The sequence below is a fragment of the Phyllobates terribilis genome, unplaced genomic scaffold (assembly GCF_046119375.1).
Source record: "Phyllobates terribilis strain yellow unplaced genomic scaffold, ASM4611937v1 Scaffold_5__5_contigs__length_657084704, whole genome shotgun sequence".
Classification (NCBI taxonomy): domain Eukaryota; kingdom Metazoa; phylum Chordata; class Amphibia; order Anura; family Dendrobatidae; genus Phyllobates; species Phyllobates terribilis.
In genome coordinates this window covers 630,314,442-630,564,376 of record NW_027362765.1, presented here as the reverse complement: position 1 = coordinate 630,564,376, position 249,935 = coordinate 630,314,442, and the positions used below count along the sequence as shown (strand labels likewise).

Here is a 249,935-nt window from a genome sequence, read left to right as displayed (position 1 = left end):
ACTATATAAATCCATGCCGGTTGCATGGATTTATATAGTGTGACCAAGTTGTCAAACACTTTTCTAAGTGATGCTAAAATCGCTTGGAAAGCATTTGTCAATCTGCATGCGGAAATGCATGTGAAGAACGCTTCATATCCGCATGTCCCTGGCAGGAAAAACGCATGTACAATCCGCATGCATTTTTTCTGCCAGGGAGATGCAGAAACGCTCAGGAAAAATCCAGACCATTTCTGCATTGTGGGCACATAGCCTTACACTAATTGTATGGCTTAATATTGAGCACACGTAGCCATCTATACATAGCAGGAGGCCGCACGGCGCCATCTATACACAGCGGGAGGCCGCACGGCGCCATCTATACACAGCGGGAGGCCGCACGGCGCCATCTATACACTGCGGGAGGCCGCACGGTGCCATCTATACACAGCAGGAGGCCTCACGGCGCCATCTATACACAGCAGGAGGCCACATGTAGCCATCTATACACAGCAGGAGGCCACATGTAGCCATCTATATACAGGGGGAGGCCGCACGTAGCCATCTATACACAGCAGGAGGCCGCACGGCGCCATCTATACACAGCAGGAGGCCGCACGGCGCCATCTATACACAGCAGGAGGCTGCACAGCGCCATCTATACACAGCAGGAGGCTGCACCATCTATACTCAGCAGGAGGCTGCACACAGTCACGCACACACACAAACATATACATACACGCATAAACACATTTGAAACACAAAAATATATATAAACAGACATCACACAATGATATCTGCCTGCACACACACACACACACACACACACACACACACACACAAACACACACACCACCCCCCGGCTCGGCTCCAGTCCTCCAGCTCCTCTCCGATGCAGCAGTGCAGTGCGCACTGCGTGACGTCACACTAGCAGACACGGCCGCGCACAGGGCAGTGTCTCCTAGCAGTGACGTGGCCGGGCCAGCACTCAGGGAAGTTAACAGGTGCAGTGCTGGCCTGGCCAAAGAAGTAGCGGCCGTGCGCCGCTGCTGGGGGAGCGGTCCAGGGGCTCCCCGCCTCTGACTGCCGGTATGTGCCGTGGCGCCGCACATATTATAATGAGGCCAATCTGGCCATGGACCCCCCCCCCCCCCCCCGCTGGAGCCCCAGGCGGTAGCCCAGATTTCACTCATTATAATCTGCCTATGCCCAGGTACCATGGTACCTGTATATAAAAAAAAAAAAAAAATTATACTCACCTTTTGATGGCCCGCGGTCTATCCGATATGCCTTAGCTCCCCGGTGGCTCGCGGTGGTGTAAAAGGACCTTCCATGACGTCATTCGGTCATGTGACAGGTCACGCGACTGCGGACGTCGGAAGTCGCGTGACCTGTCACATGACTAAATTACATCATGGAAGGTCCTTTTACACCACCGCGAGACACTGGGGAGACCGGACCCATCGGAGAAAGAGACCGGGGGCCATCGGAAGGCGAGTATAATTTTTTTTATTTTTTACCATTTTTAATCTTTTTTTTAACTAACTTGGTCACACTATATAATTCCATGCCAGTTGCATGGATTTATAAAGTGTGACCAAGTTGTCAAGCGCTTTTCCAAGTGATGCTAAAATCGCTTGGAAAGCAATTGACCACCTGCATGCAAAAACGCGTGATAAACTCTTGTCCCTGGCTGAAAAAACGCATGTAAAATCCGCATGTACAATCCGCATGTACAATCCGCATGCGATTTTTCTGCCAGGGAGATGCAGAAACGCTCAGGAAAAATCCGGAGCATTTCTGCATCGTGGGCACATAGTCTTACAGCTCATAACTCACTTTCCTTGGTGCTAGGCATTATGGGAGAGGGACGTCAGCAGTGCAGGGCAGAGTGGCGATTTCCCTGGAGGCGACTTCAGCTGAAGTCGTCTCATCTGACTGAGAGGCTCGTGCCAGGAAAAGGAATTTTTCTCAGATTTGGTTTATGCTTTGCTTATCAGTTTTTTGTCAAATCATTAATAACACTACATTAGCTTTTAAAATAAATAACAATTTTAGTGATAGGTTCGCTTTAAAGCATTATACCCTTATCAAAAATCATGTCACATTTCTGCATATAACGCATTTCTAGCTGTAAACACTTGAATGCTATTCAGAGGCCAGGCATGATTTCAATGCTGCATCAAAATTAGTGTAAAACCTTATTGTGAGCATGTCCTATACAATCCTACTGACCGTAAAAAATGCCTTAAAACATTCTCTCTCTCATTATTCTGGTAATCCTAATTGACCTAAAACAGGAAAGGTTTATTCTGATTTCATGTCAGATATTGAGAAAAACATGCAGATGTGTCTTTTTATATAGTGGATGTAAACTTCTGGTTTCAACTGTATTACTACTACACTTCTATAATACTACACCATAACTGGGTTGCCAACTGTCCGTGAATTAACAGTGCTTTTCTCTGCCGTCCATAGCATGCAGCAGAAAAAAAAAGCAGTCACTGATTTTTTTTTATTTTGTTGCAGTTTGTTCTGCGAATGTGTGAAAAAATGCCAACGTGCAGTATAAACAGAAGTGACTTCAGAGCGCAATGCACAGCGCGGGATTGTTGGACACGCCAGGTTCTTCTCCGCTTTCCCACACAGGCAAGATGATCGGATTGCATGGTAAGTATGACTCATGTCAGGGGATCCTGTCTCCTTCCTCTTCACTACCTCTGATAGCTACTTGGAACAGCCTCCAAGCAATCAGTGCATCTGACACCTCTCCTTCCTTCTGACCAATGTTGTGTAGAAGAGACCTAGGATCAGATTTCGGTCGAAACATGCTTGAATCTGATCGAAAGCATGACCAGAAGGATTCATGCGGTACTGAAAGTCAAAGGTGGATTTACAAAATAATAAAAATTAAAATTTAGATGTTGTTTAGAGCAAAACAGTAACAATGTAGTTACATGACAAGAATTTGCATAACTAATCATATGCTAAATACAGTGCATTGTGAAAGTATTTGGCCCCTTGAACTTTTCTATCTTTTGCCACATTTCTGGCTTCAAAGATATAAAATTCTAATTTTTTGGGGGGAAGAATCAACAAGTGGGACACAATCGTGAAGTGGAATGAAATTTATTGGATATTTTAAACTTTTTTAACAAATTAAAACCTGAAAAACGAGTGGCCATCATTACTTTAAGAAATGAAGGTGCGTCAGTCCGAAAAATTGGGCAAACTTTGAAAGTGTCCCCAAGTGCAGTTGCAAAAAGCATCAAGCGCTACAAAGAAACTGGCTCACATGAGGACCGCCCCAGGAAAGGAAGACCAAGAGTCACCTCTGCTTCTGAGGATAAGTTTATCTGAGTCACCAGCCTCAGAAATCGCAGGTTAACAGCAGCTCAGATTAGAGACCAGGTCAATGCCACACACAGTTCTAGCAGCTGACATCTCTACAACAACTGTTAAGAGGAGACTTTGTGCAGCAGGCCTTCATGGTAAAATAGCTGCCAGGAAACCACTGCTAAGGACAGACAACAAGCAGAAGAGACTTGTTTTGGCTAAAGAACACAAGGAATGGACATTAGACCAGTGGAAATCTGTGCTTTGGTCTGATGAGTCCAAATTTGAGATCTTTGGTTCCAACCACCGTGTCTTTGTGCGACGCAGAAAAGGTGAACGGATGGACTCTACATGCCTGGTTCCCACCGTGAAGCATGGAGGAGGAGGTGTGATGGTGTGGGGGTGCTTTGCTGGTGACACTGTTGGGGATTTATTCAAAATTGAAGGCATACTGAACCAGCATTTCTACCACAGCATCTTGCAGCGGCATGCTATTCCATCCAGTTTGCGTTTAGTTGGACTATCATTTATTTTTCAACAGGACAAATGACCACAAACACACCTCCAGGCTGTGTAAGGGCTATTTGACCAAGAAGGAGAGTGATGGGGTGCTACGCCAGATGACCTGGCCTCCACAGTCACCAGATCTGAACCCAATCGAGATGGTTTGGGGTGAGCTGGACCGCAGAGTGAAGGCAAAAGGGCCAACAAGTGCTAAGCATCTCTGGGAACTCCTTCAAGATTGTTGGAAGACCATTTCCGATGACTACCTCTTGAAGCTCACCAAGAGAATGCCAAGAGTGTGCAAAGCAGTCATCAAAGCAAAAGGTGGCTACTTTGAAGAACCTAGAATATAAGACATATTTTCAGTTGTTTCACACTTTTTTGTTAAGTATATAATTCCACATGTGGTAATTCATAGTTTTGATGCCTTCAGTGTGAATGTACAATTTTCATAGTCATGAAAATACAGAAAAATCTTTAAATGAGGTGTGTCCAAACTTTTGGTCTGTAGTGTGTGTGTGTGTGTGTGTGTGTGTGTGTGTGTGTGTGTGTGTGTGTGTGTGTGTGTGTGTACATATATATGGGAGTGGAAGATACATGGTCTTTAACACGCTAACCGCAGAGAGGCAGCAGGAGCCATGCTGCAGGTACAGCGTGCTATTAAGGAGAGTGAATGGTCACTGCTCCCCACACGCACACAGTCCCGTCGTGTGCAGCAGTGACTATTCCGGCAGACCATCACACAGTGTGAGGGCGTATGGCAGTTACGCCATGCATGGCTTACACAGTGAGATACCTGTCGACAGCAGAGCAGGACACAGCGCTGGAGGAGAGAGGTGAGCACAATTTTATTTTACAAGTTTATTTTTTTTGTGTGCAGCGTGATGGGGATAAGGGGGTGCCAAGCAGGGCTGTGGAGTCTGAGTCGTGGAGTCGTAGTCGGTATAAAATGGACCGACTCCTAAAATATATAATAAATTGGGTACAGTAGTTCAATGCAGAATGTGCTGAATATTTTTTCATAGGAATTTGGGAAAGTTATGTAATGTCCTATAAATGGCTGTTCTATTCCTGATCTAAGGCTACATTCACACACAGCGTTTTTGCTGCGTTTTTTGAGGATACGTTTTTCAGCTACAAAAGCAGATCAGGTTTTTAAAAACCCGCATCACCTGAAAGATTTTTGAGCTCCTAGATAATGTTTTCAATAGCAAAAGCAGATTAGAAAAACGCCGCACAAACTGGCATGCTCATTCTTTGTGAGGATCCGTTTTTGAGCCCAAAAACGGATCCTCACAAAACAATGTCTGAATGACATATCTTGAAACCCATTGACTTTGCTGGGATGCCCAGAGTCACTGCATTTTACTGCAAAAAACGGGTCCGCAAAAACACTGTGTGTGAATCATGGCCGTAGCCAGCGAGGGGCACGCACCTATCAAAACTCACTTGTATGCTGCAGTGCTCCCGTCTTGCACTGGCTCCAGACTGCAGGGGGCAATCTCCACTCCTCTGTCCTGTCTTCTGCTGTCTTCACCAGAGAGAGGAGGGGGAGGGGTGCCTACCCTGCACAGGATCCAATTCCTGGGCCCCGAGCTGGAGAAAGTGAAAGTACTACTGCTCATCTCTGTCACAGGAAGGTAACTAATGCTAATATTGTAGGTGATTATTATGTGCTCTCTTGTGCAATGTGTGAACTATATGTGCAATGTACTATTTGCTGTCTGCAGCTGTCATGTCTATCACACTCTATCCCTCCATGTATTCATCTATCCATCCCTCCATCTATCCTTTCATTTATCCCTCTATCTATCTATCTATCCATATGGCTATCTATCCATATATTTATCCATCCATCCCTTTATCTATCTATCTCATCTATCCCTCCATACGGCTATCATCTATCTATCCATATATTTATATAAAAATGATTAAATGTCTGATGTTCACATTGTACTACAATAAATTTTTCACTTAAATATAAGCAATATATGTGGGAGTCGGTGTAAGGGAAATTGCATACCAGGATGGAGGGGGGCCATACATACCAGGATGAGGGATGAAGGGTGCCATACATACCAGGATGAGGGGTGCCATAAATACCAGGATGAGAGGGGCCATACATATCAGGATGAGGGGTGCCATACATATCAGGAAGAGGGGATGAAGGGTGCCATACAGACCCTGCCACCAGGGACCCCACTCCACCAACGTCTCAGCCCCCCAGGTAAGCTGGTTAGAACACGCACCAGTTTATAAAAAAAAATTTTTTCCTATTCTCCTCCCCATAATTTTGGGTGCGTCTTATAATCCGAAATACGGTATATATTTTATATAATATTTGTAATATTATATAATAAAATTATATCTATATATATATCACACACACACTGCACAGCACACGTGTCCTGTATACTGGGCATAATTCTCAGTATCTGTGTGTGTATATATACACATATATATATATATATATACACACACACATATATATATACACATATATATATATACTGCACAGCACCACTTCTCCCATCCGGTATACTTGGTGTAATTCTCAGTATTGTATTATTTTATATACAGTACAGACCAAAAGTTTGGACACACCTTCTCATTTACAGATTTTTCTGTATTTTCATGACTATGAAAATTGTACATTCACACTGAAGGCATCAAAACTATGAATTAACACATGTGGAATTATATACTTAACAAAAAAGTGTGAAACAATTGAAAATATGTCTTATATTCTAGGTTCTTCAAAGTAGCCACCTTTTACTTTGATGACTGCTTTGCACACTCTTGGCATTCTCTTGATGAGCTTCAAGAGGTAGTCACCGGAAATGGTTTTCACTTCACAGGTGTGCCCTGTCAGGTTTAATAAGTGGGATTTCTTGCCTTATAAATGGTGTGGGGACCATCAGATGTGTTGTGCAGAAGTCTGGTGGAAACACAGCTGATAGTCCTACTGAATAGACTGTTAGAATTTGTATTATGGCAAGAAAAAAGCAGCTAAGTAAAGAAAATCGAGGGGCCATCATTACTTTAAGAAATGAAGGTCAGTCAGTTAAAAAAATTGGGCAAACTTTGAAAGTGTCCCCAAGTGCAGTTGCAAAAAACATCAATCGCTACAAAGAAACTGGCTCACATAAGGACCGCCACAGGAAAGGAAGACCAAGAGTTATCTCTGCTTCTGAGGATAAGTTTATCCGAGTCATCAGCCTCAGAAATCGCAGGTTAACAGCAGCTCAGATTAGAGACCAGGTCAATGCCACACAGAGTTCTAGCAGCAGACACATCTCTTCAACAACTGTTAAGAGGAGACTTTGTGCAGCAGGCTTTCATGGTAAAATAGCTGCTAGGAAACCACTGCTAAGGACAAGCAACAAGCAGAAGAGACTTGTTTGGGCTAAAGAACACAAGGAATGGACATTAGACCAGTGGAAATCTGTGCTTTGGTCTGATGAGTCCAAATTTGAGATCTTTGGTTCCAACCACAGTGTCTTTGTGTGACACAGAAAAGGTGAACGGATGGACTCTACATGCCTGGTTCCCACCGTGAAGCATGGAGGAGGAGGTGTGATGGTGTGGGGGTGCTTTGCTAGTGACACTGTTGGGGATTTATTCAAAATTGAAGGCATACTGCACCAGCATGGCTACCACAGCATCTTGCAGCGGCATGCTATTCCATCCGGTTTGCGTTTAGTTGGACCATCATTTATTTTTCAACAGGACAATGACCCCAAACACACCTCCAGGCTGTGTAAGGGCTATTTGACCAAGAAGGAGAGGGATGGGGTGCTACGCCAGATGACCTGGCTTCCCCAGTCACCAGACCTGAACCCAATCAAGATGGTTTGGGGTGAGCTGGACTGCAGAGTGAAGGCAAAAGGGCCAACAAGTGCTAAGCATCTCTGGGAACTCCTTCAAGATTGTTGGAAGACCATTTCCGGTGACTACCTCTGAAAGCTCATCAAGAGAATGCCAAGAGTGCGCAAAGCAGTCATCAAAGCAAAAGGTGGCTACTTTGAAGAACCTAGAATATAAGACATATTTTCAGTTGTTTCACACTTTTTTGTTAAGTATATAATTTCACATGTGTTAATTCATAGTTTTGATGCCTTCAGTGTGAATGTACAATTTTCATAGTCATGAAAATACAGAAAAATCTGTAAATGAGAAGGTGTGTCCAAACTTTTGGTCTGTACTGTATACACATACTGCACAATACCACTTCTCATAATAAGAATATAACAGGAGAAACAGAGTTTATATAGGCATAAAACCAGTATACCTTTATTAGATACAAAATAGTAAAAAAGCCACAACAGTGGCGACACAAAGTAAATAACAGATTACAAAATACAGTACATGGTAACATATGTAGAGTGTATATGTGGCAACCCCCCCCCCCCCCCCAAAAAAAATGCCTCTTGAGAAAGCCCATAGCATCGGGGTGAAACGCGCGTCGAGGCTCCCTTTTGGTCACTTGGTGCCTTGAGCTTATCCTGTTCCTGGTCTACCTGTCACCTTTCTTTTGCTGGCCCTCCCTTATTAGTGACTGGTAAGCGGTATTTGAATTCTCCTTGACATTTGATGCATACCTGCACACTTGTGTGGATACTCTTTACTTATGGTATATTCTATATGTTCTCTGCTTACCACTCCCCTTTTTTTGGGGGGGGGGGGGGGTTGCCACATATAGTCTCTACATATGTTACCATGTACTGTATTTTGTAATCTGTTATTTACTTTGTGTCGCCACTGCTGTGGCTTTTTTACTATTTTGTATCTAATAAAGCTATATTGATTTTATGCCTATATAAACTCTGTTTCTCCTGTTATATTCATATTTAATATTGAGTAGGCTTGTGGCCATTAGAAGCTATGTATTTTCTAGCTGTCTTCCCGCCACGACTCTAAAAGATGAAGGCCGTTCTGTGTATATTTCTCATAATAAGAGCAGTACAATTCTAACACTGGCCCTATGAAACAGAGCAAGTAAGTTACCTCCCCGATTAATATCACTTTTTAATTGGTTAAATTCCATAATATGAACTATCATGATAAGAACTAAATACAAACCACACAGACCACATTCTTGATTCTTTTTTCTTTTTTATTGCAAAAGAAACAAAAAAGGGAAAGCGAGACCGCTCCCGCAGAGAAAAATATTATCCAGGCTCTTTTTATACAATCTAGTCCCGGGCTGGGAAAGGGAGCAGCCGGCGCACACATTGCTCCATGTGTGTGCACACACCAGCTTCTGTATATATTTATATATATATTTCTGTATATACGCACAAACGGCTGCCCAGTGTGTGTGGAAGTAATGCATTGCTGAGTGCACTTCTGCATACATGTTCTCTAGAGAGAGGGAGTGGGTACAAAATAAAAGCAACAAACCAAAATCTTAAGTTAAAAAATAAAAAAAATATAATATTAACTCAATTACAATTTAGCAAAAAAGCAGCCGTCCCTCTCTCGTACTCACACACTGCACCCCAAGCGCCCAGAGAAATAAACCTTGCTCACAATTTTAATGCTAACAGGGGCAGGCATTAAATAGTAAAAAAAATTATCGTCAAAACAAGAAGGGCAAAAAAAATCTGAGCTGCCCGCTCACTCCTCAGGTGGCTTTTCCATTAAACTGTCTGGTGAAGAGCTATTCTGCACTAAGGAGAAAAAAACAAAAAAAAACAAACAGAAAAAACAATCAAATAAAAAAATACAAAGTCTTCCTTTATTCTATGACAATGGAGATCCAGTCCTAAAGGTCTTGATTTCAGCCCTAGAAGTGACTGACCCCATCAAGGCTGCCACAGCTGTTTAGATACCCGTTTCAGATATAGCCCACGTCTTTGCACCATGTGATTGCCTCACCACAGGCATATGAGGGCGGGATGTTAAATCGCCAATTATTGCTCCTTGTTTCAGTCGGAATGAGAGGGAGGCCAGGGAGCTGGAGAGACCGATGAGGAGGTGGTGATTGACGGTGTGCATCCTCCAACACAATAGCATCCCCCTGCACCAAACCTCCAGCACGCACCCCATCCTAGCTGATCCTTTGGATAAGCTTGTCATCTGACATACAGTACAAGGTGCTCACAGACAGGTCTGAGATGAAACCCTCACATGCTCCCCGTGTCACTTGTTTGCAGCCTCGAAGATCAATAAGTGCCAGATTGGGGGCTCGCCTCAAGTACAACAAGGACTCATCAGTTACTCCTTTACAACCTGGGAAGAAAAAAAATGTATACAGAGGATTAGGTAACTGTTACATGCTAAAAAGCACACAGCTTGTGCTATGGTAGTCTAGCTTTTAAGAACACTCTATACGTTATTTGCACTAGCTTTTGCAAGTCTAGTTCTCATATAGTCCGGAACAAAATGGGATAAAGAGATTCATAAATGTGTGACTTCTCTTTCTACATTCCCACTCCGTACACACATACAATAGGAGTAAGGAAAACTTTTCATACTGCTCCCTGACTTAGAAACCAGGTCTGCGCTCCTAATAAGCAGCTAGTTTCATATCATTTAAGCTAATCAGATTGGATTGGTTTAAAAAAAGGAAAACCATCTTTGGATGCACAGGCATGTCTCCGCTGTGGCACGGACATCACGTGAGCTCAGCGCCTCTTAGAAAAGGGCACTCCATCTACACTGGCAGAGCTCACTGACTGCACTGCAGTGTCAACGGCTAATGCCAGTAGCAGCAGAGACTTGCCGGTGGACATGGAGACAGACTACAGAACGATTTTTTTTTCCTTTAAACCAAAACTGTACCTGGGTAGGAAGATTAATTGAAAGGGGACAAACCCTTTTAAGTTTTCTATGACACCAAGGTCTAAGGTTTTGGAACTTAAACAATTGCCACAATTAGAATATAATGGGGTATTCCCACTCTTTTCTTTAAAGTAACAGCGTACAGCTAGCATTTAATGACTGGTGGTGGTCTGACCTCTACTGGTTCTGAGGAGAAGACCACCACGCTCCTGGACACTTAGTTGTACAGAAAAATACCTGCAGCTGACAATCCACTAGACCCCAAGAATGAGGCATAACTAGTTTAAATATCGCATATAAGAAAAACAGTTAACCTATCCAGACATGTTTTTGAAGAGTTTGCAATAATCCAGAGCCAAAAATTCAAATCTGACTATAAGCCGTACTAGCTATTGAGCCTGTTCAACGCCCGGGTGGCCAGCATTTTTATTGGTATTATGGTCTCCCATGCTGGTATTTGTGCTGCCCTCATCCCTATCCTGGTATGCATGGTACCCTTCATCCCTATCCTGGTATGCATGGTACCCCTCATCCTGATCCTGATGTGAATGGCACCCCTCATCCCCCAATCCTGGTATGTATTGTACCCCTCATCCTGGTGTGCATGGCACCCCTCGTCCCCCTCATCCTGGTGTGCATGGCACCCCTCGTCCCCCTCATCCTGGTGTGCATGGCACCCCTCGTCCCCCTCATCCTGGTGTGCATGGCACCCCTCGTCCCCCTCATCCTGGTGTGCATGGCACCCCTCGTCCCCCTCATCCTGGTGTGCATGGCACCCCTCATCCCCCTCATCCTGGTGTGCATGACACCCCCTCGTCCCCCTCATCCTGGTGTGCATGACACCCCCTCGTCCCCCAATCCTGGAGTGCATGACACCCCCTCGTCCCCCAATCCTGGTGTGCATGGCACCCCCTCGTACCCCAATCCTGGTGTGCATGGCACCCCCTCGTACCCCAATCCTGGTGTGCATGGCACCCCTCGTCCCCCAATCCTGGTGTGCATGGCACCCCTCGTCCCCCAATCCTGATATGTGTGGCCCCCTCATCCCCCAATCCTGGTATGTATGGCACCGTTCATCCCTTTCCCGCTGAACACATACAAAAAAACCCAACAAACTCTTATACTCACCTTTTTGTGCTCAAGCGCTGCGGCGTCCTGTTCTGCCAGAGGCCGGGGGAGGAGTGTGGCGCTGGAGTATGCGCGTGCCCATACCACGCTGTCCTGCGCCATTTTGCTGAAGACACACTGCAAATGTGTCTTCAGTAAAATGGCACCGGATAGAGCTATGCGCATGCGCCGACTCCTTCACTCCTGCCCTGGTCTCTGGTGAAAAGAGAAGAGCCGCGGCAGCGCTCCTCCCGGTCAGGTAAGTATGGTGCGGGAGCTCGCAGTATGCGTTCAGTGTCTACGCATACCGCGATCTCCGGCGCCATTCACTCCTCTTACCTGTAACGGCTCCATGCGTTCTTCTGTCTGGAGCCAGACTGCGTGTCGAGCATGCGCAGTCTATAAAGGCTTCAGACAGAGGGACGCTTGCAGCGTTATATTGTAGACGCTGGCAGGACTATCACACAATAGGGCAGATGCTTTATGCTATGAATGTTTCAGCTAGCACAGCACTACTAGAATTAAAGCTTCATTCCGCTCAATATTACAGTTCCTGCCATAACTCGTTGTCCACATACAGCCATAAGTGTACAGCAGGTGGAGGAAAGGCTGGATTGCACACGTTGGTCCTTGTGTTTGTGACCAACAACTCAGCAGCAAAGGCTAGCATTGGACAAAACGCTGATTTTGGCCCATTTAACCACTGAGACACTAATAAATGGCAATTTGTCACCCCACTGTAAACCATCTCTGGCATTGTGACTGCCAGAGCAGAAGGTTTTAGATAGTGTCTGTGAAGAGCATAGCTAGTTATTACAATGCACAACAAATGAAAGAAAAAGATCAAGTCAAAATTCGCTGGATTCTTTAGTAGTGTTTGAGAACGTCTTCAATGCTTTACAAGAAGCCAGAACTCAGGACTGTGAACACCATAAAGATGCAGTGATACTAATAATGGAGAGGCAGTGGTAGCTGTCACCAAACCCTAACAGTAATATTAAGTCAAGACTGGCATTTGTGGCATAGGCATAAATTACGATGCCTTAGTCCAGGGATCACCAACCTGTAACTTGCGAGCCACATGTGGCTTGCGGCTTTCTGCTTCATCTGGGTGTTAGTGCAGTGTAAAGCTATGTTCACAAGTTGTATTTTTGCATGGTTTTGCTGAGATTTTGCTGCATTTTTGTCAGGGTACACTTGTATCTTGTCCATACTGAAAGTTTAGTGCATGAAAAAAAAAAAAAGAACATAATTCAACTTCCTCAGGTTTTTGCACCAAAAACGCAGCAAACCTGATACCTGCGTTTTTTTGCTGCGTTTTTTGCAAATACTCATTGCTTTCTATGGGTGAAAAGCGCTGAAAAAAGTGACATGCTGCATTTTGCAAAAACACAGTTGTTTGCCAAATCAGTCAGGAAAAAAAAATGTGTGTGCATGAGATTTCTGATAAAAGTACATTTTGGATACTTACCGTAAAATCTCTTTCTCGGAGTCTTCATTGGGGGACACAGGAAACCATGGGTGTATGCTGCTGCCACTAGGAGGTTGACACTATGCAAAAATACTTAGCTCCTCCCAGCAGTATATACCCACCAACTGGCACAAAGAAAAGCAACATGGATATCACACAGTATAACAAACTGTAACAAAACTCAATACAATAGTAAACAAGGGCGGGTGCTGTGTCCCCCAATGAAAACTCAGAGAATGAGATTTTACGGTAGGTACCCAAGATCTACTTTTCTCTCATCGCTTCATTGGGGGACACAGGAAACCATGGGACGTCCAAAAGCAGTCCCAAGGGTGGAAAAGAAGAGATACCCTCAAGTCAGAGCTCTGGCCTCTGCAGCCTGCAGAACCTTTCTACCAAGGTTTGTATCCAAAGAGGCATAGGTTTGAACCCTGTAGAACTTGGGGAAGGAATGAATGGATGACCATGTAGCAGCTTTACAAAGCTGCAAGGCTGACGCCTGGTGTTGGACCGCCCAGGGGGCCCCCACTGCTATGTGGTAACCCTGTGGACGCGTTCTGTCCTTGAGTAGGTAAGCTTCCAGAATGGCCGAAAGGACCCAGCGGGAGATAGTTGACCTGGAGGCAGGAAGACCCTTTCGTGGACCCTCGGGAATTATGAACAGAGACGGCGACCTGGAAAGGTAAAGACTAAGGGCTTTTACCAGATCCATTTTGTTTAGTGATCGCTCCGCGGGAATGAGAGGGAGCTGGACAAAAAGGAAGAAAGCACAATATCCTCATTAAGATGAAAGTTGGAAACTACCTTAGGAGAAAAAGGATGGAATCGGCCGTAGAACTACAAGTGCTTCTCACTAAATTAGAATATCATCAAAAAGTTAATTTATTTCAGTTCTCCAATACAAAAAGTGAAACTCCTATATTATACAGAGTCATTACACACAGAGTGATCTATTTCAAGTGTTTATTTCTGTTAATGTTGATGATTATGGATTACAGCCAATGAAAACACAAAAGTCATTATCTCAGTAAATTAGAATAATTAACAAAAACAAACACCTGCAAATGCTTCCTAAGTAGTGATGAACGCGCACTAAAATGCTCGGGTGCTCGAAGCTCGGGTCGAGCACATTGGAATACTCGGGTGCTCGACCCGATCAACGAGCCCAATATAAGTCTATGGGAAACTCGAGCATTTTTCTGGCGGTCCCCCCCCCCCCCCCCGGCGGTCTGCAGAAGGTCAAAAATTGCCCAAATTGATGGGAACAGTGCTCAATTAAACATCAGGCAGGCAGAATATATAGACAGGGTATATAGGAGGGTGCATGAAAAACATAGCAGGGCACTTGGAACACACTAGTGCCCTCCAATTTTCATGCACCCGTCTCTTTAAAAAAGCCAGCAATTCAGCATCGGTATACACCGCTACCGACAATTTAGAACAGAAAGAATAGAGCATCACACTGAGATTAGATAGATATTATATATGTGACGGACATGTCTCTAAGTACAGTGACCGTGTTGGTTACTGTACTTGTCAATTAGTGTTAAAATAAAGGATTTATTAAAAAAAAATTGGCGTGGTGGTCCACGTAATTTTAGTCTCTAGCGGAGGTTAAGCAGACGGCTGGGGCAGATGTTTGAAGCCTGGGAAGGGGGTAATAACCACGGAGCTTCCCAGGCTACTAATATCAGCCCCCAGCTGAATACCTAGCCTTTACTAGCTATTAAAATGGGGGACCCCAAAAAAAAATGCCGTGGTGTCCCCCTTATTTTAATAGCTAGCAAAGGCTAGGCAGACAGCTGGGGGCTGATATTAATAGCCCATGAAGTTTGCCATGAATATTGGCCCCCTCCCAGGCTAGAAACACCAGCCGTCAGCCGCCCCAGAAATGGCGCATCCATAGGATGTCTCTGAAGCGCTGGATCGCAGCAGAGCGCCGCCATCCAGCTTGTCATCCTTCAGAGACACTGCAGAGCGCAGGCATGCTTGCGCTCTGCAGGGTCTCTGAAGCGCTACCTGCAGTGTCTCTGAAGCGCTGGATCGCAGCAGAGCGCCGCCATCCAGCTTGTCATCCTTCAGAGACACTGCAGAGTGCAGGCATGCTTGCGCTCTGCAGGGTCTCTGAAGCGCTACCTGCAGTGTCTCTGAAGCGCTGGATCGCAGCAGAGCGCCGCCATCCAGCTTGTCATCCTTCAGAGACACTGCAGAGCACAAGCATGCCTGCGCTCTGCAGTGTCTCTGAAGGATGACAAGCTGGATGGCAGACCTCTGCTGCGATCCAGCCTATTATCTCAATGCCATCCCAGCGTGGGAGAATTCTCCTGCTCAAGCGGTGACGTCATTTGCCGGCACAGCCAGACACTGAGGTGCTTCACTGAGGAGCTTCTCAGTGTCTGCGGCATGGCAAGCTGGATGGCAGCGTTCTGCTGCGCTCCTGCCTGTCATGTCAATGTAGCAGAGCTGAAGCTGTCCTGGGAACCATGGAAAGGTAAGGATGAGGTTGGTTTATTATTTTATTTTTATTGCATGAGATCGTTGGCTTCAGCTGGTATGGGCGATACGGTAAGTAGGGTTACTAACATGGGCTTGATGTCAGCTGGAATTATAAGCTGACATCAACCCCAGCCCTATTACCCCACTGCCACCGCTACAGGGCAGTGGGAAGAGCGATGCTAAGTGCCAGAATTGGCACATCCTATGGATGCGCCATTTCTGGGGCGGCTGACGGCTGGTGTTTCTAGCCTGGGAGGGGGCCAATATTCATGGCACCCTTCCTGGGCTATTAATATCAGCCCCCAGCTGTCTGCCTAGCCTTTGCTAGCTATTAAAATAAGGGGGACCCCACGTCATTTTTTTGGGGTCCCCCATTTTAATAGCTAGTAAGGGCTAGGTATTCAGCTGGGGGCTGATATTAGTAGCCTGGGAAGCTCCGTGGGTATTACCCCTTCCCAGGCTTCAAACATCTGCCCCACCCGTCTGCTTAACCTCCGCTAGAGACTAAAATTACGGGGAACCCCACGCCAATTTTTTTTTTTATAAATCCTTTATTTTAACACTAAATGACAAGTACAGTAATCAACACTGTCACTGTACTTCATATATATGTGACTGACATGTTTCTATCTATCTAATCTATGTATGATTCTCTATTCCTTCTATTCTAAGTTGTCGGGTACAGATGCTGAATTGCCGGCCGGCTTTTTTAAAGAGACGGTGCATGAAAACACTATTATATTTTTAAATAAATCCTTTATTTTAACACTAAATGACAAGTACAGTAACCAACACTGTCACTGTACTTATTATATATGTGACTGACATGTTTCTATCTATCTAATCTATGTGTGATGCTCTATTCTTTCTGTTCTAAATTGTCGGGTACCGGTGTATGCCGCTGATGAATTGCCGGCTTTTCATGTTTCACTGTGAGCACTGTTCCCATCGATTTGGGCAATCATTGTAATGCCACAACCACCATGGCTGTGGCATTACAGTGAGTGGCAGAAAATCCCTACATGATTCGTGCTCTAAATAGTGCCAGACATGCAGGACAGGGACCCGAGCATCTCAAAAGTACTCGGCGAGCTCCGAGCATCTCGAGTACTGAGATGCTCGGGCGAGTACCGAGCAGTGGCGAGCATGCTCGCTCATCACTATTCCTAAGCATTTAAAAAGGTCCTTTGGTCTTTTTCAGTAGGCTTCACAATCATGGGGAAGACTGTTGACTTAACAGATGTCCAGAAGGCAGTCATCGACACACTCCGCAAGGAGGGTAAGCCACAAAAGGTCATTGCTAAAGAGGATAGCTGTTCACAGAGTGCTGTATGCAAGCATATTAATGGAAAGTTGAGTGGAAGGAAAAAGTGTGGTAGGAAAAGGTGCACAAGTAACCGGGATAACCGCAGCCTTGAAAGGATTGTTAAGAAAAGGCCATTCAAAAATTTGGAGGAGATTCACAAGCAGTGGACTGCTGCTGGAGTCATTGCTTCAAGAGCCACCACACACAGACGTATCCAGGACATGGGCTACAAGTGTCGCAATCCTTGTGTCAAGCCACTCATGACCAATAGACAACAGCAGAAGCGTCTCACCTGGGCGAAGGAGAAAAAGACCTGGACTGATGCTCAGTGGTCCAAGGTGTTGTTTTCAGATGAAAGTAAATTTTGCATTTCATTTGGAAATCAAGGTCCCAGGGTCTGGAGGAAGAGTGGAGAGGCACACAATCCAAGCTGCTTGAGGTCTAGTGTGAAGTTTCCACAATTAGTGATGGTTTGGGGAGCCATGTCATCTGCTGGTGGAGGTCCACTGTGTTTTATCAAGACCAAAGTCAGCGCAGCCATCTACCAAGAAATTTTAGAGCACTTCATGCTTCCCTCTGCCGATAAGCTTTTGGAGATGGAAATTTCATTCTCGAGCAGGACTTGGCACCTATCCACACTGCCAAAAGTACCAGTACCTGGTTTAAAAACAACAGTATCACTGTGCTTGATTCGCCAGCAAAATCGTCTGACCTTACCCCCATAGAGAATCTATGGCGTGTTGTCAAGAGGAAGATGAGAGACACCAGACCCAACAATGCAAACGAGCTGAAGGCTGCTATCAAAGCAACCTGGGCTTCCATAACACCTCAGCAGAGCCACAGGCTGATTGCCTCCATGCAGCGCCACATTGATGCAGTAATTGACGGAAAAGGAGCCCTGACCAAGTACTGAATGAATTTACTGAACATACATTTCGGATTTTAAAAACATTTTTCAAGCTGTTATAAAGTATTCTAATTTACTGAGATAATGACTTTTGTGTTTTCATTGGCTGTAAGCCATAATCATCAACATTAACAGAAACACTTGAAATAGATCACTCTGCTTGTAATGACTCTACATAATATATGCGTTTCACTTTTTATATTGAAGAACTGAAATAAATTAACTTTTTGATGATATTCTAATTTAGTGAGAAGTACTTGTACCTTGTCCTGGTGGAAGACCAGGTAAGGAGAACGAAGAGAGAGCTGCCAGCTCGGAGACTCGCCTAATAGAGGTAATGGCAACTAGAAGGGCAACTTTCCAAGAAAGAAATGTAGAAGAGACTTCGCGCAGTGGTTCAAATGGGGGTTCCTGGAGGACGTTGAGATCCCAGGGCTCTACTCGATAGGGAGAAATGGAATGAAGGTCTGGACTTGTCTCCTTTTAAAGAGAATCGAAAGAGCAGACACTTGTCACTCAATAGAACTAAGAGACCGTCCGGATTCCAGACCCAACTGTAAAAAGGACAAAATTGATGGTAGATGAAAAACTATTGTAGGGGTCCGGTTAGCGTCGCACCAGCGGGAAAAGGCTTTAGAGACAGTGGTAGATGCGAGAAGAAGACGGTCTCCTTGCCTTGATCATGTCTGAACAACCTGATCAGAGAAACCAGCAGCCTTCGGAACCGCGGCCTCAAAAGCCATGCCGTTGAATTGAGAGACTGATAATTCTGGTGGAAGAGGGGCCCTTGCGACAAAAGGTTTTGTCTCTGCATACCAGGGTCTTCTGGGCCAGTCCAGAGCGATGAGTATGACAAGAACTCCCTCCGCTTTGATCTTTTTGACTACCCTGGGAATCAGCGGTAGAGGTGAAAACACGTATGGTAGGGAGAACTGTGCCCAGGGAATTACTAGCACATCCGACTCGATTGCTAGCGGGTCACGGGATCTGTGGTTCAGTCTGGACGCCATGAGGTCGACGTCTGGGGTCCCCCATCTGAGACTGGTTCAGTGACCACTCTCCGGAGGCAAGGCCTTCTCGGCTGAGAAAGTCTGCGGCCCAATTGTCCAGTCCTGGGATATGTACGGCTGAGATTGATGGAAAGTGCTGTGAACTGGAAGTAAGATTTCTGGATTGCGAAGCAATCTCTGATGTGGATGAAAAATGGGTATGCGCAGATAGGCATTCTGAATGTCCATGGAGGAAAGGAATTCCCCGGGTTCCATGGAGGCAATCACTGACCGAAGGGATTCCATTCTGAAGTGACGCAGACATACATGTTTGTTCAATAATTTGTGGTTCCAAAGAAGGATCGGTTCGTCCCATTCTGGATCTCAAACAGGTTTGAATAGCGTTCTGACAAAGGAACGGGAACGATTACGCCTGCCTTGGAAAGCGGGTCGATGGCCCTGAAAAACCCGAGAACGAGGGAAGCATTCTTTGGTGGGCAGGACTGGAAAAAATGAAAATGAGGACGAGTGGAAAATTCTATTTTGTAGCCGTAGGATACGACGTCCTTGACCCAGGCATCGTCGATTACTGAGAGCCACTCGTTCCGGAAATGAAGAAGACATCCGTCCACCCTGGGAGGCTTCCCAGGTGGGAGTGACCCGTCATGTTGAGGAGAATCTGTTGGAACCGGTTCTTGTAGACCGGCGCTTGTGGGATTTAGGGCGCCAGCTGGTTTGAAAGAAGGTCTTTTCTTCTGATTTTGACTGCAGACTTGTCCTGTCTGTTGCTGTTGTGTGCTTGAAACCTTCGAAAGGGACGGAACTGAGAGGATTGAGGTCTAGGGTGTGGACACAGAGACAGCTGTTGGGGAAGAGAAGTACTCTTACCCCCTGTGGCATTCGAGATTATTTTATCGAATTCTTCGCTGAAGAGACGAGAGCCCAGGAAAGGAAGGCCAGTAAGTGATTTTTTGGATGCAGAACAGGCGTTCCAAGCTTTGAGCCATAAAACCCTTCAGATGGCAATTCTGTTGCCGGCTGCTTGTGCTGAGAAGGCGGCATCAAGAGAAGCTGAGTGAAAGTACTTCCCTGCATGACTGATTTGATCTGCCAGTTCGGAGGGGGGAGCGTCCGAAAGGATGCCCTGGTGGAGGCATTTTGCTCAGGCCATAATTGATTTGGCTACCCACGTAGCGGAGAATGACGGGCAAAGAGCAGAGCCTGTGGCTTCAAAGGCTGATTTGGCTAGAGTTTCAATCTGTCTGTCGGAAGGCTCCTTTAAGGAAGATTCGTCAGAGAGAGGGAGAATAGTGTTAGTGGAAAGATGGGAGACTGGAGGGTCCACCGAAGGAGACTCTGCCCATTTCTGAAGCAGATCCACCACAAAAGGACACAGGATGTTCATGCGTTTTTCCCTCTGGAAAATTTGACTGGATGCTTCCATTCGTTAGTGAAGATTCTGTTGAATTTGTCATGGTTGGAGAAGCTTCGAGGAGGACGCTTCGTCTTCCTGAAGGAGATGGTCTGCTCCGAGGGAGAGGTCTCTGTATCCTTAATGCTAAGTGTCTGGTTGATGGTCATAATCAGACTGTCCACCATGTCCCTTAGCTTGGAAAACTGTTCTAGGTCAGAATCTGACTCGGAATGGGAATCTGATTCCAGAGTCACTGGAATGAGGAGAGAGGGAAAGAGCTGGAATCCTGGAGGACGGAGATGGAGATGGGGAGCTAGAGGATGAGATGGTACGGGCATGCTTTTTATAACTACTGGCGCTTCTGTGAGGCTTACCCTTATGGATTTAGGAGACCGAGGGATCCGAAACGCCTGGGGAAGTTAAAGGGGCCCGGTGACTGGGTTGGGTTGCCGTTCTAATACCAAGACCAAAAGCGTGAGATACTTTGGTTAGGTCAGCTACTGACTGGGAGAGAGATGTAGCCCACTCATGGGGTGATGCACTCTCGCTGCGGGCATTGGGGAGGGGGGCTCCTGATGGGGGAAGGCATATTGGATGGATTGCAGGTAGGGCAGAGGGACGAGGTCTGACCAGAGGAGAACTTTTTATTACAAGAAGAACATGCAAAGTGAAATAAACGGGGTTGGGAGTGAGGATTCCTCGGGTTAGGTATAAATGCAAAGAGAAAGACAGAAGTGCCACGGTGTGCTAGTGCTGTGAGACATGAGTTGCCCTCCCAGTGGCAGAGCTTACTGTGACCCTGGAGAGCTGGTGCGGTGATCGGGTCCAGAGTGGAAGATGACGCCGTGCAGGGAGGAGGCCTGAAAAACACGTGCAGAGTTCCCGCTCGCTGAAGCCAGTAGGGAGGCGGAGTGAGGAGAAGGCACGCAGTTTTCTCCTGGCTGGGAGAGAAAGGAGCTCTCTGATTGGCCGGAGGCACTGGGCATGGCCTAAGTGAAGTGCCGGCGTACGCGTTTGGCTGGGGGCATATCCCGGCTCTAGAAAAGGCCCTTGCCGGAGCAGAGGACTAGATTTATATTCTGAGGTCGCAGGGGGATGAAGGGGAGTGGCGTGGAATTCGCCTCAGGGCACATAACAGAGAGGGATTTTAACCCGGTGGATGGAATGAACTTTCTTCTAACTACCCCGAGTGAAGATGAAGCATTATTATTATTATAGGTTTTGCTTTTTGTTTTTTTGTTTTTAAAAAAAGGAGCCCCCCCCTCACTGCCATGGTTACCTGTCCTGAAGATACCGGATGTCTGTTCACAGACTGATGATGGAAAACGGACATCACAAGGACCTGGACACTGACCTTCGGATGGCTGACATCGAGGACCTAAGCACCGAACTTCAGGCAGCTGACAGGTGACGGGTCCATCTTCTCACCCTGGAGGACTGGCTCTAGAAGGCGAGAGTGCCGGGGTGCAGTGGCGAGGACCAGTCCGCATATTCCTCACTGCGGATGCCCCAAACACTCTTGATGTGTTAGGGGCATATGGTCCTGCCTGACAGACACGAGAGGATACAGTGGTGAACAGTCCCACTCCGTGGTCCCGGTCTCTAGGGGGGAGATCGGAGTGACAACCACTCCATCGCCCAGAATCACAATCAGTATCTTTAAAAGAAAAATCATTAATAAAAAAACAAAACCTAAGGTACAAATGTGGCTGAGAGTTGACACTAGGCTAAAACTGATTAGCTTTGTGCCAGTTGGTGGGTAAATACTGCTGGGAGGAGCCAAGTTTTTTTGCATAGTGTCAACCTCCTAGTGGCAGCAGTATAAACCCATGGTTTCCTGTGTTCCCCAATGAAGCAATAAGAGAAAAAAAGTTGCAAAAACGCAACGTGTGAACATAGCCTAAAGCAAACAGCCAGGAGCAGGACGAAGCCCAGGAAGAGACTGATGAGCCATGAAGAGGTTAAGGCTGCCCGCCCCCTGATTGGTCTGGTGCACTCAGCATTGCAGGACAGAGATAGGAGTGGCTCATCAGTTAGTAGAGAGCAGACACTTTACACAGGCTGTCTCCAAGGCTATCTAGTGAGTAATAGTAGCAGCCTGTACAAACACAGACTCTCAGCAGTAATAGGCTGCTCTTTGTCCATGTCTAATGCTGCTGATGAGAAGTCTCACTGCCTGTGCAGGGCTGTTACTAGCAGTCACTTTATAAGCAATGGACACAGCACAGAATTCCCCCCACTCCTCTATCACTTCTGATACAGGAGGTATATACACAGTCCTCTATCTGAACATCTATATCTGTGCATGCAGAGCTGCTAATCAGAGGGACAGCGGAGGGATTTATGGCTCCCTTCTGCTCACTCAGATAAACAGCACAGGTAGCCATGCTGAATAGCCCTAAGCTCCATGATATGAAAGGGAATGTCCACTTTCAGTAAAGCTGTCCACAAAGAGAAAAAGTACATAAAATAAAGTCATCCCCACACCAGCAGGATCCAGCACTAGCTTCCCGATGCTGCTGCAGTCCCGGTGTGGTGACTAGACCAGTAACATCACGACAACATGCCACCGCTCTAGTCAGCTAGTCGCTGAGCTCAGTGGTGGTGTAGAGGGTGATGGAACATGACGCTGAGCTCAGTGGTGGTGTAGAGGGTGATGGAACATGACGCTGAGCTCAGTGGAGGTGTAGAGGGTGACGGAACATGACGCTGAGCTCAGTGGTGGTGTAGAGGGTAATGGCAATGACGCTGAGCTCAGTGGTGGTGTAGAGGGTAATGGCACATGACGCTGAGCTCAGTGGTGGTGTAGAGGGTAATGGCACATGACGCTGAGCTCAGTGGTGGTGTAGAGGGTGATGGCACATAACGCTGAGCTCAGTGGTGGTGTAGAGGGTAATGGCACATGACGCTGAGCTCAGTGGTGGAGTAGAGGGTGATGGCACATAACGCTGAGCTCAGTGGTGGTGTAGAGGGTGATGGCACATGACGCTGAGCTCAGTGGAGGTGTAGAGGGTGACGGAACATGACGCTGAGCTCAGTGGTGGTGTAGAGGGTAATGGCACATGACGCTGAGCTCAGTGGTGGAGTAGAGGGTGATGGCACATGACGCTGAGCTCAGTGGTGGTGTAGAGGGTGATGGCACATGACGCTGAGCTCAGTGGTGGTGTAGAGGGTGATGGCAAATGACGCCGAGCTCAGTGGTGGAGTAGAGGGTGATGGCACATGACGCCGAGCTCAGTGGTGGAGTAGAGGGTGATGGCACATGACGCTGAGCTCAGCGGTGGTGTAGAGGGTAAGGGCACATGACGCTGAGCTCAGTGGTGGTGTAGAGGGTAATGGCACATGACGCTGAGCTCAGTGGTGGTGTAGAGGGTAATGGCACATGACGCCGAGCTCAGTGGTGGAGTAGAGGGTGATGGCACATGACGCCGAGCTCAGTGGTGGAGTAGAGGGTGATGGCACATGACGCTGAGCTCAGCGGTGGTGTAGAGGGTAAGGGCACATGACGCTGAGCTCAGTGGTGGTGTAGAGGGTAATGGCACATGACGCTGAGCTCAGTGGTGGTGTAGAGGGTAATGGCACATGACGCTGAGCTCAGTGGTGGTGTAGAGGGTGATGGCACATGACGTTGAGCTCAGTGGTGGAGTAGAGGGTGATGGCACATGACGCTGAGCTCAGTGGTGGAGTAGAGGGTGATGGCACATGACGCTGAGCTCAGTGGTGGTGTAGAGGGTGATGGCACATGACGCTGAGCTCAGTGGTGGAGTAGAGGGTAAGGGCACATGACGCTGAGCTAAGTGGTGGAGTAGAGGGTGATGGCACATGACGCTGAGCTCAGTGGTGGTGTAGAGGGTAATGGCACATGATGCTGAGCTCAGTGGTGGTGTAGAGGGTAATGGCACATGACGCTGAGCTCAGTGGTGGTGTAGAGGGTGATGGCACATGACGTTGAGCTCAGTGGTGGAGTAGAGGGTAATGGCACATGACGCTGAGCTCAGTGGTGGTGTAGAGGGTAATGGCACATGATGCTGAGCTCAGTGGTGGTGTAGAGGGTAATGGCACATGACGCTGAGCTCAGTGGTGGTGTAGAGGGTGATGGCACATGACGTTGAGCTCAGTGGTGGAGTAGAGGGTGATGGCACATGACGCTGAGCTCAGTGGTGGTGTAGAGGGTGATGGCACATGACGCTGAGCTCAGTGGTGGAGTAGAGGGTGATGGCACATGACGCTGAGCTCAGTGGTGGTGTAGAGGGTAATGGCACATGATGCTGAGCTCAGTGGTGGTGTAGAGGGTAATGGCACATGATGCTGAGCTCAGTGGTGGTGTAGAGCAGGGTTCCCCAACTCCGGTCCTCAAGGCCCACCAACAGGTCATGTTTTCAGGATTTCCTTAGTATTGTACAGGTGGTGTAATTATTACCTGTGCAGGTGATGCAGTTATCACCTGAGCAATAGTAAGGAAATCCTGAAAACATGACCTGTTGGTGGGCCTTGAGGACTGGAGTTGGGGAACCCTGGTGTAGAGGGTAATGGCACATGACGCTGAGCTCAGTGGTGGTGTAGAGGGTGATGGCACATGACGTTGAGCTCAGTGGTGGAGTAGAGGGTAATGGCACATGACGCTGAGCTCAGTGGTGGTGTAGAGGGTGATGGCACATGATGCTGAGCTCAGTGGCGGTGTAGAGGGTAGTGGCATATGACGCTGAGCTCAGTGGCGGTGTAGAGGGTGATGGCACATGACGCGGAGCTCAGTGACTGGCTGACTAGAGTGGTGTCTTGAACTGTTGACGTTACATCCAGGGCTGTGGAGTTCATGTCCATTTTGGTGGAGTCAGTATAAAATAGACCGAATCAGACTCCTAAAATATATATTAAATTGGGTTCTTAAGTGCAATGCAGTATATGCTGTAAATGTTTTCCTAAGAATTTGGGAAAGTTATGAAATGTCCTATGAATGTCTGTTCTGTTTCTGATCTAAGGATCTCGGCTTTTAGGTGAGATGAATCTGTGCTGCACTTTATGTACACGCTCAGTAGTGAGGCCGTGCTGTGGAGTCGGAAGTCAAGGAAATTGAGGAGTCTGGGGTGGGGGTGGGGGGTTTTATTGTGGAGATCATGAAAATGGTACCATACTGTGTGAGAACACTAACTGGCTCAACTAGGAGCAATATTTCAGTGTTGGTGCATGTAGAGGAGGGTGAGGTTAGGGTCATGACTTAGTGTAAAATAAAAATGGCCACGCCGCAGTCGCAGTAAGTGTCTCTCTTTCTTATCTTTCATAGTTGAGAGCAAAGTATATCCCTTGGAAATTGTGGAGTTCGGGAGCCCCAGAGTTACTCTGTGCATCACGGCCCATGCTCGGTCTGTAAACCATGGATGGCTGAAATAGGCCTAAGGCCTTATTCACACATTCATATATCACGGTCTGAAACTACGATTTAGTGACAGACTGTGGGTCTCTTCTCCCGAACTTAACAGTTTCATATTAGCCTATGAGGCTGTAGAGTTCAGGCCACATATCCAGAGGTCAGTCTGAAAAATCATGGTCAGTGTTGGAACCGTGATATAAGGGTGTTTTAATTCAGCCTTAAAGAGAACATGTCATGTGGAAAAACGCTAATATGCAGGTTAATAGCATTCTAACGCTGTGTGGCCACCACACTAAAGGAGCCGCTGCCCCAAACAAATTAACTTTTTATTAGAGGCGTGACTTCAGTGAGCGCTCAGTACATAGTGAGGGGCGGCTGTAACCACACCCCTACACTGACTGACAGCTGGCTCTGCACTGATGCACTGTGGAGCCGGCTGTCAGTCAGTGTTGGGACCTGTTTACAGCTGCTACACTCTATGTACTGAGCAGTGACTGAAGCTGCACCCCTATGACTGAAAGCCCAAGGCTGCTGGGAGGAATAAAATTTCCTCATGGTAACTGGGTTCTCAGTACGACGGATGCACGATGTTAGAGGGCGCTGTCAATTTCTAAATTATATACATGACTGGCACAAGTTTTACAATGGCTACATTAATATAGCATAACAAAGAATCGTAGTTACTCGACCTCTGACCCACAATAACTAGAATAATCCACTAACAACCAGTTATATCCCTTTAACAACTAGTTATCCGTTATTAGTCGCTATATGGTTTCTATATTAATTTGCGCAGATTATGGCTCGCAACCATCTCTCAGAGTGCAATGTGGCTCTCAAGGTAAAAAAAAAAAGGTTCGGGACCACTGTCCGACAGGAGACAAAAGTTTTACTACACTTACTTTCTCCTACACAAATTAAATACATAACTATGGTAATCATTGTTAATAGCTGCAATTGAGGAAAGACCTTAATTTTTTTTTTCTTTTATGCATCACTTCAGAGTTTAATTTCAGCGCTGGAGAGGTGCTACTAATCTACATTCCCTAACCCTAGTATTATACTTATCAGCCGCCGTCTTGAGCTATTTCCCCTGCCGCCATCTTGTGACTGCAACTTCTGACTGACCAGAAGACAGAGGTCACAAGCTCTCAATGTAAGTCTATGAGAGCCTCTCCCTGTCCTCCTTCTGGTTCTCAATGACTTAAATTGAGTTGTGACCTCTGGTCCGCCCAGCAAACACTGGCGCTATCCGGCAGGTCACATCCTGTAGAAGACAACTGGAGCAGCACTGATAAAAGATGACGACAGCGGCTGGTAAGTATCAGACTAAGGGCAGGGAATTTGTATTAGTAGCATCACTCCAGCGCTGCAATAAAAAAAAGGGCTACAGTGGTGCTTTAAGGAGCAAAAGAGAAACGTAAAGGGATAAAAATCTGTAAAATTATACTTTTTTTTTTTACAAATGTTAAATAGTACAACAATGACTGACGAAAGCAGGAAAAATAAATCAGGATCACAACTTACCAGCCAAGTGGATGTGCGTGAGAGAACCCCGTGTAGATGAGCCTACGGCTGTGAGAAGGTTGACAGACTGATCAATCAACAAAGGGCAGTGGCTGAGATCAAGCTTAGATAGGTGAGGGCAATATCGTATGATAAGCCGAAGTGTGACATCGGAGATGTCCAGACCAGAAAGACGCAGATCCGTTAAGAAACGCAGCTTGCTTCGAGAGTCATGTCCTACAGACACCAAGAAATCAGAATTTTTGTTAACCATATGAACAGGTAATAGGGCTAATGATTGAAGGGCTGTAAGGCCCACAGTTACCTGGTTTCTCAGTTGGTGGAGTGAGCAGGTCTCTTATCTGTGAGTCTTTAATTCCCACACCCCAGCGTAAATCCAGAGTTCTCAGGAGTGGACAGCTGGAGCTACTGAGAGCAGAGACTGCAGACCATGAGCACCCAGCTAGGATAAGTTCTTTCACCGCTGGGAGAAAACAGTTAATGAATACAGATCAGAGTCAGACATTCAAAAGAAAAGTTTTTAAGTTAAGACTTTCTTCAAAGGGAGATCTCTCTTTCTCCTCTGAGACAACCTTGCCACAATCAGTTTTTTTTTTTTTATGAGTTTTTGATGTTGCGGAATCTCTGCAGCATTTCTGCACAAATTAACTAAATAAGCTTATGATTTTTTTTATAGCATTTTTTCAGCTGCTATTTTTGTCATGTTTAAAAAAAAAACTGCTTTGTTTTTGATACTATGTGGTATTTGGCTTTGATAAAAAATTATTGCTAGAGTCACTTGCGGATTACGCGTGTTTTAGTACATTTTGGTGGTGGAGACCCACTAAAAACACAAATGCATTTTTTACCTGAAGATTTTCCTCATCTCATTCAAGTCTATGAAGAAAATCCACATATAAAACATTTACTGCAAGAGAAATTGACATGTCGTAGTTTACAAAAAAGCACCGCAGGCGAGTTTCCGCAACATAAAGCAGCACAGTGGGCAGGAGGTTTCTATAAATCCCATCCACTTGTCTAGAATTGTAACTGTTGTGCAATCAAAACATGCGCCAAATACTCATTGTAGCAACTTGGCCTTAACTCCTTTTAAACTTAGTGGAGCAAGTGCAAATTATAAAAATCCCAACTCAATCCACACCATGAATATAAGTACAGGGCAGAAACTGTATTAAAAATGTATGCAGGTTCATTGGCTTAGTCACGTCATTTATGGAACACCCACAGGATGGAGAGAACAGAGGTCTGCTGCTCACCTGTTCATCTCCTATAGACGTGAATGCAATGCCCACAGCCTCTAAACGTATGCCCAGCCTGTAAATCCAGGAGGTGGGACTCCCATCTTTCAGACATTTAGGACACATACTATATAAGAGTACCAGTTTAAAGCAAAATTAACAATATCACTATTTGATGGCTATTTACTGGAGTAAAATAGCACTTACCTGGTAGCCTGTTCACTAACCACGTCAGCTGCTTCTTTGATACATTTGTCCAGCTAAGGTCAAGCAGTACGGGCTGCCTTTTTATGATACCACTAAGTGCCTGCGGCATGAGAGACTTGCAGCGGCTCATATCAATCCTGGACCAAAGGCGTTTATCACAACCCCTACAAAAAAAAGCAAAAAGTCTTCATCAGTAAATGGCGTTGTGCAGCAGAAATACTAAATTGGCACCCGCCTGTGCGCCAAACCCTTGCTGAAGCAAGGGGTCTGCGAAACATGATTCAGGACGGTCACTAAAGAGATGTAGAATAGAGCAATATGACAGTGCCATTATCAGAATGCAAAAGCAATACACTAGGTGTCTTATTAATTTGCAATATCTTTACAGTTTCAGGCTACAAACCTGTCACATTATTCCACTTTTATACCCTTACCAAAGGCAAGATTTGAAATGATGAAGCAAATTCTATTTATCAAACCATTATCTGTGTCATAGCAATAATTAGAGGGTCACAGCTTTGAGTTAGGGGGTGAAAGATGTGAGATCATCAGGAAAAGTGTTGCACACAACTGAACTCCCCCTAGTTTTCTCATTGCGTTGTTCTTAAAGCTATCTTTTCCGGAGGCATAGATTAATTTTTCTATGTCACCATTCTGATACATATAATGTCATACATATAAATTTATTTTCAAGTTTTATTGGCAATACTAGAAGTTACTTTTTAAGCTTACACAGTTTAATATTTATTATAGTGTGTACGATCCACTAGTCAATACTAGAATGACAATATAAAAAAATATCTTTAAATGTTTCACTACTTTAGAAAAAAAAATCCCTTAAGACACTTTTTTGGTGGTCATTTTCTGATACCTTTTCTCTTTTTCCATAGAGCGGGCTGTAGGAGGGCAAGCTATAGTTTTCACAAGTGATCACTTTATATTCCATTTTTTTTGTAAAACTGATAAAGAAAAAATAGTAACTTTTTTTTTTTTTTAAATATTATTTAGTATAATTCACATTACGCTTATTCTGTAGCTTTGTGTAAAAATTTTGTAATTACCATTTTGTAATACCCAGCAAGTCTGACTTTTCATTTTAGATTTTTATTTTACAGCAATGTACAAAATAAATAGCGTAGCGTTATAGAACGTGGTGTTAAACAGTGACAAATAGTCCACGATCATACTTTTCTAATTCACATCTAGATTGGTGAACCAAAAACACGAGTTGAACAAAGAAAATGTATAGTGAAAATACATGCACTACTTTTACATTTTTGACCCTCTTTTGGCTTTGACTTACAAATACAGATGTAAATTACTGATAAGTGAACATAGCCTTAAAGCAGGGGTCTCAAACTTGTCTGGGTATATGGGCTGCAAGTAGACAAAATTTCAATTTGACGGGCCACATTCTTTGCACCTTTTGAGCTTTTTTTTTTTTTTTAAATATTTTTGGCTTATTTATTTGTTTTAAATGGCATTACTTGTATGGGGTATAGTACAGCTTTATAGCTTGCGTCAATACGGATGCGGCAATAACAAACAGTGCACTATTTTATGCTTACTTTAGTTTGTACATAAAACAGCATTTTTAGTAGCAAAAAATGTTTTCACTGTTTCAATTTTTTTTTTTTTTCCATTTTTACAACTTTTTTTTCCTTTATTTGTTTCCCAATTGGCCTCATACAATAATATTGTTTTACAATTCGCACCATATAGTAATTCTGGCGAACATCTTATAGTAATGTCTCCCATCCTGGTCCCCCCATCTTGTAGCTATGTATCTATCCTGTAGTAATGTCCTCCATCCTGGTCCCCATATTGCAGCAATGTCCCCATCCTGGTCCCTATCCTGTAGTAATGTCCTCCATCCTGGTCCCCATATTGCAGCAATGTCCCCATCCTGGTCCCTATCCTGTAGTAATGTCCTCCATCCTGGTCCCCATATTGTAGTAATGGCCCCCATCCTGGTCCCTATCCTGTAGTAATGTCTTCCATCCTGATCCCTATATTGCAGTAGTGTCCCTATCCTGTAGTAATGTCCTCCATCCTGATCCCTATACTGCAGTAATGTCCCTATCCTGTAGTAATGTATTCCATCCTGGTCCCCATATTGCAGTAATGTCCCTCATCCTGGTCCCTATCCTGTAGTAATGTATTCCATCCTGGTCCCCATATTGTAGTAATGGCCCCATCCTGGTCCCCATATTGCAGTAATGTCCCTCATCCTGGTCCCTATCCTGTAGTAATGTCCTCCATCCTGGTCCCCATATTGTAGTAATGGCCCCCATCCTGGTCCCTATCCTGTAGTAATGCCTTCCATCCTGATCCCTATATTGCAGTAATGTCCCTATCCTGTAGTAATGTCCTCCATCCTGATCCCTATATTGTAGTAATGTCCCTATCCTGTAGTAATGTATTCCATCCTGGTCCCCATATTGCAGTAATGTCCCTCATCCTGGTCCCTATCCTGTAGTAATGTATTCCATCCTGGTCCCCATACTGTAGTAATGTCCTCCATCCTGGTCCCCATATTGCAGTAATGTCCCTCATCCTGGTCCCCATATTGTAGTAATGTCCCTCATCCTGGTCCCCATATTGTAGTAATGGCCCCATCCTGGTCCCTATCCTGTAGTAATGTCTTCCATCCTGATCCCTATATTGCAGTAATGTCCCTATCCTGTAGTAATGTCCTCCATCCTGGTCCCCATATTGCAGTAATGTCCCTCATCCTGGTCCCTATCCTGTAGTAATGTATTCCATCCTGGTCCCCATATTGTAGTAATGGCCCCATCCTGGTCCCTATCCTGTAGTAATGTCTTCCATCCTGATCCCTATATTGCAGTAATGTCCCTATCCTGTAGTAATGTCCTCCATCCTGATCCCTATATTGCAGTAATGTCCCTATCCTGTAGTAATGTATTCCATCCTGGTCCCCATATTGCAGCAATGTCCTTATCCTGTAGTAATGTATTCCATCCTGGTCCCCATATTGCAGCAATGTCCTCATCCTGGTCCCTATCCTGTAGTAATGTCTTCCATCCTGATCCCTATATTGCAGTAATGTCCCTATCCTGTAGTAATGTCCTCCATCCTGATCCCTATATTGCAGTAATGTCCTCCATCCTGGTCCCCATATTGCAGCAATGTCCTCATCCTGGTCCCTATCCTGTAGTAATGTCCTCCATCCTGGTCCCCATATTGCAGCAATGTCCTCATCCTGGTCCCTATCCTGTAGTAATGTCTTCCATCCTGATCCCTATATTGCAGTAATGTCCCTATCCTGTAGTAATGTCCTCCATCCTGATCCCTATATTGCAGTAATGTCCCTATCCTGTAGTAATGTCATCCATCCTGGTGCCCATATTGCAGCAATGTCCTCATCCTGGTCCCTATCCTGTAGCAATGTCCTCCATCCTGGTGCCTATCCTGTAGTAATGTCCTCCATCCTGGTCCCCATATTGCAGCAATGTCCCCATCCTGGTCCCTATCCTGTAGTAATGTCTTCCATCCTGGTCCCTATATTGCAGTAATGTCCCTATCCTGGTCCCTATCCTGTAGTAACGTCTTCCATCCTGGTCCCTATATTGCAGTAATGTCCCTATCCTGTAGTAATGTCTACCATCCTGGTCCCCATATTGCAGCAATGTCCCCATCCTGGTGCCTATCCTGTAGCAATGTCCTCCATCCTGGTGCCTATCTTGTAGTAATGTCCTCCATCCTGGTCCCCATATTGCAGCAATGTCCCCATCCTGGTCCCTATCCTGTAGTAACGTCTTCCATCCTGGTCCCTATATTGCAGTAATGTCCCTATCCTGTAGTAATGTCTACCATCCTGGTCCCCATATTGCAGCAATGTCCCCATCCTGGTGCCTATCCTGTAGTAATGTCCTCTATCCTGGGTCTCTTTGTGCCACTCTTCACATTACACATTAAAAAAATTCCTTAAAGTGTCCTCCGCTCCCTCAGAGAACAGAGTCTTCTTTTACAGCCAAGACAGCGCATGGCAGTGACATCAGCTGCTGGCCTCTGGTATTGGTATTGCAGCACAGAGAAGCGAGGACGCTCATTCAGTTGAAGAGAAGCGATGGTGTCGGTGCCCCAAAGATGGCCAAATTATTATGCGAGTTCACGTGCCTGCGGGCCGCATGAAGCAGCCTGAGGGCCGTAGGCCACGTGTTTGAGACCCCTGCCTTAGACTATGTTCACACATGGCATTTTTTTTGAGTGGAAAAGAATCTGCGCTTTACGGTACCAACAAAGGCAATGCGATTTCAGAAATCTCATGCACAGTGATTTTTTTTTTCCTGCCTGAATTTAAGTACAGAAATATTCTTTTAAAATCTGTAGCATGTCATCTGCAGTGTTTTTACCCATTGAAAGCAATTAAAATCCTGTAAAAAAAAAAAAAAAACAAGGTGAAAAAAGCAGCATAAGGTTATGTTCACATGCACTGTTTTTTTTCTGCAGCCAAAACCTTGCATTTTTGAGTATGCCTTTACTGTGTTTTTTGGTGCACATTATATGATTTGTCTACAGTACATGTTTAATAAAGTTAGCTTTATTCACCAGAAAACACCTGTTTGCAGTATTTTTTCGCACTGTTTATGGGTGAAAAAAAAAAAAAAAAAACACACCCTACAAAAGCGCTGAAAAAATTGACATGCTGCAGATTCCAAAACACTGAAGTGCTTAAAATTCAGTCAGTGATAGCGCTCAGCCAAACCAGAACTCACACTTTGCACTGATGAGGGGTAAGTACCCTGAAACACAGAGTCTGCAAACTGAGTTTCTGGTTCTTCCTTTTATCCTAAGTTTTGTGATAAGGCTCGTTAAAGGGTCAATATTGACTTTTAGGATTGCTACTTCCTATAGGTGGTACTAAAGTTCAAGTTCTCTTCCTCTCTGAAGAGACAATTTGCATGAGATTTCTGAAATTTCAGCTTTTACTGCTACTGTAAAACACAGCTCATTTTATGCAGAAAAAGAAGTCACCCAAAAATGGTGCAAAAATGCTGCACGTTAACAATGCTTTACCCCTTTACAGCCTGGGGCGTATTAGTAAGCAGCAGGCTGTAACCCCCAGTTCAGTGAGGGCTCTGGCGCTGAGCCCGCACTGAACCGGGCACATGTCAGCTGATTCTTACAGCTGACATGTGCCGCAACAGCCACAGGTAGAATTGCGATCCACCAGCGGCTGTTAACATGTTAAATGCCGCTGTCAATCTCTGACAGCGGCATTTAATATCGCCGCGCAGGAAGCGTGTCATTTACTCCGCCCATCGGTGACCCCGTCACGTAATCGCGGGTCACCGATGCGTGGGCATGACAACCCTGGGTCTGCAGCAGACTCCAGTGGTTGTCATGAGCTGATCGCTTTGAGCGCCACCTAGTGGTCGGCGCTCATAGCACAGGACCATTTCTGCTACATAGAGGTGATCTGTCTGATCACCTCTATATAGCTGAGGCGATCAGACAAGTGCTGCTTCTAGTCTCCTATGGAGACTATATAGAAGCAAGCAAAAAGTGAAAAAAAATGTTTAAAAATACTTAACTTAAAAAAATATAAAACTTTAAATCACCCCCCTTTCGCCCCATTCAAAATAAAATAAAAAAACACATACACATATTTGGTATCGCCGCGTTCAGAATCACCCGATCAATATAAAAAAGAATTAATCCGATCGGTAAACGGTGTAACGAGAAAAAAAATCTAAACGACAGAATTACGTTTTTTGGTCGCTGCAACATTGCAATAAAACGCAATAACGGGCGATCAAAACATTGGATCTACCCCAAAATGGCATCAATAAAATCTTCAGCAAAAAATAAGTCCTCACCTGGCCCCAGATCCTGAAAAATGGCGTCTTTTTTTTTTTTTTTAAGCAAACTTAGTAATTTTTTTTCACCACTTAAATAAAAAAGAACCTTTACATTTTTGGTGTCTACGAACTCATAATTACCTGGAGAATAATAATGGCAGGTCACTTTTAGCATTCAGTGAACTTGGTTAAAAAAAAAAACAAAAAAAAAAAACCGCATCTGTGGTATTGCACTTTTTTTTTGCAATTTCACCCTCACATGGCCATATTGACCAAGAAATAAAAACGCTATGGCTCTGGGAACAAGGGGAGCAAAAACCTAAAATGCAAAAACGGAAAATCCCAGGGCTGTGAAGGGGTTAACATTTGTGCTTAGTTTTGAACACACATGCAGAAAAAACACTGCTATTTTGCTGCATATTACATGCAACGTTTTTAATGTCAGTAGTGAAGGTTTTGACTGCAGAAAAAAAAAAAACGCTACAAAATTGACACGTGTGAACAAACCCTTATACTAAAAGGAAAGCTATGAGATCCAGTCTCCCTGAGGAGCACAGGACACGAAAATCATCAAGATCCACTGCTGGCAGCTCCATTTGTAAATGCCGACCAATGACATGCCCCATTGAGCACATCCGGGTCAAGTGCATTCAGCATGGCAGAGCATTCCTCAGACAACAATTACTAACCACACTGATGGCAGCCAAGGCGTGCAAGAGCTGGGATTTCTGCACGTGCCACTCATACTCAATACAGAATAAACAGATTTGTATTTCCATCATTCTCATGACTATCCATACTGTGATTTCCAAAATTCCATGACTTTTCCTTCTTGGTGTTGCAATTTCAATGTTCAGGAGTGTAGTTTCATTTAGAACACGGGTAGTCAAAGAAAAAAAAACCTGCCTAACCTGGTGCAATTTTTTTTCTGCACCAAAAACCATTGTAGTGACAGGAAAACAACATGCATGTTTTTACTCGCATTTTTATCCATTCATTTATAAGTTTCTTTTTTCATTTGCCAATTCCAGGAGTCATCATTTTTTTAGCTAAGTAGCTGTATGAGGGCTTGTTTTTTCTTTTTTTTTGGAGGGACGAGTTATATCTGCCAGTGGCACCATTTTGGGATACGCATAATTTACTACCTAACTTATATTAACTCTTTATGAGGAGATAATGCTGTAGCTTTTCTTTACATATTAAAGCGATTCATGTACTGCATAGTGCTACCTTCTGCGGGTCAGCCAGATTATGGCGACAGTAAATGTATGTAATTATCTGTTGTTACATTTGTATACTAAAGGGAATCTGACAGCTGATATAAGCTGCCCAAACCGTGGCTTCTATTGTTCAGAAATCACTTGTTCATTTTTTTTATTTTGTGAAGTTGGCATTATGGTTATTATTATTATTTTTTTTTTTACACAAATTACTATTTTGCATAAAAAAATAATTTTAGGGTCATTCCATGTCAAGTGATCCAAATCTGAATATTTTTTTTTTACTCAATGTCTTTTGATTTTTTCTTTTAATTGCAACTTTAGTGAATTACGAAAAAAAGTTTTACTTTTTTATCTTCATTAGTTAATTTTTTATAGATTTCTAAAGTTTTGAAAAACTCTGAATTTTGGGCTTGTATGATGTTCCATTTTTTACCATATCTCGGGTTATAAATAACTAAGACATGAGAGAAGCACCATTTTTTTTTTTAGAACGGTACAGGCTTTAATATGATATGTCACAATATTAGGTTTATTGACATTTTAATTTTAAGAAGTCAAATTAAACATTATGATGCGCAATTTTGAAAAAACAATATGTTATAACATTTTCAAAAAAGGCAAATGTGTTACTTGAGTTCTTGGTTACATTTGTACAAGGATTCAAGCTGGGCTCTCCTTGGGATCATATTTTTAAGTGTGATTTTCTAAATACAGTCTCATCCTAATCATATATTTAACCCCTTTACACTCGAAGGCTGTATGCACGTTAATGACCAGGTTAATTTTTACAATTCTGGTGTCACTTTAGGAGTTAATAACTCTGGAACGCTTCAACGGATCCCCCTGATTCTGAGATTGTTTTTTTAGTGACATATTGTACTTCATGATAGTGGTAAAATCTCATCGATATCGCTTGCATTTATTTGTGAAAAAAATTGGAAATTAAAATTTTCATGCCCTTAAATCAGAGAGATATGTCACACAAAACAATTAATAAATAACATTTCCCACATGTCTACTTTACATCAGCACAATTTTGGAACCAAAATTTTTTTTTGTTCGGAAGTTATAAGGGTTAAAAGTTGACCAGCGATTTCTAATTTTTCCAATAACATTTACAAAAACATTCTTTTTAGGGACCACATCACATTTGAAGTCACTTTGAGGGGTCTTTATGACAGAAAATACCCAAAAGTGACACCATTCTAAAAACTGCACCCCTCAAGGTGCTCAAAACCACATTCAAGAACTTTATTAACCCTTCAGGTGCTTCACAGGAATTTTTGGAACATGGAAGAAAACAATGAACATTTAACTTATTTTCACAAAAATGTTACTTTAGACCCAACTTTTTTTTTTATTTTCGCAGGGGTAACAGGAAAAAATGGACCACAAAATTTGTTGTGGTATTTCTCCGGAGCACACCAACACCACATGTGGGAGAAAACCACTGTTTGGGCACACGGCAGGGTTCGGAAAGTAAGGAGCGCCATTTGACTTTTGAATGTAAAATTTGCTTTAATAAACTTGACCCTTCAGGGAACTTATCTAGATGTGTGGTGAACACCTTGAATCCCCAAGGTGCTTCACAGTAGATAACGTAGAGCCGTGAAAATAATAAAAAAACAAATCATAATTTTTCCACAAAAATGATCTTTGAGCCCCAATTTTTTTTATTTTCACAAGGGTAAGAGGAGAAAATGAACCCCAAAAGACAACCCTAATCCTAACAACCCTAATCCTATCCCGAGGGATCCATTCTCTATAATGAGGCAGCAGAGTTACTCTGGACTCCATTTGGCCTTTGTTTAGCGGTATCCTTGTTTTTTTTTCAGAGGTTCACAAAACTGTGGCCAACGGCACTTTTATGCACGCCTAATAAAAAGATAGACACTGTAGGATCACAGGCGACACAGCATCCACGGCGCCTCCATCTGCCTCATTACAGGGAATCTTCCGCTGGGGGTTCCATCTGAATCACGAATTTCAGAGATTTGCATGGAAACCCCGGTGTAAGCGTTCAGCGCAGAATAAATGTGAGCTGAGCCTTACTGTGATCTTTGGGAGGCAGAATGAACAAATCAGCAACAGGTGAAGAATTGGGTTTATTTATTTTTTTATAGTGTTCCTTGTGCGGTGTAAGTGATTATATGACTTTATTATTTGGGTCTATAAGGATACCAGATTTATAATGAGGTTTTTATGATTGGCTGTCATATTTTGAGAGCTATCATTTTTCCATATTTCGGATGAGTCATGTAAGGGCTTGCTTTTTTGCGGGACATGTTGACGTTTTTATTGGTACCATTTTCGGGCACATGACATTTTTTGCAAGCTTTCTATTCCGATTTTTGGGAGACAGAATAAACAAAAAAAAAAAAAAACAATTCAGGATTTTTTTTTTTTTATGCCGTTCCGCGTGTGGTAAAATTGATAAGGCAGCTTTATTCTTCGGGTCAGTACGATTACAGCGATACTACGTTTATATAGGTTTTTTTTAGGTTTTGGCGCTTTTACACAAAAACTATTTTATAGAATTTTTTTTGCATCGCTTTATTCTGAGAGCTATAACTTATTTTTCGGCTGATGGAGCTGTATGGAGGCTTGTTTTTTGCACGACAAGATGACGTTTTCAGCTGTACCATTTTTATTTACACTCGTCTTGTTGATCACATTTTAATCCACTTTTTTGTTCAGCAGTATGATAAAGCACCGTTTTTTGCTAAGTTTTTTATTTATTTTTTTATGGTGTTCACTAAAGGGATTAACTAGTGGGACAGTTTTATAGGTCAGGTCGTTCTGAATGCGGCGATACCAAATATGTGTACTTTTATTGTTTATTTTATTCAGAATAATATTTATTTATGGGTCCAATATATATACATATATTATTATTTTTCTAGTCAGCTGTCAGAATCAGCTGACACCCGGCAGCGATCGCCATGTCGTAATAACACGCACCTGGTCCAAAAGGCCCAAAGCACAGGGACGTACTATTATGTATCATGTCAGAAAGGGGTTAATACTAAAGTAAAAGAAGAAATATTATATAATTTAAATATAGTGCAATGAAGAAAAAGGTAAGCGTCACTCACCATTCCTTGTAAAAACTTGTATCCTTTATTGTATCATTTCAATAAAAAGTGGCAAGCGGGGAGAGCGGGGAGGGAGGATGGACAACAGTCGTTTCGCGCTTCGACTAGCGCTTTTGCGGGTCCAGGTTCTGGACCCGCATAAAATTATTTTTTCATAATATCTATAGAAAAAATATTATGAAAAAAAAAACACAAAAAAGTACACCTATTTGGTATCGCTGTGTCCGAAACGACCTAATCTATAAAACTGTCCCACTATTTAACCCCTTTAGTGAACACCGTAAAAAAACAAAACAAAATAAAAAAGGTGCTTTATCATACCGCCGAACAAAACTCGATCAAAAAGACTAAATAAAAATGGTACACCTGAAAACGTCATCTTGTCCCGCAAAACAAGCCGCAATACAGCTAAATCAGCCGAAATAGTATCGCTGTAAACGTACTGACCCGAAGAATAAAGCTGTCTTATCAATTTTACCACACACAGAACGGCATAAGAAAAAAAAAATTCCTGAATTGTTGTTTTGTGCTTATTCTGCCTCCCAAAAATTGGAATAGAAAGCGATCAAAAAATGTCACATGCCCGAAAATGGTACCAATAAAAACGTCAACTTGTCCCGCAAAAAAACAATACCTTACGTTACTCTGTCGGCCAAAATATGGAAAAATTATAGGTCTCAAAATATGGCGATGCAAAAACTAGTCCTAGCAAAAAAATAAAAATCTGTTAGTGTGTGACAGCTACCAAATATAAAAACCCAGGTATTGCTGTAATCGCACCAACCCAAAGGATAAAGTCATCTGATCACTTACACCGCACGAGGAACGGCGTAAAAAACAATTATTCACCTGCTGCTGATTTGTTCATTCTGCCTCCCAAAGACCGCAGTATGGCTCAGCTCATATCTAGGCCCCGGCGCTGCGCTCAGTGAGCGGTGTCCTGTCACTCCCTGAGCTCAGTGCAGCTCCAGGGATCGCTCGCTGGAGCGAGTCATTCTCCCCGACTCCTCTGCGTGAGCAGTCAGGTGGATTACAGTGAGGGAGATCTTCAGACAGGTGAGTATAAGGATTTTTTAATTTTATTCTTGTTTTTACACCAGGACACAGCGGGAGCAGACTACTACTCTCATTATTGTCCCTTGCTCGCACTGATCGCAGCGCAATCAGGGGACAATGAGGGTAGCGTTCAACATCTAACGCTTGGGAACAGCGCTACCTGTCCACCGATTGCCAGGTGTCGGTACGTGTCACACGGATGTCATCCATGTGTCATCAGTGTGGGACGTTTTTTGGTCCATACAGCGTGAAAAAAATGGACGTCAATGTGTTTTGTCCACGGACACACGGACCGTGGAAACACACTGACATGTGCGCAGACCCATTCACTTGAATAGGTATATGTGTGCATGTGTCTCCGGTACGTGTGGAAACGGTCACCACACGTACCGGACACACTGACGTGCGAAAGAGGCCTAACTCTGCTGCCTCATTTTAGTGAATGGATCCAATGGGGGGTTCATCTGAATTATGTAGGAGCTGTGTATATGAAGTCCACATACTATTCTAGGAAAATCAGCGCTCCAGGAGGCAGATCGCGCTCCGTCCGTCCAGAGTCTCACGGTGTGGGTAAGCAGTACTGTACAGCCACATATGGAGTATTTCTACTTTCAGCAAAAATGGTGTGACAAATTTTGGTGCCATTTTTACCCCCAATGGTGTAAAATTCTGTGAGGCACATGTGATGTCAATATGCTCACTGCACCCCTAAATAAATTAATTGAGAGGTGCAGTTGGTAAAACGGGGTCTCTTGTGAAGGTTCTGCTGTTCTGGCACCTTATGGGCTCTGCCAATGTGACATGGCACCATCAAACCAGCCCAGCAAAATATCAACTCCAATACGGCGTTTCTTCTTCCCTTCTGACCTTTGCACTGTGCCTCAAAAGTAGTTTTCAACCACATATGGGGTATCTGCGTGCTCAGGGGAAATTGCACAACAAATTTTGGGGTCCAATTTCTCCTGTTACCCTTGTGAAAATAAAAAAACTGGGGCTAAAAAGATTTTTTTTCCACAAAAATTAGTGATTTTTTTATTTTCACGGCTTTACGTTATAAACTTTTGTGAAACACTTGGGGGTTCAAAGTGCACATCTAGATAAGTTCCTTAAGTGGTCTAGTTTCCAAAATGGGGTCACTTGTGGGGGGTTTCCAATGTTTAGGCACATCAGGGGCTCTCTAAACGTGACATGGCGTCTGCTAATTATTCAAGAAAATATTACATGCAAAAAGTCAAATGGCGCTCCTTCCCTTCCGAACCCTGCCGTGCGCCCACACAGTGGTTTTCCCTCACAAATGGAGTATCTGCGTGCTCAGGAGAAATTGCACAACAAAGTTTGGGGTCCATTTTTTTCTGTTACCCTAACAAATATAGAAAAATTTGGGTCTAAAGTAACATTTTTGTGAAAAAAAAGTTAAAATGTTCATTTTTGTCTTCCACAAAACAATAATTCCTGTGAGGCACCTGAAGGGTTAATACACTTCTTGAATGTGGTCTTAAGCTCCTTGAGGGGTGTAGTTTTTAGAATGGTGTCACTTTGGGGTATTTTCTGTCATAAAGGCCCCTCAAAGTCACTTTTTATTGGTACCATATTCGGATATATACAACTTTTTGATCACTTTTTATTTCATTTTTTGTGAGGCGGGATGGACAAAAACAGCTGCTTTTTGTCTTATTTTTTTACGGCATTTACCTTGTGGGATAAATAATGATAACGTGCAAAAGTATGAGTTGTTACGGATGCAGCGATACCACGTGTGTAGTTTTTAAATGAAGCAGCGTATTTGGTGAGTAAAATTCACAGCATTTTACAGTACCAGCACAATCAATGAGAATTCTGGAATCTCAAGCACATGCTGTTTATCAGGGAATGATGAATTCTTGACAGCTAAGCATATTAGTCCAGCTCCTGCAGCTGATTGCACCAGTACAAAAGCTATACTGTGTAACCAACTTGACATATATATTCCTCATGGAGCTAAAAGTGACATGCCCATGGCCGACATATGAATTGTATCATGGATTCGGGGTTAATGACTGGTTATACATGTAACAAACTCACCATTTGTACCAGGCCTTGCAAACTCTCATACAGATACAGAGCTCTTTCCGTGTTAGGTACTGGAAGACTGACAGCCATACATCCTTCTGCATGGACAGGTCATCTTTATGCTGCCCTGGTATCAGTCCATTCTCAACATCATCATCATCGTCATCCTCATCCTCGTCTTCTTCGTCCTCTTCGGGTGGCTGAGGAAGAGGTGGTCGAAAGTGATGCCTGGGATTTGGTGTAATGGCTTGCAGTTTTGGGACAATAGAAGAGGAACTGAGTTCTTTTGGGGGTCGCTGGAGGGTAACAGTGAGGTAGGAGCTCCGGTGCCAGGCACGATCAGCCTCAGAATGTTCTCGCCCACTGGGGTGGTTTTCTTTTTCACGGGTTAGCTGTCGTCTCTTGACTCTATCTTCCCTGTTGACGTGGGATGCCTGTGGTGTGGTTGCTGGCGGCGTTGGAGGACCAGAAGATGGGGAAGGAGGCAGGAGGAGAAGGGGTGGTGATGGGGGACTCTGACCCAAAGGAGGCCTTAAAACTTTAGCTGATAAGTGGGGGTCCTGATCACAGTTGTCCACAGCCTTTCGTTTCTGAGTAAAAGCAGGGAGAATAAAAGGATAATTACAAAGTACACCAGCAGTATAGTACTTATATGGTATATCAGTGGCAGAGAGTCATTACTCAGTAGAATTTGGCTAATACAGTACAAAGAAATTGAATTACAATTAAAGAGGTTGTCCATTACTTTATCATTGATGACCTATCCTTAGGATCAACTGGTATTGGTGTCAGCCGAAAGTACTCACTTGCTGCCGCAGAGTACTGCACATCCGCCTCCTATTGATTTGAATACAGTAATTGGCCTCGGCAACTATCAGAAGACAGCCAGCTCCGCAAGTGAGCACCTCTGGCCGGCAGCCGCCGCTGATGCCCGATAACAGCGGATTGGCAGGGATGCCAGGTGTCGGACCCGGACCGATCAGACATGGATGACCTATTCTAAAGATAGGTCATCAATGCTAAAGTAGTGGGCAACCTATTTAAATTTTTAGCAACTTGTAGTTTTACAAGGAATGTTCTTAAGAATATGGATAACTAAAAAACATGTGAAATTCCTGTAAATAGTGGGAGAGGTCATCTTGGCCAGAAGGTACAATTGTGACTGCCTTCAGTGCCTCAATAGCTATGCCAAGAACTGACTGAGAAATGTATAGGTGATAAACTTGTCCATGATGTGTCAGTTTGAAGGCTCTTCTACAAGGAGAAAGACTTGTAGGAACACTGCAGGGAATCCAAAATCCAATATTGTAAGGAGCAAATAAAAGCAGGGAACAAACAAGAAAAACCTAAAAGTTTGTATTGCAAGATAAGAGAAAGAATAGGATAGATCTTTAACCCCTTACTGCTGAAGCAAATGCATATGTGACATCAGGTGACAGGGAGGATATATGATTAGGTTTGAAGGCTCAGATGTTTACCTTGGCTATTTTGTGCCACATATTATGAAGAGGTTAAAGGGACCTATCATTTTGCCAAACTTCCAACATGTCAGAAGCTTTCATTAGTTGGAGTCCAGGTATGGAGACCCTCACAGCCTGCTAAAATAAAGGGGCAGACGCGCTCGTTTGAGTGGTGTGACATTAGTTTCTGTGCCACTCTGCTCAGAAAGAGAGGCTTGTGATATACACACTTATCGCAAAGACCATTGAGATACAACTGCGTGGTGCCCACTTGTGCAACAGTGCACAATACACGTGTAGCAAACAACCAAAAAAAAAAAAAAAGCAAAAGTAGTCAAATATATGAACATTTTTTAAAAAAATATATTAATTTTCATTTACTGGGTGATTTAAAGCAGGATAGTACAAAAGTGGCAAATTACTGAAAAATCCACGCAAAACTGGCTATATCAAATGAGGAAAAAGCTTTTCCAGTGTTGGAATTTACAAGAATGGGGTCTGGTGTGACAGTGCAGCGAAATTTTTTTAAAAAATGTAGGAAAATGTGCTATGCATAGAAACTGCATTTTGCAGTGGGTGAAGCAAATCGAAACCAATGGGTGTTTATGTCATGCGAAAAGTCTGGGATGCCCAAAGACTTTGGAAAAAACTGAACAGCATTCGACCTGGCTGACCATTATGGAATTATGGGACTAGAGGTGCCACAGACCATGGTATGGTGAATGAAATTCTACCAGAGCGCTGAATCGGTCGAGTCGGAAACAACAGTTCACCAATGTTGCGCTGGTGTCCAAAATCACCAGATCTATGCAACAACTTCAATATGTGGGGCTGCATCAAGGACTTAGTGTATCTGCCCCCCATGCTACAATATCTAAACGACCCGAGACGCATGACTTAAACAGTGGAGTCCACATCCAATGATACCCTAGCAAGAGTCTGGCAGAGCTAGACTAGCACCTAGACATCTGCTATGTCATCTATGGAAATAACATTGAACATATGAACACATAGAACTTGTATAGACCGTGTGTCTATTCAGGTTAATAAATTTGTGTGAAGTTCTATCGTTCTGATTACCGAGGTGATCATTTTGCCCCCATCCTTTTGGAATCACCCTATGTGTATCTTGACTACTGAATTTGGCATTTCTATTGCTTTAAAGTGCACATACGTTGATCTCTCACCAAGGATCTCCGAGCTGAGCGGTTCTGCCCCTTCGTTTTAGCAAAAATGTCAGTATAAAACTTGTGAAAAATTGAACACACATGGATATGACAATATATGTGTCATTTAGATCAAATGAACCAGAGACAAAAATAAAAGTTCTAACTCTACCCTTCATGGAGATCCCAACTTAGAACTTACATTGTGCAGCAAGACTTTTTCCTGATCTGTGCTCACCTAAAAAAAATAAAAATAGAAAACGTATGCATAAACAAGGAATTCCTGGCTAAAAAACAAATCAGTGAAAAGGTTCAGGTTCATTAAAGCATAAAAACCCACCACAAAAGTTAAAACCAGAAAATATAAGGCCTTCGTGGAAGCAATGAGATCAAGTTTTCTAGTACCGATGAGAACATTGCAGCAATAACGTGATCTGATTTGCCAGCTGGAGGTAGCAATATTGCCCACAAATGTACATGTCCAAGAAATCAGTCACACAGCAAACAAAGTTAAACCACAGTACTGCTCTCTCTGTTATCAGCCGTTATACATCAGAAAATTTTCAATAGCAGCGCTCTTAAATGGGATTATAGAACAGGAAGCCTAATGTGAATGGGGGGGATACTTTCCCATCCACATCTTCACAGCTTGTGAGAATATAAGTCATTGCATACACCATTACTAGGTCATCTAGTTCATTAGGGCTAGTGTTTTTTAAGCTCAAGCAAACACTCAGGATTGGATCACTTTTAAAAGGAGCAGCAACCAGGTAACAGATAAAGGCTTGATCAATCAAGACTGGTGTTTTGTGTGCCAGTCTTAATGAACGCTGGAGAATGAAGCGTGTAGCTGCTGAACTCCACCACAAGAAAAATTACTCAGTCGGCCACTTCTGTAAAATTATAATGAATTTCTCAGGAGTGCTCTGTGCTGCACCTTGCAATTTTCCGGCAAAGCAACACCTACTTTTCCAAAAGTAAGAGGAGCTGTCCAGGACTGGGTTTAAAACATTAATTGTCGCAAAATTTTTGTGTAATTACGAGTTGTGCAGAAGATTTCTGACATCTCAAACAATTTTATGACAGAATTCTGGCAAAAACTGTTTGATGAATCAGCCCCAAAGTGTTTTAGGAAGTAGAGGTCAGTCCGCTCACCGTGTGCTTCCTCTGTTCGTTACATTTGGGGCATTCCCAGTAGTTGGGAAGCTCGTCACTCAGCAAGCCTTCACCGTCCATCTACGATACAGGACACAAAAGGTTAAAGCACAGGGTTCTTGGCCTGTTACTTCTAAATTATTAAAAATATGTTTATATGTTTAATTCCTTACCAATTTTACGTTTTTGGATTTTAAACACTACCTTGAATTTAAGAGTTATTTCATTTAAACCGATATACCCAACCTTTAAATTTTATAGTTTGGACTTGCAAAGAATTCTCTATTATGCTTCTATTTCACTGGGTGAATGGGGGAAAAAAAACCTACAGGAGGATGCAGCCTATACTGTGTCATGGACAGGGCTGTCAACAGATCAGGTCATCGGCTCTCTCCATTGAAAGAACAGATGCCAACTCTGCAGCCCATGATGCATCACCTGCTCTTCTCATTACCAGATGGGAGTTGAGGACAAAATGTAGAATTGGGACCTATCAGATGAAAGGGCACAAGAAAAGGTGCTGTTTAGCTAACTGAACATGTATTCACCAGGAGGCGCTCCCCCTGCCCCCCACTACAGCGGCTGACAATCATACACATACAGTCATGGCCAAAAGTTTTGAGAATGACACCAAAATTATATTTTCACATGATCTGCTGGCCTCTGGTTTTTATTAGTGTTTGTCTGATGTTTATATCACATACAGAAATATAATTGCAATCATATTATGAGTACCAATAGGTTATATTGACAGTTAGAATGAGTTAATGCAGCAAGTCAATATTTGCAGTGTTGCCCCTTCTTCTTCAAGACCTCTGTAATTCTCCCTGGCATGCTCTCAATCAACTTTTGGACCAAATCCTGACTGATAGCAGTCCATTCTTGCATAATCAATGCTTGCATTTTGCCAGAATTTGTTGGTTTTTGTTTGTCCACCCGTCTCTTGATGATTGACCACAAGTTCTCAATGGGATTAAGATCTGGGGAGTTTCCAGGCCATGGACCCAAAATCTCTATGTTTTGTTCCATGAGCCATTTAGTTATCACCTTTGCTTTATGGCAAGGTGCTCCATCATGCTGGAAAAGGCATTGTTGGGCGCCAAACTGCTCTTGGACGGTTGGGAGAAGTTGCTCTTGGAGGACATTCTGGTACCATTCTTTATTCATGGCTGTGTTTTTAGGCAAGACTGTGAGTGAGCCGATTCCCTTGGCTGAGAAGCAACCCCACACATGAATGGTTTCAGGATGCTTTACAGTTGGCATGAGACAAGACTGGTGGTAGCGCTCACCTCTTCTTCTCCGAATAAGCTGTTTTCCAGATGTCCCAAACAATCGAAAAGGGGATTCATCAGAGAAAATGACTTTGCCCCAGTCCTCAGCAGTCCACTCCCTGTACCTTTTGCAGAATATCAGTCGGTCCCTGATGTTTTTTCTGGAGAGAAGTGGCTTCTTTGCTGCCCTCCTTGAAACCAGCCCTTGCTCAAAGAGTCTCCGCCTCACAGTGCGTGCAGAAGCACTCACACCAGCCTGCTGCCATTCCTGAGCAAGCTCGGCACTGCTGGTAGTCCGATTCCGCAGCTGAAACAGTTTTAAGATACGGTCCTGGCGCTTGCTCGTCTTTCTTGGGCGCCCTGGAGCCTTTTTGACAACAATGGAAGCTTTCTCCTTGAAGTTCTTGATGATGCGATAGATTGTTGACTGAGGTGCAATCTTTGTAGCTGCGATACTCTTCCCTGTTAGGCCATTTTTGTGCAGTGCAATGATGGCTGCACGTGTTTCTTTAGAGATAACCATGGTTAACTGAAGGGAAACAATGATACCAAGAACCAGCCTCCTTTTAAAGTGTCCAGTGATGTCATTCTTACTTAATCATGACTGATTGATCGCCAGCCCTGTCCTCATCAACACCCACACCTGTGTTAATGGATCAATCACTAAAACGATGTTCGCTGCTCCTTTTAAGGCAGGACTGCAATGATGTTGAAATGTGTTTTGGGGGTTAAAGTTCATTTTCTGGGCAAATATTGACTTTGCAAGTACAGTAATTGCTGTTAAGCTGATCACTCTTTGACATTCAGGAGTATATGCAAATTGCCATTACAAAAAATGAAGCAGTAAACTTTGGAAAAATTACTATTTTTCTCATTCTCAATACTTTTGGCCATGACTGTATATACAGCAGTCTGTCAGCCATCTATTAACCAATTACATTTTCTAACATAAAAAAAAATAAAAATGTTTAGAGATCTGCTGTGCTTCTTCCTAATATACTTCCAGAACAAATAGTGATGCAAAAGATGGAGGTTCATTTTCAGCCTGAAAATGAGAATTTGATGAGCATGTGCCGGCCGCTGCACCGAGCAGCAAATATTTACATGGTTGTCTTTTCCAATGTACAACACAGCAATGAAGGAAAAAAAAACAGATCTTCTGCCAAGTCAAAGGGAAGGCTAAAAGTGGCACCCGGCCAATCACAAGACCAAACTGTTTCCATCTACCTCCACCCACATAACATATCAGTGATGACCCTTTCCCACCTTTCTAGAACTACAGATTGATTTGTTTTGCCTTTTTTAAATGGATTGTCCCACCTTGGCTCAGAAGTCCACAATCACTGTCTGTAGACTGCTGAATCGTGACAGCATGCAATGTGTATACTGTCAGGATTCCCCAGTATTGCCGGTAAGAGCGGGCGGTCATGTGACCAAATGTTGCGATTTGCATACTTGTGGTCAAATGCCAACTCATCCAGCTTTTCTTGATTCATTTCTATGGTTAGAAGCCAAACGCAACTAGTCGTCAGTCACAGAATTACAGCAGACTTTTGTATCAAGTCTGGACAATGGTTTTTCTAGATTGCCCCTAAGTGAAGAAGTATGACTACTCACCTCTAGACAACCAGGATGGACGATCTCATTGCACACTGAGCATTCCATGAGCTTCTTCTCAAAGTCACGGGAATCACTGGTCTGATCCACCTCTTCACATATGGCACAGGTAACAGAATGGGGCAGTCTGGGCTGGAGGACAGAGGAGGCCTTATCAGTGACCTCATCATTACAAACCCCTGGGGCTCAAATAAGCTCACCCTACCATAATTCTATCAAGTGGCTGAAGTGGGAGGAACAGAATACACAAGGAAAGAGGGGGCCAAAATGCAGAAAGCAACGTTTATAAATGCCAGACCCTATACTTACCGCAAGGCACTGCCTTTGCATGCATGACTGCTTCATTCTGCCTGGACCTCCAAACTTCTTCATGTCCTTACAATAGTGGCAGGTCCCACACTCTCTCTGGAGACATGCTTGGCATTTCCGGCACCTTACTCGTCGCCTCCTTGCACCAGAGGACGCAGTATGACCAGAGATGGCGGCCATTGGGCGAGGGGCAGAAACGGCATGTCGAGCTGCGGGCCGCATGATGTGAGGTTTGGTGAACTGGATCTTGGGCCGGAGGTGAACTTTATACTAAATGTAGGGGTTTAAAAGAAAAAAAATGAATAAATAAAAATAATGAGGGAACTTGCAAAGAATTAAGTCATTTTTTTTTTTTAGAAATAAAGATGTAGTGGAGCGGATTTCTCTTTTGACCATTTTTTCTATGATTAAAAGAAGATAATCTATTGCATTAGCTGCAGTCCTACAAACGCTGCAGCTAATACGTCCTGATGTCACTGTGGCTTCTGTCACGAGATGAAATCAGCTCAGCTACAATTGTATACAAGGGGAATAGGTCTCCAGCAAGCCCTTGACATTAACATGACAACACCGTTCAGGACTCCATTGGTAGAAGAAACTTTGAATACAGGATGTGCAAATGTGGTGGTGGAGGGGGACTATGGTACTATACCATGCACGTACCATAGTTGTCAGAACCTAAAAGATACCAGTCTTAAGGGTAGGGGGTGCAAAATTATTCACCTGCGCAATGTATTAAAGAGCAACTCATTTTAATTTTTATTTCATAAATCAATAGTAGATGAGAAAATAAGAAACTTTGTATTATATCTTATCAGAGAAATCTGCTTCTTTCTTAATCAGAACTGATCAGTCATTATCAAATATCTAAATTCACAGGTAAAATCTGTGTTCAGTGAAGACCAAATGTTACTGAGATAGGATCTTATAAGCACCAACTGCCATCTCCTATGCAGAGGTGAAGGGTCGGGAGGAGCTCCCCCTCCGATCTACATAGAATCTCATCAGTAGCAACTGCCATCTCCTATCTACTCCATGGTAGTCGGATGCATTATGGGAGGGGGGGGGGGGGCGGAGTGAGGAGGAATATAGGAGGGTGGTGTCGGATTTTGTGGACCGGTGCCAGGCTAGCTATTTACAACTAAACATAATGAAAACTAAGGAGCTGGTGGTGAACTATAACTGGAGAAAGATGGACTGTTCACCTGTCACCATTGCTGGTCAGGAAGTGGAGCAGTTTGAGAGTTACAAATATTTGGGGGTCCACTTAGACAGCGAACTGGACTGGGGGTGCCATATGGAGAAGATGTATAAGAAGGGGATGAGCAAACTGTACTTCCTACAGAAACTAAGGTCGTTCAATGTGTGCAGCAAAATGTTAGAAATGTTCTACCTGTCCTTAGTGGCAAGTGCCATCTTTTTCGCAATCATATGCTGGGGAAGTAGTGTGCCGGTGTCTGATGCTAATAAGCTAAATAAGCTTAACAAGAAGGCAAGCTCGGCTGTTGGCCGACATCTTGCCACTTTTGAGGAGGCAAGAATTCAGAAGAAGTGTTTGGCAGTAATGAGCAATAATGCACACCCATTATATGAGCTGTTCATGAGGCACAGGAGCACCTTCAGTAACCGTCTAATCCTACCATGGTGGAAGAAGGAAACAGGAAATCATTTTGCCAACTGCTATGGGAATGTACAACAACTACCTAAGTGTGAAATTCTCCAAGTGGCTGGTGTAATATTGGTGTTCTAATGGTATATTGTACTGACCGGTCATGAAAAGGAATGTATGAAAATTAAAGAACAGTCCTGGTAGAGAAATTATACATTTATATTTATTACAAAGTTGCTTATTTTTAGGTGTGTTACTGATTTATGAAATAAAAATTAAAATGACGATTGCTCTTTAAGCATATTTTACAGCTGATTGTTACATTTAAGCATCTATTAGCTATTATCCTTGAAACAAACTGAAGGATGCAACCTCTGAAACAGTGCTACGGCTATGTTCACACACAGCGTTTTTGCTGTGTATGTCCTGCAGCCAAAACCTGCTCTCTCGGCAGTAAAAAACGCAGTGTTCAAAACTCCCGTTTTTAAGAGTTTTCAACAGTCTTTTTTTTTTTTAAGCATTTTTGGTTGAGGATTACATGTATGCTTTGTCTACAGTACACATTTAATAAAGTCAGTTTTATTCACCAAAAATGCCAATAAAATGTAGCGAGAAATGCTACTGCCTGATTGGTTTTTTTTGTGCCTGGAAATCCCCTTTAAGCTGCCTACTCTTTTCTCTTTTCTGACATTGACCCATGGCAGCAGGGTAAAATGTCTTTGCAGAGGTTCCACAAAGTACTCATGGGGAGGGGGAGGGGGGAGATTTTCTACAGTCATCTGTTATGTGGCAGAAAACCATAATGTCCAAGGGGCAGACTGCAGCGTTGATTCATTATTGCTGATGAAATCTAATTAGACAGAGAATATTAAATGTGACGTTTCTGTAAGGGATGAACGCTGATAGGTCTCCTACACCAATAGTAAATACAGAAATGACATACGTACTATATGATGCCAAACCCATGGCGAAAAAACAAAAACACTACATCCTACTGGTGAGATCGCTCATATTGCCCCATCTATACATAACTGCACACTTGTGCTTTACTTCCTAAGGGCAGAATTATGCACTAATATGTTTAAGCAGAAAACAGGACTGGACAGTATTGGTGCCCTAGTTAATACAGAGCTGTAGTCAGGTGCGTATTTATAATACAGGTGCAGTGGTTGCAATCACATCCGGGCCCTAGAACGTAGGGGCCCCAAAAGATCTCTTTGGCCCATATGTCAAGACTATTACTATTAAAGACCTGCAATAGTTGGGGGCCCTGTTTGAATTGCAGCTTGAATTGGGGCCCACAACCTTCAAGTTACCACAGGCACTAATGCAGTCATAGAGGAGTAAGCTTCCTGTATAAACAGGAAGTCTCTTTTCCCTGCAGGAGTCATCATTAGAACTACAATTCTACCTCACTACAAAGTCCCTGGCAGGGGGAGTAGCGGAGCAGCTGAGTCAGGAGTTAAAGAGGATGAGGAGCTGGGCTGCCAAGGACTTTGCAGTGCAGTAGAATTGTAGTACTAATGATAAGTCACGTAAGTAAAAGAGACTTCCTGTTTATACATAGAGTTTGGGAGGATTCAGCTAGTCAGTTTTTAATCCCTTGACATCATATATCTAATAGGAAAGAGAAAAATGAAAGAAGTTGCCCACTACTTTTTGACTGATGCCCTATGCGTAGGATAGGGCATCAATGTTTGAATGGCCGGGGTTCTGCATCCGGCACCCCCGCCAATCAGCTGTTATCGGTGCCGGTGGCCGGAAGTACTTACCTGCGGCGCTTGGCCGTCCAACTGTAGTAGCCGCCATGGGGTACTGCACATTCGCCTCCCATTGAATTGAATAGGAGGCGGATGTGCAGTAACAAGCGCCGGCCACTACAGCTAGATGGCCTAGCACCGCAGGTAAACACTACCGGCAGGCGGCCGCCGGCACCGATCACCGCTGATCGGCGAGGGTGCTGAGTGCGAAACCCCAGCTGGTCAAACAATGATGCCCTAGGGCATCAATCAGAAAGTAGTGGACAAATCCTTTAACTGGGTAAAGGAGCAAAATTAGCAATTTTAAGTACACGGTGCTATATAATATGATGATTGCATTATATTAAGAGGATAAAAACTTTGACGCTTCTTCAGTATGCCTCCACTAGGTTTTGCTCCATTAAACATTAGACAAGCATTGCTTCAAAGGGAAACTATCCCCTGTACATATGGGAGTCAGATGAATCTGAACTAGGACGCTCTATGTGCTTCGAGATGTGTGACATGTTCGCCTACAGTTGCAGTATATACTTCTGGATACTTTTTTCTTTTATTGAAAACAAAGGGTATAATATCTCATAGGTAGTGTGGCAACTGTGTCATAGATACGTATGTCAAGTTTTCGTTCAGAAATTTTTTATAGTACTAATAAACACTGAAAAAAATATTCTATGTTCACACCATGTTTTTGCTACAATATTGAGAAGTACATTTTTTTTCATTTATTTCTAACTGCTAAAAAGGTTTAATGTTACAATAGGAAAGTTATAGGGCTGGATCCTGTTTTTAGTTTTTAAAGGGGCTCCATATGCCCATTGGCTCTTATACCTTAAAAATTGGAATAAATTATATCTATACATACACACACGGTTTAGAGTAATTCAAAGTAAAGTATCAAAATTCATCATCACAGCAAAACTAAAATAATGGAATTAATTTATACCCTTAAAATCATTCAAATATGTAATTATAAAATATAAAGAGATAAGTAGTGTATGAAATAAATGAATCTTGATTAAATCCTAACACATTGCATTATAATATATATTTTAATGCAAGCATATATCATTCATTGCCATGTGTTAGGGTTTAATCAAGATTCATATTAAATATATATATTTATTATATTATATACACCCACATACCTATAAACTTTCTATATTACACACACCTATGAAATTATATAATATGTATGTGTAGCTGATAAGTATGAACATGGTGTGAACTTAGCCTTCATGCCATTTCCTATGGACTGGCCTCCGACACCCTATAGTTCGAGCCCTCACCTGGCCGGAGGTAATGATTACGGCACATGGACCTTTCCAATCAGAGCAGATGTAATTGGGGCACTGGACAGAAGAGCGCTGACCCTCCTCCCTTTGCGCTCAGGGAGCGGCAGTTCCCTTGACTGAGGCTCAAGGCTGGATTCACACAAGTGCACAGAAAAAACAGGACCAGGACCAGTGAATTTTACATTTTATGGTAGGTTTACAAGGAACGGTCAGTCAAAAAATGCACCAAATCGTGCAGTTGCATTGCAGAGGATGACATCTATGGTGAAATCCACTGCAGGAGTTGACAAATATCAGTCTGAAAATCCACAACCTGTGTAAATTTAGGCTGCAGATTTTTTATGCAGTCGGGTGGAGGAGATTCTGTAAAATCTCTAATACAATGCTCCTACTGCAACACACTGCAGATTTTGTGCCTAAAAAATCCAGGCAGAAAATCTGCGGCATAGACACCCCTTAAAGGGGATGTCTGATCACAGAATATTGATGACGTATCTGCAAGATAGGTCATCAGTCTGAGATCGGTGGAGGTCGGACATCCGGCACCTCATGCCAAACAACTGTACAAAACAGTATGACATCATACTTCCAGCATTTTATACACCGTGATTTCTAAGAGAAAACAGAAGTTATTAGCCTACGTGCAATAAGGCATTAAGATCATACCCAGCCCAGACAAGTCTGATGCCGTATTATATATAAGCACATAAGTTCAGCTTATATTAAGAGCAACGAATCACATTCACAAACATGTATGTCAAAGTTTAAGGGGCTCCTCAGAGCCAAAACCATGCCAGACACAACTGGGGAAGAGACTTCCCAGCACACAACAGACTTCCTGTACAATAATCCCATTTACAAACCCTAGAACCAGTATCTCTCCAGTCAGAAGTGGCTGATACCAGAGAACAGCAGCTTGCAACCCATTTAGAGCAAGTGTGACCATCAAATACAATCTCCCAACTGTAAAATTCTGGTCTCATTCAGGTATACATATCTGTGAAGGCTCATCAATAGCTTCTTTATATAACCAGCCCCTATGTGGCAGACATAATACAGACATAGCAGAACCAAACTTGTCATTCACCTTAGTCTGTATTTACATAGGACTGCAAGTCACTTCCTTGAATCTCAGCAAATTATAAAGACGACCTTCAATGACAAATTAAGCTCTGCTACATCTGTGTGCATTACATTTGTTTCTATACATGTGAATCAAAAACAAGACAAGTTTGATGATTTTCGCAAAATACAGAATCAGGCAGAACTTACCACAAATAGATAGAATAAAATGCTGCAATTGCCAATGGCTACTCAGGCTCATGGGTCCCTACAAGCCAGTCACATACTTTGCCTACAGGGTCATCACAGCCATCGTCTTAGAAATTAAGGATCGCATGCAGACTGGACTTACCTGCTGCCTCTTGGGCCACTGGACAATGGGGACTCCGGTGAGTGCAAGCTCAGGTGGGTCTTGTGCGTGTTCCTCCAGAAGCTTCTATTACCCTCCAGGAAACAGGGAGAAAAAAAGGAGGGGCAGGTTACACAGTGTGTATGGACACAAGCCGCAGCAATACATGGAAAGGCGTGAGATGCCCATGACAATGCCACTCTGCCATCTGGGCTAGTGGGAGGGCATTGGCTCTGCATCACACACAGCAAGGAAGCTGATCAGGTGATAACCATAAGCAGCAGGGGTGGGGGGACATGACAGGTAAGCACACACAAGCAGCCAAGACTAGCCCCCAGTGAGCAGCAAGGAGGGGGGAGTATACATGAAAACAGACAGGGAGTGACACTCACAGGCGCATCCTTCACAGCAAAGACTAAGAGGCAGCTGCCATGCTACAGGACTGCGGGCACTAATGCCACAGACCACTCCCCACTCACCCCTTGTCAGCACTGACCAGCAGCACATGTCCTGCTACTTGCCAGCTCAGTCAGTGGGAGGGAGCTGGCTGCTCTGCAGTCCTCATGCAGTAGCCCTGGTGACTGTGCTGCCAGCCCCAGCTACACAGCCCAGCACATTGGCTCCTGGCTGCCTCATGCTAAGCCAACTCGGACCCTCTCTGCAAATCCCTCCTGGCTGTCTTCACTTGCTGCTTACACACTCTTCCCAGCAGTGCTTTGCAGTAGGCGGGGAGCGAAGTCACACAAAAGAGGGGGAAGGGGTGGCCGAACCCAAGGAGGGAAGCAGACAGGAGGAGGTGGGGTGGGGGAGAGGGCCTTCTGATTGGCCGACAGCTAGACTCTCCTCCCTCTGCACAACTGGCCTGGCTTCCCGTCTCTCACCCCAGGGGGAGGAAATGCAGAGCCATCCTGCAGCACACATGCCCAGCGATGTGCGGGGGGAACAGACCGCAGAGCACACGAGGCAGGGCTGCCCCTCACAGGGGGGACATCAGCCATCTGTGCCCCCAACAGACAGCTCAGGACACAGGCGTCTTCAGTCTCCTCACAAGAACGCCATACAGTGCCATAGTGACCCACACTCTCACAAGGACACTACAGAGAGAGGCATACAGAGCGTGCAGCTGGCCTCCAGCTGTCAGGGAGCTCTGGTGCTCAGCATGCCGGCCTCAGGGCAGGTGACACCAGTAACAGCTCACATGGGAAACGAACATCTTCCACAATCCAAACCCCTCACACAGACTTCTCTTGTGCTGCGTCAGTTCTCTGAAATGCTCTACCCCAGACAATGCAGTTAATTCCCAGTATCTGCAGTTTTCAGTATGCTCTAAAAACATCTGTGTAGCCAGGCCCATCACATCACCAATCTGTTGTGTGTTCTCCCTTCCTCACAATCTGGTGCCTTCTATCACCTGTTCCCACACCCTCAGTGCACTCAGTAGCACTTGCATCTGGACATTAGACACTGGCTGGTGACCGGTTCATGCAGCTTTACATGAATACGTCTAATAATCAGAATGATGGCTGGATCGTACACAACAAGCAGTCTTTACCTTTTGTAAGCAGGCCCTTATGCGTTCAGCATAATGGGTATGGGGCCAAGTTTTTGAACCCACCGATATCGACAGGTTCAGCTGAAAGTCTAATGTGTACAGGCACGCCGACCGATTGACGGTCAGGACAGATGTCGACTGCGCATGTCCAATTCTAGATGCTGATCGCATTGTTCTCCCTGAGATACACTGCCGGCCGACGTGTCACTTGGGGGCTCTCTCAGGAAAGCACAGGAGGGCTCCTGTGTATTGGGAGTGTTGTCTCAGATGGCTGAAGGTGGAACGATCGGCAGAACCTTTGGTTAGTTCAGAGCCATCCAATCTGTATGTCTCCCAGCATTCAGGGAATCTACCATAACATCCTGCGACAGAACAATGACTACGGCACAAAGCCTCTCATCCTTCTATCGGGCATATATACTTAGGAGTTCTAGGCCAGCAGTGGCCGCGGTCTGGATCCGTCACACATACAAGATCCTCATACATACTGTCCAGACACATGCCAGAAGAAACACTTTCAGCCTTCATCTAGTGAATGGGAGCCTATAGCAACCTATACATGGGGTCATCACACACTTAGCATTATGTCAGGTTCAGATGAGCATATGAAAAAAATCGCCCCAGTTTTATCTGGGAAACTATGTATGGAATCCGATTTTATTCATTACAACCATAGACTTGAATAGGATACTTGGTCAGTGTGAAAAAACGGTCACCTGCACAGCAAAGTGTGGGACTGAGGTGCCAAGGGCCCACCGGTAGCAAACTCCAGGGCCCCATCTTTTCAGCTACACGGAAATGTGACATTATCATCAATCACAAATGTATATAACAATGAACTGGGTAGATTGTTAAATGAATAAGATGCCGCCTTTGTCTGCACATAGTGATTCAAGTATATTGTGCCAAGTACAGCTCATATAAGAGGGTGGAGGCCACTCCTGCACAGGGGTCCACCAGAGGATTCTCCTATTCTCCTGTGGGCCAGTCCAAGCTTGCACAGCCCTATTGAGTTCCATTGGTCAGTGTGCGTTCTGCGTCCATATAATACACCTGTCTGTATGAACACTTAGGATTTACAGCCTATGTACAGGATATGTATGGTATGAGTCTGGAATCCAGTGTCTCAACACAGGTCCTGGCTAGGGTTGAGCGAGTATGTTCTGTCCGAGTATGCTCGGGCCGAGTATTTACAGCTGCTCGGTGATATGGTTGAATCGCTCCCGTGTGCATGATTTGCGACTGACAGCTTTATTACATGTGAGGAATGTCTATTTCTTACACATTCCTACGAGAATACTGTGTGCAGCATTTTTTCCTGACACCACTCTGGTTTCTGGTGCAGAAAAAAAAAGCTGCAAAAACACAAAGTGTGAACCTACCATTGCTCCTAGGGAGAATGATATTTACATTAACTGCACCATCCCTACAAAATGTATGGCACCAGTGGCAAGGCCAGGACCCATAATACACAGGGTGTGAGGATTCTATGCTAATGAGCAGATCCCCAGTATACAATCCTCAGTGTGCACACCATTGAAGACACACAACCTGACCTTCTGGGATTCAGCATTTCCTACCAAGAAAAAGCCTCCGATGGAAGGCCATGCAGGGCAATGTATCACACACAAAGTTATGGCCTACCGCACCAAATAGCAGGAGATATCCTGTTTATGAGCAGGGGGAATTACCGTAAGTGTGTATATGAACAAAGCACAAAGACCTAGAGCCGCAGCAAAGCCAGTTCAGATCACTCTATGGCAGCACATTAAGCCCCTTCCGGTATGTATTCTTTCTCAAAGGCACCAACTACTACATACTACATGCTTCACCTACGCTTGTATTCTGATATAAAATGCCTTTCCAATTATATAGTAAACTAAAGCGCTGATACACACCAGCCACAAACTAATATCCTGAGTAGACTTAATCATGAAGAGTGGGTATAAAATGCTGGTCTTCGTAAATCACCCTCATTGTCTGCAGCTATATGCCTCAGTAAATCACCATGCATCAAATATGTATTGTAAACCTAAAGGGACTGTCAGCACAGAATGTTCAAACTAAGTACAGGCGCTCGGTGCTTCATGGTGAGGCCAATCATTTATATACACCTTCACAACTGCTCGTTTCTCTCTATCTCCACCCCTCTTCTTTGATTGACAGCTCTGGCTTCATAGGGTCAGAGAAGGCTGGCGATAGATGGAAAACAAGCAGGTGGGAAGCTGTATATGAATGATTGGCCTAACTGTGACGCACCGAGCGCCTGTACTTGTTTCCAACAGTCCCTTTGAAAGGGTTGTCTAGTCTTGTGCTAAAAGTCTGCAGTCACTCCTTGTGCCTGCAAACTTCTGAATACAGGGTGCACATCACACGCTGTCAGGATTCTCCGATGCCAGTGAGAGCAGGTGGTCATGTGACCACAAAAGTGCAAATGACATTCATGAGGTCAAGTGCCAACTAGACATTCTCGGCATTGCCCAATACAAGTCAATTGAGAAAGGTAGAGCAGAATGTGGCCAGAATGTTTGCAAATCACATACTGATGATCATATGACCACCCACTCCCAGCATCCTGACAGCATGCAATGCACCAACTGTGAGGATTCAGAAGTTTGCAGCCACAAAAAGTAACTTCAGACTTTTACCACAAGATCAAACAACCCTTTCAAAGAAATTGGACACTTTTGGGGGCAACGTTTTCTTTATGCTTTGTTTTTTTAATAACTGATTATATCTTTTTGATAATTGGGTTTCACTAAATAAAACTGCACCAATTCCTTTCTATAGCTTTTGTGTTCCACTGTCTAATGCGGTTTGTTGAAGAAGATAAGAAAATTCGCTAGTGAGCTGTTAAATCTTCCTTCTCTCCAATTCAACTCTGTAAGCATTTTGATTTATAAATGCTTAGAAAACTCATCCTATAAAGCCTCATTAGGACATCCATGATTCTTCATATATGCAAAAAAAAAAAAATAGGTCAGACATCAATGTTTTCCCATGCAAGTTTCATCAGTGTGTCAGAAAAAAACCACAAAAAAACATGTGAAAAACACAGGTAAACCATGTATGTGAAAAAAATGACACCTAAATGAGGAGTTCAGCAAAAATCTTTGTAGGTCTCTGATGCAGCGGTCATGCTGATATTCCGTGGCAGCCAGACCAGAGCACTGTGAACTTCCTACTACCATCATATGGGCTTGTTTAGATTTGTAGGCTCCATGGACACAAGTCATGACATCGCAAGGGCCTACTAATCAGGAGAGGAGCATAGGGGACTGACAAGAGGAAGGAAGATCATAAAGCTCTGGTTCGGCTGTCACAAAGTGCAACAAGACTGCTGGGCTATGATAGTTTTGCTCAACTATAAGGTTAAGTTCCCAATATGAACTTTTGCTGCATTTTTGATGCTGTGTATTGTCAGGGTGCAAAAAAACGCAACGTCTTAATTTCAATCTCATGCCCACTGTGTGTGTGTGTGTTTTTTTTTTTATTTTTTAACGCAGTGTAAACTGACCTGCGGTGCCTGTTTGACATCCCCGACATGTCAGTTTCTCTTGCGGATATGCCGAGTTTATGTGCAGATTTTCCCCATAGAATTACATTAGATGGACAAAATCCACAGGTAAAATTGGAGAAGCAGTACTAATCACTGAGCCACCATGCTGTCTCACATGACTGCATCAATAAAGTTTTATCACAGCCAAATACTAGGAAGTGTCAAGAACCAAGATGTGCTAAAAACACATGTAAAAAAAGAAACAAAAAACGCAGTGACAAACAATGGAAAAAAAAAGTAAACTAATTTAGCCAATAGGTACAGAAATGCTACAGTAAAAACCCAATACTTATCGTGGGAACGCAGCCTAAGGCCTCATTCAGACGTTCAGACGTCCATGCTGCATGTACATAGGGTTTTTTTTGTAGTTTTTCACAAATACCACATGTACCCATAATAATGTATGATGCTATCATATCCGTATTTTTCACGGACTGTGTGTCAATGCAAAATACAGAGACATGTCAGATTTTCTCCAGCAGCACAAATGTCAAGGAACAATATAAGTCTATGGATCCGTGAAAAAAACATACAGCACATGAATGGCATCCATGTGCCACCCGTGCTTAATATCTCAAAGTATAGGAGAAGCTTAGTAATTTCTCTCTTTATCCTTCATATGAAAAACACTGATAACACAATGATGACAAACAGATGCACAACACTGAACACACCAGTACAATTTTTTACCGTACGTGTTTAAACACAGACAACTGAATGAGGCTTTAGGGTGAGTGCACACGTCTTTATCAGGCAGACTCTGCCAGGAATTAGCTGAAAAAACGCTTCAAAACAGCTGCAAAAAAATGAACATAATGCACAGCAATGTCATAATGATTCTGTTGTGCTCATGTCCAGTCCTTCTTGACTTCTTTTAACTGTTTTTGGGTTTGGAAGCAGTTAAGTGGTTAAAAGAAGCGATGTGTTCAAATTACGGGCTGCTTCCGCCACTGTAGTACAAAATACAAAGAAGAGCCACTATGGTGAGCCGCAGGTAAAAAAAAAAGACACTGCTGTCTTTGTTCTTTAAAGGGACTCAGGAGAGAGTGACTGTTCAATCCAAGTACAGGCGCTGGGTGCATCAAGGCGGCGCCAATCATTTATATACACCTTCACACCTGCTTGCAATATATGGAGAACAAGCAGGTGGGAAGGTGAATATAAATAATTGACCCCGTCATGATGCACTGAGCGCCAGTACTTGGATTGAACATTCATTCATTCAACACATTCATTCTGTGCTGACAGATTGCTTTTAAGTGGCTCTGCCAGTGGAATGAGAATGTTGTGTGCGCATAGCCTAAAGCCCCCGTCTCACATAGTGAGATCGCTGCTGTGTCACGGTTTTGGTGACACAACAGCGACCTCACCAGCGATGTCACTATGTGTGACACTTTGCAGCGATCAGGCCCCTGCAGTGAGGTCACTGATCGCTGCAAAGTGTCCTTGACCATTTTTTGGTCGTTACCCTCCCGCTGGTCAGCACACATCGCTGTGTGTGACCAGCGGGACCAGCGATCAGGCTGGTAACCATGATAAACATCGGGTTACTAGGGGCACACGCGCACCTAGTAACCCGCTGTTTATCATGGTTACGAGCCTGCTAAAGTGAGTGGTAACCATGATAAACAACGGGTTACTAGGTGCGCGTGTGCCCCTAGTAACAAGATGTTTACCATGGTTACCAGCCTGCTCCTGCTTCAGCAGGCTGGTAACCAGGAGCAGGACATCGTGGAAAGATTCTTTCCACGATGTCGCTGCTCCCCTGATCGTTGGTGAGCCTGCCTGTTTGACAGCTCATCAGCGACCACATAGCGACGCAGCAACGATCCGTGACAGGTCGTATCGTTGTCGGGATCGTTGCAGCGTCACTAAGTGTGACGGGGCCTTAAGGCTACGTTCCCATAATGAACTTTTGGTGTGTTTTTGATACTGCAGAATTTCTACACCTATTATTAACCCCTTTACAACCCAAGGCGGTTTGCACGTTAATGACCAGGCCAATTTTTACAATTCTGACCACTGTCACTTTATGAGGTAATAAATCTGGAACGCTTCAACGGATCCCCCTGATTCTGAGAATGTTTTTTCATGACATATTGTACTTCATGATTGTGGTAAAATTTCTTCAATATCACTTGCGTTTATTTGTGAAAAAAAAAGGAAATTTGGCGAAAATTTAGAAAATTTTGCAATTTTAAAAATTTGAATTTTTAGGCCCTTAAATCAGAGAGATATGTCACAAAATAGTTAAAAAATAACATTTCCCACATGTCTACTTTACATCAGCACAATTTTGGAACCAATTTTTTTTTTCATTAGGGAGCTATATGGGTTAAAAGTTGACCAGCGATTTCTCATTTTTCCAATAACATTTACAAAACCATTTTTTAGGGACCACATCACATTTGAAGTGACTTTGAGGAGCCTTTATGACAGAAAATACCCAAAAGTGACACCATTCTAAAAACTGCACCCCTCAAGGTGCTCAAAACCACATTCATGAACTTTATTAACCCTTCAGGTGTTTCACAGGAAATTTTGGAATGTGGAAGAAAAAAATGAACATTTAACTTTTTCACAAAAATGTTACTTTAGACCCAATTTGTTTTATTTTTGCAGGGGTAACAGGAAAAAATGGACCCCAAAATTTGTTGTGCAATTTCCCCTGGACACGCAGATACCCCATATGTGGGGAAAAAACACTGTTTGGGCGCACGGCAGGGTTCGGAAGGGAAGGAGCGCCATTAGACTTTTTGAATGTAAAATTCGCTTGAAAAATTAGCGGATGCCAGGCTGCGTTTGGAGAGCCCCTGATGTGCCTAAACAGTGGAAACCCCCCACAAGTGACACCATTTTGGAAACTAGATCCCTCAGGGAACTTATCTAGATGTGTGGTGAGCACCTTGCACACCCAGGTGCTTCACAGAAGTTTATATCATTGAGCCGTAAAAATAAAATTTTCACATTTTTCCCACAAAAATGTTTTTCAGCCCCCAATTTTGCATTTTCATAAGGGTAACAGGAGAAATTGCACCATGCAGTTTGTTGTGCAATTTCTTCTGAGTAAGCCGATACCCCACATGTGGGGGAAAACCACTGCTTGGGCATACGGCAGGGTTCGGAAGGGAAGGAGCGCCATTTGACTTTTTGAATGTATAATTTGCTTGAATGATTAGCGGATGTGCCCCTGACGTGCCTAAACAGTGGAAACCCCCCACAAGTGACACCATTTTGGAAACTAGACCCCTCAGGAAACTTATCTAGATGTGTGGAGAGCACCCTGAACCCCCACGTGCTTTACAGAAGTTTATAACATGGAGCCGTGAAAATAAAAAAAACAAACTTTTTCCACAAAAATGATGTTTTAGTCCCAATTTTTTTATTTTCACAAGGGTAAGAGGAGAAACTGGAACTCAAAAACTGTTGTGCAATTTCTCCTGAGTACGCTGATACCCCATACGTGGGGAAAATACAGTGTTTGGGCGCACAGCAGAGTTCAGAAGGGAAGGAGCACTGTGTGACTTTTTGAACGCAAAATTGGCTGGAATAGAGAGTGGACGCCATGTCGTGTTTGGAGAGCCCCTGATGTGCCTAAATAGTGGAAACCCCCCACAAGTGACCCCATTTTGGAAACTACACCCCTCAAGGATTTTATCAAGGGGTATAGTGAACATTTTGAACCCAGAGGTACGACACAGAATTTGATAACATTAGGTCTTCATATTGAATAAGTTGTCATTAATCTTGAGCGCAAGTGCTCGCTACTTGAGTTTGCATCGGGTACTCAGGCATGCACCATGTATCGTGGGTGCTCGAGTGATATGCTCGAGTCCCCGCCCACGTTTCACAGTTATTAGACACCCAAAAAAATACATGTGGGGATCGCTCGTGCAATCCCCTTGAGTTTTTTTTTGGCCGCAAAGCATATGGGGCGGAGACTCGAGCACCCACGATACGGAGTGCATACCCGAGCATCCGATGCAAACTCAAGTAGCGAGCACTTGCGCTCAACACTAGTCGCCATATCGTCATCTTTTTTTTTCTACTTTTGAAAAAAATCCCAACCCTAACCAAACCCTAGAGTTTATTTTTTACGTCGTTCCTCGTGCGGTATAAGTGATTAAGCTACTTTATTCTTCGGGTCGGTGCGCTTACAACGATACCAGAATCAGATCGGGTTTTTATGATTAACAGCTGTTCCACACTAAAAGACGCATTTTTTTGTAAAATCTAGTTTTTGCATCGCCATATTTTGAGAGCTATAATTTTTCCATATTTTGGCCGACAGAGTCATGTGACGGCTTGTTTTTTTGCGGGATGAGTTGACGTTTTTATTGGTGATATTTTCAGGCACATGACATTTTTTGCAAGCTTTCTATTCCGATTTTTGGGAGGCAGAATAAACAAAAAACAGCAATTCAGGAATTGTTTTTTTTATGCTGTTCCGCGTGTGGTAAAATTGAAGAGGTAGCTTTATTCTTCGGGTCAGTACATTTACAGCGGTACCACATTTATCTCGTTTTTCTATGTTTTGGCGCTTTTACACAATAAAAACTTTTATAGAAAAAATTATTTTTTTTGCATCGCTTTATTCTGAGAGCTATAACTTTTTTATTTTTCGGCTGATGGAGCTGTATGGTGGCTTATTTTTTGCGGAACAAGATGACGTTTTCAGCGGTACCATTTTTATTTATATTCGTCTTTTTGATCACGTGTTATTCCATTTTTTGTTTGGCGGTATGATGATAAAGCACTGTTTTTTTCTTCGGTTTTTTTTTTTTTTTTTTTAGGCTATGTGCCCACGATGCAGAAATGCTCCGGATTTTTTCCTGAGCGTTTCTGCATCTCCCTGGCAGAAAAAAAGCATGCGGATTGTACATGCGTTTTCCTGCCAGGGACATGCGGAAGTGAAGCGTTCTTCACATGCATTTCCGCGTGCGGGTTGACAAACGCTTTCCAAGCGATTTTAGCATCACTTGGAAAGTGCTTGTCAATTTGGTCACACTATATAAATCCATGTAACCAGCATGGATTTATATACTGTGACCTTAAAGAATGGTAAAAAATAAATCTATACTTGCCTTCTGATGTCCCCCGCAGCCTTTATTCGCTCCGTCCTGGCTTGCAGGCAGATCGCGGTACACTGAAGGACCTGCTGTCACATGACAATGACGTCAGAGCAGGTTCTTCAGTCCACCGCGATCTGCCGGCAAGCGAAGACAAGCGCACCGCGGGCCATCAGAAGGTAAACATAATATTTATTTTTTATTTTATTCTTTTTTTTTTACAGGTTCTATGGTACCCGGGTCAGGAGGAGAGTCTCCTGTCCTCCAGACCCGGGTACCATACGCACATTGAAACGTTTGGATTCTGCATGTACAGATGCAGTGATGCGGATTCCATGTGTTCCAATGCAAGTCAATGGCGGCGAAAACGCCGCGCTTCCGCAAAATAATTGGTAGTGCTGTGGATTTTTCCGCAATGATAATTCGCAGCGGAAATTTCCGCAGCATGTGCACAGCACATATGGATTATCATTGGGCAACATGGCAGACCTTCTACCATGCGTTTTTTAAGCGTTTCTGCCGATGCGGAAACGCTTAAAAAACGCATCGTGGGCACACAGCCTTACTGTGTTCACTAAAGGGGTTAAGTAGTGGGACAGTTTTATAGGTCAGGTTGTTCCGGACGTGGCGATACCAAATGTGTACTTTTATTGTTTTTTTTTTGTTCATAATATTTATTGATGGGTACATTACCGTATATTTTATTTTTGGTGGATTATATTCTTTTTTTAAAATATTTTTACGATTTTTTTTTTCACTTTTAAACACTTTTTTTACTTTTATTCTTTGTCCCACTATGGGACTTTCACTTTTGTTATTCTGATCGCCTGTATAACATAGGGATGGAGCACCATCCCTGTGCTATACAGGCTGTCAGCGCTGCAGATGCAGAAGATATATTGGTCATGCACTGCGCATGACCAAAATATCTTCCTGCTGTCTTGTGACCCGGATGTTGTCATGACGACATCGGGTCGTCATGGCAACATCTGGAAAGCCGCGGCAGACATCGCTGGATGCCGGCAGGAGAGGTGAGTATTTCGATCACCTCCCCTAGCGGTTAGTGTGCCGGGAGCACACAGCACCAGGTGTCAGCTGTGACAATTAGCTGACATCCTTGAGCGATCGCGCCCGCACAGCCTGTGTGCGGGCGTGATCGCCAAGACGTACTAATACGTATCAGGCTCTTAAAGCCCAGGGCGCAGATACATATTAGTAAGCCTTGGGCTTTAAAGGGGTTAAAATTGGCATTTCGATTTTGTGGGAGTTTTTTCACATCCGATTTTATCGCAGCGTCTTTTGTCCATTTTTGTTGTGACAGGCTTTAAATAAAGTTGCTTTGTTTTTGATACTTCCTGGTTTTGACAAACCTTAATTGATATACTTAGGTGCAGACAACATGCACTTTTGATGCATTTACACTGAGCAAATGTATGTTTTTTTTTTCCTGGGATTATCCACATCTAACGCAAGGTTAAGGCCTCGCTGCCACTGGCATATAAATCTGATGAGTGCAATGCAAGAAAACATTGCATTGCACTCTGACCAATGTTAGTTAATTAATTCAGTGCTCATATGCGAGTTTTTTCTCAGATCTAATCAATTGGAGGAAGAAGAAAAAAAATCGCAGTATGCTGCATATATCGGTAGAGACTTGCCAGTGCAGGTCAACAGGTGCGGAAAAAAATTCAGACGGCACACAGGCCATATGTATCCCACCCAATTTTTACACCCCCATCTCAAAGGAAACCCGAAATTTCATCAGCCAAGTACAGTAAATTCACAGCCCGAAACCTCAAAATAGCTAGATGTCCTGTAGATACATTGGCTATTCACCCCCCTTGGTTTTTTACATATTTTGTTCTATTTAAACTCTGGTTATAATGTTTCTGTAATCAGATATGTATGTGATGCATCAGCACTATATAGTCTACGTTGAGGAAGTGAGAAAAATCTAGGCATACATAAAAATTGGAATGTACATATGTAATCACCCCCTTTGCTATGAAGCCCCTAAAAATTTGTGGTGCAAGCAATTACCTTCGTAAGTCACATGCTTAGTGAAAGGACGTCCACCTGTGTGTAATCTATGTATCACATGGTCTGTCACTATATACACACCTGTTCTGAAAGGCCACAGCGGCAACAACACCATGAACCCCTTCATCTCCAAGCCTGTTTTCACCTTCATGAGCAGGCCAAATTTTTTTAGGGACCACATCGCATGTGAAGCGACTTTTGGGAGCCTATATGGCAGAAAATACCCAAAAGTGACACCATACTAAACACTGTACCCCTTAAAACCACATTTAAGAAGTTTATTAACCCTTCAGGTGCTTCACAAGAATTAATGCAATGTGGAAAAAAAAGCGAACATTTTGCTTTTTTCACAAAAAATGTACTTTAGCCCTAAATTGTTTATTTTCAAAAGAGTAAAGGGAGAAAATGGACCTCAAAATGTATTATGCATTTTCTACTGAATAAGCAGATACCCCATATGTGGGGTAAAACTACTGTTTGGGGCGCACGGCAGGGCTCGGAAGGGAAAGAGCACAGATTGACTTCTTGAACACAAAATTGGCTGGAATCGAGAGCGGACGCCATGTCGCATTTGGAGAGCCCCTGATGTGCCCAAACAGTGGAAACCCCCCACAAGTGACTCCATTTTAGAAACTAAACGCCTCAATGAATTTATCTAGATGGGTGGTGAGCACTTTGAACCCCCAGGTGTCTCACAGAAGTTTATAACATTGTACTGTGAAAATGAAAAAAACACCACAAAAATATTTCTTTTGACCCAAATTTTTCATTTTCACAAGGGTAACATAAGCAAAATGAACCAATTTGTTGCGTAATTTCTCCTGAGTACACAGATACCCTATATGTGGTCGTAAACTACTTTTGAGACACGGTGCAGCTCAGATTAGAAGAAGCGCCATATTGAAGTTCATATTTTGCTGGAATGGTTGGAGAGTTCCATGCCACAATGACAGAGGCCCTGAGGTGCAAAAACAGCAGTCACCCGTCATAAATGATGTCATTAGACAAACTACATCTCTCAATGAAATCAGGGGTGAAGTGACCATACTGACACCACACGTGCCTCACAGAAAGTTATAACATTGGGCAGTAAAGAAAGAAGAATTACATTTTTACCACTAAAATATTGTTTTAGCCCCAAATTTTTATAAGGACTAATAGGAAATAATGGACCTCACAGTTTGTTGTGCAATATTATAATGCAGATGGTTTGCAGGTGCTATGACCCACTGAGAGATCACCTAAGGTGCCAAAACAGCAGAACCCCCCACAAATTACCAAATTTTACAAACTACACTTCTCAATGAATTCATCTAAGGATGCTGTGATCATATTGACACCACGTGTGTGTCACAGAATTTTATACCATTGGGCAGTGAAGAAAAAATAATTAAATTTTTTACCACAAAAATGTTGTTTTACCCTCAGATTTTACATTTTCACAAGGGAAATGGGTTAAAATGGCACCAAAATGTGTCACAATTTCTGCTGAAAGTGGAAATGCCCCATATGTGGCTGTACAGTACTGCTTAGCCACACAGCGAAACTCGGGAGGGACGGAGCGCTATTTGCATTCTGGAATGCAGATTTTCCTAGAATAGTTTGCAGACTTCATATACAGAGACCCTGAGTGTTAGAAGAACAGAAACCCCCCTCAAGTGACCCCTTTCTGGAAATTAAACCCCTTTGGTAATTCATCTACATGTAGAGTTATGATTTGACTCCATGGTTGTTTTCCAGAAACAAGCAACAGTGGATGTTGAGTGGAAACTTTAAATCTGCTATTGTAGTGCCCATATATTGTAGTGCCCATATATTGTAGTGCCCAGTTTGTGCTTCTGAAGACCTGCACTGGTAAATTAGACGGGCTCTCATCACTACAGAAATGCAAAACATGTGGATGCTAAATGTGGATTAGGCACACTGTGGGGCTCATAAGGGAGGCGTGGCATTTGGGAGTGCAAAACTCACTAGATTTTTTTGGGGGGGTGAGGAGCCATAGCGCTTTTCCATTGTACTACCTGTAACGCGGAAACCCCCTATATTTCCGTTAAAATATGACGGAACGGAGTGGGGACTTGCTTCTTTTTGTGGATTGAGTTGAAGTTTTTATTGGGAACATTGTACATAACATTTAAGATCACATTTATCCAGCATTCTACGCTGAGAACTTACATAGGGATTTCTATCTAAAACTCCTATATGAAAATTGTCTCTTCAGAGAGGAAAACGACTAGAACGCTAGTGCCACCTATAGGAAGTAGCAATCCTAAAAGTCAATAACGACCCTTGTCAAATGACTTTGTAATGCTACTTCCAATAGGTGGAACTAGGGTTCAAGTCCTCTTCCTCTCTGAAGAAACAATTTGCATATTTAATTTTCCAGAGGAGCTTTGCAAGGCTTAAAGGTCTCCTCACCTTGGTATATCAGTATTGACATGTCACTCACCGCAAGGAGAAACGTTATCCCTTGGATCCGCATCTAAATCTCCAAATAACGTAATTCAGATAACATGTCCGACTGGTCCATTCACTATAAATGAGGCAGCAGAGTTACTCTGGACTGTGTGTATCTGTATACCAGCCTGTCATCATACACAGCACACACCATCAGTAGGCAGTGTGTAGTAGTATACCAGCCTATCATCATACACAGCATACACCATCAGTAGGCAGTGTGTAGTAGTATACCAGCCTGTCATCATACACAGCATACACCATCAGTAAGCAGTGTGTAGTAGTATACCAGCCTATCATCATACACAGCATACACCATCAGTAGGCAGTGTGTAGTAGTATACCAGCCTGTCATCATACACAGCATACACCATCAGTAGGCAGTGTGTAGTAGTATACCAGCCTATCATCATACACAGCATACACCATCAGTAGGCAGTGTGTAGTAGTATACCAGCCTGTCATCATACACAGCACACACCATCAGTAGGCAGTGTGTAGTAGTATACCAGCCTGTCATCATACACAGCATACACCATCAGTAGGCAGTGTGTAGTAGTATACCAGCCTGTCATCATACACAGCACACACCATCAGTAGGCAGTGTGTAGTAGTATACCAGCCTGTCATCATACACAGCACACACCATCAGTAGGCAGTGTGTAGTAGTATACCAGCCTGTCATCATACACAGCACACACCATCAGTAGGCAGTGTGTATCTGTACACCAGCCTGTCATCATACACAGCATACACCATCAGTAGGCAGTGTGTAGTAGTATACCAGCCTGTCATCATACACAGCACACACCATCAGTAGGCAGTGTAGTAGTATACCAGCCTGTCATCATACAGAGCATACACCATCAGTAGGTAGTGTGTAGTAGTATACCAGCCTGTCATCATACACAGCACACACCATCAGTAGGCAGTGTGTATCTGTACACCAGCCTGTCATCATACACAGCACACACCATCAGTAGGCAGTGTGTATCTGTACACCAGCCTGTCATCATACACAGCATACACCATCAGTAGGCAGTGTGTAGTAGTATACCAGCCTGTCATCATACACAGCACACACCATCAGTAGGCAGTGTAGTAGTATACCAGCCTGTCATCATACAGAGCATACACCATCAGTAGGCAGTGTGTAGCAGTATACCAGCCTGTCATCATACACAGCACACACCATCAGTAGGCAGTGTGTATCTGTACACCAGCCTGTCATCATACACAGCACACACCATCAGTAGGCAGTGTGTATCTGTACACCAGCCTGTCATCATACACAGCATACACCATCAGTAGGCAGTGTGTAGTAGTATACCAGCCTGTCATCATACACAGCGTACACCATCAGAAGGCAGTGTGTAGCAGTATACCAGCCTGTCATCATACACAGCATACACCATCAGTAGGCAGTGTGTAGCAGTATACCAGCCTGTCATCATACACAGCACACACCATCAGTAGGCAGTGTGTAGCAGTATACCAGCCTGTCATCATACACAGCACACACCATCAGTAGGCAGTGTGTAGCAGTATACCAGCCTGTCATCATACACAGCATACACCATCAGTAGGCAGTGTGTAGTAGTATACCAGCCTGTCATCATACACAGCACACACCATCAGCAGGCAGTGTGTAGCAGTATACCAGCCTGTCATAATACACAGCATACACCATCAGTAGGCAGTGTGTAGTAGTATACCAGCCTGTCATCATACACAGCACACACCATCAATAGGCAGTGTGTAGCAGTATACCAGCCTGTCATAATACACAGCATACACCATCAGTAGGCAGTGTGTAGTAGTAAACCAGCCTGTCATCATACACAGCACACCCCATCAATAGGCAGTGTGTAGCAGTATACCAGCCTGTCATCATACACAGCACGCACCATCAGTAGGCAGTGTGTAGTAGTATACCAGCCTATCATACACAGCATACACCATCAGTAGGCAGTGTGTATCTGTATACCAGCCTGTCATCATACACAGCACACACCATCAGTAGGCAGTGTGTAGTAGTATACCAGCCTGTCATCATACACAGCACACACCATCAGTAGGCTGTGTGTAGTAGTATACCAGCCTGTCATCATACACAGCATACACCATCAGTAGGCAGTGTGTAGTAGTATACCAGCCTGTCATCATACACAGCACACACCATCAGTAGGCAGTGTGTAGTAGTATACCAGCCTGCCATCATACACAGCATACAGCATCAGTAGGCAGTGTATAGTAGTATACCAGCCTGTCATCATACACGGCATATACCATCAGTAGGCAGTGTGTAGTAGTATGCCAGCCTGTCATCATACACAGCACACACCATCAGTAGGCAGTGTGTAGTAGTATACCAGCCTGTCATCATACACAGCGTACACCATCAGAAGGCAGTGTGTAGTAGTATACCAGCCTGTCATCATACACAGCATACACCATCAGTAGGCAGTGTGTAGCAGTATACCAGCCTGTCATCATACACAGCACACACCATCAGTAGGCAGTGTGTAGCAGTATACCAGCCTGTCATCATACACAGCACACACCATCAGTAGGCAGTGTGTAGCAGTATACCAGCCTGTCATCATACACAGCATACACCATCAGTAGGCAGTGTGTAGTAGTATACCAGCCTGTCATCATACACAGCACACACCATCAGTAGGCTGTGTGTAGCAGTATACCAGCCTGTCATAATACACAGCATACACCATCAGTAGGCAGTGTGTAGTAGTAAACCAGCCTATCATCATACACAGCACGCACCATCAGTAGGCAGTGTGTAGTAGTATACCAGCCTATCATACACAGCATACACCATCAGTAGGCAGTGTGTATCTGTATACCAGCCTGTCATCATACACAGCACACACCATCAGTAGGCAGTGTGTAGTAGTATACCAGCCTGTCATCATACACAGCACACACCATCAGTAGGCTGTGTGTAGTAGTATACCAGCCTGTCATCATACACAGCATACACCATCAGTAGGCAGTGTGTAGTAGTATACCAGCCTGTCATCATACACAGCACACACCATCAGTAGGCAGTGTGTAGTAGTATACCAGCCTGCCATCATACACAGCATACAGCATCAGTAGGCAGTGTATAGTAGTATACCAGCCTGTCATCATACACGGCATACAGCATCAGTAGGCAGTGTATAGTAGTATACCAGCCTGTCATCATACACGGCATACACCATCAGTAGGCAGTGTGTAGTAGTATGCCAGCCTGTCATCATACACAGCACACACCATCAGTAGGCAGTGTGTAGCAGTATACCAGCCTGTCATCATACACACCACTCACCATCAGTAGGCAGTGCGTAGTAGTATACCAGCCTGTCATCATACACAGCGTACACCATCAGTAGGCAGTGTGTATCTGTACACCAGCCTGTCATCATACACAGCATACACCATCAGTAGGCAGTGTGTAGTAGTATACCAGCCTGTCATCATACACAGCACACACCATCAGTAGGCAGTGTGTAGCAGTATACCAGCCTGTCATCATACACAGCACACACAATCAGTAGGCAGTGTGTAGTAGTATACCAGCCTATCATCATACACAGCATGCACCATCAGTAGGCAGTGTGTAGTAGTATACCAGCCTGTCATCATACACAGCACACACCATCAGTAGGCAGTGTGTATCTGTACACCAGCCTGTCATCATACACAGCACACACCATCAGTAGGCAGTGTGTAGTAGTATACCAGCCTGTCATCATACACAGCATACACCATCAGTAGGCAGTGTGTATCTGTACACCAGCCTGTCATCATACACAGCACACACCATCAGTAGGCAGTGTGTAGTAGTATACCAGCCTGTCATCATACACAGCATAGACCATCAGTAGGCAGTGTGTAGTAGTATACCAGCCTGTCATCATACACAGCATACACCATCAGTAGGCAGTGTGTAGCAGTATACCAGCCTGTCATCATACACAGCACACACCATCAGTAGGCAGTGTGTAGTAGTATACCAGCCTGTCATCATACACAGCACACACCATCAGTAGGCAGTGTAGTAGTATACCAGCCTGTCATCATACACAGCATACACCATCAGTAGGTAGTGTGTAGTAGTATACCAGCCTGTCATCATACACAGCACACACCATCAGTAGGCAGTGTGTATCTGTACACCAGCCTGTCATCATACACAGCATACACCATCAGTAGGCAGTGTGTATCTGTATACCAGCCTGTCATCATACACAGCACACACCATTAGTAGGCAGTGTGTATCTGTACACCAGCCTGTCATCATACACAGCATACACCATCAGTAGGCAGTGTGTAGTAGTATACCAGCCTGTCATCATACACAGCGTACACCATCAGTAGGCAGTGTGTAGTAGTATACCAGCCTGTCATCATACACAGCATACACCATCAGTAGGCAGTGTGTAGCAGTATACCAGCCTGTCATCATACACAGCACACACCATCAGTAGGCAGTGTGTAGCAGTATACCAGCCTGTCATCATACACAGCACACACCATCAGTAGGCAGTGTGTAGTAGTATACCAGCCTGTCATCATACACAGCACACACCATCAGTAGGCAGTGTGTATCTGTATACCAGCCTGTCATCATACACAGCACACACCATCAGTAGGCTGTGTGTAGCAGTATACCAGCCTGTCATAATACACAGCATACACCATCAGTAGGCAGTGTGTAGTAGTAAACCAGCCTGTCATCATACACAGCACACACCATCAGTAGGCAGTGTGTAGTAGTATACCAGCCTATCATCATACACAGCATGCACCATCAGTAGGCAGTGTGTAGTAGTATACCAGCCTGTCATCATACACAGCACACACCATCAGTAGGCAGTGTGTATCTGTACACCAGCCTGTCATCATACACAGCACACACCATCAGTAGGCAGTGTGTAGTAGTATACCAGCCTGTCATCATACACAGCATACACCATCAGTAGGCAGTGTGTAGTAGTATACCAGCCTGTCATCATACACAGCATACACCATCAGTAGGCAGTGTGTATCTGTACACCAGCCTGTCATCATACACAGCACACACCATCAGTAGGCAGTGTGTAGTAGTATACCAGCCTGTCATCATACACAGCATACACCATCAGTAGGCAGTGTGTAGCAGTATACCAGCCTGTCATCATACACAGCACACACCATCAGTAGGCAGTGTGTAGTAGTATACCAGCCTGTCATCATACACAGCACACACCATCAGTAGGCAGTGTAGTAGTATACCAGCCTGTCATCATACACAGCATACACCATCAGTAGGTAGTGTGTAGTAGTATACCAGCCTGTCATCATACACAGCACACACCATCAGTAGGCAGTGTGTATCTGTACACCAGCCTGTCATCATACACAGCACACACCATCAGTAGGCAGTGTGTATCTGTACACCAGCCTGTCATCATACACAGCATACACCATCAGTAGGCAGTGTGTATCTGTATACCAGCCTGTCATCATACACAGCACACACCATTAGTAGGCAGTGTGTATCTGTACACCAGCCTGTCATCATACACAGCATACACCATCAGTAGGCAGTGTGTAGTAGTATACCAGCCTGTCATCATACACAGCGTACACCATCAGTAGGCAGTGTGTAGTAGTATACCAGCCTGTCATCATACACAGCATACACCATCAGTAGGCAGTGTGTAGCAGTATACCAGCCTGTCATCATACACAGCACACACCATCAGTAGGCAGTGTGTAGCAGTATACCAGCCTGTCATCATACACAGCACACACCATCAGTAGGCAGTGTGTAGTAGTATACCAGCCTGTCATCATACACAGCACACACCATCAGTAGGCAGTGTGTATCTGTATACCAGCCTGTCATCATACACAGCACACACCATCAGTAGGCTGTGTGTAGCAGTATACCAGCCTGTCATAATACACAGCATACACCATCAGTAGGCAGTGTGTAGTAGTAAACCAGCCTGTCATCATACACAGCACACACCATCAGTAAGCAGTGTGTAGTAGCATACCAGCCTGTCATCATACACCGCACACACCATCAATAGGCAGTGTGTAGCAGTATACCAGCCTGTCATCATACACAGCATACACCATCAGTAGGCAGTGTGTAGTAGTATACCAGCCTGTCATCATACACAGCACACACCATCAGTAGGCAGTGTGTAGTAGTATACCAGCCTGCCATCATACACAGCATACAGCATCAGTAGGCAGTGTATAGTAGTATACCAGCCTGTCATCATACACGGCATACACCATCAGTAGGCAGTGTGTAGTAGTATACCAGCCTGTCATCATACACAGCACACACCATCAGTAGGCAGTGGGTATCTGTATACCAGCCTGTCATCATACACAGCACACACCATCAGTAGGCAGTGTGTAGTAGTATACCAGCCTGTCATCATACACAGCACACACCATCAGTAGGCTGTGTGTAGTAGTATACCAGCCTGTCATCATACACAGCATACACCATCAGTAGGCAGTGTGTAGTAGTATACCAGCCTGTCATCATACACAGCACACACCATCAGTAGGCAGTGTGTAGTAGTATACCAGCCTGCCATCATACACAGCATACAGCATCAGTAGGCAGTGTATAGTAGTATACCAGCCTGTCATCATACACGGCATACACCATCAGTAGGCAGTGTGTAGTAGTATACCAGCCTGTCATCATACACAGCACACACCATCAGTAGGCAGTGTGTAGCAGTATACCAGCCTGTCATCATACACACCACTCACCATCAGTAGGCAGTGTGTAGTAGTATACCAGCCTGTCATCATACACAGCGTACACCATCAGTAGGCAGTGTGTATCTGTACACCAGCCTGTCATCATACACAGCATACACCATCAGTAGGCAGTGTGTACTAGTATACCAGCCTGTCATCATACACAGCACACACCATCAGTAGGCAGTGTGTAGTAGTATACCAGCCTATCATCATACACAGCATGCACCATCAGTAGGCAGTGTGTACTAGTATACCAGCCTGTCATCATACACAGCACACACCATCAGTAGGCAGTATGTATCTGTACACCAGCCTGTCATCATACACAGCACTCACCATCAGTAGGCAGTGTGTAGCAGTATACCAGCCTATCATCATACACAGCATACACCATCAGTAGGCAGTGTGTAGTAGTATACCAGCCTGTCATCATACACAGCACACACCATCAGTAGGCAGTGTAGTAGTATACCAGCCTGTCATCATACACAGCATACACCATCAGTAGGTAGTGTGTAGTAGTATACCAGCCTGTCATCATACACAGCACACACCATCAGTAGGCAGTGTGTATCTGTACACCAGCCTGTCATCATACACAGCACACACCATCAGTAGGCAGTGTGTATCTGTACACCAGCCTGTCATCATACACAGCACTCACCATCAGTAGGCAGTGTGTAGCAGTATACCAGCCTGTCATCATACTCAGCATACACCATCAGTAGGCAGTGTGTAGTAGTATACCAGCCTGTCATCATACACAGCGTACACCATCAGTAGGCAGTGTGTAGTAGTATACCAGCCTGTCATCATACACAGCATACACCATCAGTAGGCAGTGTGTAGTAGTATACCAGCCTGTCATCATACACAGCATACACCATCAGTAGGCAGTGTGTAGTAGTATACCAGCCTGTCATCATACACAGCACACACCATCAGTAGGCAGTGTGTATCTGTATACCAGCCTGTTATCATACACAGCACACACCATCAGTAGGCAGTGTGTAGTAGTATACCAGCCTGTCATCATACACAGCATACACCATCAGTAGGCAGTGTGTAGTAGTAAACCAGCCTGTCATCATACACAGCACACACCATCAGTAGGCAGTGTGTAGTAGTATACCAGCCTGTCATCATACACAGCACACACCATCAGTAGGCAGTGTGTAGTAGTATACCAGCCTGTCATCATACACAGCATACACCATCAGTAGGCAGTGTGTAGTAGTATACCAGCCTATCATACACAGCACACACCATCAGTAGGCAGTGTGTAGTAGTATACCAGCCTGTCATCATACACAGCATACACCATCAGTAGGCAGTGTGTAGTAGTATACCAGCCTGTCATCATACACAGCACACACCATCAGTAGGCAGTGGGTAGTAGTATATCAGCCTGTCATCATACACAGCACACACCATCAGTAGGCAGTGTGTATCTGTATACCAGCCTGTCATCATACACAGCATACACCATCAGTAGGCAGTGTGTAGTAGTATACCAGCCTGTCATCATACACAGCACACACCATCAGTAGGCAGTGTGTAGTAGTAAACCAGCCTGTCATCATACACAGCACACACCATCAGTAGGCAGTGTATAGTAGTATACCAGCCTGTCATCATACACAGCACACACCATCAGTAGGCAGTGTGTAGTAGTATACCAGCCTGTCATCATACACAGCACACACCATCAGTAGGCTGTGTGTAGTAGTATACCAGCCTGTCATCATACACAGCATACACCATCAGTAGGCAGTGTGTAGTAGTATACCAGCCTGTCATCATACACAGCACACACCATCAGTAGGCAGTGTGTAGTAGTATACCAGCCTGCCATCATACACAGCATACAGCATCAGTAGGCAGTGTATAGTAGTATACCAGCCTGTCATCATACACGGCATACACCATCAGTAGGCAGTGTGTAGTAGTATACCAGCCTGTCATCATACACAGCACACACCATCAGTAGGCAGTGTGTAGCAGTATACCAGCCTGTCATCATACACACCACTCACCATCAGTAGGCAGTGTGTAGTAGTATACCAGCCTGTCATCATACACAGCGTACACCATCAGTAGGCAGTGTGTATCTGTACACCAGCCTGTCATCATACACAGCATACACCATCAGTAGGCAGTGTGTAGTAGTATACCAGCCTGTCATCATACACAGCACACACCATCAGTAGGCAGTGTGTAGTAGTATACCAGCCTATCATCATACACAGCATGCACCATCAGTAGGCAGTGTGTACTAGTATACCAGCCTGTCATCATACACAGCACACACCATCAGTAGGCAGTATGTATCTGTACACCAGCCTGTCATCATACACAGCACTCACCATCAGTAGGCAGTGTGTAGCAGTATACCAGCCTATCATCATACACAGCATACACCATCAGTAGGCAGTGTGTAGTAGTATACCAGCCTGTCATCATACACAGCACACACCATCAGTAGGCAGTGTGTAGTAGTATACCAGCCTGTCATCATACACAGCACACACCATCAGTAGGCAGTGTAGTAGTATACCAGCCTGTCATCATACACAGCATACACCATCAGTAGGTAGTGTGTAGTAGTATACCAGCCTGTCATCATACACAGCACACACCATCAGTAGGCAGTGTGTATCTGTACACCAGCCTGTCATCATATACAGCACACACCATCAGTAGGCAGTGTGTATCTGTACACCAGCCTGTCATCATACACAGCACTCACCATCAGTAGGCAGTGTGTAGCAGTATACCAGCCTGTCATCATACTCAGCATACACCATCAGTAGGCAGTGTGTAGTAGTATACCAGCCTGTCATCATACACAGCGTACACCATCAGTAGGCAGTGTGTAGTAGTATACCAGCCTGTCATCATACACAGCATACACCATCAGTAGGCAGTGTGTAGTAGTATACCAGCCTGTCATCATACACAGCATACACCATCAGTAGGCAGTGTGTAGTAGTATACCAGCCTGTCATCATACACAGCACACACCATCAGTAGGCAGTGTGTATCTGTATACCAGCCTGTTATCATACACAGCACACACCATCAGTAGGCAGTGTGTAGTAGTATACCAGCCTGTCATCATACACAGCATACACCATCAGTAGGCAGTGTGTAGTAGTAAACCAGCCTGTCATCATACACAGCACACACCATCAGTAGGCAGTGTGTAGTAGTATACCAGCCTGTCATCATACACAGCATACACCATCAGTAGGCAGTGTGTAGTAGTATACCAGCCTATCATCAAACACAGCACACACCATCAGTAGGCAGTGTGTAGCAGTATACCAGCCTGTCATCATACACAGCACACACCATCAGTAGGCAGTGTGTAGTAGTATACCAGCCTGTCATCATACACAGCATACACCATCAGTAGGCAGTGTGTACTAGTATACCAGCCTGTCATCATACACAGCACACACCATCAGTAGGCAGTGTGTATCTGTATACCAGCCTGTCATCATACACAGCACACACCATCAGTAGGCAGTGTGTAGTAGTATACCAGCCTGTCATCATACACAGCACACACCATCAGTAGGCAGTGTGTAGTAGTATACCAGCCTGTCATCATACACAGCACACACCATCAGTAGCTAGTGTGTAGTAGTATACCAGCCTGTCATCATACACAGCATACACCATCAGTAGGCAGTGTGTAGTAGTATACCAGCCTGTCATCATACACAGCACACACCATCAGGAGGCAGTGTGTATCTGTATACCAGCCTGTCATCATACACAGCATACACCATCAGTAGGCAGTGTGTATCTGTACACCAGCCTGTCATCATACACAGCACACACCATCAGTAGGCAGTGAGTAGCAGTATACCAGCCTGTCATCATACACAGCACACACCATCAGTAGGCAGTGTGTAGCAGTATACCAGCCTGTCATCATACACAGCATTCACCATCAGTAGGCAGTGTGTAGCAGTATACCAGCCTGTCATCATACACAGCATTCACCATCAGTAGGCAGTGTGTAGTAGTATACCAGCCTGTCATCATACACAGCACACACCATCAGTAGGCAGTGTGTAGTAGTATACCAGCCTATCATCATACACAGCACACACCATCAGTAGGCAGTGTGTAGCAGTATACCAGCCTGTCATCATACACAGCACACACCATCAGTAGGCAGTGTGTAGTAGTATACCAGCCTGTCATCATACACAGCACACACCATCAGTAGGCAGTGTGTATCTGTACACCAGCCTGTCATCATACACAGCACACACCATCAGTAGGCAGTGTGTATCTGTATACCAGCCTGTCATCATACACAGCATTCACCATCAGTAGGCAGTGTGTAGCAGTATACCAGCCTGTCATCATACACAGCACACACCATCAGTAGGCAGTGTGTAGCAGTATACCAGCCTGTCATCATACACAGCATTCACCATCAGTAGGCAGTGTGTAGCAGTATACCAGCCTGTCATCATACACAGCACTCACCATCAGTAGGCAGTGTGTAGTAGTATACCAGCCTGTCATCATACACAGCACACACCATCAGTAGGCAGTGTGTAGTAGTATACCAGCCTATCATCATACACAGCACACACCATCAGTAGGCAGTGTGTAGCAGTATACCAGCCTGTCATCATACACAGCACACACCATCAGTAGGCAGTGTGTAGTAGTATACCAGCCTGTCATCATACACAGCACACACCATCAGTAGGCAGTGTGTATCTGTACACCAGCCTGTCATCATACACAGCACACACCATCAGTAGGCAGTGTGTATCTGTATACCAGCCTGTCATCATACACAGCACACACCATCAGTAGGCAGTGTGTAGTAGTATACCAGCCTGTCATCATACACCGCATACAACATCAGTAGGCAGTGTGTATCTGTACACCAGCCTGTCATCATACACCGCACACACCATCAGTAGGCAGTGTGTAGCAGTATACCAGCCTGTCATCATACACAGCATTCACCATCAGTAGGCAGTGTGTAGTAGTATACCAGCCTGTCATCATACACAGCACACACCATCAGTAGGCAGTGTGTAGCAGTATACCAGCCTGTCATCATACACAGCATTCACCATCAGTAGGCAGTGTGTAGTAGTATACCAGCCTGTCATCATACACAGCACACACCATCAGTAGGCAGTGTGTAGTAGTATATCAGCCTATCATCATACACAGCACACACCATCAGTAGGCAGTGTGTAGCAGTATACCAGCCTGTCATCATACACAGCACACACCATCAGTAGGCAGTGTGTATCTGTACACCAGCCTGTCATCATACACAGCATTCACCATCAGTAGGCAGTGTGTAGTAGTATACCAGCCTGTCATCATACACAGCACACACCATCAGTAGGCAGTGTGTAGTAGTATATCAGCCTGTCATCATACACAGCACTCACCATCAGTAGGCAGTGTGTAGTAGTATACCAGCCTGTCATCATACACAGCATACACCATCAGTAGGCAGTGTGTATCTGTACACCAGCCTGTCATCATACACAGCACACACCATCAGTAGGCAGTGTGTATCTGTATACCAGCCTGTCATCATACACAGCACACACCATCAGTAGGCAGTGTGTATCTGTATACCAGCCTGTCATCATACACCGCATACACCATCAGTAGGCAGTGTGTATCTGTACACCAGCCTGTCATCATACACAGCACACACCATCAGTAGGCAGTGTATAGCAGTATACCAGCCTGTCATCATACACAGCACACACCATCAGTAGGCAGTGTGTAGTAGTATACCAGCCTGTCATCATACACAGCACACACCATCAGTAGGCAGTGTGTAGTAGTATACCAGCCTGTCATCATACACAGCACACACCATCAGTAGGCAGTGTGTAGTAGTATACCAGCCTATCATCATACACAGCACACACCATCAGTAGGCAGTCTGTAGCAGTATACCAGCCTGTCATCATACACAGCACACACCATCAGTAGGCAGTGTATCTGTACACCAGCCTGTCATCATACACAGCACACACCATCAGTAGGCAGTGTGTAGTAGTATACCAGCCTATCATCATACACAGCATACACCATCAGTAGGCAGTGTGTAGCAGTATACAGCCTGTCATCATACACAGCACACACCATCAGTAGGCAGTGTGTAGTAGTATACCAGCCTGTCATCATACACAGCACACACCATCAGTAGGCAGTGTGTAGTAGTATACCAGCGTGTCATCATACACAGCACACACCATCAGTAGGCAGTGTGTAGTAGTATACCAGCGTGTCATCATACACAGCACACACCATCAGTAGGCAGTGTGTAGTAGTATACCAGCCTGTCATCATACACAGCATACACCATCAGTAGGCAGTGTGTAGCAGTATACCAGCCTGTCATCATACACAGCATACACCATCAGTAGGCAGTGTGTAGCAGTATACCAGCCTGTCATCATACACAGCACACACCATCAGAAGGCAGTGTGTAGCAGTATACCAGCCTATAATCATACACAGCACACACCATCAGTAGGCAGTGTGTAGCAGTATACCAGCCTGTCATCATACACAGCATACACCATCAGTAGGCAATGTGTAGCAGTATACCAGCCTATCATACACAGCACTCACCATCAGTAGGCAGTGTGTAGTAGTATACCAGCCTGTCATCATACACAGCATACACCATCAGTAGGCAGTGTGTAGTAGTATACCAGCCTGTCATCATACACAGCACACACCATCAGTAGGCAGTGTGTAGTAGTATACCAGCCTGTCATCATATACAGCATACACCATCAGTAGGCAGTGTGTAGTAGTATTCCAGCCTGTCATCATACACAGCACACACCATCAGTAGGCAGTGTGTAGTAGTATACCAGCCTGTCATCATACACAGCACACACCATCAGTAGGCAGTGTGTAGTAGTATACCAGCCTATCATCATACACAGCATACACCATCAGTAGGCAGTGTGTAGCAGTATACAGCCTGTCATCATACACCGCACACACCATCAGTAGGCAGTGTGTAGTAGTATACCAGCCTGTCATCATACACAGCACACACCATCAGTAGGCAGTGTGTAGCAGTATACCAGCCTGTCATCATACACAGCACACACCATCAGTAGGAAGTGTGTAGTAGTATACCAGCCTGTCATCATACAGAGCACACACCATCAGTAGGCAGTGTGTAGTAGTATACCAGCCTGTCATCATACACAGCATACACCATCAGTAGGCAGTGTGTATCTGTATACCAGCCTGTCATCATACACAGCATACACCATCAGTAGGCAGTGTGTAGTAGTATACCAGCCTGTCATCATACACAGCATACACCATCAGTAGGCAGTGTGTAGTAGTAGTATACCAGCCTATCATCATACACAGCATACACCATCAGTAGACAGTGTGTAGCAGTATACCAGCCTGTCATCATACACAGCATACACCATCAGTAGGCAGTGTGTAGCAGTATACCAGCCTGTCATCATACACCATCAGAAGGCAGTGTGTAGCAGTATACCAGCCTGTCATCATACACAGCATACACCATCAGTAGGCAGTGTGTAGCAGTATACCAGCCTGTCATCATACACAGCATACACCATCAGTAGGCAGTGTGTAGTAGTATACCAGCCTGTCATCATACACAGCATACACCATCAGTAGGCAGTGTGTAGCAGTACACCAGCCTGTCATCATACACAGCACACACCATCAGTAGGCAGTGTGTATCAGTATACCAGCCTGTCATCATACACAGCACACACCATCAGTAGGCAGTGTGTATCTGTACACCAGCCTGTCATCATACACAGCACACACCATCAGTAGGCAGTGTGTATCTGTACACCAGCCTGTCATCATACACAGCATACACCATCAGTAGGCAGTGTGTAGTAGTATACCAGCCTGTCATCATACACAGCACACACCATCAGTAGGCAGTGTAGTAGTATACCAGCCTGTCATCATACAGAGCATACACCATCAGTAGGCAGTGTGTAGCAGTATACCAGCCTGTCATCATACACAGCACACACCATCAGTAGGCAGTGTGTATCTGTACACCAGCCTGTCATCATACACAGCACACACCATCAGTAGGCAGTGTGTATCTGTACACCAGCCTGTCATCATACACAGCACACACCATCAGTAGGCAGTGTGTATCTGTACACCAGCCTGTCATCATACACAGCATACACCATCAGTAGGCAGTGTGTAGTAGTATACCAGCCTGTCATCATACACAGCGTACACCATCAGAAGGCAGTGTGTAGCAGTATACCAGCCTGTCATCATACACAGCACACACCATCAGTAAGCAGTGTGTAGTAGTATACCAGCCTGTCATCATACACAGCACACACCATCAGTAGGCAGTGTGTAGTAGTATACCAGCCTGTCATCATACACAGCACACACCATCAGTAGGCAGTGTGTAGTAGTAGTATACCAGCCTATCATCATACACAGCACACACCATCAGTAGGCAGTGTGTAGTAGTATACCAGCCTGTCATCATACACAGCACACACCATCAGTAGGCAGTGTGTAGTAGTAGTATACCAGCCTATCATCATACACAGCACACACCATCAGTAGGCAGTGTGTAGTAGTAGTATACCAGCCTGTCATCATACACAGCATACACCATCAGTAGGCAGTGTGTAGCAGTATACCAGCCTGTCATCATACACACCACTCACCATCAGTAGGCAGTGTGTAGCAGTATATCAGCCTGTCATCATACACAGCACACACCATCAGTAGGCAGTGTGTAGCAGTATACCAGGCTGTCATCATACACAGCACACACCATCAGTAGGCAATGTGTAGTAATATACCAGCCTGTCATCATACACAGCATACACCATCAGTAGGCAGTGTGTAGTAGTATATCAGCCTGTCATCATACACAGCACACACCATCAGTAGGCAGTGTGTAGTAATATACCAGCCTGTCATCATACACAGCATACACCATCAGTAGGCAGTGTGTAGCAGTATACCAGCCTGTCATCATACACAGCACACACCATCAGTAGGCAGTGTGTAGCAGTATACCAGCCTGTCATCATACACAGCATACACCATCAGTAGGCAGTGTGTAGTAGTATACCAGCCTGTCATCATACACAGCATACACCATCAGTAGGCAGTGTGTAGTAGTATACCAGCCTGTCATCATACACAGCATACACCATCAGTAGGCAGTGTGTAGCAGTATACCAGCCTGTCATCATACACAGCACACACCATCAGTAGGCAGTGTAGTAGTATACCAGCCTGTCATCATACACAGCATACACCATCAGTAGGCAGTGTGTAGTAGTATACCAGCCTATCATCATACACAGCATACACCATCAGTAGGCAGTGTGTAGTAGTATACCAGCCTGTCATCATACACAGCACACACCATCAGTAGGCAGTGTGTAGTAGTATACCAGCCTGTCGTCATACACAGCACACACCATCAGTAGGCAGTGTGTAGTAGTATACCAGCCTGTCATCATACACAGCATACACCATCAGTAGGCAGTGTGTATCTGTATACCAGCCTATCATCATACACAGCACACACCATCAGTAGGCAGTGTGTAGTAGTATACCAGCCTGTCATCATACACAGCACACACCATCAGTAGGCAGTGTGTAGCAGTATACCAGCCTGTCATCATACACAGCACACACCATCAGTAGGCAGTGTGTAGCAGTATATCAGCCTGTCATCATACACAGCACACACCATCAGTAGGCAGTGTGTAGCAGTATACCAGGCTGTCATCATACACAGCACACACCATCAGTAGGCAGTGTGTAGTAGTATACCAGCCTGTCATCATACACAGCACACACCATCAGTAGGCAGTGTGTAGTAATATACCAGCCTGTCATCATACACAGCATACACCATCAGTAGGCAGTGTGTAGCAGTATACCAGCCTGTCATCATACACAGCACACACCATCAGTAGGCAGTGTGTAGTAGTATACCAGCCTGTCATCATACACAGCATACACCATCAGTAGGCAGTGTGTAGTAGTATACCAGCCTGTCATCATACACAGCATACACCATCAGTAGGCAGTGTGTAGTAGTATACCAGCCTATCATCATACACAGCATACACCATCAGTAGGCAGTGTGTAGTAGTATACCAGCCTGTCATCATACACAGCACACACCATCAGTAGGCAGTGTGTAGTAGTATACCAGCCTGTCGTCATACACAGCACACACCACCAGTAGGCAGTGTGTAGTAGTATACCAGCCTGTCATCATACACAGCACACACCATCAGTAGGCAGTGTGTAGTAGTATACCAGCCTGTCATCATACACAGCACACACCATCAGTAGGCAGTGTGTAGCAGTATACCAGCCTGTCATCATACACAGCACACACCATCAGTAGGCAGTGTGTAGCAGTATACCAGCTTGTCATCATACACAGCATACACGATCAGTAGGCAGTGTGTAGCAGTATACCAGGCTGTCATCATACACAGCACACACCATCAGTAGGCAGTGTGTAGCAGTATACCAGCCTGTCATCATACACAGCACACACCATCAGTAGGCAGTGTGCAGCAGTATACCAGCCTGTCATCATACACAGCACACACCATCAGTAGGCAGTGTGTAGCAGTATACCAGCCTGTCATCATACACAGCATACACCATCAGTAGGCAGTGTGTAGTTGTATACCAGCATGTCATCATACACAGCACACACCATCAGTAGGCAGTGTGTAGCAGTATACCAGCCTGTCATCATACACAGCACACACCATCAGTAGGCAGTGTGTAGTAGTATACCAGCCTGTCATCATACACAGCATACACCATCAGTAGGCAGTGTGTAGTAGTATACCAGCCTGTCATCATACACAGCACACACCATCAGTAGGCAGTGTGTATCTGTATACCAGCCTGTCATCATACACAGCATACACCATCAGTAGGCAGTGTGTAGTAGTATACCAGCCTGTCATCATACACAGCACACACCATCAGTAGGCAGTGTGTATCTGTATACCAGCCTATCATCATACACAGCACACACCATCAGTAGGCAGTGTGTAGTAGTATACCAGCCTGTCATCATACACAGCACTCACCATCAGTAGGCAGTGTGTAGCAGTATACCAGCCTATCATACACAGCATACACCATGAGTAGGCAGTGTGTAGTAGTATACCAGCCTATCATCATACACAGCACACACCATCAGTAGGCAGTGTGTATCTGTATACCAGCCTGTCATCATACACAGCACACACCATCAGTAGGCAGTGTGTAGTAGTATACCAGCCTGTCATCACACACAGCATACACCATCAGTAGGCAGTGTGTAGTAGTATACCAGCCTGTCATCATACACAGCATACACCATCAGTAGGCAGTGTGTAGTAGTATACCAGCCTGTCATCATACACAGCACACACCATCAGTAGACAGTGTGTAGCAGTATACCAGCCTGTCATCATACACAGCATACACGATCAGTAGGCAGTGTGTAGCAGTATACCAGGCTGTCATCATACACAGCACACACCATCAGTAGGCAGTGTGTAGCAGTATACCAGGCTGTCATCATACACAGCACACACCATCAGTAGGCAGTGTGTAGCAGTATACAAGGCTGTCATCATACACAGCACACACCATCAGTAGGCAGTGTGTAGTAGTATACCAGCCTGTCATCATACACAGCACACACCATCAGTAGGCAGTGTGAAGTAGTATACCAGCCTGTCATGATACACAGCACACACCATCAGTAGGCAGTGTGTAGCAGTATAACAGGCTGTCATCATACACAACACACACCATCAGTAGGCAGTGTGTAGTAGTATACCAGCCTGTCATCATACACAGCACACACCATCAGTAGGCAGTGTGTAGCAGTATACCAGCATGTCATCATACACAGCACACACCATCAGTAGGCAGTGTGTAGTAGTATACCAGCCTGTCATCATACACAGCATACACCATCACTAGGCAGTGTGTAGTAGTATACCAGCCTGTCATCATACACAGCACACACCATCAGTAGGCAGTGTGTAGTAGTATACCAGCCTGTCATCATACACAGCACACACCATCAGTAGGCAGTGTGTAGCAGTATACAGCCTGTCATCATACACAGCACACACCATCAGTAGGCAGTGTGTATCTGTATACGAGCCTGTCATCATACACAGCACACACCATCAGTAGGCAGTGTGTATCTGTATACCAGCCTGTCATCACACACAGCACACACCATCAGTAGGCAGTGTGTAGCAGTATACCAGCCTGTCATCATACACAGCACACACCATCAGTAGGCAGTGTGTAGCAGTATACAAGGCTGTCATCATACACAGCACACACCATCAGTAGGCAGTGTGTAGTAGTATACCAGCCTGTCATCATACACAGCACACACCATCAGTAGGCAGTGTGTAGTAGTATACCAGCCTGTCATCATACACAGCATACACCATCAGTAGGCAGTGTGTAGTAGTATACCAGCCTGTCATCATACACAGCACACACCATCAGTAGGCAGTGTGTAGTAGTATACCAGCCTGTCATCATACACAGCATACACCATCAGTAGGCAGTGTGTAGTAGTATACCAGCCTGTCATCATACACAGCACACACCATCAGTAGGCAGTGTGTAGCAGTATACCAGCCTGTCATCATACACAGCACACACCATCAGTAGGCAGTGTGTATCAGTATACCAGCATGTCATCATACACAGCACTCACCATCAGTAGGCAGTGTGTAGTAGTATACCAGCCTGTCATCATACACAGCACACACCATCAGTAGGCAGTGTGTAGTAGTATACCAGCCTGTCATCATACACAGCACACACCATCAGTAGGCAGTGTGTAGTAGTATACCAGCCTGTCATCATACACAGCACACACCATCAGTAGGCAGTGTGTAGTAGTATACCAGCCTGTCATCATACACAGCACACACCATCAGTAGGCAGTGTGTATCAGTATACCAGCATGTCATCATACACAGCACACACCATCAGTAGGCAGTGTGTAGTAGTATACCAGCCTGTCATCGTACACAGCATACACCATCACTAGGCAGTGTGTAGTAGTATACCAGCCTGTCATCATACACAGCACACACCATCAGTAGGCAGTGTGTAGTAGTATACCAGCCTGTCATCATACACAGCACACACCATCAGTAGGCAGTGTGTAGTAGTATACCAGCCTATCATCATACACAGCACACACCATCAGTAGGCAGTGTGTAGTAGTATACCAGCCTATCATCATACACAGCACACACCATCAGTAGGCAGTGTGTAGCAGTATACCAGCCTGTCATCATACACAGCACACACCATCAGTAGGCAGTGTGTATCTGTACACCAGCCTGTCATCATACACAGCATTCACCATCAGTAGGCAGTGTGTAGTAGTATACCAGCCTGTCATCATACACAGCACACACCATCAGTAGGCAGTGTGTAGTAGTATATCAGCCTGTCATCATACACAGCACTCACCATCAGTAGGCAGTGTGTAGTAGTATACCAGCCTGTCATCATACACAGCATACACCATCAGTAGGCAGTGTGTATCTGTACACCAGCCTGTCATCATACACAGCACACACCATCAGTAGGCAGTGTGTATCTGTATACCAGCCTGTCATCATACACAGCACACACCATCAGTAGGCAGTGTGTATCTGTATACCAGCCTGTCATCATACACCGCATACACCATCAGTAGGCAGTGTGTATCTGTACACCAGCCTGTCATCATACACAGCACACACCATCAGTAGGCAGTGTATAGCAGTATACCAGCCTGTCATCATACACAGCACACACCATCAGTAGGCAGTGTGTAGTAGTATACCAGCCTGTCATCATACACAGCACACACCATCAGTAGGCAGTGTGTAGTAGTATACCAGCCTGTCATCATACACAGCACACACCATCAGTAGGCAGTGTGTAGTAGTATACCAGCCTATCATCATACACAGCACACACCATCAGTAGGCAGTCTGTAGCAGTATACCAGCCTGTCATCATACACAGCACACACCATCAGTAGGCAGTGTATCTGTACACCAGCCTGTCATCATACACAGCACACACCATCAGTAGGCAGTGTGTAGTAGTATACCAGCCTATCATCATACACAGCATACACCATCAGTAGGCAGTGTGTAGCAGTATACAGCCTGTCATCATACACAGCACACACCATCAGTAGGCAGTGTGTAGTAGTATACCAGCCTGTCATCATACACAGCACACACCATCAGTAGGCAGTGTGTAGTAGTATACCAGCGTGTCATCATACACAGCACACACCATCAGTAGGCAGTGTGTAGTAGTATACCAGCGTGTCATCATACACAGCACACACCATCAGTAGGCAGTGTGTAGTAGTATACCAGCCTGTCATCATACACAGCATACACCATCAGTAGGCAGTGTGTAGCAGTATACCAGCCTGTCATCATACACAGCATACACCATCAGTAGGCAGTGTGTAGCAGTATACCAGCCTGTCATCATACACAGCACACACCATCAGAAGGCAGTGTGTAGCAGTATACCAGCCTATAATCATACACAGCACACACCATCAGTAGGCAGTGTGTAGCAGTATACCAGCCTGTCATCATACACAGCATACACCATCAGTAGGCAATGTGTAGCAGTATACCAGCCTATCATACACAGCACTCACCATCAGTAGGCAGTGTGTAGTAGTATACCAGCCTGTCATCATACACAGCATACACCATCAGTAGGCAGTGTGTAGTAGTATACCAGCCTGTCATCATACACAGCACACACCATCAGTAGGCAGTGTGTAGTAGTATACCAGCCTGTCATCATATACAGCATACACCATCAGTAGGCAGTGTGTAGTAGTATTCCAGCCTGTCATCATACACAGCACACACCATCAGTAGGCAGTGTGTAGTAGTATACCAGCCTGTCATCATACACAGCACACACCATCAGTAGGCAGTGTGTAGTAGTATACCAGCCTATCATCATACACAGCATACACCATCAGTAGGCAGTGTGTAGCAGTATACAGCCTGTCATCATACACCGCACACACCATCAGTAGGCAGTGTGTAGTAGTATACCAGCCTGTCATCATACACAGCACACACCATCAGTAGGCAGTGTGTAGCAGTATACCAGCCTGTCATCATACACAGCACACACCATCAGTAGGAAGTGTGTAGTAGTATACCAGCCTGTCATCATACAGAGCACACACCATCAGTAGGCAGTGTGTAGTAGTATACCAGCCTGTCATCATACACAGCATACACCATCAGTAGGCAGTGTGTATCTGTATACCAGCCTGTCATCATACACAGCATACACCATCAGTAGGCAGTGTGTAGTAGTATACCAGCCTGTCATCATACACAGCATACACCATCAGTAGGCAGTGTGTAGTAGTAGTATACCAGCCTATCATCATACACAGCATACACCATCAGTAGACAGTGTGTAGCAGTATACCAGCCTGTCATCATACACAGCATACACCATCAGTAGGCAGTGTGTAGCAGTATACCAGCCTGTCATCATACACCATCAGAAGGCAGTGTGTAGCAGTATACCAGCCTGTCATCATACACAGCATACACCATCAGTAGGCAGTGTGTAGCAGTATACCAGCCTGTCATCATACACAGCATACACCATCAGTAGGCAGTGTGTAGTAGTATACCAGCCTGTCATCATACACAGCATACACCATCAGTAGGCAGTGTGTAGCAGTACACCAGCCTGTCATCATACACAGCATACACAATCAGTAGGCAGTGCGTATCTGTATACCAGCCTATCATCATACACAGCACACACCATCAGTAGGCAGTGTGTATCTGTATACCAGCCTATCATACACAGCACTCACCATCAGTAGGCAGTGTGTAGCAGTATACCAGCCTATCATACCCAGCACTCACCATCAGTAGGCAGTGTGTAGTAGTATACCAGCCTGTCATCATACACAGCATACACCATCAGTAGGCAGTGTGTAGTAGTATACCAGCCTGTCATCATACACAGCACACACCATCAGTAGGCAGTGTGTAGTAGTATACCAGCCTGTCATCATACACAGCACACACCATCAGTAGGCAGTGTGTAGTAGTATACCAGCCTGTCATCATACACAGAATACACCATCAGTAGGCAGTGTGTAGCAGTATACCAGCCTGTCATCATACACCATCAGTAGGCAGTGTGTAGCAGTATACCAGCCTATCATCATACACAGCATACACCATCAGTAGGCAGTGTGTAGCAGTATACCAGCCTGTCATACACAACACACACCATCAGTAGGCAGTGGGTAGTAGTATACCAGCCTGTCATCATACACAGCACACACCATCATTAGGCAGTGTGTAGTAGTATACCAACCTGTCATCATACACAGCACACACCATCAGTAGGCAGTGTGTAGTAGTATACCAGCCTGTCATCATACACAGCACACCCCATCAGTAGGCAGTGTGTAGCAGTATACCAGCCTGTCATCATACACAGCACACACCATCAGTAGGCAGTGTGTAGTAGTATACCAGCCTGTCATCATACACAGCACACACCATCAGTAGGCAGTGGGTAGTAGTATACCAGCCTGTCATCATACACAGCACACACCATCAGTAGGTAGTGTGTAGCAGTATACCAGCCTGTCATCATACACAGCACACACCATCAGTAGGCAGTGGGTAGAGGTATACCAGCCTGTCATCATACACAGCACACACCATCAGTAGGTAGTGTGTAGCAGTATACCAGCCTGTCATCATACACAGCACTCACCATCAGTAGGCAGTGTGTAGCAGTATACCAGCCTGTCATCATACACAGCACACACCATCAGTAGGCAGTGTGTAGCAGTATACCAGCCTATCACACACAGCACACACCATCAGTAGGCAGTGTGTAGCAGTATACCACCCTGTCATCATACACACCACACACCATCAGTATGCAGTGTGTAGCAGTATACAGCCTGTCATCATACACCGCATACACCATCAGTAGGCAGTGTGTAGTAGTATACCAGCCTGTCATCCTACATAGCACACACCATCAGTAGGCAGTGTGTAGCAGTATACCAGCCTGTCATCATACACAGCACACACCATCAGTAGGCAGTGTGTAGTAGTATACCAGCCTGTCATCATACACAGCATACACCATCAGTAGGCAGTGTGTAGCAGTATACCAGCCTATCATACACAGCACTCACCATCAGTAGGCAGTGTGTAGTAGTATACCAGCCTGTCATCATACACAGCATACACCATCAGTAGGCAGTGTGTAGTAGTATACCAGCCTGTCATCATACACAGCATACACCATCAGTAGGCAGTGTGTAGCAGTATACCAGCCTGTCATCATACACCGCACACACCATCAGTAGGCAGTGTGTAGCAGTATACCAGCCTGTCATCATACACAGCACACACCATCAGTAGGCAGTGTGTAGCAGTATACAGCCTGTCATCATACACAGCATACACCATCAGTAGGCAGTGTGTAGTAGTATACCAGCCTGTCATCCTACATAGCACACACCATCAGTAGGCAGTGTGTAGTAGTATACCAGCCTGTCATCATACACAGCATACACCATCAGTAGGCAGTGTGTAGTAGTATACCAGCCTGTCATCACACACCGCATACACCATCAGTAGGCAGTGTGTAGCAGTATACCAGCCTGTCATCATACACAGCATACACCATCAGTAGGCAGTGTGTAGTAGTATACCAGCCTGTCATCATACACAGCATACACCATCAGTAGGCAGTGTGTAGCAGTATACAGCCTGTCATCATACAAAGCATACACCATCAGTAGGCAGTGTGTAGCAGTATACAGCCTGTCATCATACACAGCATACACCATCAGTAGGCAGTGTGTAGTAGTAGTATACCAGCCTATCATCATACACAGCATACACCATCAGTAGGCAGTGTGTAGCAGCATACCAGCCTGTCATCATACACCATCAGTAGGCAGTGTGTATCTGTATACCAGCCTATCATACACAGCACTCACCATCAGTAGGCAGTGTGTAGCAGTATATCAGCCTGTCATCATACACAGCACACACCATCAGTAGGCAGTGTGTAGCAGTATACCAGCCTATCATACCCAGCACTCACCATCAGTAGGCAGTGTGTAGTAGTATACCAGCCTGTCATCATACACAGCATACACCATCAGTAGGCAGTGTGTAGTAGTATAACAGCCTGTCATCATACACCATCAGTAGGCAGTGTGTAGCAGTATACCAGCCTGTCATCATACACAGCATACACCATCAGTAGGCAGTGTGTAGCAGTATACCAGCCTGTCATACACAACACACACCATCAGTAGGCAGTGGGTAGTAGTATACCAGCCTGTCATCATACACAGCACACACCATCAGTAGGCAGTGTGTAGTAGTATACCAGCCTATCATACACAGCACACACCATCAGTAGGCAGTGTGTAGTAGTATACCAGCCTGTCATCATACACAGCACACACCATCAGTAGGTAGTGTGTAGCAGTATACCAGCCTGTCATCATACACAGCACACACCATCAGTAGGCAGTGTGTAGTAGTATACCAGCCTGTCATCATACACAGCACACACCATCAGTAGGCAGTGGGTAGTAGCATACCAGCCTATCATCATACACAGCATACACCATCAGTAGGCAGTGTGTAGTAGTATACCAGCCTGTCATCATACACAGCACACACCATCAGTAGGTAGTGTGTAGCAGTATACCAGCCTGTCATCATACACAGCACACACCATCAGTAGGCAGTGTGTAGTAGTATACCAGCCTGTCATCATACACAGCACACACCATCAGTAGGTAGTGTGTAGCAGTATACCAGCCTGTCATCATACACAGCACACACCATCAGTAGGTAGTGTGTAGCAGTATACCAGCCTGTCATCATACACAGCACTCACCATCAGTAGGCAGTGTGTAGTAGTATACCAGCCTGTCATCATACACAGCATACACCATCAGTAGGCAGTGTGTAGTAGTAAACCAGCCTGTCATCATACACAGCACACACCATCAGTAGGCAGTGTGTAGTAGTATACCAGCCTGTCATCATACACAGCATACACCATCAGTAGGCAGTGTGTAGTAGTAAACCAGCCTGTCATCATACACAGCACACACCATCAGTAGGCAGTGTGTAGTAGTATACCAGCCTGTCATCATACACAGCATACACCATCAGTAGGCAGTGTGTAGTAGTATACCAGCCTGTCATCATACACAGCACACACCATCAGTAGGCAGTGTGTAGTAGTATACCAGCCTGTCATCATACACAGCATACACCATCAGTAGGCAGTGTATAGTAGTAAACCAGCCTGTCATCATACACAGCACACACCATCAGTAGGCAGTGTGTAGTAGTATACCAGCCTGTCATCATACACAGCACACACCATCAGTAGGCAGTGGGTAGTAGCATACCAGCCTGTCATCATACACAGCACACACCATCAGTAGGTAGTGTGTAGCAGTATACCAGCCTGTCATCATACACAGCACACACCATCAGTAGGTAGTGTGTAGCAGTATACCAGCCTGTCATCATACACAGCACTCACCATCAGTAGGCAGTGTGTAGTAGTAGTATACCAGCCTGTCATCATACACAGCATACACCATCAGTAGGCAGTGTGTAGTAGTAAACCAGCCTGTCATCATACACAGCACACACCATCAGTAGGCAGTGTGTAGTAGTATACCAGCCTGTCATCATACACAGCACACACCATCAGTAGGTAGTGTGTAGCAGTATACCAGCCTGTCATCATACACAGCACACACCATCAGTAGGCAGTGTGTAGTAGTATACCAGCCTGTCATCATACACAGCACACACCATCAGTAGGCAGTGGGTAGTAGCATACCAGCCTATCATCATACACAGCATACACCATCAGTAGGCAGTGTGTAGTAGTATACCAGCCTGTCATCATACACAGCACACACCATCAGTAGGTAGTGTGTAGCAGTATACCAGCCTGTCATCATACACAGCACACACCATCAGTAGGTAGTGTGTAGCAGTATACCAGCCTGTCATCATACACAGCACTCACCATCAGTAGGCAGTGTGTAGTAGTATACCAGCCTGTCATCATACACAGCATACACCATCAGTAGGCAGTGTGTAGTAGTAAACCAGCCTGTCATCATACACAGCACACACCATCAGTAGGCAGTGTGTAGTAGTATACCAGCCTGTCATCATACACAGCATACACCATCAGTAGGCAGTGTGTAGTAGTAAACCAGCCTGTCATCATACACAGCACACACCATCAGTAGGCAGTGTGTAGTAGTATACCAGCCTGTCATCATACACAGCATACACCATCAGTAGGCAGTGTGTAGTAGTATACCAGCCTGTCATCATACACAGCACACACCATCAGTAGGCAGTGTGTAGTAGTATACCAGCCTGTCATCATACACAGCACACACCATCAGTAGGCAGTGTGTAGTAGTAAACCAGCCTGTCATCATACACAGCACACACCATCAGTAGGCAGTGTGTAGTAGTATACCAGCCTGTCATCATACACAGCACACACCATCAGTAGGCAGTGGGTAGTAGCATACCAGCCTGTCATCATACACAGCACACACCATCAGTAGGTAGTGTGTAGCAGTATACCAGCCTGTCATCATACACAGCACTCACCATCAGTAGGCAGTGTGTAGTAGTAGTATACCAGCCTGTCATCATACACAGCATACACCATCAGTAGGCAGTGTGTAGTAGTAAACCAGCCTGTCATCATACACAGCACACACCATCAGTAGGCAGTGTGTAGTAGTATACCAGCCTGTCATCATACACAGCACTCACCATCAGTAGGCAGTGTGTAGTAGTAGTATACCAGCCTGTCATCATACACAGCATACACCATCAGTAGGCAGTGTGTAGTAGTAAACCAGCCTGTCATCATACACAGCACACACCATCAGTAGGCAGTGTGTAGTAGTATACCAGCCTGTCATCATACACAGCATACACCATCAGTAGGCAGTGTGTAGTAGTAAACCAGCCTGTCATCATACACAGCACACACCATCAGTAGGCAGTGTGTAGTAGTATACCAGCCTGTCATCATACACAGCATACACCATCAGTAGGCAGTGTGTAGTAGTATACCAGCCTGTCATCATACACAGCACACACCATCAGTAGGCAGTGTGTAGTAGTATACCAGCCTGTCATCATACACAGCATACACCATCAGTAGGCAGTGTGTAGTAGTAAACCAGCCTGTCATCATACACAGCACACACCATCAGTAGGCAGTGTGTAGTAGTATACCAGCCTGTCATCATACACAGCACACACCATCAGTAGGCAGTGTGTAGCAGTATACCAGCCTGTCATCATACACAGCACACACCATCAGTAGGCAGTGTGTAGCAGTATACCAGCCTATCACACACAGCACACACCATCAGTAGGCAGTGTCTATCTGTATACCAGCCTGTCATCACACATAGCACACACCATCAGTAGGCAGTGTGTAGCAGTATACCACCCTGTCATCATACACAGCACACACCATCAGTAGGCAGTGTGTAGTAGTATACCAGCCTGTCATCCTACATAGCACACACCATCAGTAGGCAGTGTGTAGCAGTATACCAGCCTGTCATCATACACAGCACACACCATCAGTAGGCAGTGTGTAGTAGTATACCAGCCTGTCATCATACACAGCATACACCATCAGTAGGCAGTGTGTAGCAGTATACCAGCCTGTCATCATACACAGCATACACCATCAGTAGGCAGTGTGTAGTAGTATACCAGCCTGTCATCATACACAGCATACACCATCAGTAGGCAGTGTGTAGCAGTATACAGCCTGTCATCATACACAGCATACACCATCAGTAGGCAGTGTGTAGCAGTATACAGCCTGTCATCATACACAGCATACACCATCAGTAGGCAGTGTGTAGCAGTATACAGCCTGTCATCATACACAGCATACACCATCAGTAGGCAGTGTGTAGTAGTAGTATACCAGCCTATCATCATACACAGCATACACCATCAGTAGGCAGTGTGTAGCAGCATACCAGCCTGTCATCATACACCATCAGTAGGCAGTGTGTAGCAGTATACCAGCCTGTCATCATACACAGCACACACCATCAGTAGGCAGTGTGTAGTAGTATACCAGCCTGTCACCATACACAGCATACACCATCAGTAGGCAGTGTGTAGTAGTATACCAGCCTGTCATCATACACAGCATACACCATCATTAGGCAGTGTGTAGCAGTATACCAGCCTGTCATCATACACCGCACACACCATCAGTAGGCAGTGTGTAGCAGTATACCAGCCTGTCATCATACACAGCACACACCATCAGTAGGCAGTGTGTAGCAGTATACAGCCTGTCATCATACACAGCATACACCATCAGTAGGCAGTGTGTAGTAGTATACCAGCCTGTCATCATACACAGCATACACCATCAGTAGGCAGTGTGTAGCAGTATACCAGCCTATCATACACAGCACTCACCATCAGTAGGCAGTGTGTAGTAGTATACCAGCCTGTCATCATACACAGCACACACCATCAGTAGGCAGTGTGTAGCAGTATACCAGCCTGTCATCATACACAGCACACACCATCAGTAGGCAGTGTGTAGCAGTATACCAGCCTGTCATCATACACAGCACACACCATCAGTAGGCAGTGGGTAGTAGTATACCAGCCTGTCATCATACACAGCACACACCATCAGTAGGCAGTGTGTAGCAGTATACCAGCCTATCATACACAGCACACACCATCAGTAGGCAGTGTGTAGCAGTATACCAGCCTGTCATCATACACAGCACACACCATCAGTAGGCAGTGGGTAGTAGTATACCAGCTTGTCATCATACACAGCACACACCATCAGTAGGCAGTGTGTAGCAGTATACCATCCTATCATACACAGCACACCCCATCAGTAGGCAGTGTGTAGCAGTATACCAGCCTGTCATCATACACAGCACACACCATCAGTAGGCAGTGTGTAGCAGTATACCAGCCTGTCATCATACACAGCACACACCATCAATAGGCAGTGTGTAGTAGTATATCAGCCTGTCATCATACACAGCACACCCCATCAGTAGGCAGTGTTTATCAGTATACCAGCCTGTCATCATACACAGCATACACCATCAGTAGGCAGTGTGTAGCAGTATACCAGCCTGTCATCATACACAGCATACACCATCAGTAGGCAGTGTGCAGTGGTATACCAGCCGGTCATCATACACAGCACACACCATCAGTAGGCAGTGTGTAGCAGTATACCAGCCTGTCATCATACACAGCATACACCATCAGTAGGCAGTGTGTAGTGATATACCAGCCGGTCATCATACACAGCACACACCATCAGTAGGCAGTGTGTAGTAGTATACCAGTCTGTCATCATACACAGCACACACCATCAGTAGGCAGTGTGTAGCAGTATACCAGCCTGTCATCATACACAGCATACACCATCAGTAGGCAGTGGGTAGTAGTATACCAGCCTGTCATCATACACAGCACACACCATCAGTAGGCAGTGTGTAGTAGTATACCAGCCTGTCATCATACACAGCACACACCATCAGTAGGCAGTGTGTAGTAGTATACCAGCCTGTCATCATACACAGCACTCACCATCAGTAGGCAGTGTGTAGTAGTATACCAGTCTGTCATCATACACAGCATACACCATCACTAGGCAGTGTGTAGTAGTATACCAGCCTGTCATCATACACAGCACACACCATCAGTAGGCAGTGTGTAGCAGTATACCAGCCTGTCATCATACACAGCACACACCATCAGTAGGCAGTGTGTATCTGTATACCAGCCTGTCATCATACACAGCACACACCATGAGTAGGCAGTGTGTAACAGTATACCAGCCTGTCATCATACACAGCACACACCATCAGTAGGCAGTGTGTAGCAGTATACCAGCCTATCATACACAGCACACACCATCAGTAGGCAGTGTGTAGCAGTATACCAGCCTATCATCATACACAGCACACACCATGAGTAGGCAGTGTGTAGTAGTATACCAGCCTGTCATCATACACAGCACACACCATCAGTAGGCAGTGTGTAGCAGTATACCAGCCTGTCATCACACACAGCATACACCATCAGTAGGCAGTGTGTAGTAGTATACCAGTCTGTCATCATACACAGCATACACCATCAGTAGGCAGTGTGTAGTAGTATACCAGTCTGTCATCATACACAGCATACACCATCAGCAGGCAGTGTGTAGTAGTATACCAGTCTGTCATCATACACAGCATACACCATCAGTAGGCAGTGTGTAGCAGTATACCAGCCTGTCATCACACACAGCATACACCATCAGTAGGCAGTGTGTAGTAGTATACCAGCCTGTCATCATACACAGCACACACCATCAGTAGGCAGTGTGTAGCAGTATACCAGCCTGTCATCACACACAGCATACACCATCAGTAGGCAGTGTGTAGTAGTATACCAGTCTGTCATCATACACAGCAAACACCATCAGTAGGCAGTGTGTAGTAGTATACCAGTCTGTCATCATACACAGCATACACCATCAGTAGGCAGTGTGTAGTAGTATACCAGTCTGTCATCATACACAGCATACACCATCAGTAGGCAGTGTGTAGCAGTATACCAGCCTGTCATCATACACAGCACACACCATCAGTAGGCAGTGTGTAGCAGTATACCAGCCTGTCATCATACACAGCATACACCATCAGTAGGCAGTGTGTAGTAGTATACCAGCCTGTCATCATACACAGCATACACCATCAGTAGGCAGTGTGTAGCAGTATACAGCCTGTCATCATACACAGCATACACCATCACTGGGCAGTGTGTAGTAGTATACCAGCCTGTCATCATACACAGCACACACCATCACTAGGCAGTGTGTAGTAGTATACCAGCCTGTCATCATACACAGCATACACCATCAGTAGGCAGTGTGTAGTAGTATACCAGCCTGTCATCATAAACAGCATACACCATCAGTAGGCAGTGTGTAGCAGTATACCAGCCTGTCATCATACACAGCATACACCATCAGTAGGCAGTGTGTAGCAGTATACCAGCCTGTCATCATACACAGCACACACCATCAGTAGGCAGTGTGTAGCAGTATACCAGCCTGTCATCATACACAGCACACACCATCAGTAGGCAGTGTGTAGTAGTATACCAGCCTGTCATCATACACAGCACACACCATCAGTAGGCAGTGTGTAGTAGTATACCAGCCTGTCATCATACACAGCACACACCATCAGTAGGCAGTGTGTAGTAGTATACCAGCCTGTCATCATACACAGCACACACCATCAGTAGGCAGTGTGTAGTAGTATACCAGCCTGTCATCATACACAGCATACACCATCAGTAGGCAGTGTGTAGTAGTATACCAGCCTGTCATCATACACAGCATACACCATCAGTAGGTAGTGTGTAGTAGTATACCAGCCTGTCATCATACACAGCATACACCATCAGTAGGCAGTGTGTAGTAGTATACCAGCCTGTCATTATACACAGCATACACCATCAGTAGGCAGTGTGTAGTAGTATACCAGCCTGTCATCATACACAGCATACCCCATCAGTAGGCAGTGTGTAGTAGTATACCAGCTTGTCATCATACACAGCATACACCATCAGTAAGCAGTGCGTATCTGTATACCAGCCTGTCATCATACACAGCACACACCATCAGTAGGCAGTGTGTAGCACTATACAGCCTATCATCATACACAGCATACACCATCAGTAGGCAGTGTGTAGTAGTATACCAGCCTGTCATCATACACAGCATACACCATCAGTAGGCAGTGTGTAGCACTATACAGCCTGTCATCGTACACAGCACACACCATCAGTAGGCAATGTGTAGTAGTATACCAGCCTGTAATCATACACAGCACACACCATCAGTAGGCAGTGTGTAGCACTATACAGTCTATCATCATACAGAGCATACACCATCAGTAGGCAGTGTGTAGCACTATACAGCCTATCATACACAGCATACAACATCAGTAGGCAGTGTGTAGTAGTATACCAGCCTGTCATCATACACAGCACACACCATCAGTAGGCAGTGTGTAGTAGTATACCAGCCTGTCATCATACACAGCACACACCATCAGTAGGCAGTGTGTAGCAGTATACCAGCCTGTCATCATACACAGCACACACCATCAGTAGGCAGTGTGTAGTAGAATACCAGCCTATCATACACAGCACACACCATCAGTAGGCAGTGTGTAGTAGTATACCAGCCTGTCATCATACACAGCATACACCATCAGTAGGCAGTGTGTAGCAGTATACCAGCCTGTCATCATACACAGCACACACCATCAGTAGGCAGTGTGTAGTAGTATACCAGCCTGTCATCATACACAGCATACACCATCAGTAGGCAGTGTGTAGCACTATACAGCCTGTCATCGTACACAGCACACACCATCAGTAGGCAATGTGTAGTAGTATATCAGCCTGTCATCATACACAGCACACACCATCAGTAGGCAGTGTGTAGTACTATACAGCCTATCATCATACACAGCACACACCATCAGTGGGCAGTGAGTAGTAGTATGCCAGCCTGTCATCATACACGGCACACACCATCAGTAGGCAGTGAGTAGTAGTATACCAGCCTGTCATCATACACAGCACACACCATCAGTAGGCAGTGTGTAGCAGTATACCAGCCTATCATCATACACAGCACACACCATCAGTAGGCAGTGTGTAGTAGTATACCAGCCTGTCATCATACACAGCACTCACCATCAGTAGGCAGTGTGTAGTAGTATACCAGCCTGTCATCATACACAGCATACACCATCAGTAGGCAGTGTGTAATAGTATACCAGCCTATCATCATACACAGCACACACCATCAGTGGGCAGTGTGTAGCAGTATACCAGCCTGTCATCATACACAGCACACACCATCAGTAGGCAGTGTGTAGTAGTATACCAGCCTGTCATCATACACAGCACACACCATCAGTAGGCAGTATGTAGCAGTATACCAGCCTATCATCATACACAGCACACACCATCAGTAGGCAGTGTGTAGTAGTATACCAGCCTGTCATCATACACAGCATACACCATCAGTAGGCAGTGTGTAGCAGTATACCAGCCTGTCATCATACACAGCACACACCATCAGTAGGCAGTGTGTAGTAGTATACCAGCCTGTCATCATACACAGCACACACAATCAGTAGGCAGTGTGTAGCAGTATACCAGCCTGTCATCATACACAGCACTCACCATCAGTAGGCAGTGTGTAGTAGTATACCAGCCTGTCATCATACACAGCACACACCATCAGTAGGCAGTGTGTAGCAGAATACAAGCCTGTCATCATACACAGCATACACCATCAGTAGGCAGTGTGTAGTAGTATACCAGCCTGTCATCATACACAGCATACACCATCAGTAGGCAGTGTGTAGTAGTATACCAGCCTGTCATCATACACAGCACACAACATCAGTAGGCAGTGTGTAGTAGTATACCAGCCTGTCATCATACACAGCACACACCATCAGTAGGCAGTGCGTAGTAGTAAACCAGCCTGTCATCATACACAGCACACACCATCAGTAGGCAGTATGTAGTAGTATACCAGCCTGTCATCATACACAGCACACACCATCAGTAGGTAGTGTAGTAGTATACCAGCCTGTCATCATACACAGCACGCACCATCAGTAGGCAGTGTGTAGTAGTATACCAGCCTGTCATCATACACACAACTCACCATCAGTAGGCAGTGTGTAGTAGTAAACCAGCCTGTCATCATACACAGCACACACCATCAGTAGGCAGTGTGTAGTAGTATACCAGCCTATCATACACCATCCGTAGGCAGTGTGTAGTAGTATACCAGCCTGTCATCATACACCGCATACACCATCAGTAGGCAGTGTGTATCTGTATACCAGCCTGTCATCATACACAGCATACACCATCAGTAGGCAGTGTGTAGCAGTATACCAGCCTGTCATCATACACAGCATACACCATCAGTAGTCAGTGTGTAGCAGTATACCAGCATGTCATCATACACAGCATACACCATCAGTAGTCAGTGTGTAGCAGTATACCAGTCTGTCATCATACACAGCACACACCATCAGTAGGCAGTGTGTAGTAGTATGCCAGCCTGTCATCATACACAGCACACACCATCAGTAGGCAGTGTGTAGTAGTATACCAGCCGGCCATCATACACAGCACGCACCATCAGTAGGCAGTGTGTAGCAGTATACCAGCCTGTCATCATACACAGCATACACCATCAGTAGTCAGTGTGTAGCAGTATACCAGCATGTCATCATACACAGCACACACCATCAGTAGGCAGTGTGTATCTGTACACCAGCCTGTCATCATACACAGCACACACCATCAGTAGGCAGTGTGTAGTAGTATGCCAGCCTGTCATCATACACAGCACACACCATCAGTAGGCAGTGTGTAGTAGTATACCAGCCGGCCATCATACACAGCACGCACCATCAGTAGGCAGTGTGTAGTAGTATACCAGCCTGTCATCATACACAGCACACACCATCAGTAGGCAGTGTGTAGTAGTATACCAGCCTGTCATCATACACAGCGTACACCATCAGTAGGCAGTGTGTAGTAGTATACCAGCCTGTCATCATACACAGCACGCACCATCAGTAGGCAGTGTGTAGTAGTATACCAGCCTGTCATCATACACAGCACACACCATCAGTAGGCAGTGTGTAGTAATATACCAGCCTGTCATCATACACAGCACACACCATCAGTAGGCAGTGTGTAGCAGTATACCAGCCTGTCATCATACACAGTATACACCATCAGTAGGCAGTGTGTAGTAGTATACCAGCCTATCATCATACACAGCATACACCATCAAGAGGCAGTGTGTAGTAGTATACCAGCCTGTCATCATACACAGCATACACCATCAGTAGGTAGTGTGTAGTAGTATACCAGCCTGTCATCATACACAGCATACACCATCAGTAGGTAGTGTGTAGTAGTATACCAGCCTATCATCATACACAGCACACACCATCAGTAGGCAGTGTGTAGTAGTATACCAGCCTGTCATTATACACAGCATACACCATCAGTAGGCAGTGTGTAGTAGTATACCAGCCTGTCATCATACACAGCATACCCCATCAGTAGGCAGTGTGTAGTAGTATACCAGCTTGTCATCATACACAGCATACACCATCAGTAAGCAGTGCGTATCTGTATACCAGCCTGTCATCATACACAGCACACACCATCAGTAGGCAGTGTGTAGTAGTATACCAGCCTGTCATCATACACAGCACACACCATCAGTAGGCAGTGTGTAGTAGTATACCAGCCTGTCATCATACACAGCATACACCATCAGTAGGCAGGTTGTAGTAGTATACCAGCCTGTCATCATACACAGCACACACCATCAGTAGGCAGTGTAGTAGTATACCAGCCTGTCATCATACACAGCACACACCATCAGTAGGCAGTGTAGTAGTATACCAGCCTGTCATCATACACAGCATACACCATCAGTAGGCAGTGTGTAGCAGTATACCAGCCTGTCATCATACACAGCACACACCATCAGTAGGCAGTGTGTAGCAGTATACCAGCCTGTCATCATACACAGCACACACCATCAGTAGGCAGTGTAGTAGTATACCAGCCTGTCATCATACACAGCATACACCATCAGTAGGCAGGTTGTAGCAGTATACCAGCCTGTCATAATACACAGCATACACCATCAGTAGGCAGTGTGTAGTAGTATACCAGCCTATCATCATACACAGCATACACCATCAGTAGGCAGTGTGTAGTAGTAAACCAGCCTGTCATCATACAGAGCACACACCATCAGTAGGCAGTGTGTAGTAGTATACCAGCCTGTCATCATACACCGCACACACCATCAGTAGGCAGTGTGTAGTAGTATACCAGCCTGTCATCATACACAGCATACACCATCAGTAGGCAGTGTGTAGTAGTATACCAGCCTGTCATCATACACAGCACACACCATCAGTAGGCAGTGTAGTAGTATACCAGCCTGTCATCATACACCGCACACACCATCAGTAGGCAGTGTGTAGCAGTATACCAGCCTGTCATCATACACAGCACTCACCATCAGTAGGCAGTGTGTATATGTATACCAGCCTATCATCATACACAGCACACACCATCAGTAGGCAGTGTGTAGCAGTATACCAGCCTGTCATCACACACAGCACACACCATCAGTAGGCAGTGTGTAGTAGTATACCAGCCTATCATCATACACAGCATACACCATCAGTAGGCAGTGTGTAGTAGTATACCAGCCTGTCATCATACACAGCATACACCATCAGTAGGCAGTGTGTAGCAGTATACCAGCCTATCAGCATATACCATCAGTAGGCAGTGTGTAGTAGTATACCAGCCTGTCATCATACACAGCATACACCATCAAGAGGCAGTGTGTAGTAGTATACCAGCCTGTCATCATACACAGCATACACCATCAGTAGGCAGTGTGTAGCAGTATACCAGCCTGTCATCATACACAGCACACACCATCAGTAGGCAGTGTGTAGCAGTATACCAGCCTGTCATCATACACAGCATACACCATTAGTAGGCAGTGTGTATCTGTACACCAGACCCAATTTTTTTTTATTTTCGCAGGGGTAACAGGAAAAAATGGACCCAAAAATTTGTTGTGCAATTTCCCCTGGGCACGCATATACCCCATATGTGGGGAAAAACCACTGTTTGGGCGCACAGCAGGGCTCGGAAGGGAAGGAGCGCCATTTGAATTTTCAATTGTAAAATTTGCTAGAATAATTAGCGGACGCCATGTTGCGTTTGGAGAGTCCCTGATGTGCCTTAACAGTGGAAACCCCCCACAAGTGACCCCATTTTGGAAACTAGACCCCCCTGGGAACTTATCTAGATGGGTGGTGAGCATTTTGAACCCCCAGGTGCTTCACAAATTAATCTGTAAAAATGAAAAAGTATTTTTTTTTCCACTTTTTCATTTTTACGAATCAATTTGTGAAGCACCTGGGGGTTCCAAGTGCTTACTATGCATCTAGATAGGTGCCTTGGGGGGTCTAGTTTCCAAAATGGGGTCACTTGTGGGGGAGCTCCAATGTTTAGGCACACAGGGGCTCTCCAAACGCAACATGGTGTCCGCTAACAATTTGAGACGATTTTCCATTCAATTTGTTAGCGGACACCATGTCGCGTTTGGAGAGCCCCTGTGTGCCTAAACAGTGGAAACCCCCCACAAGTGACCCCATTTTGGAAACTAGACCCCTCAAGGATTTTATCAAGGGGTATAGTGAACATTTTGAACCCAGAGGTACGACACAGAATTTGATAACATTAGGTCATCATATTGAATAAGTTGTCATTAGTCTTGAGCGCAAGTGCTTGCTTGCCACTTGCGTTTGCATCGGGTACTCAGGTATGCACCATGTACAGCGTGTGCTCGAGTGACATGCTCGAGTCCCTGCCCCGCATGTTTCACGGTTATTAGACACCCCAAAAAAAAAACATGCGGGGATCGCTCGTGCATGGCAGGCAATCCCCGCAAAGTTTTTTTGGCCGCGAAGCATACGGGGCGGAGACTCGAGCATGTCACTTAAATACCCACGATACTCAATGCATACCAGAGCACCCGATGCAAACTCAAGTAGCGAGCACTTGCGCTCAACACTAGTCGCCATATTGTCATTTTTTATTCTTACTTTTGAAAAAAATCCCAACCCCATCACAACCCTAACCCCAGCCCTAACCCTGGCACAACCCTAACCCTGGCACAACCCTAACCCTGGCACAACCCTAACCCTGGCACAACCCTAACCCTGGCACAACCCTAACCCTAGCACAACCCTAACCCTAGCACAACCCTAACCCTAGCACAACCCTAACCCTAGCACAACCCTAACCCTAGCACAACCCTAACCCTAGCACAACCCTAACCCTAGCACAACCCTAACCTGAGAGTTTATTTTTTACGCCGTTCCTCGTGCGGTATAAGTGAATAGACGACTTTATTCTTCGGGCTGGTGCGATTACAGCGATACCAGAATCATATGGGGTTTTTATGATTGACAGCTGTCACACTAAAAGACGCATTTTTTGTAAAATCTAGTTTTTGCATCGCCATATTTTGAGAGCTATAATTTTTCCATATTTTGGCCTACAGAGTCATGTGACGGCTTGTTTTTTGCGGTACAAGTTGACGTTTTTATTGGTGCCATTTTCAGGCACGTGACATTTTTTGATTGCTTTCTATTCCGATTTTTGGGAGGCAGAATAAACAAAAAACACCAATTCAGGAATTGTTTTTTTTTTTATTCTGTTCCGCGTGTGGTAAAATTGATAAGGCAGCTTTATTCTTTGGGTCAGTACGTTTACAGCGGTATCACATTTATATCGTTTTTCTATGTTTTGGTGCTTTTACACAAATTATATTTTATAGAAAAAATTACTTTTTTGCATCGCTTTATTCTGAGAGCTATAACTTTTTGATTTTTCGGATGATGGAGCTGTATGGCGGCTTGTTTTTTTCGGGACAAGATGACGTTTTCAACGGTACCATTTTTATTTATATTCGTCTTTTTGATTGCGTGTCATTCCATTTTTTGTTTGGCAGTATGATGATAAAACATTGTTTTTTGCTTCGTTTTTTTTTTTTTTTTTTACCATGTTCACTGAAGGGGTTAACTAGTGGGACAGTTTTATAGGTCAAGTCGTTCCTGACGCGGCGATACCAAATATGTGTACTTTTATTGTTTGCTTGCTTTTTTTTTCATAATATTTATTGATGGGTACATTATATTTTTATTTTTGGTGGATTATTTTTCTTATTTTTTTTTTTTAAATATTTTTACAATTTTTTTTATTTATTTTTTTTCACTTTCTGAGAGTTTTTACACTTTTTTACTTACTCCCACTGTGGGACTTTCACTTTTTTTATTCTGATCGCCTACATAGCATAGGGATGGAGCACCATCCCTGTGCCATGCAGGCAGTCAGCGCTGCACAGTGAGAAGATTGGTCATGCGCAGTGCACGACCAAACAAACAATGTTCCTGCTGCCTGGTGACCCGGATGTTGTCATGACGACATCGGGTCGTCATGGCAACACCCAGGAAGCCGCGGCAGACAGCGCTGGAGGCCGGAAGAGGAGGTGAGTATTGCGATCACCTCCCCTTGCCTCGGCAATGCTGCGATAGACTTCGGGGGTTAATGTGCCGAGAGCGGTGCGGGACCGCTCCCTGCACATAGTACCGGGTGTCCGCTGTGACAATCAGCTGATACCCGGCAGCGATCGCGCTCGCACAGCCTGTGTGCGCGCGCGATCGCCATGACGTACTAATACGGGTCAGGCTCTTAAGTCCCAGGGCACAGACGCGTATTAATACGTCATGGGCTGTAAAGGGGTTAAATATTCAGGTTTCAAGTTTATTAACCTTTTTGGACTGACTGACAGCACTGTTGCTGTTCAATAATAAAATTACCATATTTTTCTGACTATAAGACAAACTTTTCACCTTCAAAATTTTGGATTTAAGTGGGTGGTGCATTTTATAGTGCGAATGTACTATATTATACTGTTGTTGTTTGGGTGGTGGGGGTGGCAGCAACGGCGGAGGAGCAGGCACAGGAGGCAGCAGCCGCCTGCTGCAGCCTACACTGTTCCCACTGCTAGAGAAAATGAATATTTACTAAGGAATATTCATGCTCTTTAATAGTGGGCACATGCGATCTACATGCCCATAGCCCAAGCCTGGGGAGCAGTGACTATTCCGGCAGCTCATCTCACGTGTGATCAGCAGTTGGCAGCAGAACAGGATGCAGCACTGGAGCAGAGGGAAGGTGAGTAGAATCCTTTATTTTTTTGTGTGTAGTGTGATGGGGATGGGGGTGCCATGCATACCAGGATGAGGGGTTATATGCATACTAGGATGAGAGGGGTGGGGAGGGTACTGAAGGGTGCCATGCATACCAGGATGGCGAGGGATGAAGGGTGCAATGCATACCAGCATGGAGGGGGGGGGGGGGGTTGAAGGATGCCATGCATACCAGGATACCAGGATAGGGGGAAATGAAGGGTTCCATGCATACCAGGATGGGGGGGTGGGGGATGAAGGGTGCCACGCATGCCAGGATGGGGGGAATGAAGGGTGCCACGCATGCCAGGATGAGGGGTGCCATGCATGCTAGGATGAGGTATGCCACACATACCAGGATGAGGTATTTGGGTGCCATGCATACTACCAGGATGGGGGATTGGGGTGCCAAGCATACCAGGATGGGGGCCAAGTATAAAAGGAAGGAGGGCTATATATACCAGGATGAGGATATTTGTACAGAATTGGGGACATTACCCCTATAAACAGTGTCAACAGCAGACACCCTCCCCCATAACAGTGCATCATGACCACTATTTTCTTCCTCTAAAACCTAGGTGCGTCTTATAGTCCGAAAATTACGGTAATCAAAAAATAGAAGTTGCCTAATAATTCTGTACACAGTTTATTCACAGCCTATGGGGATTTTTTTGCATTTTTTTCATGGTCACATTCCAGGAACCATAACATTGTAATTTTTTTTGTAGACGCAAACCTTTATTAACTTTTCATGGGAATTCTGCTATTTTTTTTATATTTTATAGCAATTTAATTATTTAATTTTAGCATTATGTTTTTGTATTCTCTGTGCAAAATAAATACCATGTTATACCATGGGTTGATACGATTATATGGTTTTTCAATTTATACCATTTTTTCTCATGTTTTACTACTTTAGCACAAGAAAATCATTAAAAAAAAATTTGACTCTGAAAAAAATGTATTTTTTTCGAGTACAGTGTTCAATAGCAGCTTGTTTTGCATAGCAAACTGTAGCTTTTATTGGTACAATTTTGGCATACATACAGTTAGGCACAGAAATATTTGGACAGTGACCTTCATGATTTGGGCTCTGCATGCCACTATTTCTGATTTAAAATGAGACAAGTGAGATGCAATTGAATTGTAGACTTCCATGTTTAATTAAAAATGATTAACAGAAATATTCTGTGAAACATTTAGGAATTGCCACCATTTTTCTACAAAGCCTCCTCATTTCAGGGGCTCAAAAGTAATTGGACAAATTAACATTTACGGTAAATGAGCATTATTCATATTTTGTAGAGAATCGTTTGCAGGCAATGACTGTCTGAAGTCTGGAAGCCACGGATGTCACCAAACGCTGGTTTTCCTCCTTTGTGGTGCTTTACCAGGCTTTTACTGCAGCTGACTTCAGTTGTTGCCTGTTTGTGGGTCTTTCTGCCTTAAGTTTTGATTTAAGCATGTGAAATGCTGCTCGATGGGGTGAGATCTGGTGATTGACTCGGCCATTGCAGAATATTCCACTTCTTTGCCTTGTTGTGGGTTGCTTTCGCAGTATGTTTTGGGTCATTGTCCATCTGTACTGTGAAGCGCCGTCCAATCAACCTTGCTGCATTTGGTTGAATCTGAGCAGAACGTATAGCCCTGTACACTTCAGAATTCACCTGTCTGCACCTCTCTTCAGTCACATCATCTATAAACACTAGTGACCCACTGACATTGGAAGCCATGCATGCCCGTGCCATTTACTGGCTTTACCATGTTTTACAGAGGATGTGGTGTACTTTGGATCATGAGCTGTTCCAAGCCCTCCATACTTTCTTCTTCCCATCATTCTGGTACAAGTTTATCTTCGTTTTATCTGTCCAAAGAATTCTTTTCCAGAACTGGGGTTGCTTCTTTAAATCTTTTTGGGCAAAGTCTAATCTGGCCTTTCTATTTTTAAGGCTGATTATTGGTTTGCACGTAGTGTGGTCAGGCCTCTATATTTGCGCTCATGAAGTCTTCTCTTTATGGTAGACATCAACACTGAGACACCCACTTCCTGGAGTGTGTTCTTGACTTGGGTGCATAATGTGAAGGAGTTTTTCGGAGATCACCAATCACTGTTTTCTTCCATGGACATCCAGGCCTTCTTGGAGCTACCAGGCTCACCAGTGATCTCTCTTTTTTTTTTCAGAATGTACCAAACTTTTGATTTGGCCACTCCTAATATTTCTGCCATCTGTCTGATGGATATCTTCTTTTTTCAGCCTAATGATGGTCTGTTTCTCTTCCATTGAGAGCTCCTTTGAAATCATGTTGTGGGTTCATAGCAACAGCTTCCAAATGCAAATGCCCCACCTGTAATCAACTCCAGACCTTTTCCCTGCTTAATTGATGATGGATTAATGAGAAAATAGCCCATGCAGCCCATCAAAGAGGTTTTGAGATAATTGTCCAATTACATTGGGTCCCTTTTAAAAAGAGGCAGCTACATATTAAAGAGCTGTAATTTATAAACCCTTACTCCAATTAGGATGGGAATTCTCTCAAATTAAAGCGGAGAGTCTGCACTTTAAGCCCATATTGATTACAAAAGTATATCTTGAATATGTTTTGCTAAACAGCTAAAGTGCGAAAATTGTGTCACCGTCCAAATATTTCAGGACCTAACTGTCTTTACAATCATTTTTATTTAATTCTATGTGAGGCGGAATTTACAAAAATGGAAATTCGGCTGTTTTTTATCTTTTTTTTTTTTTGTTCACAGTGAAGGATAAACATCTTTATCTTGTACTGGTTGTTACAGAAGCAATGATACCAAATATCTATCGTTTTTAGTTTTTGTAATTACAATAAAATAAAACTTTTCAGAGCAAAAAGTTATTTTTTTATTTGTGTTTTTTTCCAACACTTAAAAATATATTTTTTAGAATATTTTTTAGTCTCACAAGATCTTTTGATTGCATTAGTAATACTGTGTACTACACATGAAGTACAGAACATTATCCAGCCTGTCAGTGTTAGGCCTCATTCACAGGTCAGTATTTTAATGTCAAAACCAGGAGTGGAAATTACAGAGAAAAACGATAATTGAAATATTGTCATCCTTTCTATGTTTTGGAGACACTTCTGGTTTTGGCATCCAAACACTGATGAAATACTGATGTGTGAATAAAGCCGTACACAGACAGGTTGCATAATAGACCAAGACTCAGGCACAATCTAATAGGCTATAAACTATGGCAGCTCCAGCCATCACATTGGGGTGAGTTAATTAAATGTTTGACCAAACTATAGCAGGATAAATTTCAAGCTGACAATTTTGTACGGCCCCAGAGTGATGGTCCAAAGATCCAAAAGGCTCATGTCAGAAAAAAGGTTCCCCACCCCTGCCCTAATGGAAAGGCACACTCTCCATTAGGATGTGAAAAGCCAGCGAAGTGATGGGAAGCGGTTAACGTGAGATGTTGTGCAATTATGGGAAGAGAACCCTGTTATTTTTTTTTTAAAGATATCCAAGACACCATAGAGCTCCTAGTAAAAATCAAATCTTTATTCCAAAATATTTAAAACATCAGAGCAGTGTTTCGGCCAAGTCTCAAGCTGAAATACAGTCAGGCCATTTGGCAAGAAATGTTCTCTAATTTTGTCTCCTCACTGCTTTGATATATTAAATATTCTGGAATAAAGACTGGATTTTTACAAGGATCTCTATGGTCCCTCGGAGATCTTTGGATTTGCTGTCGCTTTAGGACCTGGTGGGAGGCCCTGCCGAGTAGCACATACTCATCAATGGTGCGTGGAAATTCTATACGGACTGAATACAGATGAAACGTGGACTGATTTACTCGTACGAGAAAAATGACTGCCATGTTAATCAGCCCAGGGATGTGCTGTCTTCTCAGCAGACTGCAGCCATCACTCTGCATCCGAGCTAAAGACAGATTGTTTCTTCCGGCTCGGACATGATGTGAAGGCTGCAGCCAGTCAGCGGCTGCTAGATGTGTACAGCAGCCAAGTGACGTCCCCTGTCAGGAATGGAAGCCAGGAGGGGATAAAGGCAACTGTGTAGCGGAATGGCAATGTGAGTACATGGCTTTTATGGCAGTACCCAAAAGTGGAAGGCAATGTATGATTAAAAACAAAATGTAATATATGTAGTGGTAACAGAACAAAGACTGTACACCAGGAGATCCAGACACCGTGGTGAAAGTGACCATCATAGATTTGTGTTTCAATGTGCCCATTACCACTAATTCCTAGCGGTGAAACAAATAGGGGCTTGTGAGCTCTGACCAGTGCCTTTAGCTGTTGGGGGTCTCACACGCTCTGCCAAATACAATAACACAGTTATGTATGAAAAAACTGTGATATGAAAAAGAGGTATGTAGCATCCCACCGTTCACCACATGTACCAGTACACAGCACCCATAAAGATCACATCGTTTAATAAAGTCCCAATGAAATACAGCTTGTAAAGTACGTTTTTATGTAGTATTGCATAGTGTCGCCATAACGTACACTGTACAGCACAATCTCCTGACAGTTGTTCAGTCCATGGAAGTATGGATTTGTCACCAATACTTCTCTTAGCTATCCAAACAAATGAGGCCTATACAGAAAAATGTACTGCCCGTTTTATATCTGCTGGTGAATACTCAACTGTACTATCTGTATCACCCCATGCAGAGTCACAGAGTTTTCACCCATTACAGATTAGAAAATTGGCCTGACTTTGCCATCTGCACCAAGATAAATTCTCATCTTCCTCAAGTGCTGTAATCGCTTCATATAAAACCTTCCTATTCCTCATTCTTCAGACATCCATGAACCACGTAAGTCTTCTATTCCTGATATTCACAGATAAAACAAATACCCATTATAGTCTATGTGACCATTCACATGTGGGTTTTTTTTGTGGACCATATATATCCGTGCAAAAATCATGTCTGTTTTTGATCGGAATCATGCAAAAAAAATGCATATAAGTCTATGGGTCCGTGAAAATCACAGACAGTACAGTATGGTCCCCATGCGCAGTCTGTAAAATGCTCAGGAGAAGATTTGCAATTTAATTTTTTCTTTTTCCATACAAGAAAATCAGTGATGAAACACGGACGGTAAAACTTATACACTTAACCAAACATGGATGACACGATGATCCAAAACACTGATAAGACTCGGACCAGTTTTTACTTATGCGAAAACTCAAGGAAGTGAGACATCATAATGGAATGGTCTTTCTGATATCCGTTGACATGCTACAATCATTGTACTTGGTGGACGATTTAATGGTTTCGGACTGCCGATCGCATTGTTCTTCCGGTGGCAAGCCATTAACAGACGTCAGTCTGTGGCTTTCTCATACAGAATACAAGAGCGCTCACTATTGTGCCCACAAGATCACAATAATTTAGATGCATGGTACTGGCGGCCAAGAACATACTCTCAGAACTAGTCCCATCTTTTTTATGCAATAACAGTGTAACATAGGACTCCTGGTTACCCATTGTGCAGGGACACTGCAACACAACTCCATTGAAGCTTAGCTAGCAATTAGGATTAATGAAGTTAAGCATAGGAAGTTACTTTGAATGTTGGACAACCCTTTCTCAATTGCTATATTCCCCTTTCTAAAATAATAACAGCTTGTGCTCCTCTCTGGTGCCGTTCCAGCGACATCAGCATCTGGCTTCTCATGATGTTGTTATGTCACAGGGGCCCTGCAGCCAATCAGTGCCCCTTATTGGGCAGCTCCACGCTCACTTCCTTAGGTCAAAACAGACACCCGGTAAAAGTTAGAGCGGCCGCATTGTGATCTCCAAATATTAGTTACGTCCGATGGAAGTGAGAGTAACGCAGCCCAACAACAGGCGCTGATTAGCTGCAGGGCTCACATGACATAACGTCAAATGATCCACGGTGCCAAAGTCGTTGGAATGGTGCCAGCACTGGAGCAGAGTACAGACTTTTGTTATTTTAGACAAAATATGGGAATATAGCAATTGAGAAGTGGTTGTTCAAGTAATGGAAAACACCTTCTGCTTCTTTTTTTTTTTTTATTAAAAAGCTTTCGAATAACATTAGGCAAAAACACGCAGAAGTGACACTCACCTTGATGTCTGCGATTAGAGCATCTGGGTCATGAATGCCATCAGGAAGGCACTTCTTGTGTGGAGGAAGAGATTCAAGCTTCTTAACAAGGCAATGTAGACCTTCAATCTCAAACCATGTCAAGGAATGGGGCATACTTGGAGGTGAGGGTGGTGTAGGCAGAGATGGGGGTGGTGTAAGAGGCCTGTGTGCTGCAGGAATTCTGGACATAAGAAGCCTCTCCTCATGCCGCTGCCGTGATCTTTCCCTCTGTCGTCGTTCCCGTTCTCTCCGCCTTTGTATATCTCTCTCCACCCTTCTTCTTTCTCTCTCTTTTTTACTCAAACCTTCTTCCTCCTCCCAGTCTTGATCTGAAGAGTCATCATACTCGGATGATGAGGATGAGGAGGGCGAAGAAGAAGAGTTTGAAGAAGAAGATGAAGACGAAGATGATGACGGTGTTTCTGGCCTTCTCCGACCATTTAGCTCCAAATCTGAGGATAGAAAGAAAAATAACAAAATTAATTAGAATGATGTTAATAAGATTTGGTGCCAAAGTAGGCAAAATGCTGGAGTCTTCTAGAAACAGACAATAAAATCTCTCTTATGCATCAATAAAACACAACTCAAAAAGTTGTGACACCAGTTTTCTACATGAATTACCTGACCCCTGGCATTTAACCAGTCCTGTATAAGGTCAGGACTAATAGCCCCACACATTCAGGCAAGCTTAGCATACCATTCTAGTGATCACTGGGTCCTAGTGCTGGGCCCCCCACACCCCTTGCGACAATTAGATATTTATCACTGACCATGTGTATAGGTAATAAATGTCAATTGTGGAGCAAACTCTTTTATGGCTTCACACAATGGTTGTTGGACAAAGGTCACTGTAGATTTCAATGCACTTTAAGCCTAAAATAGAAGTGTATGCAGCAAGAAGCAAAAGTTTAAATCGTTCATTTATTTTTACGAAAAATAAACAGAGCGGGACAAAGCGCGAGCGGGCGGGACAAAGCGCGAGCGGGCGGGACAAAGAGCGAGCGGGCGGGACAAAGAGCGAGCGAGCGGGACAAAGAGCGAGCGAGCGGGACACAAAAGGGACCATCTGTGCAGTCTTTCAGTAATAAGGCACTCACCTATACTCAGTGACTCTCTCTGGAAGTCCTTGGTGAGATGAGATCTCCTTGTCATGCAATAAATATATCGCTCCAAAACGTACCAGCACATCTCATAATAAAAAGGGTATCGAAACTTTGTGGGGACCTGAAGAGGTGTGTAAAAATAATGAATAAAAAATAAGAGGTCATGTTAATTTTTAACAAACCGGTCGCATTGGTGGAATTAGTTGCACATTTTTATAGGACTCACCCGTGTTCGGTCTTCAATGCTATAGATGCGTAGTTGCATTGGGATATTGAAACTATGCAGGAAATTGCCGCCAAAAACGAGAGTATCCTGAGGAGTATACACTGCATGGATCCACCCTATAAAGACACAACATATGCTAACAGTGGGCTTATAAGGAAGGAGGAAGTATGGCGACATCTGCCCTACATTATTAGTAAGATAAGCAGCAGCACAGACAGGTGAGCCCACTATGATAACACTGGTTTCATGGTATAATCCCATTTTTTTTTTGTGTATGTAGGCGTCATCTAAAATTATTTCATTGAGGCTATGTGCCCACGATGCAGATTTTAAGTAGAAATTTCCTGAGCGTTTGTCTCTCCTTGCCAGAAAAAACGCATGCGGTTTTTACATGCGTTTTTGACACGTTTTTACATGTTTTTTTTTTTTAAGCGTTTTTGAGCATCAATGAATGATTTTTGGAGCCAAGTTAAGTTGGTGGGACATTGCTTAAGCCCTTGAATTACCATAAGAACTGGGGTGAGTATATTGGTTGATTTAGATGATTAAATAATGGGTCTGTTGTATTTCGAATAAAGTGTTTAAACTGCGTCTGTGTGTTTCTTTACTTTGTTTGGTCATGAAAAGGTCTGATTGACACCTTCACATCACCAAACAAAAGAGCTGGGTGTCAGCTGGTCCCATTCACCCAATCTTCATTAGCATTTCTATTCACGTAATTTATGCGACTGTGGTGAGCTGTTTTTTTTTAGCCTGGGAATGTGCCACTAGACAAACATTTTCCCTGGCCATAATTAACATCTCACAGCTGGTTCGTTAGCCCCTACGCCCCCCCCTCCCCGATCAGCACTCAGCAGCACTTTGCGCACAACGTATTTATGTTGCGTCCAAAACGCGGAGTTATAATGCTGCACTTTTGGTACATGTGAATCCACCGCATATAATGACACTACAATCAGTCAAAATCTGCAGCGGAGACTAGCGTGTCCGCTACAGAAATTGGCATGCTGCGGGTGAGTTTGGGTACGTGGCCATGGTCAGGAGCGACAGCAGGTTTGACGCTGCGTGTATATACAGTGTCAAACTCGCAGCGTCCAGATGTTACAGTATAGTGGATGGGATCTCTAGAAATCCCACGTCCACTATGCATGCATCAGAGGCTGCGGATCACCCGTGGACACTGACATTTGGTGCGTCTTTCAGGACCGCAGCATGTCAAATTCTCTTGTGAAGTCGCTAGTCTCCAAACATTAATTTGACCACTAGAAAGTATTGAATGCGGTAAATCCGCATGGTTCAGTGAACACATGCGGATTTACCTGCGTTCAATAGAATGCAACGTTATGGACGCAGTAAGAATTTGCGTCCAAAGCGGTGCTACGTCAGAATTATGGGCACAAAGCCTAAATAAAATTTAAAAAAAAAAAAAAAAAAAAATGGCGTGGCTCCCTCTTATTTTTATAACCAGCAGAGGGAGAGCCGATCGCTGGGGTCTGATATTAGTAGCCGTGGAAGGGGCCATTAGCCAACAATGTTCTATAGCTATTAAAGGGGTTGTCCGGTACTTTTATAAAAAATGCCAGTGTGTTTTAATGATAAATACAAGCTTCTTTCTAATTACCTTGTACTGCTGATACTGCCTGTGAGCGGCGCTATCGATAGCCGCTCACAGGCAGCACGTGACCCCCGGCTGACGTCACGACAAGTGAGGCGTGACTCAGCGATGGGGTCCCCGCGGTGGCAGCATCAGCTGATCGGTCATGAGACCGATTAACTGATAACCGGCTTCAGCAAACAGCTGATGGTCACGTGACCATCAGCTGATTGCAGCGGCACTTATCACCTGATGGTCACGCGACCATCAGCTGATCGGTGACGTCACTGATCACCAGAGCCACACAGTGTGCAGCGAGCCGCTGATGGGACAGCATCGCCCAGGAGGACACCGGGGGCCGCCGGAGAGGTTATTATGAAGGTTTATTTTTACTTTTTGATTCTTCTTTTTACTGGCGCTGGCACGCAGGCTGGGAGAAGCAGGCTGCCGTTTCTCCCATCCACGCTGCTCTCGCTGTTATCAGTCAGAGCAGCGATCGGATGAGAGGAGTAGCAGCCTCCTCTCCTGACCCGGGTACCCGCCAAGGCGCGATTCCGGTGCGATTTTGCGCCTATTGATTTACATTGAAAAGCAGCAAATCTGCATGTATAGATATTATACATGCGGGTTTGCTGCGATTCAAAGGCTATCAATACTGTCAGCAACAACTCAGCTAGTCCTCAAACCTCTGCTTCATTGCAGGTCTAGATCATGAATCTATCCAAAATGACTATTAAACACAAAGCAGAGATAAAGCACAGCCTCTGCTTCATTCTCACTGCCATTAACTATTTCAGGAGGGGGCCTTTTATTATCATTTTTATACCTTTTTGTCCATCCGTCCCCACCTTCATCCAAGAGCTATAACTTAATTTTTACGTCATCATGGCTGTATAGCCAGACATGCTGTAGTTTTGAATGACACCATTCACTTTAACAACTAACATACTGAAAAAAAGAAAAAAAAATTCCAAGTGCAGCAAAATTGCAAACAAACTACAATTCCAAATTATTCCTGTAACGTTTTATCATTAATTCATAGCCTTTCTCCTCCGTACATCTCTGAACTAATCTCCCGATATATTCCCTTACGTAATCTCTGGTCCTCCTAAAACCTCCTTCTCTCCTCCACACTTATTAGTTCCTCACCCAATCACCTCCAAGACTTCTCACGACTATACCACATCCCCTGAAATTCTGCGCCTCAACACGTCCGATTAGCCTCCACATTTGGATCCTTCAGATGGAACCTGAAAAACCATCTCTTCAAACAAGCTTACAGCCTGCCATGACCACCCTGCCTCCTTACCACCACCAGAGCTGCTGCAACCCCCCACCTACTGTCTCCTTCCCCGTTCCTGTAGAATGTAAGCCCGCAAGGGCGGGGTCCTCCTCCCTCTGTACCAGTCTATCATTGTTAGTTTGTTTACTGTAAGTGACATCTGTATTTTGTAAGTAACGCCTTCTTATGTACAGCGCAAGGAAATCAATGGCGCTATATAAATAAATAATAATTCATCAGACATGGAGTCCCATGAGATCTAGTTTTGTAGGTGAGCTGGTTTTATGTATAATATTTTGAGGTACACATGGCATTTGCTTGTTTGTTTTTATTGCAGTTTTTGGAAGGAGTTGCACTGACCGAAAATGGAATTTTATTTATTTTTCTGAATTAACTAGATAATCAAAACGAGGCTAAAAAAAATTCACAATTAGTCCCGCATAAAACAGCCTACACACATCTATGAAGAGAAAAAAAAAATTCTGCTGAAAATAGGGAAGAAAAAGGCAAAAAAGCAAAAAATGTACTGGTCATTAAAGGGGTAATCAAGGATTGGGAGTAAAGTCTTAAATCAATCTATGTGACCTACAGACAGCCATGTAGTGACGTATGCGGTGCACACACAATCACTTCCCCGGAATTCACAGTGAGAGCGGGTAGTCACACAACGACTAGATACATTAACTGAAAGAATGCCAAATGAGACTAGTCAGCTTGTGGTTGCAAGTATGCAAGTCGCACACACGAGGTCAAGCGACAGCCCTCGCACTGGCAATGCCAGGGAATTGAGACAGCAGTCTGCAGTCACTGTTTCCCTGAAGACCTTTGTCCCAAGCCTGGAAAACATCATTCAGGCCTGATCATTAGAGGGTTCATTTTAGATTTTCAAAGATGAAACCATTGTGGTTGCACTATACAAAATTTTGTTTCTTTTTTATTATTTTTTATTTTTGAATTGGGAAAAAGGGGCAACTTTTATACAAAAAAAACCCCAAAAAAACTTGTATTCACTTTTTTGCTAGTCCCTCTACGGGAATTAAAGGGGTTTTCTGGGGAAAAAAAAGTTCATTTTAATCAATAGATCTGGGAAAAATAATAACTTCCAGAATTGAATGCGTATTTAAAAAAAATGTTCCCATGCTGAGATAATCTTATAAATGTGCCCCTGCTGTGTACTGTGTAATGGCTGTGTCTGACTGAAGGTACACGGTCTGATCATACCACAGCTCCTGGGCAGGAGAGGAAGCAAAAGGGTATACAGACAGGACAGCACAGGATTACAGCTGATTCTTTCTGTGAGCTAAAACATTTGACTGCCTGTGTTTAAACAATATTTTATCTCAAAGAAAGAACCATTTGTTTTCCCATGCTGTATACTCTTTTGCTTCCTCCCCTGCCCAGGAGCTGTGGTATGATCAGACCATGTTCCTGTACGGTCAGACACGGCCATTACACAGTACACAGCAGGGGAGCATTTATAAGATTATCTCAGCACAGGGACTTTTTATTTAAACACATCCAATTGTGGAAGTTATTATTATTCAAAGATCTATTGATTAAAATGAACTTTGTTCTTGGGACAATCCCTTTAAACCTTTGGTCACATTAATTATAAATCGCAGTACTGCAATAAATAAGGAAATTACTAGTTACCTATGAAACCCAGTCACATGCAAGGCTTCATAGGTGTACCAAGATGATAGTGACCTAGCCTTGAGTAAGCCCAATGGTTGTCATCAGCATCCAGGAGCCATCTGAACCATTTAACAGTCAGTGATTGACATAGGCCTCTAAATGGTTAAAGCGAACCTATCAATAACATTATTATTATTTATTTTAAAAGCTGATGTAATATTATTAATGATTTCACAAAAAAAAACTCCTGAGTAAAGCACATACAAAACCTGAGAAAACCCGCTCTTGATAGCACAAGCCTCTCATTCAGATGAGCAGTCTCCAGGGAAATCCCCACACTGCCCTGCACTGCTGACCTCACTCTCCCATAATGCCTAGCACCAAGGAAAGTGAGCCATGTACTGTTAGAGCTGCTCTCTCTCCCCAGCACAGGCTGAGACTGAATCTCATCACCCTGTCCTGCTCTGTCAACAGAGGAGCAAGATAGACAGGGCCGGACTGGCCATCTAGCAATTGCCAGAAGAGCCTCTCTGGTCGTGGGCTGCATTGTCTGCTATGCTGTTAACAGTATTGCCATCCACAAGATGCCGATACCAAAAGTTATGATGGTGCACAAAGCCGCGGCCTCCATCCTTTATCCAGGCAGGTCGCGGGTTGTCTGTGGCCTGCCGGAGGCCAGTGGCAAGTGGGGGATGTCTGCTGTGCAATGATGCCACATTGCACCACCAGCGTCCACTGCGAGAATAGACAGAAGAAAAGACAGACGCTGAGGAGGACGAGGAGTCTGGGTTAGGCGAGTATGAGGTTTTTATTTTTGTGGTGCTGTGGGGGACCATCATACTATAGAAGGGGCTGTTGGGTGGACAATCTTGATTTCCTCCGGGCAGGGTAATATATCCCCATCTTGGGCTCAGGGACAAGGACTGCTTGGGCATTTGTGTTTTCAAATGCCAGGGCATTTCAGACCCAGTCCGTTCCTGAAGATAGATGTGCTGACAGTAGAGGTGACGGCTTCTGCACAGCTATGCTCCACGCAATGTGTTTGGGTATGTGCAGACCATCCCGAACCGGCTGCGGAGAAGCCGCCTTCGGCTTCCACTCATTATGCAAATGAGAGCCGACCTCTTTTTTTTTTTTTTCTCACAGGAGGGCTTTCCCCATAGAGATTAGGTCTATGGAGAACGCCCCCATGCGGACCCGCAGGAGAAATAGATATGCTGCGATCTGGAAAAATGCGACGTATGTCTGTTTCGACGGGTGAGCCGCAGACGCATAGTGGGCATGGGATTTGTATAAATCCCATCCACTATGCTGTAACATCTGGCCACTGCAGATTGCACGCATCCAATCCGCAGTGAACACTGATCGTGTGAACATACACTTTGTGTGCTGATGCTCCACTGAAAAGATACATTGTACAGGGAGCAGGTAGTAAATGCAGGAGGATGTGCTGTATGGGTGCAGTATGTGATATCTAGGAGCAGGACTTCTATGGAGGGGGAGGCTGCAGCTCCTGCAAGTTAGATGTCAATGAGTAGAGCAGAACAATACAGAAGCTATCACCTCTGCTGTGAATGCCCTGCTGTGCTGCACTAAATAGATGTGCACTTTTAGAATTGTATACACTGTACACAAAGACATGTATATATTTATTGATTACATCTGCATTTATTAATATATATATATATATATATATATATATATATATATATATATATATATATATATATATATATATATATATATATATATATATATATATATATATATATATATATATCTACAGTTGAAACCAGAAGTTTACATACACTATATGTTACGTCCCATGATTGGGAATATCACAGACTATATCGGACTTCTTACAGTTGCTATATATTGCTGTTTCATTGCATTGCAGTAATGTTTGCTTTTCTGAGTAGATTGTCCTTTCTCTCTCCCTGTCCCCCTCTGATGTGGCTGTGATGTAACTAACCCCTACCACCTTCTTCATATTTCTGCTCATTCTCCATCTTAACCACCATAGAAGCCCGTGTGCTCTCAGCCTGACTGAGAAAAAGTCTTTTTACCTGCTGCATAATGCACTACAACAAGATTTCTGCAAGAAAAACACGTATATTACTTACCGGTAATGTGTTTTTTCGTAACCCATGACGGCACAACGAGAGAGGGGATCCGCCCTTCAAGGACAGGAAACCTTCAAGATAAAAAGGGCGGCGCCTCTCTCCCGCATCAGTGGATTACAGAGCATGAGAGGACTCTCCGGTTAGAGCACATAATTTTATTAACCATAAACGAATTTCACCCATGTGAATACTCAACACCCACCAACCGGAAGGTGAACACCATAGTGATAGGGAGGGAATGTTAAGGTGCCGTCATGGGTTCCGAAAAAACACATTACCGGTAAGTAATATACGTGTTTTTCTGTCACCCATGACGGCACAACGAGAGAATTACAAAGAACTAAGTATGTAAGGGAGGGACCACAGCCTGCAGAACCCTTCTCCCAAATGTGAGATCAGAGGAGGCAGAAAGGTCAAGTCTATAGTGATTATAGAAAGTGGACGGAGATGACCATGTGGCTGCCTTACATATTTGCTCAATGGGCACGTCCGCTCTTTCTGCCCAGGAAGCAGCCATGCCCCGTGTAGAGTGGGCCTTCAGATTGCTAGGAGGATCTCCGCCCGATCCCGTATAGGCCATCGTGATGGCTTCCCGGATCCACCTTGACAGAGTGCCTTTTGAGACCTTTGATCCCTTCCGGGAGCCCTGGAAGGAGACAAATAGAGCCCTATCCTTCCTCCATGAGCTTGTGGATGCTAAATAATGTATAAGGCATCTCCTGACATCCAAGGTATGAAATCTTTCCTCCTTGCTATTTTTTGGCTCAGGACAGAAGGATGGTAGGGCTATCTCCTGAGACATATGAAACTTAGAAACAATCTTAGGTAGAAAAGCAGGATCTGGTCTCAAAACTACTCTATCATCTAGCACTAAGGTAAAAGGTGGATCTGCAGATAAAGCCTGTAACTCACTAACCCTTCGTGGTGATGTTAAGGCCATCAGAAGTATTGGTTTTAGGGTGAGTATTTTAATGGACCCTGAGCTAAGGGGCTCAAAGGGAGAACCTGTTAACGTGTTTAGCACCAAGTTTAAATCCCAAGAAGGGACCCTTATTGTAGGGGTTGGATTGGCTCTACTGCATGCCCTCATGAACCTGGAAATCCATTTGTTACAGGCCAGATTATAATTATACAAGGCCCCTAAGGCCGAGATTTGGACCTTTAAAGGTGCTAACCGCTAGACCTTTTTCCAGCCCTCTTTGGAGAAATTCCAAAATGGCCGTTATGGGAACCTCCCCCCCCCCCCCAGGGAGAATCCCTGAGATGACAAGAACTTCTTCCAGACTCTACTGTAAATTTTAGTAGTGATTGGTTTTCTACTCCCTAGAAGAGTAGTAACTAGATTCGATGAGAAACCCCGACCCTCTAGCAATGACCTCTCAAGTTCCAGGCCGCTAAGTGCAATCCTTTCACCTGATGATGGAATATAGGGCCTTGAGCAAGAAGGTCGGGAATCTCTGGAAGAATCCAGGGATTCGTGACTGACATGCTCCTTAGCCAAAAGAACCATGGTCTCTTGGGCCAGAAGGGAAGGGGGCTATGAGGACCACTCGAGCCTGATCCTCCCGGATCTTCCTCAACACTGCTGGAATCAGGCATGTTGGGGGAAAGGCATAGGCCAGACTGAAATCCCATCTGCACTGCAAGGCGTCTACTAGTAAATGGTTTTCCATGGGATTCAGTGAGCATAACTTTTTTAGCTTGCTGTTCTGACGGGCTGCAAACAGGTCGACCTCTGGAGACCCCCACATGGCCACTAGGTGGCGGAAGACTGAGTGATTTAGAGTCCATTCTCCCTGCAATAATGGCCTGCGACTTAGAAAGTCCGCCTTCGTGTTGTCCTCTCCTCAGATATGAAGGGCCTTTAAAGAGAGAACTTTTCCTTCCACTAGAGAAAATATCCTCCCTGCAACCTGCATTAGTGATTTTGAGCGAGTTTCCCCCTGGTGGTTCACATATGCCACCGTGACCTGGATGTCGGACAGAATTTTTACGTGATGACCTCGTAGAAGGGGTAAGAAGCGGATTAGTGCCTTTTCTACCGCCCGTAGTTCCCACATGTTGGAAGACTCCAGACTCTCCTCCTCTGACCAAGTCCCTTGTATCGGGTGGTTGTCCAAGTGCATCCCCCACCCCCTGGGGCTGGCGTCCGTAGTAATCACTCTCGTAAATTGGGGAACCCAGGGGACGCCTGTCCGGAACGTGTTTGTCTCTAACCACCAATACAGAGACTGAATTACATTTTGAGGGAGTGTTAATGTGCCCTCCAGATGCCCCCCGAGGATGATTTCGTTCTTTAGGACGTCCCATTGGAACGCTCTTGAATGAAACTGGGCCCAGCATACTGCTGGGATGCAGGAGGTGAGGGATCCCAACAGAGACATGGCCCCCCTGAGAGTCATTACTGGGTCTGTTATGGCTGTCGAAACTAGATTTTTTATTTTCTCTCTTTTCTCCTCGGGCAGACGACATTCCTGTCTAACCGAATCCAAAGTAAGGCCTAAAAAAAATCTGAGTCGTATGAGGGATCAACTTTTATTTTTCTAGGTTTAAACACCATCCTAAGTTCATTAAGATGGTGCACACCTGATCCACCTGGGCGAGGCAGTGCTCGTAAGTTGTGCCCACTATTAGGAAATCGTCCAGGTACGGAATGATCAATCTGTTTTCCTCCCTGAAATGAGCCGTAACCTCCGCTATAAGTTTTGTGAATATGTGGGGCGCCACTGCTAGGCAGAAGGGAAGAGCTCTGTACTGGAAGTGCTTGACGACTCCCTGCATAGTTACGGCTACTCTGAGGTATTTTTGAAAGTTGTGATGGATTGGGACATGGTAATACGCAACCTTTAGGTCCAACACTGCCATGTAGCACCCGGGGAATAGAAGGCTTATCGTTGATTTTATTGTTTCCATCTTGAATGATGGAATGTTCAGGAATGCGTTTAGGCCCTTCAAGTTGAGGATGACTCTGTATGAATTGTCCGGCTTCTTTATAAGGAATAAGGGGGAATAAAATACTCTTTTTTCCTTTTGTGGTGACACCTCCAGCAAGACGTTCTTTTGCAGAAGACCTGAAATCTCTTCCTCCAATGCCCGCTGTTCTGGTAGAGAGGATCTTAAGGCATTCGGAATAAATTTCTCTGGTGGGTTCCTCAAAAACTCCAGTTTAAAACCTGATTTCACTAAATTGAGGATCCACCTGCTGGAAGAGATCCTTTCCCAGGCTGCAAGGAAGAGAGAGAGCCTCCCTCCCACCTGGGATAGAGTGTCATTTTGGCGGCTTGCGACTATCCTGGGAGGGCCCGCCGAACAAAAACCCTTTCCTGGAACGATCCTCTCATCTAGATTGTTCCGTGGACGTCCTAATGCGGCCAAATTTCTTCCTCCAAAAGGACTGCTTAAAAGTTGAGAAGGAAGGTTTAGGGAATCCTTTTCTGTCACCTGCTTTCTCCAGAATTGTGTCAAGAGAGGCACCAAATAGAAAATCTCCTTCACACGGAAGAGAACATTGCTTCCCCTTCGTTTGTATATCCCCCGGGCAACATTTTAGCCAGACTGCTCTACGGCCGGCATTAGACAGGGCCGCAGATCTTGCCGCTAATCTGGTGGAATCTGCAGAGGCGTCCGATAGGAAAGCCACAGCTCCTTTCAATACAGGTAGAGAGGCCAGAATAGAGTCCTGTGACTCGTTTTTAACCTGGTCTTCTAACCATTCTAACCAAACCATAAGGGATCTTGCCGTATAGGTTGCTGCTATGGCTGGTTTCAATGCCTCCGCTGATGACTCCCAAGTACCCTTAAGGAAGGTATCTACGTTCCGGTCCAGCGGGTCCTTCAGCATCCCTGTGTCTTCAAAGGGGAGAGAAGATCTTTTAGAAGCTTTGGACACTGCAACATCCAGCTTCGGGGCTTTATTCCAGGAAGCGGTATCTTCCTCATTAAAGGGATATTTCCTTTTGAAGGAGGATGGAAGGGGACCCTTTTTTTCCGGCCTATCCCACTCCTTCTTGATAAGTCCCTGCACTTTATCATTAATAGGGAAAACTATGTTTTTTCCGATCCAAGGTGCCAAACATAATATCCTGGACTGATTTCTTTGCTTTCTGGTCAATTAACCCCATTGTGGACCTGACTGCTTTCACTAAGCTATCCACACTTTCCAGGGGAAAACAATGACCTGTGCCTGCCTCGCTATCCGAAGAGGAAGTGTCAGTGGAGTCATCCAATATTCCTTCGTCGGATTCAGAGCCTGAAAGGGTGGGTGGGGTTTTTGCTCTATGGGCCTGGGATGCTTGGGAGAACGATTTTAACGATCTCTCTACCTCAGACCTAATAAGAGTTCTTAGATTTGAAGAAAAATCCGGGATTCCCTCCGAAATGGTTTCCTCAATACATGGCTGGCATAATTTTTTGGGCCAGTCTTTAGTCACACCCCGTTCACACAGGGCACAAACTCTGTACTTGGACTTCTCCGTACATTTTTGGGACATTCGGAACGGGAGGCAGAACGGTATCCGATACTTCTCCTCGGGAGACCGCGGAATCATCGATCCTGCAGGAGCTATGCCGGCTGGACCTTGAATCCTTGGTGCTGCGTGTCCCAGAATGCCCGCTGCTCCTGCTCTGCATTGGACGCTGCTCCTGGGTGCGCCTCCGGCGCCGAGGCTGCTCAATCTCCTCGGGCTGCTGCAGCTGCAGCATGGACTGCTGCTCTTGCTGCTGATGCGGTGGGGAGGGGTGCTGTGAGGCCATAACGCTGCACTGCGCCACGGCCTGGCCGGTGATCCCCGCAGCTACCGGTACCTCCCCCGAAAATTACATCCGGGGGTCAGAGGTCCCGGCGCGCCTCCCGGATTCGTCACTTCCGGTCGCGCCATGTGACGTCACATCCGGGACGCGGTTTTGCCGGCTACCATACCGTGTAGGTACCGCACCCCCCCGCCCGCACGCGGGGAGACCACATGTCGGCGCCCCCCGCGGCGCTTCCAGGACCCACGGGACCGGCCACAGTCGAGACTGTGCCCGACCATGCCGACGAGAAGGAAGGTCCCCCATCAAGGACAGGAAACCACTGATGCGGAGAGAGGCGCTGCCCTTTTTATCTTGAAGGTTTCCTGTCCTTGAAGGGCGGATCCCCTCTCTTGTTGTGCCGTCATGGGTGACAGAAAAATAAAGCTTCTTCTGAATCTTCACAATGTGCCTTCCTGCAGCAGAGTTAAAATATCTGTGGACATCGCCCTTGTAAGGTGAAGAGGCAGTCTGGAAACAGTGCCTCACAACGCCCTATACTTGCAGCACAGCCATGGAGACAGAATACTATATAAAAAGACATATACATGTTTTTATCAATATCTGACATGAAATCAGAATAAACCTTTACCGTTTTAGGTCAATTAGGATTACCATAAATTTTAATATTTGCCAAATGCCAGAATAATGAGAGAGAGAGAGAGAATGCTTTCAGGCATTTTTATTACTTACTGCGAAGACAAAAGTTTACATACACTAAGATTACTATGCCTTTAAACAATTCTGGACTGCCCATATGATGATGTCATGTGTTTGGAAGCTTCTGTTTTTTGGCAACATCTGAGTTAATTAGAGACACACCTGTGGATGTATTTAAATGAACACCTGAAACACACTGCTTATTTGTGTACCATCATGGGAAAGTCTAAAGAAACCAGCCAAGATAACAGGAAGAGAATTGTGGACTTGCACAAGTCTGGTTCATCCTTGGGTACAATTTCAAGATACCGTAAGGTGCCTGGTTCATCTGTACAAACAATTATACACAAGTACAAACAAGATGGGAATGTCCAGCTATCATACCACTCAGTAAGGAGACGGGTTCTGTGTCCCAGAGATGAACGTGCTTTGGCCCGACATGTGCATATCAACACAAGGACAAAAGCAAAAGACCTTGTAAAGATGATGGCGGAAGCTGGTAATGATTGTGTCAATATCCACAGTGAAATGAGTACAGAATCAACATGGGCTGAAAGGCCACTCTGCCAGGAAGAAGCCATTACTCCAAAAGCAACATTAAAAAGCCAGATTGATATTTGCAAATGCACACAGGAACAAAGAGACATGTCCTGTGATCTGATGAAACTAAAACTGAACTTTTTGGGCATAGTAACCAACATTATGTTTGGAGGAAAAAGGGAGAAGCTTAGAAGCCTAAGACCACCATCTCAACTGTGAAACACGAGGGTGGCAGCAACAAGTTGTGGGGTTGTTTTGCTGCAGGAGGGACTGGTGCACTTCACAAAATAGATGGCATCATGAGAAAAGATGTGGCAATACTGAAGCAACATCTCAAGACATCAGGCAGAAAGTTAAAGCTTGGATCTTCCAAAAGAACAACGACCCGAAGTATACTGCCAAAATGGTAACAAAGTGGCTTAAGGATAACAAAGTCAATGTTTTGGAGTGGCCATCACAAAGCCCTGATCTCAATCCTATTGAAAATTTATGGGCAAAGCTGAAAAGGCAGGCGCGGGCAAGGAGACCTACAAACCTGGATCAGTTACACCAGTTTTGGCAGGAGGAATGGGCCCAAATTCCGGCCAACTATTGCGAGAAGCTTGTGGAAGGATATCCCGAACGTCTGACCCAAGTCATTCAGTTTAAGGGCAATGGCACCAAATACTAATGAAATGTAGGTAAACTTTTGACTTTGCAGTAAGTAATAAAAATGCCTTAAAACATTCTCTCTCTCTCTCTCATTACTCTGGCATTTGGCAAATATTAAATATTATGGTAATCCTAATTGACCTAAAACGGGAAAGGTTTATTCTGATTTTCTGTCAGATATTGAGAAAAACATGCAGATGTGTCTCTTTATATAGTGTATGTAAACTCCTGGTTTCAACTGTATATAAGACACAAATATATATACACAGACATATCTATACAGTGGGTACAGAAAGTATTCAGACCCCTTTACATTTTTCACTCATTGTTTCATTGCAGCCATTTGGTAAATTCTAAAAAGTTCATTTTTTTTCTCATTAAAGTACACTCTGCACGCCATCTTGACTGAAAAAAACAAATGTAGAAATTTTAGCAAATTTATTAAAAAAGAAAAACTAAAATATCACATGGTCATAAGTATTCAGACCCTTTGCTCAGTATTGCGTAGAAGCACCCTTTTGAGCTAGTACAGCCATGAGTCTTCTTGGGAATGATGCAACAAGTTTTTCACACCTGGATTTGGGGATCCTCTGCCATTCTTCCTTGCAGATCCTCTCAAGTTCCATCAGGTTGGATGGTGAATGTTGGTGGACAGCCATTTTCAGGTCTCTCCAGAGATGCTCAATTGGGTTTAGGTCAGGGCTCTGGCTGGGCAGCTGGACTCCAATGAAGGAGTAGAACCATCTCAAGGAGGATCACAAGGAAATGAACAGCATGTGACTTAAATATGAGTGTCTGAGCAAAGGGTCTGAATACTTATGACAATGTGATATTTCAGTTTTTCTTTTTTAATAAATTTGCAAAAATTTCTACATTTCTGTTTTTTTTCAGTGAAGATGGGGTGCAGAGTGTACTTTAATGAGAAAAAAATGAACTTTTTAGAATTTGCAATGAAACAAAGAGTGAAAAATTTAAAGGGGTCTGAATACTTTGTACCCACTGTATGTATGTATGTATGTATGTATGTATGTATGTATGTATGTATGTATGTATGTATGTATGTATGTATGTATGTATGTATGTATGTGGTATTTATTAACCCCTTCGCAAGCTTGGGATTTTCCATTTTTGCATTTTCGTTTTTTGCTCCTCTTGTTCCCAGAGCCATAGCATAAGCAGAGAAATGCTCAGCCCTTGGTATACTAATCAGCGCTGGGCGGGTAGACTGATTCCCTCTATCAGTCTAGTACTAAGTGCTCATCGGTATTGCAGAAGTCAATGCATAAGGCTGGAATCTCATGCGAAAGCATCGGATGCGATATGTTAATAACACTCGGCTCCAGCTCTGCTGCAAGTGGGCGTCGAGTGTAAGTGCACTGTGCTCTCATCCTCCCACAAGAAAGAATCGCAGCACAAGTAGTAATTTCTCCATCTCCTCTATGGCCTGTCTCAGCGTATATCGGTCTGCACTGGGATGACATCGGAGTGCAGTCCTATGCCAACCACAGCATGCTATGATTGCGATTATTTTCTCATGCTGATTTGGCATGAGAGAACAGTTGAGCACTGCCCCACAGAATAACACTGGGCCGAGTGCGATGTGATGTTTTATTGCTTAGCACTCGGCAGTCATACACTCGTGTGACCCCGGCCTTAGTCAGTCTCTAGCCCCATGGATTGGTTCAGCTTAATCCATGCAGTAGACACAATTTGTTCTTGTCAGTAGCGCTCAGCATAAATAGTATTAGCATATAAAGTATTAACAGTGCAAGACAAGGCGCAGACCAACCAAATCCCTCTTCAAGCCCAGCGCTGAGCAGTCAGTGTGTCCTGATCGGCACTGTGATTGTACCTATACTTTATATGCTGAGCAATGCAGACAATACTAAACACCACAATAAATTATAGGGATATTAATATATATCTATCCCTACAAACAACTGCTCAGTGTTCAGTATATGTAAAAGAATAAAAACAGAAAAATAGCAAAACAGCAGTAATCCAAAATAATCTATAAAATGCAGGTATGTACTTGATATATGCAGTATGTATATACACACATGATATATACACGCATACAGTACAGACCAAAAGTTTGGACACACCTTCTCATTTAAAGATTTTTCTGTATTTTCATGACTATGAAAATTGTACATTCACACTGAAGGCATCAAAACTATGAATTAACACATGTGGAATTATGTACTTAACAAAAAAGTGTGAAACAACTGAAAATATGTCTTATATTCTAGGTTCTTCAAAGTAGCCACCTTTTGCTTTGATGACTGCTTTGCACACTCTTGACATTCTCTTGATGAGCTTCAAGAGGTAGCCACCGGAAATGGTTTTCACTTCACAGGTGTGCCCTGTCAGGTTTAATAAGTGGGATTACTTGCCTTATAAATGGGGTTGGGACCATCAGTTGTGTTGTGCAGAAGTCTGGTGGATACACAGCTGATAGTCCTACTGAATAGACTGTTAGAATTTGTATTATGCAAAAGAAAAAAGCAGCTAAGTAAAGAAAAACGAGTGGCCATCATTACTTTAAGAAATGAAGGTCAGTCAGTCTGAAAAATTGGGAAAACTTTGAAAGTGTCCCCAAGTGCAGTTGCAAAAGCCATCAAGCGCTACAAAGAAACTGGCTCACATGAGGACCGCCCCAGGAAAGGAAGACCAAGAGTCACCTCTGCTTCTGAGGATAAGTTTATCCGAGTCACCAGCCTCAGAAATCGCAGGTTAACAGTAGCTCAGATTAGAGACCAGGTCAATGCCACACAGAGTTCTAGCAGCAGACACATCTCTACAACAACTGTTAAGAGGAGACTTTGTGCAGCAGGCCTTTATGGTAAAATAGCTGCTAGGAAACCACTGCTAAGGACAGGCAACAAGCAGAAGAGACTTGTTTGGGCTAAAGAACACAAGGAATGGACATTAGACCAGTGGAAATCTGTGCTTTGGTCTGATGAGTCCAAATTTGAGATCTTTGGTTCCAACCACCGTGTCTTTGTGCGACGCAGAAAAGGTGAACTCTACATGCCTGGTTCCCACCGTGAAGCATGGAGGAGGAGGTGTGATGGTGTGGTGGGGCTTTGCTGGTGACACTGTTGGGGATTTATTCAAAATTGAAGGTATACTGAACCAGCATGGCTACCACAGCATCTTGCAGCGGCATGCTATTCCATCCGGCTTGCGTTAAGTTGCACCATTATTTATTTTTCAACAGGACAATGACCCCAAACACACCTCCAGGATATGTAAGGGCTATTTGACCAAGAAGGAGAGTGATGGGGTGCTACGCCAGATGACTTGGCCTCCATAGTCACCAGACCTTAACCCAATCGAGATGGTTTGGGGTGAGCTGGACCGCAGAGTGAAGGCAAATGGGCCAACAAGTGCTAAACATCTCTGGGAACTCCTTCAAGATTGTTGGAAGACCATTTCCAGTGACTACCTCTTGAAGCTCATCAAGAGAATGCCAAGAGTGTGCAAAGCAGTCATCAAAGCAAAAGGTGGCTACTTTGAAGAACCTAGAATATAAGACATATTTTCTGTTGTTTCACACTTTTTTGTTAAGTATATAATTCCACATGTGTTAATTCATAGTTTTGATGCCTTCAGTGTGAATGTACAATTTTCACAGTCATGAAAATACAGAAAAATCTTTAAATGAGAAGGTGTGTCCAAACTTTTGGTCTGTACTGTACATATACACAAACAACGGGAGATGTGTTCGTCTGTCCGAAGCCTCTATAGACTGTGCGAGCGAGATGCACCTGTGCAGTCTGGCCCCAAACAGAAGAACACATCAGCCGTTACAGGTGACAGGTAAGAGGCGTATATGGAGCCGGAGATCGCGGTATGCATAGGCACTGAATGCATACCGCGATCTCTGGTGCCATAGGTACATAACTGAACGGGAGGAGTGTTGACGCAGCGCCTCTGTTCGGGCCGGGGGAGGAGTGTGGCGTCTGAATCGGCGCATGCGCATTGTGCGCTATCCAGCGCCGTTTTAGTGAAGACACATTTGCAGGGTGTCTTCACTAAAATGGCGCCGGATAGCGCGCTATACAGGCACTGATTCCGGCGCCATTTTAGTAAAATAACCTAGGCGACGTGCTGCAGGGGAGCGATGGAAAGGTGATTAGGAGTGTTTTGTTTATTTTTTTATTTAATTGATGGAGGATGGGGGACCAAACAAAACAGGATGGGGGACCAAACAATACAGGATGGGAGAGCTGACAATACAGGATGGGGGACCAAACAAAACAGGATGGGAGAGCTGACAATACAGGATGGGGGACCAAACAAAACAGGATGGGAGAGCTGACAATACAGGATGGGGGACCAAACAATACAGGATGGGAGAGCTGACAATACAGGATGGGGGACCAAACAATACAGGATGGGAGAGCTGACAATACAGGATGGGGGACCAAACAATACAGGATGGGAGAGCTGACAATACAGGATGGGGGACCAAACAAAACAGGATGGGGGACCAAACAAAACAGGATGGGGGGACCAAACAAAACAGGATGGGGGGACCAAACAAAACAGGATGGGGGGACCAAACAATACAGGATGGGAGAGCTGACAATACAGGATGGGGGACCAAACAAAACAGGATGGGGGGACCAAACAAAACAGGATGGGGGGACCAAACAAAACAGGATGGGGGGACCAAACAAAACAGGATGGGGGGACCAAACAAAACAGGATGGGGGGACCAAACAAAACAGGATGGGGGGACCAAACAAAACAGGATGGGGGGACCAAACAAAACAGGATGGGAGAGCTGACAATACAGGATGAGGGTGAAACATACCAGGATGGGGGCGCAGGATGGCGGAGCACCTAATAGGATTAGGGACCAGGATGAGGGAGTATGGACTAGGATAGGGAACCATATACCAATAAAAATGCTCGCCACACACCTGTGTGTGTATATATACACACACACACCTCAAAAAAATCTAGGATGTGTTACTTGAGCATTCCCTTTTCTTTTTTTTTTGAGCAGTGTGTGTATATTATATATATATATATATATATATATCTTGGTCAGTGTTAGCGAGAGGGTTATATAAATGTGAGTTTTTGTAAATGACCACTCATGTAAACTGGTTACAGGTTATTAGAGTGAGCTGATCTGGGTAATACATGCAGCGCTTTACTCTGTGGCCTCAGACGCTGCCTACCAACCAGCCTGTAATCTGCAGGCGTGTCTCATTAGAACACAGCACGCTGAGCTGCCAATCCCAACATGGCCGCTCCCATAAACTGTGATTCTCTCAAAATAATCTTCTATTCACAGATATTATTTATACATGCAGTCTCCTTACTTTTATATATGCGAATATGTGTGAAGGTGATCGGTCCTCTTTAAGCAGCAGCTGTCAGAACTAGCTCCAATCATAGCTGTTAGAGGCACAGCTGGCACCTGCCTAGTATAAGGATGTGTACCCACGATGCGTTTTTTTAAGTGTTTCTGCAGAGGCAAATCTGCCACGGAAACGCTTAAAAAACACTTGGCAGAAGGCCTGCAATGTTGCCCAATGATAATCCGCATGTGCTGTGCACATGCTGCGGAAATTTCCGCTGCGCATTATCATTGTGGGAAAATCTGCAGCATGTCCATTAATTTTGCGGAATCACAGCGTTTGAGCCGCCATTGACTTGCATTGGAACGCTTAATATCCGCATGAGTACATGTGCACATGCGGATATTAAGTGATTCAATGTGCGGATGGTACCGGGGTCTGGAGAAGAGGAGACTCTACTCCAGACCTGGGTACCATAGAACCTGTACTTAAAAAAGAATTAAAATAAAAAATAAACATATACTCACCTTCTGATGGCCCCCGGTCTCCTTCTCTGGAGTCTACGTCATTTAGTCATGGAAGGTCCTTTTACACCACCACGAGCCACCGAAGACACCGGACACACCGTACAGGAGACTGGGGGCCATCAGCAGGTGAGTATAATGTTTCTTTTTTTATTTTCACCATTTTTATTTTTTTTATTTATTTATTTTTTTTAAACTATTGATGCTGCATTTGCAGTATCGTAACTTGGTCACACAATAGAAATCCATGCCAGTTGCATGGATTTATATAGTGTGACCAAGTTGTCAAGCACTTTCCAAGTGATGCTACAAGCGCTTGACAACTCGCATGCGAAATCGCATGTTAAAAAGCTTCACAAACGCTTCTACCTGGCAGAAAAACGCATGTAAAATCCGCATGTACAATCCGCATGTACAATCCGCATGTACAATCCGCATGTACAATCCGCATGTACAATCCGCATGTACAATCCGCATGTACAATCCGCATGTACAATCCGCATGTACAATCCGCATGTACAATCCGCATGTACAATCCGCATGTGTTTTTTCTGCCAGGGAGATGCAGAAACGCTCAGGAAAAATCCGGAGTATTTCTGCATAGTGGGCACATAGCCTAAAGAGAGATCTACTCCTGAGCCGCTCCATAGACCTGAAATGGTTAACTTCTAATCAATTTCTTACTTATTATACATGTATACAGTATCTAATACAAGGCATTTATCCAAGTATGAGAAAGCACATGGAGCACCTTCTATCTACTGACAGTACCTGAAGGGATAACAAATGTGTAGCCTTGCTTTAGTTCAACTCGCTGGCAGTCTGTCACTCTGTCCCCTAGGAAGATGTCTCCTTGTTTCCCAGAAAGCAGCCAATTCTCATACATTTCCAAATTCTGATCTGTAGGTGGTATCAGCCAGAAGACCTACAAAAGACAACCCATAGAAAGTGTTCACACACTGGTAATCATCAATTTACATATAGATAGTTCCCATATAACTGAGGTGTATCTACCTATAGCTTAGTCAGAGGCTCAACAAGACATATGGACAGTTCTCATACACCTCAGTTCTATTTGCTGCCTATCGCTTAGTCAGAGGTATAGAAGACATATGGACAGTTCTCATACACCTCAGTTCTATCTGCTGCCTATAGCTTAGTCAGAGGCTATAGAAGACATATGGACAGTTCTCATACACCTCAGTTCTATCTGCTGCCTATAGCTTAGTCAGAGGCTACAGAAGACATATGGACAGTTCTCATACACCTCAGTTCTATCTGCTGCCTATCGCTTAGTCAGAGGCTACAGAAGACATATGGACAGTTCTCATACACCTCAGTTCTATCTGCTGCCTATCGCTTAGTCAGAGGCTACAGAAGACATATGGACAGTTCTCATATACCTCAGTTCTATCTGCTGCCTATCGCTTAGTCAGAGGTATAGAAGACATATGGACAGTTCTCATACACCTCAGTTCTATCTGCTGCCTATCGCTTAGTCAGAGGCTACAGAAGACATATGGACAGTTCTCATATACCTCAGTTCTATCTGCTGCCTATAGCTTAGTCAGAGGTATAGAAGACATATGGACAGTTCTCATACACCTCAGTTCTATCTGCTGCCTATAGCTTAGTCAGAGGTATAGAAGACATATGGACAGTTCTCATACACCTCAGTTCTATCTGCTGCCTATCGCTTAGTCAGAGGTATAGAAGACATATGGACAGTTCTCATACACCTCAGTTCTATCTGCTGCCTATCGCTTAGTCAGAGGCTACAGAAGACATATGGACAGTTCTCATACACCTCAGTTCTATCTGCTGCCTATCGCTTAGTCAGAGGCTACAGAAGACATATGGACAGTTCTCATATACCTCAGTTCTATCTGCTGCCTATCGCTTAGTCAGAGGCTACAGAAGACATATGGACAGTTCTCATACACCTCAGTTCTATCTGCTGCCTATCGCTTAGTCAGAGGCTCAACAAGACATATGGACAGTTCTCATACACCTCAGTATGGTCATCATTATCAGTTTGGTGGGTGTCCAACACCTGACACTCCCACAGTTTTGCTAGCTGTTCTCAGTGCCAGCGGCAGCCAAATGTTAGCAGTTGCGTGGTACAGCGTCATGAACTAAGTAGAAGCCACTGCTAAGTACCGAAGAGCAGACCTGAACTGATACTGATGACCTATGCGCAGGCAAGATCTTCAATATCAATAGCAATCCTTTTTTCCCTAACCACTTCAGAACTCCAGATATGCCTTGTAGTGAAATAACTTTGAATGCCTCTCTAAACAAAGTTAAACATAAAATTTTAGGTAAAAAAAATCAATGGGTATAACAAGCCAAAACAAAAAGATAATGCATCTACACATATTTAGGATCAAATTCCTACAAGAATCATGGAGCCCAAGTCCAAAAATAACGTATAGCACCAAAAAACAATTTTATTGGATATACAAAAACATACATGTCAGCAATCAAGAATGCAGGTGTTTAAGGCTGTAAGTCCACAATCAAATAACATATGTTAATATTCATACCTCCCATTATGATAGTCCCATATGATATCTATAGATCAGAGAATACATAAAGTGCTAGTGCATAATTACCACAATGAATTCCAATATGGGAATAAAATTTGATCTGATGGCTATATAATATGGTTTTACTATATCATGTACTGGAAAACGGGGGAAAAATCCAAGTGCGGTGAAATTGCAAAAAAAAAAAAAAGTACAATCACAGTGGTTTTTGTGTTTTTTTTCTTTTTTTTTTTTTTTTTTTTATCATGTTCACTAAATGCTAAATCGGACCAGCCATTATGATTCCCCAGGTGATTAAGAGTTTGTATATACTAAACATGTATAGGTTCATTTTTATTTAAGTGATGAAACAAAATCCAAAGTTTGTTAAAAAAAAAAAGTTATTTTCCGAGACCCATAGAATCTCCATTTTTCGTGATCTGGGGCCAGGTGAGGGCTTATTTCTTGCAAGCCGAGCTGACGTTTTTATTGATACCATTTTGGGGTAGATACGATGTTTTGATCGCCCATTATTGCAATGTTGCGGCGACAAAAAAAAATGTAATTCTGGCGCTTTGAACTTTTTTTTTTTTCTTTACGCAGTTTACCAATCGGATTAATTCTTTTGTTATAGTGATAAATCTGGCGATTCTACACGCGGTGATACCAAATATGTGTATATGTGATTTTTTTTATTATTATTATTATTATGGTTTTATTTTGAATGGTGTGAAAGGGGGGTGATTTAAACTTTTATATTTTGCTTTAAATATATATATTTTTTTTACTTTACACTTGCTTCAATAGTCTCCCCTGGGTTGTTATGCCAACCCATCCGCGGCCTGCTGTTATGTGACACAGGCACCAAAGGGTGGGACTTATGACGTCCTTCCATCGCGGCCATGTCAGATTGACAGCAGCACTTAACATGTTAACAGCCGCGGGTGGATTGCGATTCCACCGATGGCTGTTAGGGGTACATGACAGTTGATCAGATCAGCTGTCAGGTCCCCGGAAAGGTGATGAGCCCGCATCAAAGGGAGAGACCCGACATGTGCTGTAAATGTACAGCACATGTCGGAAAGGGGTTATTTACAATTTTGTAGTCTAAACTTTAGATTTGCTCACAAGGCTTTCATTGGGGTATACCATTTTTCCGACATGGTTTTGAATTAATTTATTAGGAAAATTCCTTATTTGGGTGCGTACAATAACAAATCTTGTATGCAATAAATGGCATTTCATGGGAGTATTTTATAGTATGTCATCCCAGATGTTCATTAAGAAAGAAAATTAAAAGGTTAACTGACAAATATGTTGGGGGTGTACTCATTTATGCTGAGCAATGAGAATATTATATATATATATATAACCTGGTGTTGTGTTAAAAAATGGCTCATTCCAATGTTGAGAAGTGAATTTTGCATACATATATCTATCTTTATGTAGAAGTATCTATACACACACACACACACACACACACACACACACACACACACACTTGTATATAGACAGACAGAGACACATATACACACAGGCAAGGAAGATGGAAAACCCTTTAATACATAAAAAGACTGACCTTGCCTCCTCGCAGGATGTGATACCATACCGATGTCCCCCCAAAGTCCACATGGAAATCAGTGTAACAGCCTCTTACACTCATGAGACAATACCTAGAATAAACAAATACTGCTGATTTAGAGCCAGCTACCCAGCCACCACCCCGACGACGCGGTAAAAACTATGTCTGATTACTGATAAACTTGATTTAACTTCTTCCCCTTATGCAGCACTAGGAGTAGCTGATACAGTGCGTTAGGACTAATTAATGCTACAATAAACATAGGCACTTGCATTTTTCATTGAGCCACTTTCTGACATATACAGGCACATTGCACTTTTTCATTATTTATTTCTTGTTTTCTTGCTGCTATTAAATATAGGGAGTATTAATACTTTATGATACAAAAGCACTGGCACTTTCAAAATTATTTTAGCAGCTTCTTCTAAAACATTTATCAGCAAATTAAAACACTAGAACTGAATCTAATTAAGGGAAGAACAACAAACAAAAAAACTTTTTTTTACCTGCTACGCTACCTGATTGCTACATTCCTTGATACCTTTGCTTATTTTATATGTTTTTATATTTATTCATAACAAAAATAAAAAATGTTAACAATTAATTTATGCCTCATTTAATGGAGACATTATGGGTGCTCTGTTAATGTGTTGTTGATTAATGCTATAGAGGCTAATCATTTTTGGTGACACTGTGTATTAATATACATATATATGTATATATGCATGTATGCATGTATGTGTGTGTATACTTTGTATGTACCGTAATTTGTTCCTGAATTTCTTTGGATTACAGTATGATGTCTAGCTTTTGAGGCTCTTTTGATCTACTTCACTTTGTCAGGCAGGTCCTATTTAAGTGATTTCTTATTTGAGAACAGGTGTGGCAGTAATCAGGCCTGTGTGTGGCTATGGGAAATTGAACTCTGAGGCTCAGTATTGTGTGTGGCCTCCCTACAACGCCTGGGCATGCTCCTGATGAGGTTGCGGATGGTCTCCTTTGGGATCTCCTCCCAGACCTGGACTAGAGCATCCGCCAACTCCTGGACAGTCTGTGGTGCAACGTGACGTTGGTGGATGGAGCGAGACATGATGTCCCAGATGTGCTCAATCGGATTCAGGTCTGGGGAACGGGCGGGCCAGTCCATAGCTTCAATGCCTTCATCTTGCAGGAACTGCTGACACACTCCAGCCACATGAGGTCTGGCATTGTCCTGCATTAGGAGGAACCCAGGGCCAACCGCACTAGCATATGGTCTCACAAGGGGTCTGAGGATCTCATCTCGGTACCTAATAGCAGTCAGGCTACCTCTGGCGAGCACATGGAGGGCTGTGCGGCCCTCCAAAGAAATGCCACCCCACACCATTACTGACCCACTGCCAAACCGGTCATGCTGAAGGATGTTGCAGGCAGCAGATCGCTCTCCACAGCGTCTCCAGACTCTGTCACGTCTGTCACATGTGCTCAGTATGAACCTGCTTTCATCTGTGAAGAGCACAGGGCGCCAGTGGCGACTTTGCCAATCCTGGTGTTTTGTGGCAAATGCCAAGAGTCCTGCACGGTGTTTGGCTGTGAGCACAACCCCCATTTGTGGACGTCGGGCCCTCATACCACCCTCATGGAGTCGGTTTCTAACCGTTTGTGCAGACACATGCACATTTGTGGCCTGCTGGAGGTCATTTTGCAGGGTTCTGGCAGTGCTCCTCCTGTTCCTCCTTGCACAAAGGCGGAGGTAGCAGTCCTGCTGCTGGGTTGTTGCCCTCCTATGGCCCCCTCCACATCTCCTGGTGTACTGGCCTGTCTCCTGGTAGCGCCTCCAGCCTCTGGACACTACGCTGAGACACAGCAAACCTTCTTGCCACAGCTCGCATTGATGTGCCATCCTGGATGAGCTGCACTACCTGAGCAACTTCTGTGGGTTGTAGAGTCCGTCTCATGCTACCACGAGTGTGAAAGCACAACCAACATTCAAAAGTGACCAAAACATCAGCCAGAAAGCATTGGTACTGAGATGTGGTCTGTGGTCCCCACCTGCAGAACCACTCCTTTATTGAGGGTGTCTTGATAATTGCCAATAATTTTCATCTATTGTCTATTCCATTTGCACAATAGCATGTGAAATTGATTGTCAATCAATTTTGCTTCCTAAGTGGACAGCTTGATTTCACAGAAGCTTGATTTACTTGGCGTTCTATTTTGTTGTTTAAGTGTTTCTTTTATTTTTTTGAGCAGTGTATATCCTTTGTTGGCAATGACAAAGGTCAAACGTTTTCTGTAAGTCTTCACAAGGTTGGCACACACTGTTGCTGGTATGTTGGCCCAGTCCTCCATGGATATCTCCTCTAGAGCAGTGAAGTTTTGGGGCTGTCGCGGGGCAACACGGACTTTCAACTCCCTCCAAAGGTTTTCTATAGAGTTTACATCTGGAGACTGGCTAGGCCACTCCACAACCTTGAAATGGTTCTTACAAAGCCACTCCTTCGTTGCCCTGGCGGTGTGCTTGGGGATCATTGTCATGCTGAAAGACCCAGACACGTTTCATCTTCAATGCCCTTGCCAATGGAAGGAGGTTTGCACTCAAAATCTCACAATACATGGCCCCATTCATTCTTTCATGTACACGGATCAGTCTTCCTAGTCCCTTGGCAGAGAAACAGCCCCAAAACATGATGTTGCCACCCCCATGCTTCACAGTAGGCATGGTGTTCTCTGGATGCAACCCAGCATTCTTTCTCCTCCAAACACGATGAGTTGTGTTTCTACCAAACAGTTCTACTTTGGTTTCATCTGACCATATGACATTCTCCCAATACTCTTCTGGATCATCCAAATGCTCTCTAGCAAACTTCAGATGGGCCCGGACAGGTAATGGCTTAAGCAGGGGGAAGACCACCACCACCTATCTTTCAATGCAATTTTGGTTGGTTGTCTAAAGAAGCTTTTACTATACTAGTAATAAGAGTGCATTTATTACATAACAGTGTGTTATTTATTAGAGAATTTGGCAAACTCTTTAGCACAAATTGGTTTGGTCTCATTGTTTAAGGAGTAGTGCTTTAAATGTTTTGTGCATATGCTTAGCAATGCAAGCCTGTGGTATATCATGGCCTCAATGTTCTGGTAATAGATCAACAGGGGTCAATTACATGCAGGGTGGTATACATTCATACACACCAACAGCAGTTCAGGTCCAGCATTAGAGAGAAATTACAACTGCTTTAAAAAAAAAAGGAACCTGACAACAGGATTTACCTGCAAAAAAGTGTTAGAGCACTCTGCATCAGCCTCCTAATGAAATTTGTAATGATGTCCTTATTATAAATGTGTTTTTGTATTTGCTGCAAAACTTAAGTTTAAGGTCTGCGCCTCTATCTTCGGACTAGTCCTGGAGAATTCTCACTCATCTCTACACTACGCAAGCATCACGACTCCCCCTGCAGCTTGATTCATAAATCAGCATGTGTAGAGAGAAAAGGCAGGAGAAGAACAAGTCTTCCTTCTGGTCTTTCCTGCTAATCAGTGATGCAGTTGGGGGTTACACAGATTACCCTGACTGGTCTGCACTTGAGACCAAGACCCCTAGTAATAACCTCCTGCTGATAAAACACTGATTGTATTGAAACTACAGCACACAGCCTGATAAATGACACATCCCTGGAATCAGACTTTCTTCCTCTACGTCATGTAGCTCTTAGATTAAATAGCAAAAACCTGCTGAGATTCCTTTTAAGGAGCCACTGCCTCTCAAGGGTGTTTCTGCACCCAACACCAGCCTCTTCAGCTTGATTGATAGATCATTGTCTGAATTCCTAGTTTAGCTCCTGACATCACGCAGACAGTGAGCTATCAATCAAGCTAAAGATGCTGATGATGGGTGGGCAAACAACCTTGTTGACCTTACCCCAAAATTAATTCTCTTAAGATTTTGACACATTTTGAACAAAGTCAATCATGTACACGGCACAAATGTCACTCACTACATACAACAACTGATCATAACTCACTTCTGCACTTTGGGGTACTGCATCTCCTGAATGGAATTTGTGGATTCAGTCTGCCGGTCTTTCAGGTGTCTAGGCCAGATATTGTCCACCCAGTCAATTTGATCTACCTGTTTGGGACGCAAAATACAATGAGTGACACAATAAGAAAAATACATTGGAGCAGATGAGGAACAGAAATGGCAAAATGCCGTAGATTAAACAAATAAGAAAAAGTGCAAAGTTACATTAGATAGATGGCAAAGTACAGCACCCAAGTATGAAGAATACACGTGGATGACTGACAAAACAAAAGGCAGATGAGCACTGGAGCAACAACTGAATCCATCATATGACAAGTGATCAAATGATCGCGATATTCTCTAAAGCAGGGGTCTCAAACTCAGCTAATTATATGGGCCACACACAGAAAAAATGTGAATTTGAAGGGCCGCATTCTTTGCATGATGATATGAAATTTTTAATGATACCATATTGATTTTACTATACATTTTTTTGGATCATTGTTCGAACATTTTTAGCTTTTTTATTTTCTTTTAAATAGCATTCATTTTATGGGCTATGGTACAGTTTTATAGCTTTTACTATTTTTATTTCCTTTTTGTGTCCCCCAATTGGCCATATACAGTGTTTTTTTTCTTACAATTAGCACCATATAGTAATTCTGACCAACTTCTTGTAGCAATGTGCCCATCCTGGTCCCCATCTTGTAGCAATGTGCCCATCCTGGTCCCCATCTTGTAGCAATGTGCCCATCCTGGTCCCCATCTTGTAGCAATGTGCCCATCCTGGTCCCCATCTTGTAGCAATGTGCCCATCCTGGTCCCCATCTTGTAGCAATGTGCCCATCCTGGTCCCCATCTTGTAGCAATGTGCCCATCCTGGTCCCCATCTTGTAGCAATGTGCCCATCCTGGTCCCCATCTTGTAGCAATGTGCCCATCCTGGTCCCCATCTTGTAGCAATGTGCCCATCCTGGCCCCCATCTTGTAGCAATGTGCCCATCCTGGTCCCCATCTTGTAGCAATGTGCCCATCCTGGTCCCCATCTTGTAGCAATGTGCCCATCCTGGTCCCCATCTTGTAGCAATGTGCCCATCCTGGTCCCCATCTTGTAGCAATGTGCCCATCCTGGTCCCCATCTCGTAGCAATGTGCCCATCCTGGTCCCCATCTCGTAGCAATGTGCCCATCCTGGTCCCCATCTCGTAGCAATGTGCCCATCCTGGTCCCCATCTTGTAGCAATGTGCCCATCCTGGTCCCTAACTTGTAGAACATTCAACTGAAAAGAATCACTGACTTCGGCGGCCCCCGGGAGCAGGCCCCAATCATTATGGGGGCTCTGATGCCTGCAGGCCGCATTAAGCAGCCTCAGGGGCCACATGCGGCCTAAGGGCCACGTGTTTGAGACCTCTGCTCTAAAGCATACATGTCAAACTCTTGGCCCGCATTCCAAGGCCCTCAGGGTGATTATATTTGGCCCACGACACCATATGGAGGGGGGGCATTACTCTGAGCGGAGAACTACGCAGGGGGGGGCCCATTACTCTGAGCGGAGGACTACGCAGGGGGGGGCCCATTACTCTGAGCGGAGGACTACGCAGGGGGGGGCCCATTATTCTGAGCGGAGGACTACGCAGGGGGGGGCCCATTACTCTGAGCGGAGGACTACGCAGGGGGGGGCCCATTACTCTGAGCGGAGGACTACGCAGGGGGGGGGCCCATTACTCTGAGCGGAGGACTACGCGGGGGGGGGGGGCCCATTACTCTGAGCGGAGGACTACGCGGGGGGGGGGGGGGGCCCATTACTCTGAGCGGAGGACCATGCGGGGGGGGGGGCATTATTCTGAGCGGAGGACCATGCGGGGGGGCCCATTACTCTGAGCGGAGGACCATGCGGGGGGGGGCATTATTCTGAGCGGAGGACCATGCGGGGGGGCCCATTACTCTGAGCGAAGGACAGGGCGGTGGAGTCGGAGTTGGTATAAAATGGACCGACTCCAACTCCTAAAATATATCATAAATGGGGTACAGTAGTTCAAAGCAGTTTGTGGGGAATATTTTTTCATAAGAATTTGGGAAAGTTATGAAATGTCCTATAAATGTCTGTCCTATTCCTGATCTACTGGTCTAGACTTTTAGCTGAGAAGAATCTGTGCTGTAAATTTATCACTTAAACATGAGCCATGTATGAGGGAGTCGGAGTCGTGGAGTCAGTGTCAAAGTCAGAGGTTTGGCTTACCGACTCCACAGCCCTGGTGGAGGACTATGCAGGGGGGCCATTATTCTGAGCGGAGGACTACGCGGGTAGCCCAATATTCTGAGCGGAGGACTACGCGGGTAGCCCAATATTCTGAGCGGAGGACTACGCGGGTAGCCCAATATTCTGAGCGGAGGACTACGCGGGGAGGCCATTATTCTGTGTGGAGGACTATGTGGGAGGCTGATTATTCTGTGTGGAGGACTGTGTGGGGCCCATTATTCTGTGTGGAGGACTGTGTGGGGATCACAGTTGGGGCATCATACTTTGCCAGGGGACTTGAGGAGGGTACAGTAGGGTGATCATACGATTCGTGTGTAGTGTACTGTGGGGGAATTCACTGTGGGGAAATTATACTGTGTTTGGGGGTCACATTTGTTGGCATCATACTTCATGGGGGCAAAGAAACGGCAATCTAGGGGCTTCAATAGGAGGAAAATTACTTTGTAAGGGCTGCAAAGTTGTGAGATATTCAATGGGGTCACAGAAGCATATTAAAGTTTTTTTTTGGAGGTGGCAGGGCCCAATTAGAGCTTCTGCGATGGGATGCCATGATTTGTACGCCCCTGCCCGCGAGGAAATACCCAATGCTCTGTTCATGTGGTCTGTATCTTAAGATTTATTAATTAAAATGTACTTTGTTGGTGGGACAACCCTTTTAAGTTTGTTTCCATATTAGACAAGAACAAACTTTTTTAAAGCGCACCTGTCAGCAGGATTGTGCTCAGTAATCTACATACATTGTCAGGTGAGCGAGATTACACTGATTAATAGGATGCCTAGGTTGATGAAGTCCGTCCTGTGGTTCTTGTGTAATCTTTACTTTCAGTTTGGAGATAATGATATGCTCGTGCTCTGGGGGTCCTGTGGAGTGGGCTCTATCTGGTGCTCTGCTTACATATTCATCTGTGTGCTCTTATGACAGCTCACTGTGCCTTCACTGACCTGTATGTAGTTTACTGAGCACAATCCTGCTGACAGGTGCACTTTAATTGTTGACATTTTTTTAAAAAATATTAAGGCTGGCCCGCAATTTAAGTTTTTAATTTTGACCCCTCTGTGTATTTGAGTTTGTCTGTTCTAAAAGTTTAAGCCCTTTACCCCCGAGGGTGGTTTGCACGTTAATGACCAGGCCAATTTTTACAATTCTGACCAGTATCACTTTAGGAGGTAATAACTCTGTAACTCTTCAACAGATCCCACTGATTCTGAGAAATTTTTTTTAGTGACATATTGTACTTCAGGTTAGTGGTAAAATTTATTTGATATGACTTGCGTTTATTTGTGAGGGGAGGGGAAAAAACGGAAAATGCTGAAAATTTTGCAATTTTCAAGCTTTGAATTTGCATGCCCTTAAATCAGAGAGATATGTCACACAAAATAGTTCATAAATAACAATTCCCACATCTCTACTTTACATCAGCACAATATTGGAACCAAAATTTCTGTTAGTAAGTTATAAGGGTTAAAAGTTGACCAGCGATTTCTCATTTTTCCAACAAAATTTACAACATTATTATTATTTTTTTTTTTTCCCAGGGACCACATCACATTTGAAGTGATTTTGAAGAGTCTTTATGACAGAAAATACCCAAAAGTGACACCATGGTAAAACTGCACCCCTCAAGGTGCTCAAAACCACATTAATTTAAAGTAGTTTATTAACCCTTCAGGTGCTTCACTGGAATTTTTGAAATGTGGAAGAAAACAATGAACATTCAACTTTTTTTCACAAAAATGTTACTTTAGACCCACTTTTTTTTTATTTTCGCAGGGGTAACAGGAAAAAATGGACCCCAAAATTTGTTTTGCAATTTCTCCTGAGCACACAGATACCCACTGTGTGTGGGAAAACTACTGTTTGGGCGCACTGCAGGGCTCGGAAGGGAAGAAGCGCCATTTGACTTTTTGAATGTAAAATTTGCTTGACTAATTAGTGGACGCCAAGTCGCGTTTGGGGAGCACCTGATGTGCCTAAACAGTGGTAACCCCCCACAAGTGACACCATTTTGGAAACTAGACCCCTCATGGAACTTATCTAGGTGTGTGGTGAGCACCTTGAACCCCCAGGTGCTTCACAGAAGAAGTTTATAACATTGAGCCATAAAAATAAAATTTTAAAATTTTTCCCACAAAAAAGTTTTTCAGCTCCCAATTTTGCATTTTCATAAGGGTAAAAGGAGAAATTGCAACATACCATTCATTTGTTGTGCAATTTCTCCTGAGTAAGCAGATACCCCATAGATGGGGAAAAAACACTGTTTGGACGCACGGCAGGGTTCAGAAGGGAAAGAGCACTGTGTGACTTTTTGAACGCAAAATTGTCTGGAATCGAGAGCTGACGCCATGTCGCGTTTGGAGAGCCCCTGATGTGCCTAAACAGTGGAAACCCCCCATAAAAGAACCCTATTTTGTAAACTACACCCCTCAAGGATTTTATCAAGGGGTATAGTGAACATTTTGAACCCAGAGGTACAACACAGAATTTGATAACATTGGGTCATCATATTGAATAAGTTGTCATTAGTCTTGAGCGCAAGTGCTCGCTACTTTTGTTTGCATCGGTACTCGGGTATGCATCAAGTATCGCAGGTGCTCAAGTGACATGCTCGAGTCCCCACCCCGCATGTTTCACGGTTGTTAGACACCCAAAAAAAAACATGCGGGAATTGGTCATGTATAACAGGCAATCCCTGCATGTTTTTTTTTTGGCTGTATAACAGCCGCGAAACAAAGGGCGGGGACTCGAGCATGCCACTCGAGCACCCGCGATAGTCAGCGCATACTCGAGCACCCAATGAAAACTCAAGTAGCGAGCACTTGCGCTCAACACTAATCGCCATTTCGTCATCATTTTTTTTTCTTTACTTTTGAAAAAATCTTAACCCCAACCCTAACCCTATCCCGAGGGATCCATTCACTATAATGAGGCAGCAGAGTTACTCTGGACTCCATTTGGCCTATTAGCGGTATCCTTTTTTTCAGAGGTTCACAAAACTGTGGCTGACGGCACTTTTATGCACGCCTAATAGAAAGACGGACACCGTGGGATCACAGGCCAGACAGCGTCGACTGTGCCTCCAATTGCCTCATTACAGGGAATCTTCCGCCGGGGGTTCCTTCTTAATCACGTATTTCAGAGATTTACACGGAAACCCCGGTGTAAGCGCTCAGCGCAGAATGGATGTGGCTCAGCACCTGACTGCGATCTTTGGGAGGCAGAATGAACAAAATCAGCAGCAGGTGAAGAATTGGTTTTATTTACTTTTTACACTGTTCCTCGTGCGGTACAAATGATTAGACGACTTAATTCTTTGGGTCTACAGGGATACCAGATTTAAAAAAGGGTTTTATGATTGGCAGCTGTGTCACTAAAAAAAAACGCTTTTTTTTTTGCAAAGATTAGTTTTTGCATCACCATATTTTGAGAGCTATAATTTTTCTATATTTCGGCCGAAAGTCATGTAAGGCTTGTTTTTTTTGTGGGACAAATTGACATTTTTGTGGTACAATTTTCGGGCATGTGACATTTTTTGATCACTGTCTATTCCGATTTTTGGGAGGCAGAATAAACAAAAACCGACAATTCAGGATTTTTTTTTTTTTGGAGGGGGGGAGTGATGCCATGTTGCATGTGGTAAAATTGATAAGGCAGCTTTATTCTTCGGGTCAGTACGTTTGCAGTGATACTACATTTATATAGTTTTTTCATGTTTTGGCGCTTTTACACAAAAACAGTTTTATAGAAAAAAAAAAAAATTTTGCATCGCTTTATTCTGGGAGCTATAACTTTTTTATTTTTCGGCTGATGGACCTGTATGGCGGCTTGTTTTTTGCGGGACAAGATGAAGTTTTGAGCGGTACTATTTTTATTTACATTAGTCTTTTTGATCCCATTTTATTCCACTTGTTCGGCGGTATAATAAAGCATCGTTTTTTGCTTCTCTTTTTATTTTTTTACCGTGTTCACTAAAGGGGTTAACTAGTGGGACTGTTTTATAGGTCAAGTCTTTACGGATGCGGTGATACCAAATGTGTACTTTTATTGTTTTTTTTTTTTTTCATAGTACTATTTATTTATGGGTGCAATATATATATATTTATTAAAAAATATTTTTACTTTTTTTTTTTTTTTTTACTTTTTACTTAGTCCCCACTATGAGACTTTCACTTTCTGCAGTCTGATCGGAGTAATAATGTATAGCAGGGGGCGTGGCCTGGCTATGGAGGAGTGAGGACGTGCAGCAGTTCAGCCCCTGCTTGGGTGATGTCTGCAGACCCAATTAAGAAACACTATTTACCACCAAATGTCAGCAAAGAAGCGTCCCAAAGTCAACCAAGCAAATAGACGTCCCTCGGTGGTGCCTGTGACGGGTATTTCCCGATATTTGAGGAGTTCTGCGGGCCACACATCGGAGTTAGCAAGCTTTCTGACTGGAAAGAAGATGGAGGAGCAGCATTATCTACATCAGGGACCGCGAGTTGCATAAATAATACTGTCGGGACTTACATGATACAGGCTTCTAAAGATGATGGCCAGGGGCAGAGGGAGGCATCTCATGCTTCTTATTCACAAGCAGTGAGCAGCTCCTTGCACAGGCTGAGGGATTTGTCCTGTGGCATTCCCGTTCACTCAGAGGGCCTGGCAGGCAATGTATCTATTCAGGCACAGACTGTATGGGAGGATATGAGGATCTTAAGGCTCAAATATGCGCTATTCCCACAAAAGAAGATATGGGGAACTATATCTCTAGGCTGAGACTGCTACTATTAGAGGGGAACTTCAGCAGCTATCTGAAAGGATGACTAATGATAAAAGCCATACAGAGCCATCTCTCAGAGATTACACACCAATTGGAATACCTGTCTGATCTGGTGGACAATATAGAAAATAGAGGGAGACACAATAATATCAGAATTAGAGGCTACCAGAGACCGTGGAACAGAATAAGCTGGAGGAATCTTTAAGCTGTATCTTAAATTCTACAGTATACTAAATCTACCACAAGACTCAGACATAGAATTTGACAGGGCTCACAGATCCTTGGGACCCAAGTCTACTGATATAAACAGACTTAGAGATGTCATATGCCGGATACATAGATATAAAGTGAAGGAGAACATTCTAAAGCCCCGCATTGGAACCTATCTTTAATGAACATGTTATTCAGATTAAGCATGACCTGTTCTGGCGCACACTTCAGAAGAGACGTGCCCTGAAGCCCCTGCTCGACATACTGAGACAATATAAAATCCTCTATTCCCGGGGCTTTCCTTTTAGACTTCAAGTGAGACAATCTGGAACTCTACATGTTTTCCGAAATCTGGGAGATTTGTCAACGTTCACTAATTGACTGGGAATTCCATCAGTCCAAGTGCTTCCATCAGAGTGGCCGGGCCTTCCGAGAGGCCTTGGAAGGAATGACACACCTAGCCCTCAAAAAAGGAAGACACAATTTTGGCATGAGAAATGGAAGTCGCAATATGAAAATCTCCATAGAAAGCGTGTTTCCACTAAGGGTATCTACATTCCGCTGGACGAGTGTGGAATTTTCTATTTTTCCCTAGTAGTCCTCCTCTTTGAGGACTTTCTTTGTGGTTGGAGAAAGCTCCCAACTGATTTCTTCTTCTCTCTTTTTGTGTTGTTTCCCTCCTTTCCTATTTTTTTTTCTTTCCAAGAGGAAGGAGTTTTCATTATTCAGATAGAAAAACCTGTCTCTCTCAAGTTTTTCTTTTTTTTTTCCCCCCTTTCTCTCTTTCACTAATCTTCCCTCAGACCTAATCCCTGGTCCTCAAAATGAACACAGTCAAATTCTGTTTTCTAAATGCTCGAGGCCTCAATGCTCCTCAGAAATGTTTTCAGATTCTGTACTCCATGCACAAACAAAGGGTTAATTTCCTCATGTTACAAGAGACACATTTTAAATCTGATCAGGTTCCTAAGATAAAAGATAGATATTAAAATAACTGGTTTCATAGTACAAATCCTGAAGCAAAATCCAAAGGGGTTTCCATCGCAATCCATAAATCATTAGCATTCTACCTAATGGACACACTTAACGATACACAAGGCAGATACGTATTTCTCAAGATAAAAATTGTAGATTCAATATACACAATTGCTAATTGGTATCTGCCTAATAACGGTCAGATTATTCCATGCCGCGCGTTCTTAACTGCATTGTCTAATTTCTTAGAAGGTACAGTGATTGCAGGAGGAGACTTCAATTTTACCATGAACCCAAAAGTAGATACCTCTTTGGGTAGGGGAATAGTCCCGGTGAGACAGCTTTGATCTTTCAAAAGGGCCCTCCAACTGACCGATGTTTGGCAGGTTATGAACTCTCAGGGTAAGGATTACACGTATTTTTCGCATATACATAATTCATATAGTCGCATAGACCCCTTTCTTTTAAGCCATCACGCTTTGTCCTGGCAACCCGAGACCACAATCGGGTGATATTTTGTGATCTGACCAAGCTCCGGTTTTTCTGACACCATCTCTTTCATCCCAACGCTCTTTAACTTGGAGATTGAATGATAACCTTAACAAAGATGTTAAGGCGACTCTTATCCAAACACATGCTTCTGATCAAACCTCAATCCCTTTACAGTGGGAGACTTTGAAATGTGGCATGAGCGGGATCCTGATAAAGCATGGTTCAAGGTTAAAGAAAGAGAGGGCTCGGAAAGTTGAAGATTTATTAAAATCAAATTCACTCCCTTGAAATTTTACATAAACAAAATCTCCATGCCTCCACCCTTGTTGAGTTGGCAAAGAAAAGAAACGAATTAAAAGGAATCTTAGATAAAAAATATTTGCAATCCAGAGAAAAATCAAAACGCTTTTTCTACGACTTTTCAGATAAATGAGGGAGACCACTGGCCAAATTGCTCCACCCACGTATGACAGGTACATTTATCCCATATGTCAGATGGAAGGAGGGTAGGGATGAACATAATCCCAGACATAGTAACATAGTTTGTAAAGCCGAATAAAGACTTGCGTCCATCAAGTTCGACCTGTTAGTTCTGTAATTGCTAAAGTTGATCCAGAGGAGGGCAAAAACCCCAATTGATTTAGCCAATCTTCACCTGAGGAAAAATTCCCTCCTGACTCTGAAACCAGCAGTCAGAATAAATCCCTGTATCAACCTACTATTTTATTTTATTTTTAAGTATACGCTGAAATCTGCCTGGTATCTAGAAATGCATCCAGTCCCCGCTTGAACTGGTGTAGTGAATCCGACATTACCGTCTCCTCACTCAGTGAATTCCATATTCTCACTGCTCTTACCGTAAAGAACCCCTTCCTATGCTGGTGCTGAAACCTTTTCTCTTCCAGTCTTAGTGAGTGCCCTCTTGTTACCGTAATATCCCTCCTTTTGAACAAATCCCGGGCAAGATCTCTATACTGTCCCCTAACATATTTGTACACATTTATTATGTCCCCCCTCAACCTTCTCTTTTCCAGGCTGAATAGTCCTAGTTTTGCCAACCTCTCTGGGTATTGCAGTCCCTCCATTCCCTTTATTAATTTTGTTGCCCTCCTTTGTACCTTTTCAAGCTCATTTATATCCTTTCTATATATTGGGGCCCATAACTGAGCACAGTATTCCAAGTGTGGTCTGACCAGTGCTTTGTACAGTGGAAGAACAATGTTCTCATCCTTTGCAGCTATACCTCTTCTGATACATCCCATTACCCTGTTTGCCCTTACAGCAGCGGCCTGATTTTGGGCGCTCCAATTTAGTTTGCTATCAATCAAGATGCCCAAGTCCTTCTCCATCTCTGAATTCCCCAATGATTTCCCATTCAGTGAGTACTGGTGACTTCCATTTTTCCTTCCCATATGTATGACCTTACATTTCTCCTCGTTAAACCTCATTTGCCATTTAATGTAGATCTTTTTAGGTCTTACTATGAGAATCTAAACAACATTAAGAACCAATTTGCAGACATGTCTCCCTCAGATCGCTCCAATAAGATTAAAGAATACATCCAGGAGACGCCTCTGCCCATGTTGAGTGACTCAATGTTGGAAACTCTGGAAGAGATGATATCCATAGAAGAAATTGATTTTGCGATACGAGCCTCCCCGTCAGGTAAATGTCCTGGCCCAGATGGCTTTACCCCGGCATTTTACAAACCGTTTAGAGAGCAACTCTCTCCAATAATGGCTAAAACCTTTAATGCAGTTGATGGAAATATTGGATTTGCCCCTTAATCTCTAGAGGCACACATTAGTGTTCTCCCCAAGCCAGGTAAAGACCCCTCAATAATTGCAAATTTTAGACCAATCTCTCTATTAAATATAGATAAATTATTTTCAAAAGACTTGGCAGATAGGTTAGCTCCTTTACTCCCCTCTTTAGTTAATAATGATCAAGTAGGCTTTGTCAAAGGACAATACCATTAAGACACTACTCATTATTTCTAAAGCAAGAATTGGGTCCACTCCACTAGGTCTTCTATCTGTAGACACAGAGAAGACTTTCGATAGAGTTCACTGGGGGTTCATGGAGGAAGCTTTAAGACAGATAGGTTTGGGCCCTTGCTACCTACTGAAACAGCAAGAGTGAGAAAATAATTCTCTTTCTGCTCCATTTGCAATTAACAATGGAACTGGACAAGGGTGCCTCCCATCTCCATTGCTATATGTAGTGGTAATGGAGCATCTGGCCAAAGCTCTCAGAAATAATCCCAATATTCACGGATACAAAGTGGGATCTAAGTCTTATAAAGCAGCTCTGTATGCAGATGATTTACTTCTATATGTATCCCAACCACAAATAACATTTCCAATGATTCTAAAAGAATTTGATAAGTTTGGAGCAGTCAGTAATTTTAAAGTCAATTACTCTAAATCCAGAGGCCTTGAACATCTCTCTCCCACAGACTGAAGTCTCACAAGTTATGACTATAATTCTATTTAAATGGCAGAAAGAATCATTGAAATATTTAGGGGTCCATATTCCCTTGGATCCTAATAAATTATTTGAGCTTAACCATCAAAAGCTTTAATGAAAAAAACATATGGAGATCTACTGAAATATGGTAAATTGAAGCTATCTTGGTTTGGAAGAAACAATGCCATCAAAATGGACATTTTACCGCGTTTCTTGCACATTTTTCTAACAGTCCCGATCTCTCCTCCTCATAGTTTCTTTTGTAAACTAAGGTCAGCTATGATTAAATTCATTTGGGGTAAAATTAAACCTCGCATAAACATACAGACACTCTCTCGTCAAAAATCAATGGGTGGTGCAAGCCTTCCAAATTTCAAGAGTTATTTTCAGGCCTCCGCCTTGCTGAGGATCCTAGATTGGCACTTTTATGCAGAAACTAAACAAAGGGTGGAACAGGAAGGCTTAGAAGTCCCTCTACGACATCTACCATGGTGCCAAGAAGACTCCGTGACCTTGGTCAAGTGCAAATTAACTAGGGAAACACTTAGAACACGGCATTCCCTGAGGAAAAAAGTGTTCAAAGATAAAACTATTAGTTGACTCACATCAATATTTTATAACCCTTCCTTTCTACCAGGGTCCATCCTCGGTCGGAGGGTAGTGGAGGACACCCGATTGTTTCAAACATTGGAAAATGGTATGATACCTTCTTTTGTATCTTTCCAAATAAAGTCTCCAAATGTAAAAAATCAAATGGCTTGAATACTTACAAATGCGATCCTTTCTAGTAGCACATAACCCTAATGTAAATTGGCTCTCAAACTACACCTTCTTTGAGAATGTGTTCCTTCAGGAAAATGGACCGACTCACACCATTTCTGTGATCTATGAGGGATTGGGTAGAGAGGAGGGAGCGGAGAAGCTGGCATATCAGCAAGCATGGGAGAGGGACTTGGGGATTAGTTTGTCCCCTCTTGAATAGACAAAAGGGTTTCTCTTCACATAAGCACACTAATGCTAGGAGTGCACAAGAGAAGAACTATAAAATACTTACACGATGGTATCACTTCCCTTCTAAATGCAATATTCCCTACAGTTTCAGAAATGTATGGAGATGTAAATGTGAAGTGGGTTCCATGATTCATATCTGGTGGGAGTGTTCTAGAATTAAACCATTTTGGGAGAAGGTATTCGATAATTACCAACGTATCAAAGGTAACAGAGTAACAAGGTCTCCCCAAATAGGTCTCCTGTCAATTCTCCCTTCTTCAAAAGGTACTCAAGCAAAATCAAAGTAGGTCTTTCTTTTAACAGCGACACGGACAGTAATCCTGTGGTTTTGGAAACTTAAAAACCCACCTAGCATATTGGATTGGTACAATGAAATGGTGAATTTCTGTAGAATGGAAGACCTTTCTGCAGAATGTAATTGATCCAACGATAAATTCAGAAGGACCTTCCACCCCCCTCCCCATCCCTCGTCCCTATGTCTTTTCTCTTTTCTCTTTTTTTTCTTCTTCTCTTTATATGATTTCTTCAGACATAATATAGAACTTACCTCAACATAAGAACTTCTTATTGGTGATTATTACATAAACAATATGATGTTCAAGGTATTACAATGTGAATTGAAATTGATATTGAGGTGATCTCATTTGAACTGTGGACATTTTCTATATTGTTAGGTTTCTTCAAAATTGAATTCAATATATTTTTTGATTTGCAAAATGTATATCAATAATTAATGTTTAATAAAACAGATTGAATATAATGTATAGCAGTGCAGGATCACTGCTATACATTATAACCAGTCAGTGTTGCAGACGCAAGTTACTTTGATCATGCACTGCGCATGATCAAAGTGACTCGCTGGTGTCTGGTGACTCAGATGTAGTCATGACGACATTGGGTCACCATGACAACGATCGGGTTTCCATGCTGGCGGCGAGGGATCTCCAATCCAAGAACAGAGGGGCTTCTGTCCCTCTACTCGCTCGCTAAATGCGGCTATCGCACCGACTGCAGCATTTAGGGGGTTAAAGTGTCAGAAGCGGTGCGAGCACCGCTCCTGTCACTGAGTGCCAGAATCAGCTGACACCAGGCGGCGATCGCGCCCGCAAGCCTGTGTGCGGGCATGATCGCCTGTGCGTAATAATACGTACCTGGTCCATAAAGTCAAGGGCACAGAGATGTATTATTACGCACAATGTCAGAAATGGGTTAATAGCTCTCATCTATAAATCTTAAACATTAGAATATTTGAGGAAATTTTTCTTGGAAATGAAAGATAAATGAGAAGAAGGCCTAGGCCCTGTGACTGAGGGCCAATGGAATACATTCTTGGAAATTACTCATCTGCCGCTGTGTGAAGCACAAAGGCTATTACAGATTTATCTTATACATAGAAAGTATAGGACCCCCAGTTTTCTAAATAAAATAGGATTATGATTAGATGATAGATGTCCAAGATGTAATGCAGAAAATTCCCACTTAATGAATATGATGTGGAAATGCTCAGCATTGGGTGCATTTTAAATGGGATAAATGCTATAATACATAAAGCTTATAATGTAAACCTGCAGATAGATTCTAGAATGTGTGTGTTTGGGGTTACTGGAGTATGAAATGGAAAATTACCCAATTTAAATTGGTATTTCACAAATTTTATTTCAAGCCAGAAAAATATAACCCCTCACTGGGTACAGAATTCTCCTCCCACTGTCTAAGATTTCCAAAATAGAATAAATACAATAATAAGACTCAAAAAAGGAATTTACAGAAAAAGGAAAACTATGCATAGATACGAGAAAGCATGGGGACCATGGCTGAACACCCCGGGATTACCATCTGCTTTGCTAATAGGGGAAAGAATGATTGAAATGATAAAATAAGTATATATTTCATGCAGATTATTGAGTGTTATTTCAAAAACAAACTCTAAATCACATATCTAGTCTTAAGCTAGATGATAAATGTCCATCTACGTCTAAGGATAGGTCATCAATGATAAAGTAGAGGACAACCTCTTTAAAAAAAGTTGGTATATGTAAAAATGGCTGAAAGCCCTGATGTTTGCCAAGGCAGTTCATAGCCAAATAACGGTCTTAAAGTCTTCCAGCTATAGCGGCCTGTTCAAAAGTTAGAAACATTTAGGTGGTAAAAATAAATTTTTTCATTCCTGTCATGACACTTTACATTAAATTCCTGAAAAGCACATAAAGGGTTAATAAACTACCTGAAAGTCATTTTGAATAGGTTCAGGTGTGCTGTTTTTAAAATGGTATTACTTTTGGGTATTTCCAATATATAGAACCCCAAAGTCATTTCAAAACTGAACAGGTCCCTAAAAAAATAAGTTTTGTAAATTTCCTTTAAAAAAAAAAAAGAAAACTGCTGCTACATTTTTCAATTTTCTAAAATGTTAGCAAAATAAAACAACACTTTACAAATGTTGCTGATGTAAAGCAGACATGGAGAGAAATGTTATTTATTAATGCTTTCTGTGGTGTGACAATCTGGATTAAAGGGATAGCCATTCAAAGTTTGAAAATGTAAATTTTTGAAAAATTTGGCACATTTCTGATACTTTTATAAATAGACACAAAACATATCAACCTAAATTTACCACAATCATAAAGTATAATGTGTCACGAAAAAACAGTCTCAAAATCAATGGGATATGTTGAAGCATTTCAGAGTTATTACTACATAGAGTGACACTGGTCAGATTTCAAAAATTTGGCCTGGTCACTAAGTGGTTAAAAAACATTAACAGTGGTTCAAAAATCACCTGATTTCACCAATTCCAAACTAAAGAAATTTGAAAAGAAAATTGAGAAAAAACATTTTATATCCTCATGTCCATAAAAGTCTCACCTATCAAAACTATAAAAAAAAAAAAAAAAAAAAAAAAAAGTACATGTAAACTCTGCTAAAGAAGAGTCAAAACGATAGAACTGCAGCTCTTACGTTGGAGAATCATATTGTTAAAGGGGTTATCTAAGACTTTTTTTTTTTACTATGAGCCTAAAAATTAACAGGCAGGTAGTTGCTAACTGCATGGGGATGATGTCTGCTGCTTCAATTCTGCACTTAGCAGAGCAGCTCTTCCTACTCTGCCGACACAGGCAGTTATGCTGATTGACAGCTTGTTCCTGACATCAGAAATCTCTGTTTGTAGTTCAACTGGGCGTTTCTATAAAGTATTCTCTGGTGGCATGTGCTTTCATCCCTCCCTCCCAGACGCTGAAAGTCACAGCTCGGCAGCTACTACTAAATCAGCTGCGAAGCTATGATTGGCAGCGTCTGGGAGGGAGGGCATGAAAGCACATGCCACCGGAGAATACTTTATAGAAACGCCCAGTTGAACTACAAACAGAGATTTCAGATATTGCACTCCAAAAGCAACAAATTTGAATATCTCAGCAATTAATCTATGCAGCGCAAAACAAAAAAAAGCTGAAGAATAAAGGGAGTTCAGGGATTCTTACAAAGTATTTAATTTTTTTAGCAAGTTGACAGGTCCTCTTTAAGTGTCACCATTCTCTGAGACCTGTAACTTTTTTATTTATCTGTCAAAAGAGTTGTGTGGAGGCTCATTTATTTCGTGCTTAGCTGTGTTTGCTAACGACACCATTTTGTGGGACAGATGTAAACTGAAAAATGACAATTTTGGAGGTGAAATAATTCTATATTTTGATAAATATGACTTTTTCAGAAGTGGCAATAACAAAAATATTTCTTTATAGATAAAAGTGGGGAAAAAAAGTTTTTTTAATTCTTGTATTTGTCCCTGTACGTTTGAGTCCCATAGTGTAATCACTTACATGTACTATACTGCAATACTTTAGTGGCAATAGTTCCTATGTAACTGAGCACTGAATACTTAGATGGCAGCAACAGGGACCTAGAGAAGGCCTCCAGGTGACATGGAAACCCATCAACACACCTAAACATATTTGCAGGGGAAAAAAATACGGGCAGAGGGGCCCCAGTACGAAAACCCCACCTAAATATCACTGCCAAAGATTAAAAGCAGCGATCAGGCCTAGCTTTGAGTGATACTGTTAAAATCATATTCTGGCAGCATAACACAACCAGCACCTACTCTATGTGGAGCTGGCTCATGTTCTGAACCCACTACGTACATCCCCACTATCACGTAGTATTATGTTATTGAGAGGGAACAGGTTAAAAAAGGCACTTTTGCCAACCACACATTTAGATGCAATGATAAAAAAAAAAAAAATAATGAAAACTCTAGAGAAATCACAATCAGTAAGATTTGAGACATGCCGCTAACCGTGGCTGGTCTTTGAACCAAGTACTCCAGCTTGGTATGGCTGAATTCCAGGCTTATCACATTGTACAGTTTCTCCCGTTCTTCTTGAGGAGTTTCATAGTACTTCGCCCACTGTGCCATGGTCATTTCAATTCCTTTTTGTGTGCCAACATCCATAACATCCACAATACGCTTGCTCCCTGGAAAATAACATGTTATTACATGTCCAGTAGATAAACTATATATTCTCCTGCACGTGGCACAGAATATTTAAGTTAAAGTGACCTACAGACAGAGGGTGAACTACGTAACAGATTATATTGTAAAAAGAAGGGCTATGAAGTGATTATATGAAAACGTGGAAAATAAATTGTGGAATTTGAGGTAAATCTCAGTATTTTAGATCTACTGCTGTAGCTTAGCATAAGATCTAGCAGGGCAATCGCTCTAAAATGAGTGAAATGACACCTTCGAATATTATGTTCACTATGATATTAACATCTCAAAACAATGATATTTCTCCTTCACCACCAAAGATGGCATAGCAAGGCTGATTTTACAATTGAAAAAAAAAGTTGGAAAATAATTTTGTATTGTTTGACTATAGAAAAAGGGGGCGACTTCATAAACTTAAGAGTACGGTATTTTATTATGTGGAAAAAAAAAACAATAGTGAGAGGTTGGGTTATTTTTTGTCAAGTTGTATACTGTATTTTACCTTCTTAGTTCCTGGAAAAGCTGTCTGAGAAATAAGACTAACGTTACAGCTCCTTGGAGCATTTTCAGACATCTGACCATAAAATCTCATTAGTTGTAAAGGAATTTATAATCGCATAACTATTTAACGGGAACCGGTCACCAGGTTTGTCCCATATGTGGTAAGGCTATTTGCAAATCTGCACAATGGTGAACATGGTTACCTTTCGTGGACCGATATTATAGCTGCCAAAATGTCCCTTTTGATTGGCAGATTTAAAGGTAACCTGTCACCAGGTTTGTCCCTGGTAATGAGGTAAGGCCACCACCTTTCAGCCCTGATATACAACCTTCTATAATGCTGTATATATGCCCCCGATCTGACCTGCAAGACAAGAAAAAGGCCTTTTATAATACTCACCTGGGGGCGGTTGGGTCTGATGGCTCCTCTCTTCTTATGATGCCGTCCTCCTTCTACGTCATCCACACAGTGTCCCCGGCATCACACTCCTGTGCAGGCGCACTTCTCTGCCATAACCAGACTGCAATGTGCATGCACTGGGGCTCTTTGGCCTTTTCCTGCGCACTGCAGTGCTTTGCTCTACCCTCGACAGGGCAGAGAGAAGTACGCCTGCGCAGGAGCGCGATGCCGGGGACACTGCATGGATGACGTAGGACGCGTCATCCACATGAAGCACAGGAGGATAAATTTCACAAGAAGAAGAGAGGAGGCACTGGACCAACACAGCGACGCCCATCGGACCCAACCGCCCCATAGGTGAGTATAATGAAAGGTCTTTTACTTGCAGGTCCGGTTGAGGGCATATATACAGCATTACAGAATGCTGAAAGGTGATGGACTTCCCTCAAATGAGACAAACCTGGTGATAGATTTAAAGGGAACCTGCCAATCAAAAGGGATATTTTGGCAGCTATAATATCAGTCCATGAAAGGTAACCATGTTCATCATTGTGCAGATTTGCAAATAGCACTCTCCATAGCGCAGAAGCGCTGGTGACCCAGGTGCCATCTGCAGGAAATGACCATTTGTCCCTAGGACTTGCCTTTGTTAAGAAAGAAGGGACGAAGCTTGCATAGGTGTATAGTGTGAGAGAGTAAGGATTTAAAGAGAATGTGTCACATCAAATAACACTATTAACCTGCAGCTATGGAGTTGATCTGCAGGTTAATTACACTAGGAAGGTGTCCAGCTGCTGATGCAACGGATTTCCTTAAATAATAATAGAGATCAAATAATATAACTTTACTTACCTACAAACAATTTGACATCGTTCACACTGAAGGTGGGGTCTGGCATTCTAGAAAAAAAAGACAGAATGTTAGCTTTACAGGACACGGGAAACACCCCAATCCTCATTATAAACATACCTACTAAAGATCTAGCAAACATGACGACCACAGAAAATCCACTTACCTGATGCCAAGCCCATCAGATCTTTTAAAGATCAGCGGGTCCCTGAGTCCACCCTGCTGAACGAATCGCATGTTGAAGTCTGGAAGCAGAAGATGGATGCTAATTAGTAAGGTAAGGGCGGGGGTAATGAGGTAAAGAACTAATTCTGCTCTGGCTTTCACCTTTGCCTTCCATGTAGATGATGAAGTTGGAGTTATACTTAGGGCTGCGTAGTTTTTCCTCCAAGTCAAATGTTCTCTTGCCCTCGATCTCCTCATCAGAAATGCCATCATCTTCATACTTTCTACGGAGAGTGCGTCTCTGAAAGGCCGAATCATAGATATCAAACCTTAGATGCTTCTCAGACATTTATCAAATATCCATAAATCAAAGGATGTGATAAAATAATTTATACTAGACTGGTAAATACAGACAGTCTTTTGTAGCTGTACTGTAGCCATTTCAGCTACATGCTAATTACTAGCCTCTGTGGTGATGGAAGCACAGACTGCAGCAGTCACATATGAGCACTCACTAAGTCATCATTGGAGGACTGCTAAAAGACCAACAGGATCACTGGAGGGTTGATGCATCCACCACGTAAGTAAAAGTTACTTCACCACATTTCCTGCTTTGTGGCCAAAACCATATCACTGCACAAGAAGAGAAGGAGGGTGCTACATACCAGTCTACGGCTGTAACGAGCTTGCTCGTCCTCCATCTCTCAGAATCTCTCTCCCCAGCACAGGGAGAGCACTGGACTTTCCACCAGAACCAGTGACCTGTAAATACAAGTGAAATAAACAGTCACATTTGTAAAGAATGTCACTCGGTAATAGGCGCACAATACAACCTAAGTGAACAGCCCCACCATGTACTTCACAATATACTTCATAAGACCATGCAAGAGGACAATGCTAAGCCAGCCATGACACCAACATCCCAGGAATTGGATATTACAATTCCTCTTGATGGGGGAGGTTGGCCCGTATCAAAAAAATGTCAAATTCCTTCTAAGACTCACTTAAAGCGACCCTCCAGTTGAAAGGCAAAATCTGACTAAACGCTGTACAAGTATAGGAAACATTCCTGGTGCCGTCTCATCCTACAGTTCTGCTCCTCCTTCCGATTCTGTGTGTCGCAGAAGAGAACAGTTAGGACTTCTGCAAAACACAGAATCGGGGACCATCATTGATGGATGCTGGCAGAAGACAGACACAGCTATATTTACTGTACATTACTAATGTATCATCAAAATGAGTTTGTTCACCAGAGGGTCACTGTAAAATCACCACACTGGTGATGGCCACTTACAGTTTGAGAAGAACGGATACCATGCAGTACTTTGTGAGGCATCCCCCATTCTCACAGAAGTGATTCATAGCAGTAAAATCCATCAGACACTTAGTCCGTCCCAAATAAAAAGTTTACCCTGGAAATTGATCATCAAATTGAGGCAATCTCCTGCTGTTACTCCCATAGATCCGACACATGCCGCTGTGATGGTCTGAATTAGCACCAGTCATGACATCTCTACATTGGTCTGTCACTGGGCCACCGAGGCCTGTGATTGCTTTCAAAGTTCAGGTGACAAAAATGGAGCATTATCAGAGAAATATTCCAGGCACAATCCCCCACTGACAGTGATAGATACTGTGAAACTCGGTGAGACTGGATTGAATTTCACGAATCCGATGCCTAGCGTCTTACATCAGACTGATGTGACCATCCCTTTTCTTCTCTGTACTGATTATGCTCCGTGTTGGTCTACACCAGGCTGCACTATGTATGGTTTCCATTGGATTTTAGTAACTTTATAATTGTAATACTGATGGCCCAATATGTTCCCCTCCTTCTTTTTTCTTCCTATAACTTTTTATTCTATGATATATTGATGCTGATTTTGTCCTGGTTATTCTATTCTATTTTTTTTTTTTTTTTTTTTGTATTTTTGTAATTGAAAATTATTTAACCTTTCAATAAAAATTGAACCTTGAAATATTCAGGGCACAATTTTTCTTTAAAGGTTATTGCCATCTTCGTAGATGGATAATATTTGTAAAAACAAGCACTTTTGCAATCAACTACCTATTCAAATTTGCAGGCGTTCTTGAGATATTAACACTTTTGCTTACAGTTCGTTGCCTAGGAGACAGACCACTGCTGATGTCTAGCTTGTAAGCATTGCGCTGAAGCTGGCTGGCGTTTTATCAGTTTTTCTCAGACGAGAAAGAGAAGAAAAAAAAAAAAAAAAAAAATTTGTCTCATTTTTTCACTAAGGCCACGGCCCCACTATCAGTATTTGGTCAGTATTTAAATCCGCACCACGCTTTCACTTTCCTGCAGATTTTTTCTGCAAAGTGTGAATGGGATTTTGAAAACTCCATTTGCTTGTACTGCCTATTTCCGGTGCGGAATCTGCTATGTGTGAACTTGGTTTTAGAATGTGCTTATATACTGTATATTCTTAATCGTGTAGATAACCTGTATAATGATAGTCCACCATAATTCAGGAGAAAATAATCAAACCCCCTTCTTCATAAAGAAAAAGCATTGTTAGTTATTTAATTCATTATAGGGAAAAGACGTGATCACACACGTGTCCTAACAGAGACTTCAGTTACCATAACGCTGAGTATGTAAATATGGACACCGACAGTAAAATAATAGGAGCACAAACAGATAACCAGGCTGTGTGTTTTTGGAAAGATGTAAATACCTTAAAGGGAATCTGCTACAAGATTTGTGCTACCTAATCTGAGAGCAGCACGATGTAGAGACAGAGACCCTGATTTCAGGGATGTGTCATTTACTGGGCTGCTTATTGTAGTTTTGATAAATCACTGTTGTATCAGCAGGAGATCATCACTAGGGGACTAGTAAACCTGCTGCCAGGTAGTCAAGCAATGCCCCCACCACTGACTGACTGCTTTCTGTCTATGCACAGTGCACACAAACTTTCAATCAGTAGTGTGGGCAGGGTTATACAGAGCTCACCATTCAGATTACTGCCATATATATGCAGCAAATAAAACTGTGATTTTAACAAAATAACAGTAAGCAGCCCAGTAAGCAATACAGGGCTGAAATCCGGGTCTCTGCCACTACATCATGCTGTTCTCAGATAAAGCAAAACCAGGGGACAGATTCCCTTTAACCCCTTTACCCCCAAGGTGGTTTGCACCTTAATGACCAGGCCAATTTTTACAATTCTGACCACTGTCACTGTATGAGTTAAGAACTCTGGAACGCTTCAACAGATCCCCCTGATTCTGAGAATATTTTTCATGACATATTTCTTCGATATCACTTGCGTTTATTTGTGAAAAAATTGGAAATTTGGTGAAAATTTTGAAAATTTCCAATTTTCAAACTTTGAATTTTCATGCCCTTAATATGTCAGACAAGACAGTTAATAAATAACATTGCCAACATGTCTCCTTTACATCAGCACAATTTTGTAACCAACAATTTTTTTTTGTTAGGAAGTTATAAGGGTTAAAAGTTGAGCAGCGATTTCTCATTTTTCCAACAAAATTTACAAAACCACTTTTTTAGGGACCACATCACATTTGAAGTGACTTTGAGGGGCCTTTATGACAGAAAATAGCCAAGTGACATCATTCTAAAAACTGCACCCCTCAAGGTGCTCAAAACCACATTCAAGAAGTTTATTAACCCTTCAGGAATTTTTGGAATGTGGAAGAAAAAAATGAACATTTAACTTTTTTCACAAAAATGTTACTTTAGACCCATTTTTTTTTTTATTTTCGCAAGGGTATCAGGAAAAAATGGACCCCAAAATTTTTTGTGTAATATGTGGGGGAAAACCACAGTTTGGGCGCACAGCAGGGTTCAGAATGGAAGGGGCACTGTGTGACTTTTTGAATGCAAAATTGGCTTGAATAATTAGCGGACGCCATGTTGCGTTTGGAGAGCCTCTGATGTGCCTAAACAGTGGAAACCCCCCACAAGTGACACCATTTTGTAAACTAGACCCCTAAGGGAACTTACCTAGATGTGTGGGGAGCACCTTGAACCCCCAGGAGCTTCACAGAAGTTTATAACATTGAACCGTAAAACACGTAATTACTTACCGGTAATGTGTTTTTTCGGAGTCCATGACAGCACCCCAAACGAAAGAGGGATCCGCCCTCACAGGACAGGGAACCATCAGCCTTTAAAAGGGGCGGCTCCTCTCCCCCTGTCAGTTGGTTACAGAGACTGGAAGAACTAAACTTAAGAACACTGTTAGTCCATCGTAACCCTACACCATGTGTATCACACATAAGGCACTAAGAGGAGAAGGTGAAGATACAAACCCTCAACAATGGGAGGGAATATGAGGGTGCTGTCATGGGCTCCGAAAAAACACATTACCGGTAAGTAATTACGTGTTTATCGATCGTCCATGACAGCCCCCAAACGAGTGATTTACAGAGACGTGAAAAACCTTTTAGGGAGGGACCACCGCCTGCAGGACCCTATTCCCAAAGGTGATGTCTGTACCAGACAGGTCAAGCCTATAGTAAGTTGAAGGTTGAACACCTGACCTTTCCGCCCAGGTAGTAGCCATGGCTCTTGTGGAATGGGCTTTAAGATTCTTCTCCACTTCATTGCCGCTAATAGAATAGGCTAAACTAATTGCTTCCCTAACCCAACGAGCTAGTGTGGCTTTGGAGGCCCTCATCTGACTCTGGAAGCAGACAAACAAGGACCTATCCCTTCTCCAGGAACTGGTGGATTCTAGGTTTTTCCCCTAGGGAGTGTAATTTCCATTCTTTAGCGTTAGAGGGATTACTGCAGAAAATGGGTAGGACCATCTCCTGAGCGTGGTGAAACGTAGAAGGAGGTACGCTGGGTCAGGTCTCAAAATTACTGTCATCCCGAAACAGGGTAAAAGGAGGGTCTACTGAGAGAGCCTGAATATCTCCTATTCGCCGAGCGGAGGTTAAAGCTACGAGGAGGACTGTTTTAAGGGAGAGGACTTTAATAGTGACATCCTGTACGGGTTCAAAGGGGATTCAGTTAAAGCTGCGAGCACCAGGTTAAGATCCCAAGGGGCTGAACCGATAAAACGGATAGGTTTCGATCCGGCACATGCTTTTATAAACAGAGAAACCTAGGGATCCCTTGCTAGGTTAAAGTTATAAAGGGCTCCAAGGGCTGATACCTGAACTATGAGGGTACTTACTCAGAGCCCTATCTGTACCCCGTTCTGTAGAAATTCTAAAATTAGATTAATTGGAGCTTCCCCACTTGGATGCTCCTGACATAGATAGGAATTTTCTCCAAGTCCTGTGATAAATTCGAGAAGTTACTGGCTTTCTAGATTTAAAGAGTGTTAAAGCCACTTCAGCCGAGAACCCCCTATTCCTCAGAAGCCGCCTCTCAAATTCCAGGCAGTTAGATGTAGTTTGTCAGCATGTGATGAACCAGCCCCTGGGAGAGGAGGTCCGGAAGATCCGAAAGGACCCAAGAATCGCATATTGGCATCTGCTGGAGCCAAAAAAACCAAGGCCTCTTCGGCCAGAAGGGGCGATCAGGATCACCCGAGCCCTTTCTTCTCAGATTTTCCGGAGGACTATCGGAATTAATATGAGTGGAGGGAATGCGTAGGCTAGGCCGGAGTTCTATTTGACTAGTAGGGAGTCTGCCGCAAATGGACGATCCCTGGGATCTGGGGAGCAAAACCGTTCTAGTTTTCGGTTGGCTCTGGTCACAAACAAGTCTACTGTGGGGACCCCCCCACCTGTCCATGATCTGGTGGAATATTGCCTGACTTAGGACCCACTCTCCCTGGTGAAGGCGTACTCGACTGAGGAAGTCTGCCCTACTGTTGACCTTTCCTTTTATGTGTACTGCCGAGATGGAGGCCCACTGAGCTTGTGCCACCTGAAGAATCCGATCTGCTACCTCTATCAGGGTTCTCGATCGGGTTCCTCCCTGGTGGGTTAGATAGGCTACTGACACTTGATTGTCAGTCAAGATTTTGACATGATGACCTTCTAAGAGTGGCAGAAACCCCTTTATAGTCTCTTCTAATGCTACCAATACCCCTGAAGTATGTGATGGTCTAGTAGGGCCCCCCAACCTGAAGGGCTGGCATCGGTTGTAACCACCCTCGTCACTGGAGACCACCAGGGAACCCCTGTGGACAGAACCGACCTGTCCAGCCACCAGTGGAGAGACTGCAGTGTGGCTGACTGCAGGGTCAGTATTCCTTCCAGATTCTGATTGAGAGTTTTCTGATTCTTCAGAATGTCCCATTGTAGAGTCCTGGTATGGGCCTGAGCCCATCGCACCCCTGGGATACAAGCTGTAAGGGATCCTAGGAGAGAGATAGCTCTCCTTAACGTCATGGTTGGTGACTCTATGGCATTCAACACTAGGCTCTGAATCCTCATTATTTTGTCCTGAGGAAGATGACAGTCCTGCTTGCCTGAATCCAGTATAAGACCTAAGAAGGTCTGGGACGTTAACAGAGTTAGTCTTGATTTTTCCCAATTAATGAGTCATCCCAGATTCTGCAACATCCTGAGTACCTGTTGGACCTGGTGCGCACAATGCTGAGCTGTCTTTCCAACTATCAGGAAGTCGTCTAAGTATGGCACAATTAACACCTTTTTTTCTCGAAGATGTGCTGAAACTTCTTCAATAACCTTGGTGAATACACGAGGAGCAATAGCTATGCCGAACGGAAGGGCCTGGTACTGGAAGTGCTTGATCTGAGAGTTCATCTGGACTGCGATTCGTAGAAATTGTTGAGACTGATTGCAAATGGGAATATGGTAGTATGCGTCTTTTAAATCCAGAACTGCAATGTGGCAGCCTGGAAAGAGAAGCTTTATAGCAGATCCAATCGACTCCATCTTGAAAGTCGGGACATCTAAGAATTTGTTTATGTCTTTTAGATTTAAAATGGTTCTGAAAGAATCGTCTGTTTGTTTGTTTTTTTTATTAGGAAAAGGTGAGCGTACAAACCTCTTCTTTCCTCCTGTGCCGGAACCTGCACCAAGACAGCTTTGTCCCAGAGCTTGAATTCTGTCCTCCAGAGCCTGCTGTTCATACTGTGAAGACTGAGGAGGGGTGACAAGAAACCTGGTTGGAGGAAAGCTTGGAAACCATAGTCTGAGCCCTGTTCTCATGAGGCTTCAGATCCAGCAGCTTGAAGAGATGTGTCCAGGCTGGGAGGAAGTGAGAAAGTCGACCTCCTACCTGGAGGAAGGAGTCACTTGGGGGTTTTTCTGGGGTCTCGGGCAGACCCTGCAAACATAAAACCTTTAGCTCTTTTCCTACGCTCTGACCAACCCTACTGGTCTCTTTTACGGGAATACTTCCTTGAGTATTTTCTGGTCCGAAAGGGTTTTTGGAGGGAAAAATCGGGAAATGTTTTCTTTTTATCCCCGGCTTTCTCTAAGATGTCATCTAGTGCGGCCCCAAATAAAAATTCCCCTTTACAAGGGAGACAATTTAGCCTGTTCTTTGTTTGAAGGTCCCATGGCCAACTTTTTAGCCATAACGCCCTCCTGGCGGCATTGGAAGATGGTGCGGAACTTACTGTCAAAATGGTGGAATCCGCAGCAGCATCCGCCAAAAACGCTGCAGCCCCCTGTATTACTGGGACCAAAGATAGGATCTAAGCTCTAGGGGCTTTGCTTTTTAACTGGAGAGTTGGTCTAGCCAGACCATAAGGGACCTGGCTGTACAGATGGCAGCGACTCCTGGTTTCAGTCCTCCTGCTGACGACTCCCAGGTGTTTCTAAGGAACTGGTAGGCTTTCTTATCTAAAGGATCTTTTAGCAGACCCATATCTTCAAAGGGGAGAGAATACTTTTTTGAAGCTTTTGCCACTGCTACATCCAGTCTTGGAGCTTTATCCCAAGAAAAGCAGGAGGCCTCCTCAAAGAGATATTTACGCTTCAAAAGAGACGTAGGGGCGCCTTTCCTATCTGGCTTACTCCATTCTCTTGTTATTAGGGCCTGAATCCTTTCATCAAGGGGAAAGGGGTGATGTTTCTTCTGCCCTAATCCTCCAAACATTAGGTCTAGCCTAGATGGCTGAATCTTCTCATCCTCAATACCCATTGTAGATCGGATGGCTTTAATCAAATTGCCCACTTCTTCAACTGAAAAACAATGGCGTCTGGTGGAATCGTCATCTGACGAAAAACTCTGAAGAAGCCCATGAGAACTCACATTCCCCTTCTGATTTAGCTGATTCTTCAGTAGGCAGGGAAGATAAAATTAGAGGATCGGGGTAGCCTCTGACTTCCCTGGGAGAATACCCTAAGGGAATTTTCCACTTCCGACCGAACTAAGGATTGTAGGGAGGAAGAAAAAGCCAGTGATTCTTCCGTAATAGTCTGCTCTATACAGGCTTTACATAATTTCTTAGGCCAAGAGTCCGGAAGCCTATGCTTACAAAGTCTACACAATAAATGTTTAGTTTTGGCAGTAGATTTCCCAGATTTTTACCGAGTCTAAAGAAAAAGAGACAGGACACACCATTTAGTTAGAAAGAAAAAATACATTCACGGAACTCTCTCACCCATCAGACTTGAAGTACCGGAGCCAGGGAAGGAGCTCTGTCCTGAGGCAATTCTCCTCTGGATGTCTTGTGGGAGGAATGGCTGCTACTGCGGTGTCCCCCCATCTGAGGCTGTGGTTCCACCGGAGCATCTGTCCCACTCATGCTGCCGCTGTAGTGCCGCAACTTGGCGGAAGCTGGCTGGAGCAACTGAGGCAACGCTCCGCTGTCCACCTTATCTATTCTCCAGATTCTCCCCGGCATCATCAAACCCGGAAGTCCGGGTGGGTCACCTGACCGGATCCCGGGGCTGCCCCTTCCAGAACTCCACGGCCCCCCATCTGATATCCGCGTGACCCGGAAGGCCCGCTCCCGGCAGTCCGGCGCACTCGACGCCTGGCCCGCCCCTCCCGATGCCAGGTGCGTGTGCAGACCCGGACACCCGGTGGACGCCAGCCATCGCATGGCGCCGCCAGTTCAGGATGATCATCTCCCGCCCAGGGTCGCAGCCTTAGGAGACGGGAAAACACGGGGCCCGATCCGGCCTACCCCGCGCCCACGCTCCTGCTCACAGTAAGTAAAAAAAAAAAACAAAAAAAAAACCACTATCTCCTGGAACCACCGTTCCTGAGGCTCCCGTACCAGGCAGGGAACCAACTGACAGGGGGAGAGGAACCGCCCCTTTTAAAGCCTGATGGTTCCCTGTCCTGGGAGGGCGGATTCCTCTCTCGTTTGGGGTACTGTCATGGACGATCGATAAAATACAATTTTCTATCAAAAATGTTTTTCAGCTCCCAATTTTGCATTATCATAAGGGTAACAGGAGAAATTGCACCATGTAATACGTTATGCAATATTTCCTGAGTAAGCCAATACCCCATATGTGGGGGAAAACCACTCTTTGGGCGCACGGCAGGGTTCAGAAGGTAAGGAGCGCCATTTGACTTTTTGAATGTAAAATTTGCTTGAATAATTAGCGGACGCCATGTTGTGTTTGGGGAGCCCCTGATGCGCCTAAATAGTGGAAACCCCCCACAAGTGACACCATTTTGGAAACTAGACCCCTCAAGGATTTTAACAAGGGGTATAGTGAACATTTTTAAGGCACGACAAAGAATTTGATGACATTAGGTCATCATATTGAATTAAGTTGTGATTAGTCTTGAGAGCAAGTGCTCGCTACTTGAGTTTGCATCGGGTACTCGGGTATGCACCATGTATTGCGGATGCTCAAGTCCCTGCCCAGCATGTTTCACGGTTATTAGACACCCAAAAAAAAACATGCGGGGATCGCTCGTGCATGGCAGACAATCCCCACAAGGTTTTTTTGGCTGTATGACAGCTGCAAAACATATGGGGCGGAGACTCGAGCATGTCACTCGAACACCCGCTATACTCGGTGCATACCCGGGCACCCGATGGAAACTCAAATAGCGAGCACATGCGCTCAACATGGTCGCCATATCGTCGTCATTTTTTTTTTTTTTTTCTTTACTTTTGAAAAAATCCCAACCCTAGCCCAACCCTAACCCTATACTTTATTTTTTACGCCTTTCCTCGTGCGATATAAGTGATTAGACGACTTTATTCTTCGGGTCGGTGCGATTACAGTGATACCAGATTTATATGGGGTATTTATGACTGACAGCTGTCAAACTAAAAGAAAAAAAAATTTTTTGCAAAAAAAAAAACATTTTTTTTTTTTTTTTGCAAAAACTAGTTTTTGCATCGCCATATTTTGAGAGCTATAATTTTTCCATATTTCAGCCAACAGTCATGTGACGGCTTGTTTTTGCGGGATGAGTTGACGTTTTTATTGGTACCATTTTCGGGCAAGTGACATTTTTTGATCGCTTTCTATTCCGATTTTTGGGAGGCAGAATAAACAAAAACCAACAATTCCGGAATTGTTTTTTTTTTTGTTTTTTTTATGCCGTTCCGCGTGTGGTAAAATTGATAAGACAGCTTTATTTTTTGGGTCAGTATGTTTACAGCGGTATCACATTTATATTGTTTTTTATGCTTTGGCCCTTTTACACAAACTATTTTATAGAAAAAATATTTTTTTGTATCGCTTTATTCTGAGAGATATAACTTTTTTATCTTTTGGCTGATGGAGCTGTATGGCATTTTCAGTGGTACCATTTTTATTTGCATTTGTCTTTTTGATCGCGTTTTATTGCATTTTTTGCTTGGCAGTATGATGATAAAGCATCGTTTTGTTTTTTTTGTTGTTTTTTTACCGTTTTCACTAAAGGGGTTAACTAGTGGGACAGTTTTATAGGTCAGGTCGTTCTGGACACGGTAATACCGCATATGTGTACTTTTAGTGTTTTTTTCATAATATTTATGGATACAGTATATTTTATTTTTTTGATTATTTCTTTTCATTTCCCCCCCATTTTTTTTCTCAATTTTTTTTTCCCATTCTGACACTTTTCTTACTTTTACACATAGTCCCACTATGGGACTTTCACTTTTTACATTCTGATCGCTTGCACAGCTTAAGAATGCAGCAGCATCCCTGTGCTATCCAGACTGACAGCGCTGCACAGGGAGAAGTTACTTGGATTGTGACCCGGATGTTGTCATGACGACATTCGGATCACCATGGCAACCACCGAGACCCGGCTCAGACATTGCTGGACGACGGAGAGGAGGTAAGTATCGGCGCTTACCTCCCCTTGCTCCCGGAATGCTGCGATCGACTTCGATCGCAGAATTTCAGGGAGCGGTGCGGGACTGCTCCTTGCACATAGTACCGGGTGTCTGCTGTGACAATCAGCTGACACCCAGCACCGATTGCCCCGCACCGCTTGTGCCAATAGGCCCAGGGCACAAGGACGTACTATCACCACATACATCAGAAAGGGGTTAATAGAAACCTGTCAGTAGGATCAACCCTCCTAAGCAGTCTATATGGGCATGAAGGTCATAGGAAGCGGAATACAATGATACCTTTATAGCTGTAATCTGATGTTTTATTCCAGGGAAATATATGTTTTTCTTTTATGTAAATGACCTCTTCCAGGCGATGGGCCGGACACAGATCTGCCTGAGAATCCACCACCAGGGATTATTATAAATATAAAGAGGATTTACCAGTGTGAGACATGAACCCAACACAGAACAGGAGAAATAAACTTTGTCTTCTTACAAATACATTTTTGCAGCTCTTTGAGCTCTGCTGCATTGCTACAATATTATAACTGTCTGCCTGTGAGCTGGAAGCTGAAGCTGAGAGGATCCTGCAGATGTGTCAGTTATAATCACACACAGCTCTGCAGTGAAGTGAGAGCAGAGAGCGGCCATTACTTATCACACAAATAATACCCACTTCATGTAAAATAATGTCTGGCCCATAGACCTTAACAGCTCATTTACATATAAGAAAAACATGCATTTCTCAGAAATAGGACAGAGGATCGCAGATATCAATTTGTAATTTTTTTTCAGCTTCCTATGACCTGCGCGTCCATATAGACTGCTTAGGAGGGTTGATCCTAGCAAAATGCAATAGGTCTACCAAATAGTCTACCAAAATGCAATACGTCTAATATATGAGCCAATGTAATAAATCAGATACAGTTTTACAGGGAACTTGTCAGCACCTTGTTACATATGGAAGTAGTGGTATAGCTGTATAGCACTTGATGCCAAATAATATTGATACATTTTATCAGAGATCCAATGGGAAAGTCATGAGAAATTTAGTGCAGAAGCCATATCCACATCAGGCTGGAAGAGCACTGTGGTGCGTGTCAATGCAGCTGCATAACTTCAACCATTGAGCTCTCATGACTGACTGTGTAGTGAGCGGTAACGGTAAGGCTATGTGCCCACGATCAGTCTATAGCAGTGCTTTGGTTGCAGCATTTTTTCGTTGCGTCCAATCACGCAGGTAACTCCGCATGTGTTCATTAAACATTAAAAATTAAAATTTGTGGTGAATGAAAAAAATATATATATATCACGCACAAAAAAAAAAAAAACCCGGAATACTCAGGGGAGCAGCAAGATTAAAATAAGAACAAGAACTGACAAGTCTCCTTAAGGCAGGGGTCGACAAAGTTGTTCAGACTCTAGGAGCCAGCCAAAAAATTTAGGAGCCAGAATTTTTTTTGTTGACAAACTGTACATATAGACCCCCTCACACACGGCGTCTCCCCGGGGAGCACGGCCTTTGTATGTACTTACACAGGTAGCGGGAGTTGAGAACGGGTCCCCGGCCACAGCGATCCTTCCCCCCAGGGCCGGCTCCAGGTTTTTCTGGGCCCCGGGCGAAAGAGTCTCAGTGGGCCCTTTTAACACATACACGATTCATGATGCACAGATACGGTGGAGAAATAAATATATATATTTATTACACATGGCCCAGCCTGCCCCCTCATCCTTCACATACGCAGACATATGCACACGCACACACGGTACGCAGACATATGCGTGCGCACACACGGTACGCAGACATATGCGCGCGCACACACGGTACGCAGACATATGCGCGCGCACACACGGTACGCAGACATATGCGCGCGCACACACGGTACGCAGACATATGCGCGCGCACACACGGTACGCAGACATATGCGCGCGCACACACGGTACGCAGACATATGCGCGCGCACACACGGTACGCAGACATATGCGCGCGCACACACGGTACGCAGACATATGCACGCACGCACACACACACACGGTACGCAGACATATGCACGCACGCACACACACGGTACGCAGACATATGCGTGCGCACACACGGTACGCAGACATATGTACACATACAGACATACACATAGATAAAACAGACAAATATATATACACAGTCATATACACTGACATTCACATACATGCACTCACACAGACCCATTACTAATATTTTTAATATGGGGATTGGGGAAGCCTCACTCACCTGTCCCCGGTCCAGTGTCCTGTCCAGCAGCTCCTCGGGTATGGGGCAGTGCAGGGCCCCCGGCGTGTCACAGACTTCATGGCCCTGGAACATCAGAGGGGCCCACTTGCGGTCGGGTCCGGGCCCCTCCCGCCCATCTGTGCAGGACCTCCGCTCCGACGGTGTTTGATTGCCGGCACTCCCCCAGACATGGCCGCGCGCTGTGCGGCTGTGTCTGCTAGTAATGACGCGGCAGGAGCGACACACAAGCACAATTAAAGATGCAGTGCCGTCGACCCTGCCGTGTCATTACTAGCAGACACAGCCGGACAGCGCGCGGCCACGTCTGGGGGAAATGCCGGCAATCAAGCAGCGCCTGCGTCCCTGAACAGGTGCCGAGGAAGCGGCCAGGGCCCCGACAGTGAGTGGGCGGGTGGGTGTGTGGGCCCGGCCCCGACAGTGAGTGGGCCCGGCCCCGACAGTGAGCACCGGGCAACATGTTCTAGGCGTCACTGGCGACCAGGCGCCTGGGTTTGTCGAGCCCTGCCTTAAGGGTATGTGCGCACATTCAGGATTTAAAGCAGAAATTTCTGCATCTCCTTGGCAGGAAAAAAGCTGCAGAAAAAAAGTAGGCATTAGACCTGCCGGTAATAGGGTTTCCAGGAGTCAAGCATAACAGCAACATCAGGAGGTCGTCCTTCATATCCTTGATAGGGACAGGAAACACACAAGAGGTCAAAAGGACCCTCCCTCCACCCCAACTCCAGTGATTTTTCAAGTACCACATCAGAATGGATGCAACTCTTATTTTATTTGCCTTTCAACAATCTATGTTAATTTCACATAGCCGTTTAGGAATATTTAGGGAGGAAATATAATGGGTGCTGTCATGAGGGACTCCTGGAAACCCTATTACCGATAGGTCTAATGCCTACTTTCCAGGACGTCCCTCCTGACAGCACCATCAGGAGAATACCAGAGTATACATTTTAGGGTGGGACCACTGCCTTGAGGACCTTCCTTCTGAAGGCCATCTTTTGGCCTGATGGAATGTCTAATTTACAAGGTTTACAGAAAGTGTTCAGATTTGTCCAAGTTGCAGCTTTACAGATTTGGTCCGCAGATGCCCCAGCTCTTTCTGCCCATGATGCAGACATGGCCCTGGTAGAATGGGCTCTAATATTTTCTGGAGGGGACTTCCCCTCAGCTAAACTACTCTCCTGACATCAAGCGAGTGGAAGTCTAGTTCCTGATCATTCTTATAGTCCTGACAAAAAGAGGGTAGGACCACCTCCTGATTCATATGGAAAGGGGTAACTACTTTTGGTAAAATAGCTGGGTCTAACCTGAGGGTAATACAATCGTCTAGGCACTTCAGGTATAGGTCTCTGATTGATAATGCTTGAATTTCCCCTATCCTTCTCAATGTGGTTATTGCGACTAGGAACACTGTCTTAAGTGAGAGGAATTTTATGTTCGATTCTATGAGAGGTTCGAATGGCTTGTTGCATAGGCTCTTTAGGACCATGTTTAAGTCCCATGGTGGGATGTGGGATTTAATTGATGGTCTTAACCTTGTTGTAGCCTTAACGAATCTTTCTACCCATGGATGGTGAGCTAGTGGATAATCCATGAACGTGCTCAATGCAGCAATCTGTACTTTTAATTTGCTGGGTCTTAGACCTTTTTCAAACCCTGTCTGCAAGAATTCTAATATTTTAGGGAAGTCTGGAACGGAACTCTCAGATGCTGGTTGATACTGCGAACAGAATCTCTTCCAGATTTTTGTACAGATGGCAGATGTTACCAGGTTTCCTACTATTTTGCATGGTTGAGATTACTACGTCTGATAGGCCCCTAGATCTCAGGATCTGCCTTTCAAGATCCATGCCGAAAGCTGGAGAAACTTCACATCGGGATGGAATATAGGGCCCTGAAATAGCAAGTCCTGCCTCTCCGGAAGGATTATTGGATCCTCAAGGGACATTTTCTTCAGTAAAGGGAACCAACTTCTCCTCTTGTGCCAGAAAGGTAGGATTATTATCACCCTGGCTCGATCTTGCCGAATCTTCTTTAGTACCCACGGTATCAAGGGTAAAGGAGGGAATGCATATGCTAGATTCATGTTCCATCTTTGAGATAAAGCATCTATCCCTTCTGGTCTATCTTCTGGATTGAGGGAGAAGAATTTTTCTGTCTTTGCGTTTTTCCATGTGGCGAAGAGATCCCATTGGGAAATGCCCCATCGATGTGTTACCTGACGAAACACCTCCCATTCTGACTGTAGAACAGTTTCTCGACTGAGGAAGTCTGCTACTGTATTGTGAGAACCTTTTAGATTCACTGCAGATATTGAAAGGACCGATCTTTCTGCCCACTGGAAGATTTTCCCCAAGGATGGTAGAAGGTGGTGACGTGGACCTCCCTGATGTTTGAGGAAAGCCACTGATGTTCTCCGTTAATACTGACATGTTGGCCTTTTAGATGTTTTTGACACCTTTTCAAAACCTCCCAGACAGCCTGAAGCTCTCTCAGATTTGATGATCTGGGACGATCCTGCGTCCGCCAGGTACCTTGCAGGTATTGACCGTTTACGTGAGCCCCCAGCCTCTGCTGCTCGCATCGGTAGTGAGAGTCACGAATGGGGTTAATTTCCACATGACTCCTTCATGTAGGTTGGCCTTGGAGGTTCACCAAGTCAATCATCTTTTGGTTGCCTTCGATAAGGAAACACTTTTGTCCAGATCAACCATTTTCCGATTCCAGGTTGATAGAATTTGTTGCTGCAAATGTCTCGAATGGAATTGGCTCCACCTGACTCCCGGTATGGAAGCTGTCATGAGACCCAGGATTTTCATACATTCTCGAATGGTAACTTTTGCCCTCCTCCTGAATTTCTTGATCTTGGCTCTGAGCCCTGTCTGTTTCTTTTCCGACAGAAAAGACATTTGTTGTTCTGAGTCTAGAAGGATTCCCAAAAAAAAATCCATTTCTTCTTTCTGGAAGAAGATGTGATTTTTCCTAGTTTATAATCCATTCTAAATTTCTTAGGGTAAGGATGGTTGATGTTAGGTTGGTTTTTAGCTGCTGTGGAGAGTCTGCCAATACCAGGAAGTCGTCTCGATATTGAATGATTAATAATTCCTTGTTCCCTGAGGAACGCCATAACTTCTGCCATCAGTTTGGTAAAGATACGTGGAGCTGAAGATAGGCCAAACAGAAGACAAGTGAACTGGTAATGTAGAATGGTGTCTCCTTTTAGTGCAAACCGTAGAAATTTTTGACTGTGACGGTGAATTGGGACATGATAATAGGCCTCTTTGAGACCTATTGTACACATCACCATGTTGTGTCCGATTAAGGGAATTGTCGACCTGATTGATTCCATTTTTAATTTTTTTGTAAACGACTGATTTGTTTAGAGACTTCAGATTTATTATGGTGCGATAATCGCCCCTGGGTTTCTTTATTGAAAAAAGACCCGAGTAAAAGCCCAGGAACTGTTCTGCTTCTGGTATTGGTATCACTGCTCCTGAGTTTATCAGTTTTCTCACATCTGTTAGCAGTCTTTTGGAGACCTGGGCGGATTGGGTTGTTGTCAGGTGAAACCTTCCCTGCGGGATCTGTCCGAATTCTATCTTGCAGCCCAGCGCAATAGATTGGAGAATCCATGGGCTGTTGGTAATCTTCATCCATGCTCCGTGGAAAAGTTGGAGTCTTCCTCCTACTTTCCTGGCGTCATCTTCTACGTGTGTTAGCACTTGTAGTGGGAAGGGGATTCTTCGATTTACCTCCCTTCTGGTAGCTCCATCTACCTGACTACCCTTTTCCAGAATATTCTGGCTTCTGCTGGTAACAAGGTGTCCGAAAGGAGGACTCCTTCTTAGGTTTCTCCTCCGGAAATCCCTTTTTTTTTTTTTTTTTTTCATCCGAGGCTTTCTCCAGTATTTCATCCAAAACTGGACCAAACACCAAGAGGCCTGAAAAGGGAATGGCACACGATTTACTTTTAGAATGACCAGGTTTTTAGCCATATTGCTCTTCTGGAAGCAGTAGAAAGGGCCCCATTCTGAGCAGCAAATCTTATTGATTCTGCCAAGGCGTCAGCAACAAACCCTGTTGCCATCTTGAGTAGTGGAATTGAGTCGAGGATCTCCTCTCTGGATGTCTTCCTCCTCAGGTGGTCTTCCATTTGTTTCAGCCATACGCTCATGGATCTTGCTACTGAAGTGGATGCAATATTGGCTTTTATTATCGCCGCAAATGTTTCCCAGGTCTTTTTAAGGAGACTGTCTGCCTTCCAATCCATTGCATCCTTTAGAGATGATGAATCCTCAAACGGGATGGATGTTTTTTTCGCTACCCTGGCAATCAGGATATCAATTTTTGGGGTTTCGTCCCATAATTTTATATCTTCTGGTTTGAATGGTAGTAGAGTTCTGAAGCTTCTGGGAATTACGGTACTAGCTTCTTCTCTGCGTCCTTCCACTCTTCCAGGATCATTGCCTTAATGGGATTATTCACGGGAAAAAAATTATTCCTGCGGGTTCTCAACCCCCCAAACATCTCATCCTGCACTGATGATGGTTGGCAAGTGTCTTCTATCTGCATAGTGTTTCTTACTGCAGTTAACAGTGTATCAGTATCTTCCCAGGAGAAGAGATATTTTTTCTTCTCTTCTGGGGGGTTAATGATAGAGTCTTCCCTGTCCTGATCGGGGGCAGAAAAATCCAACAACTCTTCTTCCCCAGAACTGGACTCCAGCTTCTGACGTGGCCTCTTGAGACGGGGCGCACCCTGAGGAGCTTGTGAGCGACTAAATCTGTGACAGTACTCCGCACTTCCTCTCTTACTATGGCTCTTAAGTCTGACATGGAGGAGGAATGTTTTTCTTTGACAACTTTTGCAATACAGGTAGAGCATAACTGTTTCCCGTATGTATCCGGTAGTTTCTTGTTACAGGTGATGTATCTCCGTTTCTTAGGAGCTGATGTCATCGAGTCTATTTTAGGTGTCTCCTTGTCCTAAAATGACAAGGAGCACAAGACTTTTTACTACCGTATACAAATGGGAATGTGGTGAGAAGAGGGGACGTACTCAGTAAACTTACTTGGACTGGAGGTTCAGTCAGAGTGTCAGAAAGACCAGTGGTTTGATCTGCCATTACTGGTGATGCTGGTTGACTGATAGCCATTCTCACCTGTCTTCCATCTGCATTGTCAGAAAAAAAGGAGTTTCTCCTTTAATTTTCAGTTTGGCGCCATTTTTTTCAAATTTCCCAGAAGTGCGCTCCACTGTGGAACACACGCCGGCTACTAGAGGTTTGCGTATCGCTCCCTCTGTAACCGGAAGTGCTGTCTTCGCCATCTTGCGGTGCACGCTGGAGCTGTGCACAGGGCTGCAGCCGCCGGCACCCAGAGCCCCCTTTGCGGGGGGAGACGGTTCCACTAATACCGGAAAAAGGCTGAGGGACCCCTGGTTTCAGCGAGGTGTCAGCCTCTGGACCCCGGCAGGAGGGAGGGGAAAAGTGCGAGGACCCCGGCCCGATCATCCTGCGCCCCGGCTTCAGGAACTCCTGCTTCCGGTACGTAATCCTCTTCCGTGTTCATCCCTGATTGATACAGGAAAAACACTGGAGTTGAGGTGGAGGGAGGGACCTTTTAACCTCTTGTGTGTTTCCTGTCCCTATCAAGGATATGAAGGACGACCTCCTGCTGTCAGGAGGGACGTCCTGGAAAAGTATGTTTTGATGCTTTTTTTGAAGCGTTTTTGTACATCAATGAATGCTTTTTGGCACTAAAAGAGTTATTTGGTGGGACATTGCTTTAACCCTTGAATTACCGTCAGAACTGGGGTGAGTTTATTGGTTAATTTAAATGATTAAAGAATGTGTCTTGTATTTCAAATAAAGTGTTTGCTCTGTGTCTGTGTGTTTATTTAACTCTTTACTTTAATTAGGTTTGGTGATGAAAGGGTCTGATTGACACATTGTCATCTCCAAACAAAAGAGCTAGGTGTCAGCTAATCCCATTCACCCAATCTTCATTAGCATTCCCATTCATGTAATTTCTGGGGCAGCTGTGAGCTGCTATTCTTAGCCTAGGATGGTGCCATTAGGCAAACATGGTCCCTGGCTATTATTAACAGCCCACAGCTGTTTCGTTAGCAGCTATGTCCCCACAAACAGCAACAAACAGCGCTTTGGACAGAGCGTATTTTTGCTGCGTCCAAAACGCGGTGTTCTAATGCCGCACTTTTGATATTGGTAAATGTGAATCCACCGCATATAATGACACTTCAATCGGTCAAAATCTGCAGCGGAGACTAATGTGTCCGCTACAGTAATTGACATGCTCCGGGTGAGTTTGAGTACGTGGCCAAGATCAGGAGCGTCCAGATGTTACAGTATAGTGGATGCCATCTCTAGAAATCCCATGTCCACTATGCGTGCATCAGAGGCTGCGAATCATCCGTGGACACTGACATGTGGCGCATCTTTCAGGACCGCAGCATGTCAAATTCTCTTGCAGAGTCGCTAGTCTCTGCAACAGAAATTTGACTACTAGAATGTATTGAATGCGGTAAATCGGCATGGTTCAGTGAACACATGCGGATTTACCTGAGTTCAATAAACGTTTTGGACACAGCAAAAATATGCGTCCAAAGAACTTATGTCCAAATCGTTGGCACAGAGCCTAAAATGTAAAAAAATAAATAAATAATATCACCCCTCAGCAGTCCCAGAAATGGCGCATCCATAAGATGCGCAAAATCGGGCACTTAGCCTCCGCTCTTCCCACCGTCATGTAGCGGTGACGAGTGGGGTAATGGGGTTGGGGGTTCATGTCAGTCTTGTATTGGCGGCTGATGTGAAGCCTAGGTTAGTAATAGAGGTAGTCTATAAGACGCCTCCATTACTAACCGCTTAGTAAAGTTGTCGCCGCTTTTTCAATAAATACACAGCCAGAATAAAGTATTTCAATGAAATAAAATGACATACTTTTTTAAAAATTATTTTTTTTTATTGTGCTCTCAATTCACGAATCCCTCGTCTCCTGAAAAGAAAATAAAAAAACAACCATATCCCTCACCTGTCCGCCATCACGACGTAGTCCATTGGATTGTCCCTCAGCAATCCGGGTCACTTCTACAGCAGTGACAGACAGCAATGTACACTGACAGGATTGTAAAATCACTCCTGTCAGTGTACATGGCTCTGCTACAGGAGTGAGGTCACTTGGGTTCATCAGCTGAAGATCAGCCCGGGTGACCTCAGCATCAGTACTGGTGGGAACAATTTTGAGAATGTTTCCACACAGCACTGGTGCTGTAAAGTGAGGTCACGTGAGCTCTCAGCTGAGAGCTGATGTGACCACATTTCACTGCTGGGAGCAGGCGTGCTCTCGGCAGTGTACCGCCGGCTGCTGGGAGGATGACATCGTAGGGAAACACCGGACAGGTGAGAATAATGTGTTTTTGTTTGTTTTTTTTTTACTCCCCCACCCCCACACGTTGGCTCAGCTGAGAACACTACTACTCCCCTCAGCCGCTCTCGTGCTGTTATCAGCGGGAGCGGTGGTCGGATGATGGGAGTAGTAGTCCTCTGCCGACCCGGGTACCACTCTCTATGTGCGTTTCAATGTGCGTTATACCTGCGGATTTGCTGCATTTCAATTAAAGTCAATGGGCGTGAAACGCTGCATAGAAAGGACATGCTGCGTTTTTTTCTGCAATGGCAATCCTGAGCAGAAATTTCCACATCATGTGCACAGCACATCAGGATTGCCATTGCAATAGCTGGCAGGCTGATTACCAAGCGTTTTTGATGCGTTTCTGTGCCGAAAAACCACTATATCTACAGGTCACAGGTTCCATTTAAAGAGGCTGTCTACTACTTTTACATTGATGACCTATCCTTAGGAGAGGTCAACAATGTCTGATCGGTCAGGGTCTGACATCAGGCATCCCCGCCGATTAGCTGTTATCGGTGTCAGCTGGCCATCTTCTGTTAGTGGGAGAGGCCGGTTACTGCACATTCACCTCCTATACAAATCAATAGGAGGCAGATGTGTGGTACCTTGTGGCAGCTACTATCATAAGATGGGCAGCTCCGCAAGTATTTCCGGCCCCTGTGACCAACGCCGATAACAGCTGATAGGGGGGGGATGCGGGAAGTAGGACCCTGACCGATTAGCATTGATGACCTATCCTTAGGATAGGCTATCAACGTATGAAATAGTGGACAGCCTCTAATTATAAACTCCACACACAACTTCCTTATTTGGAAGAATTGTGTTTTGGTATTTTGTCTATAAGAAAAATGAAGAAAATAGAGATGAAAATTGGGAGGGATGGGGGACACGAGATTTTCATTTTAGGCAAAAATCGCCCAGCCCAACTTACAACTGTCCTGAATATCAAAGCTACTTAATAGCACAAAGTATACAAAAGAGCACTATTCAATTACTCATTCAAGTCAGAAACTATAAGGTTATACCTGATCTGTCATACAATAGACACCAACTTATATAAGAATGATACTGGGGTTTGCCAGGTTCCATTCTTTCTCTAGGAAAAATAGCACAGCACGCAGTGCTATCTTTTCTGTCAAATGTGATAGAACCAACAAGGCAGATGTGAATATAGCCTTATTTCAATTCACTTACATGCAGTTCAGACAGTAATCCGACACTACAATGATTTCATTACACCAGTAAGGCTCTGTTCCAAAGTGGAATTATTAGCGTGTTTGGTGTTTAAGACAGAAATTAGTCAAAATCTCAAAGGGGTTCAATAATCATGTGGTCACTGAAGTGGCATAAATATGCCATAATGCTGGGTGTGGGCACACCTGGTCTCTACCTAGTTTTACCAGTACACTACAGCCTACAATTAGCCATTCCAGCATGTACAGACACTTCTCACAAGAGCCACCAATAACAATTACTGGCACCGTTTCCATAAATGCTTTTACATAAGCATGTGTTTTGTTATCCCATAGGAAGTCATGAAAGTTTGAGAGAATGACTGCAATGTACTCAGTCCATAATGTCTGACGCAGGCGCAGGGATAAAGTAGGGGAATGATTGAAAGCCAGCAACACAACAATCAGATACACACTATGATCCACAACAATGGCAGAGGCACACAATAGTGCTTCAAAGTTTGTGAACCCTTCAGAATTTTCCCTATTTCTGCACATATTTGACCTAAAACTACATCAGATTAGAGCCAATGAGAAGAACCAAATCAAAATATTAAGACTTTGTCACTTGTTTTAATTTAGGGGACATTTAAGTCTGAGTGGGAGATCTGTTTTATTTAAAGGGACTCTGTCAGTTCAGGCGCTCGGTACGTCACAGCGGGGCCAATCATTTACATACACCCTCCCACCTGCTTGTTTTCCCTCTATCTCCACCCTTCCCAGGCTCTATGAAGCCAGAGCTGTCAATCAAAGAAGAGGAGGGTGTGGATAGAGGGAAAACAAGCAGGTGGGAGGTTGTATTTAAATAATTGGCCCAGCCTTGATGCACAGAGCAGCGGGACTTCATTTGATCAGTCATTCACTGCCGACAAACCCCTTAGCAACCACCAATACGCATTAAAACGGAGACCTCTAAGAGGCCTTATTCCCTCATTTGCCGTTTTAAAACAGCGATAGAGAAAAACAGTATAACTCCCCCAGAGTCTGAAAATCTCCGGGGTCTCAGCTACTGGGGATATCTGAGACACTGTAGAGCACGATCAGGGCCCCGATTATGTTATCGTCATTTTTCGGTGAATAACAAACGGCGATGACGAAAAAAAAAAAAAAAAACTGTGCTCACTGTTAAAATAATTTCTCTCTCTTCTGACAAGATATATATGTCAGAGGAGAGAGAAATTATGTTCCCCGAGCCTCTCCACCATTCCCCAGTCCTCTGCGACATTTTCCCGACAAAAAAAGCATGGCAGGCGCATGCACAATGTGTAGTCCGAGATCTACTGGCTGATACCCGGCAACAGCAGAAGTAATTTTCCTATTGGTTCATTTTGATCTCTGCGATAGACCCAGACCCTATCACAGTGATCAAAAGCCAACAATATGTATGTTAACCCCGCTCTGTGACATCCCCTTAGTCAGATTGATTTTTATATTTTATAACCTTTATTTCTTTCATTTTTTACAGTAGGGTTGGGCTTAGGCCACAACCCCCCTATTAGTATTCGGTCAGTATTTTTTCTCAGGAGCGGGAGACAAAACCAGGAGTGGGTGATAAATGCAGAATTGGTGACTTGTTTCTATTATACCTCACCTGGTTTTGGCTCCCACTCCTGAGAAAAAATACTGATAGTGGGGCTGAGGTCTTAGGGTTAGGGTTAAGCTTAGGGTTTTTTCAAAAGTTAAGGAAAGAAAAAAAAAAAACGATGATAATATGATGACTAGTGCTGAAAGCAAGTGCTCGCTACTCGAGTTTGCATCAGATGCTCGGATACGTGCAGAGTTTTGCAGGTGCTCGAGTCCCCGCCCCGTGTGTTTCGCGGCTGTTAGACAACCAAAAAACATGCGGAAATTGACTGCAATACACAAGCAATTTCCGCATGTTTTTTTGGGTGTCTAACAGCCGCGAAACACACGGGGCGGGGACTCAAGCATCTTACTTGAGCACCCGCAATACTCAGTGCATACCCGAGTACCCGATGTAAACTTGAGTAGCCAGCTGAAATCGAGAGTGAACGCCATGTCAGGTTTGGAGAGGGACCCCATTTTGGAAACTACACCCCTCAAGAAGTTTATCCACGGGTATAATGAGCATTTTGAACCCCAGGTACGATACAGAATTTGATAACAATAGGTTGTCATATTGAAAAAGTTTTATTTTCACAAAAATCTTGCTTAAGCCCCACATTTCTCACATTTGCAAGAGGTAACACCAAAAAGTGGGACCAACAGTTTATTATTCACTTTCTTATGAGAGCGACGATACCCCCCGCATGTAGTGCATGTAGGAGCAATATTTGAATTTTGGAACACAAATTGACTGAAATAGATTGTGGGTGACATGTTGCATTTGCAGGGCCCCTAAGATGCCCAAACACCAGAAACCCCCCACAACTGACCCCATTTTGGAAACTACACCTCGCAAGGATTTTATCCAAGGGTATAGTGAGCATTTTGAACCCAAATGTACTACACAGAATTTCATAGCATTAGGTAGTCATACTGAATATGTCATCATTAGTGTTGAGCACAAGGGCTCGCTACTTGAGTTTGCATTGGGTGCTCGGGTATGCACCATGTATCATGCTCAAGTCTCCGCCCTGCATATTTCACAGCTATTAGACACACAAAAAACATGTGGGTATTGCCCGTGTAGGGCGGACACTCAAGCATGTCACTGGAGAACCCACGATACTCAGTACAAACCCAAGCACCCCGATGCAAGCTCGAGTAGCGAGCACTTGCGCTCAACACTAGTCAGAATTTTTCTTTTTACTTTTAAAAAAAATCCTAAGCCCAACCCTAACTGCAAAGAATGAAAGAAATAAAAATTCTAAAATAAAAAAATAATAATCTGACTAATGGGATGACACAAGGGGGGGGATGACATACTCATGTTTGGCTTTTGATCACTACGATAGGACTCAATAGACCTTTCCATCATATGATTGACACCAATCATGAAAGTGTTGACAAATTTTTACCTGGAATTTACTACAGTAAATAGTTTTAATGCATAATAATGCTGTTTTTGTTGCATTAATATGAACTGCGCATTTCCGGAAGCAGAGGAGCTGCCTGACGTCAACAGAGGAACCAAATATCATTCTTCATGTGCAGTGCGCCTCTGAAGCCAGGAGGCAAACACAGCTTCAGAGGTGCAACGATTTGTAGGCAAAAAAGCTGCAGGAATGCACAAGATTTGCAGGGAGCAGACAATGATGTCGGCTCACACCTACAGGGGCCTGATAACATGCTGACTGGGACAACTAGTCTGGAGAAGCAAACACCCATCGGCTAGTCAAAAGAGTATTTGCATATTAAAAATGGACTGTAAAACTACTTTTTTTTAAAGAGGTGTTAATCTGTCAAACAGCATAAAGTTCTTATTAGGCAGGGAATTTATAAAGTGATATACAAATGCTGGTGGGTTGGAGGGCATGGGGAACCTGACAGGTTACTTTCCAGTTGTCAAGTGAAATATACAGAGAGAGACAGCCACAAACATAGTGGCTTTCGAAAGTATTCACACCCTTGGCTTTTGCCTATTTTGTACATTACAACCTGTGTTTAATAATTTCTGTAATCCGATTTGTGTGTGATGCATCAACACTAAATAGTCTAAATTGGTGAAGAGAGAAAAATCTAGGCAGAAATTAAATTTATGGGATCAAATCAATAAAAATTGGAATGTACATATGTAATCACCCCCTTTGCTATGAAGCCCCTAAAAATTTGTGGTGCAAGCAATTACCTTCGTAAGTCACATGCTTAGTGAAAGGACGTCCACCTGTGTGTAATCTATGTATCGCATGGTCTGTCAGTATAGATTCCAAAACTCTGAGGCTGAATTTTTATTATTTTTATTTCTGGCTTGATAAAGGCCTATTATTGCCGAAACATTGCATCGTCTACCTCATTTTCATACCCTGGCTACATGATTTTAAAGGTAAAGGTATAGGTCCGGTAAAAAGTGATAAGTCTGCAGTCATTTCAGACTTCTGAATCCCCCCAGCACAGGCAATGTGCGCAGCGGGAATTCGATGGTTTCAGACCTGATAACGGAGGTAACTGTAGTATAGCTACCGGGGGGGACAAAGGGGGCGGTGGCCCCAGGCCTCGCGCTCCCGGGGGCCAACCCTGAGCTATGCTAGTGTACAGTAAGGCTGTGTGCACACTATGCGTTTTTCATGCGTTTATGCTGCGGAATCTCCGCAGCGGAGACGCATCAAAAACGCATGGTAATCCGCACCCCATGGTCCCCAATGGCATTCCGCAATGTCAATGCACATGCTGCGGATTTTTCCGCAGCGTTTCTGCAGCGCAAATAAATCTGCAGCATGTTCATTAATTTTGCGGAAGCGCAGCAGAAGCGCCGCCATTGACTTGCATAATATAAGCGTCTGTACATTTGTACAAGCGGATTCTATGCGTCTCTATGTGCGGATGGTACCCAGTTCTGGAGGAGAGAAGACTCATCCAGACCTGGGTACCATTGTACCTGTGAAAAAAAGAATAAAATAATAAATAAAGTTTATATTCACCTGTCCGGCGGCCCCTGCAGCGCTTGTCCTTCCAGGACCTGAGATGACATCGCGGTCATGTGACCGCAGGCTGTCTCGCGAGATGCCGACAACCCGGAAGAAGCCAGGACGAGCGCGACAGCATACGCGGCGGGGGATCGGGGGTAAGTATAGCTTTATTTTTTTTTTTTTACCGTCACACTATATAAATCCATGCTGTTTGCATGGATTTATATAGTGTGACCTAGTTGTCAAGCACTTTCCAAGTGATGCTATTGCCTGGAAAGTGCTTGTCAGTCCGCATGCGGAAACACATGCGTTAACGCATGTGGGTACGCATGTGAATCCGCATGTATTCTGCAGGAAAAAAGCATGCACAATCTGCATGTGTTTTTTTCTGCCAGGGAGATGCAGAAATGCTGCAGAAATTTTCTGCTTCATTTCTGCATCGTGGGCACATAGCCTTACACTCTGGGGCAGAGAAGGGAGACTTTATGTCCCTGCACTGCCAGGCGGGGCCGCAAAGGGGCCCTTGAGAATAAGGGAGGGGCCCAGGTGACAGCATGGGGCCCCCCGTCCATCACCGCAAGTTCAATGATGAGAGAGGGAACGCGACGCTCCCTCTTCCATAAGTCCCCCTCTGCGTCTGACGCAGACACTGACCAGGCACATTGACGTCATCACTTGCCGCCCGCTGTTCTGAGCTATGCGGGCGCTCGGAGCAGTGCGGGGAACGAGAAGAGGTGAGTATTGTATTTATTTTTTTATGGGGCGCATCATGCTGTACAGGCTCCGCCGACGGGCGGCGCATCGTACTACACAGGCTCCGCCGACGGGCGGCGCATCGTACTACACAGGCTCCGCCGACGGGCGGCGCATCGTACTACACAGGCTCCGCCGACGGGCGGCGCATCGTACTACACAGGCTCCGCCGACGGGCGGCGCATCGTACTACACAGGCTCCGCCGACGGGCGGCGCATCGTACTACACAGGCTCCGCCGACGGGCGGCGCATCGTACTACACAGGCTCCGCCGACGGGCGGCGCATCGTACTACACAGGCTCCGCCGACGGGCGGCGCATCGTACTACACAGGCTCCGCCTACGGGCGGCGCATCGTACTATACAGGCTCCGCCTACAGGCGGCGCATCGTACTATACAGGCTCCGCCTACGGGCGGCGCATCGTACTATACAGGCTCCGCCTACGGGCGGCGCATCGTACTACACAGGCTCCGCATCGTACTATACAGGCTCCGCCGACGGGCGGCGCATCGTACTATACAGGCTCCGCCGACGGGCGGCGCATCGTACTATACAGGCTCCGCCGACGGGCGGCGCATCGTACTATACAGGCTCCGCCGACGGGCGGCGCATCGTACTATACAGGCTCCGCCGACGGGCGGCGCATCGTACTATACAAAAGATCCACATATTAAATACAAAGCGGAATAAGGGAGCGGTAAGGTAATGCGGGGCACAAACCACAAAGAAGCCTACTCAAACAGCAAGATATCATAAAGGAGACACATGAGTATTTATGGTATAAAATAGATTTGATTAGAAAATATTCTTATTAAAATGGCAATAGTGTAAAGTACATAGAAACAACAAGACATGGGAAAAATGGATCAGGTCAAGCGACACCACGTCCATACACAAGGGGCCCCAAAATATCCAATACGGATGACACAGGTAAATATATATGTGTATGAGTTACTATATCTGGGTAAGATTTAACAGCCTCAGTAGGAAGTATGCGCTAACATTAGGGTTACAATAGAAATAATACTACCCATAGAGACTCACCACAAGACAGTAGGGAGCCCGAGAGGTAGGGCATGGTGTCACTGAGGGCTACAGAAGTAAAAGGTCGCGCCCCAACAGGCGTTTCGCCTGGGAGCACAAGGGGCTTTCTCAAGAGGCTCTGCCTACGGGGAGTGCATTATACTACAGGTGCATCTCACTAAATTAGAATATCATCAAAAGGTTAATTTATTTCAGGTCTTCAATACAAAAGGTGAAACTCATTATATAGAGTCATTACAAACAGAGTGATCTATTTCAACTGTTTATTTCTGTTAATATTGATTATAGCTGACAGCCAATGAAAACACAAAAGGCATTATCTCAGTAAATTAGAATAATCAAAAAACACCTGCAAAGGCTTCCTAAGTGTTTAAAAAAGGTCCCTAATCGTCTGTTTCAGTAGGCTCCACATCACAATCATGGGGAAGACTGCTGACTTGACAGATGTCCGGAAGGCAGTCATTGACACACTCCATGAGGTCCCAGAGTTCCAATTTTCATTTGGAAATCAAGGTCCCAGAGTCTGGAGGAAGAGTGGAGAGGCCACAATCCAAGCTGCTTGAGGTCTAGTGTGAAGTTTCCACAATCAGTGATGGTTTGGTGAGCCATGTCATCTGCTGGTGTAGGTCCACTGTGTTTTATCAAGACCAAAGTAAGCGCAGCCGTCTACCAGGAAATTTTAGAGCACTTCATGCTTCCCTTTACCGACAAGCTTAGGCCTATGGGGAGGTGCATTCTACTATATAGAGGCCTATGGGGAGGTGCATTCTACTATATAGAGGCCTATGGGGAGGTGCATTCTACTATATAGAGGCCTATGGGGAGGTGCATTCTACTATATAGAGGCCTATGGGGAGGTGCATTCTACTATATAGAGGCCTATGGGGAGGTGCATTCTACTATATAGAGGCCTATGGGGAGGTGCATTCTACTATATAGAGGCCTATGGGGAGTGCATTCTACTATATAGTGGCCTATGGGGTGTGCATTATAGTAACATAGTCTTCCATCAACCTTAAAAACTAAGTCCATCTAGTTCAACCCATAGCCTAACATGTTGATCCAGAGGAGGCAAAAAAACCCCATGTGGCAAACACTAAGCTCCACATTGGGGAAAAAAATTCCTTCCCGACTCCATACGACAATCAGACTAGTTCCCTGGATCAACGCCCTATCAAGGAATCTAGTATTTATAACCTGTAATATTATACTTTTCAAGAAAGGCATCCAGGCCCTTCTTAAATTTTAACAGTGAATCACTCATTACAACATCATGCGGCAGAGAGTCCCATAGTCTCACAAATATTGAGGACTATTTGGTGCATTATACTATACAAAGGCTATTTAGGGGGCCATCATCAAACAGTGTGGGGTATTACAGTGAGTGCAGTCATACAGTATGGGAGATAATGTGGGGTCTTTGTACAGTGTGGGGGCCATCATAAAGTGTTGGAGACATCAGTTTGGTGGCTACTAAGGGGTTAGTATACTGTGTGGGGTACTATACAGTGAGGGGGCATTATACTATGTATAAGATAGCATCATACTGTGTAGAGGGGAGCTGTAAACTCAGGATATTATCAAATGTTAAGTGGGCACTTGTTACTTTCTAGGGGGCAAAATGCGGGCACTGTTTTCTAGGTTACTTGCACACAGCATTACTATATTCTACGGGTTTGTTTTACCATCTAGAGAGCACTTAGCGGGTGCAGTAATAGCATACATAATAGCAGCGGCTCTGTGTTGGGGTACCAGCAGGATGAGGCATTGGGAATAGATGTGGACGGTGCCTGAAATGTAAGGAGGCAAATGTGTCTTTGTTGTAATCTCTGCAGACGAGTTCTGGATGGAGAAGTTCTCGTGTCGGTCTGGGCCAGATGGAAAAGACGGGAAAAGTAAACTATTTCATCAGAAAGAACGTGGTCTGTAGTCACCATCTATAACTGTACTGTAATCTCTTATATGTTCTGCAGGACTGGTATCAATATATGGTCACCATATAGCAGTAATAGCAGTGCTGGTCTTTGAATAGAGATTATTTTCATTAACAGCACAGTTATCTGCTGAGGTTCTCCTATGTCCACCATCGGAGTGCGCCACCATAGTTGTTATCGGGGTTACCTGGTTAGCGGCCCACTCTTAAGTTTCGACCACCCGAAACAAACCCCTAGCTATGCCTCTGGTATGTATGAATTATGCATACCCCCGGCCAGTACCCACTTGTATTGAGAGAGGCTGTGACCTCTAGTCGGAAGTGCCCACTGGCCTTCAGCGTCACTACACAGGGTGTTGCCTCGCTCTATACAAGTGTATGGAGCGAGGTCGGCGCTGACTGGCCAAGGGTATATAATGTATACATAGCCTTCGGTCCCGGGTTTGAAACTAGCGTGTGCTGGGGGAAGTCATAAGCCTACAGTCACACAGAATGACTGCAGATTTATCACTTTTGATCAGACATCCCCTTTAAAGATGGAATAAAAGCTATGCTTTTTACCTATGTACTCTCTGGTGCTTCGGATTTTTGGAATCTTCACAGTCTTGGACCTTGTGGGGGTTCACGCTGAGTCTACACAGAGCCACCATAGGTGTGTGAGAATTGCTCACTGATCCAGTATGGTATATCACTATATACACACCTTTATGAAAGGCCACAGAAGCAGCAACACCATTAAGCAAGAGTCACCACTAACCAAACAACACCATGAAGACCAAGGAGATCTCCAAACAAGTCAGGGAAAATGTTGTTGAGAAGTACAAGTCAGGGTGGGGTTATAAAAAAATATCCCAAGCTCTGATGATCCCCCGGCGCACCATCAAATCCATTATTATCAGATGGAAAGAACATCATACCACAACAAACCTGCCAAGAGAGGGCATTAATCAGAGAGGCAGCACAGAGACCAAAGGTAACCCTGAAGGAGCTGCATAGATCTCAAGCAGAGACTGGAGTATCGTATCTGTCCATACAACCTCAATAAGCCGTACACTCCATAGAGGTGGTCTATATAGAAGAGTGGGCAAAAAAAGGCTTTACTTACACACAAATTGTAAGGCTTGTTTTGAGTTTGCCAAAAGACATGTGAGAGACTCCCCAAATGGAGGAAGGTGCTGTGGTCAGCTGAGACCAAAATTGAACTTTTTGGCCTCCAAAGTAAATGCTATGTCTGGCACCAAACCAACACAGCTCATCACTAGTGTTGAGTGAGAATGTGTTGTTAACCCTTCGACAAGCACGCTCGGGTGCTCGCTGAGTATTTGCGGCGTGCTCGGCATCTATGTTAGTGCCGCATGCAGGAATTGCCTGTTAGGTGAAAGGGTTAACAACACACGCTCCAACACTACTCATCACCCCAAGAACATGATCCCCACAGTGAAACATAGCAGTGGCAGCATCATGCTGTGGGAATGTTTTTCGGCAGGAGGGACAGGGAAAATGGTCCCAGTTGAGAGGAAGATGGCTGGAGCGCAATACAGGGATATTCTGGAGCAAAACCTGTTTTAGTCTGTCAGTGATTTGAGACTGGGACAGAGGTTCACCTCCCAACAAGACAATGACCCAAAGCATACTGCTAAAGCAGCACTCAAATGGTTTAAGGGGAAAGTGTAAATGTTTTGGAGTGACCATAGTCAAAGCCCAGGCCTTAATCCAATTGAGAATCTGTGGTCAGACTTGAAGATTGCTATTCACCAGAGGAAGCTATCTAACTTGAAGGAGCTGGAGCAGTTTTGTCTTGAGGAATGGGCAAAAATCTCAGTGGCAAAATGCGGAAAGCTCAGACTTATTTAAAGTGACTTACAGCTGTAATCGTTTCAAAAGTAGGCTCTACAAAGTACTGACTTTAGGGGGGTGAATAGTTATGTACACTGAAGTTTTCAGTTATTTTGTCCTATTTGTTGTTTGCTTCACAATAAAAAGAAAACCAAATGTTCACAGCTGTAGGCATGTTCTTTACATGAACTGATACAAACAGTGAAATTCCAGGTTGTGAGGTAGCAAAATACGAGAAATGCCAAGGGGGTTAATAATTTCAAAATCGTGTGCGTACAATTTTATTGCTATGAACAAGAGAAGATACTTTCCTAGCAGATGCAAGAACACTGACTAGTGGCGGAGCTGTAAACAGGACGGAAGTACAGCAGGGCGTATAATCCCTACAGATGTGGCCCTCACAGATATAACAGGTGTTGCTCAGCAGGAGCAGACATTAGAAAGCAGGGATTCTTCCGGTCAGCAGAAACACACCAGCCCCATCTTCCCGAGCAGACACTACACACAGCAGGTGACTGAGGACGTAGCCCCGGCTGCAATGAGAGCCCCATGCCCCCTGGGTTCTGGCCGAACACAAAGCTGCAGAGTCCATGCCGCCCCTGACTACACAGCGCCCCAGGCTGCAGCCCTCAGCGCCGCCGCCCCACTCACCATGCCTGTCAGCCCGGCAGCCCCATTCCTTTCCAGGCTTTGTTGTTGTTAACAGAGCGAGATGTCAAACCGATTCCAGAACTCACCGCCCCTCCCACTCTTTCCCTTCGCACAAGTTACGTCACCAAGTCGCGTAGCTGACGTCACGCAGCCTCCTCAGGAAGTCTTTGCCTCAGCTGCACTCAGAAGGTAGCAGGGCGACGGACGCCTCAGGCGCCATTTTGGACCGAACCAGAAGTGACGCGGCCGGCGGTGTGTTTGGCGTAAGGTGGATCCAGCCGCTCGGGAAAGTGAGTGGACAGACAGATACAGAGCTAAGAGCTGATTGGCTGCGGCTCAGTAACAGCCTCGCTGATAGGTGCTCCGTGGAAGCCACGCCCAGAGACCTGAGGCGGGAAAGCCAATTGGAGCCTGAATGAAAAGAAGTGTATTGGGGCGTGGCAGGCGTAAAACCCGCCAGCCATGGAAACTCAGGGCAGCCATTGGCCGGAGTGCAGTGCGGCCGATAAAGGGTAAACCCATCGGCCTTTCGTGACGTCGCATACAAAATTACGTCATGATTGGCTGCAACTGCTAGATACTGAAATCTATAAAAAAAAAAAAAAAGATATTATTATACTGCCTGCAGTACTTCATTTCAGTTATGCGTGCACGTTCTCCAAGGGGTTAATCAGAGTACATTCCCTTCTTTGGGATGGACGGCGAAGAGGCTGCCCGTATGCAAAATGGCGACTGTTGGAGCTACTTCCGATCACAAGGTCGCATTCGGAAAACGTTCCGAGCCTCGCGTGCGCAATGGTGTATGCTGAAAGTATGATTGGCTAATGCTTTCCACGTGATGTAAGCACCACCCCTCAATTATTATAAATAGAGGTCATGTAAGGCTGAGAAGTCTTTATAGGCGAGAGGTTCCGTGTGGTGTGTGAGCTCGCGGGGGTCTCGGGGCCGAAGTAGCTGTACTGCATTGTGTGAATGCGTGTCCGGGAAGAGCATGGACGTTGTGTATGGTCAGAGCCGTGCTCTCCTGTTACCCTCTACTGCTCTATAGCTGTGTGCAGCCACCTTCCTGCAGATGGAGGGGAGAAATGAACAGCGTGGAAACGACCAAAGACATTCTACCCTTCCTCACTATCTCCTTGAGTTTAGCTAGACATGTTGCCGTTTTGATTGACATTCACTTTACCATAAAACATACTGAGAAATGGGATGCAGGGGTGAAAACTAATGCAACTCTGCCATTGTCTGTGAGGTGTTTAGTTATTATGGTTTCTTCAGGTCAGTATGAGTTCAGAAATACCAAACATGTATTCATTTATATAAAGGTGTGTGTCTATACGTGTAATAAATCTAGGGCGAGCAAAGAGAAGAGAGCCAGTTATGGGGAGAGCAAAGAGAAGAGAGGGATCATACTAGGGAGCGAGGATGCTGAGAAGAGAAGGGAGCATGCTGGGGAGGGAGCCAGAGGGAGAGAGAAGAGAGGGAGCATGCTGCTGAGAGCCAGAGAGAGACCTAGGAAGCAAGTGTGGGGAGAGCCAGAAAGAGCTAGGGAGCGAGAGCTGGGGGTGCTAGGGAGCGAGTGCTGGGGAGAGCCAGAGGGAGTGAGAGAGCTAAGGAGCGAGTCCTGGGGAGAGCTAGGTAGTGAAAGATGGAGAGAGCCAGAAAGAGAACTAGGGAGCGAGTGCTGGGGAGTGTGGGAAAATGCTGAGGAGAGCCAGAGGGAGGGAGAGTGCTGGGGGGTGAGGGAGCATGCGGAGGAGAGCCAGAGGGAGAGAGAGCTAGGGAGCGAGCGCTGGGGAGAGCCAGAGGGAGAGAGCTAAGAGCAAGCAAAGAGAAGAGTGGGAGCATGCTGGGGAGAGTCAGATGGAGAGAGGGAGCATGCTAGAGAGAGCTAGGGAGCAAGCGCTGGGGAGAGCCAGAGGGAGAGAGCTAGGGAGGGAGTGAGAAAAGAGAAGACAGGGAGCATGCTGGGGAGAGCCAGAGGGTGCGAGAGAGCAAACATACTTTGGGGGTGCTTTTCTGCAAAGGGTATAGGAGGACTGCACTGTATTGAAGGGAGGATGGATGGGGTCATGTATAGCGAGATTTTGGCCAATAACCTCCTTCCCTCAGTAAGAGAATTGAAGATGGGTCGTGGATGGGCCATCCAGCATGATAATGACCTGAAACACACAGCCAGGTCAACTAAGGAGTGTAAGGAGTGGCTCTGTAAGAAGCATTTCAAGGTCCTGGAGTGGCCTAGCCAGTCTCAAGACCTGAACCCAGTAGAAAATCTTTGTAGGGAGCTGAAACTCAATGTTGCCTAGCGACAGCCCCAGAACCTGACAGATCTGGAGAAGATCTTGTATGGAGGAGTGGACCAAAACTCCCTGCTGCATTGTGTGCAAACCTGGTCAAGAACTACAGGAAATGTCTGACCTCTGTAATTGCAAATAAAGGTTTTTGTACCAAATTTTAAGTTCTGTTTCTCTATTGTATCAAATATTTCATGCAATAAAATGCAAATTAATTATGTAAAAATTATACAATGTGATTTTCTGGAATTTTTTTTAGATTCTGTCTCTCACAGGTGAAGTGTACCTATGATAAAAATTACAGACCTCTACATTCTTTGTAGGTGGGAAAACTTGCAAAATAGGTCTATGTATCAAATACTTATTTTCCCCACTGTATGGATAATTATTTGGTGGGGAGCTCGCAACACTACGTTTTATACATTAAATTAAAATCAAACTAAGGCTTTGTATCATACGCCAGAGCAATAAGTTTTATCCTAACGTCTGAGATGTTTTGGAGGTGCGATGCTCAGAGACTTATTTCATATATTTTGTACCTGTCCCCTGATTATCAGTTACTGGGTGCAGGTTCAAGATTTACTTAATTAGACATGCAAATGCCCTTAGATTTGTTTATCTACTAAATGTCCCTCCGAGACAATTTGGGAGGCTGGGCTTTCGATTATTTTTTTTTTAATATATAATATTTATTAACTTTTTCAAAAAGAAACAATACATACCAGATTAAGGTGATAATCAGATACCTCTTCGCGGACAGGTTATAAAGAGAGTTCTTAGATATTTGATTGGTAAAGCTAAACAATATAATATAAGAACTTAATGACAATGTAACTTACATCAGTTTAACATGCAATCCAGTTGATACTCTGATTTATTGAAGCCATCTTGTTAGATTAGACCACCTATGTTAGTATTATTATAGACCTTCATCAAATGATCCCTCCATTCCACTCCCCCCCCCACCCAAAACAAGCGTAATGGACCTAGGCTATCCCCAAGATCTTCCAGAATGTACCACGCTGTGGAAGTGAAGGGTTCCACCATTTTCTTTTTTTCATTTAATGAGCATCAATTTACAATAAACTGCTTCCATTTCGGAAGAGATTTGCCAGCTTGCGTTTCCTTATTGTTAAGGGCATCCTGTTGCTCCACTCCCATAAAATGTTTCATTTGAGCTGTCAGCTCTTCAATGTGGTGGGTGTTGGGGTCTAGCCTATATTTAAGTAATTGTTTTTTTGCCAGGATAAGTAGGGTGTGGAGCAGTTTCGGAGGGTTTCCCTTCAGGGTTTTCTGTGTTGTTCCAAAAATGTAACAAGGCTAGATAGGGGGAGAGAGTATAACCTGGACTCCATATGGTGTCGATCATAGCTGATACTTGTTCCCAATATGAAACTGAGGCTGGGCATGACCATAGGCCATGCATGGGGTCGGATAGTGGAAGGTGGCATTTAGGGCAAGCTGTTAGCCTGTTTGAAAGAGGATCTTTTTTAGGTACAGTACAGACCAAAAGTTTGGACACACCTCATTTAAAGATTTTTCTGTATTTTCATGACTATGAAAATTGTACATTCACACTGAAGGCATCAAAACTCTGAATTAACACATGTGGAATTATATACTTAACAAAAAAGTGTGAAACAACTGAAAATATGTCTTATATTCTAGGTTCTTCAAAGTAGCCACCTTTTGCTTTGATGACTGCTTTGCACACTCTTGGCATTCTCTTGATGAGCTTCAAGAGGTAGTCACCGGAAATGGTCTTCCAACAATCTTGAAGGAGTTTCCAGAGATGCTTAGCACTTGTTGGCCCTTTTGCCTTCACTCTGCGGTCCAGCGCACCCCAAACCATCTCGATCGGGTTCAGGTCTGGTGACTGTGGAGGCCAGGTCATCTGGCGTAGCACCCCATCACTCTCCTTTTTGGTCAAATAGCCCTTACACAGCCTGGAGGTGTGTTTGGGGTCATTGTCCTGTTGAAAAATAAATGATGATGCAACTAAACGCAAACCAGATGGAATAGCATGCCGCTGCAAGATGCTGTGGTAGCCATGCTGGTTCAGTATGCCTTCAATTTTGAATAAATCCCCAACTGTGTCACCAGCAAAGCACCCCCACACCATCACACCTCTTCCTCCATGCTTCACGGTGGGAACCAGGCATGTAGAGTCCATCCGTTCACAGTGGTTTCCTAGCAGCTATTTTACCATGAAGGCCTGCTGCACAAAGTCTCCTCTTAACAGTTGTTGAAGAGATGTGTCTGCTGCTAGAACTCTGTGTGGCATTGACCTGGTCTCAAATCTGAGCTGCTGTTAACCTGCGATTTCTGAGGCTGGTGACTCGGATAAACTTATCCTCAGAAGCAGAGGTGACTCTTGGTCTTCCTTTCCTGGGGCGGTCCTCATGTGAGCCAGTTTCTTTGTAGCGCTTGATGGTTTTTGCAACTGCACTTGGGGACACTTTCAAAGTTTTCCCAATTTTTCGCACAGACTGACCTTCATTTCTTAAAGTAATGATGGCCACTTGTTTTTCTTTACTTGGCTGCTTTTTTCTTGCCATAATACAAATTCTAACAGTCTATTCAGTAGGACTATCAGCTGTGTATCCACCTGACTTCTGCACAACACAACTGATGGTCCCAACCCCATTTATAAGGCAAGAAATCCCACTTACTAAACCTGACAGGGCACACCTGTGAAGTGAAAACCATTTCCGGTGACTACCTCTTGAAGCTCATCAAGAGAATGCCAAGAGTGTGCAAAGCAATCATCAAAGCAAAAGGTGGCTACTTTGAAGAACCTAGAATATAAGACATATTTTCAGTTGTTTCACACTTTTTTGTTAAGTATGTAATTCCACATGTGTTAATTCATAGTTTTGATGCCTTCAGTGTGAATGTACAATTTTCATAGTCATGAAAATACAGAAAAATCTTTAAATGTGAAGGTGTGTCCAAACTTTTGGTCTGTACTGTATGTTAAATGCATAAATGGCGCCATGCTTGATTTTATATTGTGTTGCTCTCCATGCTTTGGTTATCATGTGTTTTCTTAGTAAATTCCAGCCCGACCTGATCTTATCAGAGATTTCCACAGCTTCCATCTGTTGTCTCCAATATTTGAAGAAAGTATCTGGGTGAACTCCTAGTAGATTGGATCTCATTACAGAATAAAGGACAGAAATTGAAGGGATACCCATTGGAGACAACAGAATGACATCCAAGACATTTTGGGAGACCTCAAAGGTCACATCTTTTAAATTGGCCATAATAGATAGTTTGATTTGTTCATATTGGAAATAATGTTGGGGAGGTAGATTGTATCTGTCTAAACACTTGGTACATGTCATCCATCTTTGCTCACTTGAGTGGAGAAGATGGGATACGTTGTCTACACCTGCTTGTTGCCATTTCAAAAATAGTTTATTTTCATTATCCTGGGGGAATTCTGGGTTTTGCCATATTGGGAGGTGCTTTGAAATCCTGAAAGAAAGACCATATTTTTTTCTGACTGCCTTCCATGCGGAAATAGTGTCCCTAAGGACGCTTTTTAACTGCCAAGGGAAGGGAGGTAAATAGAGAATGAAGGAGGGCAACCAGGTCAAGGGGGTATGCATAATCTGCTTCCAACGTGTAGTCAGAATATGTACATCTCTTATGGAACCAGTCTATTATATACCGGAAAAGGCAAGCAAGATTGTAATTTCTGATGCTTGGGAAATGAATGCCTCCGTCGTCTTTGGAAGCCACAAGTTTGCTCATACTAATCCTGGGACGTTTTCCTTTCCAAATAAAGTGACTGAAGGTTCTATTGAGTATAGTTACATCCGTGTGTTTCAGGAGTAAAGGTAAGGTTTGTAGTTGATACATAATCCTGGCTGTACTGATCATTTTTACCAAATGTGCCCTACCCATAAAAGATAGAGTAAAATCTGGCCATGACTTTAATTGCTTGATGATTTTTTTTTATAAGAGGATGGTAGTTTAAGGTGTATATAGATGAAGGCAAACGGCCTATTTTAATTCCCAGGTAGGCGATATGTGAGGGTGCTAGGGATATACCATTTAAAGACCCATCTGGTCAGAGTTTTGTTCCCTTTTCGGTTAATGGGAGTATTTCACATTTTTTAACATTGATTTTAAACCCTGAGTAAGAGCCAAAATTTTTAAGTAAGTCTAATACTATAGGTAGATGTTGGGTGGGGTCAGACATAAAATGACATCATCAGCAAAAAAAAGCCGCATTAATTTATTTCCTAGTAAACTGAATACCTGTGAAAGTGCTTGGATCAGACAAAATGCGGACTAAGGGCTCCAGAGCTAAGTTGAAGAGGAGGGGGGACAACGGACAACCCTGCCTTGTTCCTTTCTCAAGGGGGAATGGAGTGGACAAGAAACCCGAATGTAAACCTGAGCCCTTGGAGATGAATATAGATTACGAATGTAGTTAAAGAAGGGGCCTGCTAGTGACATTTTTGTTAAGACCATATATAGCCACTCCCAATTTATATTATCAAAAGCTTTTTCCGCATTCAAGGAAACAATCGCTGAAGAGCCCTTTATATCTGGTGAGGAGTGAATTTTATCTAGTACTAGTGGTACTTTTCTGATATTTAGTGTGGCCGAGCGACCTTTTACAAAGCCCGCCTGGGCAGGAGAAATGAGATGGGGTAAGATGGAGGCCAGTCTGTTGGCCATTATTTTAGATATGATCTTAATATCAGTATTAGGCTGTGTGCCCATGATGCGTTTTTTAAGCGTTTCCGCAGCGGCAAAAACGCTGCAGAAACGCTTAAAAACCGCATGGTAGAAGGCCTGCCATGTCCCCCAATGATAATCCGCATGTGCTATGCACATGCTGCGGAAATTTCCGCTGCGGATTATCATTGCGGAAAAAAACGCAGCACTACCAATTATTTTGCGGAAGTGCTGTGTTTTCGCCGCCATTGATTTGCATTAGAACGCGCCAATTCCGCAAGACTGCATCTGTACTTGCGTAATTAACGCGTTCTAATGTGCGGATGGTACCCGGGTGTGGAGGACAGGAGACTCTCCTCCACACCCAGGTACCCTAAAAGCTGTAAAAAAAAAGAATAAAATAAAAAATAAAGATTATATTCACTTTCCGACGGCACCCAGACTCCTTCTCTGTGCTTGCGGGCAGATCTGTAGGACCTGTGCTGATGTCACAGTCATGTGATGGCAGGTCCTTCAGTACAGCGTACCGCGATCTGCCGGCAGCCAGCACAGGAGCGCAGCAAGACTGCAGGAGCCATCGGAAGGTAAGTATAGGTTTATTTTTTATTTTTTGACATTTTCTCGGGCCACACTATATAAATCCATGCTGTTTGCATGGATTTATATAGTGTGACCGAGTTGTCAAGCACTTTCCAAGTGATGCTAAAATCGCTTGGAAAGCGCTTGACACCCGCATTCGGAAATTCAAGTGAAGAACGCTTCATTTCCGCATGTCCCTGTCAGGAAAACGCATGTACAATCCGCATGCATTTTTTTCTGCCAGGGAGATGCAGAAACGCTCAGGAAAAAATCCTGAACATTTCTGCATCGTGGGCACATAGCCTTAATAAGAGAGATTGGTCTGTATGAGCTAGGGAGTAGTGGGTCTTTATCTGGTTTTAGTAGTAATTTAATATACTCTATGTTTGCAGAAGGAAAAATGGGGTCGCCTTGAGATAGTTTATTAAAAATTGATTTCAATAATGGGGAAATTTCCTCTCTCAGAGATTTGAAAAATTCATTTGTGTAACCGTCTGGGCTGGGTGCTTTGTTCGGTTTTAGGTTCTTAATTGTATTCGTGGCCTTTTCCAAAGAGATAGGTTTGTTTAAAATAGCTTTTTGTTCCTCTGAGAAGATGGGTAGCTAAACTTTATCTAAAGGTGTAATTGAGGAGGAAAGGGTTTGATTTGAATTTTTGTAGAGGTCTTCATAAAAAGAACCTAGTATCTCGTTTATTGTTTTAGGTGTTATGGTTCATTTTTAATATCTAGCTTCATTATTTAGGAAAACAATCTGTAACATACCTGGCGGCGACCTTGCATAGTGGTCCATCTCCCACTGTGCAAGAGCGCGCACTTGGTCTCCAGTCCAGAATGTCTCTCTGGCTTCCCTCCATGCTGTCTGTTTGTGTCTGTTTCTGCTGCTTAAGGGCGGCGCCCGATCACTTCCTGCTTTTTGTACCTGCTGTGGGTCACACCCCTTGTGCGTCCTCAGCCTATTGCTGTCTGTCACCTGGTATATAACCCAGCTGCTCCAATCAATCCCTGCCTGAGCATTGTGTTTCATTCAGTGTGTGTTTGCACTCTGAAGGTGCCAGGTCCCGTTCTGTGTTTCATTCAGTGTGTGCTTGCACTCTGAAGGTGCCAGGTCCCGTTGTGTGTTTCTCTTGTCTGCCTATCCTGGAGGCTGTATTTCCAGGCCTGTCTGAACACGCTCCTAGCCTGTTCCTCCCGCCTTCTAGGGGCCGATTACCTAGACCCGCTCCTGTATCTTGTCTGTCCTGTCTGAACACGCTCCTTGCCTGTTCGTCCCGCCTCTCTGGGGGCCGTATTCCCAGACCCGCTCCTGTATCCCGCTGCAGTGTCGGTCTCTTCCGTACACTCAGTTCCAGTCTGAACTCTCTCCTATCCTTTACCTGTTTTGCCTCTATGTCCGTTCCTTTCCTTTTTCTGCAGAGTCTGAACTCGTACCTAACTCCTGCTTGTTGTCTCTGTACTCCCGTTTGTGAGTTTGTGGTCCACTCGCTACTTCACTGCAAGTACCCTGTGGGTATCTGGCTCTGCCTTTCCCTTCCTGTCTGTTCCGTGTGAACAGAGCCCTGTCTCGTCCTGCTCTGCTCTTGCTCACCGCTCCAGGCGGTCTCGTCCTGCTCTGCTCTTGCTCACCGCTCCAGGCGGTCTCGTCCTGCTCTGCTCTTGCTCACCGCTCCAGGCGGTCTCGTCCTCCTCTGCTCTTGCTCACCGCTCCAGGCGGTGTCGTCCTGCTCTGCTCTTGCTCACCGCTCCAGGCGGCCTCGTCCTGCTCTGCTCTTCCTTACCGCTCCAGGCGGCCTCGTCCTGCTCTGCTCTTGCTCACCGCTCCAGGCGGTCTCGTCCTGCTCTGCTCTTGCTCACCGCTCCTGGCGGTCTCGTCTTGCTCTGCTCTTGCTCACCGCTCCTGGCGGTCTCGTCCTGCTCTACTCCTTGCTCACTGCTCCGGCAGTCTCGCTCAGCTCAGACCCTTTGCTCACCGCTCCAGGCGGCCTTGTCCTGCTTTACTCTTGCTCACCGCTCCAGGCGGTCTTGTCCTGCCCTGCTCTCGCTCACCTCTCTGGGCGGCCTCACTCTGCTGTGTTTGTCCGCCACATCTGTGGTTCTGTTCCTGAGTCCCAGTGTGTACTGGGTTCTATCCCGCCTGTGTTCCTACCTGCTAGTGCCTCCCTGTCTGCACTCTAGCCGTGCTTGCCTGTACCCCCCTGCCTGCATACCCGCCTGCCTGCATACCAGTCGTGCCTGCCTTTTCCCGCCAGTCTGTGTGCCAGCCTACCAGTCTGTTCCTGTATTCCCCTGTGTGGGTCAACAGCCGTGTCCGGGGTCTGTCCTGGAGTAGCACCTGGTCCCTCTGCTCGGTTCCTCCTTGGTGCACTGGCGTCGTATGCCGTCGGATCGGGTGAATACCTAGTTACGCCCCTCCAGGCATTCACTCTCCGGCACGGTCCAGTGGAATCACACGCACACGCCGCTCAGCCCGGGCGTGTGCATTACAGCATTACAGCATGCTCAGGCCATGGTTCCCGTTGAGCCCCACGGCCTTCGCTCTCTGAGACGTTTTCCAGCGAATACATGCATTAAAAATAAATAAATACAATTTTTTTTTCTCTAGCTGAGTTCCAGGCGAATTACGCACCCGTCCAGATGGATCTATCTGCTCTCGTTCCTGCGGATCCGCCACGTTACTATGGGGATCCAAGACAAAGTCGTGCATTTGTGGAGCAATGCATGCTACACTTCAAGTTCTACCCTCTATGTTTTCCCACCGATCGGGTTAAGGTGGCATTCATTATGTCTAACCTAGCGGGTGATGCCTTGAATTGGATCAACCCCCTATGGGAAACACAGGATCCTATCGTCCTGGACATAATGGCCTTCCTGGTGGCCTTTCTAATGGTCTTCGATGATCCTAACCCGGAGGCTCCTGCTGAAGCTTCACTTCCCAATATCCCGGAGCAGCCCCGATGGGTAATGTGTGTGGGTAGCGCAATAGTCCTCCAGCCCAATGAGACTACTGCCCACCCAGAATCCTCACAGGGTGACTACGCTCTCCGGAATACTTCTCCCAACCTCAAGAGGCAGTCCAGACGTGCTAGACGTAGAGGCAAGCCGTCACGCCAGGGTCTGTCCTCCCTGAGACCTCCTGACCCCAACCTTGAAGTCCCTACTGAAGCTTCATCTCCCTGTATCCCGGAGAAGCCCCAACGGGTAATGTCCGTGGGCAGTGCACCAGTTCTCCTGCCCGAAGAGACTACTGCCCATCCAGACTCCACACAGGAGAACTTCCTGCACCCGGCATTAGATGCTTCACCCACTTTAACCGGTGTGCATGTCCAAGGTTGCTCCCAAGCTGTGATTACCTCAGAGTCTGTGCACCTCTACTACCTGGCGGAGGACCCCCAGCTGCCTCCTGAATCCTCCGGGATACCTCTCGATGACAAATGGAGAGAGACTTCTCTACACCTGGTACTCGATACTTTGTCCGCTCCGTCCTGTGAGCCTGACAATGGGTACCCCAAAGTGGTAGTTACCCCCGAGTCTCTACACCCCTCCGACCAGGCGGAGGACCTCCAGTTGTCTCTAGAACCCTTCGGGGTGCTACCTGGTAGCGAAAGGACAGAGACTCTCCTATACTCTGTACCTGATACCTCGCTCGCTTCGTCCAGTGAGTCCAACCTAGTGTACTCTGAAGCAGAGGTTACCCATGAGTCTCTACACCCCTCCGACCAGGCGGAGGACCTCCAGTTGTCTCCAGAACCCTACGGGGTGCTACCTGGTAGCGAAAGGACAGAGACTCTCCTATACTCTGTACCTGATACCTCGCTCGCTTCGTCCAGTGAGTCCAACCTAGTGTACTCTAAAGCAGAGGTTACCCATGAGTCTCTACACCCCTCTGACCAGGCGGAGGACCTCCAGTTGTCTCCAGAACCCTTCGGGGTGCCACCTGGTGGTGAATGGACAGAGACTTTCCTATATCCTGGATCTGATACCTCGCTTGCTTCGTCCAGTGAGTCTGACCTAGTGTACTCTGAAGCAGAGGTTACTCCCGAGTCTCTACACCCCTCTGACCAGGCGGAGGACCTCCAGTTGTCTCCAGAACACTTCGGGGTGCCACCTGGTGGTGAATGGACAGAGACTTTCCTATACTCGGTACCCGATACCTCGCCTGCTTCGTCCAGTGAGTCCGACCTAGTGTACTCTGAAGCAGATGTTTTCTCCGAGCCTCTGCACTCTTCTGACCCGGCGGAGGACCTCCAGTTGTTTCCTGAATCCTCCGGGGTACCACCAGATAACAAAGAGACAGTGACTTTTCCTCATCCTGTACCTGATAACCCGTCTATTTCTTCCTGTGAATTTGACAAGATGTACCTCGAAGCAGAGATTACCCCCAAGTCTCTGCTCCCCTCCAACCCGGTGGAGGACTTCCAGTTGTCTCCTGTACCCTCTGGGGTGCCACCTGAAAATATATGGAGAGAGACTTCCTTGTGTGCTGTTCCTGGTACTCCGCCTGTTTCGTCTGTTGCTGAGGATGACTGGATAGGAGGTAGCATCCTAGCTAACCAGATGAGACCAGTTTTTCCTGTGGACAGTGGAAGTGATCTCCTTGAAGTGAAGGATTGGCCCTCGAATTCCCTGCGGACGATTCTGGCAGGCCTGAAGAAGAGGGGGCGTAAGGGGGGGGGGGGTACTGTAACATACCTGGCGGCGACCTTGCATAGTGGTCCATCTCCCACTGTGCAAGAGCGCGCACTTGGTCTCCAGTCCAGAATGTCTCTCTGGCTTCCCTCCATGTTGTCTGTTTGTGTCTGTTTCTGCTGCTTAAGGGCGGCGCCCGATCACTTCCTGCTTTTTGTACCTGCTGTGGGTCACACCCCTTGTGCGTCCTCAGCCTATTGCTGTCTGTCACCTGGTATATAACCCAGCTGCTCCAATCAATCCCTGCCTGAGCATTGTGTTTCATTCAGTGTGTGCTTGCTCTCTGAAGGTGCCAGGTCCCGTTCTGTGTTTCATTCAGTGTGTGCTTGCACTCTGAAGGTGCCAGGTCCCGTTCTGTGTTTCTCTTGTCTGCCTATCCTGGAGGCTGTATTTCCAGGCCTGTCTGAACACGCTCCTAGCCTGTTCCTCCCGCCTTCTAGGGGCCGATTACCTAGACCCGCTCCTGTATCTTGTCTGTCCTGTCTGAACACGCTCCCAGCCTGTTCCTCCCGCCTTCTAGCGGCCGATTACCTAGACCCGCTCCTGTATCTTGTCTGTCCTGTCTGAACACGCTCCTAGCCTGTTCCTCCCGCCTTCTACCTGTTTTGCCTCTATGTCCGTTCCTTTCCTTTTTCTGCAGAGTCTGAACTCGTACCTAACTCCTGCTTGTTGTCTCTGTACTCCCGTTTGTGAGTTTGTGGTCCACTCGCTACTTCACTGCAAGTACCCTGTGGGTATCTGGCTCTGCCTTTCCCTTCCTGTCTGTTCCGTGTGAACAGAGCCCTGTCTCGTCCTGCTCTGCTCTTGCTCACCGCTCCAGGCGGTCTCGTCCTGCTCTGCTCTTGCTCACCGCTCCAGGCGGTCTCGTCCTGCTCTGCTCTTGCTCACCGCTCCAGGCGGTCTCGTCCTGCTCTGCTCTTGCTCACCGTTCCAAGCGGTCTCGTCCTGCTCTGCTCTTGCTCACCGCTCCAGGCGGCCTCGTCCTGCTCTGCTCTTGCTCACCGCTCCAGGCGGCCTCGTCCTGCTCTGCTCTTGCTCACTGCTCCAGGCGGTCTCGTACTGCTCTTCTCTTGCTCACCGCTCCTGGCGGTCTCGTCCTGCTCTGCTCTTGCTCACCGCTCCTGGCGGTCTCGTCCTGCTCTACTCCTTGCTCACTGCTCCGGCAGTCTCGCTCAGCTCAGACCCTTTGCTCACCGCTCCAGGCGGCCTTGTCCTGCTTTACTCTTGCTCACCGCTCCAGGCGGTCTTGTCCTGCCCTGCTCTCGCTCACCTCTCTGGGCGGCCTCACTCTGCTGTGTTTGTCCGCCACATCTGTGGTTCTGTTCCTGAGTCCCAGTGTGTACTGGGTTCTATCCCGCCTGTGTTCCTACCTGCTAGTGCCTCCCTGTCTGCACTCTAGCCGTGCTTGCCTGTACCCCCCTGCCTGCATACCCGCCTGCCTGCATACCAGTCGTGCCTGCCTTTTCCCGCCAGTCTGTGTGCCAGCCTACCAGTCTGTTCCTGTATTCCCCTGTGTGGGTCAACAGCCGTGTCCGGGGTCTGTCCTGGAGTAGCACCTGGTCCCTCTGCTCGGTTCCTCCTTGGTGCACTGGCGTCGTATGCCGTCGTGCGACCCTGGTCGGATCGGGTGAATACCTAGTTACGCCCCTCCAGGCATTCACTCTCCGGCACGGTCCAGTGGAATCACACGCACACGCCGCTCAGCCTGGGCGTGTGCATTACAGCATTACACAATCTATTCTATGTCTGAAGCCTTAGCTTAAAACTTGCATCATGGAATGTCTAAGATACTGGTTTCCTGTGAATTCCCTGACAAGAAGGTTTTACATTGGGCCAAGGGAAGTGTGTTATCACTGATTGTCTATTTCGGTTTCCTGTTCAGTTGTATGTAACAATTGTAGTTCCGTTTTGTCTAGCTAATAAATGTGGTGAGTCTTAGCTGCCACACAGAAGACAACTTGCTGACAATGCATGTTGCATGTATTTTGTCTTTCTCCCTTCATCGATTAAGTATTTTAATTTGAATCTCACTGGCAATGTGAAGACCCTTTGCTGTCTATTCCAAAGTTTTCCCTAATAACAAAGAAGGATCTCCATAACAGTACATGGTGCCTGAAACCTTTTATTGTCACAACCAGACCTCCTCTGGACCCATCAACAAGGATCTCTCTGGGAATCACTGAATAAATCCGCGGTAAGTAATCCCTTGTATTACTAATAATTCAGTGTTACCTAGAGGGCTAAAGGACAGGTAATTGGTGGTCCTAACAAGACAATCATTTTTGAACCCTTGCCAGTGATTGAATTTTTTGTCTTATATGTTTCAATCTGTTTTTTAAGATGTATAATTGACGATTGAATAACTGATGAATGATGATTGAATGAAGTGACGAGTTAACCAACCTTGCCCAGCGTGTCGGAATTAGGCACCTCCGCAGTTCTCCTGTATATTTCAGGAGTCGGAGGATTGTTTTATGTTGTTTGTTTTGTCTACTTCATAAATGTCTGGTATGATATTGTAAACTATGAGGATCCTTGAATGTGGGACTGAATGTTTTTTGATTGACCAATAAGGGATTACGGTCTCTGCTTGATAAGGGATCCCGTTAGGTGTGTTCCTTCACATGTGGTGGAGAGGAAAATCGGTCCGTAAGAGGATCAGGGAAGTGTGATTGCCTATAACAGAGGAATCCTTCAAGGTAAGGTAGTAGTACTCTGAGGGTATTAAATTCCCCTGTAAATTGATAAGGGCACCCTCAAGAAAGGGGTAAGTAAATGCAGTTTTTAGCCCGAATACAGCAGGGGGATTAATATCAGCGATTGTGCAGTGTGCATTGAGTCACTGACGTATTGTTAAGTTGTTTTTGATGAATCAGAATCGTTGTCCTCAGTGTCTGTGTTCTGTTTTGTGTAAGCTCAAGAGAGGGAAAATCATAGTAGTTGAAGTTCTTGCTCAGCCTGTATACCCAGACGGGGAAACATATAGTATAAAAAGTAACACTTATTGCAGATATAATTGTCATGCAGTGCCTTTACAAGGTGTAGAAGGAAAACCTTTGAACTGGGTAGTAAAAAACACATCACTACGCCCCCACCTGGATGACTTCCTTTTTTGTCCCGGAACTAACTTAGTTGATAGAGAAACTGCAGAGGCTGCTATTTAATAATTGCAGATTACCTCAGGAAATGTTATATGATCATGCAGAAATAATTGTAATAGTAAGTGGAGCAGTAGGCTTGGTATTGTTATTTGTTTGGTTGTGTGTAAGAATCTCCCTAGCTCACAGGGCTGGAAAATCGGTGTTAGTACTTCCTTAAAGATCTGTCTTCTGAGGCTCAGAGGAGACTGGGACAGAATCAGATCCGTCTTTCGAGGATCAGAGGAGACTGGGACGGGATCAAATTTAGAGTCTGAGAGGCTCTAGGTGTGCTGAAGAGAGTTCGGTAACTCTGGCACAGTGGTTGCAGTCATGGGGACTGGCAACAGTAAGGAATTGACTAATCTAAAGGGCGTGGCCCTAGTTCAAGCATGTGAGATAGTGGAGAGACTGAAAGGGAAAGAAGCAGTAGAGGGATGTGAAATAGTATTGTGGAAATTTGGTATGGGAAAGTGAGGAAATCTGGAAGAGAAGGAATGGGAGAAATATATCTGCAATTGGGAAGGATGGTTGAAAGATAAAAACAAACTAGAGCAGGCTAGCATGTGGTTAGAAGTAGCAAAACGTCTCTCAATGAGTGAACATAAACCAGGCATGGATCTGTCTATGTAATCTATGATAGTTTGAAAAACTCTCAGACCCCTCTAGTCTCTGTACCTGATGTAAATTCTGCACCCCCTTCAGCACCCCTGCCTTATGCTGGGTCAATGGGATGGACTTGCAGATATTGTGGCCATCAAAATCCCCCTGGGGTTAATTGTTGCAAGTCCTGTGGGCTTCACCACACCCAGGGACAACATCCAGGGTGCCTCTGTTCCCTATGAGGACCACTAGTCATGTACAGTTTCAACCTCCTAGAATGGTTGATAATGTTCAGGTACGCGGGCCCCCCCCCTTTCTTCCCAAGTATGGCCAATAGAAACATATCGGCCTTGGTCCCCCAGTGAACTTATTGCCCTTGCTACCCAGCTCCCAGATCCCCGAAAAAAAACCTTAACATTTAGAATGCTCCTCCAGGGTGTTCAGGAGGCATATCGGGCCACATGGGATGATCTAGTTTCTGTCATTCTGCAGAAAGGCAGTGACCCCTTACTTATGGAAATTACTCAGATGCTGCCAGGCCAGGAATTAGCCATTAATAATACACCAGAGTCGGGTCAGATGTTTATACAAAGGATACAAAACTGGACACGGGCAGAGCAGGATAAAAAACAAGACCTGCTACAAACTGTAGTACAGGATAAGGCTCAGTCAGTCTCAGAATATGCCTCTGTATTAGAACAAACATGGTTGGATTTTGGATATGAGCATAATGATAGGGATCGCAGATTATTGTTGCAGTGTTTTATGAATGGTCTTAGACCTACAGTTCAGACTGCAAACGCACTAGTCGCCTGGAGTGGCGCAATATGCAATGGGTTGATTTAAAGGATATAGCCCGAGGTGCTGAACTAGAAAGCATGTCAAAGAAAAGGGTTAACTTGGCTCCTGTGCAGCCCAGGAAGGGAAGATGGGGGGGAGAGGAGAAAGTAACCGCCAATGAGGAAATAGAGATTACAGCAATGTAGAATGCTGGTCTTGCCGGCAAAAAGGACATCTATCCATCAAATCTCCCGCAAAATCAACAGTCACTGCCCAGCCTCCTCCATAGGAAACTGGCAATCCAGATGTCTCCCTCTGCCCCGTTGTCACCCCCCAGGGACCCACACTCACTGTCCCAGTGTCCCTGGGGGAGGGACAAACTATTTCAGTCATGGTAGACACTGGAGCAGCCCGTACAGTATTAATGCAAGAACATGTTCCAGATGACATTTTGTCCCCCGGCTATGTGACTTGTGAAGGGGTAGAGGGACGACTTACTAAATTACAAATGACTCATCCTCTCCGGTTAAATTTGCATGACTCAATTTCAATTGTAACCCAGGTTTTAGTTTCCCCTCATGTGCCTTTTAATTTGTTGGTAACAGAGGTGTTGCAGAAAATTGGGGCCTGCATAGAATTCACTCCAAATGGCCCCAAGATGACCACCACCCTGGATGATGACACATTGTGCAGTCTTCTATCCCTAACAATTCCCATAGTTCTAGACAATATAGACTCTAAACCTCATTCCCATCCTGTTTGGCTTGAGGATATACCCAGCCTATTGTGGGCATGTAGTAAACTTGATGTGGGAAAACTACCCATTCCTCCGGTGACTGTAAAACTTAAACCAGGTGCCCAACCCCCCTGTATAAAGCAGTATCCTTTAAGTGCTGCTCAGAATGCGGCAATACATGAGAATGTCCAGGAGCTCTTGTTAAGAGGTCGGGTTATTCCTATAATCTCCCCATTTAACACTCCCCTTTAACCAGTCAAAAAGAAAACCCCACGTGGACAGCCAGTAGCCTATCGTATGGTACATGATCTTAGGGCAGTTAATGTAGTAACTATAGTGGATACTCCACTTGTACCCAACCCCCATATTTTCCTGAATCAGGTCCCCCCCACAGCCACCTGTTTCACAGTGATTGATCTGGCCAATGTTTTTTTTCTCTGTCTTCTTGTCCACGGAGTGCACCTCTTACTTTGCCTTCACCCACAGAGGTGCTCAGTATGCATGGGCAGTCCTTCCTCAGGGAGCTGCTAACTCCCCTTCCTTATTTTCCACACCCCTAAAGACTGTACTCAATAACTGGTGCCCCTTTGATTCATCCACCATACTCTTACAATATGTGGATGACCTTCTCCTTTGCTACACCACTAACCAGATATGCCACAATGAATCTCAATCTCTGCTGATATTCTTAGCAGAACATGGGTGCAAAGCTTCAAAAGATAAACTCCAATTGTGCAAGTCCACAGTCACTTTCCTTGGGCATTGCCTGTCTCCAGGCATTAAGCATCTCAGCCCAGGGAGGATTGAGGCTATACTAAAAATACCCCTTCCAAGATCAACCAAGTCCCTTCGGGCATTCTTGGGCCTAGTCCAGTACTGCCATCTCTGGATACGAAATGCCTCTAGTATTATGGCCCCATTGTTCCAATGCCTCAAAACTGAGCCTTTCACCATCAATTCTGAGGCTATTGATGCATTTCACACCCTCAAGCTCACTCTTTATGCCTCACCAGCTCTAGGTATACCGAATTATGACAAGTTTTTTACTTTGTACTGCCACGAACAGGCTGGACATGCGTCTGGTGTCCTTACCCAAGAATATGGTGGTAGGCAGCACCATACTCTGTTACTCTGTAACCCTAGATCCAGTCATTCTGTGGTCTCCTACTTGTGTTAGAGCTGTGTCAGCTGCTTCAGAACTCGTTAAAAAGACAGAGGACAGTGTTAGGAAACCCCCTCACACTTAAAGTTCCTCATGCTGTATCTGAAATACTTCAACAGGCTCAGACCCGTCACCTCTCAGCATCAAAGTTGACAAAATATGAAGTCTCACACCTTACACCCCCCATATAACTATCAAACGCTGTAATGTTCTTAATCCAGCTACACTACTTCCAGTGGATTTAGAAAAGGGAGGAAAGTATGAGGATGGGGAAGAGGGAGGGACCATGAGCCAAGACCTGCCCCTGTTTTTCAAATTAGCAGATGAGGAAGCTCAGTTTGATATGGCACATGAACATAATTGTCAGCCATTGATGGAAGCTGAAATAAAGGGCTTGGTAAATATTACTGATGTACCACTCACTGATACCTCTGCTGAGTATTTTGTAGATGGTTCCAGAGCTTGGGACAGTGAACAAGCACGATTCATCACCGGGTATGCAGTAGTCCACAATGGTAAGGCAGTGATACAAGAACCACTCCCCTCCAGCTGCTCTGCGCAAGAGGCAGAGCTTAAAGCACTCGCTGCAGTGTGTAATCTGGGAAAAGGTAAAGAAATTTATGTATTTTCTGACTCACAATATGCTTATGGTGTTGCACATGACTTTGGCGCCATTTGGCAAAGCCGTAATTTCTTGACCTCTGCTAGCAAACCTATAAGGAATGCACAAGCGGCAGAGCAGCTACTCACAGCACTCACCCTTCCCCGAAGGGCAGCCATAGTCAAAGTGTCAGCACACACTCGGGAACAAACTCCCCTTGCAGTAGGGAATGCCTTGGCCGACCAGGCGGCTAAGGAAGCAGCACAACTACCTCTGACAGAGATACTGGCTATAGCAGGTGCGGGAACCCCTGGAGACTCTGAGTCAGGGAGTGCAGGAATCCCCCTTTCAAATAAGGAGACATCCGCTGCACCGGTCCCAGTGGCCGTGGACCTCGAACTACTGCAGGTCTTCCAGACCCAGGCTCCCCCCCACGAGCAGAATGCATGTGTAAAAGCGGGCGCCGTACAGTCAGTGTCAGGGGTATGGCAGGTAAACAAACGTATTTGCCTTCCACGCTGCCTGTTCCCCATGATGGCTGCCCTTGCACATTCTCTGGTGCATAACTCAAAGGGTGTTATGTGTGCAGTGGTGCTACAAAACTGGTGTGCCCCAGGGTCCCCGAATACGGCTGCAAAGTATGTTCAAGAATGTCTAGTTTGTGCAAGACATAACCCTGGTAGGCCTATTCGAGTCCCACGGAAATGCACACCGACACCAGGTTACCCATTTTAGAGACTGCAGGTGGACTACATATGTAGCACCCTGAGGATTCGGCTGCTACAGGGGTATTGCACCTCAACCCAGAGGTGTGATATTCCACTCCCGGGTAAGGAAGGAGTGTGGAACTGAGCTCAGATAGACTGCATGCACTACATACATCCCATTTCAGAGGAGCAGGCCGACGGTACTCCCACTTAGAAATGTGCAGGTACAACCGAGCCTGTTCCTGGCTGGAGTGGGAGGGGGGTGGTACATCCCATGTAGTGTAGGGGCAGATAGGGGGAGCAGTCTGGGTAGTGATAGGAGCTCATTGGGTGCTGGTCACCTGAGCTCACACATAGAGGGATATATAAGGTGGGTACCAACTAGAATCAGGGTCAGACGCAGAGAGTCAGTCTGTCAGATGCAGAGAGAAGGAAACAGCAGCCCTGGAGAGAGAGTGGAGCAGAGAAAGACCCAGAGGGGGAAGACTGAAGGGACCCAAGAACCCAAATTAGAACACCGGGTGAGGAGTCAGCATCAGGGTACCGGAACCCAAGCTGGTGGGGGCAAAAACAATCCCTAGCCAGAGACCGGAGATCGTGGGCAGCGTTTGCCACGGTCACCCACCACATTCACCCCGAAGGCACACCACATGAAGGGTCAGGGAACCCAGGGCCAAGGGTGTCCCAACAGAAGGCCCGAGGGAGCTGGACCTAGGTGAATCACTGGTGGGGACGGCTGAAGAAAGGACAGAGGGAGAGCTCAGGGCCACGCTCCGGACTTGTTTGGGGGTTGGCTGGATCCAGGACCTGGTGGACGCAGCACGGCTCGGGTGGTCACTAGCAGCTGGAGTGACCAGTACAACATCTGCAGTAAGTAAACACCCTTAACTGCACAACCCGAGTCTGTCTTCATTGCCAGCTGCACCGCACCATCACAACCCCCATCCTCTGCGCCTGTCCCCTCTGAGGCTATACCCCTCCCGTTGGGGGTTATCCCACCAAGCTGCGCATCCACCATCAGCCTCAGCGGACCCTGCTGCAGCGGCGGCCACAGTGACCGCATCACAACGGGTGGCGTAGTCGACACAAAAGAACTTTAGTAACATCTGTAGAACTGCCACATAACACTAAGCTTGACGCCCTGGGCACGGGACCGGGTCACAGCCGCTCGGAGACTACAACCCCCCATCTGATCCGGTACCGGGTATTCCCCTCAAAAAGGAATATGTCCCAGGGGGCGCGTCAACTTTGGCGTAGTCGGCAGGATTACGTGCCCGCAACACCCGGGTACTGCGTGCCTGAAGAAAAGTGCAAGTTTACCTCAGAAAGAAGTCTCCCGCCGGTTCCGGAGGGTCCACGCCATCGGACTCCATCACCAGTCGTTTCCCGCCGATTGTCCGCCATTTCCAGCTTGTTCCCGCCATCTGCAGAGTTTCCCGCCACTGGGCGACGCTTCCCGCCAAATCCGCAGATTTCCCGCCTTGGAAGAGCAGCGGACGCCATTATGGGCGTGCCAAAGGAGGGCAAGAGGCCACCTCCCATCGTGGGCCGGGACAGAAAATGGCGCCAAAAGTGGAAACCGCCCCCACCAACAGAGACTGTGATGCTAGAGGTGTCTGTCAGCGTGAAAGAACTACCCCTGGAGCTGACAGTCACCGAGTTGCCCCGGGACCGCCCTCGAAGTGGGAGGAGACGAAAGGAGAGAACAAAGATGGGTGTCGCTTGGAGGAGTCTGGAGCGAGCGCACCCGGAGGCAGGAAGCCTGGAGAGGAGCAGCAGAAAAGCTCACCCGGAGATGTCCAGAGAGCAGAGCAGCACCGGCCCGCTGGCCAGGAGCCTGCTGGAAGAAGAGCAGAGCAGCACCGACCCGTTGGTCAGGAGCCTGCTGGACACCACGACCCCACTAGGCCTAGTGGAGGTCCTTGCACAGCTCCCCCGAGACCGGGAGTGTGCACAGACTGCCCTGGAGGGCCTCGCACGGAGGATGGCCCGGGTACAGCGGGAGATACTGGCGGAGTGGAGCCGGGAGATGGCTCAGCACGCAGAGACCAGTCAGCGGAGCACGCTACCCTGGAAGAGGAAGCAGACCGCCTCTGAGGATGGCGCGGGAGGACCCAAGGCCGGAGACGGCGCCGAGAAGGGAGCCGAACGCATGGAGGCAGGTAAAGGGGACGCCTATACCCCAAGCCGTGACACCGCTCACCTGCCCCAGCTCCCCGTCGCAGAGCCCGAAAGTCCCCCTGCTGTGCCCGTAGCCGCCATGTCACCGCTATGGACTAGGCCCCGACCGGAAGCCGCCGCAGCGACCCCTGTGACGTCACGCGCCTCGACCCGGAGCGTGAAAAAGCAGGAAATACCACCAGCCTGGTCGCAAGGCCTAGTACCCCCGGGCGCCGCATCACCAACAGCGCCCCCTACCTCCGCGGAGCCTCCGGCCTGGCCGCAAGGCCAGGTAGCCCAGGGCGCCGCCGTCCTAACGGTGCCCTTCACCTTCCAGGTGCCCCAGGCCTGGCCGCAAGGCCTGGGCAACCCGGGCGCCACCACCACCGCGCCCGCGCCCGCAATACCAAGGGTGCCACACCTGGGGGAGGACTTGTTCAGCCAGCTCACATGGCCGGACGGGTCTGAAGTTCAAAGAGCAGGAGGAAGACGCCGTTGAGTGCGGCAGAGCAGGTGCTGTAAATAAGTTACCCAATGGGGGTATAAAGAAACTGAAACTGTTGCTGCTAAAATAGTCCCCGTTGGGACCAGTGAACTGTTACCCGTTAACCCCTTCATCCTACAGGCTGAGGACTGTGAGCAGCCATTCCCATCCCTCTACCTGGCCGAGGACTGAGAGCGGCCAACTTTCCCTGTATATAGTTGCGCGTCCTAAAGCGCCCCCTACCGGTTTTATAGAAAACCAGTTTTTCTAAGAGACTGTCGCACTTTTCCCGGACACAAGTTGCCCAGTGTCCGGAGGAGGAACCAGAGACAAGAGAAGTCTACGAGAATGTTTATATAAAAAAGTTTTATATATATAATGTTTTTATATGTTTTATATGTTTATATGAAAAATTTTGTATGTTTTGGTGTTATTTATGTCTTTACAGCCCGAGGACGTGCTGTGATTTACCAGGGGGGAATGTAGCACCCTGAGGATTCGGCTGCTACAGGGGTATTGCACCTCAACCCAGAGGTGTGATATTCCACTCCCGGGTAAGGAAGGAGTGTGGAACTGAGCTCAGATAGACTGCATGCACTACATACATCCCATTTCAGAGGAGCAGGCCGACGGTACTCCCACTTAGAAATGTGCAGGTACAACCGAGCCTGTTCCTGGCTGGAGTGGGAGGGGGGTGGTACATCCCATGTAGTGTAGGGGCAGATAGGGGGAGCAGTCTGGGTAGTGATAGGAGCTCATTGGGTGCTGGTCACCTGAGCTCACACATAGAGGGATATATAAGGTGGGTACCAACTAGAATCAGGGTCAGACGCAGAGAGTCAGTCTGTCAGATGCAGAGAGAAGGAAACAGCAGCCCTGGAGAGAGAGTGGAGCAGAGAAAGACCCAGAGGGGGAAGACTGAAGGGACCCAAGAACCCAAATTAGAACACCGGGTGAGGAGTCAGCATCAGGGTACCGGAACCCAAGCTGGTGGGGGCAAAAACAATCCCTAGCCAGAGACCGGAGATCGTGGGCAGCGTTTGCCACGGTCACCCACCACATTCACCCCGAAGGCACACCACATGAAGGGTCAGGGAACCCAGGGCCAAGGGTGTCCCAACAGAAGGCCCGAGGGAGCTGGACCTAGGTGAATCACTGGTGGGGACGGCTGAAGAAAGGACAGAGGGAGAGCTCAGGGCCACGCTCCGGACTTGTTTGGGGGTTGGCTGGATCCAGGACCTGGTGGACGCAGCACGGCTCGGGTGGTCACTAGCAGCTGGAGTGACCAGTACAACATCTGCAGTAAGTAAACACCCTTAACTGCACAACCCGAGTCTGTCTTCATTGCCAGCTGCACCGCACCATCACAACCCCCATCCTCTGCGCCTGTCCCCTCTGAGGCTATACCCCTCCCGTTGGGGGTTATCCCACCAAGCTGCGCATCCACCATCAGCCTCAGCGGACCCTGCTGCAGCGGCGGCCACAGTGACCGCATCACAACGGGTGGCGTAGTCGACACAAAAGAACTTTAGTAACATCTGTAGAACTGCCACATAACACTAAGCTTGACGCCCTGGGCACGGGACCGGGTCACAGCCGCTCGGAGACTACAACCCCCCATCTGATCCGGTACCGGGTATTCCCCTCAAAAAGGAATATGTCCCAGGGGGCGCGTCACATACAGCTACCTAAGGTGGGTAATTATGAATACGCCCTGGTATGCATTGACCTTTTTCTCTGGGTGGCCAGAAGCTTGGGCGGTGACTAAAGCAAACACAAAAACTACTGCTAAAAAATTGATCAGTGAGGTGGTTTGTAGATATGGGGTGCCCTAAACTATAGAAAGTGACAGAGGAACCCATTTTACTGGGGAACTAATGAAACAAATCATGGTCACTATTGGGATTGAACAGGCTTTCCATGTTCCCTATCATCCACAAAGTAGTGGGAAGGTGGAACGTCTCAATGGTACCTTGAAACTAAAAATCCAAAAGTGCATGGAAGAAACACACTTGTCCTGGGTAGATTGTTTGCCCATAGCATTGTATTCAGTGAGGACCACCCCAAGGGGGAGGGAGAAGCTGTCCCCATATGAAATACGGTTTGATAGTGTCCCTAAGACGGGGTTGTATTTCCCACAGCAGCTGCAGCCTCCTATGGTTCTCTCACTGAATATGTTCTGGAGTTGCATAAACATTTGACTGTTACTCATAATCGTGTTCTTTCCTCTATCCCAGACCCCAATTGCCTCAGTGGCACTCACATTTTGGTACCAGGAGACTGGGTCGTGGTAAAGAGACATATGAGGAGACCACTGGAGCCCAGATACAGTGAACCATTCCAAGTGCTGTTAACCACTGCCACTTCGGTCAAGCTTCAAGGCAAGGACACTTGGATCCACGCCAGCCATTGTAAAAAGGTCTTGAACCCCAGCAGCAGCAAAGATGATGATCCTGTTTGTTTGGACTATGGTGATAGTAACCGTTCCACTTGCCCTAACTCTCCATGAAGTACTAAAAGAGAACTGGGATAACAAACTGATAAAGCATCACCAAGTCTTACTCCAAGACATGAACTCTAATGACCGTCCTAAGAACTGTTGGATATCCACCCACAGTCCAATATTCTCCAATACTATGCCTTATTTAGCCATTCCAATGGCTGTGAAAGAAATGTTTTACTTAAGTATCTACACTTTTCCTATTAGATTAAGAACAACAAAGAAAAAGAAGGCTGTAGGTCTAACTGTAGCTGCTTGGGTGACTGAGCCATGGTTGGTGTTAAACAGGAGTGGTCCGCCTCTAAGTCAGAATGAAATGCCTTGGGCGACCAGTCGTGTCGACCTCTCCTGGTATCCAAAATTTACCTCTTGCAGCTGTATGCAGATAAAATCCAGAGGGTTTCCTTTCTTTTCAGCTAACTATTCAGAGTGTAATAGATCTGCTACCACTACTAAGCTACCACTCTCAATCCTAAACTTCATTGTGTAAATGTCACCTTGCAAAATCTAACATCGGGGGTGGGGTGGGCGTGGCGATGCTGTGGAGCTGAGAGGATGCAGGAGATCTGAGCTCCCGCTATCCGGTTTATAATCCTGCACTCACCGGACCCTGATCTTCATTTCTGTGCGCTGCAGCACAGCTCCGGAGAAGCGGAGAGCAGCTGGGCTTCTGAGGAGCTGTTACGGTGAAGGCTCCGGTTCAGCGCGCTCTGCAGACCCCGGCAGAGTAAACTCTTTGTGGAGCGGCGGCCATCTTGAGGGCTCTGCATGTGGCGCAGCTGACAGGCGCCATTGAAAATATACGCTGGCAGTCGGTTTCTCTCTGAAAGGCCTGAGGAGCGACGGCTTCTGGAGAGGTGCAGCGGTGAGTGTACCGGACAACCCGGTCCCGCGACCTATATAGAAGCCACTGGAATATTTAAAGTAGGGAAACACAGCAGCCACATCCTAACTCTGCAAGGGGAAGCATAAGCCCTGGGGCATGAGACACTCAGCCTATATTTAGTCCCTGGCATTCGTATACGGGACACAGAGTGACCGAAACAATATACAGAGCAACCAGAAGCCACTATCTCCTCCAACCTTTATTATTGAAAATAATACATCTTTTATACTGAAACCGGCATATAACTTATAAAAGATATTACTGAGACACCGCTGCAGCAAAGACACCAGGCGGCAGCATTGTCCAGACTCTGACTTCTACATAATAAGTCTGCATAATATACTACTGGAGTAAACATAATATAATATACTCTGCTTATAACGTTACAAAATGAGCCGAGGGAAAAACCCAACTATAGCAGATAAATTGAAAGACTTTGCCAGAGGGGACCTCCAGGAAAATTCTCGATTGAGGAAGGGGTTAACATCCTTGTCAAATAAAATAATGGATTAACGTAAGAGTCATGTATCTGATGAGGAGGAGGGGGAGGAACATGAAGAAATGACCTTGAAGCAAGTTGCTGATCAACTCTTAGAAGCTATATCCACTTGCAAAAACTCTCTGACCGGAAAGATAGAGGAGGTTCATTCAGATGTGGGCCTACTCCTCCAAGACATGCAAACCATGGAGAAACGTGTCACTGAGGCTGAGACGAGGGTATCAGAGCTGGAAGATAAAATGTCGCCTATTGTTAACAAATTGACCAAAGTGGCTGGTTCCATAAACGCCTGGCGCCAAAAAGCTGATGACCTAAAAAATCGAATGCGAAGAAATAATATACGAATTATTGGCCTACCAGAACGAACAGAGGGTCAGAATCCTGAAATCTATTTGGAAAATTGGCTTAAATCTACCCTAGGAGATGAATACTCGGTCGTTGCTGTGGAAAGGGCCCACAGAGTTCCAGCAAACCCCCCCTCCCTCCTGGGGCCCCTCCTAGACCACTTCTTGCTAGACTGTTGAATTCTAAGGACAGAGATACCACCCTGAGATTGGCAAGACAAAAAGGCTCTATTAAATACAACAATTCTACATTTTCCATCTTCCCTGATTTTTCCGTGGAACTACAAAAACAGAGAGCACAGTTTATGGATGTTAAAAAGAAACTTAAAGACAAAGGGATTATCTACGCTATGGCTTATCCTGCTCGTCTCCGAATTGTTTCTGAAAACTCTACTACTTTCTTTGCTACCCCGGAGGAAGCATTGGAGTGGCTGTGGTTGCACCCAGAGCCTGGAAAAGGGTGACCGACACCCTTTGTGCCGCCTTTCCTATATTGAATATTGGGTTTGATGTATTTTGATACACCTTTTTCATATGTCTTTGCATCGTCAAAGACAACATAATACCTCACACTGGGATCAGTGATGGTATTCCCCGAAAGGAAGCATCATAAAAAATGTTTAAGTTTACTTCTTGTTTTGGTTGTATTTAGGGTTGTTGTTTACAAGTTGAATGCTGTCAAAGTGCTCAGTTCTTTTTGCTTTGTCTCCATGCAATATGATCTGCTGGGTCTTATAGAGGTGATAGATCAACGTGGTGAGCCCCATAAATATATAAACTGGGTGGAAATGATTAGATAAGTCAAAAGGGAAATAATGATTATGAGCAGTAATAGTGCAATGGCCTTTTGCTTCTACCCCTCATATCTATTTTCATCTTTCCTATATTAGATAAATGGCGTCACAACTGAAATGTATGACATGGAATATAAGAGGTCTTAAATCCCCTAAGAAGAGGGTTAAAGTATTCTCGCAAATCAAAAATTACCAGACACATATCCTGGCTTTAGTCGAAACACACCTCACTAGAGATTCAGCTAGGTGGTTAAATAAACCATGGGTGCAATGGTCGATACACTCTTATCATACAAGCTATTCAAGAGGAGTTTCGCTTTTAATGTTTAAGGCCATTAGATGGGAGGTCCGCAGAGATTCAGAGGGAAGATTTGTTTTTATAAATGCTATAATTGATTCCAGAGAGTACGTAATACTCTGTATATATAACCCACCTCCTGCCAACCTAACTATTATCCAAAAGGCAGTAAACCATCCAGATGCTCAGATCTTGTGTATGGGGGATTTCAACTTGATTATGGACGAAAATTTAGATAGATTAAGAATTGGTGACAACACCAGAACGACACTAATAACATCTTCTAATTTATTTTCAACTTATATGGAGAGTATTGGTTGGATAGATTTGTGGAGATTACATCACCCCGGAACTAAAGAATACACATGTCACTTCTCAACCAAATCTACGTTATCACGGTTAGATTATATTTTCAGTTCTAGTAATACTGCAATGTGGGTACATAGTATTGAACATGGGGTAAGAGGGATTTCAGACAATAGTCCGGTGATACTAACGCTTAAATTTGACCAGGTACGAGACAGACCCACATGGAAACTTAATCACTTTTGGTTAAAATTAATTGGTCCTGATGATAGAATACCGGATCAAATAGACTGTTTCGTGGAAGTACATCCGTTGCCAAGGAACACTAAGATTTTTTGGGATACATTGAAGGCATACCTTAGAGGATGGCTCTCCTCCATTATTTCTTACATCAAGAGAACGACTGCACAGGTCGATACCGAGTTTGAACATAAGTTAAAAGAAGCTGAACAGTCTTATGTTTCAGACCCGTCTGATGAGAATAGAGTAAACTGGTTACACTCATATAGATTATATACACAAAACATTGACACTAAATCTAAACGTAAACTATTTTTCACTAGACAATCAGTGCTATTAGTGCTATTCTCAGGATTCGAACATTAGGGGGCCAGATAGTCACTGCGGCAGAAGATATTCTATCTAAGTGGCTTTCATAATTTTTAGAAATCATTATATAAATCCCAAAGTGACCAAAATAAATTAGAATGTCTTTCTTATTTGGCAGATCTTGATTTTCCCAAATTGAGTGTCACACAACAATCCCTTTTGGATGCAGATATCACTTTAGAGGAAATAAATGCAGCCCTGGCAGTTATGGCTTTGGGTAAAGCTTTGGGCCCTGATGGCCTACCACTAGAACTCTACCTTAGATACCAAAAGGGCTTGATGCAGCACCTTTTTGAGACTTTCTCAGAGGCGATGCAAAGTAGGTTTCTTGCCTGAATCTTTTTACGATGCCAATATTATTGTTCTTAAAAAGGAAGGGAAGGATCCTCTGGAGTGTGGATCATATCGCACTATTTCACTATTAAATGTGGATTACAAAATTCTTACAAAAATTCTAGCTTTGAGACTTAATAAGGTGATACTATCAGTTGTCCACCCGCACCAAACAGGCTTTATGCCAGGAAAAAATACTTCTATTAATATTAGTAGGGTACAATCAATAACTCAATATCGCTCTCTGATACTGGGAAATGATTGGGCCTTGGCTTCATTGGATGCAGCCAAGGCTTTTGACTCACTGGAGTGGCCGTTTTTATTTGCTTGTCTAGAGAAATTTGGTTTTGGCCCTAAATTTCGGGCCTGGAATCAAATATTGTACGCGGCCCCCAAAACTAAAATAGTGATAAATAATTTATCCTCCACATCTTTTTCATTGGAAAGGGGAACCCGCCATGGATGCCCTTTGACTCCGGCTCTATTCGCTCTGGCAATTGAAGCTCTAGCTATAAGAATACGATCATCTGAGGATATCAGGGGAATTACCATTGCAGACAGAACTGATAAAATTGGTTTATATGCAGATGACATGATAATTTTTATGGACAAGGTTAAAGATACTCTCCCATCTGTTATATCTACTATTGATAAATTTAGTGAATATTCGGGCCTCTTTATAAATTGCGATAAGTCTTCTCTTATGTCTCTGTCGCCCACTCCGAATACTGACTTGGAAACGTTATCTCCTCTACCTGTAGTGTCATGTTTCAAATACTTGGGAATTATAATTGTAAGGAATGATAGAGAGGACCTATCGAGTAATATTCTTCCTTTATTAGAATACGCTAAGTGTAAATTTTCCTTGTGGGGGAGATTGCCGCTATCAGTGTCAGGAAGGATTAACTTAATTAAGATGATCTTACTCCCTAAATTCAATTACATGTTACAACATAGTGCAGTACCGGTCCCTAAAAAATTCTTCACATCTCTTAACTCTTTGATGTCCATATTTATTTGGGGGAACTCCAGACCTAAACTCAGGTTATCTACCCTTCAAAGGCCTAAAGATATGGGAGGAGCAACTCTGCCTGACTTCCACCTATACTATTTAGCAGTTCAGCTAAAAGCGATCCGTAGTTGGATGCCTGACTCCCAATTACCGAATTCTGAGAACCACTTGGCACACATTTTAGGCACAGGTTGTTTATTGGGTTTTCTAGAATTGAATAAATCGACTCCCATTAAGTTGTTACCCCTACATAGATTGGCGAGAACGGTATGGAAACAGGCAAAGAAAAGAATTGACTTTACACATGTTATAGCTGAAATGCCTATATGGGGGAATCCGTATTTTGCGACATTAATGGAACATCCATCTGCCCCCTTTTGGATAGCTAGTGAGGTCTATTTGTTAAGAGATATTTATGAAAGATCTATAGTGATGTCATTTGAACAGGTGCAAAATAAATTCAAGATTCCAAGATCTCAATTCTTCAGGCATCTCCAAATTAGGAATGGCCTCAGATCTCACTTACAAAACTTTGAAATAAATCAAACCATTTCCTCATTTACCTTAATTGGAATACTTAAAGGAGATCCTATCACAATATGTAGTAGGTGTAATAATAATAATATTAGCAAATAGCTCCAATTAGAAATATAGTATAGTATTTTTGATTCACTATCTCTCTTTCCTCATGTGCAGGCATCGCAGGACCTTAGGTATCCATGGTTACGACCATTAGCAACTAACTGTGACTTTATCAGTGGACATAACCATGGATACCTAAGGTCCTGCGATGCCTGCGCATGAGGAAAGAGAGATAGCGAATCTGAAAAAATATACTACATTTCTAATTGGAGGTATTTGCTAATATTATTATTATTACACCTACTACATATTGGGATAGGATCTTGGAGATGGGAATACCCCTTTAAATCTCAAGGTCCACAAGGTATTTTATCTAGCTTGTATACATACTTGCTATCAACAGGCTTAGATTGTAACCCTTTACCAGCAAAAAATAAGTGGAGACTTCTAATTCCAAATATGGGGGAGGAGGAGTGGGATGAAATTTTGGAGACCCCGTCCTTTGTCTCTCCCTCCGTTAATAATAAGCTGATTCAGCTATATATTATTCATCAGTCATATCTCACACTCCTCAGACTATATCAAATGGGGTGTTCCTCTAATTCAGAATGTTTACGTTGTCATACCATAGATGATGACTTTGTTCATTTAATTTGGGACTGCTCCATTATTAGGTCCTTCTGGCAGGAAGTTACCTCTTTACTATCCTCTTTAGTATCCATCCCGATTCCATGTGATCCACTGATTTGCCTTTTTGGGGTAATGGAGGATGATGCCTGGGATCACTATATTAAGATTTTTTGGAGAGAAACCTTATTTTTGGCCAGAAAATTGTTGGCACTAAGATGGATGGGCAATACACAGCCAACATTGCGATCCTGGATTGCACTGGTTAACTCAATCATTCCATTTGAAAAGATAGTATACCAAAACAGAGGTTGTCCATTAAAATTCTCCAAAATATGGGACTATTGGAATTCTTCATGTCTTACAGTCTCTACTTAGGCAAAGGGTTTGAGCTGGAAAGTAAATATGTAAGGGGTGTAAGAATAAATAGAAAACCACGAGTTATAAGTGACAAATGTTGCTTATAGGGGCAAGCATCTAGATCCATATACATGACGATGAGAGTCAATCTGAGCATGGAAAGGATAAAGACAGCACAAGTTTGATAAGTTGTGGTTGAGAGTTCAAAGTTTGGATTGTATCCTAATTAGGTAAATACCCTTTTTTTTTCTTCTTTTTATATAATTCCAGAAGATGCGACATTCACAGGGCAAAGAAATTATTTATATGCATGCGATAACCCATCCGACCAGTTTATTTTAATATGTCCTCATCGATGTAAATCTATATTGATGTGATGTCTCTGGATGTTTTCTACTACCAAATGCAATGTGTAATTGTTTATAAAATTGTTTAATAAAACAAATTAAGTTTAAAATCTAATATGAGGTTTTACCTCAAATGACACTCAGTATCAGGGAAAAAATCTGGAAAAATTAAGCACCACCTTGTTATCTAAATGGATGGTTAGTCTGTTCAACGACACTGGAGCACCAGATAGTTTATATATTGTATGTGGACATCAGGCTTACAAGTGGTTACCCAACAATTTCACAGGAGTTGGCACACTGGCCTTTCTGACACCTTCTACTTTTATAGTACCACACACAAGCGTAGATATTAAAGCAATGTTTTAACTCAGGAAGAGTTCAGAAATCAATGTTTGGTGGAATAACCATGATTTTTAATCACAGCTTTCATGCGTCTTGGCATGCTTTCCACCAGTCTTTCACGCTGCTTTTGGGTGACCTTATGCCACTCCTGGCACAAAAATGTAAGCAGTTCTTCTTTGATTGATGGCTTGTGACTATCCATTTTCCTCTTGATTACATTCCAGAGGTTTTCAATGGGGTTCAGGTCTGGAGATTGAGCTGGCCATGACAGGGTCTTGATGTGGTGCTCCTTCATCCACACATTGATTGACCTAGCTGTGTGGCATGGGGCATTGTCCTGTAGGAAAAAACAATCCTCGGAGTTGGGGAACATTGCCTGAGCAGAAGGAAGCAAGTGTTTTTCAAGGATAACCTTGTATGCGGCTTGAGTCATTCGTCCTTCACAAAGATTAACCTGCCCAATTCCAGCATTGCTGAAGCATCCCCAGATCATCACTGATCCTCCACCAAATTTCATAGTGGGTGCAAGACACTGTGGCTGGTATGCCTCTCCAGGTCTCCGTCTAACCATTAGACAACCAAGTGTTGGGCAAAGCTGAAAATTAGACCCATCAGAGAAGATTACCTTACTCCACTCCTCTATGGTCCAATCCTTATGGTCTTTGGCAAACTTCAGCCTGGCTGTCCTTTGCTTCTCATTGATGAAAGGCTTTTTTTTCTAGATTTACATGACTTGAGGCCTGCCTCTAGGAGCTTGTTAAGAACTGTTCTTGCCGTGCACTTCACCCCAGCTGCCATTTCTTTTGTAGGTCACTTGATGTCATCCTGCGGTTGCTGAGTGACATTCAAATAAGATGACGGTCATCCCAGTCAGTGCAGAGCAGCTTTCGCCCTCTGCCTCTCTCATAATATATATATATAAAAATTATATATATATATTATATATTATATATATATTTTTATTTATTTATTTAAGGGTGCAGCTCGTAGAAAATTATCCAAAGCGACTTGCAGCTGTAATTTCAGCAAAATGAGGCTTTACAAAGCACTGACTTTAGGTGTGTTTATAGATATGCACACTGAAGTTTTTAGCTATGTTGTCTTATTTGTTGTTTGCTTCACACAAAAAAAAAGAAAAATTGTTTAAAGTTGTAGGCATGTTCTTTAGATGAACTGATGCAAACCCTCAAAAAAAAGTGAAATTCCAGGTTGTGAGGTAGCAAAACTGTAAACATGCCAAGGAAAGGTGGGTGGGGGGGTGGGCTGAATTCTTTCACAAGCCACTGTATTATACACTCATAAGTACTAAAAAGCAAATGCGACATGGTGTCCTCTATTTATTACAGTCAATTTTGTGCTACATAAGTTAAATGGTGCTCCTTCCCTTCTTTAAAAGTGCAGGAGGCAGGGACGCACGACTTGACCCGCCGCGATTACAATGGCCGACGTCATCATCACCCGGCACACCCAGGCAAGTGCTGGGCCCCTAGGGGGAAGAGACACCGGAACGCTATAGGGCCCATGAGTTGGAGGAGGGAGAGTCCTCACCCCCCTCCTCCTCAAATACTCACCTCTCCCGTTCAACGCAGCTCCAGTGACGACTTCTGACGCTGACGTCTCAGGGCAGAGAGCGAGGTGACGTCACTACCACAGTCTGCTCTGAGCACTGCAGCGTCAGAAGACATGCCGAGTATACCGGACCTGCAGGGAATGCGAGAGGTGAGTATCTGATTTTTTTTTATGTATGCAACATCATGGGGGCCCATACACAGTATGCTGCATTTTATGGGGGCTCATACACAGTATGCAGCATTTTATGGGGGCCCATACACAGTATGCAGCATCATTGGGGCCCATACACAGTATGCAGCATCATGGGGACCAATACACAGTATGCAGCATCATGGGGGTCGGTATACAATATGCAGAATCATGGGGGCCCATATACAGTGTGCAGCATCTTATGGGGGCCCATATACAGTGTGCAGCATCTTACGGGGGCCCATTATATACTGTGTGCAGCATCTTATGGGGGCCCATTATAAACTGTGTGCAGCATCTTATGGGAGCCCATTATACTGTATGGAGGACTATGTGGGGCCCATTACACTGTATGGAGGACTATGTGGGGCCCATTACACTGTATGGAGGACTATGTGGGGCCCATTACTCTGTATGGAGGACTATGTGGGGCCCATTACACTGTATGGAGGACTATGTGGGGTCATTATACTGTATGGAGAACTATACTGTCCAGTCCGCACTGTGTTTTCTGAGCTATTGTAAAATTTACAATAGATATCTCTCATGTAATGTAAGAAGTAAAATCTTTGGCACTGTACTATACCTATATTTCTCCGCAGTATCTGTGCATCATGAACAGCGGTATGTATTAAAGGGGTCACTGAGACTCTTTCGCCCGGCTGAGCTGGCACTGGTGATGATGCACATCAAGATAAACGCCGTGTGCAACTGTGACTTGGCGATCTGCTCTGTGACAGGCTGTGCACTGATGTCACATAGCAGTTACATTAAATGGCCGTCGGCTGTGTAGAATCTTATCGGAGGTCACTGTATTACCTGTATTACAGTTACTCTGTATATGCGATAATGTCACTGGTTATCACTGTATTACCTGTACACTGACACTATATGCATAACTCCTGTGTATAATGTCACTGGTGATCACTGTATTACCTCTACACTGACACTATATGCATAACTCCTGTGTATAATGTCACTGGTGATCACTATATTACCTGTACACTGACACTATATACAGAGCTCCTGTGTATAATGTCACTGGTGTTCCCTGTATTACCTGTACACTGACACTATATACAGAGCTCCTGTGTATAATGTAACCTGTGGTAATATTAGTGTTATTAGTATTCTGTTTTTTATTAATGATCTGTATTGTATTATTTGGTCACTATGAGGTGATAATATATGATCTTGTCTTGGTGTGGCGGTATTTGTTCCTTGTATGTGGTATTATTCGGTCACTGTGGTGGTAATACCTGGTCTGGTCATGGTGTGACGGTATTAATCGCCTGTATGTGGTAGTATTTGGTCACTGTGTGGTGATAATATGTAGTTTGGTCACGTTGTGGTGGTATTTGTCCCTTGTATGTGGTATTATAATTCTTGGTATAGTGGATTATGTTGTGTATGGTGGCCATTTGTTCTCTCTGATATCGATAAGGGGAAGATTGTTGATTTACAATAGATATTAATTACCTAGACATTTACCCACTCCCTGTCCTGTGACTATTACACAAAAAAAATGCACACCAGGACGCAGCCCGCCCCCTTTTATTAGAAGGAGGTAACACAGGTGCAGAATGCTGATGAACAATCACTGTCATCCACTCTCACTGGAGGAGCGACTGCCTAGCACTAAAACTGCACAGATGAAACTTGCAATAGGGTGCAATTCACACACACGGCACCGTGCCTAGTCAGCATCCTATTACACACCCCTACTATTCGATTAGGAGAGATGCCCGGCCCCCTATCTGTGCATCGCAGAGGTGCAAAGCCCCTAATTCACAAGGTCACCATTAATGGGCCTGGCTGCGCCCTGGCAGATAAAGTGCAAAAATATCATATAAGGTATTAGTTAATATTTTGGCCAAAATACATTAGCTCAGAACACAAACGTCAAGGGTCCTCACGATTTTGCGAGTCCCTACTCTATCATTAAAAACAAACAGAATTTAAAAAAAAAATCCAAAGTCAAATTAGAAAACCGCAAAAAGACAATGGAACTCACCAGCCAAGGTGTCAAGGCTCATTAATGATGACATTGTAAATTAGGGGCTTTGCACCTCTGCGATGCAAGGATAGGATGCCGGGCATCCCGCCTAATCGAATAGTAGGGGCGTGTAATAGGATGCGGACTAGGCATGGTGCCGTGTGTGTGTGAATTGCACCCTATTGCAAGCTTCATCTGTGTGCAGTTTTAGTGCTAGGCAGTCGCTCCTCCAGTGAGAGTGGATGAGAGTGATTGTTCATCAGCATTCTGCACCTGTGTTTCCTCCTTCTAACAAAAGGGGGCGGGCTGGTGAGTTACTATTGCCTTTTTTGATGTTTTCTAATTTGACTTTGGAATTTTTTTAAAAATTCTGTTTATTGTTCAGGCTATGCTGTTTGTTGACTATTACTCAGTAGGAAATATGCACGTTCAGGTGTTCTATGGTGAGAACAAGTAATTACCTATCCTAAGACCACGTTCACACATTCAGATTTTGGTCAGTATTTCACATCCGTATTTGTAAGTCAAAACCAGGAGTGGGTGATAAATACTGAAGTGGTGACGAGTTTCTATTCTACTTTTCCTCTGATTGTTCCTCTCCTGGTTTTAGCTTACAAATACTGAAGTAAAATACTGACCAAATACTGAAGGTGTGAACGCGGCCACAGGATAAGTGATAAGGTATTGATTGGTGGGGGTCTGACTGCTGGAACCTGCACTGATCTGCAGAATGTGCAACTTTTATCCTTATTAGTATGGAGCAGCATGTACGACTCAACAAATGATCCATTCATTCCCGAAGGGGCTGCACTTGGCTTTTTCTGGAAGCCCCAAAGAGAATGAATGGAGCTGCGGTCAGACATCCCACCTGCCGCTCCATTATAAAATGGGAATAATAGTGTTCTGTCAGGGATAAAAGTTTACCATTCTTTCGATCAGTGCAGTTTCCAATGCTCGGACTCCACCCATCAATACGTTATCACCTACCTAACTTGTGGATCGGTGATAACTTGTTTTCATTAAATAACCCTTTAATGCAAAGTACTGTAATTGTACATCCCAGTTATGATGGCGGACAGTAGATGTGCAGGAGTCTCCTGTGTTTTACAGTCGACGCTCCACTATAACGGCTAACAGGTATTTGCATATAGCTGTAGGGTGGGCCCCTAAAGTCCATTCCCACTATGAGTCCCAGACTCCCCAGTCCGACCCTGGGAGTGCCCACCACATATGGAGTATTGGTGTACTCAGAAGTTGTATAACAAATTGTACAGTACATTTTCTCCCGCTACCCTTTTGAAAAAGCTAAATTTGGCCTAAAGTAATATTTTTGTGGAAAAAGGTAACTTTTTCATTTTTTCCTTCTACATTACTTTAACTCCTGTGAAGCCTCTAAAGGGTTCAGATTCTTCTTGAATGTGGCTTTGTGCACTTGGAGGAGTGTCGTTTTAAAAATGGTGTCATTTTTTGAGTATTTTCTGTCACATAGGCCACTTCAAATGTGCTGTGGTCCCTAAAAAAATTGGTTTTGTAAATTTTGTTGGAAACATGAGAAATTGCTGATAAACTTTTAACCCGTCTAACTTACTAATAAAAAATATGATGCTTCAATCTTGATGCTGATGTGAGGTAAACATGTGTTAAATGTTATTTAATAACTACTTTGTGTGAAATTGCGAAATTTTCAAATAAATGAAATACATTTTCATAAATAAACTCAACTCATATCAACCAAACTTTACCACTAACAGAATCACTAGGATTTGTTTAAGCATTCCAGAATTATAACCTCATAAAGGGACACTGGTCAGAATTGAAAATATTGGCCTGGTCAAGAAGGTGAAAACAGTGTTATGGAGACCCTCTTTGTTTTAAGGAGAACTTTGGAATAGACAGCAAAGGGTCTTCACATTGCCATTGAGATTCAAATTAAGATACTTCATCGATGAAGGAAGAGAGACAGAATACATGTGACATGCTTTGTCAGCAGGTAGAGTCTTCCTCGTGTGGTAGCAAAGACTCACCATATTTATTAGCTAGACAGAACAGAACTTCATTGTTACAGAAAACCGAAATAGACTTATTAGTAACAAATTTCCCTTGGTCCAGCGTAAAGCTTCTTGTCAAGGACTTTACAGGAAACAAGTATCTTAGTCAGACATTCCACAATGTAAAATTAGAAAACACTCAAGCAGACTTCAGACATAGCAAAAATATAAATTGTTTTTATCTAAATTAATAATGATATCTAGATATTAAAAAATTAACCATAAGAACAGGCTGGTGGGTGAAGGGGTTAATAATACTAGCCCATAGCAATATCCCACCTCCTCTTTGCTGGCGTGTGAATAAAAATAGAAGTCTGTGCCTGTTACTGATTCAGCCATGGGGCCATCCATCTGGTTAGTCATGAGAAACTCATTTCATCAGTCCATAAAACCTTTGGAAGATCTATCTTCAGATAATTCTTCTACCAGGCTTGCTGTTACAACTTCTGTGTATTGCTCAGTGGTTGTTGGGTTTCAGCCTTCCAGACCTTGGCCATGTGTCTGAGAATTGAACACCTTGTACTTCTGGGCCCTCCAGGGAGGTTGCAGTTCTGGAATATGACAGCATTGGAGCATAATGGGCTTCCTTGTTGCTTCACCTTTGATTCTTCTCAAATCTTTGGCAGTTCATGTGCATGTCTTTTTGTGACCCTGTTGACTATTTGCAACAAAACTTTTGATGGTTCTGTAATCACGCCCTAATATCTTAGTAATTGCAAGAGTGCTGCATGCCTCCATATGACTTTTCACAATTTTTGAGTTTTCAGTTAAATCTCTTTTTTGGCCCATTTTATCTGAGGAAAATATGCTGCTTACTAATTCTGCACATCTTGAAAACGGGTGTTGATATTCTTAGACCACATCCTCCCTCATTACATAAATACACATCACCTGATCTGTTTTTTTTTCCCCAATAAGCATTAACATCTATACAGCTTGGAGTTGGAAAATTTGCATAAAAATGATGATATTGTCAAAATACTCATAATTGTGCACCCAGTGTATATACACATATACAATTTTATTGTAAAGCATTTTCTTTTAGTTTCAACACTGTAGATCCTAACATATACAAAATATTATACACCGCTCAAAAAAATAAAGGGAACACTCAAATAACACATCCTAGATCTGAATGAATGAAATATTCTCATTGAATACTTTGTTCTGTACAAAGTTGAATGTGCTGACATCAAAATCACACAAAAATCATCAATGGAAATCAAATTTATTAACCAATGGAGGCCTGGATTTGGAGTCACCCCCAAAATTAAAGTGGAAAAACACACTACAGGCTAATCCAACTTTGATGTAATGTCCTTAAACAAGTCAAAATGAGGTTCAGTATTGTGTGTGACCTCCACGTGCCTGTACGACCTCCCTACAATGCCTGGGCATGCTCCTGATGAGGTTGCGGATGGTCTCCTGTGGAATCTCCTCCCAGACCTGGACTAAAGCATCCGCCAACTCCTGGACAGTCTGTGGTGCAACGCGACGTTGGTGGATGGAGCGAGACTTGATGTCCCAGATGTGCTCAATCGGATTCAGGTCTGGGGAACGGGCGGGCCAGTCCATAGCTTCAATGCCTTCATCTTGCAGGAACTGCTGACACACTCCCGCCACATGAGGTCTGGCTTTGTCCTGCATTAGGAGGAACCCAGGGCCAACCGCACCAGCATATGGTCTCACGAGGGGTCTGAGGATCTCATCTCGGTACCAAATGGCAGTCAGGCTACCTCTGGCGAGCACATGGAGGGCTGTGCGGCCCTCCAAAGACATGCCACCCCACACCATTACTGACCCACTGCCAAACCGGTCATGCTGAAGGATGTTGCAGGCAGCAGATCGCTCTCTACGGCGCCTCCAGACTCTGTCACATGTGCTCAGTGTGAACCTGCTTTCATCTGTGAAGAGCACAGGGCGCCCAGTGGCGACTTTGCCAATCCTGGTGTTCTGTGGCAAATGGCAAGCGTCCTGCATGGTGTTGGGCTGTGAGCACAACCCCCATCTGTGGACGTCGGGCCCTCATACCACCCTCATGGAGTCGGTTTCTAACAGTTTGTGCAGACACATGCACATTTGTGGCCTGCTTGAGGTAATTTTGCAGGGCTCTGGCAGTGCTCCTCCTGTTCCTCCTTGCACAAAGGCGGAGGTAGCGGTCTTGCTGCTGGGTTTTTGCCCTCCTACGGCCCCCTGCACGTCTCCTGGTGTAGTGGCATGTCTCCTGGTAGCACCTCCAGCCTCTGGACACTACGCTGACAGACACAACAAACCCTCTTGCCACAGCTCACATTGATGTGCCATCCTGGAAGAGCTGCACTACCTGAGCAACTTCTGTGGGTTGTAGAGTCCATCTCATGCTACCACGAATGTGAAAGAGCAACCAACATTCAAAAGTGACCAAAACATCAGCCAGAAAGCATTGGTACTGAGATGTGGTCTGTGGTCCCCACCTACAGAACCACTCCTTTATTGAGGGTGTCTTGATAATTGCCAATAATTTCCATCTATTGTCTATTCCATTTGCACAACAGCATGTGAAATTGATTGTCGATCAGTGTTGCTTCCTAAGTGGACAGTTTGATTTCGCAGAAGTTTGATTTACTTGGAGTTATATTCTGTTTACATATTCCCTTTATTTTTTTGAGCAGTGTATATAAATGAATTTGATTACATACCATGAACTCCCACATTTTAGCATCCATAATCCATATTAAGGCAGCTAACAAAACTTTAGACCATTTTGATACTGTATGTTTGGGTCATAAAACCAACAGTCTGGCCAGGACTTGTTAATAATGATGCTAACATGTGCCCATACCATGGCCATACTATTAAGGTCTTCAACTTAGGGCTTAAATAGCATTGCAATAATTCCATGTACATGAGGCAAAAATATGGGGCAAACAGTACTTAAACTTTGATTCAAAATGGTGTCGACTTGTAAATTGGAATTGCGTAAAAACTCTTTATCCAAAATAAACAAGTCATTTATATCAACTGGTGAAAGCTTTCCTGATTTCTCCAAAAAATATCAATAAATAAAATGGTCAATGTTTGTGAATCATCTGATGTCGAACAAGATGTGGCTTCTGAGTGAAGCATTTCCCACACTCTGAACATGAAAATGGCTTCTCCCCAGTGTGGATTCTCTGGTGTTTAATGAAGTCAGATTTTTGTGAAAAACATTTACCACATTCTCCTGTATGGATTCTCATGTGTTTAACAAGAGACAATTTATGCACAAAGCTTTTTGGACACTCAGAGCATCGAAATTGTGGGTCATCTGTGTGAATTCTCTGATGGTCCAAAAGAGTTGATTTCCATGTGAAACATTTCCCATACTCAGCACATTGAAATGGCTTCTCACCTGTGTGAATTCGTCAATGTTGAATAAGATTGGCTTTCGAAGTAAAGCATTTCCCACACTCTGAACATGAAAATGGTTTCTCCCCCATAAGAATTCTCTGCTGTACAATAAGGTTTGCCTTCTGTCTGCATTCAGAACATGGATACATTTTGCCCTCCGCATGATGCTCACTTTGTGAATCAATATGTGACAGATCAAGAGAATATTCCTTTTGATTAGATTGATTACACAGCAAATATGTACTGTGGACAACTGGGCCTATATCTGGTATAGTGGCAATTTCTCCTAGAGAAATAAGAGGATTAATAGTTTGTTTCACAAGCAGAAGACAAACGGAGATCATGACCATTTTGGATATCACTGTCTTTCTCTTGACCTAACGAATCTAAAAAAAAAAGAAAAATATTATTAATTGTGCATACAGATAAAAATACTCCTAGATGGTACAATTTATGGAAGTGATGGAGAAATATTTGGCAGCCTTTAACTTTATGTGATAAACATGTACACTGCACGTTGGGTTTGGTTAGGCTTGGGCGATTTTGCCAAATATTAAAATCAATTTTTTTCAATCTTAAAGGGGCTGACCGGCCTTAGGCTACAAGCCTACAGTCACTTTATTTTACTTGAGACTTCTGAATCCTCACATCTTGCACACTGCATGCTGTGAGGGTTCTCAGGTGCCGGGAGCGGTGGGCACGTGACTGAAAATATGTAATTAGCATACATGAGGTCACCTGCTGACTAGATGGTTAAGGCCTCCTTTGCTGTATTGAGAGAGATCAGACACAGTCTAATTGGAATGTGGCCGGAAGTATGCAAATCACATACTTGTGGCCACATGACCGCCCGCTCACAACATCGGAGAATCCTCACAGTGCGTGCAATGTGAGGATTCACAAGTCTGCAGTCACAAGTTATTTGCTTGACTATATTCTAAACATTGAATGAAGAGAAGTCGGCCTAAAGGTACCGTCACACTTAGCGACGCTACAGCGATCCCGACAACGATACGACATGGCAGGGATCGTTGCTGCGTCGCTATGTGGTCGCTGGTAAGATGTCAAATAGTCAGATTGTAACGGGTCCGGGAGGCGGAACCTCTGAGCTACTATACAAGGGGGCGGCCCTTGTAAGGGAGCGGGTGGCAGTCTCTAGGTAAGGGGTAGGTACGACCTGTGATGGCAGAGCCTCCGGGTAGGCTAGCAGGCAGATGGTAGATGTGTGCTCCCAGGTGAGCAAGCGAGAGTCTCTGGAATAGCAGGTGGTCACGGCACGTGACGGCGGAACCTCCGGGCTGGCAGGCAGGTAGGTAACGGAGAAGCGCTCCCAGGTGAGCGGGCAAGAGTCTCTGAGATAGCTGGTGGTCACAGCACGTGACAACGGAGCCTCCGGGCTGGCAAGCAGGCAGATAACGGAGAAGCGCTCCCAGGTGAGCGGGCAAGCTGGTCCATAGACAGACTGACCGGAGTAGTAAGGCAGACCGTCGGACCTCAGGCAAGCAGGCAGGTAGCTGATATGCGCTCCCAGGTGAGCGGGCAGGCTGGTCCTTTAGACAGACTGACAGGAGTAGAAAGGCAGACCGTCGGACCTCAGACTGGCAGACAGGTAACAAGTATTCAGGCAGGAATCAGGCAGGTAACTAGCAGGAAACTGGCAGGAAACTGGCAGGTAACTGGCAGGTAACTGGCAACGGGACCTGAGGGCTGAAGCTCAGGTGAGACACAGGTGCAAACAACATTGCTCGGGCACCTCCATTTTGGAGGAGGTGCCTTATATATGATGAAGTCCTCCGGCCATTGGCCGGGGACTCCTTAGGACGGCGCGCGCGGCCCCTTTAAGAGGAGGGGAGCGCGCGCGCGCGCGCCCTAAGCACAGGGGCCGGGAAGGAGCGCGCGCTGAGAGCAGAGCGGGAGGAGGACGCCGGGAAGGAGCGCGCGCTGACAGCAGAGCGGGGAGAGGACGCCGGGCACGGAGCAGAGCGGTGAGGGGAGCAGCGTCCCTGCCTAGCAGAGGGCAGGGACGCCAGCGCTACACAGATATTCCCAACGATACGGCGACCCATAGCGACCTGTATAACGATGTCGGCGGTCGTTGGGACCCTGTCACATAGCAGCTACTCTGACGATTCAGACCTCAATGAGGGACGACTTCTCAGTTCTGAGTCGCCAACGAGGTCGTTGGTAAGGTGTCAAACACACCGATGCATGCTACCCAGCGAGACCTCAGCGATCAAAAAATGCTCCAGGCCATTTCGACACGACCAGCGATCTCACAGCAGGGGCCTGGTCGCTGCTACGTGTCAAGCGTAGCGAGATCGCTGCTGAGGTCGCTGTTGCGTCACAAAACTTGTGACTCAGCAGCGATCTCGCTTAGTGTGACGGGGGCTTTAGGCTACAAGTGACTGCAGACTTGTAGCCTAAGGCTGACTGCTCTTCATTCAATGTTTAGCATTTATTCAAGCAAAAGCAACAGTGAGGATATTATATTACAACACTTAGATGTCTGGATGTGAATCATCCCTGAGGTAAGGTAAAATACTTGTTAGAAAGCTCACCACAATCTTTCAAGGATTCTCTTTGCCCTTTCTTCTCCTTGCCCCTCACTCCCCTTTCTATTGAGTATAATGGTCTGTTTTACATAATGTTACAGTGAGACTGCACTCGTTCTTCTGTAAGCAAGACAGATTTGAGCTCTCAGTTCAGAGTAGATGACAAGTTCATGAGGCAAGGGGGAGAGGCCGTGGATTTCTTTGATATATTACAAAGTTTCCTATATTCAACTGTATTATTGATTTTTGCAAAATTTGTTGAAAGTACAGTTCCATTTTAAGGACGATTTCTATTTGAATCTCGATTTTCTTGCTTTAAAAAGGGAACCTGTAACCATTTTTTCCAATATAACCTGCGGTCATCACCTTTCAGCCCCATGTGACAGTATTCTATAATGTTGTACATATGACTCCAATTTGCCCTGCAAGGCAAAAAAACACCTTTTATTATACTCGCATATGAGACGGTCTGGTCATCCACACGAAGCATACAAGGAGGACGGCATTACAAGAAGGCGTCACCAGACCAAGACCAGCAACGCCCATCGGACCAGACCGCCCTGTAGGCGACTATAATAAAAGGTCTTTCTTTTTGCCTGTTTTTGCAGGAAGAATTGTTGTCATATATATAGCATTATAGAATGCTGTCACATGGGCTGAAAGGTGGTGGCCGTAGGTTATATACATAAAAAATGATGACAGGTTCCCTTTAAAAAACGTCCATTTTAAATCCAGAGAAGATGACATCGTTTCTGGATTGTGTTGATATGTGGCTTTTTCTTGCATTTGTGGATTACATGGCTAACTGTGTTGACATCTTCCTTGTCCCTTGTGCACATGGATTTCTCCAGAATATCTGAATCTTATGATATTAAGTACTGTAGATGGTGGGGATATTCAATGCCTTTGCAATTTTATGCTGAACATTTTTATGAAATGCAGTTGTACACAGATTGGTGAACCTCTGACCATCTTTGCTTATGTCACATTCTGCCTCTCTAACATGTTTTTTTTTATACACAGTCATGTGAATTAGATGAAAATTGACCCTCCAGCTGTTTTTCTTTAGTCCACTTATTTTTTCAGCCTTTTGTTAACCCTGTCCCAACTCTCTTGAGAGGTCTTGTTGCCATGAATTTCTAAATTAGTCAGACATTTTTCTGTTTGAAAAAGAATTAACTTTCACCTTCTGATCTGTTCTCTGTTCTGAATAAAAAAAAACTGTAAAAGAAATCTAAAATCACTGCTTTTTTTGTTTTCTCTACATTTTACACAGCATCCCAACCTCTTCAGAATTGGGATATATGTGTTTGTGTGTGATATATTATATATACAGTGGGGAAAATAAGTATTTGATACACTGACGATTTTGCAAGTTTTCCAGCCTATAAAAAATGAAGAGGTCTGTAATTTTTATTATAGGTACACTTCAACTTTGAGAGAGAGAATGTAAAAGTAGCAAATCCAGAAAATCACATTGAATGCCTTCTAAATAATTAATTTGCATTTTATTGCATGAACTAAGTATTTGATACAATAGAAAAACATAACGTAATATTTGGTACAAAAACCTTTGTTTGCAATTACAGAGGTCAGACATTTCCTGTAGTTCTTGACCAGGTTTGCACACACGGCCGCAGGGATTTTGGTCCACTCCTCCATACAGATCTTCTCCAGATCTTTCAGGTTTCGGGGTTGTCGCTGGGAAACATTGATTTTCTGCTCCCTCCAAAGATTTTCTATTGGGTTCAGGTCTTGAGACTGGCTAGGCCACTCCAGGACCTTGAAATGCTTCTTACGGAGCCACTCCTTAGTTGCACTGGCTGTGTATTTTGGGTCATTGTCATGCTGGAACACCCAGCCATGCCCCCTCTTCAATGCTCTTACTGAGGGAAGGAGGTTGTTGGCCCAAATCTCGCGATACATGACCCCATCCATCCTCCCTTCAATTCGGTGCAGTCGTACAGTCCCCACTCCCATGGGCATGGGGAGGAGTGAATATTCATTATCTTTAGTAGCGGGGCATACGTGATCACTGAGTCGCAGGAGGAAGCCGCGTCTGCGACTGCCGGTGTGAGCTATTAAAGAAAATGAATATTCATTCCTCTCCACGCCCATAGTCCAGGCAAGGAGAGGAGTTAATATCCCAGCAGCTGATAGAGTGTGAGGGTGCATGACAGTGAGATCAGCTGCTGGCAGAACAGGACGCAGCGCTGGAGCAGAGGGAAGGAAGGTGAGTAGAATTTTTTTTTTGTGTGTGTATCCAGTGATGGGGGCCATGCATACCAGGATGGGGATGAGGGGGCCATGCATACCAGGATGGGAATGAGGGGGCCATGCATACCAGGATTGGGTATAGGGAGCCATGTATACCAGGATGGGGATGGGGTGCCATGTATACCAGGGATGGTGGGCCACGCATACCAGGATGAGGATGGGGGGGCATCACGCATACCAGGATGGGGATGGGGGGGGGGGGCTATGCATACCAGGATGGGGATGGGGGGGCCATGCATTCCAAAATGGGGATGAGGGGTCGCATGCATACCAGGATGGGGATAATGGGGCCAATGCATACCAAGATGGAAATTAGGGGACCATGCATACCAGGATTAGGATGGGGGTCTTTTATACCAAGATGGGGACGTATATATACCATGATGGGGTATATTAGTACAGAAATGGGGGACATTACCCCTATAACAGTGTTAACAGCGCGCACACACACACACACAGTGAATATATTATGCACACACATATAAACATTCCACCACAGTGAAATTTCAACACAAAGAAGTTGAAGTCACAGAATTATGAAAATCACAGTATTGATAGACATGTTAAGGATATGTAGAAGATAAAAAAAAATTTCACAATTTTTTCAAACATCTCGATTTTGTCCAGTATAGAGTATGAGCACCATGGGCAGAAATACACACAGTCACACGCCTCGATGTACTATCAATGAGGTTTTAAATGGTTGTCTGGGGAATGTTCTGTCACTTTGCACATAGGCACACATGTCATCAAGATTTACTGCTGGTAGCTCCCTGTGCAATTGCCAAGCAATGACATCCCAGATGTATTAGCACAGCAAAAAGGGCAACAGTATGTACCTGCCCAGTTCACAGAACTAATGGAATTTTAAATACCAAGCTACCCCACCTCCTCCTTGAATTGGTAGGTTGAGAGTGTTTGTCTCATCAGTATTTTGCACCTGTGTTGCCGCCATCTTTATAATATGGGTTTGCTGTATCCTGCATTAGTTCTGTGACCTGGGCATGTAAATGCTGTCTTAATTCGTGAATTTTGGGGGAATTTTAATTCTTCTTTCTGCGGTCTTGCTTTTAATACTGACGTCCCAGATGTAATCAATGGGAGAGAAGTCTGGAGACGCTGCAGGCCATGGTAGTACATTTAGGCCACACAGAATGCTCACAGTAGTACAAGCAACATGCAGCCTGGCGCTGTCATGTTGAGAAACGGCTCCTAGTACAACTTGGAGAAATGGCCGTACCACTGGTTCCACCACCAAATCGATGTAACGCTGAGCTGTTAGTGCACCTGGAATGAAAACTAGAGGGGTCCAGTAACCGCTCAATATGACACCCCAAGTGGCCTCCAGACCAATTTCAAGACAAAAGCTGCAAAAAATGGATGCTGGCACGTTTTGGCCGGCTGAATTAAGAGCCTTGGGATTCCAAAATGGTTTTTATTAATACCAACATGTTTCTGTGCTGGACCGGTACCTTTGTCAAGGTATAAAAACCAAGTGAGCAGGGTATAACAACTGGAGGCTTTAAATAGGAAAAATAGCTCCAAAAAGCATGAGAACCACCTCTAAAGGGGGCCATGGCCAGATTGCCCTCATTATAATGTTTTCTGCACTGCCCGCATGACAATGTAGCAGACGCGAACACGCAGCACACTCTACGTGGCCACGTCTGCTTTACTCACGTCCCGCAGAGCCCCTGGGATTCCCGGCTGTCTTCTGCAGCTCAGGACATGTCCGGTGCTCGGTGATGGCTCCGCCTCTCTGCTCCTGTTGTGCTGCCTTTCAATGCTTCCTGTTCCCGCCTGCTGGCAGCTCCTGGTGATGGTAAGATGCAAATAGCATCCTGTGCTGTGAAAGAGGGAATTGGGCAGGTTACCCTGGGGGCCGTGGGATATGTTACCCTGTGGGCTACTAGTGGCTGCATAGTATATTATCCTGGGGTCTACAGATTATTGTTATCCTGTGGGGTTGTGGGCCGCATGGAGCAATGTGCGGGCTCATACTGTATATAGGGAGCTATGTGGGCTCATACTGTATATACGAGGCTATGTGTGGGCTCATTGTATACTGGGGGCTATGTGAGGACTCGGACTTTATGTAGGGGCTCAAATTATATGTATAGAGCTGTGTGGGGGCTCATATGTATAGGGCTTTGTGGGGGCTCACATTGTATGTACGGGGCTATGTGGGGGCTCATACTGTATATAGGGGGACTGTGTGGTGTCATTGCATGTAGGGGGTTGTGTATGGATTCATACTGTATAAAGGGAGTTATGTGGGCGCTCATACTGTATCTATGTGGCTATGTGAGGGTTCTTACTGTATCTAGGTAGCTATGTAGGGGCTCATGCTGTATATTGGGGGCTATGCAAGTGCTCATATTGTATGTAAGGGGCTATGTGTGGGCTCATACTGTATATAGGGGGCTGTGTTGGGGCTCATATTGTATGTGGGGGCATATTGCCTGGGTCTGTGTGCTGTTATTCTCATTGCAGTACGGCTTACGTTCCCCTTTTCTTGTTCTGATTGAAGGAATTCCCTGGTGAACCCTTGAATGACCAAAAGAGGGGCAAAAGCGTGGAAGGATGATGCCATTAAGCTAAGTATTCAACTGTTCAGGCTATATAGGGTCTACACGTATATAGGATAGTCCATGTCCATAGAAACATGACTATGAGGTATATGGATTTTTTGGATGGATCTATTGTAAGATGGCCGCCGGCCAGGTCTTTGAGGGGAGATCTGTATCACCAAGGTTAGTAGCTTCGGTGGTGTAAATCCAGGAAAAGCATGCTCCAGCACAAGTAGTACTGAGAGGGTTAATAGGGGGTATCAGGGCCGGTTTTTATAAGCAGTCATAAGAGATGGGAGGGAATGGCTGCTCACATATCCCCAACCCAGGGTGTGCCTCTTGTAAATAAAATGGAGCCTAAGGCTGGGTGCCACATAGCGTTTTTCAAGCGTTTATGCTGCGGAATTTCCGCAGCATAAACGCTTGTGAAACGCTAGGTAATCCGCACCCCATGGTCCCCAAGGGGATTCCGCATGTTCTATGCACATGCTGCGGATTTTTCCGCAGCGTTTATGCTGCGTACAAAAATCCGCAGCATGTCATTTAATTTTGCGGAAGCGCAGCGGAACTCCCGCCATTGACTTGCATTGAAACGCATAGAAACCGCGACTGTACATTTGTACAAGCGGCTTCTATGCGTCTCTATTTGGGGATGGTACCCAATTCTGGAGGAGAGGAGACTCTCATCCAGACCTGGGTACCATTGTACCTGTAAAAAAAGAATAAAATAACAAATAAAGTTTATACTCACCTTTCCGAAGGCTTCTCTCTGAATGCCGGCATCGCTTGAGGACCTGCTTGAGGCCCTTCACCGCTCTGTCTCGCGATATGCCGGCAGCCGGGAACCAGCCAGGAAGCAGCGCTGCAGCACACACCGGGGCCTCGGGGGTGAGTATAGCTTTATTTGTTTTAATTTTTACGGTTCACACTGTATAAATCTGTTTGCATGGATTTATACAGTGTGACCTAGTTGTCAAGCACTTTCCAAGTGATGCTATCGCCTGGAAAGCGCTTGTCAATCTGCATGCGGAAACGCATGTGAATCCGCATGTATTCTGCAGGAAAAACGCATGCACAATCTGCATGCGTTTTTTCTGCCAGGGAGATGCAGAAATGCTGCAGAAATGTTCTGCTTCATTTCTGCATCGTGGGCACATAGCCTGAGTGTCTCATTCAGCGTCTGTGGCTCGAGGTGTGGAGACCTCCAGAGTGTCTGTGCTTAAGGACACTGACTGTGAGCGGGCGAACCCGCAGCACTGTATGGGCTGTTTCTATTTCTGTGTTTTGTTTACTTTGAAAGTGCATTTTATGAAGTCTGAATAAACCTTCTTTGGACATTTTAAAGAAACCACCTCCTGTGCCTACCTCAAAAGCAGCTCAGTGAGTACCAAACCCCTACAATTGGTGCTAGAAGCACGGGCACGAATCCCAAGGGGCAGTGTGACTGCTACAGAAAACAGTTTTATGTCCTGGGTGAAGGCCGCCAGCCAGCAAGGGAAGTCCGGCAGCATGGAGGAGCTGATAAAGCAACTGGAGCAGGCTAATCTCCAGCAGCATCAACAGCAGCGGCAACAGCAGGTGTGGCGGTATTAACAGCAGCAGCCACAGCAGCAGATGCAGCAAAAGCAGCAGATGGCGCTTCTAGCCGAATTGATCTGTGGCAGGGTAACTGCCCCACCCCCAAGTCCAGGTGATGACTCATATGTCAGAAAGACAGTAAGAGAGCGTTACAAAAGATGACCCCGGGGGATGACGTTGAGGTGTTCCCGCTGTGTCTGAAAGGGTGGCGGAATGAGAGAAATTGCCTCCGGAGCAGTGGGCAGAGGTTCTGGAGCCATATTTAACAGGGGAGCAGCAGAAGGCCTATTATGATCTGGCCTTGAAGTACGCAAAGGAGTATGCCAAAGTAAAAACGGAGATCTTGGCGCGTTTGGCAGTGACTGACTGTCAGGGCCCAACAGGTGTACCACTGGGCCTATTGCAATGACAAACTGACCCGGTCCCAAAAGTTTGACCTCCTACACCTGGTCCAAAAGTGGTTGCAACCTGAATCTTCCTCCCCAACACAGATGGTCAAGAAAGTTGTCATGGACAGGTTCATACACTCCCTTCCGAGGTCGGTGCAATTCTGGGTTTCCTAGGTAAATCCCCGTAATGCGGATGACCTGGTGGGATTGGTGGAAAGGTACCAGGCGGTAGAGAGAGTTCCTTGGGGAAGCAAGTGGTTGTAGCATCTCCATACTAAGGTTCCCAAAGTGGGGCGGACACCCAAAAGAGGCAATACAGCCACGTCTGGGGGGCGTCCTAGGGCCCAGGAGGGGGCTGCCAAATGCTCTGTCCAATAACGTAATTTGTTGGAGGTGTCAAACCCCGGGTCACATAGCCGTCCTTTGCACCATGACCAACGAGCCAATGGATTGCTGCGCAGGACGGCGCTGCTCGTATTTTTCATATCCTGCCTGCAGTGCAGTTCCTCAACAAAGTGAGTGTCCGCAAGCATGCCCCGTGTCAATAAATGGAGTGCAAATTACTGGTCTGTTGGACTTGGGGAGTTTGGTAACCCTAGTGAGGGCCATAATTCCTCATCGGCAAGCTCCGGGGAAAAAGGTCAGCATCCGTTGTATCCATGGGAACATTAAGGACTACCCTGTGGCGCTGAGTCCCATGAGGTGGGCGTAGTCAAGGACCTGTTGCACCCTGTTATAATAGGACGGGACTTTGCCTTGTTTTGGGACTTAGGGGAAAAGGGAGGAAGTCAGGTTGTCCGAACAACAACCAGGTCGCTCCTGAAGAAACCTGATCACAGGCCGCCGGGTTTCCTTTTTGTGTGCTAGCTGGGTATGAGGATAAGGCAGCATCCCCAGAGGCCAACATCCCTGAGCTGGAGGTGTCCAGGGCAAACTTTGGAACCGCCCAACTCAGAGACTCTAAAAGGGGCGTTTGATAATGTCACTGTTCTGAATGGTATTGCTCAAGAACCAGGGGCTGACTCCCGATACCTGTACTTTGCCGTAAATGGGGAGTTACTATATCGGGTCACCAAGCTCAGAGGAGAGATAATAGAACAGTTACTAGTGCAAGGGCCATACAGACGCAGGGTGTTAGATATGGCCCATGCACATGTCTTAGGTGGTCATCTGGGGGTAGAAAAAAAACAGGAAAGGATCCTCCAGAGGTTCTACTGGCCAGGGTGTCACTGAGAAATCATGAATTATTGTAGGTCCTGTCCCACCTGTCAGCTGACCTCCCCGGTGGCTCAATTCCGTAGCCCTTTAGTGCCTCTGGCTGTCATTGAGGTCCTGTTTGATCGCATCGCCATGGATCTAGTGGGACACCTGGTCAAGTCCGCTAGAGGTCATCAGTACATCCTGGTGGTACTGGACTATGCTACACGGTATCGGGAGGCCATACCACTACGAAACTCATCCTCCAAGTGTATAGCCCGAGGACGGGGTTGCCTAAAGAGATTTTAACGGACCAAAGGACTCCGTTTATGTCAAAGGTGATGAGGTAGTTGTGCAAGATCCAGCAAATCACACAATCAGGACCTCAGTCTACTACACACAGACAGATGGCTTGGTGGAGTGGTTTAATAAAACCTTCAACATGGCCTTATGTTGAAGAAGGTTGTAGAGAAATACGGCTGGACTGGGACTGCCTACTGCCGTACCTTTTGTTCTCCATCAGAGAAGTCTACTGGATTCTCCCCTTTCGAGCTGTTGTATGGGCGACACCCCCGTGGACTCCTGGACGTAGCAAAGGAGATCTGGGAGGTGGAGTCTACACCCTACAGGAGTGTAATCGAACATGTGGCCCAGATGCAAGAGGATTGCAGAGGTAATGCCCATCGTGAAAGAACACCTTCTCAAAGCCCAAGAGGCACAGTCGAAGGTGTACAATAGGTCGGCGAGGGTGAGAAACTTCAACCCTGGAGATTGGGTGCTGGTACCTATGGTGAAGAGCAAATTCCTGGCTAAGTGAAGTAGTGGAAAAGGTTGGCTATGTCAACTATAAAGTCCACCAACCAGGGAGAAGGAAGCCCTACCAGGTATACCACGTCAACCTGATTTAAGCCATGGCGAGATAGGGAGACTGTGGAAGCTCCGTGTTTGGTGGTGAAGTCTGAAGCCGACGTGGGAGAGGTCAAGGTGGCGGAGTATCTGTCACGTGCCCATAAGCAACAGTGCCACGAGTTGCTACAGCGGAACAGGACCTGTTCTCGGATCTACCAAAGTCTACTC

General features: G+C 44.8%; 1 protein-coding gene and 1 long non-coding RNA gene across 4 annotated transcripts; both read right to left on the bottom strand.

The window, feature by feature from the left end:
• Window positions 1–8,914: 8,914 nt before the first annotated feature.
• KDM2A (lysine demethylase 2A) lies at window positions 8,915–196,992 on the bottom strand. Of its 3 annotated transcripts, none has more exons than XM_073686145.1 (22): window positions 196,746–196,992; window positions 164,475–164,571; window positions 163,972–164,110; window positions 163,811–163,889; window positions 163,648–163,694; window positions 161,700–161,878; window positions 145,234–145,340; window positions 141,227–141,320; window positions 137,891–138,044; window positions 118,002–118,117; window positions 117,770–117,896; window positions 116,652–117,124; window positions 54,937–55,020; window positions 48,862–49,131; window positions 48,553–48,684; window positions 45,665–45,745; window positions 44,712–44,747; window positions 41,896–42,473; window positions 28,636–28,799; window positions 27,495–27,653; window positions 27,191–27,406; window positions 8,915–10,053 (listed from the first exon to the last, which is right to left on the bottom strand). In XM_073686145.1, exons 2-22 carry the CDS (start codon window positions 164,508–164,510, stop codon window positions 9,872–9,874), a joined length of 3,453 nt encoding a protein of 1,150 aa, XP_073542246.1. In that variant the 5' UTR covers window positions 164,511–164,571; window positions 196,746–196,992; the 3' UTR covers window positions 8,915–9,871. The 3 variants fall into 3 exon arrangements, with proteins under 3 accessions (XP_073542246.1, XP_073542245.1, XP_073542247.1); XM_073686144.1 differs by having other exon boundaries at window positions 196,660–196,991; XM_073686146.1 differs by lacking the exons at window positions 45,665–45,745; window positions 48,553–48,684; window positions 48,862–49,131 and having other exon boundaries at window positions 196,660–196,991.
• Window positions 196,993–238,312: 41,320 nt separating this feature from the next.
• Window positions 238,313–245,336, bottom strand: LOC141271373 (uncharacterized). The gene is made up of 2 exons (XR_012321923.1): window positions 244,805–245,336; window positions 238,313–238,681 (listed from the first exon to the last, which is right to left on the bottom strand). It is a non-coding gene; the product is annotated as an uncharacterized lncRNA (long non-coding RNA).
• Window positions 245,337–249,935: the final 4,599 nt, after the last annotated feature.

Bases quoted from the DNA above. Each gene is read 5' to 3' on its own strand.
- KDM2A (XM_073686145.1), bottom strand. From the start codon at position 164,510: ATGGAGGACGAGCAAGCTCGTTACAGCCGTAGACTG. The intron at 27,654-28,635 runs GTAAGTGCTATT...GTTTTCTCCCAG, and splicing joins GTTAGTGAACAGGCTACCAG to CGGTGAAAGAACTTATCCTA. The intron at 10,054-27,190 runs GTAAGTTGTGAT...TTTTCTTCCCAG, and splicing joins CACGCACATCCACTTGGCTG to GTTGTAAAGGAGTAACTGAT.